This window comes from Bos grunniens, chromosome 17 (assembly GCF_055505025.1).
Source record: "Bos grunniens cultivar Pamir isolate PY7600 chromosome 17, Bosgru_T2T1.0, whole genome shotgun sequence".
NCBI classification, from domain to species: Eukaryota; Metazoa; Chordata; class Mammalia; order Artiodactyla; family Bovidae; genus Bos; species Bos grunniens.
The window spans coordinates 35,640,240-35,928,597 of NC_141181.1; the positions used below are offsets into that span (position 1 = coordinate 35,640,240).

The 288,358-nt window shown below is 36.6% G+C and overlaps 1 protein-coding gene across 15 annotated transcripts; it reads right to left on the reverse strand.

The window, feature by feature from the left end:
- Positions 1-287: 287 nt before the first annotated feature.
- Positions 288-195,477, reverse strand: BLTP1 (bridge-like lipid transfer protein family member 1). Of its 15 annotated transcripts, none has more exons than XM_086346895.1 (88): positions 195,277-195,477; positions 193,771-193,857; positions 181,859-181,989; positions 178,467-178,583; positions 177,391-177,469; positions 176,216-176,280; positions 167,939-168,125; positions 162,944-163,025; positions 161,968-162,161; positions 159,947-160,026; positions 158,011-158,161; positions 154,067-154,223; positions 152,971-153,049; positions 150,314-150,405; positions 148,807-148,924; positions 138,857-139,012; positions 138,499-138,596; positions 136,103-136,281; positions 135,833-135,939; positions 134,645-134,850; positions 132,322-132,549; positions 131,392-131,529; positions 123,871-124,047; positions 121,028-121,156; positions 118,955-119,074; positions 117,974-118,254; positions 113,397-113,647; positions 110,302-110,560; positions 108,294-109,131; positions 104,841-104,911; positions 104,151-104,324; positions 102,580-102,700; positions 101,183-101,329; positions 100,521-100,648; positions 99,997-100,196; positions 98,208-98,405; positions 93,510-93,721; positions 89,671-89,822; positions 89,056-89,206; positions 88,740-88,892; positions 86,811-87,051; positions 85,575-85,717; positions 82,647-82,866; positions 82,027-82,185; positions 79,863-80,038; positions 76,814-76,989; positions 73,709-74,415; positions 73,048-73,287; positions 72,452-72,545; positions 70,488-70,538; positions 66,202-66,408; positions 64,253-64,491; positions 60,223-60,467; positions 57,997-58,102; positions 53,658-53,755; positions 52,732-52,917; positions 50,915-51,083; positions 49,176-49,387; positions 47,879-48,077; positions 44,830-44,889; positions 42,245-42,471; positions 41,659-41,859; positions 41,339-41,469; positions 39,930-40,053; positions 37,014-37,123; positions 35,860-35,950; positions 35,287-35,349; positions 32,792-33,045; positions 31,794-32,009; positions 30,444-30,624; positions 27,862-28,063; positions 26,046-26,207; positions 24,994-25,133; positions 22,798-22,999; positions 20,874-21,074; positions 19,940-20,119; positions 17,196-17,333; positions 16,267-16,524; positions 15,652-15,802; positions 15,086-15,243; positions 14,781-14,973; positions 14,344-14,561; positions 11,180-11,431; positions 10,296-10,499; positions 8,354-8,548; positions 7,792-7,926; positions 2,735-2,900; positions 288-1,035 (listed from the first exon to the last, which is right to left on the reverse strand). In XM_086346895.1, the coding sequence occupies exons 3-88, from the start codon at positions 181,953-181,955 to the stop codon at positions 819-821; spliced, it is 15,270 nt and encodes a 5,089-aa protein (XP_086203021.1). In that variant the 5' UTR covers positions 181,956-181,989; positions 193,771-193,857; positions 195,277-195,477; the 3' UTR covers positions 288-818. The 15 variants fall into 15 exon arrangements, with proteins under 15 accessions (XP_086203021.1, XP_086203024.1, XP_086203019.1 ...); XM_086346898.1 differs by having other exon boundaries at positions 27,967-28,063; positions 123,871-124,050; XM_086346893.1 differs by having other exon boundaries at positions 123,871-124,050.
- Between the last annotated feature and the right edge of the window lie 92,881 nt (positions 195,478-288,358).

Sequence of the window (288,358 nt, forward strand, 5' to 3'; positions counted from 1 at the left end):
ACAATTTTTTATTTATTATATGTATAGTATACAAATTCATATACACAAAGAATACATATAAATGTATAAAGAACACAGTATAATAGAAGAGCTGTGTACTCACCAGTAGCTTAGCAGAACAATACCTAGTATTTCTGAAGCCTCTGCTATGCCTCTCCCAGAGCTAATTTTTATAAGTATTATTTTTCATGAAATAATTAACTGACACAGTAACTGACACAGGAGGGGCATCTATTAGTTGTAAAAATAAACCATAAAAGGAAGAAAAATCTCAAACAACTATAGACTGAAATCAATTATTGTGACTTTATTACAATAGTTACAAACAATACTTTAGTGGTATTTATTCATATCACAGTTACTCAAACTATATACAATAAGTATTTATACAAGTCTACATTTAAAATAAAAAAGAAAAAGCAATTAATGTCCAAAAAAATACCCCTCACAGTATCAACAAGATTTTTTCTAAAGTTATGGCCAATAACAAAGGAAATTCACAGTTATTCTGAAAATATTTTAAAGATGCAGGAATCATATTGCACATAATATAATTATAAACCTTACTGAACAGATTTGTATATTTTAATCTAGTTTTTCACAAAATTTATATTATCATGCAATACTTCACTGTGTACAGAATGGTGGAACTAGAACAAACAGGTTAAGTTACAAACTTAATATAATGGCCACAAAATTAAATTTTTTAAAGTTATATTTAAAATAATTTTATTATACAAACCCACCCACCCCAACACTCCAGTGTAATAAAGCTTAACGGACAGAATCAAAGTTTGTTCACAGATTAAGTTACTTTTTTAGTGTTCTTCTTTGTCTTTTCCTTTCTTTTCCTTTTCATCCTGTAGTGCAGTACCGAGTTTTTTAATAAGAACTGACAGAACCTTGTCCAGTGGATCCATGACTCCTCTTTGAAGCCATTTAGGAATAGTAGTCCTGGCATGATGAAAGCCCAATTTTTGAAGAATATAATCAACGCCTACTGGATCAATTTTTCTTCCAGTCCAAGAAATTAATCTAAAATAATTATAAATCATTATTATTAATGAAGTCCTGAAGGCAGGTTCAGGAACATCACTAAGCCTCCACGGTATGCTCAAGAAAAATATTTTCAGTAGATACAACTGATTATCTAACCTATAATTCCTAGATTCACTATAACAGCACTCAAAAAATGTGTGAGCCTACACAGCAATGGAGTTTAGTGTATTTCATTGTGATTAGTTTAGGCCTCACGTTATGTGGTCTTCTTAAAACCTTTAAAGGACACCTTTAACTCAAAGATGTTGATTAACTTTATGGGGGCGGGGGAAATCCTTTCATGATGTACATGTATATCCAATTATGACGTTATATCATTAAAATATCTATTTTCTCAATTATACTTCAATAAAGCTGGGGGGAAAAAAGACTAAAATTTACTGTTTGCTATGTGCTAAACATCTTTGAAGAAGAACCATATTTCCTTCCATATAGAAGAACAGCATTAATGGAATATTCCTGGTCTTTCTCTGCCCCCTTACTGATGGTTTATCTACTTGGCAAATTAACAGAGGAAATGAGTAGGGTAATTAAGTACCCCCCTCACCACCTACTCTTTCGGAGCCATTTGTCTTAAACTGTTCTTCCATGCCAGAGATTTTTCAAGAACAGGTCCCCAGATAGTTAGCTCAAGACTGTTTATGGCTGCCTGTAACTAGGTGAGAAAGCAGGTCTGCTGACTGCACAACTCTAGCATCCCTCTGCCCCCAACCCCCAACCCCAAGCCCCCTGAGCTCTGTATCATTGAGACCCTGTAGGTAAGTCCAAACCTGGACTTTGTAATAGAAAGACACTGTTGCCTGACACTAAACAACATTCTCTTATCAGCTTTATCAGTATTAAAGGTGTCATTTTGATTTCTAGCTGCATCTCACTATTTCAGTTGATCCTGAACTTAGGTAGGGAAAAAGAGGGTATTAATCATTAGTCTGCTAAAACTGTTAACAGTTATAAGCATTTTGCATTAGTTAACTCATGTAACCATTGTAACAACCGTATAAGGTAGGTAATACCATTTTCCAAAATCTTCACATGAGGCAGCTAAGACAGTTAGATCCTTTGGCCCAGGTCACTCAGCCACTATGCTATATAGCTGAGCTTAGAGCAGAGCTTTTTAACCACATTCTCCACTACTATATCATATAACTTAACTAGTCTCTTGATAGTTTTCTAAAGAAGAAAAGTAAATGTTTATGGCAAATTTAACTATTTTTATTCTCATTTTAAATTAAAAGATAAGTCAATTTCACTATATTTGATATTTATATATACTAGTTTTTGCACTAGGACCTTTGTAGTATCTTAATATTTCTCCTGAGTATTGACACTGTTAATATTTCTCATAGGGATATGTGTTATTAATACCAAAGTGCTTTTATTTGGTTTCCACAAATTCTATTAAATACAGATAACTAACATGAAATATGTATTATGTAATTCTGGTTATAATTGTTAATTAGCAGTGTGATAATATATTGATTGGGAATTATTCTAGGAATGAAGCTGTACTATCACACCACATCAGAAAAGCAAAAAGTCAGCAGCTGTAGAGGTTGTAAGTGATTAACATGAAAATATTTGTTCGTAAACCACATTTAACCTACTGAATTATTTATAACCTTTTTCTCATAATAATCTCATAGGAAATAGGTAAAAATATACACCCATTACTTACCTAAGAGTGGGTTCTAGATGCCATGTTTTGCACATAAAATCTCTCCAGTCCACAGTAGTGTAAGTAATGCTGTCTTCTCTGTCTTTGTCAGAGGAATTTTCATCATGAATGATAACTGGACTTTTCTGTCCTGGTCGAGTAGATAAAATCCGAGGTGGAAAAATGGCTATAATGAAAATCACATGTTAATACTGCAAATATGTATTACAAATTTATTTTAAATCACTATATGAACAAAGTAATTGGCTCTATTTTTATTTATGAACTGGCCAAAGCCTCATTTAATTACATTTCTTAAAAAGTATTATTCAGAACTATGATTAAATATCCCCTTATAAAAAAAAAAGTAGTATTTTAAAATAAGCCATAGATAAGTGCCAATTTTTGGTATTTCTTGGAGAAAGACAATATCAAAGTTATTTAAATAGCTCTACTGAGATAAAATTCACTCATTTCAAGTGTATACTTCAATGGTTTTTTAATGTTAATGGCTATATATATATTATATATATATATATTTGAACAGTGGTACTAACATAGGAGTTTTTTAGGTAAGCAGTTTTTTTTCACTCTTCATAGTTGAGTACTCAAATGCTTTATGAAAAATGAAGACAACATAAAAGATATATTTAAAATAAAATTGGAGACAAAGGTAGCTTACATATGATCTTTAATAAATACAGTATGATGTCTATAGGGCACAGATTTTAAACACACAAATTGGGCATAAAATATTATGAAATATGGTATGTATTATGTACCTCTGGTTATAACTGTTAACTAGCAGTGTGAGAGAAGGAAATGGCAACCCACTCCAGTGTTCTTGCCTGGAGAATCCCAAGGACGGGGGAGCCTGGTGGGCTTCAACCATGGGGTCGCACAGAGTCGGACACGACTGAAGTGCCTTAGCAGCAGCAGCAGCAGCAGTGTGATGGAGAAGGCAATGGCACCCTACTCCAGTACTCTTGCCTGGAAAATCCCATGGGCGGAGGAGCCTGGTGGGCTTCAACCATGGGGTTGCTAAGAGTTGGACACGACTGAGCGACTTCACTTTCACTTTTCACTTTCATGCATTGGAGGAAATGGCAACCCACTCCAGTGTTCTTGCCTGGAGAATCCCAGGGATGGGGGAGCCTGGTGGGCTGCCGTCTATGGGGCTGCACAGAGTCGGACACGACTGAAGTGACTTAGCAGCAGCAGCAGTGTGATAATATATTGATTGGGAATTAATCTAGGAATGAAGCTGTACTATTATACCACATCAGAATACAGATGTCTTCAGTTATTGCTGTTCTGTTGCTCTGCTTTTGTTTATTGTGGTGGACACAGTATAATTAATCTTGATGTTCTGGAAATATGTTGATTCTGCTCTAAACATGCTGTAAAGAATTTTCTAAGGCATGTTTATATTTATTTTGGCCAAAACAACTTGCTTTAATTTTTAAAAGCAAAACAACTTAAAGCTATTAAAATATTTTTATTTATAATTAAAATCCCCATCAGATCAGATCAGATCAGTCGCTCAGTTGTGTCCAACTCTTTGCGACCCCAAGAATCGCAGCACACCAGGCCTCCCTGTCCATCACCAACTCCCGGAGTTCACTCAGACTCACGTCCATTGAGTCAGTGATGCCATCCAGCCATCTCATCCTCTGTCATCCCCTTCTCCTCTAGCCCCCAATCCCTCCCAGCATCAGAGTCTTTTCCAATCAGTCAACTCTTTGCATGAGGTGGCCAAAGTACTGGAGTTTCAGCTTCAGCATCAGTCCTTCCAATGAACACCCAGGACTGATCTTTAGGATGGACTGGCTGGACCTCCTTGCAGTCCAAGGGACTCTCAAGAGTCTTCTCCAATGCCACAGTTCAAAAGCATCAATTCTTCAGCGCTCAGCCTTCTTCACAGTCCAACTCTCACATCCATACATGACCACAGGAAAAACCATAGCCTTGACTAGATGAACCTTTGTTGGCAAAGGAATGTCTCTGCTTTTGAATATGCTATCTAGGTTGGTCATAACTTTCCTTCCAAGGAGTAAGCGTCTTTTAATTTCATGGCTGCAGTGATTTTGGAGCCCAGAAAAATAAAGTCTGACACTGTTTCCACTGTTTCCCCATCTATTTCCCATGAAGTGATGGGACCGGATGCCATGATCTTCGTTTTCTGAATGTTGAGCTTTAAGCCAACTTTTTCACTCTCCACTTTCACTTCCATCAAGAGGCTTTTGAGTTCCTCTTCACTTTCTGCCATAAGGGTGGTGTCATCTGCATATCTGACATTATGGATATTTCTCCTGGCAATCTTGATTCCAGCTTGTGTTTCTTCCAGTCCAGCGTTTCTCATGATGTACTCTGCATATAAGTTAAATAAACAGGGTGACAATATACAGCCTTGACGTACTCCTTTTCCTATGTGGAACCAGTCTGTTGTTCCATGTTCAGTTCTAACTGTTGCTTCCTGAACTGCATACAAATTTCTCAAAAGGCAGGTGAGGTGGTCTGGTGTTTGCATGCCTTTCAGAATTTTCCACAGTTTATGTGATCCACACAGTCAAAGGCTTTGGCATAGTCAATAAAGAGGAAATAGATGCTTTTCTGGAACTCTCTTGCTTTTTCCATGATGTTGGCAATTTGATCTCTGGTTCCTCTGCCTTTTCTAAAACCAGCTTGAACATCAGGAAGTTCATAGTTCACATACTATTGAAGCCTGGCTTGGAGAATTTTGAGCATTACTTTGCTATTGCCTTTCTTTGAGATTAGAATGAAAACTGACCTCTTCCAGTCCTGTGGCCACTGCTGAGTTTTCCAAATTTGCTGGCATATTGAGTCAAGCACTTTTACAACATCATCTTCCAGGATTTGAAACAGCTCAAATGAAATTCCATCACCTCCACTAGCTTTGTTCGTAGTGATGCTTCCTAAGGCCCACTTGACTTCGCATTCCAGCATGTCTGGCTTTAGGTGAGTGATCACACTATTGTCGTTATCTGGGTCGTGAAGATCTTTTTTGTATTGTTCTTCTGTGTATTCTTGCCAACCTCTTCTTAATATCTTCTGGTTCTGTTAGATCCATACCATTTCTGTCCTTTATTGAGCCCATCTTTGCATGAAGTGTTCCCTTGGTATCTCCAATTTTCTTGAAGAGATCTCTAGTCTTTCCCATTCTGTTGTTTTACTCTATTTCTTTGCATTGATCACTGAGGAAGGCTTTCTTATCTCTCCTTGCTGTTCTTTGGAACCCTGCATTCAAATGGGTATATATTTCCTTTTTTCCTTTGCCTTCAGCTTCTCTTGACAGCTATTTGTAAGGCCTCGTCAGACAACCATTTTGCCTCTTTGCATTTCCTTTTCTTGGGGATGGTCTTGATCCCTGCCTCCTCTACAATGTCACGAACCTCTGTCCATAGTTCTCAGGCACTCTATCAGATCTAATCCTTTGACTCTATTTGTCACTTCCACTATATGATTGTAAGGGATTTGATTTAGATCATACCTGAATGGTCTAGTGGTTTTCCCTACTTTCTTCAATTTAAGTCTAATTTGGCAATGAGGAGTTTATGATCTGAGCCACAGTCAGCTCCCAGTCTTGTTTTTGCTGACTGTATAGAGCTTCTCGACCTTTGCCTGCAAAGAATATAATCAGTTTGATTTCGGTATTGACATTCTGGTGATGTCCATCTGTAGTCTTCTCTTGTGTTCTTGGAAGAGGATGTTTGCTATGACCAGTGCATTCTCTTGGCAAAACTCTATTAGCCTTTGCCCTGCTTCATTCTGTACTCCAAGGCCAAATTTGCCTGTTACTCCAGGTATTTCTCGACTTCCTACTTTTGCATTCCAGTCCCCTATAATAAAAGGACATCTTTTTTTAAGGTGTTAGTTCTAGAAGGTCTTGTAGGTCTTCATAGAACCGTTCAACTTTAGCTTCTTCAGCATTACTGGTTGGGGCACAGATTGGATTACTGTGATAGTGAATGGTTTGCCTTGGAAATGAACAGAGATCGTTCTGTCATTTTTGAGATTGCATCCAAGTACTGCATTTTGGACTCTTTTGTTGACTATGATGGATACTCCATTTCTTCTAAGGGATTCTTGCCCACAGTAGTAGATATAATGGTCATCTGTGTTAAATTCACCCATTCCAGTTAATTTTAGTTTGCTGATTCCTAAAATGTCAATGTTCACTCTTGCCGTCTCCTGTTTGACCACTTCCAATTTGCCTTGATTCATGGACCTAAATGGCAACACACTCCAGTACTCTTGCTTGGAAAAATCCCATGGACTGAGAAGCCTGGTATGCTACAGTCCATGGGGTTGCAAAGAGTCAGATACGACTAAGCAACTTCACTTTCACTTTTCTTTCATGGATCTAATATTCCAGGTTTCTATGCAATCTTGCTTTGTACAGCATTGGACTTTACTTCTATCACCAATCACATCCACAACTGGGTGGTGTTGTTGCTTTGTCTCTGTCTCTTGATTCTTTCTGGAGTTGTTTCTCCACTGATCTCCAGTAGCATATTGGGCACCTACCGACCTGGGGAGTTCATCTTTCAGTGTCATACCTTTTTGCCTTTTCATACTGTTCATGGGGTTCTCAAGGCAAGGATACTGAAGTGGTTTGCCATTCCCTTTTCCAGTGGACAACGTTTTGTCAGAACTCTCTACCATGACCCATCCATCTTGTGTGGCCCTACCTGGCATGGCTCATAGTTTCGCTGAGTTAGATAAGGCTGTGGTTCATGTAATCAGATTGGTCAGTTTTCTGTGATTGTGGCTTCATTCTGTCTGCCCTCTGATGGAGAAGGATAAGAAGCTTTTGGAAGCTTCCTGATGGTAGAGACTGACTGAGGGGTAAACTGGGTCTGGTTTTGATGGGCCAGTGAAGATAATGTTGACCTCCTTCAAAAAGTCCCATGCATGTGCTGCTATACTCAGTGCCTCCAAGCCTGCAGCAGGCCACCGCGGACCCACGCCTCTGCCAGAGACTCATGGACACTCACGGGCAAGTCTGGGTCAAATTCATATAAATGGTAGTGAAAAAAACCAACTGTGTTACCCACCTTTTTCTTTTTCTTTAAGATAAGCTGATACTAAGTCATGAAGAAACATGATGAGCTCAGCATCCATCGTCACACAGATGTGGTCAGTGAACTCTGTCACCACACTGCATTCTACCTTTGGCTTCAGGCTGGCATCTGCAATGGCAGAGTTCTTCTATATTAAAAGATTATTGAAATAAGTCCCTCTTCCCATTAACAAGGGATTTACATGGGTCCATGTAAAGCCATCCACTTAAATGCAACTATAGAGAAACCAGTAGTTTCTGTATGTGATTTGTAGGAGGATGATGATAATTTACAAGCATTATAGAAGTATATGTTATTTATTCCTCATAAAAACCTAATGGATGAAGTCCTGCTAGCTCCATCTGAAGAAGAAGAGGCACAAGTGGAGTACATTTTTTGCCAGACATCAAATAGCTGGTAAGAATATAAATCAGTTTAAACCAGAAAATCAGTTTCATTATAAAACAAAAATAATCTCTGAGGAAAAAAGGAAGCTTGAAGATCCTGTAGAATTTTCTTAGTTAACTTTAGAAACTAAAGATTGTTTTCCACATACCCTGTAATGAAGGTTCTTGTGGTTCTTGAACATGAATGGATTTAAAGTCAAGCTGCATTCTTGGTAGTGCAAAGATTGTCTCTGTTTCATGATTGTAGCTGGAACCTCCTCTAAATCCGCTGAGCAAACTAGAATTCTTCACTGTTGTGCTATTCTCAGTGTTATTAGCATCAACATTACGAAGCAGGTTTAGCTCTACAAGCATAATAATAAAGACAGTAAGAAATTAATAGGCATGGATAAGCATATAGCTGTCATGACACTGATATACAGAACTTTTATTGTTTCAAAAGATGGAAAATGAAGACATTTTTAAAAAAGAGGCATATTAAAGCTTTGGCTTTGAGACTGGTTATATACCTATACAGATACAAATATGTGTGCTGTGCTCAGTCACATGTCATGTGCTCATTCGGTCGTATGTGTCTGACTCTTTGCGACTCCATGGACTATAGCCCACCAGGCTCCTCTGTCCATGAAATTTTCCAGGCAAGAATACTGGCATGGGGTGCCATTTCCTACTCTAGGGGATCTTCCTGACCCAGGGATTGCACCTGAGTCTCTGGCATCTCCTGCACTGGCAGGCAGATTCTTTACCACTAGTGCCACCTGGGAAGCCCCCAGATATAAACATGGACACATGTATTTATACATACATCCATACACAATGGACTTCCTTAGTGGCTTAGACTGTAAAGAATGCACCTGTCAATATTCTCAATACTGAAGCTGTTATAACATGGTTTTGGATAAATCCAATACATTTTGATTTTTGTTTCTTTGAATATTATTCTCAATTGAAATCATATCTGAATTTAAGAGCTTTATTAAGCTCCAAGTTTTTCATAGGTTAAATAATTCTCTCTTATAAGGTATGATTAAATACAACCCCAATCTTGGGACTAGGTTATAAGTCCTGAGTTTCCCCAACATATGTGCTATGTTGCTATATGTTGTATATATGCTATATATGCAAACAGAGTTGTCATAAAAATTAGCATTTTCTAGTTACACAGGTAGCAGTTCAGTATGCTAACAGCCCCTCCATTGTATCCCAGTTCAAAAGAACTCCTTCTCCCAAAGTCTCTTATTGAGAAGGTAGAATAATCAATACATGCAGAATTTTCTAATTTACTTCCTTATCCTCTTTTGTTCTCAAAACATTTTTTAACAGTCTTTGATCCCTAGGTTTGCCAATGCATAGTAACTATTTTCCATGAGGCCCAAGCCATCTTCTTTTCCACTCTGAAAGGAAGTCATTTTTAAGCAAAACATTCAAGTCTTAACATGTCTCAGTTTAGTCAGCTTTTCAATACAGATGAAATGATTGATACAAAGCAGTACTCTAAACTGTAACAGAAAAACAACCACAGAATAACAATTTTCATGACTGCGTTACTGCAAGACCTGTGAATCTAATCAAATGAAAAATTCATCAAAAGCACTCTTTATTAAACTTACGACTTCACTGGAAAACTAATATTTAGTTTCACTTTATTCCAGCCATCTGAACTTTGTGTTATTCTGTTATTTAGGTTTTTTTTTCATTTTTTTTTAAATTTTATTTTATTTTTAAACTTTACAATATTGTATTGGTTTTGCCAAAACTTTCCCAAACCTCCAATTGTGAACATTAGTATAAAAATATATTTTCAAATTATAATAAACAATTTCACTTATGTAAACCAATTTTATTTTGAATGTTTTCAGTTACACTGAAAATAATTTTAGTCCATGAGATGTGGCACTGCTAGGGTGTTGACTCATGTAGTAATATTGCTACTTATGGTGCTGGAATAAAATGAAGCTTGTTGAAAGAAATGGAAATGCTCTCTCCACTTTAATTAATGCTCCCTCCACTTAATTTAAATTCTAAACACAGTCAACAGAACTAAAAATAGAGAATACAAAACAGATCTTTCCAAGGAATCAAACTTTTAACCTTCATTCCTTGTGGCCGTAACATAATTGAACCATTCTTTCACACTTGCTACTCCATGGGGTGGATTTTCATGGCGACGCCTGGTTATCTTGGTTATTGTTGCCATAGGACTTTCCAAAGCACCACACGGTTTGGTAACCATGGTATTGTGGCCCAGATGAAAATCCAGTGTTTGTACAATATATGTAGAGTGATCATTAGAGCCTAGAGGGGGGAACAAGTTTCTTAATGTAACAAACTATATTTTAGATGGAAGAAGAGTTGTGGCCCTAGAGCAATAGATTCAGCTAGTTAAGTCATACATAGAGAAGGTGTAAAAACAGGGAGTACATTAAGCGAGAAAAAAAATAAAATTCTTTTTCTTTTAGTTATAACTGTATTTATCCCCAAGAAGATGAAGAACATCAACCACTTATTTCCTTCATCATTAAGATATCAGAGAGTAGAACATTAAAGCTAAAAGAAACTGTAAACAGAGGCAGAAGTGCAGCTTTGTCCATAGAAGTCTTGTAAAGCAGCCCTGACTGGCAGTCAGTTTTCTTACTCTACCACTGTGTGTTGTCTTCTCTTCATGTTTCTCTAAGAAATACTTACAATAACTATGACTTAACTATGACCAGCCATGGCAGCAGAAATTTAACTGCCTAAGTAAAAAACAGAATAAGATGGTAAATTCAGAAATAAGCCCTTTAACATGTGCCAGTCTTTATAGATACTGACTCATTGGCAGTAAACTCCTTAACATGTCAGGTACATAATAATAGAGATGGATTTCAGAAGTATCATAAGAAAACAGACAAATGATATGGGGAAAGAAAACTACTTTGTCGTATATAATCATATAAGAAGATGGGTAAAAGTGAAAGCTGAAAATGGTAGTTTACCATCTTCCCATATTTTCTGAGCTTCAGTCCAAAAAGCAATATTTGGTTCCTCTAAATGAAAAAGGGCCCAGGATTTTGAACGGAAATTTGGGCCATGAAAACAAGCTAGTGTCATATGATTTCCATGTAAGCTCATTGATCCTCCAAACTGCATTCCATCTTCAGGTAACGGAATCTGAAATAAGGATATGTGGCATCCTGACACCACCTTCAATACTCCCGGCCAATGTCGATGATGAGCTGCATCGAGCACTGCAAGAAAACAAAGAACCATTTATCCCAAAGTATCTCATGAACATCCTGAGTGCTGGGTAGGAAGACAGCACATGGCTACTTTCTACAACTAAAGTGACTCAGATAAGGGATAAAACAGTTCAGTCCCTGGTTAATATTAAGCGGAAGCTAATAAGAATACAGTCTTGGAAAAGATGTTGTATAAAGATGGATAGAACTAAGGAAAGTAACAATCTTATAATAATAATTACAACCAATGCTTCTATAATAATGATTTATAAAGTGCCTGCATGAAATTTTATCCAATTCTCACAGTAACTTTATAAACGAGGTGTGTCATCTAGAGAAAACACCTAGTTTACAGAAGAGGGGTTAAGTAAACCAGTGATCAGAAGACCTAGATATCAAAGGCAGATGCCTGATTTTAAGTACTTAAAAAAAAAATCTTTTATAACCTTGTTACTCAAAAGTGAGGTCTGAGAACCAGCAGCATCAGCATCACTTGGGAGCTTGTTAGAAATTCACTCTTATGTCTATTCCATATTTACTGTATCAGAATCTGCATTTTAATAAGATCTCCAGGTATTTCAGATGCACATTGAAGTTCAAGGAGAGCTAATCAGATACACAGCTGAACACTGAACAACATGGGGGTTGATATACAGGGACACTGAACCTTCACAAAGTCAAAAATCCATGTATTACTTAAAGTTGGCCCTCCATATCCACACTTCCAACAGGATTCAACCAGGCATAGATCATGTAGTACCACGGTACTCACTGCTATTAAAAACCTGTGTGTGGGCCTGCAGAGTTCACACGTGTCTCACTGTACAGTCAGTATCTGTATTACCCACTTTCCCCAGTGATATCCTTCTGGCTGTTTTCTACAGTTCTCATTCTGGATCCACCCAAAGATCATGCATTGTATGTAGTTGGCATATCTCGTTTCCTTTAATCTAAGACAACTCCTTAAGCCTGTCTGTTTGTTGCCCGTGACAAAGGTTTTTGGAAAAGTCCAGGCCAGACATTTTGGGGAACATCCATCTGTTAGTTTGTGTCTGATACCAATTCCACTTTAAAGGTAATGAAGGGACTTGGAGAACAAGATAAATGAAACCATAAAAAGACAACTGAAAGACTGAGAAAGTAGGATATTCTGCAGGATAATTGGCCAAGTCTCTTAGCAAGTCAAGTCACTAAAAAAGGGACTAAATTCAGTAGAATTTAAAAAGAGTAAAGAAACATAACCGTTTTTAACCTGTGGTCTCGAATTGGATATACTGGTTTGGATAACCCAGTTGTAAAGATAATTTAAGGTCAGTTGTCAACTGCGATGAGGTGGCTAGAGGAGATAATTAATGTAATGTAAAGTTCGAGATTGTTGACTGGAAAAGGTTAAAAAACAATATGAATAATATTCTGGTAAGCAGTATATATATATATATATATATATATATGCATGTATACGTGTGTGTGTGTATGTGTGCACACGCATGCGTGCCTAGAAAAGTATCTGAGAGTATATACTCTATATAAAGTAATCGCAGTGATGATTTCTGGGCAGAATGTTGAGGTTTTTATTTTTTGCTTGGATACGTACATTCTTTCCCAATGCACACTGTTTCCCAATGCACATGTACTGCTTCTGTGATAAAAATCATTAAAAGTTATCCTACTACAGCCTACTTTTCACTTTTAACTCTATCAATCTAGTTAAAGCCACCACTGTCTTTTGCCTGGACTCTCAGAATATCCTCCTTACAATGGTATTAAAAGTATAAGTGTGTAGTAATAGCAGTTATTGTATTAATAGTGATTACTACAGTGATTTCCTTACTTGCTTTCTTAACCACCTCAGTCTGTTCCCCACACAGAAGCCAGAGTGATGCTTTAAAAAGGATTATTTTTGTAAGAAGTAAATCAAATAGTATCACATCTGTTCAGAATTCTTCAGTAGCTCCCCAACATACTAAAAATCTTATCTGCAGCTTCTCTGAATTCATGTTCAGTATTTTCCTGCTTGCTCACTCTGTTTCACCACAGTGGGCCACCTCAATGATCATCAAACAAGCAAGTTTCCTCCCAACTGTAGGGGCTTTGCACCTTCTCATAGCCCACTTTGCCTAGAACTCTTCTTCCAAGATCTTAGCCTAGCTCTTTCATTTTAGAAAAGGTTTCCTTTACCACCCTTTCTAAAATATTTATCCTCACAGACTATCATTTTCTATATTCTTCCCCTGCTTTGTTCTTTTTCTCTGCATTTCTCTCTACCTGAAATTATCTTACACAGTTAGTTAGTTATGGTCTGTCTCTCCCATTAAAATTTAATGGAGAATAGGAACTTTTTCCACTAGTAGATCCCCTATTTCTAAAACAGTGCTTAAGAACATGATTGATATTTGAATTTTGAATATTGAATTACTGACTGAAAATAATAAACTGTGTAACATGACACAGCCAGTAAATCCAAATTCAGACATTCTGATTCCACAGCCCATGCTCTGAACCAGAACATGGTATTATCATAATTAGTATTCAAGCGCATGAAGTATAATGAAATGTATTAAACAATCAAATGAATATGAGTAATGTAATAGGAATTACAAGGTAAGTTATTCAGAATCAAAATATAATCATTAGTTGTAACTTGTAATTATGTACAAAGTATTAATTTATAATATACTGATGTAGTTTGTAATAATGGTATGATTATAGATGGTTTGTGGCAGGGGAGATAATGAATGAATGTCTTTCCAAATGATGGCTTCTAATTCCATTGGTGGGTAGGACATGAGTACTTTGCTGAGTGAGTAGGATAAAGAGCATATGGACCCCTTTGTGAGTATGGTATTTAAATGTTTAAATTAAAATTGTAACACATAGTGAAAGATAAAGTATATATAAAGTCTTAGTTTTCTAACTCTTACATTGTTCTTGTGAACTTTTCTCTAGGTTATTAGTCATTGTCTTAGGTGGAAGATAAGGAACTGGTCCCCAGGTAGACAGAGCTCGTTTGCTGGTGTCAAACTGCTGAGTGAAAAATTCCTGGAGCTTCATTCCTATTTTTATCAGGTCTGGTGTAGTTGATCTTGATATCATTACTTGGAAAATATCCCACTTCAGATCTCCATGGACAAAAATTTCACTAGAGCATAAAACAGAGTCTTTATCATATATCTTATAGAAAACAGTTTAAAAGCACCCAAAAAAGTCTCTTCCCCACCAGCTTTTCATTCATATTAATTGTATAACAGAAAAATCATGTAATTGCAGGAAAAATGCTTTGAGTCTTTTCACCAAATGATAGAAAATATGTTAAAAGCAGTCATGTAAAGTACTGAAAAAGTAATATTTCACTAAATACCTTTTATCAGTCATGCTTGAATCCAGTGTGTTATACAGATTTACTTTCCATTCATCCTGAAGCTTGAGGTCAGCATTACTGAAGATACCCATGAGAATACTTGAGCCCATGTAATCCACACGAGCTTCAGTAGAACCCATAGTAATCTGAATTTTGTGACTGGGCTGCTGGTTTGGATGTTCGGAAATATGAGCTAAAATAGAAACAATAATTACTTTTCACAGAAATGCCTAATAAAAACTCATCAAAATCGGTTTTCAAATGCTTTTCTCAATATATTTTTCAGCTGTAAAATTTCAACGTACCAACCATCTCCAAAGCATTTACATCTATAGTGCCTCCAACTACTCCTCCTTTAGAATCTAACTGTGATCTTCCCAGACCAACAGACATGCTTATTTCTCGATCTCGATTACTTCCTACTGACAGGCGGCCTTGGCTCTTCAAACCACTAGTTGTCCAGCTATCAAAAAGAAAAAGCCTTGTTAAATAGACATATGGCTTCCAATGTCATGAATTAAAACAGGAGATATATGATTAAAAAAAAATTGGACAATGAAACAATACATTTCTTATAAAAACTATGGTAAACATTTGAATATTAACATTAATAATGAAGCTTTATTCTTAGCTACAAAATTATGCTATTTTCCTTATTTTCTTTTTAGAACACATATTTCATGCTGTTTCTATGTTATAGTATCTCTAGGATTAAACCATTTTCAGGGTAAAGCAATTTATAATTTATCTATTGACTGTCTTAAACATTTCAGCATTTGAAAAAGGTTTTGTATTGCTTTACAACAATTAGAAAAATTATATATGATGATTAAATATATTTTCTTTGTATCTTTGTATCTGAATAGCTTACGTTGTATTTCCCATTACATTACTCATATTCATTTGAACGTTTAATTGCTTCAAGTTGATAGCAAAAACGACAAGTGTTTCCCATGGGGTCCCTTGTTGGCTTGCTGCTTTGTTTGATTTGTTAAAAGGAGTTGATGTTTTTGAAAGTGAATCTAAAAATAGAAAATAAAATGTACATTTATTTATATAGATGTTCAGCCAATTACAAAGCAAAGACCACTCTTATCACTATAATCCAAAAAGTAAAATTATGATATTTTTGTGTTAAACCTAACATTTACTAGCTGTCACATTTTTTCAATATCAAGTACCTATTACAACACTGTAGGTGTGTTTTACTTCTAACAATAACTACCATATGGAGCACGCTAACACTATGCTCATTTCTTTCTCTCTATCCTTTTTCAAAGCAACTAGCCGTCCAGCTGTCTCATCTGCTAGCAAATACTGTCAAGTGTGTGTATGTGTATGTTGTTGCATTTGGGACTCCTACCCCCACCCCACATCTTCCATAAAAACCTGTAATCTCTTCATGCAGTTGGGGCAAAAATCTGGGAGTAACCATTAAGATTTTTATATTAGGAGCTCTAGAGGGCTAACAAAAGAACAGTGTTACCTCTTCGGGGAACTGAAGAATCAGACACACTTCTTGACCTTATGGAAGCTGGGGATTTTAGGCTCTGTGCTGCTGTCCCTGGTGACATGGTGCTGTTCGTCATATGCTCACTGAACACATTAGGTGACTGAGGCATGTGGGTGAAGGAGGCTGACTGACTAGGCTGCTCCCAGGTCCTGCAGTAAGCTTTTCTTGATGATTCGGGAGAAAGGTGTTGGCTCACACCTTCAATGGAATCAGGTGTCCCTGGGCCAGATGCTAAAAGGAAAGTAGATAACAAAAACAAAATTAACAGGAAAATATCTCCATGCTATAAAACATTCACCACTCCACCTCTTCTAATCACATTTTGTATTTCTTCAAGTTCTCTGAAAACTGTACAATGTCCAGTTTGCACAATTCCAGCATGTTATTTAATTCTCACAGAAAATATATGAGAAGGGTAGGACAGGCACTCTGTCCCATATTACAGTTGAGGGAGTAGACCTAGAATCCAAATTTCTAATATTTTCTACTGTATAATGCTAACTCTTTACTTTCACTTACACAATGTAATATACAGCAATATCTATGTTGAAGGAAAAAAAATGGTAGCATGTCCTCAATATTTTCTATTTTCCATGTTTAACCATGATTAAGTTGGTTAAATTATTTACGCATTTCCAGATTTTACAGAGATTACAGGGTAACCACAGAACAAAATAATCCCCGAGACAGCAAGCATTTTGTGACCTCCAATGCTAGTACATTCCCAGTGGTTACTAGCACATTAAAGGGGCTCCACTGACATTTGTTGAATGAGTGAAAGAACTGCAGGGTAGTTTACCAAGTAAGACAAAGTTTGTGTTATCAATCATGGATCTTATTATTATTGTAATCAAAATTAAAAGCAGCCTAAGTATAATCTATAATGACATAAATAAGCTTACTTGGCAAATTAATAGTTTGGTCTCCAAGAAATAGGCGTCTTGCAATACTCCTCCTATACCAGGCTCTTGGAAATGCCAGAATTTCACTGAGGCGGCGCATATCATATTTAAAGGAAGCAGACCCTATATCACAAACAGCTGATACATAAATGAAATTTGTTAGAACATATTTCCAAAACCTTTAATATTTTCACATGGTAGATATAATATTACACAACTGAATTATAATTCTCTTACAAGTCTTGAAATGCCAAAATGAGATATATAGTATGATCAGTTGGTGATAATGTGTTCCTTTCACAGCTGATAAAAATAGCACATTCTAGCACCATTAGTTCCATTTCCATTTTTGAAGTGAGAGCAAACTGGAATTCTATTACCACTTTATCATGAAATTCTTACACAGGATCTAAGGTCAGTCTTATAGACAGCTTCCAGCTTTAACACAGGGCCCCTCTCAGAAATGGAAAATGAATCATCAGGATTAGCTAGAATACAGACTTCTTCAAAAGCAGCTGCAAACCAAGTAACTGTATGGCAGAAGTTAGTATTTTGTGAGTGAAAGTCACTCAGTTGTGTCTGACTCTGCGACCCCATGGACTCTACATTTCATGGAATTCTCCAGGCCAGAATACTGGAGTGGGTAGCCTTTCCCTTTCCAGGGGATCTTCCTAATCCAGGGATCAAACCCAGGTCTCCTGCATTGCAGGTGAACTCTTTACCAGCTAAGCAGTGAATTGTCAGTCTCAAAGTGTTCTGATGGCTGACTCAGGGTTTTTGCTCTGCTACTTCTGCTTCAGGTGCTCCTCCAGTCCTCCATCAGAGCTTCTGTTGCATTCACATGTCAGTGTCCCTTAAACCTGAACTTTCCATTTCAGCCTGAGCCCATATCCACACAGCCCAATAGCCAATTGCCTATCAGATCCTTCCACCTCAGTGTCATATAAGTATTTCCTTCTTTATTTTCTAAAGGCAGTGACCTCAATTCCCCTTGAGCTACCTAAGCTAAAAGCCTGAGGCATTGTTGCCTCCTCTATTGCTGCTCATACAACTTGTCCTTAAGCTTATGGATTCTCATATTTATCTTGAAACCATTCTCTCTCCTCATTTTTTACTGTCACAATTCATCCCCTACTGCTTAGTCTACTTCAACAGTGTCTCCAAGCATCTTTCCACTCTACCATCTCTTACCATTCTCCTATCAGCTCTCTTCCTAAAACATCAATCTTAAGGATCATTCCTTTTTTAAAAAACATAGATTTTATAATCCATGTATAATTTTGGTTGTTCTTTTTTGTGGCAAGAATACTTAACAAGAAATCTACCCTCTTAACAGATTTTTCAGTGTACAGAACAGTATTGCTATCTTTAAGGACAGTCTTGTCATATAGTTCTTAAAAACTGCTAATAGCTTCTCCTTGCCCAAAGGATCAGAACCCCATTTTTTAGCATGGTATGAGTTTCCCCACCCCACAGTCATGTCCTGGGCTATTTTATCAGCTTTACCTCTAGTCAAGTCCTCCCTGTCTCTGAACCCATCTACTTTGTACAACTAACTCAGTGTTCAGTTACACCTATGCTTTAACTCAGTGAATCAAAGTATGATCCAAAAGCATACTTTCTGATGCTCTGACCATTAAATACCATGTTGCCATAGCCAAGAATATTCCTACATAATTTTAAAGACTGGCCCCAACATCATATCCTTTGTGAAACCTTCTCTGATCTCTTATATAAAACAGAATTTGTTTCCTCCTCTTTAAGTAAACTTCCATTATAGGATTTGTCACACTGCACTGTAATTTGTCTACTCATAAGACCTTGCCTGGACTTCCCTGGTGGCTCAGACGGTAAAGCGTCTGTCTACAATGCGGGAGACCCAGGTTCGATCCCTGGGTTGGGAAGATCCCCGGAGAAGGAAATGGTAATCCCTCCAGGACTATTGCCTGGAAAATCCCATGGACAGAGGAGCCTGGTAGGCTACAGTCCATGGGGTCGCAAGAGTCGGACACGACTGAGCGACTTCACTTCACTTCATGACCTTGCCTTATTCATGTGGGCATCTTCAAGTACCTAGCAGAGTGCCTGGCACAAGTTCTCTGTAAAATACAGGCTCAATTACATGTTTGCTGAATGACCAAACATATATTGTGTTGAGTGGATTAAGTGTACTTACCTATATTTGTTGGATTAATAATTTTTAAAGTTTTCACTCACTTAGTACTCTGAATTCTTCAAAATGTTCTACTCAATTTTAAATACTCAAATCACAGTGTACAGAAAGTGAGCAAGTGATTTGTCCATCATATATAACTAGTTAGCTTTATAATAAAGTTAGTGATACACAGGTACACAACTCAAGATCTTACGATACCAAGTAAAAATTTTTCAACACCCATTCTTCCTTAGTGTTTTAAGATTTTATAATTAAAAAATCAAAAAATAAGTCAGAATTTGTACCAACTCATGGTAGAGAAGTGAAGAAGCAGTTTTTAGCGACTTAAATAGGCATATTTTGGCCCTTGGGTGATATTTCCATGTATGTATCTAGAAATCCTATTTCTAACACTGATATCTCACTGGACTGAGATAGTACTTGGCTAGAAGTTATTCTTCTCCTTTAAATCAGCTTATCACTAAATGCTTAATGTTATTAAATTATTTAATATTTAAATACTTAAAAGGAGGCCCTTATTTAATTCTGGGAAAACAATATTTCAATTAAAAAATATAAAATTGAATACCAGATATATTTATTAGTGTAGTATCCATTTTGCTTGCAGACTTGCTTACAGACTGACTTTCAAAAAATGAGGCACCTCCAGAACGCCTTATCCGAGACAAACTCACTTTTACAAACTCGAGATTTATACTGAGTGAGTCTTTTCGACCAGTGACTGAAGTGGGTTCTTCATCTACATTCCCTTAAAAAAAAAATATATGTGAACACACACACACACCCCCACATATATACACACACACAAATCCCCAACAACTAGTTACATGAAGTTATTCAATAGGCTATAATATGCTATTAATTAAAGTCACTTAAATGAGGTTAAAATTTAAGCAGAATCACCTAATGAACATTAGACATTCCTAACAATAATAGGTTCAAGTCCATAACCATAACGATGATTTTTACATCTCAACAAAAACTAGCACTGACGTGGAGTGTGTCTATTATTTGTCTAAATAAGTTAATAACATTCACTAATACCAACATCCTATGTATTTTTAGTGGTAAATCTGTACTTTAAAATGGCAGTGGAATTTAAGTTGACTAAATAGTCATATTAAAGAGTATCACTTTAAATTAACAAATGTAATGATGTACACAATTTAAAATTTTAACTACTGACAGAATATAATTTTTTATACAAATAGCAATTTGATGAAACATTTAAACACTTAGCATAAGTAACCTCATATCTGAAGAGATTACACAGTGTATATCACTTATAAAATATTTTGAGTTTTAAAATCTTATATGATTTACCTACATTACTTATTTCATATTTCTGTTTATTTAATGTAGAGACAGGATAGATATTATCAAGAAGAAAAAGTTTCTGATCTCGTTTTATATCCATTATTAAAGATAACATCATTTTTAAAAAGATGAAAGCTTGAAAAGATGTGATAAATTTGAAAAAGATGCAAACATGCTAAGTATACCTAATCCTCCTGATCCGGGTGTAAGGCCAGAAACAGCGGTTTTTTGTTTCCCTGCTCCATATGGATGAAATACATAAAGGGAAAAGTCAGACATGCATGCAGTGAAGCTCAGCCCAGAGGAACTGCTGCTGGAACTGGTCAGATCTGACTGACTACTACTATGTCGACTTCTGCCAAGAGGGCTGCCTAATCCTGATGAACCTATAGGGAACACAAGAAACCCAAAATAGAATAAGACACAGAAAGTACTAAAAAAAACTGTCTTAATATAGTCTCAAGAACCAAACATGATTTGAAAATAAAATGGAAATAGTCAAACATTAACTGATCAGTAGATTTAAATCCTTAACATGAGGGCTTAGATGTATTTTCCAATTAATATACTGTATAAACCAGGGTTGGATATTCTGTTCATTGTTGAAATGATTATTTATACATATGACTGGCCAACTCCAAGGTTTCCTGTTTAATTTCTCCTTTGTTCTTACTAGAAGCAGGCGGTTGGAAGAGGTACAAAATAGCTGAGTCTTAAGCAGTGGAGGAGAATGAACTGTAAAAAATCCAAATCATACAACTGGAGTCCACATTTCCACAGAAACAGTGGAAACAGAGCAAAGTACACAAATGGAGAAAGTTAAAGGTCTCTCTCTTAGAAATCAAGAAGGCCTTATTGGCAACATTCAACATGAGTGGAACAGGCTAATTTCAAAGAGTTGTCAAACTCTTTCCTACTTTATAGATTTTATACTATGTACCTGGAGTGTTTTATTCCCCTACCTGTCTACGTGGCTAACTCATACTTACCACCTTCATGTTTGCACTGAAAATACACTTGTTTGCTTATTATCTATTTCTCCAAATTCAACTTAAGTTTCACATTAGCAAGGAATATGCTTGTTAGCTAAATTCACTACAGTATATCCAGCCCTTAGCACTGATCCAGAACTCAGTCAAGTTCATAAAGATCCTTTCAAAGAATGGATATTGTCATAATCTACATTTCTTATACATTTATTCTCATCATCATTCCTTCCTGCATGTTTTATTATGGTAACATAAGGGGTGCTACTTCACTTTTTCATTTTCTAAAAGAAACGTGGGCATAAAAATAGCTGCTCATTTTATATTCCTTTCATTATATATTCCTACATTATATATTCCTAGCATAGTGCATATATACTGCTATAATAATATGTTAATTTATGACATTTTGATATTAAGAAAAAAGTGTATATTCCAATATCTGCTTTAGGTGTAGAACTGTTAAACTGTCTTATTATTAGTTCTCTTATCAGTTCTTTTACATTTTCATTCATTCCGTTTTGTTTTTTTTTTTTTTTAAATATCCCCCAAAATCTTCACTACTTGCATTTGTGATCTCCAGATGATTTTTAGGGCAGAAGTGACACTGAGTGAAAAATGACTATCTCATCAGGAAATCATCAGTTCTACTTTAATACCTAAACCTTTCATGAAACAGACATTTGAGTTAAGTAACAAAATTTTACCACTAAAAATTTTTTATACATATACACACAATTTGATATACTTTTAATTCAGTGTGATAAGAAATCCTTGCAAGTTAATACTACAGCTCTTACTTACCATTTGCAACACTGATCACTCATAACGTAAAAATACAGCCTAAAATAAAACATTCAAAAGTATTTGAACACATTATCCTTCACACTTCAGAGTAGATGTAATATGCACATGAATGGACAACAAAACGCTATGCAACTGCCATTCCTTGGGTATAATGAAATACACTCAAAACTGTGATCCACTATAGATTTTTTCTATAAATACCCTAATTCTCAAATATTCTCCTTTTCCAAATGTATTTATTTGGAAATGTTTATTAATTACTATTAAAATAGTACTTGGCTTTTTATGCTAATTGAATAAAAGAACGTTTCCACACCTGGTACTCCAGTTTTGCTCGAGGAGGTTTTTGTTCCACTTGGAGGAGCACTACCTCCAGGGGATAAGGTCTCTGCAGGATACGCAGCCCCTAAAGTCTCCAGTTCTCCTCGGTTTGAAGAAAACACCAAATCCAGGGATGGCAGCTTTAGCATGCATTCTACTCTTGACACTGGTAAACAGCTAAACTTGATCTGTGAGGGCTGAAAAGTACAGAAAGACAAAGAAAGTAAAGTTTCTAGGAACTAGGTGATTAAAAATTTTTCTGTTGGACTCCAGAAATTACATTCAGTTTCCATCTCAGTCTACATATATCTAATTTATTATTTTGAATTTAATGCCCTACCTTTTCCAAACAGACACATGATACATTAACCAAAATGCATTAACAAAATTGTATCACTTTTAAAACTAAATATTTGAGGAATTCTAAACAGTAAATATGTAGACATTTAGATAATTCAGAATATTAAATATGTTCATGTCCATGTTGTTCATAATCAAGTATTTTAAAGGAAATAATTTCTTTATGCTGAAATTTTAAAAGGCTATTACTGCATTTATAACAGAAGTTTTACAAACTCTCAAGGCCTCTCTTATTATATGTTTTCATCAGATCTTCAAAAAAGCTAGTGCAAAACTCCAGAAGATCAGACTGAAATTTTTTTGGCCAAATTGCTTTTGTAGAAATTAATCTGAAGAGATGATCATTAGTGTTTCTTTTATTCTTGAGACTGATCATAAAGTTTTAATTGAAGGTAAACTAAACCTTGAAGTTTGGATACAAGTTAAATCCTCCTTAATAAACAGACTCAGTTGGGTGCTAATATACCTGATTTCACTGTGCTTTGTAGATGTTGAGTGTTTTTTTTTCTTTTTATAAAATGATAGTTTTTGGCAACCCTTCCTTGAGCAAGTCTAATGGTACAGTTTTTCTAAGCATTCTTTTTTACTTAAGGTAGGTATTGTTTTATTTTAGATATAATACTATTACATACTTAATAGAATATAGGATAGTGTAAACAATTTTATATGCACTGGGAAATTTTAAAAAAATGTAACTTGCTTCACTTTAGCATTTGCTTTATTACAGTGGTGGTCTGGAACCACAATATCAGAGGGGTAGCCTATACTCCTACAGGCCTGAAACAGGACTGAATTTTAGAATAAAATTATTAAATACATAACTATATAACCCTTCAGATCAGATCAGATCAGTTGCTCAGTCGTGTCTGACTCTTTGCGACCCCATGAATCGCAGCACGCCAGGCCTCCCTGTCCATCACCAACTCTCGGAGTTCACTCAGACTCATGTCCATCGAGTCAGTGATGCCATCCAGCCATCTCATCCTCTGTCGTCCCCTTCTCCTCTTGCCCCCAATCCCTCCCAGCATCAGAGTCTTTTCCAATCAGTCAACTCTTCGCATGAGGTGGCCAAAGTACTGGAGTTTCAGCTTTAGCATCATTCCTTCCAAAGAAATCCCAGGGCTGATCTCCTTCAGAATGGACTGGTTGGATCTCCTTGTAGTCCAAGGGACTCTCAAGAGTCTTCTCCAATGCCACAGTTCAAAAGCATCAATTCTTCAGCGCTCAGCCTTCTTCACAGTCCAACTCTCACATCCATACATGACCACAGGAAAAACCATAGCCTTGACTAGACGAACCTTTGTTGGCAAAGTAATGTCTCTGCTTTTGAATATGCTATCTAGGTTGGTCATAACTTTCCTTCCAAGGAGTAAGCGTCTTTTAATTTCATGGCTGCAGTCATCATATAACCCTTAGAAGAATCTAAAAAAGGTACTATTGTGACTTTATATCTCAATTTCACTTTATGTCTGCCCACAAATAACCATAATGACAAGAAATACAGATGCCATGATATAATTTTAAAGAGGTATAATGTGCTAAAAAAAAAAAAAAAGGGTTTTAACTTACATATTTTTACCTTTGCCACAAAAGAATAAGATCTCAATTCTGAATACTCAAAGATATGAACTTCCTCAGCAGACAAATAAATAACACATAAAATTGTACATATACTTCCCAGAGGTTCAGGCAACCTCTAGGCCATCATAAACGTACTAAGGTCCATGAACCTTAAGAAAACTTTAAAAGGAATTAATATTGTATATGTTCAAATAAACTTAAAAAAACATATTCTTCTTTAAAATAAAAAGGAATAGATGAAGTATATTACCTGAACTCGTACATAAACCACAACATCTACAGGGAAGGAAGAGTAAGCAGATGTTGAAGATGATACTAGTGATGTTGTTGATTCTTCCATAGGATCTGGTATTTCAAAATGTCCCATATCTTCATCTTGAGAGCTGACAGCTGTTAAAATATTTAAAGTTTTACTATTAGGGTAAAGGCAAACTATTTATTAAAAGATCTTTTTCTTTTTTGCTAGTACTGAGATCAGGGGTATGAATGCACAGAAACACTGGCTTCTGTAGCCCATTATTCATTACATCTTTCCCTATTCAAACCTCTTACTCATTCCTTCAAACTCTTGATTCCCGCTGCTGTACCAAACAGCATACAAAGAAAACAGTAATTTTGCCATTGTCCTCAAGGACTGTTTCCAGTCCAAGAGTCACTCTAATATAGGACCTGTTGTTGTTAGGGAGAAGGCAATGGCACCCTACTTCAGTACTGTTGCCTGGAAAATCCCATGGATGGAGGAGCCTGGGGGGCTGCAGTCCATGGGGTCGCACAGAGTCAGACATGACTGAGTGACTTCACTTTCACTTTCCACTTTCATGCATTGGAGAAGGAAATGGCAACCCACTCCAGTGTTCTTGCCTGGAGAATCCCATGGACAGAGAAGCCTGGTAGGCTGCAGTCCATGGGGTCGCACAGAGTCGGACACGACTAAAGTGACTTGGCAGCAGCAGTTGTTGTTTAGTTGCTAAGTCATGTCCAACTTTTGTGAATGTGTGGGCTGCAGCCTGCCAGGTTCCACTATCCATGGGATTTCCCAGGAAAGAATACTGTAGTGGGTTGCCATTTCCTTCTTCAAACACAGGACTAAGGATGTTAATTTTGTCATTAAGTAGCTGTAGCCATGGAGGAATCATAAACCCCACCAAGACTAGATGGTCTCTCAAGTTGTTTTTCCGTTCTATAATTCCTTTATCATTGAATGTATTATACGGTAATATATAAAAGCATTACAAAATCCTTCTAGTAATAGGACTGAAAAATACATGTGATGGGCAATTAGGTATTTAAGAGGACACTCACTTGTATAGTTCCTTTCAACTGGTGTAATTGGGATAGTTTCCAAAGCCTTTTCCAGAAAGTCTAACAGGCAGGGACTGATTACCATTTCTTCTGGCAATGACTGAAGTGCTACCCAGGCATATAACTTGGCTGTTTTTACTCCTCCACTTCCTTTTCCTTTGGCTAGAACATGTACAGATGTGAGATGAATTTAATAGTTTCCAGAAAACATAATCTTGTGAGAAATTAGAATTATATGAGTTTAATCAGGTGAAGCATCTTGTACTTAAAACCATACAAGAATGCAATAAAAATAGGTTGATAGAAATCTTATTGTTAGAATACAGAGATGATCAGTGATGCATATAAATACAACAGTTACTCCTACTTGCTCTAGGTCACAAATTTTGGTTCAGTTTTTCAAATTTATATTTCGCTAACTCTTTCATTAGTATTTTAGCATTTAGTCTCTCATTTAGTATTATTTGTCAACTTAAGAAGATATAATAGAGAACTCTGACTAATGCTAATTTGTGGCAAGTGAGGAAAAACATCAGTTTTTACACTTTCTTAGGTTCTTGCTGTTCTTACCTGGTAAATATTTACATGCCTCCTTACATGGGCATGTAAGGAGGCATGTAAATACTGCATCTCTCCTTCCTTCTACCTGACTAAATATTTCCATGTTAACAGAATGATATAACAGCTAAGATTTAGATAACTTTGGCTTAGGTTTCCAAGTCTACCATGTATTAGTTTGTAAACCTAGGAAAGAAATTCAACTTTTATGAGCTTTAACTTTCTTCATATATAAAATGGGGATAATAATACCTGCCCTGTACTTAATGGACAGTGAAAGTGATATAAAAATATTAGGCAATGTCCTGATTACTGGCTACTTTGAAAAATTTGTGTATCAAGTTCCATCTCTCAAAGCTTTTTCTTGTCCAACCCAATATTCCCATTTTGGAAATTCTATTATATATATAAGGTATTATTCATGTGGTATAGTAGCCAGATTCCAAAATAACTTCCAATGGTCCTTTCTCCTGGTACTAATGCTCTTGTGTAGTTCCCTCCCACACTGAATAAGGGTCACCTATATGATCAATAAGATATGTGGAAATGATAGTATGTGACTCCTGAGACTAAGGCATGGAAGATATTGCAGCTTCAGCCATGTATTCTTTTGTATCACTCCTTTTGAGGGAATGTCAGCTGCCATGTCATGAGAACACCCAAGCAGCCCAGTCATGTGGGGAGAAACTAAAGCACCAGCTTGTCAGCCATGTGAATGGGATAAGATGGAAGCAGATTTTCCAGACCCAGTCAAGCATTTGGATGACTGTATCCCTAGCCAACATCCTGACTGCAACTTCATAGAAAACTGTGAAGTTAGATGCACTCAGCCCCACTGCTTCTGAATTTCTGATCCATAGAAACTATGTCTAAGATTATAAGCCACTAAGTTTGGGATAATTTGTTATGCAATAATAGATAATAAATATGGTTTAAGTTCAATGTATTCTGTCTTAAATATGTAAGTCTGATGTTTCCATCTAGATCATAAGCTCCCAAATTTGAGCTATATAAGACTTTCTAAATATACAGAGATCTAAAAAATTAAGTAAAAACTGATATTCTAAGGTAATAGCAATTTGAAAACTTGGCAAAAGGAATTAGCTTACACTTCCATACATGAATTTTGTACAGTCATTATTGGCAAGTCTAAGTCCTTTTTTCTTAAACATGTGAATTTGAAAGTCTTACTAGAGCAAGTAGGTGATGACTTGAAATTAATTTATGAAAAAAATTAAAGTATATTTTCCTTAAATACCTGAGGGAATAGGTGGGGGTTGGGGAGGAAGTAAGGTGTTAGTCTTGCTCTGGACAGTGCAAGGTAAAGGAGGAGAAGGAGGAGATGTTGCACTATCTTTCATACCATACAGCTTGGACTCTTTAGAGAGTGTTCGTGGCAAGGAAGATCCTCTGGAGGCATTAGGTGATTCAGTCTTTAGAGTCTTGGAATTGTAATGCAACTGTATTGAAACAAATAAACTTCCAAAATTAAAATTATGCACATGAGGAAAACAAAAAAATGTACTAAAACATGGCAGAAAGAACACTGATCCAGGAACCAGAAGATTTTTCAAGTTAGCTTTGTGATTCTAGCAAATTCCTTATTAGCTTTTTTCATTTTTAAGGTGAAAATAGGTCATCCCAGATACTATTTTAAATTCTTTCTAGCTTAACATTCTAGGAATGTATAATTCTAGAATCTAAAAAAGTTGCACTAGGCAATGTTTCGCAAACATGAATATCAATGTTTAAGATACTAAAGACCTATAAATAGAAAACTATAAAACACTGGTGAAAGAAATCAAAGAGGACACTAATAGATGGAGAAATATACCATGTTCATGGATTGGAAGAATCAATATAGTGAAAATGAGTATACTACCCAAAGCAATCTATAGATTCAATGCAATCCTGATCAAGCTACCAACAGTATTTTTCACAGAGCTAGAACAAATAATTTCACAATTTGTATGGAAATACAAAAAAACCTCGAATAACCAAAGCAATCTTGAGAAAGAAGAATGGAACTGGAGGAATCAACCTGCCTGACTTCAGGCTCTACTACAAAGCCACAGTCATCAAGCAGTATGGTACTGGCACAAAGACAGAGATACAGATCAATGGAACAAAATAGAAAGCCCAGAGATAAACCCACGCACCTATGGACACCTTATCTTTGACAAAGGAGGCAAGAATATCCAATGGTGAAAAGACAATCTCTTTAACAAGTGGTGCTGGGAAAACTGGTCAACCACTTGTAAAAGAATGAAGATAGAACACTTTCTAACACCATACACAAAAATAAACTCAAAATGGATTAAAGATCTAAACGTAAGACCAGAAACTATAAAACTCTTAGAGAAGAACATAGGCAAAACACTCTCCGACATAAATCACAGCAGGATCCTCTATGACCCACCTCCCAGAATATTGGAAATAAAAGCAAAAATAAATAAATGAGATCTAATTAAAATTAAAAGCTTCTGCACAACAAAAGAAACTATAAGCAAGGTGAAAAGACAGCCTTCAGAATGGGAGAAAATAATAGCAAATGAACCAACTGACAAACAACTAATCTCAAAAATATACAAGCAACTCCTATAGCTCAACTCCAGAAAAATAAATGACCCAATCAAAAAATAGGCCAAAGAACTAAATAGACATTTCTCCAAAGAAGACATACAGATGGCTAACAAACACATGAAAAGATGCTCAACATCACTCATTATCAGAGAAATGCAAATCAAAACCACTATGAGGTACCATTTCATGCCAGTCAGAATGGCTGCAATCCAAAAGTCTACAAGCAATAAATGCTGGAGAGGATGTGGAAAAAAGGGAACCCTCTTATACTGTTGGTGGGAATGCAAACTAGTACAGCCACTATGAAGAACAGTGTGGAGATTCCTTAAAAAACTGGAAATAGAACTGCCATACGACCCAGCAATCCCACTGCTGGGTATACACACCGAGGAAACCAGAATGGAAAGAGACACATGTACCTCAATGTTCATTGCAGCACTGTTTATAATAGCCAGGACATGGAAGCAACCTAGATGTCCATCAGCAGATAAATGGATAAGAAAGCTGTGGTACATATACACAATGGAGTATTACTCAGCCATTAAATAGAATACATTTGAACCAGTTCTAATGAGGTGGATGAAACTGGAGCCGATTATACAGAGTGAAGTAAGCCAGAAAGAAAAACACCAATACAGTATACTAACGCATATATGTGGAATTTAGAAAGATGGTAACGATAACCCAGCAAAAGAGACACAGATGGATAGAACAGTCTTTTGGACTCTGTGGGAGAGAGAGGGGGAGGGTAATTTGGGAGAATGGCATTGAAAAATGTATAATATCATATAAGAAACGAATTGCTAGTCCAGGTTTGATGCAGGATACAGGATGCTTGAAGATGGTGCACTGGGATGACCCAGAGGGATGGTATGGGAAGGGAGGTGGGAGGGGGGTTCAGGATTGGGAACACGTGTACACCCGTGGCGGATTCATGTTGATGTATGGCAAAACCAATACAATATTGTAAAGTAATTAGCCTCTAATTAAAATAAATAAATTTAAATTAAAACAAAATAAAGTTTTTCCTGTCAAAATTTCATGCACATGGGGCAATGTGCAATTTAGAAGGTCTCATGTTCAGAATACAGCTACATTAGAGAAAACTTCGCAAAGTCTCATTTTAATGTAACTAGTGTCAGACACGACTGAAGCAACTTAGCAGCAGCAGCAGCAGTGAAGGAAGAATATATATGATAGGAAATAAACCTGGCTACTAATAATCTAATTTCTTATTCTAGATATTTAGATTTTTACCTTTACATCAACTCCAGGAATATAAAACACTGTTGTTTCTAAGTCACTGGGCTTTGTTTGTAGAGATGATGGCACTTTCTTGCCAGTCATTAAATGGGTGGTAGAAGCATAATTAGTTTGAAACTTCTTCTTTTTGGAAGGAGATTCTTGATCTAAACTTCTGGAACTTCTGTCATAACTCCTATAAAAAGAGAAAAATGGTTTTTTTTATCTTTTTGAAAGACATTTCTCTTATGTTGTTTAAAGTCAAATTTCTATTAATAAAGTTGAAAAAGTGAGGCTCGTCATTATCTCTAGCTAAACTGGCTAATCCTTGCATGGGTAAGGTTTATGTTGTATGTTCCATAACTATACAGGGCAGTTACCTTTGTCCTTTCCTGAGGTCACAACTCTTCCAAACGAAGGCTGAACCAAATGAAACTACTCTTTACGCAGGTAGGTTAATATAGCTGAATACCAGAAGTTTATTTTGGCTTATTGCAGTTCAACCAAAACTAAATTAACATTCTTTTTATCATCACTATTACACTTCTAAGACTTTAACTGGTTATACTGCCTTTTTGTCATCTCATTGTATAAAAATCTTCATTAGACAATGAGACATTTAAAAATCTTTTATTATAGAAAATTACAAACATATAAATGTAAATGGAATGGTAGAATGAACCCCCATGGGCTCATCTCCCAGCTTCAACAACTGTCAGCATTCTTCCTACATGTTTTACCTGCATTTCCACGCATTTTTTACTCATCCACTAGATTATTAATACTATTATTTTCTCTAATTTTTTTGTAGATTAGGAAGGAAAAGCAAAAACAGAAATTCAAAGAAAAACTAATCTAACTTTAGGCCTGTTTATACAACTATTTCTTCAATGATGGAAACGTGGTAAAGCTACTGTTACAGCCTGAGCAACATTCCAGTTTTCTGAGGCCTCTTTGTCCAATTGTTGCCCAATCTTTCTTATTTCTTTATGAATTCATCAAACTCTCAATAACAAGACACCTTTGAGTATTGTACCATTCTTTGAAACAGAAATGTGAATAAAAGGATAGGGACTAAGTAAGAAATTCATACTTGGAGAATTCCAAAGATAAAACTGTTTAAATTAACAAATTTCCAGAATCTAAATCAGTCATCCATTTCTAATCACCAAAAAATATTTTACATTTGCTTAAGGAAATAGAATGATATACAAATGAACACTCAAACATTCCAACTATGATTAAAAATACTCTTTAAATCTGCATTTTGGGATGTGGGGAGAAATGTTTGTTATGATTAGTGATATATAAATAGTATTCCTAACAAATGAAGTTATATGTACCCCTTTCTGACCAATATCTTACCTTCTCAAGCTTATATCATCATGTTCTTGTAGAAGTGTGGTTGGGTGGAGCACACATTTTCCACTATCAATTTCAACTCGAATATCAAGTTCAAAGTCAATATTTCTCTCTGTAGCTGTGCCACTAAGACTTCTGTTGGCTGGGGCTGTTGGCCAGCGTTCTGTAAATAGCTGATGAACAGCAGCAAAGCCTGTTGCTTTTTTACGAGATGTATGTCTAGAGAAAGAACAGCTGGTCATTATATTGTAGTAAAATGGGAAGAGTTTTCAGCAAACTATTTTCCAACATGTTATGTGAGCAATGAAAGTGTTAGTTGCTCAGTTATGTCCAACTCTTTGTGACCCCATGGACTGTAGCCTGCCAGGATCCTCTGTCCATGGGATTCTCCAGGCAAGAATACTGGAGTGGGTTGTCATGCCATCCTCCAGGGGATTTTCCTAACCCAGGGATCGAACCCAGGTTTACTGCATTGCAGGCAGATTCTTTACTGTTTGAGCCAAATAACTTTGGAAATAAAGTCTGTAAATAAATTTTAGTATTTTATAAATTCACACAAATTACCCAGATAGCTCTTACTAACTGAGGTGTTTCCTAAGTTTAATGGAGTCACACTTTATTCAACAACTATGTACTGAAGAATTATTATGTGCCAGGCAATGTGCTAAGTACTTGGGACACAGGCACAATCACTGGCTAATAAAGAGTCTGAATATCAGAATATGACCTACATTGTACATTTTGGAGGAGATTTCATTTCACAAACTGTAAAATTTAAATTCTACTTTCCAGATTTTATTAAAAAAAGGGGGGGCGGAGAAAACAATAATGCCATATGGAGCTAGATTATATTAGTAAATCATGGATATGTCTCAGTCTCACTCTGGCTAGGCACAGTAAGATTTATTTGTTTTTCTGTAAACATTAACAGTTGTAAAATGTTTTAACCTCAGTTCTAAGGTACTGCCTAAGGATTTTAAAACAAAAAGGCTACTACTCACGAGGGTTTCCTGTAAATATAAAACCTTTCCCTCTCATGGTCGTCATCCTTTTCATCTTTCTCAGAATCTTCACTGGTAGAAGACAAACTGTCATCCCGTCGACCCTCTTCAGACTGGAAAGAAATGCCTGGTGAAAAGCCTCCTGGGGTTTTGGGAGAACTGAACATGGAATATGATCCTTCACTATTTGATGAATAATGGGAAGGACCTTCAATGGTTACTGACAAGAGGTCCAACTCTGTCTCCTCTGGAAACTGAATGTAAAGAGAGAAAACATGAATCAGGTTCATATTACAAACCTCTTTTCAAGTTAAAAAAGAAAAAGAAAGAATACATGTTTAAGCATTTAAAATCTCAAAATGGGATTTCCTCACTCTGAACTGAAAAGTCAGCTCTGTGAACATATGAAATGGTATACAAAACAAGGAAGGAAGAAGTTCAAACCACAGAAAGTCATACCACTGACACACTAAAAATCAGAGTGAAATTTTACTTTATGTAAGCATGTAGCATCATGTTGATTAGTACATACTATAATTCTTTAAAGAATAGTTAATCATAGTATGGAGACAAGAGGAAACAATGTGATCAACTTTAAATAACAAGGTCAAGAGAGCAATTAATGATGGAAGAGCATGCTGGTGTTAGTACAGAATGCACTTTGTGCTTCTAGAATACTTTTTGTGGATATATCTTTTTAAAACAGGCCCTTAAAGGGATGAAGAAAGATGTGTAAATAGTTACATAATTAAGCATGTCAGCCAATCCAATGTAAGAATCCTATATTTTAAGGTGAATAGTTTGTATAAATATAATTTTGTTCCCTGAGGATGGTACCATGAGGCCATCTCATTTAAGTAGGCAAAAAAAAAAAAAAAAAAACCCCAAAATTCTGTGTCCTAATTTTGATTCCAAGTTTTGAGAGTTGCTTACATATTCTTTGAGAATGTGACAAGCCTTTGAAATGTATAATGTGCAAGGTAAATTTATTGATACTACCATTAGATGCATAGTGAAATCCTATAATCAAAATTTCAAACATTTGCAGAATCTAGATTTTCTTTATAGCTTTTCTTCAAAACATCATTTAGTAAATAAGTCAGTCATATTTTATAAGAAAATCTTTGATTCTTTAAAGCTGTGCTAAGAGTTTATGTAGATAAATATCCCTGTGTTTTATATTTATTTTCTATTTAGCCAGGCTTTCCTTGTGGCTCAGCTGGTAAAGAATCTGCCTGCAATGTGGGAGACGTGGGTTCGATCCCTGGGTGGGGAAGATCCCCTGGAGAAAGGAAAGGCTACTGACTCTAGTATTCTGACCTGGAGAATTCCATGGACTGTAAAAACTTGGTGTTGCAAAGAATCTGACACAACTGAGCTTCTTTAACTTTCACTTTCTATTTAACCATGCTTAATGATCTATTTTGTAACATTATTTTTATATACTGTTTTTTATAAATAGCATACACAATTTAGACACAGGACTTGAATCAATTCAAATATTAATGCCTTTAAGAATAAATCAGTCATTTCACAGTATATACATATATCAAATAATTATGCTGTACATTTGAAAATAATGTTACATGTCAATTTTCTTGATTTAAAAAATGGTGGACAGGTGAAATAATAAATTTGTACAATCTATTCAATTCACTATAAATGATTTATTTCCAAGTTCAGTTTTAGAAAACAGGACATGTCTGTCAAGCTTACTCTATTACAACTGAATAATTCTAAAACAATTTAACTTGACTAAATTCAGTGGAACTATGGGATATATATTGAGGCTATCTTAAAAGAGTGGGGGAAGTGAAACAAAACAAATGTGGAGTAAGTTCCAGCTTTTAAATGTAACTTGGTGGAAAATTTCTAGACAAAGATTTATACACCTACTATACAATTACAATTTTAAAATTAAATTTTACTCTTACAACTATATTTAGGGAAAACATGTGGTTAAAGGTGTTAATTTAACTTATAAATGATTGTGTAGCACATTCTATACTGTTTCGAACATAATTTTTAATACTTTTATATATGCTTTTTTATATCAGTGATTCAATAAATAATATTCAATAATTAATTTGTTATTCTAAGATAGTTTGATTCTAGTTTGAATTAGGTAACTCATTTTTTTTAAAGATTCTTTTTATAGATGAATGTAGGGAAAAAGAGATTCACTTAAAGATTAGCAAATAACTAATATATGGCAGTTTTTGGTTTATGATTTCATTAATTTGGTACACTGATTTAGTCCTTTAATTTTTGAGGTTAAATAATTACTATTAAATTATAAGTACAGAACTAAAATATATTCATGCATAAGTTTATGAAATATACATGATAAAAAAATTCAATCATTTTAAAGCTTTATGTAAAATATTTTCAAGATCTGAGTTTAGTATGAAAATGAGAGGAAGACATTTTGAAAGCAGATTTTCAGAGTGGTTAAATAATTTTAAAGGAAAACTTATGTTGTTCTTAAAAAGTACCTGAAAATACCCTTCCCCAGGACAGCTGGATTGTGGTGCACTTCCCCATACTGTTTTTTTCAACTTAATTAAAATAATAAGAAAATTTATAAAAATTTATGAAAAGTAAAAAAACCAATGTTTTAAAAGTAAACAACAAAAAAAGAACAAACATTTTAACATAAATTTTAACATGCTTTGAAACTGACTTTTTGACTACTAGTTTCTGATATTATTTCTATATATTCTGAGCTAAAGTACATAAATAATAAAATAAAAAACATTTACATTTTTTAAAATACCTAGTTTAATGTGGAACTGAACTTGAAAGAAATTATTCAGCAAAACGTTTCTACTTATGAGCAAGCAGTATGGAGACTACTCTGTACACAGAACACTAATACTTACAGTACGGCTCTCAAATGATAGCATTTGGGCAGAGCCCTATTTGGTAAAGTACAGAGACTTTAACCATCACAATCCATACTTCCACTTGTAGGAATTAGTATTTCTAAACTGAGTAACTCATATAATTTCATAATTACTAAAGATTCTTTAGCACTGTATATCACCAACGAATAGTCTCTCTCTTACTGTATCTTGGATATTGAAAGTGACTCTGGGTCCAGGAGATGCTGCATCCACACGGATTTCTGGGAGCTCCTCAGTTTCTCCTACTCGAGAACTATAAGTAAAATATAAGATTATTAAACATTAATATTCTTAAAAAAACCCTGAACTTTTATAAAAGTCTGATTAATGACATTAACACTTTATTTCTAAATATTTACTTTATCCAAGGATTGAACTTTTGGTACTCCTTAATCTTTAGAGACTTCCCTGGTGGCTCAGATGGTAAAGCATCTGCCTACAATGCGGGAGACCAGGGTTCGATCCCTGGGGCAGGAAGATCTCCTGGAGAAGGAAATGGCAACCCACTCCAGTGCTCTTGCCTGGAAAATTTCATGGACGGAGGAGCCTGGTGGGCTACAGTCCACGGTGTCGCAAAGAATCAGACATGACTGAGCGACTTCAATGTCAGTGTTAATCTTTAGCATCACATAAAACAAAATTCACTGCTTTGATTAACACAAGGTTTTCTAAAACCAAACCTTATAAAAAACAATTTATATTTATTACCTAGTGTTTTTAAGGTTTCTTTTTTTTGTTGTTGTTTGTGTGTGTGTGTATGTGATGTGGACAAATCTTTATCGAATTTGTTACAATATTGCTTCTGTTGTTTTAGGTTTTGTTTTTTTGGCTACAAGGCATGTGGGATCTTAGTTCCCTGACCAAGGATCAAACCTCCACCCCCTGCATTGGAAGGCAAAGTCTTAACCACTGGACCACCAGGGAAGTCCCTATAGTGTTTTTTTTTCACTAGTAAAACTATATTTTTCTGTATACTTTTCTATAATATATAAAATTTACATTTTTCCATATAAAAGAACTTTTCTACAGTGACAAATTTAAAGCTACAGTTACTAATATGCAAATATTCATTTCTATAAGTTTACACATAAATTTGTCTAAATGGCAATGTACTTCATACTAAAAAGTACACAATGACTTTTATAATATAAAAGTGTATTTAAATGAGACAGAATTCCTCAAACTTCTTATACTGACAGCATCCATTTGCTACCTTAATTTTGTAATTTCCCCAATTAGAACAAAATAAATAAGTAGTGAACTTTGGTAAAAGAGTTAGCAATTTTATTACTGTTTCATCGATTGAAATATATTACCTTGCCCTTTCCATTCGCTTAAGAGGTGGTCTTCCAGAAGCTGAAATGCTTTTCGATCTGCTGTAACTTGGTTTGTAACCCAAACCCCACTTATCCTTTAGAGAAGCAGCCTATTGAAAGGGGAAAGAAATAGGGTGACTTTAACTGTTACAATATCTGACTTGAGACAAAATTTTCTGCTAGTTAACAAGTTAGTCTCCTTCAGATCAATAACAAGTTATCTTAAATTGTGACTTTAAATATCACTTAACAACAGAGATGGATCAGAGTACAGCAGGAATCAGCTACTCTTCAGTCCACATGTCAGTTCCTCGTACAAGGAAAATAAGAGACGCTAGCTGACCTGAGAGGAAAGACTGGGAGCAAGGCTGAGAGGTACAGAAATCAGGAGAAAAAAAGAAAACAGTAAGAAAAGAAATGAGAATTGGAAAAAAGACTCTGGGAGAAAGGTGAGGGAGAGAGTGACACTAATCATTTCAAGTACTACCCCACCAAGAGAGCTTTTAATTACAGAAAAGGAAAGGAAGTGGTAACTGGAACACCCTCCTTGTCTCTAAATCCTTCTTCAAATTTGTAGTTTGGAGAGACTGGATATTAAAAAGTCTAATAATGGAGATAAGAAAGCAAGAGGATTAAAAGGGAACTGAGTGGAATTAAAAGAGAATTGACAAATTTGACAAATGTTAAGAACATAGATGTAATTTCAATAATTTCCCTAATCCTCTCTACCTAGTTTTATTTTTTAAAGTTAGGCCAAGTATAAACTAATTTATAAATAGTATGCAAGCAACATTAACACTATGTACTTACTTCACATGACTGTGAAGTACATAGTGTCATAAACTTTAAAGTTATATATTACTGATCATCACTGTCCATTTAGTACCATCAGAAGCCAGTGATGAATATTAAGTTGAATTTTCCCTAATTCAAATAATTTAGAACAGTATTCAAATGAGGTTGTCTGGGACTCTGGTGGTGACCAAGGAAAGACAGCTCAAGCCAATGAACTAAGGATCCCTGAAGCCTTCCCCGCTTCCTCTAACCTTAGCAGCTCTGATTTTATCAGTTCTTATCTATTGGTACTCAAAACCTTATTCTGGTTAATGGAGGGTTCTGCTGACTATATTTTAAAATATTTAGTTCTTCTACTAAGAAGACCACCTTGACCCAAAGCTATCTACCTCTACTTGAATAAGTTTTATAATTATTTTCTACTATATTTATTTCAGTTGTTCAGCAACTAGGCTAAATCCGAGAATGTGGTAGATGGTAGGGTCAAAGATAAATAACTTGTCCTTTAAGAGACTCAAACTCTAGTAAGGGCAACTAAACATGCAAATAATAAAGGTAAGAGTAAAGTGCTGAGAGTATGCAGTGGCTAAGAGTAAAGTCAGCTGTGGATAATGGGATGGGGTAGAATGGACATTTCAAGATTTCACATTTGACTTAGAGTCAAAAAAGAGAGTATGACTTTATGATCAGATCAGATCAGATTTGTCGCTCAGTCGTGTCCAATTCTTTGTGACCCCATGAATCACAGCACGCCAGGCCTCCCTGTCCATCACCAACTCCCGGAGTTCACTCAGACTCATGTCCATCGAGTCAGTGATGCCATCCAGCCATCTCATCCTCTGTCGTCCCCTTCTCCTCTTGCCCCCAATCCCTCCCAGCATCAGAGTCTTTTCCAATCAGTCAACTCTTCGAATGAGGTGGCCAAAATATTGGAGTTTCAGCTTTAGCATCATTCCTTCCAAAGAAATCCCAGGGCTGATCTCCTTCAGAATGGACTGGTTGGATCTCCTTGTAGTCCAAGGGACTCTCAAGAGTCTTCTTCAACACCACAGTTCAAAAGCATCAGTTCTTCGGCGCTCAGCCTTCTTCATAGTCCAACTCTCACATCCATACATGACCACAGGAAAAACCATAGCCTTGACTAGACGAACCTTTGTTGGCAAAGTAATGTCTCTGCTTTTGAATATGCTATCTAGGTTGGTCATAACTTTCCTTCCAAGGAGTAAGCGTCTTTTAATTTCATGGCTGCAGTCACCATCTGCAGTGATTTTGGAGCCCAGAAAAATAAAGTCTGACACTGCTTCCACTGTTTCCCCATCTATTTCCCATGAAGTGATGGGACCGGATGCCATGATCTTCGTTTTCTGAATATTGAGCTTTAAGCCAACTTTTTCACTCTCCACTTTCACTTTCATCAAGAGGCTTTTGAGTTCCTCTTCACTTTCTGCCATAAGGGTGGTGTCATCTGCATATCTGACATTATGGATATTTCTCCCGGAAATCTTGATTCCAGCTTGTGCTTCTTCCAGTCCAGCATTTCTCATGATAAGCAGGGTGACAATATACAGCCTTGACGTACTCCTTTTCCTATTTGGAACCAGTCTGTTGTTCCATGTCCAGTTCTAACTGTTGCTTCCTGACCTGCTTACAAATTTCTCAAGAGGCAGATCAGGTGGTCTGGTATTCCCATCTCTTTCAGGATTTTCCAGTTTATTGTGATCCACACAGTCAAAGGCATAGTCAAAGAAAACACAGTGGCTAAGGGCATAACCTGTAGAATCCCACTGTTTGAGTTTGAATCTTGGCTCCATTGGAATTACTGGCTGTGTAACCTTGGTGAAATTACTTGAGTTCTCTGTGCCTCAGTTTCCTCATCTTTAACATGGGGAAAATATTCAATGATACAAGCTAACACATAGGGTTGTTATAAAGATTTAATGGGTTGTTAAGTGTAAAGTGCTTTAAACAGTGCTTAGTACATAGTAAACATGAGGTATAAAAATCAAGTGTTATCACCAGCAATGGAGAAGGCAAGAGAACAACATAACTCATCATAGCTTTCATAAAATAAAAGCATTTTTTAAATAATATAGTTTAATAAAATCCTCTTTGTTTACTCACTCGCATACTGGACCTCCGTAACTTTTTACGAACATCTCTTCTAATATCATTCACGGCAACAGATTCTAACTGTTGATAACGTTGAATCTCCTGGTTTATAGTTCCTTCACTTGCACCTAATTTTCTGGATGCAAAACAAATATGGCAGTTAGTGTAAACAGTTAACAAAGAAAGAATAAGTTTTACTTGCTCCTTTTTGATTCTTTAACTTATCAGACTATCAAAGATTATGTATGGACAGGCCAAAACTCTTCATAATGTTAATACCCATACCTGGCAAACTGTTAAAAAAAAAAAAAAAAAAAGGAAAAACTGTCTTTAATGTTTTATGAAATGGTTCTTATCTGTTTCTACATCAAGAAGTCTCTTTAATAATCTTACAAAAGCTATGGAACTGCTCTGCAGAATAATATCTGTATGTAAAATTTTATGTATAATTGTAAGTTTCAGAAAAGATTTTAGAGGAAGTATACTTTGCTACAAGTCATTTTTTCCACTGATTACAAAACTCAAACTGTAACATAAGTCAACAAGAAAATATGAATCATTGTAACCGATTTTACAGAAAAGTTTTTAGAGAATAACTTTCACTACATATTGCATACATTTCTGTTAAATCCTTGAATACAAAAAACCCCCACAGATACAGGTGTACCAAAATTAGAAAAGCTGAAGTATGACTATCACCCTGGGGGGAAACAAAATTATGAAGTTTGGCAAGAAGAATATTTAGCCTTTACAGAACAAGTATGATCTAGTCAGTAGTATATAGTAAGCAACAGATAAAAAAATTAGTACCACCTACTCCCTGCTCTTGACTTGCCCTAGACTCACTTCAGTTCTAGTGACCTGCTAAAACAAGCAAACAAAAAAAAGTACGAAGTTTGAATTCAGACAAAGACAAGTTCAAATTCTGATTTTTAAATCTCCCTGAGCCAATTTTCTTATCTATAAAGTTTGGATAATGCCATCTAATCTTGCAGAAATGTTGTGAGGATTAAATTGAGATAAGATGATAGTTTCACAATAAGTACTTAATAAATTCTAAACTTGCTTCCTCTCTTCAAACATTCACATTCCAAAAATATTGTTAGCAAAACACTCACACATATATATGTATGTAAAGATACATGTAAATAGACATGTAGAGATGCATATATGCAACATAAAGTCAGTCTTAAAATGCTCAGAAATGGGGAGCTGTGATAAGCACTAGACTAAGGTTTTCAGCTTTATTACTAATGAATGTATGATCTCACACAAATTACCAAACTTCTCTGGACCTTGGTGATCTCATTTACTTAACTAAAGGGGGTTGTACTAGCTCCAATCCAGTTCCCTTCTCATTTAAAATCTCATGGTTCTATTATTAGGGAATATTATACTGAATTAAAAATCATTATACATACTTAAGATCATCTATTACTTTGGCCTGTTCATTCAATTCTCGGATATCTACTATACGCTTCATAATTTTTCTTCCTCTAAGTTCTCCTGGCTGGCTACCAGATGCTCCTTGTCTTCTATAATCAACAGCTTCCTGAAAAATCAAAAGCATGTCTGTCAAAAGTAACACCCCCAGGTCACAAAGCAAATCTTATCACAGAAATAGCACCTTAAATCAAAAGACGCATGCAGGAATCAAAGCGATCTATGTTAAGTAAGATGATTGGAATTCTCCAGTGATTCAAACCCCTTCATTTTCATAAGGAATCTAGTTGCTACCTACATTTCCCCATGAGTGAGCTCTGCATGCTTTCAAATGGGACTGGCTAGACTGAGGGGAGGCCCACATGTCTGGGTCACATAGATACTCTGCAGGAACAGAATAGCGCTGATGTGGGGGCCTGAGGCCTAGTAGGTGATTTACAAGTCGCTGCCCAAAGGTGAGCTTGTGGCCATCTCCACTTACTGCACTTCCATCTGAACTCTAAACAATAAACAGTAACGTTAACTTTTTAAATAAACTAATACAATTTGTAAAGTTTAAAAATAAAATTAAAAAATAAATAAATAAAATTTTCTTTCCAAGAACAAAACTAATTCATGATACAGTAGTTAAAAGAGGTTGCTTTTATTGTTAATGTGTTATCTGTAGGTTAAGGCACAAGCTGGCTGACAGTCATTATGAAACAAGCAATTCAAAGACAATATTATGAAATACAAAAAAATTATATAAATGTAGGTACAAAGAACCACCACAACCTTTCTTCCTTCACAATTAGCAACTATAATAAGTAACAATGATTTAATAATATCCCTTTCACAGGGTAAAAGCCAGTCTTGAAAAAGTCTAACAGTGTGAATTTACTTACAGTATGGATAGTGGGAGACATAGTGTCAACTTCATCCTCATCGGACAAGTCAGCTATATTCACTGAGTTTAGATCAGCAATGTCATCTATGTCTTCTTCTCCTGTCAGAGTTGTAAGGGTGTTACCCAGAGCATTCAGTCTTTTCCCAATGTTAGGATCCATGTGGACATCAATCCCACACATTTTCCACAATACGTTGAGTGTCCAGGTTCCAGCACTACTACTTTCTGTTTAAATAAAGAAGAGGCATTTTTGGTAAGTCTTAAGTATAGAAATTTAAATAATTCTACATTCAAGGAATAAAATGGACGATGGCCCTGTGTAATAACAAATCTCTCTCATAGTTCTGTCAGAAACGTGAGACTATGGGGCTGATTTGCTTGTGATATGGTGTGTAATTACTGCTTCCTCTGTGCAGCACTCTACTTTCCCCAAGTGACCTATTCCCCCCTCCCCAAGCCCCACGTTCATTTGCCTTCCTGTGTCTATAGCAGGATTGGCATGAGCCTCCCTCATTAGCCAGAATTAATTAGATAATCAGTCTAAGTAAGGGTCAAAGTTGGAAAGCTAAGAATCCTTTCTTAGACTTGAGAAAATATGGTCCCTTTCTAGTAACTGAGGGTGGGGAAATGAGGTTCATGAGCTGTTGGCAGCTGTGTTTCATGCCACATGTAAGGACGTCAGCAGTAAGAAAATGTGGGCAGCCAGAATGAAGAAAAGACAAGAGCTGGAAAGCGCCCCGGTGACAGCTGCAATCTTGTTTCTAGACTAACTTGAATTGACCTGGTTCCTTCTCTTCACTAAGACAGCCACTTTTAAGTTTAACTGTGATCTGCAAATAATTCTTTTGATAAGTTCCTGCTTTTGCTTAAGCTAGTTTGAGTGTGTTGTTTTCACTAAAAAGGCAGAGTCCTGACAAAGACTTACGTGCTCTTCCTCCCATTATGTATGTTTACTTCAGTTATCACATTTTTCTTGTAACATTATTGCTGGAAATTTCCTAACGTTTTCAGTTAGTGGGGACTTCAGGCCTTGCTATTTTCTGGGACAATTTACTTAGGATGGGCACTTGGACTATGTTTGGGAGGATAAGAGGGAATAATAAGGAGAAAAGGAAATCTACTAATCTTAATCAGTTTCTACTGCTCCTCAACATCTGAAGAGCTCTTAAATATCTCCTGCTTACCCTAATTTTATACCAGGCAAAATAATAAAAATTTACACTATGCTATTATCTCAGAGACAAGACAGGTTATTACTTCTATAGTATCTCCTAACCAGTTTCCTAGATTTTTCTCCTAATTAACCCATGAAAGTATCCCTTTTTGATACTGCCACCTCTGCTTTCTTGCTCAAAAATATTCAGTTCTTTTCTCATTGTCCACCAGATCAAGTCCAAACTCCTTATTTTGGGATTTAAGATTTTTCCCATCTTATTTTCACATAACTATTCCAGCCAATTTGGACAACGCTAACTAGAACCTGTGTTCTAACAAAACAGGTATTTTTCTCTCTGCCTGAATTTTCCCTATTCATATTTTCCGTTTTTGCCTAAGAAACAATTTTATCCATCTTTCAAGTCCCTGTTTAAATGCTAATTCTTCCATAAAGCTTTCTCTCAATCTCGTATCCTTTGTAATTTAGAAATTTTATCTGCCTCCTATAAATTTCAATAGCAATTGGAATTTTGTATCAATATTTTATTGAGCTTATCACTTATTACAGTTTATAGTTGTACTGCAGAGCCATAACTACCCTGTTAGAATTTAAATTTATAGAGTAGAAAGTGTATCTTATTCATCTTTGTCTTTCCCAAAACATTTTGTAGTTATGTTATACACTGGTCTTGTCTAATTAATTGTTAAATAAATAAAAATATACTAATGGTACATATACACAATGGAGTATTACTCAGCCATTAAAAAGAATACATTTGAATCAGTTCTAATGAGGTGGATGAAACTGGAGCCTATTATACAGAATGAAGTAAGCCAGAAAGAAAAACACCAATACAGTATACTAACGCATATATATGGAATTTAGAAAGATGGTAACAATATCCCTGTATACAAGACAGCAAAAGAGACACTGATGTATAGAACAGTCTTTTGGACTCTGTGGGAGAGGGAGAGGGTGGGATGATTTGGGAGAATGGCATTGAAATACGTATAATATCATATATGGAACGAGTCGCCAGTCCAGGTTCGATGCACGATACTGGATGCTTGGGGCTGGTGCACTGGGACGACCCAGAGGGATGGTATGGGGAGGGAGGAGGTAGGAAGGTTCACGATGGGGAACACCTGTATACCTGTGGCGGATTGATTTTGATATTTGGCAAAACCAATACAATATTGTAAAGTTTAAAAATAAAATAAAATAAATAAATAAATAAATAAAAACAAAATAAAATAAATTCTCAAAAAAATATACTAGTTATTGCAAAATAGTTTTTAAAAACTAGGGAATAACAGAATAAGTTTTAGTTAAAAGATCCTCTAATACAAAGGCAGGAAAAATAGATTTTAAAAAAGCAGAATTCTACCTGATACATATAGCAAAAGTAATACCAAATATAAACTTACCAGCAGCTGCCTGTCCTGTAGTCCTGGAACATACTTCATAGGTACCATCTGGAACTACACCTGCACAAAAATCACCCCCAAAATAATCTTTAACAAAATTATGCTTGTGGTTAAATACACTGTAATTTTTCTTTCAAAAATTATTATCTAAATATAAATAGGATTACTAGTCTCTCTAGATTTCAGTTTCTAATCTGGAGAAAGAAAAGGACTATCTTAGATGACTTGCAAAATCTACTTCATATCTCACAATATTTTATTCTTATTGATTTTAAGAATTAAACTCATATACCTGAAATTAACAGAATATAAATCAACTATGCCTCAATAAAGAAAAAGAATGTACCTGCACTTTTACCTTTACATTCAATGTGTGATTTCCTCATCTGTTGGCCAATATCTGGCCAACTCTGAAACTCTAGTTTCTTGATGCTGTGACAATTTGTACCATCATGAGTAAATGGCACTTTGAGAATGCAAACACTTTGAAACTGATTTTTTGATAACTAAGAACTGCCACATCAGTTCACAGACATGATTCATCAGCCTTGTCTTTTAGTTTGACAAGAACCTTTTTATGAGAAATAAAAAAAAAAAAAGACTGACTACCATGATGTCAGTCTCATAAGATCAGTCTCCTGAGCCCATTGACTTATTCTCAGAACACATCTAACTTTAATTTTGAAGCATTTTCTATTACTTAGCTTTAATCAGATAACTTTAGCTTTTTTTTAGAGGTTAATTAAATCAACAGTTTTAAAAGCAGAGACATACCATCCTTGAAACAATTTTTAAAGAAAATAAAGCCTAAATTGTTTAATAGACTCTCCCCAAATATAGTATTTCTGCAACTCACATTACCTAATTCACCTTTAATGTCATAGTTATAAAACACAGCAAAATAGAAGAAAAACCTAAACAAACCTTGCAAATCTAAACATGCTAGAATGAAAGCAAAATCCTTTGAAAATGGAGAAATATAACTAAGGCTAGTAAATTAAAAAAGGGTAGAAAACATTGAGGACTTCCAATCCAAAGAAATGGAAGAGAATTTTTAAAAGTTAAAAAAAAATTATATAAATTCATAGAATACAGAGCCATGGTGTATTAATAAGGAACATTAGAATTCTGAGGATTAGACCTGAATCCTCAAAGTGAGAAGTAGGAAACCAACTGGGCTCCTTCCCATTGTACTTGTCATCTTTGAGTTGGACCAACCAAAATCCAGGATGGCTGTTTTCTTGCTGTGACAAACAAATGCTGTTGTCCAGGTGTTAGCAGAAAGACTGGAATTTTTCAAACTTCTAATAGTTTAGCTTCTCTAAGTACATGTTAACGAAAAGAGTCTAATCTTTACTATTTATTTAAATGGTCCATGGAACACTTCCTACAGATCCTGCTTTCTAATTTTAACTGCATTTCCCCCAAATATTATTACTGAGAGAAAAAATTACAGTGGGTCACCTTTTTTCTAGGGTATGACTTTTAAATGATCTTTGAAAAAAAATCCAACTTTTTATTTCTCTGCCCTAAACTCGACTCTTTAAAAAAAAATTATCAGTTACATGCAAGTATACTTATTACTAATAAAAACTACAAAATAGTAAACTACTTGGCAAATTTGCAATTTGGAATTCTTTTTTATCAACAAAACAACTACTCTACTCACCTCCTTTGCCATCCTCCCAAGACACTCAACAATAAACATGTTACAGATACAAGTCATTTGATAACCTCCAAAACTCAAAATAAATTATGATTTTCATAATTATTATAGCATATTAGTGTTCTACTTTGTTGGTATAATGTCCACTGAAGTGCTAAGTTATTGTTTATATTCTTAATATGTTTTTGATATTGAGTCAGACGTATATTTCTTATGCATTTTCCCTTTGTTTAAACTGTTAAGGAAACAGTATTCTTCCTTTGCTTCCAAATATACTTTATCCAATATGACTACAATGATGACAAAATATCACCTTAATAAAAATCAACAGGTTTAAATTTATTTTAAGGGAAAAAAACCACACAAACAAAAGACGGTTATGGTGACTTTTTAAAATATATATAACAGCCATGTAAAATGATTATTTGTAAAGGACGCTAATAAAAGCTATTTTTGGTCTTCTGGGTATTAAGCCTGAGTACTTCGACAGCAAGTCTTCTTAGTAACCTGAAGTATTTCAAAGACATCCTAGTATTTTACCTATTAATTATCTAAATGCAAAGCATTCAAAACCAGGAATTTCACCTAAAATTTTACCAAAATTAAGTACCAAAACTTTAATTTTTTGATATGAAAACATTGGAAAGTCTTCCAAATACCTAAAGAAAACCCACAAATGGAGGGATTTTCTTCCAATGGAGAGAGGGGAAAATTGCTAAATAATAGTATATCATCTTCTGGAAAGTAAGTATTAATTTTGGTCTACAGATTAACTGAGGAATTTTAATTCACAACCTTTAATTCTCAATTTTTCATTATAAGATTAATGACACTTTATCAAATCTGCTATAATGTTTAAAATATTAAAATAAAAACAAACTCCTGTATCTTCAAAATAGCATATTAAACACAGCTTCAGTTATTCCCAACTTTGAGCATTATGGAATCAGAGGAATTCACCCAAATTATACTCTGTATACTACATATTTGGAAGTGTGGATTTACCTATGGCTCAAGTTCCTGATTATCCTGTATTACGTTATAGAATGAACTGGATCTTATACATATATCACTTTCTTTCAAGATTCCCACAGAACAAAGATACTTTACCTGGTCATTCATAAATCAATTACAGCGAAAATCAGGGGGTGAGCAAATGCTATATCATCAATAAGAATATCAAGTTGGTTTACTTACCTAAACTACTGAAAGCTGCAGTTTTTCACAAATATGTTCTGGTATCTTTAATTAGAAACAGTCTTTATTTCACAAAGTCCAATAAAATTTCTATACATGAACATCCTTTAGTTTTACTAATGACATTGGGGTTATTTTTAATTTTTAAAAATTATAAAGCTCATACAGAAAATGAGAGATACTCACAGGCATTCATCACTAGGTCCCCACGAATTTCTGGTTTCCAGTCATCCCATGACGTCTCAAAGCCATCAGCAAAACGGATACAAAAGTTTTTGAAATGTCCTTTACTGACTAGAGATTCTGAAGAACAAGCAGTGATGAGAGTACTTTCAATGGTCAGTACTAAGGCAGAACCAGTGTCAAGATCTCCAGTGTGATTAGACTGCAAAATACATTAAAAAGGTGACAACTTTTTAATACAAAATACAAATACAAAATACAAATACAAAATACAAAAAAAGGTGACAACTTTTAAAGTTTGGAAATCTCCTAGGATTTAGAAGACCCAACATATAGAAAGAGTCAACCTTAGAGAGCTTTGTTAAAAAGCAGCTTAGAAAGATGCTATTTTAAAACATTAAACTGCCCATGTGATATGCACTTGCCATTTAGTTTTTTAAAAACTAAACATGTAAAAGTCTGATTATCTATTTTTTAAAATCTCAGGTCTCTGTTTTAGTTGTGGGGAACATTCATTTTGACAACCATCCCTGCTGTATATAGCTTTCCTGAAATCTGTCCAACATGCTGTATTATCATTTTTCAACTTCTGAAGCACAAACATAACACATACTGCCAATCCTCAACCCAGAAGTTTTCTTAACACTTTCCTGTCAAACAATAACTAGAAGATACATTCGTTCAACAACTGGTTACAGGTTAAGGTAAATTGTAACAATAAAACACAGACCTCTGTATTTGTTATAATCATAACTTCATAGCATAATAGGGGTTCACAGCTTTTTCTCTTATACAAGTGAGCGTGCAAATATGCATTCCCGAGAACTGTTCTTAAACCATAAAGACTATTTCTGCTTAATCCAGTACATATACCTTGGAAGTTTGTTACCATTAAATATTACAGTTTAAAAGACTTTGGAAATTCCCTACCCTGTTTTAGATGAAGTTACTCAGTATTATATCATATTCTTAAATATGTTAGGTTTCTATTTTATCAACAAGTATATGCCAAAGATATCTTTGCTAAATACAAAGTAAAAATAAAGATTTATTAGATGGGTGTCAATCTCATTACTGTTATGAGCCACATCAAAATGATTCAGAGAAAGGTCTCATGAGATCCACATTTAATACTCCGTGGATGAATAATGTTGGAAGGAATTCAATCTTACTATTTAGTAAACTCAAGTTATAAACTGTTATCCTGAAAATATTTATTGTTATACTCTGTACACACACAAAAAATCATTAGTAGAAATGTTTAGTTCTAAATCTTGGACTGTGATTCTATTTTTTATACCTGTGCAGTATTTGTGATAGGCAGGCAAATTCCCAGATCATTCACAGTGAGCTGCAGGAAGAGAGTCCCAAATGCCTGGGCTGACGTTTGCTGGATACCAGGCAGCATATCTACCACTTCCTTCGTAGCCATATGAATATCTTTATGTAAAGCCATTCGTTGTTCATTCCAATTGTCATATGCGGCTTTATAATTCAGCCAAAACAGCACAGCTTTTGATAATTAAGACAGGGCAAAGGAAATATTAAAATCAAAGCTGTAAATCTACATGGCAAGTAAAACTGTATAACTATAAAATCTTGTTGATTAATAAAAATTAGTCCCAGAAAATTGTAAAATTAGAACTAGAAAGAATCTAAGAGGATACAGTCAACCAGACAAATGAAAAAAGCAGAAAGCAGGAAACTGCAAAATGGCAAAACACAGAAGATAATTCAGGTCTAGTCACTCATTTAATGAATTACTTGTGAAATGCCTACTTTATGGTAAGCGCTGGGACGGAATCACAAAGGAAAACAAACATGGTCCCTGACCGTACAAAGCTTTCTGTTACAACTGTTAAAAATTCTTGAAGGAGAGGTATGTAGTACTAGAAGCATACATTTTAAAAGTGTGATTTAGAGAGAGGAGTAAAAACAATTTGAGTTTGTAATAAAAATGAAATCTGAGGGTAAATAAACCATCATTTAATGCTATATACAGAGGGGGAGTCTTAAGATAAAGATGAAGAGGTCAGAGAAGTAGAAGGAAAAGCAAGAGTTATGACATGGATACAAGAGTAGAAAGTACTTTTAAGGAATCACTGGAAGCTGACCAGAGGATGGTAAGATGAGAAATGAAAAAAAAAAAAAAAAAAAAGTGTACCAGATTTAGCAAAACAAAATGTTAGAGGTAGTTTTCTAATGAACTGATCTTATCAACATTCAATGCCCATCACCAGTTTATTTTATGGCTTCATAAATAGTTCTTTATTACTTCTAAAATAACCATTACTATCTGCCCAAGAGACATTAATTAGACCCTATCATAGCTTTATTTCTCATCATTTTCCTTTATGAAAGTTGCTGCTATACTTTCTTGGGCCCCTGCTAATATATATTTATACATGTATATTCCTTTTCTTTTTCACTTGGCAAATATTTATTTAGTTCCTAACTACGGAGGTAAAATAGGACAAGCTTGCATTTCCTATCTCCTGAGTAAACTCCTAACTCCAAGTTGAACCTAAAACATTAATTTCTTCTCTGAGAAGCACAGAGAAAGTTAGAGAACTCCCTAGTATATCAGAAGAAAAATATATATATATATATATATTTCAACTCTGCAGTCAACTTTGCTCTCTTTCCACTGAACTGAGAGCTCCTTGAGGGCAGAGTTCCTGTTTTCTGTATGTATATTCCATTTCTATATAGTGAACAATAAATGTTTACAGAATAAATGAATAAAGACACTGCCAAGAAGAATGGGTGTAATAGTTACCCAAACCAAAAAACTTAGCATTAAAATTAAAATTCTGAATCAGACATTCCTATAGATTCATGTAAAAAGCAAATAACTTAAAAAGTAAAGTAACTTCAAAAACTGATGAGAATACACAAACTTTTTTTGGATGTTCACATTTCAAATTTAAGAGACATTTACTGTCAAGCATTTACACTGGTAAACTACAGATGACTTTCTCTAGTATTACTAAAACATTTCTAAATCTGACAAAGTAGTATTGATAGATTTCATCTTACCTCTATCAAAGGCCACGGGCTGTGCATACACAATTGGTCGATTCAAGGTAATAAGCACAGCTTCCCTATCTGAAGAACCACTTATTTCTTCTCGCAGGGCATTTCTTAATCCAATTCTAGTTTTAAAATAGGCAACTTGATGAAAATCAGAACCAGCTTCCTCATAAACCTAAGATAAATGAAAAGCTCAATAAAATCAAATAACGGAAATGTTTTAAATGTTCTAATTTTTAAAATTAAAAGTTTTAAACACCATTAATGGTGAAAGTGAAAGTCGCTCAGTTGTGTCCAACTCTTTGCGACCCATGGACTATACAGTCCATGGAATTCTCCAGGCCAGAATACTGGAGTGGGTAGCCTTTCCCTTCTCCAGGGGATCTTCCCAACCCAGGGATTGAACCCAGGTCTCCCACATTGCAGGTGGATTCTTGACCAGCTGAGCCACAAGGCAAGCCCAAGAATACTGGAGTGGGTACCTATCCTTTCTCCAGCGGATCTTCCTGACCCAGGAATTGAACCGGGGTCTCCTGCATTGCAGGCGGACTCTTTACCAACTGAGCTATCAGGGAAGCTGGTATTGTTCACCAAAAGAACTACAGTACACTTTTCTTCATTTCATTTGTCAATGATAAATTCCTGATACTCTATACCATAACATTTGAAATTGATATACAATATGAATGGGTATATAAGAAGTAAATAGGAAGTGATACATAAAATCCATACAACAGCTAGGATTAGGTTCATATTCTCAATGGCAAGATAATTAGATCTCTCAAACTGTGCTTCTATTAGAAAAAATTAGTTTTTCTAGAGATGACATGAAATTTTTGTTCATTTATTCCCCCACATAATCTTTAATATAGCCATTCAGTTTTAAAAGTGTGACTGGTATTCTTTTAATCAGGTCTTCAAAGTAAAGAAGGAAAATGATTAAAAATCTACCTAATTTTTAGCAAAACAGAAATTCCTTCATGAGCTATGAAAGCTAAGTTTTTATAAACAGCATCTGATTTACTACTCTATGTGTGTGTGTGTGTGTGTGTGTGTTTATATATATGTTTAACTTTACATGTTTAACATTATGGCATACAAAATTTGCCATTATTCAGACAGGAGCTTAGTCACTCATTCGTGTTTGACTCTGTGACCCCATGGACTGTAGGCTGCCAGGCTCCTTTGTCCATGGAGATTTTCCGGGCAGGAATACTGGAGTGGGTTGCCATGCCCTCCTCCAGGGGATCTTCCCAACCCCGGGATCGAACCCAGGTTTCCTGCATTGCAGGCGGGTTCTTTACCATCTGAGCCACCAGGGAAGCCCAGTAACATTTATAGGATTGACTAATGTTAATACAGGGGGCTTCCTAGATGGCACTAGTGGTAAAAAAAACCTACCTGGCAAACGCAGGTAATGCAATATTCTTGTCTGGAGAATCCCATGGACAGAGGAGCCTGGTGGGCTACACTCCATAGGGTCACACAGAGTTGGACATGATTGAAGCTACTTAGCATACGTGCAATGTTAATATAGAGTGTTAACAAAACTCTAATTTCAAGAGAAATTATAAGTATTCATGAAGATACTAGATTAAATTTCATGTGATTGTATTTGCCAGAACAATATACTGCCAAAATACTCAAATGAAATGCCAGATAAAATTATAAGGGCCTTCTTTAATGAATTTTCATTAGAATTTACAATCAAATTTTCAGAACTTAAACTAAATACTTTTTAAAGTATAATAATACTTAAAGTAGTTCAAAATGATATGCAGCGTTTAAAAGTCAGTTTTAATATCAACATATTCAGCACTCACCTGATGTTTGACAATCTGTCCTAGAGCCAGATTTAAATCCACTTGGCATTTACCAAACAGTTTCAGATAGCTGCTACTTCCTGGTGAAGCTTTGGTTTGAAGTCTGTTTGAAAGTTCCAGTTCAATCAACCCAGTTTCAAATCGTACAGCTCTCATTGAGGGAGTTGTGGCCGTTACCTGAATACCCTAGTAGTTTATATATGTTTGGAGGAAAAAAATAATCTTAAATCAACAATATACACCCATTCAAATGAAATATTTCAATACGTGATAAATAAAATACCAAGTTCTAAAATATCTTGGATGCCTATTGAACTGATAAAACTGGCAACATCCTTTAATTTCTCATGTCAGTAGGAACTTTTTTAGCTATTAAATTCATTTCAGTATTTTGTATTCAAAATACAGACTCTTCATGGGTTAAATACATTAATAACAAGTAGCTATTTGATATGAATAATTTTTATTTTTAAGAACACATATCATAAATATTAGAAGTAATAAGATTTACATTAAGGTATTATTTTAATTGGACAAGTGTACAAAACATTTCTTATAGAGTAATTTATAATAGCAATAATCAGAAAAAAATCAATGTTCATTAGAAGGAAGTACTTAAATTGTTACGACTGTATAATATAGCACAGACGTTTAAGAAGATAAAGTAGATCTAAATGTTCTGAAGTGGAGAGGTATTCAAAGTTTTTATAAAGGCAGAAATATATATATATTTAAATACAAACAGGAAAAATCCTAAAGGATATTCAATTGTTAAGGTTTCTTCTCTAAGTGAATAGGGTTATATTTAATACTTCAATTTTATTTTCTATTTGGAATATTCATGTATCATATTAGTTTTCTAAAAGCATACATTAAGTGGAAAAATACTTCTTAAGGAATCATTATTATATTATTATTTATGTTACCTTAAACTGCAAGTTCAAAGAATAGAGTAGAATTTTAGGCTTCTCTCCATCCGCTGTTCCGTCATGTTCATTCCAAAGAGGAATGGGCTGCTCCCCGCCTAAAAGAGGGTAACTAATTAGATAATTGAAGGTCTGAGGCAATTTCTTCAAAAGGAATAGAGTAATTATGTTATGTGTTTAAACACACACACATTCCTTTTTACTGATCATTAACTGAATCTTTAACAGGGAACTCTAGCCATGGCACATTTCACTGAGGCAGATGGAAGATATAAGATAGGGACAGTACTACATATATAGAAAATTAAGAACTTTTTATATGGCCTAAATTAAAACATTATACATATAACTATACCAAACATGATTATACATCTCAGAAAATATATTTGAAGGAAAAAGTACAATGAAAAAATTTCTTCAATCAAAAATACGACCTTGGTTATTTACTTCTACATGTTCTTTAAACAAAAAAGAACAAACGAAAAACTAAATGTGGAAAAATGAAAAATAAGATAACAGATTTTAATAACAAAGATTGTGATAATAAAAGTTTGTCCTATACATTTAAGAAAAAATTGGGGTAGAGGACCCTGGGGATAAAGTTCCTATTAATAAACCATTTGTTGCTCAGGCTATGTGGTATTCAGGAAATAATGTTCTAACATTTTGAAATCCAATCTCTGCTTCCACTTCTCTTTGTCTTATTTTAAAAGCTTTTCTGCATGTTTATCTTTCAAATATTCTATCTCAAAATGATTCCTCTTTTTCTATGTGTACTGAATTTAGCATCATCCAAGGGAGCAAATGTGAGATGGGAAGTTTCTTCCCAGTAGGTAATAAATTAATGTAATTCATTAATCACATCAACAGGCTAAAGGATAAAAGTCACATGATCTTATTAAGAGATGCAAAAAAAGCATTTGACAAAATTCAAAACCTGATAATAAAAACTTTCAATAAACTAAAAACAGAGTAGAACTTCCTCAATTTGACAGAGAATATCTAAAAAAAAAATCTTTAGCTAAAACCATGCTAATTGGTGAAAAGCTTTCAGTTTTTCCACTATGATAATGGAAGCAAAGCATAGCCCTCATAGTACATACCCCTCATAGTACAAAGCAAGCATAGCCCCTCTTACCAATCCTTTTCAACATCATACAAGAAGTCCTAGCTAATGCAATATGACAAGAAAAGGAAATAAAAGATATACAAATTGGGAAGGAAGAAATAAAACTGTCTTTGTTCACAAAGGACTTGATCATCTATGTAGAAGTTCCTGGAACCAATAAATGATTATAGCAAGGTTACAGGATACAAAGTTTAATAATATACAAACATCAATCACTTTCCTATACAGCAGCAATAAACAGTGGAATGTGAAATTTAAAACCCAATACCATTTACATTTCCACAAAAATTAAAATGCTTAGGTATTAATATAAATTAACAACATATGTACAAGATCTACATGAGAAAAACTACAAAACTCTGATAAAAGATAGACATCAGTTCTTCTTAACTTGATCTCTAAATTCAATGCAATCCAAATCCTACCAACTTATTTTGTGGATATCAACAAACTCATTCTAAGGTGTATGTGAAGAGACAAAATACCCAGAATAGCCAATAAAATATTGAAATAGAAGGACAAACCAGAAAGCTGAATATGTTTTATATAGTTTCAAAAAATTTTAACTTAAAAGACAAGCTCTGCCTCTTACAAAATGTATTACACAATCTTTTTAGTTTATGGAAATATCAGAGACACTACTAGGTACATTAACTCTACAGTTTTTTACCTTGTTATGAATTAAACATATACCTGATCTAATTGTAAAACTGGTAACCTTATTTCATATATATATAAATATATTACTACTACTACTACTAAGTCACTTCAGTCGAGTCCAACTCTGTGTGACCCCATAGACAGCAGCCCACCAAGCTCCCCCGTCCCTGGGATTCTCCAGGCAAGAACACTGGAGTGGGTTGCCATTTCCTTCTCCAATGCATGAAAGTGAAAAGTGAAAGGGAAGTTGCTCAGTTGTATCCGACTCTTAGCGACCCCATGGACAGCAGCCCATCAGGCTCGTCCATGGGATTTTCCAGGCAAAATTACTGGAGTGGGGTGCCATTGCCTTCTCCAAATATATTACTAATACATTACAAATAGATTACACACATCGGGCTGTACATAATAAAAGATAGATCTCCTCTCTTTACCAGGTCAGTGCTTACCTACAGCTTTCTGAAACCCAGGCAGGCTATGCACAATTAAGATTGTAAGAACTGATTCTTCAAAAAAGAATTTTCCTAACAAACTTGATGATGGTTGTGAACATGAGTATTCCTATGCAATAGAAAATATCCTAAACCTAAATGTAACATAAAGGGAAAGCATGAGGAAAAAGTTTTAAAAATAAATAAGGAAAATCATCGTGAGGATTATGGGAGAGTAGGGAAGCAATACAGACATTAGAATACTAAGCAATTGGGCTACAAGGATTCAAAGCACTCCCTCTCAATAATCTGTTACATTCTCGGGTTTTGAGAAAGATAAGGGAACATCTGTGTTCCATGAGGCCCTCGACCATCTGGATGATATGTGACTTATGTTTCAGCTATTTCCCTAGGATTCATGCTGTCTCTGCAGTTAGGAAGGAATGGTTCAGGAAGCAGATCTGGCCACTAGCCAAATTGGCATCATTGTCTGAGCTCTTTATTTTTCACAGTAATTGGCAAGTCTTCATGGGTAGAACATTAATTTCCAGTTTCCTTTTCCAGTTCATTATTCATAGACCTACTTTTCTTATAACTCCTAGTGATGTAATTCAAAGGTTAAGAAAAGCCTTTCTCTTTCATCAAAACCACTTTAAGTACGGCTTACAGTACCATACTAATACCAGGAACTCTACACTTGTACTGTAAGAGATACAAGATTAGTTACTGGAAGGGTTTGTTTTTTTAATTATACATATTTAGCAATAGCAGTTTTGAAAAGGTCTTAATTTGTATAAATAATGTTCTAATGTGACTTTAACCAGGTAAATAGGCCACATCAAAACTTCTGTATATCTCCAAGAAGAGACACCTTTAGTGGCAGAAAGGGCTTCTGCTATATATTCATCACTTCCTTAATGGTTTGTAGTCAACCATTTTCAGAAAAATTCCAAAACTCCTAATTGATTTGTTCTACTTCACTTGTAAGTGTTTATACCTCTGTTAGGCCTCATCAGTGTGACCATCAAGTAGCTTCCTAACTTCAGACACAAGCAGAATCAACCCAGGAGAACCAGGAAAATCTCTTGCACACACAGTTGCTATACATAATTCGATTTCCTTATCCATGTAATTCAATTTCCTAATCCATGTTCTGTCCTCCTTCAAAGCCTTATCAAATACTGGCCCATAAGCTCTGCCTGAATCTTCTCTCTCCTTTCTTGCCAAATGAGACTTCACTTGTGAGGTTTTGAATATGACTTCCTTTGTGTGAAGCCTTTTCTGATTCCTTAGAATATGTTAGTTTTTCCTTTGGCATAGACACAGCACCCTCTTCTTGTCATTCAGAGAACTCATCACAAATATAATTGAATAGATACTTAATAAATTTGTAAAATGAATTAATTTATTTATCAACAATGGAGGACTCACCTCTTGATGCCATTTTATTGGTGAAGCTTAACTATTATTTTAAAATGATTATTTATATTCACTTTGGAAATATTCAGCCTCAAGAACTGTTATACAGTTAACTTGTTTTCCACCCTAATTCCTCTTAATACTCTATCTTGTGAATTAAAAATCAAATAAACATTTTTAAATAAGATATATATTTCCTGTTAAAATGTAAAATAGGGATTAAGAAGGTTACTTGTAATTGACTCTTGAGAAACAGCAAAAATATAATAAGGGTTGCTACAGACAATTTACCATGTAGCCAGCATATAGTCACCATCTGATGTAGATTAAAATCAAAATCTTAAAACTGATCTAAATTCTGTCCAAAAAAATAAATAAATAAATAAATAAATTCTGTCCACAATGATTAAGATTAGTTAATTAACAGACACACTCTAAGCTGGTTTTTTTTTTTTTTGGAAGGGAAGCATAGGGAGCTTTGTATAGTTTACAGTAAATAAATTATAAATGTATATATTACACATAAAAAAAGTAATAAGCAGGAGCATCTGTAGGTGAGAAAGCCATAAAAGGAATACAGAGTTTTTAGGAAGTTAATAATTTTATCTAAATGACAGAATCAATACTTATATTACTGGTACGTGGACCATCCTATAGCCAGTGAGAATGTTCTATATTGTAAGGTAGCAGATCATCTTACCAGAAACTTTTTGTATTACTTCATTAACTTCCTTCATGAATACTTTCTGTACAAATACCAGGTGATTTAGAAGATCAGTTGTAAGATTATGTTCAAATGAACCAACCTGCCAAACAAAATCAGAATATTAGATTACATATTGACTATATTAATCTTAAAGACATTTCACATAAGTCATCCCAAACTGTGAGGAAGAACAATTACTTACATGATACTTTAAATTAATATACTGATGAAGGGTCAAAATACTCAGATTCCTTAATATTCTACTGGCCTGACATTGTTAGACACCATTTCTCCTTATTTTAAAAAAATAACAGTAGACAATAAGGTAAGAGAAATCTTTTGAAAATGAATGAAAATTATACTTTAACTATGTAACCTGCTAATTTCAATACTGATTATGCAGAGTAATATTTATTTTTAATGGCCACTGTTTTAGTGTTAGAACAATGGGCCAGTATAAGTGAAAGAAAATGTTTTTACTCATTCAAATATTTATTGACCATCTACTCTGCGTATTGCATTAGATGCTAAGGATACAACTGTGAATAAAAACAACAAAATTATGGTTCTCATGAAACTTATATTAGCTTACATGAAGCTGAATTAGCAAATCAGATATACTAAACTCAGCTTTACTATAATGCATGTCCCATGATTAGTATAGAGAATTTCTGACAACAATTAACTAATAGATTAAATAGAAATCAGGGCTTAATTGGATTTGAGCTTATTTACAATGAATCGAAGCATCTTTATGAGTAAGGGAAATGCTTCAACATTTGTCACTTTGATAGTGTTCACATGTTGATCAAAAGTTAAGTGCAAAATACATGTAAGCAGTCTTTTCTTAAATGAGAAGTCACATAAAGTCTAAGTTGCACTTTCATTGTGGACAGAGTAGTATCAGATGGGTAAAGATGATTTTCACATGTGTCTATTTCAGGCCATAGTAAAATGGGCAACTCTCAGAGAGATGCAACTTTAGACTCTTTCAAATGTTTGTAGTTAACTGCATTCTCAGTAAATTTAGGATGGTATTCTGTCCCAATTATAAACTTTATATCTTTATAATAGCTAACATTAATAAGGAATTATGCAATATACTGGATTGGATTTGCTTTACTTTCTGTCAAATGAAATATTAATAATAGTATTGCCAAACTAGAGTTTGGGACACTTATTTTTCAGAAGTAGAAAGCACAAATGAAATAGCCTTTATAATCTACTTTTTAGTAAGTAAATATTAGACTTCTAGCATGTTGTACATGAGAGGTTCTAGGACAAGCAGAGTCTAAAGAAGGCAAACCAGACTTAGCTATATCCTACAAGCTGCAATATTTCTAGAAAGAAGCCATAGAGCATTCTTATAGATGCTTCAGATTCTAGAGAATAAAATTTATAAAACAAATAGTTGTCAAATTGATTTCTGAGAAGGCTGCAGTTTTTTCTCACAAAGTAAGCTGAGGGACAAGCATGCCTTTGATTCAAGCATCTCTCAGTTGATAGCTGGGGGACTTAGGGAAAGTCATTTAATCTCTTTAAATTCAATTTTCTACTGTAACAAATTAGGACAGTAACAAATGACCTACTTACCATGAATCAAATGAAAAATATACCCAAATGCTTTTTAAACTTGTGCTAATTGTACAGATATAAAGGGAAAAAATAACAATGGACTCAGGTATGCTTGTTTTCAACTTGCCCTAGTACAGAAACTAGTCTGTGAATGTGCTTATAATTATTTTTTCTCTCTGTGTGACCTTTATATTGTTAATAAGTATGTATACCTAGATGAATCACGTAAGCACCCGAAAGGTTGAGTTTCTCTACTTATAAATGAGAATAAAATATCTATCTCAAAGAGCTGATTTAAGAACTGTACAAGTCAGTGCACATGCAGCACCTGACCAATGTTAAATACTATTAGCTTTTTTATAATCAAAAGAATAATGAAAATACTGCAGAGATGCATGTGGCAACCAATATAATAAATATGAATCCAAAGATGACTAAAACAAGAAAAAAATGTTTAAATAAAACTATAAGGAGAGAGACACCTGTACACACACACACACTTCCACCAGACATAGCAGAAAATTCTGTAGCAATAAATGATTTGATGATTTCTCTCAAAAATTTGGATCACTACATATTTTGGTAGACCTAAATCCCAAAGGCTCCTAAATTACAAAGAATAAGAAAATTTTAAAGTGAACTTACTTCTGCCACACAACGTAGATAATTTCCCTGTAAATAGTACCCTTGCTTGGAAGGCAGTTCATCTATACTCCACACTTGATCTGAGTAACTATCATGCTCTTCCATTATATATTTCCCTGACATAGTGACCGGAGGAAGGTTAAGACTGGCAGAAGGAGGAATGGTTGACATATCTGTGGCAGAAACTTTTGAAGTAAAACGCAGTCTATGATTTGGCAGCTCAAATGTAAACCTGGTCTGTGCACCTGTAAGAAAAAAAGAGAAATTATTTTTGTTGTTCAGGTGCTCATTCACTCATTTCATTACTTACTATGTCCAATAAATGGTGAGTATGAAAAAAGTATGCATTTCCCAAAACCTATGATTAAAGATATGAGAAGGATACTTTAAATATGCTTAGAAAATTTTCCTGTTTTTAAATATATGTAGCCCCAATACTTTGGCCACCTGAAAAAAGCTGACTCATTGGAAAAGACCCTAATGCTGGGAAAGATTGAAGGCAAAAGGAGAACGGGGCAGCAGAGGATGAGATGATTAGATAAGATCACCAACTCCAGTGGATATGAATCTGAGCAAACCCCGGGAAATAGTGAAGCACAGGGGAGCCTGGCGTGCTGCAGTCTATGGGGTAACAAAGAGTCAGACATGACTTAGTAACTGAATAACAACAAATGGTTACTATAAACAGTCAGCCAGTATTACTAAGCCAGCAAGTATCACTTATTAAGCCTAATAGGTGTGCAGCATTGGTGCTAGAGGAACAGTTAAAAATGTTTTTAATTTCACAGAAGGTAGAAAAGAAACTGCCCTTATTACAAGAGTTAAAACAACAGAAATTCACTAAGTGCAAAAACAAAACAAAAAAACAGAAAGCACTATTCCACACAATGTTTTCTTCACAGAGAACAGTTAGCAGTTGATAATTTGCCTCCTGATCCTGATTTGGTATGGAAGGAAACAGAGAAACTGTCAAATCAATTAACTTATACTTACTGAAAACATTAAGTATAAAATTATATAATCGCATGTTTCTTTGACTTTAACAATAATTAATAATGGGAACATATTCCAAATAAGGATATGGCATGAGTTGCAGTTTACTGCTGGTTCTAAACACTTAAATCAACAATTTGGCATGTAGTTGTTCAATTATAAATATACAACCTAAACCATTATTCAGGCCAAATTTCCCCAATTCCTTATGAGGAAATTAAAGAGTAGCAGAAACTTTATTAAAATCAAGATCTGTGGCCAGGAATAAATACATACACATACACACTATATATATACACACATATATATAAATACATACATACATTTATTCACAAATCCTTATTGCCAAATTCAGACTTAAATTGAACAAAGTAGGGGAAAACTAGTAGACCATTCAGGTATGACCTAAATCAAATCCCTTACACACAGTTGAAGTGACAAATGGATTCAAGGGATTAGATCTGATAAACAGAGTGCCTGAAGAACTATGGACCAAGGTTTGTGACACTGTACAGGAGGTAGTGATCAAGAGCATCCCCAAGAAAAAGAAATGCAAAAAGGCAAAGTGATTGTCTAAGAAGGTCTTACAAATAGCTGAGAAAAGAAAAGACACAAAAGGCAAAGGAGAAAAGGAAAGATATACCCATTTGAATGTAGGGTTCCAAAGAACAGCAAGGAGAGATAAGAAAGCCTTCCTCAGTGATCAATGCAAAGAACTAGAGGAAAACAACAGAATGGGAAAGACTAGAGATCTCTTCAAGAAAATCAGAGATACCAAGGGAACATTTCATGCAAAGATGTACACAATAAAGGACAGAAATGGTATGTAACATTTCATGCAAAGATGTACTCAATAAAGGACAGAAATGGTATGCTAACAGAAGCAGAAGATATTAAGAAGAGGTGGCAAAAATACACAAAAGAACTATACAAAAAAGATCTTCATGACCCAGATAACCACGATGGTATGATCACTCATCTAGACCCAGACATCCTGGAATGAAAAGTAAAGTGGGCCTTACGAAGCATCACTATAAGAACAAAACTAGTGGAGGTGATGGAATTCCAGTTGAGCTATTTCAAATCCTGAAAGATGATGCTGTGAAAGTGCTGCACTCAATATGCCAGCAAATTTGGAAAACTCAGCAGTGGCCACAGGACTGGAAAAGGTCAGTTTTCATTCCAATCCCAAAGAAAGGTAATGCCAAAGAATGTCCAAACTACTGCACAATTGCACTCATTTCACACATGAGCAAAATAATGCTCAAAATTCTCCAAACCAGGCTTCAAGAGTATGTGAACCATGAACTTCCAGATGTTCAAGCTGGTTTTAGAAAAGGCAGAGGAACCAGAGATCAAATTGCCAACATCTTTTGGATCATCAAAAAAGCAAGAGTTCCAGAAAAACATCTATTTCTGCTTTATTGACTACACAAAAGCCTCTGACTGTGTGGATCACAACAAACTGTGGAAAATTCTGGAAGAGATGGGAATACCAGACCACCTGACCTGCCTCCAGAGAAATCTGTATACAGGTCAAGAAGCAACAGTTAGAACCAGACATGGAACAACGGACTGGATCCAAGTAGGGAAAGAAATACATCAAAGCTGTATACTGTCACCCTGGTTATTTACCAGGTACCATATGTACCTATATGCAGAGTAAATTATGAGAAATGCTGGGCTGGATGAAGCACAAGCTGGAATCAAGATTGCCGGGAAAAGTATCAATAACCTCAGATATGCAGAAGACACCATCCTTATGGCAGAAAGTGAAGAACTAAAGAGCCTCTTGATGAAAGTGAAAGAGGAGAGTGAAAAAGTTGGCTTAAAACTCAACATTCAGAAAACTAAGTCATGGCATCCGGTCCCATCACTTTGCCATCTATGGCAAATAGATAGGGAAACAATGGAAACAGTGACAGACTTTATTTTCTTGGGCTCCAAAATCACTGCAGATGGTGATTGCAGCCATAAAATTAAAAGACGCTTGTTCCTTGGAAGAAAAGCTAAGACCAACCTAGACAGCATATTCAAAAGCAGAGACATTACTTTGCCAACAAAGGTCTGTCTAGTCAAAGCTATGGTTTTTCCAGTAGTCATGTATGGATGTGAGAGTTGGAATACAAAGAAAGCTGAGCACCAAAGAACTGATGCTTTTGAACTATGGTGTCGGAGAAGGTTCTTGAGAGTCCTTGGACTGCAAGGAGATCCAAGCAGTTCATCCTAAAGGAAATCAGTCCTGAATATTCATTGGAAGGACTGATGCTGAGGCTGAAACTCCAATACTTTGGCCACCTGATGTGAAGAAATGACTCACAGGAAAAGACCCTGATGCTGGGAAAGATTGAAGGCAGGAGGAGAAGATGTAGACAAAGGAAGAGATGGTTGGATGGCATCATCAAGTCTATGGACATGAGTCTGAGTAAGCACTGTGAGTTGGTAATGGACATGGAGGCCTGGCGTGCTGCAGTCCATGGGGTCGCAAAGAGTCAGACATGACTAAACGACTGAACTGAACTGAACTCACATATGTGTATATATGTTTTTAAACTACTAATGTAATTTATAATGTCAATAGACTAAGAGAAAAATATTTTAACAGATTGAAAAACAGGATACATTTCAGAAAAAAAATACAACAGCGAAGTGACTTTTGGAGAGGATATGTAAGGATCACAAAACACAACCTCTGATTAAAGCTAAACGTACTCAATGTGAAAATAAACCAATTCAGGCTATAGGAACCTAACAGATGTAAAAATGTATTCAACTTAAATTGGAAATGGTCTCTAAATAGCGGATAACTCTAAAGACTTCAAATGAAAACAGGGTCCATGATGTCACTCAATGAAGTGTGTTGCTATTTTCACTTGACTGAATGAAAAACACTGTTAATGAAATTTAAAAGTGTTTTGATTAAAATGATTTAAATTTTAATATAATTCTATAAAACCAAATTTGCCTTTCACCAAAATATTACTAATACTCAAAACCACTAATACATTTTAAGAATGAATTCAAACTTCAGTGTTACCTGTCATTCCGTGGCTTCTCATTCGTCCCATCTTGTATTCTGCTTTCAGAGATGGTAAAAGTGCTGCTCCAATGGCTATACCATCTAACATGGCACTGAACTTAAGGACAATAGGCTTCTTCTCTAAACCTTCTGGTAGTTGAGGAAATTCATTTGTTTCAATAGGAGTTTGATTAACACTTGTTGGGGTTTTTTCAGAAGGTAGGGGGGTTGCAATATCTTCTTTTACAGGCTGTGGGCTATAAAGCAAAAAGAAAGTTTAAAAGGTGAAAAAGGGACACAAACAGAACAGCTACTAAGATTTAAATTGTATAAAAAATAAAAATTGTATAAAATTGGAATTCTCAATGAAAAACAGAAAAAATGAACTGTGAACACATTTTCTTTCCAATACCAGATCATATTAAGTCTTCCTCAAACACCCACTGAAAAATGATCTGGAAAAGTAATCAAGTAATAACAATATAAACTGGATGTTAAGGCTGTCCGAAGATCATTCATATCATTAATGTGAAACCAGAAGTTTGTCTGATTCCAGATTCTATGACTTAACCATCATGCAATTCTGTTGATACAATACTATTACTTGCCACTATTATTACTACCACTATGAATAATAATAACTAACATCAACAAAAACAAATAATAGTTATTTGAGTGCTTCCTATGTGCCAGGTACTATTCTTAGTGCCTTGTACATTTCATATCATTTATTCATCTAACAAAAATCCTGTGAGTAGGTACTATTATCTTCATTTTACTAATGAGGAAGCATAACTATGAATTTGTAAAATCAGTTTTGAATTCAATCAGTCTGACCCTGGGCTTCCCTGGTGGCTCAGTGGTAAAGAACTCGCCTGCCAGTGCAGGAGATGTGAGTTCAATCCCTGGGTTGGGAAGATCTCCTGGAGAAGGAAATGGCAACCCACTCCAGTATTCTTGCCTGGAAAATGCCATGGACAGAAGGACCCTGGCAGGCTATAAGATTGTATCTGCAAAGAATTGGTCATGGCTTAGAGACTGAGCACACACGTAGTTTGACTCAAGTCTTTTTTTTTTTTTCTAACTACTTCACTCTGTTTGCCAATACATTCTAATAAGAAAAAATTCCTTAGAGAATTTTATAACTAAGGCTCATATATACATTCTGGATTTCATATTCCAGTGACAGGAAAAACATGTGAGTTATTACTACTTAATCAACTAGACATGAATTAATACTACATCAGAATTTAAAGATCTAGATAGAACAAACTGGAAAAAAAAATCACTGCTTTAAGCCACCATCAAAAAACACACTAATGTCTTTCTGCCTTATAGACTGGGAAAAAAGGAAATGTAACAAGGCAAACTTTTACCTTTTACTTAAATTTTTATTAGTTATTCATTAGTTACAGCTTTGGAGACCAGGAAAAGAGCTCAGCAGTACAAACCCTGGCTAAAGGTTACTCTGCAGAAGTCCCATTCACTGCCTTTTAAAATATGTAAATAGTACTATCAAATCCTTCCTTGAACCATGTACAAGAATTTTATATGAAGGACAGCACAAAACCATGCACGAGACATAAGAATGGACCTGCAACTTTATAAATCTATGTAGTCACAAATTTCTATGAAATTAAAGGAAATAAAGATTGTTATAGTCCTAGAATTTTTCAGTTTGCCTTTTAGTAGTACCCCTTTATAATGTCCACTAATCCTTAGGCTCTCCTAAGCTTTACTGATGTAATATGAAAGATTGACAATTGCATCTGTAACACACTACTTCAATAATACACACACTTCAATATGATTCTTCCACAATCATGTTTAGCTATTTTTCACTCGCCCCACTATCCATAAGTCACTACTCTAAATGTAACCTCTGTCTTCCTCCAAACTACTGTTAACACAGCAAAAAATGACATGAAATACTATACAGAATCACAAAACTTGAATAAATAACTTACGCTGTAGAAGGCTGTCTGATGAGATCTGAGATCTGCTTAGATAGTTGGTGAGAACTTCGAACCATCATGCTGTGCAAGGTGGCAGGGTGCTGGGGAATATTGATGCTGATAGCTCCTACTTTGAACACGGCGGCATTGTTAGTCTTCAATCCCCTCTGGGCACTGTAGAGGGCTTGGGACTTGGCAATACTACATTTCACTACAGTTCTATTAATAGAGAAGGAAGATCATTAAAATATGGTCAAATAAAGAGAAATTTTGAAAATGTATTTTGAGAGCAAGACAAATGCTTTTAAATCATTTATTGAAGTAAATAAGATTTTCCATGCATTTAAATCATACTGAAGAAATAATATCTTCTAAAAATACTGACATACATTTTATTGTTTGTATGGAATATTATTCTATTTCTTTAATAAAGAGTTTCCAGAAGAATACATCTTTGTGCTCATATGGAAGAGAATGAACACTGACATATTACACATATACAACACAAAATTCCATTTTTATTTTTCCCCATTCAGAACTCCATTTTTCTTCAACTTATTTCAGGCATCTCTACAACCACTAAGAAAATATAGACTGAACTTCAAAAGGAAGAAAAACACCATTATACCTCTTAAAATCTAATCAGTCAAAGAAATTAATCTTATAATCAGCTAATAAGCTAAAAGAAATTAATGAGAAAGATGAAATTCAACTTGCATTTTCCATTTTTTTTATTTTCAGTGAGTGGCAAAGAAATGATAGAAGTCCAATTCATAAAGAGTAACTACTACTTAGTTAAAAATTGGTAAGTTTTACGGGTACAAATATAAAATAGAAATACTGTCTTTCTTGGTTTCTTGTTTTTTCCTTCCAATACCTAGAACAATGCTTTGAACATGGCAGACACTCACTGAATTTTGTGAAATAAATGAGCAGAAAGAAGTACAGCAGAAGAATGACTCAACACAACTGTGAGATTCCACAGATAGCATGTTGTAAAAATCATGTATGTAAAAGTCACGATGAAGCAGTCTTGACACATACAACAGAAAGGTTCATGTCAATGAACTACACCACTAAAGGCCCTGTCATAAATTGAAAGCTTAACATAAATGTTATCTTTCAAATGGGCAAAGGATACTTGACAACAGATTAAGCAAAACACACAAAGTGCAAATTTCATATCAACTACGGATCAGTTCACATATATTTATCTCTACTTAGGCTACAAAGGATTCATTGACAATTTATTTATAGTCTCAAGGACCTAAGGAATCAATGCATTACATTTAACTTATATTAGAACAAATCTTGAGAAGCGTTAAGAGTGGTTCTATCAGAAGTTTTGATTATTTACAGATAGTGAAATCCAGGTATTATACTAACTTCAAAAATGTTTACTACAGAACTATATCTGCCTTCTTCTTCAAAGGAAACCACTTTCAAAGACTATCACTGATTAGAGAAAGGAAAAAAGTAATCTATGGAACTGTTCTAACCAGAATGATGGTAGATTTTAGAATGCTGACTAGTTACTGAATTTTGAATCTTAACTATTCTAATAATAAAATGATTCCATTTTAAAATCAATTTCAACATAAGACAAAACACTTAGATGATGCTAAAATTCAAAGGACTTTATACTTGTGAATAGCATTCACTTATTGAATAAAACTTGGAGAAGGCAATGGCACCCCACTCCAATACTCTTGCCTGGAAAATCTCATGGACGGAGGAGCCTGGTAGGCTGCAGTCCATGGAGTCGCTAAGAGTCGGACACGACTGAGCGACTTCACTTTTACTTTTCACTTTCATGCATTGGAGAAGGAAATGGCAACCCACTCCAGTGTTCTTGCCTGGAGACTCCCAGGGATGGGGGAGCCTGGTGGGCTGCTGTCTATGGGGTCACACAGAGTCGGACACAACTGAAGCGACTTAGCAGCATTGAATAAAACTAAGCATAAATTTACAAAGAAGTCTTGTCATCATGACAGTCAAGAAATTCTACACCCATCTTACTATTTTACTTTATAATCTATAGAAGTCTCCTTAAATGTTACTTTTGATTATAGTAGCCTATACACAACCCTTGATTTTCAATTATACACCAAATGTCAGAATAGAAAGTGCTGACTACTTTGCTACTGCAGATTTGTGGTATTACCAGTGGAAACTGTGATGTTAAGAACTTCAAGGACTCTGTGTTGCCCAACTCCAGAGGGCATCATTCACACTGGAGGCTACATAAATGATGCCCATGACTATAGTGTGAGTAATGTTTCTTGGAGCTAGACAATAGGATAGTTCTAAACTGATCAAACTGAACCACACACTGCAGAGAATCTGATTAACTCTTGTCATACTGTACGTGTTAAAGATGTAAGGAGACCCAGAATGTGGAATTAAACAATTTACAAGCTGCCAAATGAATTAACTATTCATAACTCTATTTTAACTCTTAAAAGAGCTGTGCCTTAATCTATATCATAAAACATGTAGTAAACTTTTACACAGGAAAGAAGTGGTCAAAGTCTTTTTAAACAGATGACTATAAAAACCTGTAGCATGCCAGGCATGCCACATTTATGCAAAAAGTTCACAGCAAGTGACCAAGAAGTTTGGTTTGAGAATTCATTGACAATGCTGGTCTATTTGACAAAGTTCTGCTAGATGCACTCTGAACCTAAGTTATAATGACCACGGTGTCTAATGAGGCAAGTTTTCCTCATCTTCTTTTTCTTCCTGTGTCCAGACAATAGGGCCTTATAGGTAGACCAGCCACGCTTATCCATGCAGGTTAAGAATTTGAGGATTTAATTTAGGTCCTCATTATCTCTATCTCCACCCTACTTCCTTGACCATTCAGGCCCAAACTTTAGGGGCAGGAAAAGGAAGGCACCCTGACCCATGCTGCCTGCCTCAACTCAGTTTTGCCTGAAAATCTCTACAGTGGGGACAGAGAGTGTTATGATCACATATTGTCTAGTTATCTATTAAAAATCACTGGAACTGTCTTTTGTATTTGGCAATTGTACTTTATATGTTAACTCTCCTAGCAGGAGGCCTGAAAAAGGAGGGAGTAGGCCTATAAAGTGATATTATGACAGGAACTACCTCTCATTTGCTTACTGTTCAATCTTTAAGACCTAACATAGTGTGCAGACAATAATTTGTAACCTAAAAACCTAGTTAGTTGAGTGGATGAAGATGTGATCTTCAGTCATTAAAAAGCATCCTTTCTAAAGCCATGCTTATTTTTTGTTATACATCCAGAGAACTCAGTGATAAAAAAAGAAACAATAAATCTCTAGCTATTACAAATACTAAAGTGGAAATCGCTATTTTTTCCTATACCTTTTAACATGATATTAATACGGAAGAGTGGTTTCCAAAAAACAATCAATTTTCTAATTTAGTATTAGTGTATTTATTCTTTATTAGTACTTTAGTTGGCTGATAAAGTGATATAGATCACAGATAATCCCAAAAAAGGGTTCTTAATTGATGATATTTTGTCTATGGCCTATTATCAATACACAGTGAAATAAATCTCACCAGTTACTGATAATCTTACTAGCCTGGAACAAAATATGCAGATTCAACTAAATTTATTCAGCATACTTGAATTTTATAGAAAATGTTCAAATAAATAATCAGTGCTAAGTAACATACTAAATTGTCATGGCGGTTAAGATTTACATCACAAATATTTATACGTAATGCTTGGTAGAGCTCACTACCACAAAATATCAGATATACATAGGTAAAATCAAGCCAATCAAAAATATTAAAGTATATACAGTATAAAAGACACATATAAAATTTGACAACAGAGCAAACTCTCTACATATTACAGACAGAATTAGAAGGATGAGCAATGTAGATATTTTCATATATTAGTGTTTTAATAATTAGTTTTGCAAACCTGTCAACTCTCTTGCAAAGTTAAAAATTTCAGCTTCTATTATCACAACCAATATTAATGAGGATTTGTGATAATATAAATTTTAATATTAACAGGTCTTAAAAGAGCTCAAAGCAACATACAACTATAATTTTGAATATTTCAACAATAAAAGAAGGTATGAATTACCAAAAAGGCAGTTCTTACCTGTGTGTTTTCCATGAATATTAGCAAACTGTATAATCTATGAAAGGATCTATATTAAAGCCACAAAATAATAACTAACTACATAATTCACAGCCATGCAGATAATCTAAATATTAATATTTTATCTCTAAAACTATCCAATACAATGTTAATCACAAAGTCCATGAAAAGAATAATAATGACATACAGAAACTCTTGTTTGGCTGTGCTTGTAGGAGATGTAGGAAAATCCTCCAGTCTACAGATGAAGATTCAAGAGAAAGCAGGAAAACAAAAAGGAAGCAAATAAACATTCATGCATAAATTAGTTACAATATGACTAATCATCTGGAAAGCTTTTATTTCCCATTTTAAAAATTTTCACTCGAAGAACTTTTTCAACTTTTTTGAAATTTCATTTTAATTGAAACTAGAAATGAAAACCCAAAGAATAAATTCAGAAAGTCTTATCAATACTATTAGAGTTTGGTAGCAAGTAATAAATACAGTTTTATTTTTTTAATGAAAAAGTTAAGGGATCTTGGCTTGACCTCTTTTTTTAGAGACAAAAAAATATCAACTAATACTTAAAAAAGTATTTTATAAATATGTTTTGCAAATTTAGAGACTATTTGAAGCCTTCTCTTAGCTAATGCAGATAAGAGTATTGAGAGGATGGAGTAAATAAAACACAGGAGACATTTAAAGAAATTTGTTGTACTTCTGAATAGGTTAAAGTAACCACGATACTTTAAATTCAGAGTCAACAAAGGAATCATGAAACCTAAGTCTGTGGTGACTTTCTTTGAAGCATCATAGTGAGGGAGAAGGTGTGGAGATTCAGGCACCTCTTCTTACTGACTGTGTGACTTTAAGCATTTTAGGAAAACACTCTGATCTTTCTGAATCTCGATTTATTTATTAACAGTGGGGATAAAACCGCCCCAGTTAATAGGATTGTAGTGAGGATTAAATAATGTATATGAGGTTCCAGGTCCACAATAGATGCTCCTTTAGACTGTAATTATTATATAATAATACCCTTCCTCCCATTCTGAATAGTCAGAAAATATCTTATCTCACAACTACTGGAATTTCTGGTCTTTAGAAAGCCAGCTTAGGAAATGTGATCGGGACCATTTAAGCAGCTATAATGAAATACACTCTTTGGTTCTAGATATACAAGTCATAACTGCCCCAGCAAGATTTACACATCCATTTCAGGAAATGTTCCCCAAGACAGTCATCATATTACCCATGTATGAAATGTCATGAATAGACCTGTAATGAGTCAATTTTTGACTAATATTTAATTTTTATAACATTGAACTAGATCCTCTATTGTGTCAGTATTTAGCATGATAGATGCTTTAAGGGACAATAGTAGGACATTAACTAGTTATTAAAAATGAGCAAATTCTCAAAATCTGACTAAATTATCAAAATACAATTTGAGTTATAGCATAAAACTGTTCCACTGAAAGGAAGTTAGGAATGAAGGTATATATTCCCAAGTGTATGAGCAAAGTGAATGGTTAAATGTATTGATAACTAATTAGTGATCTAAATATCATGTGTAAAGGTAATTATTATTAGAACAATTTTGGACAGATACACAAAAAGAACATTGAAAAGGTGAGAGCAAAGAGTCAAAAGAAAGCAATATGGAATGGTATACTCACTGTAGAAAGCTTATTTATACTATGAGGAGGGTGTCATAGGCTTTATTGTTAAATTATTTAAATGAAAAAATGGCAAGATGAAGTTTTGAAACCCAGCATGAATACTGGGCAATGATTAGTTAGTAAAATCAAGAGACTATTTTCTGATTATAATTTTGTTTTACTTATTTGAGTTATGTGAGCTCTTGCATCTTATATGTTTAACTGAAATCTACACTGTAATCATTTCTCCTGTTACACAATCTTAAAATGTACTGGCAGTCAGTTTTTTAGGGTGGCAGGACTGGCAGTAAACCAATTTTATAAAGGGAGCAAATAATTTTTCTGAAAAAACATTCATTTGGTGATATTCTTAGTGATAGAAGCACAGTATCTGTCAATATTATATAAATCTCAAGTCTTACTAGGTACAGGATTCATCCAATGAATTTTAAGTTTCCTATAATACTATAACAAACAACTTTAATAATTAAAAAGACAACACACTTACTGTATATTTGGTGTAATCCCTTCAAGCAGCACAATATTAACCCCACCAATATGAGCAGTGGCACATGTCTCAGTCATCTTTTGATGTAAAACATCTTAAAATGTGAAAAAAGAAACAAAACCAACTATGAATTCTGGAAATTTAGTTGCACTTCATACTAAAATTTCATTTCATCCATAATATATTCAGTGAGAAAAGATAATTTTAAAGGTACAATGAAATTTAAACTATTCCAGAACAAATTAAAAAAAAATTTCCTTGAAGGTTTTTCTATCCATTCACATATACATATGTGTTATGTGTCAAAACTGGAATAATGCAAAATATGTAGTTTACCATGCCATTCATGCATTAAAGAGCCTAATGCCATTAAATAGTCCAAAGACATTTTAAATCTCAGAACTAGTAGCACAAAATATTTAGAAAAATTTTAAACCATTAAGAATAGGAAAAAAAAACTATATACACTAGCACTCTTGATCCGTATAAATGGGAAGTTCCATTTTCTGAAGAAAAATCACCACGTAGGAATTTATGAGACATGGCATTGGCTTTCTTCAGAAAAGTGGCACCCCGGTATCAGGATGTCATCATACCTTTCATTTTTTCCTTAAGTGTAAAACTGCCATGAATCCTCTTCAGTTCCGATTCCATTGTTAGCCCACCAATGTCTGCCTCCAGGTGTGTGCGGTTCACCATGCCAATCCCAAACACTATCAGAGTAACATGCTGAGGTTCAGCAGTTACCAAACTACGTTTCCTCTTAGTCACACTAGTATTGTCTTGTTCATTCTCAAACACAACTTTACATGTCGGCTCTGTAGGGCTCCGAACTCCTTTAAGTAAATGGAAATATGTGGGCTTAGATACTGCAAAATGGAAGGATGCTACCTTGTTTTTCTTTCCTTTACACTCCAAACTAGCCTTCTTTGTCCTCTTCTCCACCAAAATAATTTTTGAAAATTTCCACCATTTTCCCATGGTCATATTTGAAAATAAATAGGAGACTCAGGTATTTGAAAGCAGGTCTGTCTGAATTCTTTAAGAGCTGACTGTGTAAAAGTTAGAAAGGATGGGAAAAGGGGCAGTAGAATATCTGATCACCATCACTATTCTCTCTCCTTGGGTGACTGCCAATTCTATGCATTCAATTATCCAGTTCTTACAACAACAAGAATACATGGTGAATAACCTTTTTTTTTTTTTAGCATTATTGTTGTTCTAAACAGATTTTTTAAATATAAAAATATCCATTACCTGCTGGTCCAAATGTTTCTGAAGATTTTTCCAGTATTCCTGTTGGATCAGAGATAAGTGAATAGAAGTTAAGCAATTTATACATATTCTGCCAGCACTCGGCTGAAGGCTCGCTTTGTTCTGATACTGTAATTGAATCAGAGTCATCCATGTGGATAGTCATATGATCCACCACATCTTTTGAACCTTTCCTAGACACTTTTGAAGTTCTTCTTTCAGATCTTCCTAATGAATTTTTGTTTCGAGACTCCTTTTTGTTATTCTCGTTGTTGGTCCGTTTGTTCTTTGTATTATTTACTCTATTGCCACCGTTAAGACTTCCCCTAGAACTGCGGCTGAAGTCGGATGAGCGGAAATCCCGGTGTTTTCTGGTTTTGAAAGTAGGTGTTGGGGAAGCTGATCCAGCTGTATATCTGCTAAGTTTAATGTCAGTCTGAGTTGCTTTGATGTCATCTATCATCGTACTAAATTGATGAATGAGACGAACTAAAGCCATATCTACATGCTGGCTTATTGACTGACAGGAAATAGTAAAGTTGCAGTGAAAAGTATTATAATAACGCTTATTGAGATCATGAAAAGAAAGAGCATTGGTAGAGTTCTGAGGGGTGCACACGGATTTTTCCATTACAACAGCGCTGATGCTAAAGGTTTCCAACATCAATGCCGGTTTGAACTCAAGTGGAGGAAGATTCACATGGCCTTGCCTAAAAATGTGGAAAAAAAAGAAAACGACAAGGTTGTTTTTCTTTTTCCCCAGAATAATAGTTTTTATTAACTTGTTAGCAAAATAATCTCCAAGATGAAGTATGTTCTAAGTCAACACACTTCTTATTTTTACAAGTTGGAAACTAGGCCTTAAGTCTTCTTTCTTGATCTTATTCTACGTCGAGTCAAAATCACACTTATATACAACTCAGTAATTTAAAAAACGATTAAAAATGGGTGGTATGTGTTAGTCACTCAGTCATAGATGGGTATCTTTCCAGAGAAGACATACAGATGGCCAGCAGGCACATGAGAAAAGATTTTCAACATCATTAATTATTAGAGAAATACAAAGCAAAACGATGATGAGATATCACCTTATATATGTTAGAACAGCTATCATCAAAAACGTGAAAAATAACAAGTGTGGGCAAGGATGTGGAGAAAAAGGATTCTCATACACTGTTGGTGGGAAATATAAATTGGTATACCACTATGGGATACAGTATATAGAGATTCCTTCAAAAATTAAGATTAGAACTACCTTATGATCCAGTTTTCTTACTTCTGGGTGTTTTTCCAAAAATACAAAAACACTAATTCTAAAAGATATATATGTACCTCTATATTCATCACAGCATTATTTACAATGGCCAAGATATGAAAACAACTTAAGAGCCCACCAATGGATGAATGGATGAAGAAAATATAGACACACAAGTGCACACACACATAGACTACTACTCAGCATAACAAAAGATGAAGTCCTTGTCCTCTGCAACGTGGGTGGAACCTGATGGTATTATGCTAAGTGAAATAAGTCAAAAAGAAAGACAAATACAGTATGATTTCACTTACATGCGAAATATAAAAAACAAATAATAAGATAAATAACCAAACCAAACAAAACACACGCACAGATAGAAAGAACAGAGTAGTGGTTACCAGAGAGGTACGGGCTGAGGTAAGGGAGGGGAGAACAAAACGAGTAAGGGAACTCAAATGTATGATGACAAAAGGAAACTAATCTTTTGGTAGCAAGCATGCTGTTGTGTATACAAGAATAGAAACAGAATGTTGTACACATTATTTATATATATATATATATAATGTTATAAATCAACATTAACTCAATAAAAATAAATTTTTAAAAAGTTAATGGAGTTATAAAAGAAAACAACTGAGTATGAAAATGTTGGCACTTCCATCTAGAAACTCTAGATATGCAGCTCATGGAACTCAGAGAAGGCAAACTTACTGGCACAAAGAAGATGTGGTCGTGACAAAAGGGATGAAGCTATCCCAAAGAAAGTGATGGGGGCTGAAAAGAACTAGTGAAGACATATTACAACACTGAAAGTGCAAAGGTAAAACACTGGAAACTGCTTAGAATGGAGTATGACATTTGCCAAAGCACAGAAAAGATGCTCCTTCTGTGTTGTAAGCTACTATGATGCAAGCAGACAAGGACTATACAAACTACCCTCTAGTTTTTAAAAAAGAAAACATTTTAATTCTCAAATGTTTCTAATGTTTTAAACTGTATGCACAAAATATCAGTTTTATTATATTTTTCATTTTCCTATACATGTATAATAAACAGTAAAAGACTAATATTTTGAGAAATATTTTTCCAGGTCACAAAACAAAGGTAATTTTCCCCATTAATCTTAATAATCATTAAGGTCACTTCTGCAGTGTTTCAGCTTGCCTGGTTACTGTTATGGTACCATACTACTGTCAGAAAGACAAAGCTATACTCTCAACATGACATCTACTCTGTTCTTAATGGAAAATACTACCTGCTACAAGTCAACTTAGAAAGGAGGTCAGGAATAAATTCTAAGAATAGTATATAAAATTAATCCATAAGATCATAAAATAGTACTACAACAGTAAATAAAGTATATGTATCAATATATGTGCTTTGGCTGACCCTGATACATGTAATTTTCATGGCTTCCCTGGTGGCTCACTGGTAAAGATTCCACCTGCCAATGCAGAAGTCATGAGTTCAATTCCTGGGTCGAAAAGATCCCCCAGAGAAGGAAATGGCAACTCACCCCAGTATTTGTGCCTGGGAAATGCCATGGACAAGGAGCCTGGAAGGCTATGGTTAATGGGGTTGCAAAAGAGACACGACTCAGCAATTAAACAACAAAATACATGTACTAACATCTTACAAAAATATACCTAAAAATAGGTCTCACAACCTAGTGATAAAATCAACAAATTATTAAGAAAACGTGGCTACTATTTCTGTTAAGCGGAAGTTATCTTTTCCTTAGGCTATTAAAATTACTTCCACATAAAGCACTAGAAGAAAGCAAAGTTAAAAAGCAGATATTACAACTTTTGTACAAATTTTTACATATAACCAATAATAATGCAAGACACCTTCTTGCTCTTTTGCCTTTTCTCTCTTTGGCCGTGTCTGAATCCACAATATCTGCTCTAAGGCAGTCCAAAGTCCCTGAAAATGAAAGGTGTTCTCCGAAGTACATTCGGTAGCAGAGTGGCATTGCATCCTGTGACTGGATCCCTGTATGACTCAGAAGAGGTTTGAAAACAACCTAAAAGATATAACACATTTATATTAGCTCAGTTTATAATTCAACATTTATTGTGGCTATTTTTCTTACATATTATCTCAGTACATATTATTACTATAATGTGAAGGGGAAAATAGGCCTTGTATAATAAATATGTTCTAATTTTACTTAAAACTTAGTATTTTTGAGCACCTACTATGTGCCACCCATCTTCAAATTAATCATAAACACAAAGTTCCTTGATTGTGCTTGAGTGAAAGTACAAGGAAAATAAAATTAGTTTAAAGCATTCTACTTCTTGTTTTAAAAAAGGCATGGATATCTACTGTGTTTCCATAAATATCTGCTATAAAAGGTTCAGAAAAGAGCTTATCAATCTCCTCTGTTAATATAAAAACATTTTATATGTTGTATTTTTAATAGCTGATCTACTTTTAAATGGCATCCCTTGGTTGCAAAAGTCATTTAACATTTGCTGACAAAGAACTTTTACATTTTAAGTATCATATATGCTGTGGAAATACATCATTCTGGCTAAGTCCCTAGTTAACTGAACCTCATAGTCACTGAGTGCTAACCCAAATAAAAGCAACTCTATGTATTCACAGTAGATCAGTAATAATAATCTTGACTACTCATTCTCTGCTCATGGTTCCTTTTCCTTCTTCTACATTCTAAACTGATTCATTGACTCCTTTCTAACTCTTTTTCACCACACATTCTCTTTTCCTGAAGCCTAAAAAAAATCTATCAAAATGGAGGTGTGCCATTTTTGCAGTGAGACTCCAGTCTACATTTTCACTTGTCTTTATGTCACCTCATTTGTTTGTGCTTGGGAAGATAGGCTACTACTCCTGTGAAGGCCTGAAGGTCTAGAACGACAGAATTCAGACAATTCACTCTACACTGGAAATTTAGGGAGAATTTTTCTCTCCCTTGTATATTTGCTTGGCATACGCTTTCTTGGGTTTACTCTTTCTTGAATTTGCTCTTTCATCCCAAAGGAAACATTCTTCAAGGTTCAAGCCATCCTCCATCCTTCCTAATCTTTGTTATCTGTACGCCCCTTAGTTAATCGTGCAAACCCACCAGTCATTTTAGTTCTTTCCTTTTCCCATCCCAGATTACCATCCTAAAAGGCTTCTCTGGCCACGGAAATAACCAATGCTTTAATTCCAAAGTTAGGTGACTTCCTTTTTCTCTCATAATCTTACCTTAAACTCCTTTTCAGCAACTTCCAAGACTTGTCTTGCTACATCTGCTTTGGATTAATCCTCTTCTACTCCTATAGCTAAGCTAATAAGGACAACAAGAGGTTCTAAATATCTAGACTCTCAGCAGTATTTGGTAATCCTTCTGTGGATCTGTGGTGAGCTCTCTTTCAATTTCACTCCAACCTTTACATATATTTAAATCACCTTACCTAGTTTTTTATTGTATTACTTAATATTACTGTCTCTGGTCAATTTTAGAGTCTTATATGTAAAATAGTATAGTTGTCTCTAATAATGTGTATTGGATGCTAATAAATACCATGAATGTTTATCCAGGCCGAAACAAAAAAAAATTATTTTTTTCTTAAAAAAAAAAAAAAAAAAGTGAAAGAATCCCTAAAATCAACTCCAAGGTACTGAAGAAATAAATCTCAAAAAAGTTTAAAAGTGCCTGACACATTTCTTAATGTAAGTCACCTCCTACTGTGATAGAAAACTGAGGCTGTAAACCTGCAAACTAACCAGTACAGTTATGAATTGTCCATACTGCCTTCCCAAACATTCTTAGGAGAAAAAGTACATTTTATGTCAAAAAGTTCTTTCTCTCTATAAAGGACTCTAAATTCCAACACTTCTCATCCTTCTCTGAATCTTTCTCTATCAGTTTGCCATTTTTTTTTTTTTTTTAGTAGAACTCTCTTAATTCGTCCTAAATAAAAAATACGCTCAGGCCTCCTTCATCCTGAAAAGACAACACTTTTAAATACCCATTTCCCACTCTCCCATTTGCCTTGGGGAATTTTGTTCTCCACTCCCTACATTTAGTCAATTAAATAAGACCTCCACTGTATTTCTCTTTTACCTTATCAAAGGCATGCCCACCTAAGCTAAGAGTTCCATTAGTTTCATTACCACTTTCATGAGCCATTTCATTAACTCATCTTTTCATCTCTAGTTCTCCATTTCAATCCACTTAACACATCGCTACCTATACAACACTTCCACATGTACAATTCCAGGCACTTTATTCCTCTGTTCTAAAATCTTCAATGCCTCTGCGTTGCTCACTCAAGCCTTCACAGAGCACTTAAAACTGTAGGAAATGATTAAACTTAACTTTCTACTCCTATTATTTAGCCAGTCTCTATCCCCAATAACAAGAATGTTGCTGTATGAGGCAGACTAACTATACACTATTCTTCAGTTTAATGAATATCTATATATGTTTAATTTGTATTTATAATTAACCTATGTACTTTTGCCTGGAAAATCCCATGGACGGAGGAGCCTGGTAGGTTGCAGTCCCTTGGGTCGCTAAGAGCCGGAGAGGACTGGGCGACTTCACTTTCACTTTTCACTTTCCTGCATTGGGGAAGGAAATGGCAACCCACTCCAGTGTTCTTGCCTGGAGAATCCCAGGGATGAAGGAGTCTGGTGGGCTGCTGTCTATGGGGTCGCATAGAGTCAGACATGACTGAAGCGATTTAGCAGAAGCAGCAGCAGCAGCAGCAGCAGCATGTACTTTTTAAAGGCTCCTCCTTTTTACATGAAGGCTTTAGGCAGATAGGCAAGGAAAAAGATTTTCAATGGAATTCCACGGTGCACACACTTGATGGTTCCAACTGCTAAGTACTGCCTAATACACAGTCACTATAGTTAGGGAAAAATGGAGTGGCTCACCTGAGCATCAGCAAGCTGTACAGCAGGAAAACCTTGGTTGGCTTCTTCTACACCTGCCACATCATCCTGACTAGTGCTATGCTGAGAATGTGTCCCGTCCAAAGTATTCTGGTCACTAGACAAGACAGTGTTGAAATCTGAGGCTGAGGGTATTGTAGGAAGATTGGGTGCAACACCTAAAAGAGTAAGTATTCAAAAATAAATTCTAAATTCTTGGGAAATGAAAAGAACATAAAGGGATACAGCAAAGTAAACTTATGAAACTTGTATTATAATTGTATTACCAGACCATTTAAATTGAGAAGGCAAAAAACCACATTTTCAGGTTATTTTACAGACCCTAATAAAAAGTGAAATTAAACTGTATTTTCAGAATAATATCACTCATCTTCATACATGAAGTATGTATTAGAGCCAGTCAGTCCAAAATATAAAACTATAGGGCTAGAAGAACTTTGAAAAGCATTTGATATCCCATTAGCTTTGCACAGAGGAACAAGATTATAGATAGGAGCACGGTTATATGGCAAAAACCACAAGTGTCACAGAATCCCCACATCTAATTTTCTTCCTAACTATTATTTCTCAAGGTAAAACAAAAATAAAATGGCACTACTTCTTTCTTCTGTACTCTGTTATCTGTTAACTTCTGTTAACTTCTGTTATCTGTTATCTGTCAGGCAAAGGATTTGTGATAGAGATGAAATGTTCCTTTAGGCTCTCCTGAAATTTAAACTCTGTAGTAGTGAGATTAGCTGCAGGAAAGTGCTGAGAGCTGGTGGAAGAACCAGCCTTCTATCTCCTTCAATCAAGGGCCAATACTAGAAATTAGTACATGTCTGCACGTCTAGAGTCAGAATTAGAATTGGTTGCAGATTCAAATGTGGTCCACACAATGGCCAAAAAATAAAACGTACTGAGTAGTCATTTGTCAGTCACTTTTCATAATTTCATATTTTTGTCTGAATAGAATTTAAAAGTGATCCAAATAGATGTTACACAGATTAATTTCAGCTGCCCAAAGTAACTAGGAACAAAGGCTACTTCACATATTCTTTTAAAAAATATATACACACTTTGACAATAAAATAATACATACATATAGGAAATTTGGAAAAATAAGAGAAAAATAGAAAACGATAGGAAAGGACTGACTCCATTTATGTTATTGGAAATAGCCACCAGTATTTCTTTGTGAATTCTCTGCCTGTTTTCCCGCTACTTATAAAGTGAAGTGAAGTCGCTCAGTCGTGCCTGACTCTTTGCGACCTCATGGACTGTAGCCTACCGGGCTCCTCCATCCATGGGGTTTTTTCAGGCAAGAATACTGGAGTGGGGTGCCATTTCCTTCTCCAGGGGAACTTCCCGACCCAGGGATCGAACCCGGGTCTCCTGCATTGTAGGCAGACACTTTACCATCTGAGCCACAAGGGAAGATAAAGACCCCTTTAAAATTAATAAATTTTCCTTATTTGTTTCCCTCCTTGAGGGCAAGAATCTTCCTTTATTGCTTTTAGTACTTCTTTAGATTTAATTAAATATTTAAGTAACTATAAAGAGTATGTACTGCTGTTCTTAGTTGCTCTATTATGTTCAAGTCTTTGCGACCCCATGGACTGTAGCCTATCAGGCTCCGCTCTCCTTGGGGATTCTCCAAGGCAAGAATACTGGAGTGGGTTGTCATGCCCTCCTCCAATGGATCTTCCCAACCCAGGGACTGAACACAGGTCTCCTGCATTGGAGGCGGGTTTTTTACCTTCTAAGCCACCAGAGAAAAATGTTTGTTATTACTCTGCAGAGGACTCTGGATAAGCTGAAAGTATTTTCTATATTATAGGTACATGATATTGTCATTATACTTTGCATTTTTTCATTTATCTCCTTTTGGTACTTTGAAAATTAAACCAGACACATTAAATGGAAATTTTAAACTTTTTAAATTATATATCTCACATTTGACATATTTTCCTTTCCACAAGAACACTGAGCTACTGCTTATGACTCTCTCAACTGCAATATTATCAAAGGTAAATGGGACGATTTCAACTACATGGTAAACTTAAACCTTTGAGATATTTTTAACCATCCTTTGAAAAATAGCATTTACTAAAACTTTACATGCACCCCTTAGACAGTTAAGTAAAATAACATGATAGCTCAATACCTGTTGGGAGACTATTGTGTCCTGATTTTGTGACAGGAGACTCCTGTACCACACTTCCTCGGTTACCCACAGCATTTGACATCCAGTTATAGAAACTCACAGATGATGGCTCAGATAACAAGGGGTGTTCAGATAACATATCAGAGGCCATTGTGTTTCCTGAAAATAAAGTTTTACTGAGTATAGCATTACTTATGTACTAAGGAGCAGAAAATGTGATTTATGTAATCATTTTTAAAAACTCAGGTTAAATTATCTTCCTTTTGCATATGTCTTTAAAACTCACTACATACTCTTGGCATTTGGATATTAAGGCATTAATAAATAATTTACTTAGACTATAATGAGAATATTCACTCTTGGCTGGTCTAGACAGCATTACACACCATGCCTAGGTTGAGAGTAACAGCAAATGCTACAATTTAAAAATGCAAACTAAGAGACACCAACAAATTAAACAGAAGAGCTTCCCAAAAAACATTCTCAAAGATAAGTTGTCATACAAAAGACTAGGTATGCATCCAAAATATATATCTGAATAAACATAAGTCCCATTTTTTTTTGTTTTGTTTAAATCTCCCACAGAAGTAAACTGATAATTGTCAGAACTAAGGATATACCTGTTCTCGTCAGGGAGCTACTTTTCACTGCTGCACTACTTCTCTGAGGGGTCCCTTCCAGAAGGTTGTGCAAGCTTGGAAAACTTCCAGTCAGGTAGCTGAGTAGGCTTTCCTTCCTTGGACTCTCCTTAACTGGTACTCCTGCACGTCCCACATGCACTGGAGAATCTGTGGCAGTGTCACCACTGGTATAGCTCAGAGAATGGTAAGGATGAATGCCCTACAGAGAGAACAACATGGGGCTCTTTCTTATGCACATAAAAAAGACTATGGATAACCACAATGACTCACTGTTTTTATTACTATATTATTCACATTAATACAACAGTGTCTAAACAGTATGTGTCTACTAGAATTGCAGTGAATCTCAAATGTATGTAATAATGTTTTAAAACTCTACAGTACAATGCAAAGGACAATATTTAGTATCATTCACTTAATTTTAACAATGATTAACCTCCCTTTGCAGAGAAGGCAATGGCACCCCACTCCAGTACTCTTGCCTGGAAAATCCCGGATGGAGGAGCCTGGTGGGCTGCAGTCCATGGGGTCCCTAAGAGTTGGACACGACTGAGCGACTTCACTTTCACTTTTCACTTTCCTGCATTGGAGAAGGAAATGGCAACCCACTCCAGTGTTCTTGCCTGGAGAATCCCAGGGACGGGGGAGCCTGGTGGGCTGCTGTCTATGGGGTCACACAGAGTCGAACACGACTGAAGCGACTTAGCAGCAGCAGCAACCTCCCTTTGGGGGCTTCCCTGGTGGCTCAGTGGTAAAGAATCTGCCTGCAGTGCAGGAGACACAAGAGACAGGGGCTTGATTCCTGGGTCGGCAAGATCCCCTAGAATAGGAAATGGCAACCTGCTCCAGTTTTCTTGCCTGGAAAATTCCATGGACAGAGAAGTCCATTGGGCTACAGTCCATGCGTCACAAACAGTCAGACAAAACTGAGCACACTCATAGCTACAACTCCCTTTAAAATCTGAAGTGGGAATCTAGTATCAAGACCCATAATTCTTCATACTATACCACCCTTCTTAATATTCTGATAATAAATCTCTGTGCTAAGACCTGATTCTCTGTAAAGCTCTAATATGCAAAAAGAATTTTCAGCAATTCTCTGAAGAAAATTAACAAAAATCAAAAGTTACACAATTGACCAATCTCTATCTGATCTGTCACATTTAAGACTGGAATTCCAGATCAGTTTAAAACAGTACAAAGAAAGACCATGCAGACAGAAATATCCTAATGAGTGGAGATCTGAAACAAAGTACTTTTAAATTTCAATTCTTTGGATTTTCATAATCCATAAACAAAAGAATATTCAAAAAATTTCTGAGAACAGCATTAATAGTAATATGATCAGAGCCTTTGGAAAGATCATAAACCAGGAATAATTCTAGGGCACATGTGTATACCTATGGCTGATTCAAATTATATATGGCAGAAACCAACATAACATTGTAAAGCAATGATCTTCCAATTAAAAATAAATAATTTTTTTAAAAGGAGTAATTCTAAGACAGATTAAGGGGTTGAGAATTTAAAGTGTCCCAGGCTTGTAACTATATTGCAGAAACAGAATAAGCCTTATAGCCCAAACTTTAAAAAATGTATATCAAACTGTCATTAAATGTTTTCATTATAAGAACAATGCTTACACAGAATAAAACTTTCAAAAGCACAAAGACTAGCCAATAAAAAGCATCTCCTGAACTCCAGTCTACTAGATCCCTTGCCCCAAAGTCCTCTTAACTATTTCTTATCTATCCTTCTATAAATAATTTGCCTATATAAGCACATATACATATTTATCCTTTTTAACACAGAGATATATATATATTGTCCTATACCTCATTTTTACTTGAATCAATGTGCTTTGGTGATCATTCCATGTCCATTTAGAGATCTACTCTATCTTTTTGAAGTCTTCATAATATGCATCCATATGAAGGTACATTATTTATTAGTTCTCAAGTTATTTGTTGATTCCATTATTTTCCTATTATAAACAGTGTTGTAAAGAACATTCTTGGACATATGTCTTTGAGCATTCGGGTTAAAAGGCATTATGTTTAAAATTTTACAATTAAAAATTGATAAATTGCTCTTCAAAGAGGTTATGCCAGTTTACACTCCCACCCAGTGCTAGTATGAATGAAAATGTCTCTTTTCTTACATGTTCAACAACATACACTATTTAACTTTATTAACTATTTAATTTTATTAACTATTTAAACTCTATATTGATCATGCACTACCAGTAAGACTTGTCATTAAAACTAATAATTATAAGCTGATCAACATTTAAAAAATTTTTTCCACTTTATTTTTTTAATTGAAGGATATTTATTCCCATTACAGAATTTTGTGTTTTTTTGTCATACATCAACAAAAATCAGCCATAGGTACACCCATATTCAACACTGTTTTTTATTGAATACGTGTGCATGTGTGCGTTAGCTACTCAGTCATGTCCGACTCTTTGCAATCCCATGGATTATAGCCTGCCAGGCTTCTCTGTCCATGGAATTCTCCAGGCAAGGCTACTGGAGTGGATTGCCATTCCCTTCTCCATAGGAACTTCCCAATGCAGGGATCAAACCCTGGTGTCCTGCATCGCAGATATATTCTTTACTGTTTGAGCTACAGGGAAGTCCTTTTATTGAATACAGCAGTCAATAAATTGAAAAGACAGCCCTAAGGCTTGGTAATTAAAGGAGTCCTCGTTCAATATTAATTACTGATTGTTAATATAATTTTCTTTGAAATGTGTAAACTATAAGTTACTAAGTATGTTAATCTCAACATAAAAGCACTATTTGGATATTTAGGGTGAATACCTGATATTTACATTTGAGATAACAAAAGCTTAGGTCTTCTCTGTAAATTGAAATAACTCTAACAAAGACAGCAACAATGTACCTTTATTTTTAATGCAGAGTCACTATGCGTATGCGTCTTAGAAAGCTTCCTCATTATCTCAGCTCCAGTTACAGGTCCAGAGCTACCAGGTGGAGGCCGGTTGGCTGTTCCCTCCAGTAGCATTGTGTGTTCACTGACTGTGGCTGAAACAGTACAAAAGAATAAGTGGGCTATAGATTATCATATAGTCTTGAAACATCTTGAAACACTCCAATGTTCCTGGTGGTATAGCAAAACTCAATTCTTTGTATTTCTTGAAAATTATGGATTCTGCTATAATATTCATTCTTCTTTCTTTTATTCTTTTAACCCCAATCGTTTCACTCAATCTCAAGAAAGGAACAAACAGCTTCTAATCTTTCACATATTTCTCCCAAATGGCACAGAGATTAAAAACCAATTCAACTATACTGAAGAAAGTACAAAATGTTCACAAATTAACCTAGGTATCTGCACACAATTAGAAAGAATATTTCTGCACTATTTTTTTCAATTTTTGGTTAGACTTGAAATTTTTCAAAATAACAAAAATCCAGCCTATTACTCATAACATACTTAGTCGTTAAATACGAAGTTTAAAAGAAATTTTTTTAAAGCTTGGTAAAGTAATATATATCAATGTTCAGAAAGCTCTAATTTTAAGATTACTGTCCTTTTCCATAGTACTTTTAATATTTTTTCAAAATATTGTAAGATAAATTTCCATTGAATATTATATATCATGATAATAATAAAAATTACTCTCTGAAAAAGCATTAAAGTATGCAAGTATTTCTGAAATGCATTATCTACTGCCTCTGTCCTGCAGTCATAATAATAATGACAGAATTATAGGCTGAATGCATACCTCTAAACATTACACAAATTCAGAATCAAACCACCAGGTAAAATTCAAATCTACAAAAGACTGGCATAGGGAGTTTGATAAACAGAAATATAAATTTCAAAAAATTCATGTGTTTCACTCAAAATAGTCTAGTTATACAAAGATGTCTCTTAATTGTACTAGATAGATTAGGAGAATTTCTCTGTATTTCTATTGCATTTCACAAAATTAAACTTCAAAGTGAAATGTACATAAAGTTTCCAACATCATCACCATTTATTTGGACCAATACAAATCAGACTTATATAATTAAGCCATGATATTTTCAAATTTGGGACAAAGCATATTAAAATATCAAAAGTATTAGGTTCCAAGTACATAATAGCCAACCAAAATATTTACAGAATTACCTGCATCAAATTCAAATTCTGCTCCATCAGCACTGGTATCACTTTGAAGACCACCTCCATTGTCCAGCCCAAGCCCATCTTCATGTTCATGGTCCACAGCTGACTGAGGTTTCAGGGACTGAGCAGGTCGATGTAAACTAACTCCTTTAAAGGCTGGTGTTACCACAATAAACTTCATCCACTGCCTTGCCAGTGCAACCAAACCTTTCTTTAAAGTTACCAGAGCGGGAAGGCCATCACTCTGTGACAACAACGACATGGTAAGGAGTCATCTTAGTGTAACAATAATAATTACTATTTAGTGTTCTATATGCATTTATTCATTTAAATCTCATAGCTCCCATTCAGAGATGAGGAAACGAGAATTTATATGTTTAGTCATTTGTCCAGGTTTACCCAATGGAGTCACCATTTCAAACTGATGACAGAACTCACTCTCTAAACACAAAGTTGCATCTTTCCATAATAAACAACACAGCATATGTGTATGTGTGTTAAGTCACTTCAGTTGTGTCTGACTCTGTGCAACGCTACGGACTGTACCAGGTAAGTAAGAGGCTAAACATGGGGTATAAAAGTGGGATTCCCTGTAAGAAGCATTCAATGCACTTCACCTGTTTTGATCAACTGAAGAATTAAATGTATTTTGTGCCACCTGGAATATTCATTAAGCAAAGAGGAAACAAAAATATTTCCTTCAAAAATTAGATAACTACCTCTATTTTTACAAATTATTATAGTTAAATGGTAGACAAAGGATTCGTAACTGTTTTGAAACAATATATTATCAGTAACAATTACAACATTTAGAATATATTTTATTCCACAGTGATAATTTTAAGAAAGAAAACTTGCCTGTTTTAGATTTAGCCTAAAGGAGAAAATACCCGACTCCTCTCCTTCGCCTTCCCTACAATTCTTTGTGTTAGGAGTAATGGTTCTGACTGAAGAGAGCCACTTACTAGATGGCAAGAATCACTCATTTACTTTCTGAGGAATATCAGGTTCCTTAGCCTTCCCTTTCATTCCTAGACTCAAGGAAGGAGGGTCTCTTGTATTTCTTCCTCTTACATGGAAACCATATCCTGGCAGAGCATCCATCCCTGTGAAATTCCTGCCATTCTTTCTGTTCTAATTTCTCTGCCTATGCCTAGATGGGCAAGTTAACCTTGGACAGTGACCTCCCAGTCTTCAGTTCACAGAGTGGTAGTAGAAGGCACTATACTAACCTAAGGTCTAAGTACCTTTATGAAATCCATAATTTACTCCAGATTCTTTCATTAGAGGTTATCAGGAGCATGACTGGCCATCAACAGTACTGATACATTGATTATTACTTTAGCTGAAGATTCTTATGTATTCTCTGTTGATCAGAAGCTTGGAGTGGAGAGGGAGGTCCTCAAGCTCTAAGCTCTTAACCACGATGTGTTACCTTCCATAGTGCTTTTCTAGGGCAGACATATATTGGATCTCTTCATATAGTTATATATTCCCCCCTCAATTCTTAGTTAGTCCTTATTAAACATTTATGTGAAATATGACTAATGACTACTCATTTCCTTGCAATTCTTTATACCTTGGCCTCTAAGATGGTCTTTCCTGGTTCTCCCCTTTTCCCTCCTCAGCACTTTGTGTACCTCTATGCACTCTCTCCACGCCCCTTTCATTTCAGTATTTATCGAGGATCCATCCCTGACCAGTTTCTCACTCAACATATTCTTAGAAGACTCATCCATGTTCACTGCTTCTAATACTTTCAGTCTGGCAACACCTAAACCATTAATCTGAGCCCAACCTTGTCTATAAGCCTGGATTTCTAACTAAATTTCTCTTTTGGACTTTTCATACTCATCTCAAACCTTGTGTGTCAGTGAGTAACCAACAGAATAGAGGCTTTTTTAAAACTAACGTATGATTCCAGTAACTCACCATTGTAGCTTCATCAATGATGGAGTAATTTGCCTGGTGAAGGTAGTGATGTAATATATTGCACAGCAAACATGAAGGATTTTCTTGGAGAAAACGGGCAACTTTTGTAAGTCTGTTATATTTACTTCTTAAAGGAAAATGTACACTTTTATTCTGAGAAAAGCAAAACAACAGATTTATAAGGATATAGCAAAGATACAATAAACAAAAAAAATTAAAAACTTGCAGGTCTGATATTTTCCAACAACAATAAATAATAAGGGAGTATTTCCAATAATAAACTTTGTATGACACTTTGCATTGTTGAAAGACATACCTCTAATGCTTCTGTCATTATGCATCCCATAACAGCACAAATTCTCAAGGTCCCCTCAGTTTCTAATTTGTTTAAAGATGACTTGAGTTGATCAATCGGAACAAGCCATGCACCAACAGCTGGAGTTGCAGTGCTTAAAAGGTTCAGCTGCCTTTTAAAATGAAAAAATATATATATAAACAAATGTTTTTTAAGAGTATTTCAAACACTCTCCCATACACATTGTACTCTGTGGCTATTTCATTTAGGCAACATTACTTTTCCTTCTGACCAGCAGATAGATTCTGAATATATAAGTAGGAAATGCAAAGGATGATAGAATTAGAAAGAAAAATACAAAAGTCTGTTAGAGGTGAAAAAAGTAAAAAGCTCATGACAGGGTGACATGTAAAATTAAAATAAAACTTTAGAAAAGAAAAAGGGTTAAATAAGCTGAGCATAATGTCTACAGAAAGTATGAAGTAAGAAAGATGGGAAAAAAGTAGCAACCCTAATACTAGATATATTAGAAAAACAATCCAAAAAGATACATGACACAGAATTTAAGTAATTTAAAATTAAATAAAAAAAATCAGGGGAATCAAGGGATAGTAATCTATTTTAAAAATTTCTTACCTAGAAAATGCATGTGCAGGAGATCTCACATTGGTTGGTGCTGCAAAACTAAACCAAATTTCCTTGATGGTCAACTTCATGCTACATGAATCTGGAGGTGGAGGCATTAGAGGTAGATCTTTTTTCAAATCATCAGATTCAACTCCTTCATCCTATATAAAATAGAGTACCAAAAGTTATTAATGTATAGTCCCTTAAAACCACTAGCACAGAGTGTTTTAAGCACAAAACTTTTCCATCAAAACAAGTTCTATAGATAACAGTGTGAAATAAAACAGGTTTAGCTTTGCAGCTCCCACCAATGTGAGATCTCCTGCATATGCATTTTCTAGGTAAGAACTGTAGCCTGCATTGGAGGCAGACTCTTTACCATCTGAGCTACCAGGGAAATCCATGGAATTAGGATTAACTCCCTTTAGGGGATTCACTGGTGGCTCAGTGGTTAAGAATCCACCTGCCAATGCACGATACCCGAGTTTGATCCCGGGGTTGGGAATATCCCCTGGAGAAGCAAATGGCAACATTCCAGAATTCCTGCTTGGGAAGTCCCATGGACAGAGGAGCCTGGCGGGCTACAGTCCATGGGGCTGCAAAGAGTCAGGTATGAAGGAGCGACTGAGCACACACAGCACAGAGATCATCCAACTATTATATCAGAGGACGAGTGACAGCATTAAGGTCTTCTGCTTCTTACTGCAATCTATTTTCCATTCTATTTTAAGGGGAAATTTCAAACTTCCAAATAAAGTGCCATGAGAAATACTATTACAGTCTATGTTCAAATAAGTAACACTTTCCACAATAGAAAATTCTTAGTTATATGCTAATCTGAACCTGTATTGAAAAAAATAGGCATAATATTTTTTCAACATGTAATCACCACTCTTCAGAATGCAGGGAGGGAAAAAGCATATTATTAAAGAAAAAAAGTCCACTTCTTGTTATATCTGTTTACAGGTCTCTAATTCACTTTTAGATATTATTGGTCAAAATAAAGAAAAGGTTGGCATTTGCTTGTGGGATGATTTAGGAATAAAGAGTATCCACAAAACAGCTGTGAATCCTAAATGTTATTAAAAAAAAACAAGGGTCATAGATTATAGCAATTTTAAAGTCAGCAGGCACTAAACAGAAGTCTACATTCCCTTATCTGCAATTCCAACATCCAGAACATTCTGAAAATCTAAATCTGTTTTGTAAATGTGGCATCAAAATCTGATATGAATGTGTGAGAGACTATCCTATTTGGTGTTTTTATTAATGTCATGCTGCAAAAATATTCAATATTTCAAGATGCCACGTTAATGTTATCTAAGATTTCACACACGCCATATTTTCTTCCTTTTAATTTATATATATATATTTTTTACGGAAGTATTGGACTTCCCTGGTGGCTCAGACAGTAAAGCGTCTGTCTACAATGCAGGAGACCTGGGTTCGAGCCCTGGATTGGGAAGATCCCCTGGAGAAGGAAATGGCAATACACTCCAGTACTATTGCCTGGAAAATCCCAGGGACAGAGGAGCCTGGTAGGCTACAGTCCATGGGGTCGCAAAGAGTCGGACACAACTGAGCGACTTCACTTTCTTTCTTTGTTTTCATTGATGTACAATATTATATGTTACAGGTATACAACATAGTGACACGATTTTTAAGGGTTATATCCAATTTAGGTGCTTCTCACATGGCACAGTGGTAAAGAACTCACCCACCCATGCAGGAGACCCAAGAAATGCAGGTTCAATCCCTGGGTCAGGGAAGATCTCCTGGAGAAGGAAATGGCAACCCACTCCAGTATTCTTGCCTGGGAAATCCCACAGACAGAGGAGCTAGTGGGCTACAGTCCATGTGGTCACAAGAGTCAGACATGACTGAGTGACTGAATACTATATTCTATTTACAGTCATCATAAAATATTGGTTTATTCCCTGTGCTGTGTAATATATTCTTATAGCTTATTTTATACTAATAGTCTGCACTTCTTAATTAGGTACATGTGGAATCTAAAAAAAATACAACAAACTGGTGAATATAACAAAAAAGAAGCAGGCTCATAGATATAGAGAACAAACTAGTTGTTACCAGTAGGGAGAGGGAAGAAGGGAGGGGCAATATAGGGCTATGGCATATGATCTTTCTTTTAAAGAAAAAAATCTGAATTCTCAAATACATTTGGGTTTCAGACAAGGGCTGTGAGCCAGGCAACTGAGAATATACAAATATACAGAAAACGATCTAGAGGAATCTGAACTTTAAACAAAGGGAAAGGGCCTTGTAAATAAGCAAGTAATTAAAACCACATGTGAAACAAAGTAATAATAAATTTGGATTTACACTGACTGAATTTTTGGTGCCTATGGCACATCTCAATGATGATATCTAAAAGGTTATGAATATAATTCTGAAGATCAGGTGAAAGCTTTGTTTTACGCTTTGTCGTGTGTCCGACTCTTTGCAACACCATGGACTGAAAGCCATGGCTCCTCTCTCCATGGGATTCTCTAGGCAAGAATACTAGAGTGGGTGCCCATTCCATCATCCAGGGGATCTTCCTAACCCAGGGACTGAACCTGCATCTCCTGCACTGGCAGGTGAGTTCTTTACCACTGCACCACCTGAGAAGCACCTATATAGCACTGGAATATAACTTTAAAAATTATGTCACTATTTGTATACCCAGGGATTGAACCTAGGTCTCGTGCATTGCAGACAGATTCTTTACTATCTGAGCCACCAGGGAAGCCCACACTATATTCTTCTACTTCTCTGTATATTCATTCTATTAATTTATGACAGTTTGATATTGAAACTCTAACTAAAAAAGAATTTATCAACTTAAAAAAATAATTATAATATATAGTGGAACCATATGCAACCTTGTTCTGTATTTCCCAAGTTTCCTGTAATTGTGTTATCATACTTTCATAATTGAGAAAAATTTTTTAAATTAAAATTAAAAAAACCTATTTACTATGCATCAAATCAAAATAAACATTTCAAAAATAAATTTCCAGAGACCTAGAGTTCAGAAGTGATTGTACCAAGGCATACTGGATGACTAAGACATATTTCTTAGTTAAAAGGTAGTTTCTTTCTTCTTCAATTGGTCTAATCTTCAAATGAGCAGAAGTGTATGTGTGTCTAAGAACAACATTTACCAAGTTCTTACTATGCTCTAGACACCAAGCTAAGTCTTTCTTATGACCTGCCTCCTTCAATCATCCTAACTCTAGAATGTTAATATCATTACAATACTCATTTCAGAAACACACAAGATGCTAAAAAAAAAAAAAAAAAAATGTGCCCAAGATCAGCAATCAGGTAGTAGTACAAGTATTCAGTAGTCCATAGAATTTTGAACATTTTCATTATTGCTGTTACTATATTCATCATTAAATTATACCATGACAAAAATAATTAGTTGCATTTGAACTCATTTCTATACACTTGTAAACAAAATAGGCAGATATTGACAAAAATGTTAAAATATTTAAACATGTGAAATACTACCAGTAATAAAACTGTTTATTTAAAAAATGATTTTGGCTAAAATCCTTTAAACAAGATAAAAACAAAGTTCTGCTTTTCTGAAATACCATTAATTCAACAAATAAAATTGTTTGACATAAGCAAAGTATAATGTTATTATATCTTTACAGATATAAGTGCAATTTTAGCAATTACACTTGTAGAATATAATCACCAAAATGCCTTGGCTACTATTTATGCAAAATCTACAACATGGAAAGATAAGCAAATATACTCCAGAAATTGACTGTGACTTGGGTAAACAATTTTCTATTTTCCCAAAGCATTATTATTATAAGAAATTCACCAACTTGTTCATCAGAAACAGAATTTCCATTTAAGTCTGAAGAAGGGCTTGTTCGGTCACAAGGAAGATTATCATCAGAGACATCAGTATTATAGCCACTGCCAGTTGGAGAATCAGAAGAATTATTGGATGTCAGCACTCCACCCCTTTCTGTGACATTAGCTTTACCCATAATTCCAAAAGCATTATATAAAACAGCACCAGACTGTCTTCCTCCTATACAAATGAAAGAATTTATTTATTAAAAACATTAGGTCTTATCTCAGTGCTGTACTCTACAATTTTTATAAAGAAAAAAATAAAAACCTCATAAAGATTTTTTTTCCTACCAAAATGTTATCCTTATATATAAAAGTGATATAATACTGGGTCATCAGGTAAGGAATTGTAGGCATAAACACTACTACTACATTGAGGCTTCCCTTATAGCTCAGTCAGTAAGGAATCTGACTGCAATGCAGGAGACCTGAATTCAATCCCTGGGTCAGGAAGATCCCCTAGAGAAGGAAATAGCAACCCACTCCAGTATTCCTGCCTGGAGAATCCCATGGACAGAGGAGCCTGGCAGGCTACAGTCTATGGGGTTGCAAGTGTCAGACACAATGGAGCGACTAAGCACATGCACACACAAAGGACTATTTCTGAAAGTCTTATACACAATTCAGCCTTCCTATTTTAAAGTTATATTCAATAATGTAAAAGAAAATATAAGTCAGTAGACAGCCAGTCTCTCTCATCAGGAAGCTTCCCTTAGCCTCTTATCCTAATCCATCAGAAGGCAGATAGAATGAACCACACTCATAGAAAACTAATCAAACTGATCACATGGACCACAGCCTTGCCTAACTCCATGCCATGTAGGGCCACAGAAGACGGATGGGTCATGATGGAGAGTTCTAACAAATTGTGGTCCAATGGTGAAGGAAATGGCAAACCACTTCAGTATTCTTGCCATGAGAACCCCATCAACAGTATGAAAAAACAAAAGATATGATACCAAAAGATGAATTCCGGAGGTCAGGAGGTGCCCAATATGCTAATGGAGAAGAGTGAAGAAATAACTCTAGAAAGAATGAAGAGACAGAGACAAAGCAAAAACAACGCTCGGTTGTGGATGTGACTGGTGATGGAAGTAAAGTCCGATGCTGTAAAGAACAACATTGCATAGGAACCTGGAATGTTAGGTCCATGAATCAAGGTATATTGGAGGTGGCCAACAGGATATGGCAAGAGTGAATATCAACGATTTAGGTATCCATGAACTAAAATGGACTGGAATGGGCAAATTTAATTCAGATGACCATTATATTTACTACTGTGGGCAAGAAGCCCTTAGAAAAAAATGGAGTAGCCCTCACAGTCAACAAAAGAGTCCAAAATGCAGTACTTTTGTGCAGTCTCAAAAATGAAAGAATTATCTCTGTTCATTTCCAAGGCAAACCGTTCAATATCCCAGTAATCCAAGTCTATGTCTCAACCAATGCTGAAGAAGCTGCAGCTGAATGGTTCTATGAAGACCTACAAGACCTTCTAGAATTAACACCCAAAAAAGATGTCCATTTCATCATAATGGACTAGTATGCAAAAGTAGGAAGTCAAGAAACACCTTGAGTAACAGGCAAATTTGGCCTTGGAGTACAAAATGAAGAAGGGCAAAGGCTAACAGAATTTTGCCAAGAGAATGCACTGGTCATAGCAAACACCCTCTTCCAAAAACACAAGAGAAGATTCTACACATGGACATCACCAGATGGTCAATACCAAAATCAGACTGAGTGTATTCTTGCAGCCAAAGATGGAGAAGCTGTATACAATCAGCAAAAACAAGACTGGGAGTTAACTGTGGCTCAGATCATGAACTCCTTATTGCAAAATTCAGACTTAAATTGAAGAAAGTAGGGAAAACCACTAAACCATTCAGGTATGACCTAAATAAAATCCCTTACGATTATACAGTGGAAGTCACAAATAGATTCATGGGATTAGATCTGATAGACAGAGTGCCTGAAGAACCGTGGGTGGAGGTTCATGACATTGTACAGGAAGCAATGATCAGACCATCCCCAAGAAAAGCAAATGCAAAAAGGCAAAATGGTTATCTGACAAGGCCTTACAAATAGATGAGAAAAGAAGAGAAGCTAAAGCCAAAGAAAAAAGGAAAGATATACCTTTTGAAGGCAACAGAGTTCCAAACAATATCAAGGAGAGGTAAGAAAGCCTTCCTCAGTGATCAATGCAAAGAAATAGAGGAAAACAATAGAATGGGAAAGACTAGAGATCTCTTCAAAAAAATCAGAGATACGAAGGGAATACTTCATGTAAAGATGAGCACAATAAAGGACAGAAATGGTATGGACCTAACAGAAGCAGAAGATATTAAGAAGAGGGGGCAAGAATACACAGAACTATACAAAAAAGATCTTCATGACCCAGATAACCACAATGGTGTGATTACTCACCTAGAGCCATACCTGGAATGCAAAGTCAAGTGGGCGTCTAGAAGCATCACTACAAACAAAGCTAGCGGAAGTGATGGAATTCCAGTTGAGCTATTTCAAATCCTAAACGATGATGTTGTGAAAGTGCAGTACTCAATATGACAGCAAATTTGGAAAACTTAGCAGTGGCCACAGGACTGGAAAAGGTCAGTTTTCATTCCAATGACAAAGAATGTTCAAACTACCACACAATTGCACTCTTCTCACATACTAGCAAAGTAATGCTCAAATTCTCCAAGTCAGGCTTCAACAGTACATGAATTGTGAACTTCCAGATGTCCAAGCTGGATTTTAGAAAAGGCAGAGCGAACAGAGATCAAATTGCCAACATCCATGGATAATTAAAAATCAAGAGAGTTCCAGAATAACATCTACTTCGGCTTTATTGACTATGCGAAATCCTTTGACTGTGTGGATCACAACAAATTGTGGAAAATTCGTCAAGATGGGAATACCAGACCACCTGTCCTGCCTCCTGAGAAATCTGCATGCAGGTCAAGAAGCAACAGTTAAAACTGGACATGGAACAACAGACTGGTTCCAAATCGGGAAGGTCCATCAAGGCTGTATAGTGTCACCCTGGTTAATTAATTATATGCAGAGTACATCATGAGAAATGCTGGGCTGGATGAAGCACAAACTGGAATCAAGATTGCCAGGAGAAACATGAATAACCTCAGAAACACAGATGACACCACCCTTGTGGCAGAAAGTGAGGAAAAACTAAACAGCCTCTTGATGAAAGTGAAAAAAAAGAGTGAAAAAGTTGGCTTAATATTCAGACAACTAAGATCATGGCATCCAGTCCCATCAGATCAGATCAGATCAGATCAGTCGCTCAGTCGTGTCCGACTCTTTGCGACCCCATGAATCGCAGCACGCCAGGCCTCCCTGTCCATCACCAACTCCCGGAGTTCACTGAGACTCACATCCATCGAGTCGGTGATGCCATCCAGCCATCTCATTCTCTGTCATTCCCTTCTCCTCTTGCCCCCAATCCCTCCCGGCATCAGAGTCTTTTCCAATGAGTCAACTCTTCGCATGAGGTGGCCAAAGTACTGGAGTTTCAGCTTTAGCATCAGTCCTTCCAAAGAAATCCCAGGACTGATCTCCTTCAGAATGCACTGGTTGGATCTCCTTGCAGTCCAAGGGACTCTCAAGAGTCTTCTCCAACACCACAGTTCAAAATCATCACTTCATGGTAAACAGATGAGGAAGCAATGCAAACAGTGACAGACTTTATTTTCTTGGGCTCCAAAATCACTGCAGATGGTGACTGCAGCCTTGAAATTAAAAGACACTTGTTCCTTGGAGGAAAAGCTATGACAAATTTAGGATAATATAAAGCAGAGACATTACTTTGTGGACAAAGTTCCATCTAGTCAAAGCTATGGTTTTTCCAGTAGTCATGTATGGATGGGAGAGTTGGACTATAAAGAAAGTTGAGCACTGAAGAATTGATGCTTTTGAACTGGTGTTGCAGAAGACTCTTGAGAGTCCCTTGGACCGCAAAGAGATCAAACCAGTCCATCCTAAAGGAAATCAGTCCTGAATATTCATTGGAAGGAGTGATGCTGAAGCTCCAACACTTTGGCCACTTGATATGAAGAACTGACTCAGTGGAAAAGATCCTGACACCGGGAAAGACTGAAGGCAGTAGGAGAAGGGGTTGACATAGGATAAGATGGTTGGATGGCATCACTGACTCTATGGACATGAGTTTAATAAGCAAGCTCTGTGAGTTGGTGATTGACAGGAAAGCCTGATGTGCTGCAGTCCATGGGGTCACAAAGAGTTGTACATGACTGACTGACTGAATTGACTGATCACTGAATAAAGGATTTACAGTATTTTCATCCTACATGGCAGGACTCTAATAATCAAAGATCCAGTTTCCAAAGACACAAAGTTCCTAAAGTTGTTTTATATTTTATGCAAGAATTTTTTCTGAACTATACACTGCTTTGCTCAGGCATTGATGATTTGTATGTCTAGATGCTCTGCCAGTTTTCAATCACATGATTATTCCATAAAGATCCACTTACACAATTGGGATGGGGCACCCACTTCTATTAAATAATCTCAGATGCCATACTTTCTGCTTGAATATGATGATTCAGCTTACTGAAAGTCATGACTGTTCAAAACATTTCAGCAATCTGTGTCCAATTTGTTTCCTTAAAGCAGAAATTTAAAAAGCTTACCTTTTATTGTTAAATTTTCAAGTCCACATTCAAACATTATCCAACCCCATTTTTCCTGGCTGGGACCTATTCGAGTTACATCTGGAACAGCTTGCTGATCAGTTTCATCCACAAAAGCAAACTCATCCAGCTCTTCAAGAGTAAATAAAACTTTGGACTTCTCAAAAGGAATAGCAGTGATGGCACAGGTACCGATATCTATTATCAAAAGAGAACAAAATGACCATTTTTAAAAACAGAGGTTTATTTTTAAAAAACAATAAATAATGTAAACATTTGACACAGTGGTTGTCCTAAAAGATATCTTAGCATTCTGTCAAAGAAAAAACAATGAACGAACCAGTTTCTAAAACAACACTGCCTGCTGCTGCTAAGTCGCTTCAGTCGTATCCGACTCTGTGGGACCCAAAGACGGCAGCCCACCAGGCTCCCCTGTCCCTGGGATTCTCCAGGCAAGAACACTGGAGTGGGTTGCCATTTTCTTCCCCAATGCAGGAAAGTAAAAAGTGAAAGTGAAGTCACTCAGTCATGTCCAACTCCCAGGAGCCCCATGGACTGCAGCCTACCAGGCTCCCCTGTCCATGGGATTTGCCAGGCAAGAGTACTGGAGTGGGTTGCCATTGCCTTCTCTGAACACTGCCTAATGTCATACTAATTAAAAAGTTCCAGAATCATGTTAAAGTAAGAAGGTGAAAAGAAGATTCCATAAGTAACAAATAATTATTCAGAGACAGGATAATTTCCAAAAGATTATATAGAAAAAAAAATCTAAAAGTCTAAACTTAAAAAAGTTCCTGACTGATTCAGCTTCATAGTACATTATTTTATTTTATTTTTTTTAATTTATAATTTATTTTATTTTATTTTTAAACTTTACATAATTGTATTAGTTTTGCCAAATATCAAAATGAATCCGCCATGGATATACATGTTATCTTAAATACTGACTTGAGATTTTACAAAATAAAAATTATTCAAATTAATTACCTAGAAACTTAGGAAAAACATTCTTAACAGGAAAACTATACCTTTTACTCAAAGATTGCTTTATGTTAACATTTTATATAATAATTCATCACAGACATTGATTGCCATAATTTCATCGTGTTCAATATGCCATATGGACATTATCATCCCAAGTTTTTTACTTTATCATTTTTTAAAAATTTCTTTCCCTGATTACAGCTTATGAATACTTTTAGAAAAGCAAAAAGAAGATAAAGAAATTCATGGAAATTTACCACCTAGAGGTAACATGTTTACATTTGAACTAAGTTTCCTACCAGCTCTTTAGAGATCATTTTACAAACCCAGCTTTGGTCCCCACTTTTCACGTAACAGTCAACTGGAAAATTTCTTCAGTTTATTGAAAATTCTTCAAAAATAGTATTTTAAGAAGCCCACAGCTATGCCTGTCATTCTTATTGGTACTATATTTTACAGATTTGACTATCTACTTTTGATACCACAATTATTCCTTTTTAACAAAGCTATGTCAACAGAATGGTTTTAAAAAGAAAGCAAAGACTATAAAGATCATACTCTTTCTGTTCTATAATGAGCAAACAGATGGGAGATAGAAGCAGTTCCTAATTTGGGGCCATACCACTCATCTTCCTACCAAAGTTTACCTTATCTTTTGCAGTAGTTAAACATTCTGTGTTCATATAGAAATACCCTTTTCTTATGAAATACTAAAACTGAAGCAATATTCACAGGAAAATATTTTATGTTTCCTTTTGCAAAATCCTCTTACATGTCAAAGAAAAAATATGTTGTAGACTCCTACCTGTTGTATCAAGACCCCTCAGTTGCCCATGAACTCGATGAATGTTTAACTTGGCTGCAATCTCTTTGCCTTTTTCCACTCCAGCATTTGATCTGAGAGATCCAGAAGACTGAGGCTGCATCTTAGTAGCATGAACGTACCTATCAAAATTTGATGTTCTACCAGGGTCTGCACTGTTTGAACTCTCTTCAACCACACCTCTTCATGAAAAAGAAAGAGTATGATGGCTAACATGTATATAATATAGCTCAGTAAAAATATTTAACTAGTTTAAAAAAAAATTCCACTATTTTAAATAAACCAATATTAATAAAAAAATTCTTCAGTGTTTACTGATAACATGTAAATAAAAACTGTAAACTTTTTAAAACCCACTTTGCTAATATAAAAATGAGATTTGAAATTCCAATATCAGTCTTGAGTTTTAACATCAGAATTTTCCAAAATATATTGAAAAGACAGCTAAGGTTTGCTTTTACATCCAGCAAGATAGTCACAGCTCAGGTTAATAAACTCTTTCTTACCTGTTCATACGAACTTGTGTAGCAATTCTGTCAAAACACAGTGCTACTAAGGAAACATGAGTCACACTCCTACTAGGAGCTGTATTTGGAGATTCCTCTACTGAGGCTTGCAGCAAACATAAGTTCACCTAACACACAAAATGTCACATATTTCAGAGTTGAAAAGTAAAATGTTACCACTTAAACACAAGATATACAGGATAATGAAAAACTACTGTTAGGAATGGAATATCTATGTGTACGAGAGTATAATGAAGGCAAAGCTTATAAATTTAAACTCTCATAAAATAATAATGAAATTCTTACTGGGTGGATATGAAACATTTTAGTTTTATTTAATTAACTTATTAAATAACATTAATGTTAATTAATGTTAATTAAATACTAATAATTATTTAATAATAAAATAATGATTAAATACTAATATAAATAAATGTTGGTGGTAATTAAATAACATTAAATATTTAATGTTATTTAAATATTAGTAACATATTAACCAACATCTGTTTAGGTTAAACTATATTACACTAATTCTTACATTAGATCAAGGAAATAAAACAAAAAATTTGATATTACACTTTATTCTACCACCATTTAGTTTAGAATAAAAATCACCACAATATTTTCTTTCAGAAAAATTTTTTTAAATATTAAATTTTTACCTTTGGTATGCTAACATTAGCCTGAAGACCTTTAATTGTTACATTATCTTGCTTCATTATAGGATTTGTCTGTGCTTGTCCTTGATTAGTCATTCCTATGGTAGAGTGTTCAGTTTTTGTTCCTCTAACATCTTGCTTAGAAGATAGCTAAAAAGATTAAAAGTAGTATTATTATTTCACAGACCTTTAATAATTTCCACATCATCTACACAGCAACTTATTATTCACTGTGCTCCTTTATACCTATCTATATACTAGCTGCCATCTGGGTTAGCATTCCCACTCTTAAAGTCCAAACCTTAGAAAAGCTGGGAAACAGACTGGCAGCCCCAAGACTGAGAAAAGTGATACATAATAAAGCTAAATCAGCCTACACAAAAAGGGACAGAAAAGATGGTAATAACAATAATAGGTTTTTTTAAAAGGATCACCAAATTCTATGTACTTGAAAACCTATTTGGTTTCTGATAACTAGCTCTCCTTGTTGGCTGGAATATTTTCAAATTTCTTTTGATTTGTACTACTCTATCAAGGGACAGAAAAGATGGTAATAACAATAATAGGTTTTTTTAAAAGGATCACCAAATTCTATGTACTTGAAAACCTATTTGGTTTCTGATAACTAGCTCTCCTTGTTGGCTGGAATATTTTCATATTTCTTTTGATTTGTACTACTCTATCTCAATTACCTATCACATGAAATGCCAATATATTCTGAATAACTGGATCACTAAAAATAGGTTTAATTTCACCTCCCCTGGTCCCTAGTCCAAATACAACTCAGATAAACTTGAAATTCAAGTGGACAGTCACTGATGAGCACTAAGACATGACTGCTAAGAAAGTAGCTTTGTGACTCAGACCACAATGTAAGGAAAATACCACACACCAGAAGACAGTGGCTTGATTTACAGAGGTAAACAAAAATAACTTCAAAAATACTAAGATACAAGTTATCTAATCACAGAGGAAGGTCAAAATAATAAACAGATTTGCTTTCTTAGAAAATGAATGTACCAGTGCTAAACAACACTCCTTCACTTAGGACCAAAGCTCTTCAGAAAAGGCTTGGAATTAAACTACTTCTAAAATAAAAGAAAAATTGCCACATTTTAATAAATATATTACTTTTATTTAATGCACAGTATAGTCATATACTGTTCATGGGGTTCTCATGAGGTCGCAGAGTCAGACATGACAGAGTGACTGAACTGAACTGATAGTCATATATGCTATTTCTTACAGAGACAATGACATATAAAGGTTGTTTAGAAATGTCCACCTGTATTCCAATTTAAATGATAAAGTTTTAGTATATTCAAGTTTTTTGAGTTTGGCTACTATATACATGTAAAGAATACTCAAATTGCCACACTCACTCAACAAAAAGTTCTTACATTTTCTGAGAAGGTAGTCTTGCTATTTTGGACAGCTTCCCTGAGGACTTTGACATGTAAATCATCCACAATTGCTGCTGGATGTCGAGTACTAGCACAATGAACCATGGCTTCAATATACCTGAGGGAAGAAAAACAGTAAATGAAGCATTTTAATATCACTTAATACTGTGATCTAGTTTATCTAAGCTACCCTATTATGTTCTATTCTAAATTTTATTCATCTTAGTTTTGTCTCCTTAGAAGACTATAATCTCCTTGTAGGATAGAGAATACATTATTTCCTCTTTATCCCTTCATTCAGTTCAGTTCAGTCGCTCAGTCGTGTCCGACTCTTTGTGACCCCATGAATCACAGCACGCCAGGCCTCCCTGTCCATCACAACTCCCGGAGTTCACTCAGACTCATGTCCATCGAGTCGGTGATGCCATCCAGCCATCTCATCCTCTGTCGTTCCCTTCTCCTCCTGCCCCCAATCCCTCCCAGCATCAGAGTCTTTTCCAATGAGTCAACTCTTTGCATGAGGTGGCCAAAGTACTGGAGTTTCAGCTTTAGCATCATTCCTTCCAAAGAAATCCCAGGGCTGATCTCCTTCAGAAGGCACTGGTTGGATCTCCTTGCAGTTCAAGGGATTCTCAAGAGTCTTCTCCAACACCACAGTTCAAAAGCATCAATTCTTCAGCACTCAGCTTTCTTCACAGTCCAACTCTCACATCCATACATGACTACTGGAAAAACCATAGCCTTGACTAGACGGACCTTTGTTGGCAAGGTAATGTCTCTGCTTTTCAACATGCTATCTAGGTTGGTCATAACTTTCCTTCCAAGGAGTAAGTGTCTTTTAATTTCATGGCTGCAATCACCAACGGCAGTGATATTGAAGCCCCAAAAAATAAAGTCTGACACTGTTTCCCTGTCTATTTCCCATGAAGTGATGGGACCAGATGCCATGATCTTCGTTTTCTGAATGTTGAGCTTTAAGCCAACTTTTTCACTTTCCTCTTTCACTTTCATCAAGAGGCTTTTTAGTTCCTCTTCACTTTCTGCCATAAGGGTGGTGTCATCTGCGTATCTGAGGTTATTGATATTTCTCCCGGCAATCTTGATTCCAGCTTGTGCTTCTTCCACCCCAGCATTTCTCATGATGTACTCTCCATATAAGTTAAATAAGCAGGATGACAATATACAGCCTTGATGTACTCCTTTTCCTATTTGGAACCAGTCTGTTGTTCCATGTCCAGTTCTAACTGCTGCTTCCTGACCTCCTGGGTATTTGGTCTTTTTTTTTTTTTTTAAATGCTCAACAGACCAAAAGCAAAAAGTAGAAAATGTAATATAATTATTATAATATTATAATATATAATTATTTAAGCTGAGAAAGGAACAAATAATAACTGAAACACAGTTCCCTTTAAATATATTTTCATTTTTATTCAATCAAAATAGAATCTTTCATCAATAATTATTCATCATTCTTTTTCATGAAAATATTATATCATACACACTAATCATTATCACATACATTTATTATTTTATAAAATAGTAGTTGTACTTTTACACAAAATTAATACCTGTCTAAAGCTTCAGCCACTAGGGGAGTCAGAACAATATCAACAGTTCCTTTTACTTCAACTATGGCTGTGGTCCTAGTCTGTGAGACTGGTTGATCCAAGGTCCACTCTTCTGTTAATGTCTCATCATCGGTGTTATCAACAGCTTTCTTTTCCAGTGGAGTATATGGTGTACTATACAATTTAACAAGCAAAATATATATTTAAAAGACCACACACACAAAAAAAATAGCAGTTGGAGTCTCTTTAATCTTTAAACTTGTAATTATTTCAACTACAAATTTCATGAAATTGGACTAGATATGTCCCAAATACTCTTCAAGGACAAGAAAAATGAGGCACTAAGATGCAAGCTGATCTAAGATAGTTAATACATTAAATATAAAACTTTTTTTGATATACTTATTTGATGGAACATTTCCAAAATATAAAATTTGTAATACTAAATTCTTGTTAGTTCCCAATTTAGTCAAGTTGTGGTTTGCATAGTATATCTAAAAGAAATGCTACAGAATGCTCATAAATGTAGGCAAAGCCATGAAAGACAACAGAGTTAAATTATTTGGGCCAATTATCATAAAATAAATACTATGATCAGGTAAAGAATGATTATTTCTCAGAATAAAGTCTAAGATCTAATAATCAAGAAAGACTGGCTTAAAACTTCAAAAGTACATAATTTTTACTTACTTTGAAGTCGATCCTGAAAGTTGCATTCCTCTGTCTAGTAAAGAGTTAGCTGTGAGCCCCTGTTTGATAACCTAGAATAAAAGAAAATATTACTTATAGGCTAGAATTATAATATTAGTTATTCTGTAAATTTATGTTATCAACTGATATTTCTGAATATCCAAATTACCTTGTTAATGTGATTTTGATATGTAAAATATAAATATTTAACAAATTGAGAAAATCACAGAAAATATTCAATTGTCAATTTCATCTTCTGATTATTCAGACAAATGACAGTAGGGCTGCGAGGATTCAGCAACAAGAGTAGACTACACAACTAAAGCTTAAAAACAAGCACTTCAAATGTCTTTCCTCCGTAGTTCCTCTTTAAATTGGGCTTTACTTAGAAAAAGCTAATTTGAGAGTCTGGTAGCACAATCGACTTTTATTTTCTTTTAAACTTCTCGTTTTATGAAATTTTAAACTTATGCAAAAGAAGACAAAATAGTATATAACTGGGAAAGAATCCCAGAGAAACATTAAATTATAGGAAAAACTAGATTGTATTTTATATCCATGTGTGCATGCTAAGTTGCTTCAGTTTGTCTATCTCTTTGTGACCTCATAGAGAGTAGCCCATTAGGCTCCTCTAATCATGGGATTCTCCAGGCAAGAGTATGGAGTGGACTGCCGTGCCCTCCTCCAGGGATATCCATAAAAGAATACAAAATAAATAATGTACTTAAAATAACCAAACTAAATCCTTTTAAATGCTAGCCTATTATTTAGATCTAGTAAAGAAAAAATATTTTATGTTCTATTTTTGAAGTTGTCTAAAGATATGAACTCCTTGGCTTATTTTCTCCAGACATTTGACTGCCTGAACAAAACAAGATTTATTGAAAATACTAAAATATTAATAATTCTAACTTCTCACAGTAATTCTTCAAAGCAAATGCCATTCGGTTTTATACTAAAACATTCATACACCAACATATTTTCACATGGAATAAAGAAAACATTTTAAAATTTTGGCATGGGCAATTTATCTTAGGCAAGATAAGAAATGGGTACAATCACAAAATAAAAACTTTGCTTCTATTTTCTTCTTTCTTTATGTTAGTATGTTTCTTCTTTCTTTAATACATATTACTCAAATACATACATCTGTAAGGATATTCCATTCCATTTATTGCCGGAGCCTGCGTGAGGAGCTCCGCCCGTGGCAAAGGTCATGAGGAAGGAGGCTAGGCATATGCAAAGGCGGGATCGAGCCTCAGGAGTCCCCCTGGAAATTCTCGAGTATCTACCCTCTAAACCAGAGTCTGCCTATTTTCTGCTTTGTGCTCTCACCTACACCTCTGACTTTACGGGGGGGCTGTCCCCTACTACCTCTCTCTGAAAAAATAGTTAACTTACAGCTCCAGTTAATAAAGTTCCTAGGTGTGATAGTGTTTCAACCTACAAACTCCTTTGGAAGTCCTCTAGCCTGCCTGAATAGGTTTTTCCGGCCACATGTGATTGTTCAGAGCCTCCCAACTGTGAGAGGCATGAGATGTTCTAAACTGTCTAAATACAGATTCCTTTGAGCAGTTAAAAGATTGATTAGAAACTGTATTGGTGAAGGGTTTTTCACTTGTTGGGCCAATGTTTGCTGCTAAGTTTCCATATCCCTTACCTGCTGTGTCCCTGGCAGTGTATTGATTAATATAATTAGTGTAAGTAGTAGCTTTAATGTTTGTAACCTTGGACCCTTGAGTTAATTCTTTTTCTTGTTATAGCCCACCACACCTTTGCCCTGTAGGAATGCAACTTTATCTAATGCTTTTGAAAGGTGGCGCCTGACTCATCACCTTTAGAGAAAAATAAGTTTTCTGAAGAAAGGGTCTTAAAATACTAACAGGCCTCTGGGCCAGAAGATGATGCAAATCACCTAAACTTTTGCACATGATAAGTTTGCAGGAAGAAAGTCTGGCTTACAGCATGACTCTACCCCTTCCCTCATTATCTTCTATGCATAACTTAAGGTATAAAAACTACTTTGGAAAATAAAGTGCAGGCCTTGTTCACCGAAGCTTGGTCTCCCCATGTCGTTCTTTCTCTCACCTTCTGGCTGAATTATTCAGCCTCTTTTCTCCACTGAATTTCCTCACTGAGCTATCCTTATTTAACCACTCTTTATATCTTTAATTAACATTTAAATAAGCTGTTGTTTCCTGATCGCTGAAGCCGTCTCCCCTTCGAAACCCCTGACTCCACCAGGGCTGGACCCTGGCAATTTATCACATTTCCATCATTACTTAAGTCCAAGTATATATCATGTCTTGCACAGACTACTGAGACAGTCTCCTAAGTCATCACCCCACTTCCTCCTTGCTTAATGACAATTCACTTCTATTTGGTAGCCGAAATATAAGAGATCATATCACATTTCCTTAAAACTCCCATAAAGCTTTAAGGTCCTGGTCCTATTCCCTGAGTATAGTACCCCTAAATCTTCCCATCTTCAATTTGTCCTCATCCTTTAAGTTCCAGTTTAAATATTACCTCCTGGGATAGACCTTTCATGTCAATACAATCTAGGCAACCCCACTACCTCCCATTATTCTCTATTCCAGCATCCTTTGATTATCTTTGTAAGACTTCTCAATTTGTAATCATACACTGTACTTATCTATTTAAACTTATCTATTTATCTATATTAACTGCCTAACTATAAGCCCCATGTCTGTTTCCTCACCACTGAACATCAAATGGTTAACACACAGTAGTATATAATAAATATCAGAATTAACAATGAGAATATTAACATTCAGACAGTTTAAATGAGTATATATATTACATATAAGTAAACACCACATAAAATTCTTAAATGTTAATCAGTTCCATAAGATTTTATATGCTCAATTTTGGTCTTTAAAATCATAAAGTTCTTTTAAATATTTATAAAATGTTTTAATATTGGCTTTATCACTAAATTTATTTTTACATATTTTTAGCTTTCCTATAAAAAAGCTATTTACAGAATACATTACAGAAATGGACAATAATCAATTAATACTAAATTACAAGATCTCAAATATCAAGTATGCAGAACTGGATTTGCATAGAAGCAGTTATGGATTAATAGAAAGAATACCAACTATTAAAAACAATTCCAAAATTTTACTTTTAAGACAGAAAATATGAATTCACAGAGACTTGATCCTAATCTCAGAATATAATGTAGACATGGACTATACATGATTAATATTCTGATAATCAAGTCTGAAACTTTTCCTTAATTTTATATCCTTAAATTTATAATACTCATCAATAAACCTGAGGCCTACTGTCATACATGAAGCCATGTCTTCAGGAATTTTATCTTTCAGAAAGGTAGCTAAATACCAAGAGAGCAATTTTTAAAACATCTTAAAAATAATTTTCCTAAATAAATTGATCAGTGAAAACTAATGATTTAGCTTATACCTTAAAAGTTGGAACAGAAAGCTGTTCAAATGATGATGAACTTTCTTCACTGGTTGGTGTTTCCAGATCAAGGGGGCGATGCAGTGAGGACTTAGAGGTTCTTTTGTTGGTTGGATGCTTCACTGACCAATTAATTACCTGGAACTGTGTAAGGTAAGTCTGATAGCAATTCATCACAGGCTGTTGAGAAGTAATCTGTTCGCTTTCTATTGTTTTCTCACTTTCTACAACATATAGATGCTCTATAACATCATCCTCTCCACCTAATGCAGAAACAAAGGAAGCCTGGGAAGGGTGAGTTTTGAATGGCAGAGTCCGGGGATCCTGAATGTTTTCTCCCTGGCCAGTAAGTGGTCCTTCCACACTGTGATATATGGAACCCCTACTGTAGTCAATCTGCTGGGCTTGCTTTCTCTTCTTTTTTCTACCTGGATAAGTTCCAGGGCCTTCATCACTGCTAATGGGCTCAAATTCTTCAGCTGCAGAAAAGTAGGCTTCACTATCAGCCATTGACATGCTTGAATCCATTGATCGATATTGATGAAATGAATTAGAGTCTGCTGATGGTGTGTATGGAAATGAACCGAAACTTCTCCTCTGCTTTGGTGAGTCTAGTACATTCTCATCACTTCTGGAAACATCACTGCTAAATTGGACTCCCACTGTAACAGGCTGCTTGTCCCCATAAAAAGCAGCAGTAAGGCTCTTGGTACTTCCAAGTCGGGTGGAACACACAGAGGCCTGTCGTTTCAAGGGAGATCTCAGAGGAGACTGACCTACTGACTTTTCCTGAGTGTTAGGAGATACAGGGCTGTTTCCTGAAATTTCTGTAGGAATGCTAAAACAGAAAGAAAAACTATTAACATTTATTGCACATCACATAATTTAAGTATAAACAGAAGTACTTGTAAAATCTTTCTGTATTCTTTTTACAAACAAAGAAAGATGTAAACTTTTACAATAAAATCCCATAGAAAGTAGCAAAATAGCACATTATATGTTTCTACCCCATACAGTTCCAAAAACAAAACTAATAAAAAAATGGAGTCAGCTTAAAACAGAATAAAAATTTAAAGAAATCTGGAGTATAATCTATCCATAATCCATGGACACTAATGCATTTGTAAACTTATTATTCCCATATCCATTAAAAGTTTATCCAACAAAATATACCAGGTGTCTTTGATCAGATAAGAGGAAATAAAGGGAAGCAATAAATCATAGATAACTCCAATATTTCTGACTTCAGCAACTGATATACGAGTGCCATTTCCTGAGGCATAACAAGCTGAGCACGATAGGCACAAGGTCACTTTAATATGTTGAGTCTGAGCCATCCACAAAACATCCAGAAGATGGCTAGGCTCACAGGGACACAGGTATGGGATGGAGTTTTACACTTATAAGATGTTAACTACAGATCATAATTGAAGCCAAATAGTTACTAAGACTGCAGAGGGAAATAGTAAAGTGAGTGGTGAGAAGGGTACAGAACAGAATCTTAAGGGATAACAACATTTAACAAATGGTAGGCTGTTAAGAATAAGAGAAAGAAGCATGGAAAGGAAAAAAAATGGAGGACTTGGAAATAGAGACCGAGAAAGAATAGCCAAGGACCTGGGGGGCAATCTGAAGTGTGCTATCAAGGCAAGAGGAAAGTGATTTTCAAGAAGTGAGTAATCAGCTAGGGACCAAAGGGAGGACCAAAAATTATTCACCACACTGGAAGGCTAATATCCACATGTTAACAACAGTTCACTTTCAGTGGTGGGAGGACAAGAAATATTCATTTTTGTTATACTTTTCTGTATTTTCTTAATATCTGGAATGAATAGTATTACTCTTGCAATCAGAAAAACAGCAGCAAATAGGTATTTAAAACAGGTTCAGGAGGAGAAAAAATTTTCTACAGCAAGTGAGCTGAAGAGGGAGAAAGTTTTTCTCACCACAGGTTTAAGCACTTATAATCTTATTACAATCAGGTTTCTAAATCTAACTGAACACTGACCTTGCTTGGCCATCCTCTCTTTTTGTACCATGCAAGAATTCTTTTTGAACCAAATGGTCATCAGCAACAGAAGAGGGACTTTCCTTTTCACCAGCCAATAGGGGCTGTGCAGCACTGGAACTACTGTTCTCCTCTGAGGAAGAGGATGAGCTATGAGATCGTAATGGTACTTGAAGACTAAGGTGCTGAGTTTTCCTCTCTACTTCTATTCCCACTGATTTGTTTTCCCATTCTTTCCTCTTTATGCCATTCACGTTACCTAAACAAACAAAAAGGTAGGTTACATAAACACAATAATTCCAAAAACAATTTACGAAAAATATGAGAATGTAATCGAATACCCTGTTGTTAAGTATGTAGTTGTTTTTAAAAAGCACAAGTAACTAATTTCACATAGCAATATGCTAAACACTACGGAAAGATATCAACATACATATGAAACCAGAGTTTGCAGACTGAATTTCTTCTTTTTCAAATAACTATTTATATGAAAAATTTCCAACTTAGAAAAATTTCAAGAGTGTTAACAAATCAAAGCTATTTTACTCAAAATTACTTATTTTAAACACTTTGCCCACACTTGCTCAGTGTATATAAACAGACATAATACTTTGGGAACCACCTAAGAGTAACTTGCAGTCATGGTTTTTTACCCTAAACACTCAAAAGGTTTATTTCCTAAGAATAATACAAAAACACAGTATAGTTATCAACTTGGTATATTTGGCACTGATACCATATGGTTATCTAGTCTACCATGTGCTTTCCAATTTTCTCAAAAGGCCTAATAATGTCCTTTAAAGCCTTTTGCCCTCTCCAGTACAGGATCCAATCTAGGATTGTATATTACTGCATTCAGTTGTCCTGTCTTCCTGAATCTGGAACATTCTCTCAGCCTTTTATGAGAGCCCTGGGATGTGTTATGTAAACTGGGGGCAGACCGTGATAAAAGGAGAATTCTAGAGCTGCTTAGGGAAAAAAAAAATATATTGCTGCCCTACTTCCCCTCTCCTCCAGCTATCCTTGTGCTATTCACAAGGATGGAACCTGCTAGTAGGAGAAAACATCTCACCAAGCAGAAGGCAATTCTAGATAGAACTTAAGTGGTAAGAAGACTTAAGAACTTAGAATACAAGTAGTATTCGCTTCTACTATCACGAATGTAAAAATCACAACGAAAATCAAAAGAAAAATAGGTTTGATTCACTTTTAAATGATAGGAAACTAGAATGTACTGACCTTCCAAGGAAATTCTTTATTTATACCAATATGCCCTCCTTAATTCTGTCCTGACACTGTACATCTATACGTGGCTCCCGGAAAACTCAACAATCAGAAAGTCATATACTTATGAAGGGACTATGAAGGGGCTAACTTCAAGCTTCCCTGCTCAAGAAACTTATGGCAGTTTACCAATTACAACACATTCCTGAGGGAGAGAGACACAGACACTGTCTATTACATAAGAACTAAAATGAGGTTTCTTCTGTTCGCTGTTAGAGAATTTGCTGTTTTCTCCCTTTTATACCATGTGCAAATTCCCTGTAGATTTTCTTCCTTGCATTTGTGATGGTAAAAATTTGATCTACAGGTTAGAGAATCAAGCATAGTCTTTATAAATAGTGCCAGTTGTGGTACGGTGGAAAAAACTAAAGTGGCTTTAATAATCTTGATTCTGGTTTCTGCTCAGCCACATACATGACTGAATGACTTCATGCAACTCAGTCTCAGTGATGAACCTCAGTTATTTCACCACAAACAGGGAAAATAAAGAACTCACATGGTTAGCTTGAGGATGAAACGAGAAATGCTTACGAAAATCTTTAAAAACAAATATTATTCAAAAGTAAAAAGGTAATATTATAAGAAGATAGCTAAGTAAATTTTGTTTCATATCTTTCTAGTCCTTTAAATGTCAAGAAGTTTTGGTATTTGCTGATTTTGTAAGGTAATCCGCTCTTATTCTGGTAAAACTGCTGAAGTCAAGTAACCTTAAACTAGCATGTACAATTTATTAATATTCAGTGAAAAATCATTTAAACAACAATTTGGCATACATATTTCCCACTCTTTCCTCTAAGAGCTCCATATACATGACAATCAAGCCAATAAATTGTTAAAAGTTAAAACTACTTCTTTTCTATTTTGTCTACTGACAAAAGGCAGAGCTAAGTTAATTATTTTCAATGTATCAAGGGAAAAGGACTAAGTACTAGTGCAATATTGCACTAAATACTATTGCTAAATACTAAATACTTCTTTTCTATTTTGTCTACTGACAAAAGGCAGAGCTAAGTTAATTATTTTGAATGGATCAAGGGAAAAGGGCTAAATATTAGTGCAATATTGCACTAAATACTAGTACTATTGCACTAAATACTAGTGCAATATCAAGACTTTTCCTAAATTTCACTTCTTGACAGTATGACCACTTTACCAGTATGTATTGCATTTAATTGTAGGAATACACAATTAAGAAACACAATGGAAGATGTATTTCTGAAGTCTTTGGAGAAAAGATAATAGATAGATATAAATTCAATATGCCTAAATCCACCATTCACTGTTCATACCAAACTCATGTATCTGTAAAGTTATCCTACAGGCTCTAAGGAAACACCAAATTTCTTGACATGGATGATTTAAGTCGTAAGAAGAGTATTTTGCAAAAGCAGTGGATAACACGAGAGCCAATAGTATACATATTACTATTGTTAAGTTTTTCCTATAGAAGTAAACTGGTAAAACAATTATAAACTTAAAGCACAGCTATTCCTAAGTGTATTTCTGGAATCTAGGTTCTAGGGAAATAATGACATATATGCAAATATTTAAAGCTGGGCTAGGAAAAATCACCCATGTTGACAGCAGGAGATCTGAACAATAAATCTACTTTTGCCTTGTGCAACTCTGAAAAACTCACTAGGTCTTATCTGGCTATCGTTAAATCACCTGCAAAACAAAGACAGATTATAACTAAAGCCTACATAAAAGACTGCTCAAAAAACCAATTTGAACAAAGTAACACTGAACTTCTCTCAGAATGACATAGGAATGAAGATAACAAAAGATAAATATAAGTGACAACACACTACCATCTACAATTTTGGGAACTTCTTTAGTAATAATCCATTCTCCAGGCTGAAGCAGAGACTGTCCATAATACATATCAGACTCTGCACTTGTGCTTGAAAATGCAGAGCTACTGGAAGGTGTCAACTCTTCAAGTTTGAAGAAATCTAGGCCAGTTACTGTGCCACCAAAGAATCTGCAGCCACCAAGACAACCACACTTGTTCTTACACCTCTTATTCTTCAGGGTATCATCTGGCCACAAAAACCACAACCTAAATAGAACACACAACAAAAGAAACAAAAGAACAACAACATAACAAAAACTCAGTAGGAATCAGAAACTTTTGAGCAAATAATTAAATATGTTAACTGTTAATGTTTTTAAAAGACAAGTTAAACACAAAGGTTTGTTTTTACTATGGACTATCTTTTTAATTATTTTGCCTTTCTTAAAAAAAAAAGTCTCACCATGGTGAGATGAAAATAAGTAGGAACAATAATGAGAAACAGAACATAAATTTTAAAAAAATCAAAGAGATAAAGTGTATATATATATATATTTAAATCCACTTCAAAGACAGCAGAAAACATTCTCAAAAGAACTAAAAATTTAAGCACTAATTTAAAAAACAGATAGAACTATTAGTATAGATTATGCTTAATAGATTATAATATTTAGCATTGCAAAGACTTAGTCATATGGTAAATTTAGTACACCAAAATGTTATAAATACGAGGGAAGTAAGAAATTCTCAATAAAATCAAAATAATACATCACTCTCTATTTTAGAAAAAAAATTGTGATTTTGTAATAAGGACTCTGAATGAAGAATTAAGACAGTAAGAGTAATTGTCTGTAAAATTCTTTAGGCTCTGTGAGTGACCCCCACACAAAATTATCAGCCGTTAACTACCCTCCTTCCTTAAAAATATTATATTATAGAAATCTGAGAAATATATTTTTATTCCTTTTTCAACTTTAAATAATAAAACCTCGTATTAACAGTCCATTTTTCTAAGCTTTTCCACATGCATTATCTCATTGGATCCTCAGGGCGCTCACAGGAAGACAGAATAAGTATTTCATTTCCTTTTTACAGTCATTCATTTATATTCCTTGAAAATATCTACTATGTGCCTTGAATGGTGCTAAGCAAAACTGACATAACCTTATCCATATGAAGTTTATGGTGGGCAAAGACAGGTCACACAAATAGTATCTAATCATAAGTTAGAGTAAAGTGCTCTAAGATAAAGAAGAGGCTATTGTGACAAAGAAAATAATGAAATATTATTACAAAAAAATAATATTTGAGATGTAAAAGATGAGATGGAATAAATATATCAAGTTAGTAGTGAAGAAATAAATATATCAAGTTAGAAGAGGAACATCAGTCTGGACAAGACAAAAGGAAAAATATGTATAAGGTATGTAAAACGCATTATGCAAAATCTGGAATACATTAGTTGTGCAACAAATGTATCCTACCTGTCCCTATCTTTATATAAACCAATGTACTAGTTCTCAAACTTCGGCTCACATTAGAATCACTGGGAGGTGTATATGTATGGCTGAGTCCCTTTGCCGTTCACCTCAATCACAACACTTTGTTAACTGGCTATATCCCAACACAAAATAAAAAGTTTAAATAAAAAAGAATCATTGGGAAGGCTTATTAAATTAATTTCCTGGCTGCAGTCACCATCCGCAGTGATTTGGGAGCCCAAGAAAATAAAATCTGTCACTGTTTCCACTTTCCACTTTTTCCCCATCCATTTGCCACAAAGTGATGGGACTGGATGCCATAAACTTAGTTTTTTTGAATGTTGAATTTTAAGCCAGCGTTTTCACTCTCCTCTTTCACCCTCATCAAGAGGCTCTTTAGTTCCTCTTTGCTTTCTGCCATTAGAGTGGTATCATTAGAGCTACCATGTAGGGAGAAGCAATTCACCACAGGCAGGTTACCTGTTCTTGCTTGCCGGATACGCCAAGAATGCAAGGCTCTGACCAGGCTACTTCTCAGGGTTCTGGAAAAGAGCAGGCTCACTCCACTTAATATAAAAGTGGTAAAAGTTACCTAAGCTCAGTGTTCCACTTCTGTAATGCAGAAGTAATAATGTCTACTATGTGCAGACATCCATCATGGGTCTTTTCTGACATCCCCATGGGACTCAGGGATAGCGGTGCCAGGTTTGGCAAATAAAAATAAGTTTGTGCCATGTAACAGGCAGTGTATTTTTATACTAAAGAGTTTTCTGTTGTTTATCTGCAACAATTTTAACTGCGCATTCTGTATTTTCTCTGGCAATCCTATTTGGGGGACATGGGGAACCAATGCAAACACATTTGACTCTGGCTAGTGCTTTTGCTATAATAAAGTCCTGTGTCTCTCACCAGGTTTCACACGTCTTCTGCTAGCACTCACAGTAAACTGTGGCAGGATAACTTCTTAGCTAGTAAGTAGGATAAAATCTCAAACTTCACAATTCTTAACCAATCAGAGCACTGAAACTAACCTCAGTGAGGCACCTAAGGTCACATGGAGCCACCTCCTCAGCTTCACTATCACCCTGCTCTACCATCTGATCTACAGGCACTGTCTTCATACCAACTGGCTTCCAAGGCCATAGTGAACAAAGAAACCAAAATGTGTTTTTAAACAACATTGTCCACAGATGAGTTTTCTTAATAGATTTATAAGATACCAGTATCTTAAATAAACCTAAAAGATTAATGTAATCTCAATAAAAACCTCAATAGGATTTCTTTTAACTAGAAAAACAGTTCTTTGGGAAAAATTAATAGGTGAAAATATCTAAACATTTTGTGAAATGAGTAGGTGTTAAGTATTAGTTTGTTGGTTTTCCTATATTTGAACAGATATTTGCAAAAAAACAAAACCCAAAAAAACTATTTACATCCTTGGCTGTATTAATGCACACACACCATAAAAAAAAAAAAAATCCAGATGGTTTAGAGTTTTATGTTAATAACAAAAATAGAATAGTAAAAAATAAAGTACACGGGTCATGTGATTACTAGCAAAGTGCTCTCAAATTAGTACAAAAAATTATAAAATGGAAAGGTGAACATATTTGAATACATAAAATTAAAATCTATTTAACATAAGAAAAATAAATGAAACAAACTGCAAAATATCAGTAATGGGGATCAAAAAAGGGCAATAATCTTTCTAGAGTTCTTAAAAATTGGTAAGAAATACACCAAGATCCCAATAAATAAATGTATATAGGATACTAGCAGGCAATTCACAAATGAGGGGAAATATCCAATAAGTATCTGAAAAAAGTATTAAATAATCCCCAAATAAACAAATGCAAAATAAAGAGATACCACCTTTCAGTTATTATAAAACACTGAGAGGGTGGCAAACATGCAGTAAGACAGAGACTCTATTAAACAGCCACTGGGAATATAAACTGAAATGAGAGTCCTAGGAAGTAACTTGGGAAAGCATATCAAAAGCTCAGTTTTTAACAGTCACACACCCTTCTGAGGAAACTATTTAAAGGATATACCCAGAAATTGTGGGAAAAGCTTCCATTTACAGTGAGAAATTTAGAAACAATCTATATATTTAAAATATGGGAAATGGCTAAGTACAGTTCACAGACCCCAGCCTTCTGACCCAGGAAAAACAAGCTGCCGAAGGGCTGCAGCCAATGAAGAAGCAGACAGCCTCTCCAATTTCCTTTCCTCTATAGAAGCAAGCCCCTCTCCTCTGTTCTCCAAACCTGCCTATGTTTCGCCAAAGTTTGCTTGTCTTGAATTGCAGTTCTTTACTATTCCCCCAAAATCTTACTTTGCTGTTGGTAAAATCAAACAAAAAAAATGGGTTCTTTTGCTTTTTTTTTAAAAAAGGCAACAATTACAGAAATGCAGAATTTTAAAGTGCAAATACAGGATGATTTCAAGTTTAACAGAAATACATTAAAAATACTGGGAAGAAATGTAACAGATTCAATGTGGTAGAATTATAATTATTGTCCTTTGTTTCTTAGTAGTTTTCTCTATTTTTAAAATAAGCTTTAGAAACTTTAGAAGGGAAGAGATGAGGATGGAAAAAGTCATACTATCATTTTAAACAGATGTAATTCAGTAAGAAGCTTTGGAAACTATTTAAAAATCATTTCTTAAGGTTTAGGTACTTTTTGTCTTCCCTGCAACTGTGAAGACCTACAACAGAAGTTTTGTAGAATAAATGGTGATTAGTAATGGTGTTTTCTAGGAATGACAAATTGGAAGTGGAGGGCTATGGTGAGAAAGAAGGGGTGTAAATGTATTACAAAATGTTATGGGGGGTCAGTAATTTATATTTGTTTCACTATGGACACACATAGCATGGGCTTAGAAACATATCAGAAAATATTTTTTTCCCAGCAACCACACCATCAGAGATGATAGATACTATGTGATTACTTAGATATCAGATTCTTATTTACTCATTAAAGTGTACCCAGCATGATCACATTCAGTCTTTAAGATGTTCTTATTTTATTCCTAACAGTAGGATTTCCTCTATAATTATCTAATACTTTTCATTTGAACTTGATTACCATTCCTAAATCTCACTTACCTCTTAGTTCTGGCATCATGAGTTTCTAAGAAATGTCTTTGTGCCTCATGTTTAGAATGATGATCAGCAGCTAATGCAATATCAACAGTGATAAGTCCTAAGTTGGCTGACCCAGCTTCAAGCCAATAGGCCCTCCGTAGTACTGCAGGCTGAAGTCCAACTCTGGAATTATTTAATTGTTCAATATACTGTCTCACTTGAAAATCCTGAATTGCAGCACTTATTCCTTCCCCAACCGACTGATTGTGAAGATTACAGTTTGCAACCCGAATTGCACCCATCTAAAGTTGAATGAAGAAAAAGAAACAAAACTGTAGTTTCTGTATTTTTAAGCAACTTATTACAGTAAACTATAGAATAGGTAATTACTTCAAATAGCCTGACAAATGGAAGAAAGAAAGGAAAAATGAGAAAGTGGAAACAGAAAAGATAAAGCAACAGAATAAAAATAAACATTCAAATTTAAAAAGAGGATGAAAGGAGAAGACTATAATTCCAAATGTAATGAGAGAAGGAGAAAAGAAAAATAAGAAGGGTAGCAACAAATGAATCTTAACGCCTGATTCCTTAAGTAATCTTAATGCCTGATTTTCAGCAGTAACCCTTAAAGCAGAGGTGGCAAATAAATGTTTCCAGCCAGGCAAGAAGTTAAATAAATAAAGCCTAAAGGCATTCAAAATTAAATCGTCTAAAAACATTATGAGTTTATGTTCCTGTCATAAAAGCAACCTACTAGCTTATATTCCAGCCATAAAGCAAGTTTATAAAAATTCAGTAAAATAAAAAGGTAGTAAAAGTATGCTTTGAAAGAAAATAAGACTGGAAAAGAAGACAGGTGAAAAAATAGAAAGCTCCCTCCTAGAATTTCATAGTATTCTGTGATGGCAAACTATAAATATGTGATTTACTTCAAGAAATAGAGGTTTGGTTTGGCTAAAAGGAAAAAGGATTACACTGACCAAGAAACAGACAAATGTGTACCTTTATATTTGTAGCACAGCCATGCTCCACAATATAAATATCAGCTCCATCTACTGCTAAACGAGTCATGGTATACTTCAAGTCATCTGAAGTTGGACAAGGCCCAGGAATACAACTCAACTAAAATGAAATGGATTCAACTCTTAATTCTTCACCATCAATTAATTATTTTGATATGTAAGTGTGCTTATTTAACAAAACAAAATTCTGGTTACATGTGTATTTTAAATTATCAATTAAATTTCACCTTTTAATAATGATCAATTATATAGAGATATATTTATAATGATAAATGAAATAATCAGTAATTAAATTCTTGCCAATTAAGAAAACTAACTCATAAATAACCATGCGTCACTTTCATTCAAAAGTGGCAGGCAACAACACTGACAGAATACAAATGTAATTTGTTATTAAAACTTAAAGAGAATAGCAAAGTAAACTGATAAATAATATCACAGGTTTGTATGAACTGTATAGGAATTCAAAGTTCTAAGATTTTAAGAGTATTTCCTACTCGACACACATGCACATTTTTACACATCCACAAATATATGAACTGTAACATTACGCTGATATCTTGAAAAGTCCACACACATTTATTTTTGTTATTTTATTATTTATTCCTAAAACATAGATTTAGTCATGATTAGGTTGGAAGATAACATACACATCACCAACTTCAATGAACTTCTTTGTGAAACAGCAGTTCTGAGTAAAGTATCAACCCAACAGCATGTACTCTGCTCATCAGTAGCAGAGCCAGGACTACAAGGAAGATGTCTCATATGACAGTCAGTGCTCTATACTAATGTATTTCCTCCACACAAAATAGGCCTTTTAAAGACTCTCATCTAAAATGACAGAAAGAATATCAGGGGCTGCAAGGAATAGTGACTGACTGCAAAGGGTTACTAAGGAATTTGCTAAGGTGACAGAAATGTTCTAGATCTTTATTGGCGGTAATGGTTACATCAGTACATGTAACATTTCTCAAAACTCCAACTTAAAGGGGGTGAATTTACTGTATGGAATTTATGGCTCAATGGAGTTGATTTTTTTTTTAATTACAATACAACTTAAAAAGCTTTTAGTATTAAAAAAAATAAAGGGAGGAGATGCCTACAAGCATGAACAAATTACCCATAAGAAACTAATGACTAAGGAACCAATTCCCCAGAGCCTGGCGTTGTGTTTATAACAAGAAAAAAGTAATTTTTATCACCAATTATAGCTGTTTTATTGATGATAAATAAGCACAGGTTACTGATTTTTTTGGATATAAAATTAAAAGCTGAATGAATTATTTCCAATTCACGGTAATACAATAGCAAACATATGGTTTGTATACAAAAGAAAAAAGAAAGGAAAGACATACAGAAAAGAAACTGGAAAGAAAAGCCAAACTATTAGAAATGGTTATCTCTATGATGCAGAACTAGGGTCACTCCGAAACTGCAATGTTTCAAGTTGCTAATTTCTCAAATGAACATACTTTAAAAAATGTTCCACACTCCAAATTCATAAGTAACATTCTTTACTACAAAATAACACCATGCATCTCACTGTACATGATTTCAGGAATTATTATATACTTCTTACAACCCTCTTCAAAGTAGTGTAATGACCCTTAGCCACAGTAGTGCTATGTTGTAGAAAGAGCATAAGATTTAGGGTCAGGAAACTAGGCAAATGCCCAACATTATTAATCACATTATAGGAGAACGTGTATGTTCCAGAAGGGTCTGCCAACAACGTCATGCAAGGAATTCAACCTTCTTCCTCCTCCAACTTCTAAATCTTCTACATAAATGCACAGCTATATCCCAAAGAGTTAGTGTAATAACGCAGTAAGATGTTAATGTTAACAATAAAAATTTAAGAGATACAAATTTATAATATCTCCATTTACTTGTGAATGTATGTTTTAAGAATTACCTCATTTTAGATATTTACAACTAAATAAAAATGACTATAAATTAGCAAAATAATTTTCTTAATTGAAAAAAGTGAACTTTCATTTTGAAAAAACCCATAAACATTTGTAATACTGCTAACATATTTTTAACATACCTTGGATTCACAGAAGCGTCGATCAATTCCATGCTGACATACTACTACTGATTTTGGTCTTTCCAGTTCATACTCTCGACATACCACATGAAAAATAAATGTCTGTCCCCACTCCAAGAGACAAGCCAGCTACAAATAAGCCATGACAGATTGACAACACTGTTAGCATCCTAAATAAGTGTTCACGGTTCAAAAGTTTATCAAGAATATTAATACAGCTTGAAATAATCCAAACAGTGCCTTATACCTGCTATATAATCTACTTGTTAGCCAATATCATTTTTCTACCTTGACATCATTTATAAGCTTATGTTACTGTTCATTTGTAAATGACAAAATGCATTGCCAAAATGAAAAATCATTTCAACTGAAAAATGAAACTTCAGCAACCTCTAAAGCCCGTTATTTTTCTTAAAGTTTGTATCTTTCTTCTTACATGACTAGTCAGAATTCCGTGCACAGAAAAGCACCTAGAATTCTCTATGTGACAATAAATCAAGGTTCAAAGTGAAATTTATATCTACTAAGCAAAAATTTTAGAAAATCAGGTATTCTGAAGATTAAAGAACTTTCATGAATAGAAGTTTAAGTATATATCAATTTTCATCAAATCTTGAGTTTTTTAAAAATCTTAGGGTCACAATTTATTAGTTTACAATAAACATGGAGCCAGGGGTATACACTGTATTATCCCCACCCCCACCAAAAAGTACATAATTTAAACTCTCAGAAAATATGAATTTACTTTTAAAATACACAAAGAATGGAATAAACACTAAAAGCACCAATGGATTCATGAACCTTGATAGAAACAGTGATACCAGGATTTCAGTGTAGAAGAAAGAGAAATGTTTCAACTTCTAATAAAAGCTGAGATTCTAGCAATCTTTAGGTTAAAAGAACTGTGTCCAGTCTTGAAGAGTCAGCATGGCTTCATTGCATGCTTGTTAGGGAATAAGCTGTTTTTATTATATGCTTCAGTTTTTACTTATAGATTTAGAGACAGAAAATGGCAGATAAAAATAGTTATGAGGTATGTAAGCACTAAATTTTTGTTTTCACCCATTATTATATGCTTATTTCCATCATTTTTATATAATATATCCCTTTTCAATTCTACTCATTTTCCTACTATTTCGAGAATCTTAATTTTTGCTTCCCTTCAACTATTTCCTTCAGATATAATCAATACAAGTTATCTATTCTGGTGGCTCAGTGATAAAGAGACCGCCTGCCATGGCAGAATACCTGAGCTTGATCCCTGGGTCGGGAAGATCCCCTGGAGAAGAGAATGGCAACCCACTCCAGTATTCGTGCCTGGGAAATTCTATGGACAGAGGAGCCTGGTAGACTACAGTCCATGGGGTCACAAAGAGTCAGACACTACTTAGCAATTAAACAACAACAACAAACAACAGTCTTTATTTATCTGCAGGTTGCCACTACCTACCTCTAAATTACATGTTTCACACTCATTTTGTAATTCTACCAAAACCTGAGTTATGTACATGTCCACCACATTTCAATCTTTTGAAACACTGATTATGAAATGCATGTTATAAACACAGGCATACCTCACAGATACTGTGGATTTGGTTCCAAACCACCACAGTAAATCTGCAACATTGTGAGTATCACAATAAAGTGAGTCACAAATTTTTTGGTTTCCCAGTGCATATAAGTTATGTTTACAAGTAACTAGTAGTCTATCCTGTGTACAACAGCATTATATCTTAAAAAAACAACATACATATCTTAATTAAAAGGCACTTTATTGTTAAAAAATGCTAAACTGAGCCTTCAATGAGTCACGATCCTTTTGAAATAGTAACTAACATAAAAGATCAATAATGAAAAAGTCTGAAATAGTGCAAGAATTACCAAAATGTGAGACAGATACATAAATTGAACAAATGCTATCAGAAAAATGGTGCTAACAGACTTTCTTGATGCAGCATTGCCACAAACCTTCAATTTGTTAAAAAAAAAAAACAAACCTACAACCAGAAAGCAAAATCTGTGAAACATAAGAAAATGAGGTTTAACTATATTTGTCTCAACAGGTGAAATTTTACAGTAATACAAACATTTCGCTAAATTTCAATGGCCCATTCTAGAACTAAGGGTTACAGTCAGCCTCTGTATCCATAGGCTTCACAGCTGCAGTGGGCTGAATCCATGACTGGTTGAACCTGTGGATGCAGAACCTTTGTCAGGGAGGCTGACAGTAACCTTAAGCCCTGAGACTCCTAAAGACTAAGTGGGACCTTGAGAGGGAAGGAGAACTTATCCAAAGGGATTACAACTAGTCTTCTACACGAGATTTTCTGCCAATAAATTCATTGTTATTTTTCTAAATCAGTATCTATATCACTAAGTGTAGATTCAAATAATGCTACCTTGCTTTAGGACATGACAAGTGAAGAAACATGCTACCTTAATTATAAATGCCTCTTTCAAATCCTACCTAAGAAATATACAAAAAAGTAAAGTTCTCAGAAAATTAGCCTATGTACTGGAAAAACAAGATTGTTCCAACAGTGGAGAGACAAGTAATATAATTTTAATAATATATAACTTGAATTCCAGAAACTTCTCATCCTGAGTTCTTCTCAAAGAAAGTCTTGAAAATATTATACAGGACTATAAAAAATTATACCCATCAATTTTATGTGGCCCAGAAAACTGAAACTTGTCTCTGACTCATCCATGACTAAGAAAATCCTTAATGGCAAGTGGAAGTAAAATGAACATTCAAATGGGCATACAACTTTTTCTTGGGGACGTGGGTCAGGAAAGGAAAAAGGAAGACAGGGATAGCACTCCGAGACCTGAGAACATACCTGTGGTGCTGTGACCTTCGCTGTAAGGCTTCCGGCCTGCACATCAATTAGCCATGCGTATTCTAAGGAATCACTTCCCAAAGGAAGACCTTCCGCTGAGAACATAGCGTGTGCTCTCAGCTGGAGACCTGACAAATTGATGTGACCTTCCCTCAGCACTTCATCCACAGGCGGTCGCTGCTGAAAACAATAAGCATAAGAAAAATCAGCATTTATAATTGCTACTTGCTTTTTCCCCCAGAGACAAATAAATGGTAAAACATGCTCTATGGAAAATAAGACTTTAGGATCCAAAGCTCTTAACACAACCTTGTATCCATAAAAGTAGTCTGAGTTCAGCTTCTTTAGTGACATTATCTGTAAAAGCCCAACTGCAAAGCAAGACAGCAAAGTCTTAAAAAAATGCAGACTTCTCTTTGGTAGGCGCCTCAATAAATAAAAAGAAACAAGTATTCTGACTAACAGGGAATGTGAGAGACCAATCTTTTGTGACAAGGCAGGAATCATGAGATTAAAGTATCAAAAAGAAGAAAATAACATGGAAGAAAAAAGACCCATTAAGACCATAATGAGGAACTAGCAAAGAAAACCATCTTCCAGAAAGATTTTGAGAATTATGTAAATATTAAAAGGAGAGATTCCTCTTACAGAGAATAATTATATACTCGTAACTAAAAAGCAGCAACATTTCAAAGAGAAAATTTCTAACACTTATTCAGAAAGGACATGTCCTAAAATAGGGCATTCCATGGAACACTAGGTTCACAGATTGTTATTAGGAACAAAGAATCAAGTAAGTTTGGTAATGCCCTACCCATCAGTCGCCAATTTTTATAGAATCTACCTCCCAGTCTCCCACAAATGCACTGAGTTTCTTTCAGCTTCCTGCTATCATCCTGGTTCAAATAATACACCCTCTTGCCAGGATCTCCCAGCATTTGCTTTTACACTGTTCTGCTTCATACTCTACAAGAACACCACAGAGACCTTTTAAAAAGGCAAGTTTTACCATGTTCTTACCTCAAGACCAGAGATCAAATTATCAACATTTGCTGGATCACAGAGAAAGCAAGAGAATTCCAGAAAAACAACTATGTCTGTTTCACTGACTATACTAAAACCCTTGACTGTGTAGATTACAACATATACAATGGAGTATTACTCAGCCATTAAAAAGAATTCATTTGAATCAGTTCTAATGAGGTGGATGAAACTGGAGCCTATTATACAGAGTGAAGTAAGCCAGAAGGAAAAACACCAATACAGTATACTAACGCATATATATGGAATTTAGAAAGATGATAACAATAACCCTGTGTACGAGACAGCAAAAGAGACACTGATGTATGGAACAGTCTTATGGACTCTGTGGGAGAGGGAGAGGGTGGGAAGATTTGGGAGAATGGCATTGAAACATGTAAAATATCATGTATGAAACGAGATGCCAGTCCAGGTTCAATGCACGATACTGGATGCTTGGGGCTAGTGCACTGGGACGACCCAGAGGGATGGTATGGGGAGGGAGGAGGGAGGAGGGGTCAGCATGGGGAGCACATGTATACCTGTGATGGATTCATTTTGATATTTGGCAAAACTAATACAATTATGTAAAGTTTAAAAATAAAATTTAAAAAAAATAAATAAATAAAACCCTTGACTGTGTAGATTACAACAAAGTATCAAAAACTCTTAAAAGAGATGGGAATAGCAGATCACCTTACCTGCCTCCTGAGAACCTGTATGCAAGTCAAGAAGCAACTGTTAGAACCAGACATGGAACAAATGACTGGTTCAAAATTGGAAAACGGCTATGACAAGGCTGTATACTGTCACCCTGCTTATTTAATTTATATGCAGAGTACATCATGAGAAATGCCAGCCTGGATAAATCACAAGCTGGAATGAAGACTGTTGGAAGAATTATCAAAAACTTCAGATATGCAGATGATACCACCCTAATGGGAAAAGTGATAGGGAACTAAAGAGCCTCTTGATGAGGGTGAAAGAGGAGAGTGAAAACGTTGGCTTGAAACTCAACATTCAAAAAATGAAGATCATGGCATCCAGTCCCATCACTTCATAGCAAACAGATGGGGTAAAGTAGAAATAGTGACAGATTTGATTTCCTTAAGCTCCAAAATCAAAGCAAGTGGTGACTGCAGACATAAAATTAAAAGATGCTTGCTCCCTGGAAAAAGCTATGAAAAACCTAGACAGCATATTAAAAACCAGAAATATCACTTTGCCGACAAAGGTCCATATAGTCAAAGCTATAGCTTTTCTAGTAGTTATGTACGAATGTAAGAGTTGGACCTTAAAGAAGGCTGAGCCCTGAAGAATTGATGGTTTCAAATTGTGGTGCTAGAGAAAACGCTTGAGAGTTCCTTGGACAGCAAGGAGATCAAACCAGTCAATCCTAAAGGAAATCAATCCTGAATATTCACTGATTCTGAAGCTGAAGCTCCAATACTTTGGCCAGCTGATGCAATCAGCCAACTCACTGGAAAAGACCCTGATGCTAGGAAAGACTGAAGGCAAAAGGAGAAGAGGGCAGCAGAGGATGAAATGGTTAGCTAGCATCACCAACTCAATGGACCTGAATCTGAACAAACTCCAGGAGACAGTGGAGGACAGAGGAGCTTGGCATGCTGCAATCTATGGGGTTGCAGAGTAGGACATGACTTAGTGACTGAATAACAACAGTTATCTCAAAGCCATTATATGCTACCAAAGCACTTCATTCCTTTCCATGCAGCACTTTTTACACTTGAAATTAATCATCTTAATTTTACCATGACAGTCTTTTTAGTGTGTATGTGCAGGCAATCTTACAGGGTTAATGTTCCTTGTTTCAGCACAAATTTTGGAAACTGCATTCATTAACAAGTGTTTTTAAGGATAGGGCTAAATCTAATTCATATGGTATTCTTAAAAGGTCATTTCAAATTGTGACTATAATAAAAGCTCTAGAGAGTCTTCTGATACATTTTTTGTCTAAGCTGTGTGACAGTATATAAAATCACCTATTCCCTTCTATTTTCTGTGAGGCATCAATTCCCTTCTATTTTCTGTGAGGCAGCTGGAGAGGATGGTCAATGAAGATGACTTCTGGCCTTGATACTCTATAATTCTCAATTCCCTTCTATTTTCTGTGAGGCAGCTGGAGAGGATGGTCAATGAAGATGACTTCTGGCACTGATATTCTATAATTCTCAATACAAAGTTTTTGATAGCTTTTCTTGAGTTCAAAGATACATATGGATCTTGGCTTAGATGAATCAATACTGTTCAAATGTTCACACTGCCCAAAGCAATTGATAGACTCAATGCAACCCCATCAAAATTCTAATGCCATCTTTCAAAGAAATAGCAAATACTCCTAAAATTTGTATAGAAACACAAAAATCCCAAATAGCCAAAGTAATCTTGAAGAACAAAACTGGAGGCATCATATTCTCTTACCTAAAACTCTATCACAAAGCTGTGATAATCAAAACAGTATGGTATTAGCATAAAAACAGACACATAAATCAATGGAACAAAACAGAGAGCCCAGAAATAAACACACATATATACGGTCAGTTAATTTATGACAGAGGATCCAAAAATATATAATGAGGAAATAAGAGCCTCTTCAATAGTCAGTGCTGGGAAAACTGGGTACCACATACTAAAAGAATGAAACATGATCACTATTTTATACCACACACAAAAATCAACTAAAATTGAATTACGGACTTGAATGTAAGACCTGAAACCAAAAAACCCCTGGAAGAAAATATCAGCAGTAGACTCTCTGACATAAGCTTGGTGATTATTTTTGAATCTAACACCAAAGGCAAAGCAACAATAGTAAAAATAAACAAGTGGGACTATGTCAAACTAAAATGCTTCTTCAAAGGAAAGGCAACTATCAACAAATGGAAAGGCAACCAGCAGAAGGAAAAAAATATTTGCCAGTCATAAATCTGATACAGGACTAAAATCTAAAATATATAAAAAAGGCAAACAATCCAATATAAAAAATGGTCAGAGAATATGAATATTTTCCCAAAGAAGGCATGCAGATGATCAACTGACACATCACTAAGCATCAGGGAAATGCAAATCAAAATCACAGTGACCTATCACCTCACACCTGTTAGAATGCCTGTCATCAAAAACAAATAACAAATGTTAGTGTGGATGTGAAAAAAAAAAACCCTTGTGCACTATTAAGGAGAATATAAATTGGTAAAGCTACTATGGAAGATAATGGTGGTTCCTCAAAAATTAAAACAGAACTGCCATATGATTCAGCAATTCCACTTCTGGGTAGTTATTCGAAGGAAATGAAACAACTAATTCAAAGAGATACATGCATCCCCAAGTTCACTGCAGTATTATTTACAACAGCCAAGATATGGAGATAACCTAAGTGTCTATCTGTGGATGAATGGAAAAAGAAATTATAGTGAGTATATATATACAAATATTGATCCTAAAGGAAATCAATCTTGAATATTCACTGGATGGACCGATGCTGACGTTGAAGCTCCAATACTCTGGTCACCTGATGTAAAGAACCAACTCATTGGAAAAGACCCTGATGCTGGAAAGATTGAGGGCAAGAGGAGAAGGGGATGGCAGAGGATGAGATGGTTAGATGGGACTATCTATCCAAATGTATTTATCACAGGGACCATCCAAATGTATTTTCCAAGAATGCCGGATGCCTGCATATGCATCTGTTGTTAGTGTATTAGAATACCATCAAAAAGTCAACTATTTATGACTTCTGAAAGACATTCTACCTACACAGACACTTAGGTGAGTTTATCTGAGTTACTTCACAAAGATAATGCAGCTCATTCTTTGGAAAATGCTAGAAAATAAAGGTTGATTTCCTGGTACTTCAAACCCAACATTCCCAGAAACTCATACTCTTCCCCTGTAAAGCAGTTCCTCCTCCCATATTCTTTATCATGCACTAGCTCGGTTAACTGCCCAAGCCAAAAACCAAACATCATCCAGGGTTCTATACTTTCTCTCACCATTCACTGTCAAAAAACCAAAAACATAAACAAACATGTGGATCTTGGGTTGTCCTAAAGGTAAAGACTACCTGGTATATCAGTAAAGACTACATTCTGAATAGTACTATGGCTTACATCACTCTGTGGGTTGAATTGTGTCCCCTACAAAGATATTCAATTCCTAAGCTCAGGTACCTGTGAGTGTGATCTTATTTGGATACAATGTCTTGGCAAATGTACTCAAGTCAAAATGTAGTTACACTGGATTACAATGGGCCTTATTCCAATTAACAGTGTCCCTGTAAGGGGAAAACTTAAGACACAGAGACTCATGAAGAGAATGCCAAGTGAAGATGGAGACAGAGATTTGAGTGATGCAAAACAGATTCCCTGTTTTGCAGCTACAAAACAGGAAATGCCAAGGACTATTAGCAACCACCAAAGCTAGGAAAAGACAAGGGAGCCTTGAAAGAGGGCATGGCCCTACCAAACACACTAGTTTCAGACTTGTAGGCTCCACAACTGTGGAAGAGTAATTTTCTGTTGTTTTAAGCCACCTAGTGTAGGGTACTTTGCTTTGGCAGCCCTAATATAAAACTAATAGACATAAGATGATCAAGTAAAAAGTATGTGGCTTCATACATCAGACATGGTCACTGACCCATCACATTAGAGCCTTAGCCTTGAAGCTGTGCACTAAGACAAATGCTACCAGAAATAAGGAGCTACAGATGAGTGACCCAGAATTGAGTCTTGAGGGTAGTCACAGTGTGAAGCTTCCCATCATAAAAGAGTATTAGTATAGAAACAAAAGAAAAAAGTATTTCTTAGAAATGCTAGCACTACAAAATGTAAGCAAATTAAGTAGATAAGCAAATTCCTAGAGAATATGTATAGACTATGCTTGTCTTCAGCATGAATCATGAAGTGTTTGCCATCTGGGAAACAAAATGTCACTAGTATCAATACTTCTATTACTGCCTTGATATCTCTACTCCACGAATTCCTCTTCTTATCACCATATAAATCACACTTTACACTTCTGTTTCTGTACAAGTATGCCAATAATTGTGCAATTAGGGGTAATATGGACCCTCATAATAAACTCAATAAAACATTTTTTATAACCAGCAAAGTCTCCAGGTTTTGATATTTTACCATAATTATGTATGAGGTCAACATGGAGGAAACACAGAAGCTCTCTGTACTATCTCTGTAATCTCCTGTAAATCTATAATTTCTTGAAATAAAAGTTTTTTTAAAAAGAAACATGTTCTATGGCAAAAACTAGTATACACTAAGTGTTAAGTTTTAGCTACTACATTAAAATAATATAGTTTTATCAAACCCAGGTATCCCACATTATAGGTGGCTTCTTTACCAGCTGAGCAACCAGGGAAGCCCACTATAGCAGAAGAGTGCAAAGGGGTATGCTCTTTTATATAAGATGGTCAGTTACTTCACAGAATCCATGGTGAGTTATCATTTGTTGATGATTTACTGTCAGATTCATCACCCTGTCTATAATTTTACTTTGTCCTACATTAAAATCCATCTCAGCTCTAATGCCCACCACTTGACTAAAAGTAGGAAAGAGACTTAAAGAAGGGGTAGATGCCAAAAAAAGTCATTATCATTAAAAAAAAGAATAATAAAGTGATAATGTACCCAGGAATGTAAAAATATTCCCATTTGATGAATGTCACCAGTTCTCTTCCAAAAGAGCTTTAGGGATATCTTGAAAGTATTAACAAAGAACTTTGTAAGTATGTTGCATGAAAAGAATTAATCAGTGTTCATATAGATATGCATGTTTTCAAGATTTATGGTTCAGTTCAGTCACTCAGTCGTGTGCAACTCTTTGCAACCCCATGGACTGCAGCATGCCAGGCCTCCCTGTCCATGACCAACATTTATGGTTTATGGCACTGGTTAATATTAACACTTGGACTTTCTTTGGTGACTTAGATGGTAAAGAATCCGCCTGCAGTGTAGGAGACCTGGGTTTGATCCCTGGGTTGGGAAGATCTCCTGGAAAAGTAAATGGCAACTCACTCCAGTATCCTTGCCTGGGAAATTCCATGGACAGAGGAACCTGGCAGGCTACAGTCCATGGTATTGCAAAGAGTCAGGCACGACTGAGCGATTAACAAACAATATTACAACCTAGGTTGTGATTTTCAACAGACTCTACTAACATTCTATACAATTCGTTTTACCCTTTCATAAACATATGAGAAAGTCAGAAAGTATTTCTTACAATTTCTAAAAACAATAGATAAATAATTGTTTGGGATCACATAAATAAGGAACAGCAGGGGAAAAAAAGAAAAGCTAAAATTCTTAAAACAATTCACACAATACAAAACTGCTTAGTACAGTTAAACTGAAGGTCCCTAATTTAAAAAGCTATACAGTCCATGCACAGAAGTTAACACATTGTTTTCACCCCATAAATACTAACAATAAACTTCTGAGTCTCTACCACAACTCACTTTCACATTACCTGATAGTTATCACTGACAAACACATTCAGGGGTGACAGGACAAGTTGCAGCATGGTCTCCCTAAATCCTTTTTTCATCTCAAAACATAGTCTTTCCAAAAAAGCTGTAGGGCACTCAGGACCATCAGTAGTTCCATGCTAAAGTCAAGCAAAAACCACAATTAATATATAGAAAATTAAAGACCAAGGAAGTACATAAAAATTAAAATTACACTTATACAATTAAAAAATTTTGATTTTTTTCAAAAGGAAGAATGGTGCTTACTGACAAAAATAACTATTCTGTATCCCAGAAAATGATCTTAGGTTAATTAAGCACCAGAGCTGATTTCTCTCCTGTGAGACCCTAGGAACATAATATGGAGCCAATATGCAGCACAATGCTCCAAGGGCCACTCTCTCCCCATCTGGCCTGGCTCCAACGGACACGGGTTCTTTGGGCAATATAATCTCATTTCAGGTCAGCCCCAATAGGCCAAAGGGTCATCTTTAGAGTAAACTAGGATACTATGGAGAATCCAAACCCATGACACAATTCAACCTCCAGGGTCAAGCCTAAATCATGATTTTGTATAGTTCCACCAAAAGGTCCCAAACTGATCTAGAGTCAGAGATAAAGACTAAGTGTAAAGTCCTATGTTATCCATCAGGCTAACTGTAAATCTAGCAATTCAACAACATGGCAACATATTCTAAAGTTATACAGAACAGCAAAGAAGGAGCTAAAGTGAAAGAAGAGAAATAGGAAAATTGTCAATGATCAAGTGATTATGAAGAAAATAATATACTAGCTTTATAAAGATAAAAGGATAAATATACAACAGTTTTGAATCTAAATTATTCTATGTAAGTATGTGCACAAACTACATCACTTCCTATGCTAGGTGGATTTCATAATAGACTCAACTGTTTTGATATGCAAACACTTACAACAGGAAGACGTCCATGAACTTTGTACAAATTAACAAGTACAGTAATATCCCAAGGACGCAAGGTAAGTGGATGAATTGACTTTGCTGAACTTTCATTTTCTTTTTTATCATTTTCCATCCCAACAGCAGTCCATCCAGAACTGGATGATGTTGACAGGGACAGAACGGGGCTTGAAATAACCTCTTCAAAATCCATGTACATGTCATCTTCCCCAAAGTAGTTTTCCTATAAATATTAAGAATAAACTGCTATCAAAAGAGATATGTAACAATAATGCTTCACCTTAGAGCCTGAAATTTGTAAACTAAGCATTTCTTATCCTATTTTAGAGTATTAGTCTATTTCCTAAAATGAAAACAAGATAAAACATCCAAAAAGCTTTCAAGTTCTAACACTGACACTAAATAAAACATAAGTTAAAACTAAAGAGGAAAAAAAAGTAATAGAGACGTTTAAGATAGGTAACAACTCGAAGTCAGCATGACACTAAGGCAAAAACAGAAAACAGCTATGTCTTATATATTCTTAATAAATGGAAGCAGAGAGTTCACTGGATTATAAATGATTTTATAAAATGTGTCAAAACTTAATGATTTTTAATTTGTTTCAGTAGATATTTCATACAAGTTCTGAATTAACATGATGAATGTGAGTACTAATATTTAGAGTAATAAATTTTTGACACGAATAAAAAGTTGTTATAAAATCTGTAATGCAGAGTCTGCATCAAAATATAATAAACTACTAACGTAGGTAACATAGAATTTACAAAGAAATTTAAAATAAACGCATATCTTTCTTTCTCTATGCTCTTTGTTCTTATTTTTGTTTATGTACTACTATGGAATTTTTTAGTTAAAACAACTGAGATTCAATATACATGTGGTGATGCAAAAACAGTTAAAACTGAACATGGAACAACAGACTGGTTCCAAGTAGGAAAAGAAGTACGTCAAGGCTGTATATTGCCACCCTGCTTATTTAACTTCTCTGCAGAGTACATCATGAGAAACGCTGGGCTGGAAGTAGCACAAGCTGGAATCAAGGCTGCTGGGAGAAATATCAATAACTTCAGATATGCAGATGACACCACCCTTATGGCAGAAAGTGAAGAGGAACTAAAAAGCCTCTTGATGAAAGTGAAAGAGGAGAGTGAAAAAGTTGGCTTAAAGCTCAACGTTCAGAAAACTAAGATCAGAGTACCTGGTCCCATCACTTCATGGGAAATAGATGGGGGAACAGTGGAAACAGTGTCAGACTTAATTTTTTTTCCAAAATCACTACAGATGGTGATTGCAGCCATGAAATTAAAAGATGCTTACTCCTTAGAAGGAAAGTTATAACCAACCTAGACAGCATATTAAAAAGCAGAGACATTACCTTGCCAACAAAGGTCTGTCTAGTCAAGGCTATGGTTGTTCCAGTGGTCATGTATGGATGTGAGAGTTGGACTGTGAAGAAAGCTGAGCACCGAAGAATTGATGCTTTTGAACTGTGGTGTTGGAGAAGACTCCTGCGAGTCCCTTGGACTGCAAGGAGATCCAACCAGTCCATTCTAAAGGAGATCAACCCTGGGTGTTCTTTGGAAGGACTGATGCTAAAGCTCAAACTCCAATATTTTGGCCATCTCATGAGAAGAGCTGATTCATTGGAAAAGACTCTGATGCTGGGAGGGATTGGGGGCAGGGGGAGAAGGGGACAACAGAGGATGAGATGGCTGGATGGCATCACCGACTTGATGGACATGAGTTTGGGTGAACTCCGGGAGTTGGTGATGGACAGGGAGGCCTGGCGTGCTGCGATTCATGGGTCACAAAGGGTCGGACATGACTGAGCAACTGAACTGAACTCGAGAGAGAGCTCCAAATAACTCTTTGCTTATTATTTACCATGAAGTAAAATTGTTGGTTTTTAATGAACTCACTTGAAGTAGCCTTTTCCTGGTACTTATCCTCAGATAACAAAGTTTTTTATACTTCTGCTGCCACATTAATTACAATGTGTTAAAACTGTCCAGGTACATACATATCCTGCTCTAGCTTATCTTCTTAGCAACAGATGCTATATCTTTTATCTCTAGTAACTGGCACAAAATTCCTAGAATATACTAACTTCTCAAAAAAAATGCTAAATGAAGAGTTTTTAAGACTATTTTTAACAAATAATTTTATAATTGAGCCTAACACCACAAGTTCAGTGAACATATATCCTAAATGCTTTAAATCATAAAACTGGCCATTTCAAATGGTCTCAATATCAATTAGATAGTTAACTGCTTTTCCTACATTTAAAAATATGGACATTCTTTTAAAAATCTTACCTTAATACACAGAAAGGCATTTAATAGAGGTCCATAGAGAGTTATCTGAGAATCTGGAGAAAGTTCCATTTCTACATGAAGTTTATCAGGTGGAAGTTCTGAGGGATCAATAGGAGGACGTGAAGAAGTAGAGGGAGAAGAAACAACTCTGTCTGTTTTCTGAGATGGCCTTAACACAGATAGCATTGTTTCTTCCATTTCTGACACTGGAATAAATGGAGGGAAAAAAAAAGAATAATGTTTGAGTGGAAAGGGGGAAAAGGATCTCTTAAAAGTTCTTCAAGAAACTATTCACTAAAAAATTCTATTTTGTAAATATGAAATCAACCAACACTAATAAAATGTCTCCAGTATATAATGAAAACAAAACTAAAAGACTAATAATTAAAAATGCAATAAAGAATAGACAGACTTCATTGAAATACATATAAAAATACACAAATCCAGAAAGAGCTCCAAATAAGTCTTTGCTTGTTATTATTACTACTACAAAGAATCAATAAAAAGTTTTCATTAACAAAGGCAATATTATTATCAAGTTCTGGCAATATACAGTAAAGCTGGGTCAGAACTAGGCTCTAACTATACTTGGACATTAAACTATAGTTATTTTCACATAAACAGCTATACAAACGCACTGTGGCATTATCAAGATCTATATATAAGAAAGTTATAAAAACTATTCTTTAATACTTAACTCACTGGAAAAATACAAAGAAAATATTTTCACTAGATTCTAATTCTACTTTGAACCCAAATAAAGCCGCACTTAAGCCTCTGGGAAACTATAAATGACAGCTGTCAAAATGCATTAAAGAAACTAACATTTTACAAAATCAAGCACTCTAAATCTATAGATGTACATATACCTGATATCATACTCCAGCTCTGCCCACCAGACCTTGAGAAAATTATTCCTTTCTCTGAGCATATTTCCTCAACTCAACAATGACAATAATATTATAATATCTATTTCACAGAGTTGCTTTAAGGATTAAATGAGATAAAGTAAACCAAGGAACAGCTTGGCCTAGTAATTGATAGCAAATGCCCAAAGAATGTTATACCAAAAATCTTAGAAGCATAATTATGTCAAAAGAATAGATGCATTTCCAAAAAGTTTTAATTTCTTCTCTGTATCCTTGATGTTTATCAATTTTGACATTTTAAGATACTGATTATACTTACATGACTGTTTCAGCTGTTCATCTGCTTTTTGTGGATAAATTGGATGCCATGTATAATCAATTGTAAGCATGACACTTGGGACAGTCCAGCATTCAACCCAACCAGCCCTTTGAAGAGTAAAAAATAAAGTTTCTAGTCAGGTACTTATTCCTTTAATTGTAGACACCAGTTACATATAAACAAATTTTACTATTATTCTCTGAAAGGACTGAAAGCATAATTTTTCCACATTAACACAAAATACTTAAATTGCTAATATTAAATACTTACTTTTCTTGAGTGATGTTCCGCCATTTTGGTTTAACTGTTTTCTGGCCACTTTGACATTCAGCAGGAATACCAGTATCATGAGTCATTTTATTGGGGTGGCAATTCTTTACCAGCATAAATAATGAGTATTTACTAGGGTGGCAATCTGGTAGAAACAAATGAAGGTCAACATCTTCCCCCTAAAAAACAGTTAATAATAACCCAAAGTAATAAAACAGGTACAGAAGTTTGTTAGAATACTATTTACAAGCAAGTCTATCTATAATACGCTTGAGAATAAATTCAGTAAAAAATAAATCTGAAAGTGCAAATTTACACTGAATAGTCAGGTAAGTAACTGGAATAAGATTTTACATTATCTGAAATTCTGCTTAGAAAGTCAAGAAAAAAATCAGGGAAACAAACTGCAAAATTTTTAGAGAACAGTAAGAAGGTTTCCTTGGATATTTCACATATAATTCAGTTTAAAAAAAAAAACAGAATTATCTAATATAAGCTCAGATGGAATATGCTCAATATTTTCATTAATTTTAAAAATATGATTGTCTGTATTTAGTAAGTCTTGGTTCCTCAACTGGCTTTTATACCTGTGGCGGATTCATTTTGATATTTGGCAAAACTAATACAATTATGTAAAGTTTAAAAATAAAATTAAATTAAAAAATAAATAAATAAAAGCTGAAAAAAAAATAAATAAATAAATAAGAATTATATCAAAGGATCTTCACTGAGTTTCACTTTTTTCCCTTACAGGTGCCCTAATCTTTGCTCATCTTGATGCCTGGTTTCTTAACAGGCACCACAGTCAGCTTTACTGCCTGGGTCCAAATTCCAACTTAGCCACTCACTAGCTAATGACAAGTTACATAAACTTGCCTCCTCAGTTTCCCATTCCATAAATGCACATAACAACTACTTTAAGAAGGTTGTTCTGAGAATTAAATGAATTACTACACATAAAGCAATTGGAATAGTGTCTGGCACTAAGAAGATGTTAAAAAGTGCTGGCTGCTCGTACTATTGTTTTTATTTCTTACCACCATAACCTCCACCAATACTACAACTACTGTTGACTGTATATACCTTAAAATTAGATGTACCATGAATTTTGAACTCCTCAGAGCTGGCTTTTGGATAAAAGGAAGAAGGGTCCTTGTATTTATTCCCTGAATTCAAGGGTACAATTAGAAATGAAACACTGTTGATTTTTGAATAATACAGGTGTGAATGCACAAGTCCACTTATGCGTGGGTTTTTTTTCAATGGTAAATACTACATTACTATATGCTCTGCAGTTGGTTGAATCTGCAGATCCTGAACCTTGGATACAGAGGAACCAAGGATATGGAGGATCTAAGGAGAACCAACTCTAAATTGCACATGAATCTTCTGATGGCAGGGAGAGTCAGCACCCCAATCCCCAGACTGTTCAAGGGTCAACTGTACAAAAAAATGTAAAATATAGCTCACAGACTTAGTAAAACGTTAGAGCTACAAAAATTCTTAAGAGAAAATAAAGATTAGTCATAGAGGTTAGAAATGAGCTCTAACAAAATAATTGACTCAGGGAATTATTTTTCATCAGCTAACTTCTTTTTAACTGAAGTACAATTACTTACAATATTATTCAATATACTCGTTTTAGTTGTACAACAGAGTATTTCAATGTTTTTATGGATTACACATTACACAAAGTTATGACAAGATATTGATTTTATTCCCTGTGCTCTACATTACATCTCTGTGACCTGTTTATTTTATAACTGGTAATTTATACCTTTTAATCTCCTTCACCTATTTCACCCCTCCCCTTTCTAGTAACCATTAGTTTGTTTTTTGTATCTCAGAGTCTATTTCTGCTTTATTCACTCATTTTGTTCTTTAGATTCCAAATATAAGTGAAAACATACAGTATTTGTGTTTCTCTGTCTGACTTATTTCACTATACATAATACCCATTCTAGGTCATCTATGCCACAAATGCTACGATCTCATTCTTTTTTAAGGCTAAGTAATACTCCAATGAGTATATATACCACATTTTCTTCATCCACATTCATTCATCTGTCAATGGGCACTAAGGTTGCTTCCATATCCTGGCTACTGTAAATAATGCTGCCATGAATACTGGAGTACACATATGTTTTCATATTATTGTGCAATTTCTTAGGGGAACTTAGGGAATTTACAGGAATGGCAGAATATTGCAATTAACTACCAAAAAAAAAAAAAAAACCAGAAGCAATTCTGTGACACTAAAGTTAGTGAACAGTGGAGGAAAGCCAAAATACTGCAGGCTGGCAACAGAATGGGCAGGAGAGAATAAAGATAAGCACCGGGAAATCAAACTTATTAATAGACCTTGTGGAACAAACAATGCATCCAATTATACGTACTTTTAAAGAGAACTTGGTATTACATGTAGCTGGAACAAAGTCCGTAAAAGGCAAAGAAAAATCAATGTTTAATGTTTCCCCACAGGCTGCCAGGTACACTGCAAAAAAAGAGAAAAAGAAATTTAATTTCCAAAAAAAAAAGAAATAAAAACTGCCTTAAATACATACCTAAACAAAATTAGATTTAAATGCTTAGTTCAATATGAATTCTGAAATAGTTCTCTGAGAGTCTCACAAGACAATGCAAAAAAAGGTCAATTCTAGTACCTATTAAAACTACAAAATCAACACCAATTTTCTTTGTTGATATTTGTCTTAATAAACAGAATATTTAACCTATTTTTTTTAAAGTACCTACCATTTTCTTGTTGTTTAGTGGAACAGTCAATCCAGTTGTGCTGATTAGCTGCCCAAATCATTTCAAATTGATGAAACATGATTTTAAAATTCCATGTATATGGAACAAATGAAAAAATGTCTGGTGCACTATCACTTGACCAGTCTTGAATTAAATCTAAAATAATTGAAGTAGGAGACAAAATGCACAATTAATTGAAATTGAGAAAACAAAATAAAAATATTCTAACATCAAAAATGATGTTTTCAATTGTAACTAAAAAGAATTTTTATACAAAGATATTAAAAGGTGATTAAAATGGAGCTAAATTAAGATTGCAGGAGAATTATCAACAACCTCATATATGCAGATGATACCTCTTGAATGACAGAAAATGAAGAGGAACTTAAGAGCATCTTGATGAAAGTGAGAGAGGACAGTGAAAAAGCTGGCTCAAAACTCAACATTCAAAAAACTAAGATCATGGCAAACAGATGGGGAAAATGTGGAAACATTGTCAGATTTCATTTTCTTGGGCTCCAAAATCAATGCAGATGGTGACTGCAGCCACTAAACTAAAAAACATTTGCTCCGTTGAAAAATACCTATGACAAACGTAGACAGTGTATTATAAAGCAGAGATATTACTTTGCGGACAAAGTTCAGTATAGTCAAAACTATGGTTTTTCCAGTAGTCATGTACAGATGTGAGAGTTGAACCATAAAGAAGGCTGAGTGCCTTTTAAAGAATTGACAACTTTCAAACTGTGGTGTTGGAGAAGACTCTTGAGAGTCCCCTGGACAGCAAGGAGATCAAACCAGTCAATACTAAAGGAAATTAATCCTGAATATTCACTGGAAGATCTAATGCTGAAACTGAAGCTCCAGTACTTTGACCACTTGATGTGAAGAGCTGACTCAATGGAAAAGACCCTGATGCTGGGAAAGACTGAGGGCAAGAGGAGAAGGAGGCGACAAAGGATGAGATGTTTGGATAGCATCACTGACTGAACGGACATGAGTTTAAGTAAAGTCAGGGAGATAGTGAAGGACAGAAAAGCCTGATGTGCTGCAGTTCACGGGTTCGCAAAGAGTTGGAAATGACTTAGGAACTGAAGTACAACAATAACAAACAGTTTGAGAGTAAAAATGCTTACTTACTAATCACAGTTACAGATAAGAAAAATTTTAATGTATTTCATACATGTATTATATCTTTAAAGAAACTTAAGAAGATAAAAGGGCAAGAAAATCACCTGATATTCTGTTACTCAAATATCTAATATTGTGGACATATCTCATTCTAGTTTGTTCTCTATGTAAATTTTTACAGTATCCTAAGATGCACATGTTTTATGTATTACTTTTTTCACTGAACTCAAAATTTTGCCATGTTATTTAATAGACAGTAACAAAGATTTTAATGATAGTTCATTAAAAAGATCTGTAAAGATTTATTTAACCATATACTGTACTTTGATATTTAGACTTTCTTCAAATTTTTGTTGTAGGTGATGTTATTGCATTTATTTCCATACAAGATATTTTACATATTCAGAATTATTCTGACAGGACAGATTTTAAAAGTAGATTTCCTAGATCAAAGTTTATGAATTTTTTAAAGATGAGCTCGATAAAGGACAGAAAAGGTATGGACCTAACAGAAGCAGAAGATATCAAGAAGAGGTGGCAAGAATACACAGAAGAACTGTACAAAAAAGATCTTCACGACCCAGATTATCATGATGGTGTGATCACTGACCTAGAGCCAGACATCCTGGAATGTGAAGTCAAGCAGGCCTTAAAAGCATCACTACGAACAAAGCTAGTGGAGGTGATGGAATTTCACTTGAGCTCTTTCAAATCCTGAAAGATGATGCTGTGAAAGTGCTGCACTCAATATGCCAGCAAATTTGGAAAACTCAGCAGTGGCCACAGGACTGGAAAAGGTCAGTTTTCATTCCAACCCCAAAGAAAGGCAATGCCAAAGAATGCTCAAACTACCACACAATTGCACTCATCTCACACGCTAGTAAAGTAATGCTCAAAATTCTCCAAACCAGGCTTCAGCAATATGTGAACTGTGAACTTCCTGATGTTCAAGCTGGTTTTAGAAAAGGCAGAGGAACCAGAGATCAAATTGCCAACATCCGCTGGATCATGGAAAAAGCAAGAGAGTTCCAGAAAATCATGTATTTCTGCTTTATTGACTATGCCAAAGCCTTTGACTGTGTGGATCACAATAACCTGTGGGAAATTCTGAAAGAGATGGGAATACCAGACCACCTGATCTGCCTCTTGAGAAATCTGTATGCAGGTCAGGAAGCAACAGTTAGAACTGGACATGGAATAGCAGACTGGTTCCAAATAGGAAAAGGAGTACATCAAGGCTGTATATTGTCATCCTGCTTATTTAACTTCTATGCAGAGTACATCATGAGAAATGCTGGACTGGAAGAAACACAAGCTGGAATCAAGATTGCCGGGAGAAATATCAATAACCTCAGATATGCAGATGACACCACCCTTATGGCAGAAAGTGAAGAGGAACTCAAAGCCTCTTGATGAAAGTGAAAGAGGAGAGTAAAAAAGTTGGCTTAAAGCTCAACATTCAGAAAACCAAGATCATGGCATCCGGTCCCATCACTTCATGGGAAATAGATGGGGAAACAGTGGAAACAGTGTCAGACTTTATTTTTTGGGGCTCCAAAATCACTGCAGATGGTGACTGCAGCCATGAAATTAAAAGACGCTTGCTCCTTGGAAGGAAAGTTATGACCAACCTAGATAGCATATTCAAAAGCAGAGACATTACTTTGCCAACAAAAGTCCGGCTAGTCAAGGCTATGGTTTTTCCAGTGGTCATGTACGGATGTGAGAGTTGGACTGGGAAGAAGGCTGAGCACCGAAGAATTGATGCTTCTGAACTGTGGTGTTGAAGAAGACTCTTGAGAGTCCCTTGGACTGCAAGGAGATCCAACCATCCATTCTGAAGGAGATCAGCCCTGGGATTGCTTTGGAGGGAATGATGCTAAAGCTGAAACTCCAGTACTTTGGCCACCTCATGCAAAGAATTGACTCATTGGAAAAGACTCTGATGCTGGGAGGGATTGGGGGCAGGAGGAGAAGGGGACAACAGAGGATGAGATGGCTGGATGGCATCACTGACTCGATGGACGTGAGTCTGAGTGAACTCCGGGAGTTGGTGATGGACAGGGAGGCCTGGTGTGCTGCGATTCATGGGGTCGCAAAGAGTCGGACATGACTGAGCGACTGAACTGAACTGAACTGAAGGCTATTATAAATCACAAGGACTCCCCAGCTGGCTCAGTGGTATGGAATCTACCTGCCAATGCAGGAGATGCAGGAGACGCAGGTTTGATTCCTGGGTCAGGAAGACCCCCTAGAGAGGGAAATGTCAACCCACTCCAGTATTCTTTCCTGGGAAATCCTATGGACAGAGGCACCTGGAGAGCTACAGTCCATAGGGTCGCAAAGAGTTGAACACGACTAAGTGACTAAGCAACAATAAATCACAAACTGCTTTCCAAAAGTAGTAGATCAATTCATGTTATTAAAAATGTATGGTCAACTATCTGTTTCACTGTACCTGTTCCTGCATTATATTTCTTTCTACCTCTATTTTTATTTTTTTGATGGCAGCTGGGGTGCTGCATCTTGATTTCTGATAACTGAAAAATGGTATCTCAGTTTAATTGAATATTTTTGTTACAAGGAGGGTTGAATATTTTTTCATGTCACTTTATTCACAAAACAAATATCTACAGAATGTCTACTGTGTGCACACTCTGTTCTAGACCCTGGGAATACAATGTGAGCAAAACAAAGTCTTGGCCGTAGAATTACAGTCAATCAGCTTTACTGACTGCTGATTTACTGTACTGCTGCATTAGATGCTTTAATTGTTGCTTTTCAAAATTGTGTTCATATATTTTGTCTGCATATCCTTTCATACTTAAATATTTTTTTAAACCCAACAGGCAAAAGCTCTTTATACTATATAAAGATGTCACAGTGCTTCTCCTTCTAGCATTCACATCATTTGCATGTATTATATACTCACAGGAATCACATTCTTCAATAAATCGTATCCTCCTAAAGGTGTCAAGCTCATCTTTGTACACTCAGTACATAATACAGTGCTACAAAATCAGAACTTTGTGTATTTGATGGAGAGCAGCAAGTACCATTGTTATAACACAAACTCTTGACAACCAGATAGTCCTGGGTTTATATTCTGGCTTATCATTTTACCAGTTATATAATCTTGAACAAATGACTGAAATTCTATTGGTCTTCTCTTTTACAAAATGGGGACAACTGACAGACTTATTGTGAGAATTGAGGGGATAATAAGTGAACTTTTAGCACAGAAACTGTCACAAGATAGCACATGAATGGTGGCACTTGTTAAAGATATTCTAAGAAAAATAATAGGCAAAATTAATTATATATTTAAAGTCATTTTCCTTGAATTTTAAAGGATATCTTTAAAGGAGAAATATTAGATTCAGTAAAGAACTCAGAAGTCAAATATTGTATGAACTCATTTTTAAAATAACTGCAACATACAGAAACCTGTACACATATATTAAATCCTCTCAGGAAAATGACAAAATAATATCAAGTTTCAATAAAAATTAGTATTAATAAGATGCAGAATTTTACTATATCAGCAATAAAAGGCATATGGCCAATTAACCTATTCTGAGACTAGAGAAAGGAAAATTCCACTTAATTTTACTTTATTTTAAATACATTTTTATTTCTTTTAACAAGCAATCCCAATAGTTTATCATATCTTACAGTATCTATGCTTACTTCTAAAACTTTATTTCTACATACTATCATACCTAACTATCCTGACTGCATCATCACTAGCTTTAACACAATGGTCAGCACTCAGGAGGTGCCCAAACGTCATCTCTGCCGTTAACCAACTACACAATACAAAATTTATCACTCATCAAGTTGTTTTTCATGTTTTTCCCTCATAAACATGCTTGGTTCTGCACTTTTATTCAAATTATTCATTCCTTCTAAAATAAACACACTCATTGGTAACCTCTTTGTTAAGGAAAATGCTAACCATCTTTAACAGTAGCATGACCATACAGAGAGAACAAGGGTCTATAGTCAAAAAATTGTTCTTAAATGTCTCTCCCACTTATTGGCTTCATGAGTCTGCCCAAGTTGTTGAATGTTTCTTCAATCTCCTCACCATTAACTCAGGGATAACAGTAACAGCTGTCTCTTTTCAGAGTTGTGAAGCTGATAAAAATGAATATGCTTTGGAATGTTTTATGAAAACACTATGCAAATTTTCATTAATGTTACTGAGTTCATTTACAAAGATTATTTCAGATCTTAATGCCCTTTCTTACTTTCTCTAATTGCCTTCCGATCATAGAGATTTCCTCTGTATTCACATCTTCCATGTACTTGCTAGGGTCACAATTCATGGTTGTGTAATATACTTGAGATTGATAAATAAAGATATGCACATAAGCAATGTGCTTAGTTGCTCAGTCGTGTCTGAGTCTTTGCAACCCTCTGCACTGTAGCTTGCCAGGCTCCTCTGTCCATGGGATTTTTCAGGCAAGAATACTGGAGTGGGTTACCATTTCCTTCTCTAGGGGATCTTCCCGACCCAGGGATTGAACCTGCATCTCTTGTCTCCTCTGCACTGCATATGGATTCTTTCACAGCTGAGCCATCAGGGAAATCTAGACCACCTTAGTTGGAGGTTAAATAGCAAGGGAGAGTTCTAGGGTGGACCTTGGATCACTGGAATGGTTGGATGTTACACCATAAGGGCAGTGAAGCTGCTGTGGGAGGGTAAGAGGTGAAAGTACAGGACAAGGCTGGATGTTAGACTGCAGGTCAAGGGCATGACCACAGTGGAAAGTTTAGAGGTTAGACCATAACAGAAGGGCTTGAGGTTAGACTACAGCAGAAAGCTGGAGACTGGCTAGAGGTGAGAACCCAGATAGAGTGAAGTGGGTCACCCATGTAGAAGAGAGGGTGGCTGCAGGGGGAGGGCCGTGGTCAGGGGAGCAGTGGGAGGGTGCAGATAGGTCATGGGGATAGATCCAGGCTGGGCTATAGGGAAGGGACAGAGTCAGAGTGAGGAAGGAAAGATCCAAGTGTGGGGAACTGAGGGAGGCCAGAGGGATGGGGGTGACAGATGCTGCAGCTAAGTCCCCTTTGCTTTGAGCCCCAAGCCCACCTCCTTCTTGACCAACAGGAACCACACACTGCCCTCCATGCCCAGAAGGGGGCCTGGAGCCAAGACTCCCTTGCTCGAAGGTAGGCTCAGGCTCCAGAGCTCCCTCTCCCGATACCCTCCTAATTTTCTACAGGTTGAGATCATGGTTTATATTTGTTTTGAATCATTATTCATAAGAGAATCTCAGCTTATAGTGGTTGCATTTATTTACTTGATACTACTAATTAAAAGGCTGAAATATAATTGCTAATGAAATAAACACAAATTCAAATAATCTACTAATCTAAGGAAACCAATATAGTTATTAGTCAATTTCTATTTTAATATCTTACACGTTTTTCAAGTATCTTATCTACAATTTCAATATATTCTGCAGTACAGTTTCCCCACCAGCTTACACAACATCTTTACTGATAAATATTAAAAATTATGGTAACAAAATATTTTTACTAGGAACCTCAAAAACTATTTCCAATATGTATTTCTCTTTAAACCAAAAAATGCCCTTATTACCAGCTGGTTTTACCAAATAAATTTACCAGAAAAAGGAAGGTTTTTGATGCTTGATGCTTAATTATTGATAAGTCAAGCATACTAAACATCAGTAAATATACAGAATGTTTGAAAAATTCAGCTAAACATGAACTAATAGGCAATTTATTAACTACATTCATTTCAAATATACATGGAATTTTTTTCAATGGTAATGGACCAAACTATAAAACACGTCTCAACAAATATTGGGAATGGAAAAAAAAAAAGTTGTGAAGTTGGTAATCTAAATATTAGTCTGGGAAAAAACCTCATTTACAACTTACTTTATAATTAACTAAGTTGTAATAATTACTTAAATAATTAATTACTTATAATTAAGTAATTACTATATAATTACAACTTGCTTTATAATTTGCTGGCCTATTTGTTAGGCCAGCAAAAGTCGCTCAGTCGTGTCCAACTCTTTGCAACCTCTGGCACTATATATAGTCCATGGAATTCTCCAGGCTAGAATACTGGAGTAGGTAGCCATTCTCTTCTCCGAGGATCTTCCAAACCCAGGGATTGAACCCAGGTCTCCCACATTGAAGGTGCATTTTTTACCAGATGAGTCACCAGAGAAACCCAAGAATACTGGAGTGGGTAGCCTATCCCCCCTCCAGCGAGACCGTCCCAACCCAGGAATCAAACTGGGGTCCCCTGCATTGCAGGTAGATACTTTACCAGCTGAGCTACCAGGAAAGCTACACCCTATAAAATATCCATCAAGTGGTACTGGGATTGTAATACTATTATAATGTCATGTTCTTCTCTTAGAGTAAACCTAAGTCAATTTCACTATTGCCAGTAAAGACTTCACTTCTGCCTTTGTTTTGAATCTTTCGTTCTTGAGGCAGCTCTATATTGTTTTTATCATGAAGTGATCTTTGTCTCACATTGAAATTGCTTATGAACAATTTTAGCTCACTAATAACTAATGTGAGAATGGTTCATGAGACATACAGATAGATAATTTATTTTCTGCAAAAATCTGTCAATAAAGAAATGTAAAACTGAGAAAAGAGAAAAGCAATTCAAACACTATGACCAAGTGTATTTTCTCCAAGATTAGACTAATATTATTCTATCTTTTTTAAAGAATAAAAAAGTTTTTAAAGGATTCTAGAAAGATTTCTGGGGGTTTCTTAGGTGGTGCAGTGGCAAAGAATCCTCCTGCCAATGCAGGTGATGCAGGTCCGATCCCTGGGTTGGAAAGATCCCCTGGAGAAGGAAATGGCAACTCACTCCAGTGTTCTTGCCTGGAAAATCCCATCAACAGAGTTGCCTGGTGGGTTACTAGTCCATGGGGTCGCAAAGAGTAAGACACTACTGAGCATGCCCACCGCAGCAGAAAGATTTCAGAAGTAATACATCTAAATATTACAGTTGTTAAATCTGGGAAATGAGAACTTAAGCTTTGTACCTTTCTACATTTTAAAAATTTCTCCAAATCAATTTTAGAAGAAAAGTAACTCAAAAATGAATTTCAACAGATAGAAGCATAAAGATTAGAGTTAGAGAAAGAAAAAGATTCAAGAAAAACACAATTATATTTTAAGAAATGAGTACTTGTTTAATAAAATATTCAGTCTAAATGTAAGCACTACTACAAAATTAACATTAAATCTTGAGAAATTTGTACTTCTAACTATTCTTAGCATTACTAAAGTCTGAGATTGTGAAATCTGGAGGAAACACAATGTGAAGTATAACATGCTTGAAAATGTTGGGTTTTTTAAGTTTAAATAAATTAATTTATAATCTAAAAAATCTAAAAATAAAGAAACTGGAATCTACTTTAAAAGACAAGCAAAGTTAGAAATGACAAAATATTAAGTGAGAAGGAAAAGAAGTTATTTATATAAAAACAGATTCTTGGGCCAGACTTTTAGGTTGGAATCCTAACCTGACCTAGTCAACCTAAACCTAGACAAAGTGCTTAACCACTCTGTAACTGACTACCCTCTTCTATAAAATAATGATAATAAAATTGACCTCAGAGAGTTATTATAGAAGTTTAATTATTTAATATGTGAAACTGCTTAAAACAGAGACAGACACTAATACACACTAAGTTCTAGATATATATTTTTTTTTCATAAACCTGAATTAAGTATTCATTGTCCAGCTTCACTGACAAAAGCTTAACTTTCTGGGACTCTGTCAAAGTTTCTACTACTGAGACCTTGAAACCTGAATCCTGGAGAAGAATCATGTAACTTGTCTCTATTTCATAGATAAGGTACTGAAGCTTAAACAATTAAACAATTTGGCTCACATCATATTACTAGTAAATAATGTCACGACAGGACTACCTATGCATATCTTAATCACTGCTATACCCACAAATAAACAACTGGTGGGTGGACAAACAAATGGATAAATGTAGCAATCAGTCAAACAAATAGAAACTCTGGGGTAGCCACTGATCCTGGAAAAGCAGACTGATTCTGTTTGGTTAAACTTCTTACAGAAAGGCTAAAAAGATGCTTACTTTTATGTAATAATTTAAATTACTGTAGTGATTAAACATTTATGTTATTCAGAGACTAAGACTACACATTCCCATATTCATAAAATGTAATAAGTAGCTATCATAACATGCTGCAAGAAATAAAAGAATTTTTCCAACTAATGATAGTATTAATTCAATTATATACATCAACAGAAAGGAGTTAAGTAGGGACTCTGAATATAAAAACATATTTGACTATGTGAATATATTGTCTGTGGATTACAATAATTAAAACAAAATAATAAATCCACTATGACGCCTAATTCATAAAGAGGAAAAAACCAATTCATTCTCTCCATCTAACTCCCCCATTAGAGTGACACAAAAAAGAATTCTTGCACTTCCTTCCAAGGTAAATTTTGGGTTCACAGTTTCCTTCTATGGGTTAAAAGACAGCACAGAAGTCCATTCATTTTGATATTTGGCAAAACTAATACAATTATGTAAAGTTTAAAAATAAAATAAAATTAAAAATTACAAAAAAAAAGACAGCACAGAACATATATATTTAAATTTTTCCTCTAATAATCTCAGCCCCAAAAGAAGTATAAAAGTGAAAAAGTATGAATTGTGTCATTAAGTCTCTATGTTGAATCTAAAGGCAAAACTTAATTAATATAAACAAATTCTCTCTGATAAATCTCACTGTATTTTTACTTATTAGAAAATTACCTGTAAAAAAATTCTTCTGTGCAAAGATGAAGTGGTAGGTGGCTTTATAAACCTCTAATTCACACTGCCATGTCTGTGGCATGTTCCATATTCGGGGGTAGCTGGCATTGATGTGAAACTGCAAGCCAAATGTTAAGCAAAATGTTAGACGTTAAAACATGACATTGTGTGAACAGCATTAGAAATGAACTCACACAAACAGGTAATTAAAACTTATTTTCCTACTGAGTTGAACAGAGGGTCCTATACAGATTTTCAAATTGCTGTGGCTAAAGGTCAGTACCCATGGTTACATCCAGCTCATGAAATACTAAGCCATGATGTGGCCAAAAAAGTTTAAGAACAAATCAGGCTACAGTTTTGATACTGTAGCTAAACAAAGAGAGTAACCTCATTAATTCTTCTTTAAACTTAATCTGTTAAGTGTGAGGCTCAGGGTCAAGGAAGATAGAGTGCAATGCACCCTGTCACACAGAAGTTTGGCCACCAGTGCCTCCTGGCTTCTCGTTTGACAGCACAGTAGTTATAAATCTGACATGGTGCTTTGTGATATATTTCACCTGCCAAGACTTGGCAATTCTCCAAAGGCAAGAGCTGCCTGACCAGGAATAGCATTATTGCACAGTACCATTTATCAGCAATAGCTCAGGAATTCATTAAAATGCTAAATATGTCAGTTTAACACATATTTATAGTACTCAATATATTCTTGGAAAACTGTAAAATTTTCCTCTTAATTTACGTATATCGTGTAAATGTGCTTGTTTAGATAAACAATTAAGGACCTAATGATACCATCTATTATAAAACAATCCTCTCTGAATATAAGTTATTCCACACAGTAAATTTGGTTATTATTGTTATCCCTGAGAAAAAATAACAATCAGATTGATTAATGAGTTCCTGGCCTGCAATTTTTAATCATGAGTGTTTCCACATTAATTCTGTTTCTAATGTGGTGCAATTTAGGGTATCAATAAGATTTTCTTCCTTGTACTTTATCATCAAGTAAAAAGGACAGTGAACTATTAACCTTGAGAAAGAATCTGATGGGGCCAGGAAACATACAGTAAAATTTTATCTAATTATTTACAGCATAGGAGAGTGTCTAGCCATACAGTGAAATTTAAAAAAAAATTTCTAACAACTTCTCAAATTTTTTTTTAATTTTATTTTTAAACTTTACAATATTGTATTGGTTTTGCCAAACATTAAAATGAATCCGCCACAGGTATATAACTTCTCAAATTTTTAAAGGCCAAAAACCCATGTGTTGCTGCCTTATATTCATTTCCCCTAAAAGAAGAGCAATAGGGAGAGGCCAAAAGGAATCCAAAGCATTGATAATCTACTCTTCTTCCCAAAAATATGGGCAAGAGCACCTGGTGGTTCCTGAATAAGAAGACAGATCATTTGATGACTTGACCATTAAAATTTTATATTAAAAAATAAAACCCAAATTTGTATTTTATAGGTATATGTGTATCATCATATACATTAGACTTACTGCTAACATTTCCGCTTCTAAGAGAGTCCGGTATTGCATGCTGGTAGTGGCATCAACATGTAAGAGCTGTCCTTTAATCGCAGGGGTATAACCTAAAATAGGTGAAAACATAAAAAATAAGAACCTAAAAAAATAGATAATTAAAATTTTCAGAAACTGGAAACCAATTCCCCCACCACCCAAAGAAGGAATTCCTGAAAATTGGTGATTAGTTACTATTTAAATACACTTCCAATAATGTGGACTATGCTATCTAATCCATAACCTTTCTCATTTTGGACAGCTCTGATGAGAAAAAAAAGTTCCATTTTCATATAATATCTATCCTGATCTTGCTTTTTAATGCCAAACTACAAGTCTATTTTCTAAATGATTAATAAGCAAGTTTTTAAGACTGCTCCCATGACTTTTTTTTCCCCATTAACTCAAGGGTACATATATTCATCATTTTCAACTACTCATTATATAGTGACAGTTTCTGAACAACAGCTATTCCTTACATAATGACAGTTATCAAACAACTTTTCTGAATAAAAGCAGAAAAGTTCAGAGTATTTCACTTCTTTTTTTGATGGACTGTCCTCCTATGAACACTAAAACTATGATCATTATTATATGGTTAATTCAACATGCATCCCACTCTGGGCATTTTTTCCCCCAAACATCGGAATCTTTTGGGGAAGTTTTAAATGTTTTATTCTGTTATTATCTAAGACTTCAGTCTATTTTTCTCTCTGAAGATACTCATCTTAAAAGCCATCTAACCTTTACCAGGCTTCCTGGTGACTCACTGGTAAAAAATCCTCCTGTCAATGCAGGAGATGTGGGTTCGATCCCTGGGTCAGAAAGATCCTCTGGAGAAGGAAATGGCAATTCACACCAGTATTCTTGCCTGGGGAATTCCATGGACAGAGGAGCCTGGCAGGCTATAGTCCACGGGGTTGCAAAAGAGTTGGACATGACCAAGCAACTAAACAACAACTTTACCAAGAATCTGACTGGGTTTTCCTTAGACCTTTAGCTCATGTAGTTCCACAGTCACTGTGCTGTGGCACTTCCCATGAATTCATGATAGGTCAAGATGAAGATGTCTCAGTCCTCAGATGGCCCCTTTACCCCTGTGCACCAATAACTGTACCCCTAAAAAATATGTACAAATATTATCCTATTTGCATCATCAGTTTAAAAAAGGCAAAAGCACTCCCTTAACTGAACTATTCTCAATTTTATGCAACACCCAACTGTCTTTCCCCTACAGAATTACCTATATGTCAGTAATTAAGGCTATCCTAAAAGATGCTACTTTCCAACCGACTACTCTGAATCCTAGAGAATCTCAATATCTACTTTAAGATTTAGTATGATTATTCTTTTAAAAGTAACTAAGATAAGGTTTAGTTCTTCACTATAATAGCTCTAAAGTTAAAGGGAAAAGATACGACCTCATTTTCAGTCACTTTTTCGATTAATTATCTAAGCAGGCAGACGCAACTGCTATCTTTTTAACACAAACTAATAAATCTAGTCAACCCCTTTGCCTGCTTTCTTCTTATTGTAGAAACAAAATGAGTGACAGAAATAAGGAAAGAGAGCCAATCATATAAAATTACTCTAGTCATGCTTCTGGGAAAGTGATAGAAACACTGCTAGACAGTAACTTAAAAATAAGGGTAAGCTGCTACTCTCCATACTCTCAAGAGTGAATAAAGCAGAATTTCAATTGTTATCAATTACAAATGTAATAAGAGAATAGGAAAAACAAAGAAAAATTAGGAAGACTATTTGACATTTTGATAAATTTAACAAAAAGTATTTAATGTTTAATGTTACTGGTTAATCTGTATCAGGGCCCAAATTTCAAATGCATAATGAACTTAGATTATCTTACCTCAGATGAAACTACAACTATCAGGGCATGATTTAATATGTTAAACATGAAATATTCTGCTTTCTTAAAGTTATGCTATTCAAAGAACAAGCTTACTCTCTGACAAAAGTCTACTAAAGATATAACTTAAAACAAAGCTTATTAGCTACTGAATCAATTTCTGCCCATGGACCATGTTTCATGTGCCAGATCTTGGGTTTGGTACCAGGTATACACTGGTAAAAAGAAATATACAGCACCTGCTTTTACAGAGCAATAGACTAGTAGGAAAAACATATGCTAAGCAAATTATGCACAATCTTACAAAAGAAAGGTATAAAGTACAATGACAGCACAAATAAGACCTAGCTTGAATAAAACAGTTTTTCTCTTCTCTCTAGGTGCATGAATAATTATATAGCATTTACTAAGGACACACATAGGACTTCCCTGGTGGCTCAGATGGTAAAGCGCCTGCCTACAATGCGGGAGACCTGGGTTCAATCCCTGGGTTGGGAAGATCCCCTGGAGAAGGAAATGGCAATCCACTCCAGTACTATTGCCTGGAAAATCCCATGGACAGAGGAGCCTTGTAGGCTACAGTCCATGGGGTCGCAAAGAGTCAAACACGACTGAGCGACTTCACTTTCACTTTTCAAGGGCACATTAAAATATAACAGAAAACTGAAAGAGAAAACTCAATTAATTTTAGTCTAAGTAGATTAATAATTATTTATATATTAATTATGCCTATAATCACTTAAAAAGAAAAACACTCATTGTAGCTTACCATTTTCCTCAACCGTCATTGGAATATTAATTTCTAAATATGAACCAGCTCCAACATTTACATGTACAGCATTTGTTTCCTACCAAAAGAAAAAATTCATATGAGACATTATAATTATTCTCACATCTATACTTTTCAGTTATTAACGCAGACAAAAATCAATCATCAATCCAATGGCTCAGCAGAAAAGAAATCTGCCTGCAATACAGAAGACATGGGTTCGCTTGTAGTGTCAGGAAGATCACCTGGAGGAGGAAATGGAAAGCCACTCCAGTATCTTGCCTGAAAAATTCCATGGACAGAGGAGCCTGGGAAGCTATTGTACAAAGGGCCACAAATAGTCAAACACAACTGAGCATAGCACACATACACAATATTAAATAGGGCTTCCCAGGTGGCTCAGTGGTAAAGACTCTGCCCGCCAAAGTTCAAGCCTTGGGTCGGGAAGATTCCCTGAAGAAAAAAATGGCAACCCACTCCAGTATTCTTGCCTGGAATATCCCATGGACAGAGGAGCCTAGCAGGCTACAGTCCATGGGATTGCAAAGAGTCAGGCACTGAGCCACAACAACAATATTAAATAGGTATTAAAAGTTCCTAAGAGCAAAAGTTCAAATTTATACCAAAAATACACTAAAACAATTTGGCTAGATTCAAAGGAGAAGAAGAAGGAGACTACAGTATCAAAGTCTATTTTCATTAATTCTTTCCAGTATTTGGCACTTAATGATGTAACATACATACTGGGGATAGGGGTCAGGCAAAGCTCACAGAAATGAATCCAAGCATAGCACTAGTCGGGTTTCCCATGTGGCACTAGGGTAAGGACTCACCTACCAATGCAGAAGACATAAGAAATGCGGGTTCAATCCCTGGGTAGGGAAGACACCCTGGAGGAGGGCAACCCACTCCAGTATTCTTGCCTGGAGAATTCCATGGACAGAGGAGCCTGGTAGGCTAAAGTCCACAGGGTCTCAAAGACTCAACCACAACTGGAAGCAACTTAGCACACACGCATGGGACTAATTACCAGAAAAACACTCTGGAAGATAATGGTCAAATTTTAAACATTACTTTCTACAATTTCAATAATTACCCTATTTTTGGTAAACAACAAGTCAATTGTAGCATCTGCAATAATATTCATTCGTAGTTCAAAAGCAAGGATCTGTCTTGGTCTCCCAGGCTGTGCAATTTCAGAAACTTTCAGAACTTGATAATCAGGAGGGAAGAAGAACTTCCATAGACAATCTCTAAATAAGGAGGAAGAAAGAATAATGACAAGTTATTCAAATGAAATTGCTTCTCATAAAAAAGACTAAAATCAGTATTATACTTTATACTGATATTATCATCACTATCTCATTTAACAATTGGACATAAATTTCAAAAAAATAAGTCACAAAATAACACCTACTATAGTTTCCTTTCAGTAAAATGAAAGACTATTTTCTCCATTGTTTTCTATTTTCAGAGATCAATGAGCTTTGAGCACCTAATATACTGCTATAAAATAAGACGTGGGTAAGACCAAGTTTCGGAGAAGGCAACGGCATCCCACTCCAGCACTCTTGCCTGGAAAATCCCATGGATGGAGGAGCCTGGTAGGCTGCAGCAGCCCATGGGGTCGCTAAGAGTCGGACACGACTGAGCGACTTCACTTTGACTTTTCACTTTCACGCGTTGGAGAAGGAAATGGCAATCCACTCCAGTGTTCTTGCCTGGAGAATCCCAGGGACAGCAGAGCCTGGTGGGCTGCCGTCTATGGGGTCGCACAGAGTCGGACACGACTGAAGCGACTTAGCAGCAGCAGCAGCAGCAAGACCCAGTTTACACTATTCAACCAATACTGTTGAGAAAGTAAAGACTTTCTACAAGTATATCAAATGTACAAATGGCAAATAAAGAGTTGAAGGGGAATGGTTTAATTAGAATCATTTTTGCTTTCTGGATAATTACTTAACCTTTCTGAGGATACTTGCCTGCTTCCTCACTTGTAAATGAGGTTTATCATAACCAGTCTCAGAGAATAGATCCAAGAATTAAATGACAACACACATCAAACACTTGGTAGTACATGGCACATAGAAAGAAATGTTATTCTATTATTTTTATAATCATTTTTAATCAATATTATAACAGTAAGAGTCTAAAGAGAAACAGGTTTCTAAAAAGATGCAAGTGTTTGTAAGCTAGAGCTCTAATGTATTTGCCTCCCCTTATGTGACAAAAGATGAAAGAAATCAAGAAATTTTCAATTCAGACTCTTCTATGTAATTAAAAAATTAGCATGTTACTCATACATTCAGAAAAAGTATCAATTTGTGACTTTTAAAAGGAAAAGATGAGGAAGGAGTCATGAGTAACTGGAAATGCTGCTTGGAATGAACAGAGAAAAATTAGATGAACAGAACAAAATTTGCAAACTGATTGATTTTAGACTTTAATTTGCCATCATTAACGACATGAAAATTCAATTTATAAATGTTTTGGTGAAGACACACAAATATATATAACTAAGATATTAATGACAAAGAATCCATCTGATCATTAGATGATCAGGGACTATAAAATGGGCAGCAAGATATAATGAAAAGAGCAGTAGACTTGAAGGGTTGGTTTGAATCTTGGCTCCATATGGTACAGCTTCCTTATCTTGTCCAAATCACTGAACCTCTCTGCATCTCCATTCTTTCACAGGTATAATCAGTTCACCACACTTGTCCTAGTGTCTCTCACTGAGTTGTGAAAATATAAATGAGAGCGCTTAAGTGCTAAGTTGCTTCAGTCTCTGCAACCCCATGGACTGTAATCCGTAAGGCTCTTCTTTCATGGAATTCTCCAGACAAGAATACTGGAATGGGTTGTTCTGTTCTCCTCCAGGGGATCTTCCCAACCCAGAGACCAAACCCATGTCTCTAATGTCTCCTGCATTGGCAGGCTGATTCTTTACCACTAGCACCACCTGGAAAGCTCTGAAAGCACTTAAGTGAAAGCAATAAAAGGCCAGACAATGTCAGGAATATTAGCATTATTATAGTTTATCATTAAGGAGTTAAGTACAAATTTATAAAGTTTGGATTTTAACTGTCATGAAAACACTTGAAAAGCTGAATATCTTAAAGATTGAGAAAATCATATAAAAGTGATAGACATAAAAAATCTACAAACTAAATAAGGTCATGCCTTTTTAATCAGAGATTAAAAACTTCTCTGGTGGTCCAATGGTTAAGAATCCACCTTGTAATGCAGGGGACACAGGTTTGATCCCTGGTTGGGGATCAAAGACCCCACGTGCTCCAGGGGAACTAAACCCATTACCCACAATTAAGACCTGATGCAGCCAAATAAGTAAATATTAAAAAAAACAAAAACAAAAACAAAAACAACAACTCACCATGCTGAGTAAACTATCCAATAATAAAACAGGTGAGATTTTCTCCTACATTTTTTACATGCTTAAATGTAAATGCTTAAAAAAACTGACCTAATTAACATTCTGATAACAGTTCATATTTGTTTAGAAACTCAATATGGGGAAGGAGTAAAGGAAATGGCTACAGAAAAGGAAATGCACAATTTGAGTATGTAAGGGAGGAGATAAGTACTATTGCTACTCACAAAAGGAAACTAAACTCAAGTGATAAATTTTTCTCTTTCTTTTTAATAAATCTGAATGGTTCTGTTAAGTTCAGGTTAAGAAATGTATTGCTGTTCTCTCCTAGCAGTGGCAGGACTAACTGAATGGAGTTGGTAAAGACAACTGTTTTTTTCACATCATCTTCAGTATCATTTCTCTATGACTATATACTAAAGGAATTTCAGCTTGGATTTTCATGTAAATATAGCCTAATACTTTTTCTTAATGCATTAAAATTAAATACAGCTTAAGAAGAATTGCACTTTATTCAAATGCTAAAATGCAAAAATATTTTATGTGTTTGTGTTAAAGCATTGCTTTAATTTTTTCCTTTCAAATATAACTGTTACTTAATGGAATGTAAAGCTCCTCACTTTCAACTATTCCACAGAAAAAGCATCATGGTTTAGTGTATGAAAAATTTTATCATAAAAGGAACATTTAAATCCAGTAATTTGAAAAATATTTGTTTCCTAACCTGAAATTTTAAGCTGTTTACTTTCAACTCTAAAAATCTAACCCAAAACTTAGTTAGGTATTATATTAGTATATTCCAAGTTTTCAAACATACTTACTTACACATTTAACATTCAACTGTTATTTAAATAGCTACTTAAGGCAACTGGTATTCCTATACACGAGAGATAACAAGGTTAAAAGAATGTAGTACTTGACAAAGTATATAATTCTAATAATGCTAGGCAGAAATCACTTAAGTTAAAACTTAAGTTAAAAAGCGATCAGTAGGGTGGGCCCTAGGCCAGTATGTCTGGCGTTCTTCTAAGAAGAGGAAATTTGGACACAGAGACCTATAAAACATATAAGAGGGTAGATTGTGTGAAGATACAGAATGACCATCTACAGCCCAAGGAAAGAGGCCTTGAACACATCCTTCCCTCACAGCCCTCAGAAGGAACCAATCCTGCCAACACCTTGGTCTCAGAATTCTAACCTTCAGAACTATGAGAAATTTCTGCAGTTTAAGCCACAAAGTTGGTGGTACTTTGTTATGGCAACCTTAGTAAAACTAACACAGTGCTTTTCTAAGTTCTTCATCTTAATAAAACTCTTTTGTTTCTTTTTTCCTAAACTGAACTTTTAGCTCTGAATCTCCATAATCCCAACAATCCTTGGTATATTCACTGATTAAATACAAAAGAAAAAACCAACCAACCAATAATATGCTGCTCATTCACCACTTTTCTAATGAATTAGCGCCTCCTTTAGAGCAAACTTGCTTATACCAATTGTTCTACAAATTATTTGGATTAAAATGTTTAGTGATATTTTACTCTGCCATAATAAATTAGCTTATAAAAATACTGAACTAGTTTTTTAATAAAAATTATAGTATTATCCCAATACATTTGACTTAGTAGAAATGTAATTTAATCAAGTACCTCTGCCTATCAGCCCATGGCCCATAGTTGAAATCTGTTCCTTTACCACAAACTATATCCAATCCCCAACATGGAGGCAAGTCTTGTAATTTGCAATCTTCAGTGCTCATTTCTCCTTCAACATTTTCTTCTGTTTCTTCTGGAACAAGTCCTATATTGCAGAATATACAATATTAAGATAGCTACTTAACCATTAAAAGGTTTCCCTAGACCAACAGTTCTAAAAATTTTTTGACCTAAGAAATCCTTTACACTCTAAAAAATTATTGAGAACACCAAAGTGGGAATTTTTTTTGTATTATATCTATCATATTTTACTGACTTTGAAATTTGAATTGAGCAATATTTTAAAATTTATTTTTAAATAAAACTCATTACATGTTGACAAAACAAAATGTCTAAGATTTACTGAAAATATGCAAAAAAAAAACATTTTAATGAAAATATAAAACTTTAATTTTTACTTGAAATATTAAATAATTATTACTTTCTGAAACAAATTAATAAGAAACACTGGCATTGTTTTTATCTTGGCAAATCTCTTAAATATTCAGCTTAATAGAAAACAAGTGAATTCTCATAGTTGTTTCTGCATTTAATCTGTTACTCAAGGATCTGAAGAAAATCTAGCCTCATACAAATAGAAAAGGGAGGACTATTTCAACTGCTTTTTCAGATAATTTTGGATATTCTTTGACAGTACACCAAATTTCAGCAAGTGGTAATTTCTTAGAGAATACTTGCAATGTGGAATCTGAAATTAAATCCCTGAACTTTTCACATTCTAATACATTAAAATTTATTGATTGCCTTTGCACTTTGAATAAATCTTTTACAGACATCATGAATTGATCATTTGGAAAATATTGGTTCACTGAAATATGCATACTTTTCCCAGACAAATTTCATTATTAAATATCTAAAAATTCATATTGTTAATATCACCGGTAGTCTCATCAGAAAAGTCGTCAAGCTCACAATGGCAGACTCAAATTTTCCAAAATTCAAATTTTCACATGAAAGCACAAAACTATAGTTTGTCTCTAGTTGCTCTTTGAAGCAAAACTGGTGTTCCTTGAAAACTGCAAACAATTCAGCTTGAAACTCAATCACATGGTGATTTTCCTCAAAACATCAGTGTACTCTGGTATGGGGCAGAAGTACATTATGTGTACTTATTTTAAGAAGTGAATATTTAAAAGTTTAGTCAACGGTCAAGACTTGATAAAAGAAAGACACAGTAAAGCATACTGACATTTGTTGTTATTGTGAATGTGTGGCAGTAAAAAAGAGATTACTGCTATAGTTTGGAGTCACTGCCTTTGATTCATGCTAAAGCATCAGCAGTTTTGTCCACCGTAACTTTTGCATCATCAGTACAATATGACCAAAAAAAATGGCAAATAACGTCCTAATTCTGAAATACTCTGACCTCATAAACCTCCTGAAAGGTATGAAAAAGAGCATTAGGAAAATATGACTAGAAGTCCATTATTTAGCTACTTTATAAAACTGAGACCACCTGTAAAGTACTATAAATAGCTAGACTTCAATCCTTAAACTTTAAGCCTCAAATTTAACTTAGTGTGATTTTTTTTCCCCTAAGTCAGCATGAACTACTTTAACTATCACCACATTCTCTAATGGCTTTCACTCACGGTCATTTGTATTCACAATTTCTGAAGTGTACTTGCAAAAATGGAATCTGAAGGAATGATTTCTATACTGTTCTTTTTTGATATGAAATACTGAAGTATTAATATTCAACTTTGGACAAATGACACAGATATTTTTTAGGTAGGCATTCTTACATGCACATTTACCATTACTGATGCTTATTTATATCCTAAGTAAAGATACTTAAATAATAGTACATACCAGCATTTCATAGGAGAAACAGAACTATAGCTATAAAACATATTTTAAAAAATAATACCTGGCTCATCCATGTAATAGTAGATGTCAACATCATTTGACTGCATCACCACAAAACCTTCTCCCATTAATCTTGGTGGTCTACACAAAGGAAGGAAGAAGGCAAACTAAGTACATCTCCAGAATAGAAAATGTTTGGTATTTTAATTAACGATGGTAATAGGTAAAAGCAAAAAAGAAAACTAAAAAGCAATCAAGTGTAGCATCTTGAAAAGGGAAAACATCTTTCACATTTACAATAAATTGTTCCATAACTGCTTTCTATATTAGACTATTTAAAAAGTAGGCACTGAAAAATTTTTGATCAGTAAATTGGTTTAAGAAAGAAAAAAATGTTTGGCATTTTGTTTTGAATAAGAGAAATCAATTTAAAACAAAGTCTAATTAAATACAATGAAAAACAATGTTCACTGGAATAGAATAATCATATTCTACATTTTCAATGATAAGTTTAAAATTAGACTTCGAATTCAACCAACTTATAATAATAATACTATAAAACTGAGAAATATCACCTTATATACTGTAAAACAAAGTATAACCTTTCAGAAACATTAAATAAAAAAATCTTTTGTCATTTTCACAACTTTATATTACGTATTTCCAAGAATATTTAGTTGATCAACTTGAAATAAATCGAAATAAATTTAAAGCACACATCTTGAACTCATTCTGGAATGAGTGTTTCTGTGCCATCAAACAATTTCCCACTTTACTTGCTTTAATTTAACAACTTTTATCTTGGTCATATACCACTATATCTTCCTTCCATATCAAAATTAACATCTAAATCATTAGATAATATAGCACATACAAATTCAACAGTCTTCTTCTAAATGTATACTAAATCATAAAGTTTAGCATTCGATTTCATCATACTACCTCCATACTTACTTTTGAAGAGTGAACTCTTCTTACAGAAACAGTGGGATACTTTTTCATTTTACTCTCTAGTAATTTTCACAAAACCCAGGATTTATTTTTTCAGTATTACAACTTGTACCCATAAATATAGAACAGTGTGCATAGCATACATTTCAAGATACTTAGCAAATTCAGTGATCTGAAGAGTGAAACCAGGTAGATCCACAGCCTCCCTGGTACACAAGCAGAGAAAATGACTGTGTCACTCTAGCCAAGCCCTAGAAAATCTAATCGCAAGCTATTCAAAAGCTGCAACTAAAAAGGAATAATCATGCTTCTCATAACCTCAAACTTTATATTGCCTACACACAAAGCTAAAAATTGAGACAGCAGAAACTCATCATATGAGTACTTACATTATACAAATTTAACCACAGAGATTCCTTCACAAAAAACAACAGAGATTGAGAATAATAAAAATTACAAGAGCCCTAATATAGCTCATGAGCATATGGACTGGAGTCAGATGGGATTTATGTGTCTGCTGTTAACTGAGGGTTGCAGTCCTCTAGAAAGGAAGCATCCCACCACAATGAGACGACTCTAGTGTGCATCATTACAACATGTCCCCTAAATGCAAGCAGCTACTTCACTGAAGAAAAGGAAATCTGGAAAGCTAGGTGGAAAACTGACTGGGACTTAAATGTCAAGCAAGCCCCAAAACTGTCTTAACTTCATCAGTTTTCCGAGATTAATTCTGATTTTGTTTTCAACTTTTCATTAACTCAAACGGTATCCCACTATAATGAATTTGTTAAATTTGCTATTTATCCATCCCTTCTGAAAGTAAAAACCTACCTGTAAAGTGTATTTTCTAACATACAAACATCGAGGCTTAACGGCCCAAAATAAATTTCCCAAATACTCTAAGCAGAAAAGGATAGAAAAATTATAAGTTCATAGAAAAATATTTAAAATAGGGGTAGACCAATGGATAAACTCCATTTATCTTATAAAGCAGGAATACTATCAACTGATTTAATTATTTATTTAATTATTGCCAAACTTACAGCAAAGAAATTAAAAGGATACTAAAGATTCTAAATGATAGCTACATTACATATAAAGAAGTATCTGTTATTTTTATGACTTTCTTACTCATCATTTTGAAGACCAACATATCTTGGACTAGGAACAAGCATGACTCGAACATTTTCAAGCTTTCCTTTCACAATATGCATGAACTGGTCAAGATGACTGGAAGGTGGTTTTGTAGTATAAGTTAAGAAAGCATCATCAAAGTTGATGCACAGAGTTTGAGGTTGGTAATGATTTCCAAAGGCCAAACGTCCCTAAAAAAAAAAAAAAAAAACAGATAAAGAGATATGGCATACTATCTAGGATATTTTTTTTCCCTTAGCTGACCTAATAACAAGCATTTTCAAACAACTATTAATGATTCCATTTTAGCAGTAATACTATTTAAGTTGCTCCATTTTGGCTTCCCAGATGGTCCAGTGCTAAAGAATCCACCTGCCAATGCAGGAGAAGCAGGTTCAACTCCTGGATCGGGAAAATTCCCTGAAGGAGAAAATGGCAACCCACTCCAGTATTTTGGAGAAACACTGGAAAAATCCAATGGACAGAGGAGGACTGGCAGGCTATAGTTCCATGGGGTTGCAAAGAGTCAGACATGACTGACCACACATGCACACCAATCAATTTAGACCAGTGTTTAAAGAAATTCAAGCACCTGTGAATAAATAAACAGCCTTTAAGGTGTACACATTTGTGCTAAAATGGTCTTGGTACTGAAATAGTTCTTTCACTAAACAAAAAATGTAGCCCAGAAACTAATTACTTCTTTTTCTAAGTGAAAACTGTATCCACAAAATTAAAAGGTTCTGCTGCTGCTGCTGCTAAGTCACTTCAGTCGTGTCCGACTCTGTGCGACCCCATAGACAGCAGCCCACCAGGCTCCCCCGTCCCGGGGATTCTCCAGGCAAGAACGCTGGAGTGGGTTGCCATTTCCTTCTCTGATGCATGAAAGTGAAAAGTGAAAGGGAAGTCGCTCAGTCATGCCCGACTCTTAGCTATTACCCATCAAATATTAACTATAGCAGAATTTACTTACTGTGCTAACATTGACCTTTATGACAGGAATAAGTGATCTCCATGAAGATGTGGGGTCTTGAGATTCTGTTTTTACTTTAACTCTGAAATGAAAAAACAAAAATTGACATATATGAGAAAATGAGAATAAGTACCTAAGAATACTGTTGACTTCCTCACAATACACATCATTAATATTAGCTGTACCTTTACAAATATAGCTAAAGACTATTGAGTAACAAAAGGACTATCTAATGGAAAACTAATATCCCTAAAATGTCTCATAAAATGTACTCTTACCACATATCAATTTTTACATAAGAAGTTGTAACAGAAAAGAATATTTTTAGAATGACAAACTTCAATGACAAAAGTCTAAATTTTGATTTGCTGTCATTATATCTACCATTATGTCCATGACACAAAAATGTAACATTTTACAAAAGAGCAAAAATTATAATTAAAACAAAAATGATCAAGGTACATGTCATTTAGATGTTTTAAGTGCTTCAAGTACTTCTAACAGTTCAGCTGATCCTTTTCCTTCCCTACTCCCACCACTTGGTGACAAAATAATTTTCTTTTAATAAAATGAAAAAGGATAGACCAAGAGTAAAAAAAAAAAAAAAAGGAAATTCAGTTCAGTTCAGTTCAGTCAGTCGTGTCCAACTCTTTGTGACCCCATGGACCACAGCACGCCAGGCCTCCCTGTCCATCACCAACTCCTGGTGTTTACTCAAACTCATGTCCACTGAGTCAGTGATGCCATCCAACCATCTCATCCTCTGTCATCCCCTTCTCCTCCTGCCTTCAATCTTTCCCAGAATCCAGGGTCTTTTCAAATGAGTCAGCTCTTTGCATCAGGTGACCAAAGTATTGGAGTTTCAGCTTCAACATCAGTCCCTCCAATGAACACTCAGGACTGATCTCCTTTAGGATGGACTAGTTGGATCTCCTTGCAGTCCAAGGGACTCTCAAGAGTCTTCTCCAACACCACAGTTCAAAAGCATCAATTCTTCGGTGCTCAGCTTTCTTTATAGTCCAACTCTCACGTCTATACATGACTACTGGAAAAACCATAGCCTTGACTAGACGGACCTTTGTTGGCAAAGTAATGTCTCTGCTTTTGAATATGCTGTCTAGGTTGGTCATAACTTTCCTTCCAAAGAAACTGTCCATACACAAAGTACACAAAATTCAAGAAATGAAAAATTCTCAGCAATTCACTAAAGATTTCATATGAAAACTTGAGGCATGTCTCTTCAATAATTCGGTAACTCCTAAATCACACTTCTAGAGCTGTATTTGTAAGGTGGCCCTCAGTGCTTAAAACTAAATTCAAAACTAACCTCACAACCAGCCCCTAACCTCTTTCTCCAAGGTTCCTTTCGTGCATGCCAAGTCGCTTCAGTCATGTCCAACTCTCTGCAACCCTATGGACTGTAGTCGTCCAGGCTCCTCTCCAGGCAAGAATACTGGAGTGTGTTGCCATGCCCTCTCCTCCAGGTGAACTTCCCTGACCTAGGGATCCAACCCAGGTCAATGTGCATTGCAGGCAGATTGTTTACCACTCATGCCACCTGGGAAGCCAACTAAGCATGTTGTTCTTCAGTCGCTCAGTCGTGTCCAGCTGTTTGTGAGCCCATGGATTGCAGAATGTCAGGCTTCCCTGTCCTTCACTATCTGCCAGAGTTTGCTCAAACTCATATCCATTGAGTCGGTGATGCCATCCATCTCATCCTCTGTTGTCCCTTCTTCTCCTAAACATGACCACTGTTTAAATTAGAAATTTGGATTCATTGTTGACTCACTCTTCTTATTCATTCTCCACATTTCCTCCATCACTCTCTTAAGTATCCATTTGCCTAAGTGTATCTGGAATCCATCCACTTTTCTCCCTTCCTCTTTTTGACAAGCCAGTTGATGATCATCTCTACCCTGAACTGTTACAACATCTTTTATCTTGTCTCCCTGCCTCCAGTCTTATTTCCCTCCAATCATAACACAGCACTGCTGACCTCAGGTAAGGCCAGGTCATTTTTAACATTTTGAATTGATGCTTTTGAACTGTGGTGTTGGAGAAGACTCTTGCGAGTCCCTTGGACTGCAAGGAGATCCAACCAGTCCATTCTGAAGGAGATCAGCCCTGGGATTTCTTTGGAAGGAATGATGCTAAAGCTGATCCAGTACTTTGGCCACCTTGCAAAGAGTTGACTCATTGGAAAAGACTCTGATGCCTGGAGGGATTGGGGGCAGGAGGAAAAGGGGACGACAGAGGATGAGATGGTTGGATGGCATCACTGACTGGATGGACGTGAGCCTGAGTGAACTCCGGGAGTTGGTGATGGACAGGAGGCCTGGCGTGCTGCATTTCATGGGGTCACAAAGAGTCGGACACGACTGAGCAACTGAACTGAACATCATTTCTAACAGTGAATTCTGCTAACCATTTTAGTTTAATTTATCCTCACCTCAAGTAATCCACTCCAGCCTCAGTAACAACTTGTGTATTGCATATGACGTTTCTTCTCCATGACCCTGCATCTCCTTCTCTGCTTAAGTCATTTACCCTTAAGGCTTCAAACTCCTGATCTTCCTGTATGTGCCCAGAGAATTCTGTTTTGTCCCTGTTATATTTCTTGCACTAAAATTGTCTATTAAGTGTTCGAACTCCCATAGTAGGCTGTAAATTCCCTCAAGAAGTTGTCATATTCTCACTATCTTCAGTACCTAAGCTCAATGCCTGGGACATAATATGCATTACATATTTAACTGAGAAATAAAATCCTCATCATCTAGTTTAAAAAAAAAAAAAAGGTGACTTCCCTGGTGTTCCAGTGGTTAAGGGTCTCGCCTTGCAATGTAGAGGATACTGGTTCGAGCCCTCACCCAGGATGATCTCATATGCCTCAGACCAACTAAACCTGTGCACCACAACTACTGAGCCCAAGCTCTAGAGCCCATGCACCACAAATACTGACGTCTGCATGCTGTGGAACCTATGCTCTGCAACAGGAGAAGCCACTGAAATGAGAAGACCAGGCACTGCAACTAGAAAAAGCTCGCACGCAGCAATGAAGACCCAACACAGCCATACATAAATTAATCTAAAAAAAAAAAAAACTATTTTGTGTACAAGGCTGCTTCAACATTCAAAAATCAACAGCTTAAAAGCGAAAAATCAAAGGATTATACCAAGAGACACAAAAAAATTTGACAAAATCCAATACTTACTCATGATTAAAACCTCGTGGTAAACTATGAATAGAGGGGGACTTCCTCAACTTGATAAAGAATATCTACCATAAAAACTACAGTTAACATCATACTTAATAGTGAGAAACTACAAGTTTTCCCACAAAGACTAGGTACAAAGCAAGGATGTTCCTTGTCATCACTTTTCTCCAAATTTGTACTAGAAGTGTTCTAGCTACTGCAATAAGACCAAAAAAAAAAAAAGGAAAGGAAAGAAAAGGTATAAAGACTTGGAAGGAAGAAATAAGACGAAATAAGAGTATTTCCTTGCAGCTGACATAATCATCCATGTAGAAAAATTGGAAAGAAGTGACCAAAAATACTCTTAGAACTAATAAATAACTATAGCAAGGTTGCAAGATACAAGATTAGTAATATACAAGTATCAATCACTTTCCTATATACTAGTAATGAGCAAATGGATTTTGAAATTTAAAACATATTACTATACTTAAGCACCACAGAAAATTAAATACTTAGGTGTATATTTAACAATTTTTATATAAGATCTATGTGAGGAAAACTATAAAACTCTGATGAAAGATATCAAAGAAAACTAAATAATTAGACAGACATTCCATGTTCATTGATAGGAAGACACAACACTGCCAAGATGTCAATTCTTCCCAACTTGATTTATAGATTCAATGCAATCCCTACTAAAATCTCAACAAGGTATTCTGTGAATATTGGCAAATGGATTCTAAAGTTTATTTGAAGAAGCAAAAGATCAAGAATAGCCAAGAAAATAATGAAGGAGAAAAGCAACGTTGGAGGAATGACATCAGTTGATTTCAAGACTTAACCACAAAGCTACAGAAATCAACACACTGTGGTATTGTGTGAAAGAAAATGAACAGCTCAATGAAACAGAACACAGAACCTAGAAACCAATAAAATGAAACTGTATGATTGTATATGCACCTAACTATGTATATATATTTATAGACTTGAGAGTGATAGCTGCTCAGTCATTCATGACTCTTTGCAACCCCATGGGCTGTAGCCTGCCTGGCTCCTCTGTTCATGGAATTCTCCAGGCAAGATTACTGGAGTGGGTTGCCATTTCCTTCTCCAGGGGATGTTCCTGACCCAGGGATCCTGCATTGCAGGAGAGTCTTTACCATCTGAGCCACCAGGGAAGCCTACTATTAAGAGACATTTCTAAGTATAAAGACAGGTCAACTTAAAAAGTATCAGCAGATATATGCTTGACTTTATCTTATAATCTATAGATAATACATTAGAATATGTAATGAATCCATATACCTTTTCCAAAGGAATACCCAAGACAGAAGTAGCAATAAAGTTATAAATGACAGTCATCAATCAGATGAAATAAATTAGATGAAGCTTTTCTCTCTCAAAGAGATGGGGGATGGGCAAGTGGTCAGGAAGGAAATACAATGTGCTTTTAACTTTGCATGAAAATGTTTAGACTTATATGTGTGTATTTAAAAGAATAAAAACCAAATTGATAGCAGTAGTTATCAACATGAGAGAAGCAGAACTGGTAAGCAGAGCAGACTGGACGGCTTTAAGCTGAGATCTAATCTTTTTTACATAGTTCTATATATTTTACATAATCTAGTCTATATTATTCTATATAATTTTTAAAGAATCTTATAATTATAAGAATAAAAATTTTAGTTAATCTACAAAGAAAGATTAGGCTATGTTTAGGTGAACAGTGTTAATAATACTCTAATAAAAGCAGATGTTTAAATGTTGGAGATTAATAAAATTCAAGTGTGACATCAACCTTTCAATTTTGGACTGGGTTCTTGTTCTTCCATTTTCTCGTGTTTTATCATCTTCTTTCTTGGGTGGAATTATTGTTGGCTCCAAACCAAACAATTCTTGAAGATGTCCATAAAGATCCGAACGATTATAGACATGAAATTCAAAGTCATTGACTGTGATGTATAATCTAGTTTCTGCTTTTGGATCTAAAGATATCAATTACAAAAAAAAAAAGTTTTTAGTCAACTTTTTAAGAACTTTAGTTAAAAGTTTTAAGTCAAATCCTTTTCCAAAGCTAAAGTAACTCAAATGATTTATTTTAAAATAGAATTCTATGATAAAAGGGAATTACATTTTTAAAGTAATAAAACATCGACAAAGAAAAAAAGCTGATATCACTATAATATTTCAGCTTGGCATTCCAAAACAATCTGAATTTCTACATCCCAGTTGTATAACAACAAAAAGATTTTATGCCAAGAAGAGCACAATGCCATTTACAGAGTAAAACTTTACCCCAATATAGCCATAAGTATATACTAAAATATACATAGTAAAATGTTCAAGTTATAATGCATTAAAATATCACACTAGTATTTGAACTTGTGCATATAGAAACTATGACTTTATAAATAATAGTTTGTTTTTTAAAACTACACAATGCTAAAACAAAGATTTCATGAATTGTAGGTGCAAATATTAATAATAATCTCAAACAAAAGATGTAACTGTATTAAAAGAGTCAAGCAAGACAAAATAATAATAGTTTAGCCATTACACAAAGTCAAGGACCTTTAGTTCTTCCTCAAGGGCTACAGATAATATTCTGAGCCATGTCCTCTGAACTCTTCTGCAGATACTGAAATCCCTATAAGGGGGAAGAAGTTAATTGTATGCTGTCCACTAGTACATAAACCACAGACCAGCTGGAACCAGAAGGGTGATGACGCTGACTCCCCATTACCACACCACCAACCAATGAGAAGAATGTCTGTGAGCTGATCACGCCCTGCCCTTTGAACACTATAAAACTCTCTCCAAGGTGGGACACACAGTCTTGAGGGCATTAGCCCCTCTAGCCTGGCAAAGCAATGAAATTCTCTCTCTAGACTTCATCCAAAACTCTGACTCCGAGATTTAATCCAGCACCAGTGTACAGAGGCCAAATTTCAGCAACACACATACACAGGTTCTTTGGCGGGGCAGGGGGGGAGGGAGTTGGGAAAACCAACACTTGATTCTCCAGGAACTAGAAAAAGACAGTAAATAAACAGTAAAAAGGATGTAAGACTGAATTCCTGTAACACTGTTTACAAATGTTATGATCTAAGGCAGTACATTAACCACCCTTAGCCTCATTGCCTTATCCTCTCTATAAAATGAGAATACCTCTACCTACCTGTAAGATGGTTATACTATAAATACTAGTTTCCTTGCATTAGCAGGTTAAATTCTTACTAATCATACTGATTTATAACAAATTTTATTCTTTTTAAATAGTCTTTCATTTCATAGTGTGATATAATAAAAACAGCTCATCTCTATTGAACAGTTGCTATGTTCTAGGCACTTTACTCATAGAATTTCATTTAATCCTCACAACAAACCTTAGCAGTCAGAGCCCAAGATTATATAACTCAGAGGAAGACTAAAATCCAGGTCTCCAAATACTGGTTCTTAAACACAAAATAAAATTACTTATTAATTTTATCAATAAATATAATGGCTATTTCAAAAGCAAAAATGTTATTAATCCCTGAAAACAAAAATGTGTCAAAAGGGTCCAGGTATTTCTTTGCATTTTACAAAAAACTGATCAATAGTCATACCTTAAATGCAGTATTTAATTGTTAAATTCTGGTAACACTAGATTTCTCACTGACATTTATCTCTCCTGGAAATTTTAAAAGCAGTTTTTAGGTTTCATTCATTCTGATGACACTTGGAGTCAAACAGAAAATTTTAATTAATACATAATTTAAGAAAGGTATAATCAACTGGCTCTTTTAAATCTCTCTACATTAATAATGTTCTACACTTGAAGGCAGAATCTTCTTCTCATACTTCTTGTCATCTAACATTCATACAATGAGCTTCCCAAATTCATTTGTTAACAAAGTGTTGTTATTCAGTCACTAAGTTGTGTCTGACTCCTTACGACCCCAAGGACTGTTGCACACCAGGCTCCTCTGTCCTCCACTATCTCCCAGAATTTGCTCGAACTCATGTCCATTGAGTCAGTGATGCTATCTAACCATCTCATCCTCTGTCGCCCCCTTCTCTTCCTGCCCTCAATGTTTCCCAGCATCAGGGTCTTTTCCAATGAGTGGGCTGTTCGCATCAGAGCTTCAGTTTTAGCATCAGTCTGATGAATATTCAGGGTTAATTTCCTTTAGGATTGACCAGTTTGATCCCCTTACTGTCCAAGGGACTCTCAAGAGTCTTTCCAGTACCATAGTGCGAAAGAATCAATTCTTCGGCACTGAAACGTCTCTACGGTCCAACTCTCACATCTGTATATGGTTACTGGAAAAATCATGGCTTTGACTGTATGGACCTTTCTTGGCAAAGTGATGTCTCTGCTTTTTAATACATTGTCTAGGTTTGTCATAGCTTTCCTTTCAAGGAGTAAGCATCGCCCAATAGATATAAGTATAGACGTAAAAAGCTCTTAACAAGCAGTTAATTTATGAAGGAAAAAAGTAAATAAATGTTGTAGAACAGTGTAAGTCTCCTGAACAAATAGCTAATTGAGACTTATTCTCCAAAGGGAAATCAGGAAAAAGGCACTATTTAATTATGCAATTGGGACACATGTTATTTGTAGTAAAAAATCTAAGTGCTACCAAGGCCTTGTAATATACTCAGAATCAAGTCTATCGACCTTTCAAAAATTGTTCAGGGATTTTTATTTCCTTCATGTATTTAACAAACAAGATTTAGATGCTACATATTTAACAGTACTAGATTATACTAGGCTAAAACTTCTAAGCAACAAAATAATAGGGACATACTTTACCATCACCTTTCCACTCCTTAATAATCTAAGAATTCCTCTGGATATGAAGGATGCATGTCTAGCTAGTCAGACTAGTATAAATTTAAATACTATGATATATCACTGTATATTAAGAGGTAACTGGTCCTGCTATTTGTTTCCCAAAAGAATCCCTTAAAATTAAGTATCCTCAAAATAAAGACTTTTGACTGAAATCCTCATTAAATAGTCTTTAGTCAACAACCCATCTATAACAGATCACTAGTTCATGACTTAGGAAATATTTTACAACAAATTCTATGGTAAACAAATTAGATGTATTATTTTTTTTCTCTTTTGTAAAGAGTTACACTGGACAAGTAACAACTTTAAAACTGCTCCTGGCTTAAATTATCTCAACCAAGCTCTATGGCATAGTAGTTTTGCACTGGACACTCTTTTCTCCTAATAGAGGAGTTCTAAAACTTCCTAATGAAAATCTTGACCCTACTCACAGAAGGGACCTGTCTCCTTAGATGGCTAGTGGCCATATATCTACTCAGACACATGCCCCAGTTAGGCTTTTAAATTTGCCACAAAGAAACATCAATTATCTCTATTTCCTCTTGATTAACTATCAGCGCACGTGGATCTGCCCTTAATAAGCAAGAAATAATAACCAGACTGTAAGGTCATATTATTGAATATAGCCTACTATTTTAACCCATATTCTACAATATTGTACAACACTTTCTGGCCTATTCACTCCTCTATACACTATATTCTAAATGATGCCCATTAATCATGCCAGACTAATCATGTACTTAGACCAAACTGATTATTCCTGCACTGCTGTTTGGCATTGTGTCTTTACCTTTGAAGGATGTGACTATGAGCACATTGTTAAGAATGTCATCCTTTACAACAGAGAATATATTTTAAAAGCATATGGAAGAGAAACTTCTTTGGCCATTCATCAAAGTTGTGCTCTTCATGAGCACATACATGTAAATTTTCAAATGTAGGTAAAACTATGAGCAAATAATTAGAATGATAAAAGTATAACTGGTAAAGCCTACCAACTTTTAACATCACTGTAAAATGGAGGTTTGAAATCTTTTTTCTACTGCAAACTTCTGGCATAAAAAAACAAGAAAGAACAATTTAGACTAAATGTTCTTCAGTATTAAGAATATAAAATTTCCAAAAATCATGACAATGTTTCTGCTCTACATTATGGACAATTACAGAGAGGGCAGAAACAGAAATTTATGTTAGCATTAAGAGTGACAAAAAGAATCCGAGACATAAAGAAATGACAGGGGAGAGCCAGTCATGAAAGAACCAATATTAGAGCAATTTGTATTAGACTGCATTTATGCATCTTAAATAGTGATTACATTTTGCCATATTCTTTGAAGTGAGCTAAGTTCATGTCACTCCCCTGCCCCAAAACCTTTCATGGCAGTGGCTTGCCAGTGTTCAACAACCTCCATTACATAGCTTCCATCTTATCCCCTATTATTCCTTTACCTTGTATTTACCACCATATGGCGTTGTGAATTCCTAAACACACCTGTTTTCAAACCTCAATGCCATTGGTCAAACCAGTTATTCCATCTGAGCTACCCTCCCTTCCACTCCACCTATACCTGACACAATCCTATATTCACTGTCATCACCAAGCATGCTACTTAAGAGATGGAACTTTCACAACAGCTTTTCCATTCTGTGCGTGTCTGCATGTGTGCTAAGTCACTTCAGTTGTGTCCGACTCTTTGGGACCCTGTGGACTGTAGTCTGCCAGGCTCCTCTGTCCAAGGGATTCTCCAGGCAAGAATACTGGAGTGAGTTGCTGTTTCCTCCTCCAGGGAATTTTCCCAACCCAAGATCGAACCCAGGTCTCTTAAATCTGCAGCATTGGCAAGCAGGTTCTTTACCACTAGCACCACCTGGGAAGCCCTCTACCATTCTGCCTCCTTGACAAATAGACAGAACTTTAAACACCATGAATTTGCTGGGACCACACCAAGTGGTCCATATCAAAATTGGTAATTCTGAGGATGGTTCACTGTTTTTCCTCAACACACACTCACTGTTCTCTTTTTTCTTTAATTACAATTGTTTGTATGCATTTATTCCCTCAAATAATTTTGAATAATACTCTTTATTTTTTATTCCCCCTCCAGATTAGCACAATGATCAGTAGAGTGAATGTAAAATAAGTATCTGTTAAATTAGGTAAAGATTTTCATCGAAAGTTACCTCTTTCTTAAAGAACTTGGGTCAGTTATTCTTGACCCTCATTCAAGAATTGTGGTGAACAGCAAACCACTTTAAGGAGATGTTAACATTTCATGATAAAATGAAGTAATTATTTTCTTCAAAACAAAAGACTGTAAACAATTTAAGACGGTATCCCCCATATCAATGAAAATTCTGAAGTGGGCAATCCCAGTAGGCCTAGTTTACAACCTGCAGTTACCTCTGGATACTTCAAATACCTTCATTCCTCCCATAAGCTGTGATAAGTGTTTATTTATACATAAGAATCTTCAAGAACCCTCTTGGGCCACATTTGACAAGGCTATTTAATAAATACAAGGGACACTAGACTGGAAGTTAGCAGACCTGGGTTTTTGTTCTGATTTTAACAGCTATAATCAGAGGAACTTATGATTTTTCCATCTACAAAATGAGGGGGCTTTGAGGACATTAGCTGTTTCCAAATTGATGATGGATTTCGAGAAAAATCGGTTGTTTTCTGTGTTCCTTGGAATTCTGGAGTCAAGAGCATTGGGTGGGGTGGTATTAGGTCAAATGGGCCTCCTCAAACCACCATTTCCCTACAGCTTTATCAGTTCACATTATCATTTTAAAACACCAAGGGGGGAAAAAAATCTGGAATAAAACTTCTAATGCAAATATAAAATAGGGTGGGTTTGTTTGTTTTACCACAAACAAGCTATATAAATGAAGAGAACTTTTGTTTTGGCTCCACTGTAACCTTGCTTTCAAAATTTATGTTAACTAACATGTAAAAAGAAAAAAGATTAAATCAAAACAGCGAGACCTTATCACACAGACTGCAAGATTAACAGAAGCATGACATGCTGAGGAAAAATACTCTCCTAAAGAAATCTATCTCTAAGGCACAACCTAGATGCACTTTTCAAACTAAATCAAGGGTAGAAATACTGGGCATGCCCAAAATTAAGTGAATGTGTTAGAAACTAGAACTGAACTCAAAAGAATCTGGCTCTCAGGAATGAGCTTTAACCACCTCTAAAGTGTAAGATATCTTTAAGTACCACCTTTAAGACTTACAGTCAAATTTAAAAAAGAATCAAGAATATTCTCTCCACAATACCTAAGCAATGTAGGAAAGTACTTTCATATTAATAAAAAGTCAAAACTTAAAAACAAAAGATTCCCAATGCACTAACATATTACCTAAAGGACATTTTATTCTCCTGTGAGAATGCTTACAGTAACTACTAAGAAATGAGGTAAAAAGGTTGGTTTAACAACCAAAATTCCAAAATCATAGACTGAAGACAGGTAATGACACAGAGCCATTCTCAATCACAGATGAGAGACTGCAAAAAGCCTATTTCAAAGGTCCACAGAACACTTTTATCATAAGAAGTCACTGAGCTTCTGTTCAAAACTATCTAATATACAACTCTAATTTTTAGAAAACTTTTTCCAGAAATGAAATTTGCCCATTATTCTTTCTAATAATTCAGGTTTCATTAACTCTGCAGATGTCAAATTCTAACCCATTAATGCCAACATTTTCAAGGTAGAGTACATTATGTTTTATATAGGAGGGATGAAAGATATGTGGGAGGAAGGCAATGATAGTTTAAAAAAAAAGACTAAACAACAGTGAAACAATAGGGAAATCTAAAAATAATTTAGGGTAGCTCAAACTTTTGCTAAGTTTTAAAACTTTCAGAACTTTACTCTATTTTCCCATAGAAAAAACAGTATACATCATGATGAGATTCTTAGGGGAGCTCACATACACACAACCCAACACTTAGTTGGAAAGTTCCAAAATTATACAGAACCAACCACCATTTCAGAACCTCACTGGGGAGCCTGAAACACAGGTCCTCATACCTAAGAAAAGGTGGAGGGGTTTCATTCTCTTTTGATCCTACACTCCCAGGTAGCACTTAAATTCTCCTTAAAAGTAGTTATCAAAAAGTATGGTCCAGGGACCTCTGGGGGGATCCTGAGACCCTTTCTTGGGGAACACAAAGTCAAAATTATTTTGATAATATTATTATACTAAGATATTTGACTTTTTAAGAGTCATTTTCATGAGTGGACAATGGGGTTTTTTAAAGGCTATAAGAAGTATATGAATATGAAAGCAGAGGTGAGAATTCAATTACCTTCCATTAGGAGAGACATTTAAAATATTTGCAAAATTTAAAACGATGTCAGTCTTCTCACTATATTTTTGCTTTGGAAAAATTATTCTTCATAAAGTGCTATTTAACATATGTAATGGATTTATTATAAATATTTTTAATGATTAAAATGTTTCTATTATGACCAGGCTTAATTTGAATGCAGCAAATATTAAACAGATACAACTTAATAAATAAAACCTCTTTGGAATCCTCAATTATTTATAATGTAACAAATCCTGAGATCAAACATGTTTGCGAATTACTATTCTAGAAAGTAAAGACAAGGTTTCCTCTCCTTGAGGCCACTGGTGTGGTTAATGTAGAGAAGAAAAGTTACAGGCACAGACAGGAGCACCTAGAGTTGTGAAATGAACAGGTGAGCAGAATATACTGAGATAAAATTCTGATGATAAAAAGCAGAAACAGAAGAGAGTCTAGAGTATGCATTTCCTCTTTCCTACACATCCTTACCATAGTAGATAAATGCGAATTAGTAGCAATGTTATGTAAAAGTATGAATAAAGCAAAGAAGCTAAAAAGATAAGCATCTTAGTAGAGTGATTAAAGAGTGCTAGGAAAGCCACTTTAACCACAGTATGGGATTAAGTCCACAGATGTAATAGGAGGTAAGACTAGAAATGTGGGTAAGGGTCATACTGAGAATAACCCTAAATAAACAATAGACTAAGGAAACTAAATTTAACCACGCAGAGGAAAGCTGCTGCAGGATTTTCAGCTAAGGAATGTTAAAATCAGTTCTGTAAACTCCAAAGGTTTTAAAAATATTTTTATCTATTACAAAATGTGAAACATTTCAACATCTACAAATGAAAATTCTGATTATATTACTGAAGATTTCAAATACATGAAAAAATGAAACCACGTTGCTTACCATGTTGCTTCTGCTTTGGATTATACATTTTCCACCACCGAAAAATTATAAATCCATCTTGAATTCTAAGCAAGATAAATTACAAAATTGAAAGCTTAAACAACAATTTATTTAACTCATTTCTTAGTTATCATAAAAAAGCAGGAAACTGATAATAGGGAAATACAGAAAACTGGACACTAGCACACTTAGACGTTTCATACTCTTCCAATTAAGAAAGGAAAAGATCTGTAAAAGCTCTTAGATTCTTCTGTTTAGGTAAACTGTAATACCAAATAACATTTAGTAGGAAAATAAAGTGTTAACAGAAAAAACTTTTTCTTTTTCAAGTGATATAAATGAAAATTATATAAACTAAAAGTCAAATCTTGAAAGGAAGATATTAGCACACAAAGGGAAAACTTGTAAAGATTTTCTTTCATTTCTATAATGACATATCACTGCATCTCCCCAAAGGGTAGAATTATAGCCTAACTTTTACTTTTAACTTGGAAATAGTTTTAGACTCACAAAGAAGTTACCTCTACTATTATAAGTGAGGTATGAGTGCTGCTAAACTCTAGTACTTCTCAACTAATTTAGTGTCTCCAAGTTTTATCCAAGTAACAAATTTTAAGAAAATCACATGAATAGAGTAAGCTTTTCTTTCAAGGCTTACAGAATACAGACTATATCAAATATATGAACTATCATTTTTCATTATATTCAATTTTCATCTATTTCATAAGGTAAAACTAGAAATGCTATTAAGGTTAAATTATTCTAAAATTTCACTATATATAAAAAAGGGATAATGGATAAGAGATATCAACACCCCTGATCCTTGCTTATATAACAAACGACCACAATGAATTCTACAACAAAAATGCTCAAGTAATCTAATGCTCAATTTTTAAAACTAGGGATGATATGAGATTGTCCATTTCTATAAGCTGCTATTCAAATATGATTTTTTTGGCCAGTGTAAACCTTAGCTAAATTAATCCATGGATAGAAACATTAAAAAAAAAAAATCAATTCACCAGGTATGAATCACTGAAAAAAATGATTGCTGATTTATGGTTTTATTTGAAAATCCAACATTGTTCCTATGAAAAAGCAAGCCATATTCAATTCAGTATTATAATTAAAAAAGTTTATAATATTTCAGATTTAAGATGGACATTTATTTTTACCTAATAGACATGTCTTCTGTAATATAATAGATTTCACGAACCATGACTTTTCCAGAAAGAACAGAGAAAGAAAATGAACCTGTTGTAGGAAAAAAAAAAAACCCAACAGCAATTAATGTAATTGTTTTGAAAAACAGTAGAGCCCTAAAAGCTTTAAATAATCTTCACATTCAATTTATTCAATAATTAAATGTTCTTTCCCTACTTCTTTCCTGATATCCTTACAGCCTTATTAATCTTGTCACTTTCCCCTCAAATGTAAGAAAAAGTGCCATAGATATCATTACTATGAACTGAGTTACTAAATAATTATATGAGGACGTTAGTTTAACAGCTACTTCTATGAATAATTCTCTTGATTAGGCACAGTCATTAAATGAACCCAAAGCAGTTCACCATTTTTCTCCATTAATTTCGGTGACTCCAGGAACCAGTCATTGCCTCAAATTAATGAAAGACTACTTATGTTTGAGAGAACTTTTATTTATGACCAGTAAGAGGTACTCTAAGGAAGAGCAGAAATATTCTATTAGGTGATCCCTTACCTCTTTTTCCCAGTGGTTCAGGGTTTTTCCAAAGAATATGACTTCCTAATATACCCTCCTATCTACTTGCAAACTTCCCATTTATAAGTAGGTTAAATTAATAACAAAAGCTACAAAATGAAGTACACAAGATGATTCCACTTAGTTATAGATTTTTTAGGTATCAGTTTTTTTTAAAAAAGCAGAACTTCATCAAGCATTAGAAATTTTCTTTGGATGGTAAAATGTTGAGAAATATCCAGTTCCATTTTTTATATGTGTCCAGATAATTCAAATTATTTTAATGAGGATCTCTTGTAATCCAAAAAAGTCAAAAGGCTACTACAGAAACCCTTTGGGAAATAAGAACGAGGTAAAGGACATAACCAAATGGTAGTTCAACTCTAGTCGGGGTACTATATTAGAGAAATTTCAGGTAGATTAGTTTAACTTTCATGAAACAAATGTAAATTTCTAAAGCCACTGCGTGTTTACAAAATAAACTTACAATTTCCAGATTACACAGAAGAAAAAAAAATTACTCAGACTTACCAATATGAATATAGCCATGCTTGTATAATCTGTTAAGAACCAGTGTTAAAATAAGGCCAACATTCCGAGAATTATAATACGTGAGATAAATAATCCATCCACAAGACAAAATAGTAGCTGTTGGAAGAAAAGAATGCAAAAAAAGGATCTCACTATACATTTCCTTTTGATCACCTTAACATTTTAATAAAAATTTGTTAGTAAAAGATCATTTATCATGTTCAGAAACGAGAAGATTTTCTTCCAAACGGTAACATGTCCTCTTACAATTTAATACTTGAAGTTTTAAAACCAGAGGTTGATTCTACTTTACCCACCTTTCAAATTCATTCTCTTTAGTCATTCACCAGAAAAATTGAGATTTCAATCAGATCAAGTAAAACAATGTTTCAAGTAAAACTACTTTCCTTTTTTTCTGTTTCATTTTACACTACTTTGTACAGTTTTATTTATTAAACACACACAAAGTGTTCTGGGAAAAGAAAGCCCATATTTCTGAATATTCTGGAAAAAAAAAAATCTACCTTTATTAGACTCAGAGTTCATTCTTAAGCTATTTCCTAAAGGCTACAGTCACTTACCAAGAACACTGATGATTTTTTTACGAAAACTGATGATTTTTTTACATCAGAGAAAAGTCACTTTAAAAACAAATCAACAGTCTCTGCTTTTAAAATACTGTTGGAAAGAAGTGAGAAATTTAACCTACTTAAAGGCATATTATGGCATCTGGTCCCATCACTTCATGGGAAATAGATGGGGAAACAGTGGAAACAGTGTCAGACTTTATTTTTTTGGGCCCCAAAATCACTGCAGATGGTGACTGCAGCCATGAAATTAAAAGACGCTTACTCCTTGGAAGGAAAGTTATGACCAACCTAGATAGCATACTCAAAAGCAGAGACATTACTTTGCCAACAAAGGTTCGTCTAGTCAAGGCTATGTATGTATGTGAAAGTTGGACTGTGAAAAAGGCTGAGCGCCAAAGAATTGATGCTTTTGAACTGTGGTGTTGGAGAAGACTCTTGAGAGTCCCTTGGACTGCAAGGAGATCCAACCAGTCCATTCTGAAGGAGATCAGCCCTGGGATTTCTTTGGAGGGAATGATTCTGAAGCTGAAACTCCAGTACTTTGGCTACCTCCTGCGAAGAGTCGACTCACTGGAAAAGACTCTGATGCTGGGAGGGATTGGGGGCGGGAGGAGAAGGGGACAACAGAGGATGAGATGGCTGGATGGCATCACTGACTCAATGGACGTTGAGTCTCAGTGAACTCCGGGAGTTGGTGATGGACAGGGAGGCCTGGCGTGCTGCGATTCATGGGGTCGCAAAGAGTCAGACACAACTGAGCGACTGAACTGAAAGGCATATCTATATTGAATAGGCCACAAAATATTAATATTATTATGTTGCAATTGGTAACACAGTAACTTACTTTTAAAGAACACCATTAAATACGCTTCAATACATGTTATTCTATATTTGACCATTTTTCATGAAAAGTTTATAGTCACTAATAAAATCTGTAATATTCCTCCCAAAACACCTAACTCCTTAATACATAAATGACAAAATACAAGAACGTATTTTTTGATAAATTTTCTTTTACTTATGCATTTGAAAAGTATAACTATTTTCTAGATTAAGACAAAGTAATATAAAGCAATTTAATATATGTAACCTTTTAGCAACACTGTATTAAGTTTGTACTTTTAAAAAATTATGTTAACATACCTAAAACAAAGCAGTCACTGAGAGTCAAAATACATCATTAATTACTTATGGTAGCTTAGACTGATGTTAATAGCTTTGAGATATCAAGTGCTATGATTTGTCCATAAAAATTATTTCTAGAACAATTCTTTTGAACAATTATTTTGATGATACAATATTATTTTAAACTTAAAGTCATCCTGTATTAATTTTTACCGTGAATCACTGTGTGAACAGCAAGTTGCTATGGGCTCTTCAGAAAGGCAAAGGTATTTGCTGAGAAAGCACGCTCTCATCTCAGAAAGTAGACCCCCTGGGAGCTGTGGCCCTTTCAGTGTATCATGTCCCTCCCCACTCCATGCCCTTCCATATTGTAAGACCATTAGTAAAATAGAGAGATCAAACAACCCCTCATTGTTTTCCTGGTTGTTGTTATTATTTTCACCTGAAAGAAAGGAGCTGTATACCATGCATAAAAAAAAAAACAGAAATTCTAAATGATAGGAAAGGGGGCACACAGGATATAAGAAAGATGTCTGCCTTTAATTAAACTAAAAGATAATTTTCAATGCTGTTTTTATGAAATTATATTTCATAGTATTATTTTGTACTTCATTTTACTTTTAAGTTTTCATTATGATAATTTAGAATAGTTCATGTTCATCAATTAGGGGAGAAAAAACAAAGTTTAAATGGTAAGCCAATCCTACCTACAAACCATAAATTATTATAATTCCCTTTATATACAGTTCTCCTCTACTGTAACCCTATCACACAGCATCATGAAAGAAGCACAAGCCTACACTCAAGAAAAAGAACAACTGTGTAACCTGTGCAAGTTATTTAATTTTTATGGGTCTCAATTCCCCAATAGGTTAATAGGAAAATATCAGCTACCTTCATAAGTCTGCTGTGAACATTACTGAGATAACACACGCAAAATGCTTGTGGCACATGGTACACAGATGTTTAATAAATATTTCCATCACCTCCCTTTCCTCTCTCACTCCATCTTACCCTTTCTATTTTCCTCTCTGCACTTTTCTAATTCCTATGCTAAAATTCAAATCAAATAGCGTTCTTCCATGAAACATCCTAGACAGTAACAACCTACAGTAATTGCTCCCTTTCTCAGTACTTGATGTATTTCTCCTTATCTGTTCATATTCATTCACTCACTCATACGTCTTCCCTCTCTCTGCAATTTAATTATATACTGCTTTGTATTATTTGTGTATACCTAGAAAAGTTCTGGAATATAAGACAAAAAAATCATTACTGGAAAATTCCACTGTCAGGTACATAAGGAATGAGGAAAGAGATAACATTTAATTAGGCAAAAACATTTACCATGAGGATTTATCACTTTATAATAAAACAAAAGTGTTTGCGTGTATGTTCGGATGGGAAATGGAAGAGCTGATCTGAAACAGCAAAGAAAAGCTAGGTCTCTTATCATCCCACTTCCCCTAACACAGACAAGGAAGCAGCCTAAGGAAAACAGCCCTCAAGAGCAGTTTCCAGAGCAAATATTCATAGAAACACAGATTAAAATACTTGTCTCCAAAAACACAAACAAATGGTATTGTAAGCACTCTAACCTCAGTGAACTACAGCTTAAAATCTGGCAGCTGTTAATTCATACACAAAATAAAGTACAAGAAAATATATTCTACTTACCAACAAGGAGCCAAACAACGTTGGAATTGTGTTCTGTAAGAAAATCTTCTAGTTGAGTGATACTAGGAACAATACTCTCATTCTTTCTTTGATCCATTACTAAAATTTTTCCAGAATAGCATCTAAAAGGCCTGAAAGAGTTCAAAAGTTAAATTTAGAATTTAACCTATGTAAGGGGAAGAAAGGTGAATTTAATAAATGTGAAAGTTTACTAAATCATATTCTGCTTTCTTCAAAGAGAGGAATGTAAAACTATAACAAACAGTAATAACAAAGATGTCCACATTTCTACATAAAATTTAAGACAATGTATCATATTTTTAAAGTCCTGATTCACCAATCTAAGTATGAATAGAGATCCAAGTTCAATTACTAAACTCTGGCTCAAAATAAGAGGGACATAATTAGTCTTAAATCTAACCAAAGATATTTATTCTCAACAATCAGGAAATATCAGTCATCAATATTAGACAAATTCATCTAGACTTGTACCCAAAACTACCACTTAATTATAAAGTATTTATATATTAAGCTTTAGTAATCCTTCTTAACCTCTATCAGCTGTGTATTCCCATTATTCCATGAAGAAACAATCTTCCTAGTTTAAATTCATTCTAGATAGAATCTGGACACTAAGCAGATCTCCTGCTATCAGATGATCAGGATAAAATATAATACACGTCAAATTGTGACCAGACATGCAAACATATTTATGTGTGTGTAACTGAGTATGTGTATGTATGTGTATGTGTATATGTGCGTGTATGTATGTATATATGTATATGGACTGAGAATCAGCAAAAAGGAATGCAAGTTCTTCTTTTTATGATCTAAGAAACAGAAAATTATCCCTCTGAGAGTACAGTATTAACATGACTAACCCAACCCATCTATAACAAAATTACCTTGTGATAAATCAGGAAAAGGAGAAGAAAAGTTAGACAAAGAAAGCTACACAGTTAATAATCCTTTATGACCAAAGAGCATACATGACTTTCATGGAGAGTCAGAAAAACAGATTTTAAAATAGAAAGATATGTGAGGACAACTTTCTAGTTGAAATTCCATACAGTTAGCTTATAACCTTCTCAAAATGTTTTTCTGTTTACTCATCACAATCCTATCTTCACAGGTCACAAAACAAGTTTAAAAACTGGATGAGACAACATTGCAAGATACTGTCTACAAGAGGATTACAACATTTCATATGTCTGCATTGTTGAAAACACTATAATTTAGAGGCAAATTAAAAATTTATTTTAAAAAAATGAGTTCAGTAACAAAAGGTTTATTATTAAAAGTATATGAAAACCTAGGGCAAAATTGCTAGAGCAACTTTAATGTTTTCATTTTTCAGTAAGCTTTTTTTCCTGTGGTTTAGAAAGTAAGTAAGAAATGTTAATGTATTGAAAACATTGGTGGTAGTCAAAGGCATGCCGTGCTGTGCTTAGTCACTCAGTTGTTCCAGCTCTTGCGACCCCATGGACTGCGCCCGCCAGGCTCCTCTGTCCAAGGGGATTCTCCAGGCAAGAAAACTGGAGTAGGCTGCCATACCCTCATCCAGGGAGAAGGCAAGGGCATGGGGTAGTGGAAATGACTGAAGAGGGTCAAAGGATACAGACTTTCAGTTATAAGATAAATAAGTTCTGGGAATTTAAAAACAGCATGGTGACTGTAAACAATAGTATAGTGCATATTGAAAGCTGCTAAGAAAATATGTTTTAATCGTTCATATCATGAGAACAATGTGTAATTATTCGAGATGATGGATGTTATCTAAACTTATTGTGGTAATCATTTTGATCATATATCAAATCATTATGTGGTACACCTTGAAGTAATACAGTGTTATATGTCAATTATATTTAAATAAAACTGAGGTGAAATGCTACATTTTACAATACTTTGAAAAAAATCTATGAACTAGTAGCAAAATTAGGAGGCTAATTTTTACAACATGAGCTTTCTCTTTCTTATCTTTTGAGACTAAAAAAAGTAAAAATTTTAAAAGGGAGAAAACACTTTGAGAAGGCCTACAATCTAAACCAAATATTCATATATTATATAATGGTTTACATATTATAAAATAACGTCTGAACCTATCTCAAACTTATTTTTCCATTTTACATATGTATCGCCAGCACACTACTGGGTTGATGAAAAGAGCACCTAGTGACTCCTAGCGGGTACTCCATGAGGGATATAGGCTGGCATTCAGATCTCCATATAAAACGGGAAGTGATCTCCCTGCCAAAAGGATCCACAGTCTTCATGCAAAATCACTTGGACCACCCATCACTTTAAGAATTGTCAAGACAGAAAGCTGCAGTATCACAGTTTTACCAACATTTGTCCAATTACTAGTTAATGCAAAATCATTAACAGAAATCAACAGACAAAGGCTGCTATACTGTTGTTAACAGTAGTTAAAAGAATATATTTTGAGCAAGTACAGAAGTAAAGGCTAAGCCTTAACAAAGGCCCTAAAATAAAGGAGACATCCTGGCCTAAGGGAAGTGTCTAAAAACAACACTGGACACAGAAAACCCAGTCTGAACTGGGGCTATACACTTGGCCACATTGCTTAAGTGCCACACAATCCCTCAAAAGTGTGGCAAAGTTTGAGATAGGTTCAGACGTTATCTTAAAGAAGATGAAATGGAGATTGATTTAAGAACCTACTGCATAACCTTCACTGAGTAAATGATGGAATAAAAAACAACCTGGTTGTTTCCTCTTTCCTACCTAAACAGTTTATGCTAAAAGCCACAAGGTGAAGTCAGTCTCTCCCATCAGGAAGCTTCCGTAAGCCTCTTACCCTTCCTTTTCCATCAGAGGGCAGACAGACTGAAAACCACAATCACAGGAAACTAACCAATCTGATCACATGGACCACAGCCTTGTCTAACTCAATGAAACTATGAGCCATGCAATGTAGGGTCACCCAAGACAGACGGGTCATGGTGGAAAGTTCTGACAAAACATGGTCCACTGGAGAAGGGAATGACAAACCAGTTCAGTATTCCTGCCTTGAGAACCCCATGAACAGTATGAAAAGGCAAAAAGACAGGACACTGAAAGATGAACTCCACAGGTCGGTAGGTGTCCAATATGCTACTGGAGAACAGTGGAGAAATAACTCCAGAAAGCATGGAGAGACAGAGCCAAAGCAAAAAAAAAACACCCAGTTGGGGATGTGACTAGTGATGGAAGTAAAGTCCGACGCTGTAAAGGGCAATACTGCATAGGAACCTGGAATGTTAGGTCTGTGAATCAAGGCAAATTGGAAGTGGTCAAACAGGAGATGATGAGTGAACATCGACATTTTATGTATCAGCAAACTAAAAACTAAAATTCAAATTGGTGAATTTAATTAGGATGACCATTATACCTACTACTGTTGGCAAGAATCCCTTAGAAGAAATGGAGTAGCCATCATAGTCAACAAAAGGGCCCAAAATGCAGTACCTGGATGCAATCTCAAAAATGACAAAATGATCTCTGTTCATTACCAAGGCAAACCATTCACTATCACAGTAATCCAAGTCTATGCCCAGACCAGCAATGCTGAATAAGCTGAAGCTGAACAGTTCTATGAATACCTACTAGACCATCTAGAATTAACACCGAAAAAAGATGTCCTTTTCATTATAGGGGACTGGAATGCAAAAGTAGGGAGTCAAGAAATACATGGAGTAAGAGGCAAATTTGGCCTTGGAGTACAGAATGAAGCAGGGCAAAGGCAGATAAGAGTTTTGCCAAGACGATGCACTGGTCATAGCAAACACCCTCTTCCAACAACACAAGAGAAGACTCCACACATGGAGGTCACCAGATGGTCAATACCGAAATCAGATTGATTATATTCTTTGAAACCACAGATGGATAAGCTCTATACAGTCAGCAAAAACAAGACTGGGAACTGACTGTGGCTCAGATAATGTACTTCTTATTGCCAAATTCAGACCTAAATTGAAGAAAGTAGGGAAAACTACTAGATCATTCAGGTATGACCTAAATCAAATCCCGTATGATTATACAGTGGAAGTGATAAAAAGATCAAGGAATTAGATCTGATAGAGTGCCTGAAGAACTATGGATGGAGGTTTGTGACACTGTACAAGAGGCAGGGATCAAGACAATCCCCAAAGAAAGGAAATGCAAAAAGGCAAAATAGTTGTCTGATGAGGCCTTAAAAAGCTGAGAAAAGAAAAGACACAAATGGCAAAGGAGAAAAGGAAAGATATATCTATTTGAATGCAGAGTTCCAAAGAATAGCAAGGAGAGATAAGAAAGCCTTCCTCAGTAATCAATGCAAAGAAACAGAGGAAAACAATAGAATGGGAAAGACTAGCGATCTCTTCAAGAAAATTAGAGTTACAAAGGGAACTTTTCATGCAAAGATGGGCACAATAAAGGACAGAAATGGTATGGACCTAACAGAAGCAGAAGATATTAAGAAGAGGTGGCAAGAATACACAGAAGAACTGTACAAAAAAGAGCTTCATGACCCAGATAATTACAATGGTGTGATCACTGACCTAGAGCCAGACAGCCTGGAATGAGAAGTCAAGTGGGCCTTAGGAAGCATCACTACAAAGCTAGTGGAGGTGATGGAATTCCAGTGGAGCTATTTCAAATCCTAAAAGATGATGCTGTGAAAGCACTGCACTCAATATGTCAGCAAATTTGGAAAACTCAGTCGTGGCCATAGGACTAGGAAAGGTCAGTCTTCATTCCAATCGCAAAGAAAGGCAATGCCAAAGAATGCTCAAACTACTGCACAATTGCACTCATCTCACACACTAATAAAGTAATGCTCAAAATTCTCCAAGCCAGGCTTCAACAATTTGTGAACCGTTAACTTCCATATGTTCAAGCTGGATTTAGAAAAGGAAGAGGAACCAGAGATCAAATTGCCAACATCCATTGGACCATCAAAAAAGCAAGAGTTCCAGAAAAACATCTACTTCTGCTTTATTGACTATGACTGTGACTATAAACCCTTTGACTGCGTGAACCACAACAAACTCTGGAATATTCTTAAAGAGAAGGGAATACCAGGCCACCTGACCTGCCTCTTGAGAAACCTGTATGCAGGTCAGGAAGCAACAGTTAGAACTGGACATGGAATAACAGACTGGTTCCAAATAGGAAAAGGAGTAGATCAAGACTGTATATTGTCACCCTGCTTATTTAACTTATATGCAGAGTACATCATGAGAAATGCTGGACTGGATGAAGCACAAGCTGGAATCAGGATTGCCAAGAGAAATATCAATAACCTCAGACATGCAGATGACACCACCCTTATGGCAGAAAGTGAAGAACAACTAAAGAGCTTCTTGATGAAAGTGAAAGAGGAGAGTGGAAAAGTTGGCTTAAAATTCAACATTCAGAAAACTAAGATGATGGCATCCAGTCCCATGACTTCATGGCAAATAGATGGGGAAACAATGGAAACAGTGACAGACATTTTTCTTGGGTTCCAAAATCACTGCAGGTGGTGACTGTAGCCATGAAATTAAAAGATGCTTACTCGTTGGAGGAAAAGTTATAACCAACCTAGACAACATATTAAAAAGCAGACACATCACTTTGCCAACAAAGGTCTGTCTAGTCAAAGCTATGGTTTTTCCAGTAGTCATGTATGGATATGAGAGTTGGACTATAAAGAAAGCTGAGCACTGAAGTATTGATGCTTTTGAATTGTGGTGTTGGAGAAGACTCTTGAGAGTCCCTTGGACTGCAAGGAGATCCAACCAGTCCATCCTAAAGGAAATCAGTCCTGAATATTCATTGGAAGAACTGATGTTGAAGCTGAAACTCCAATACTCTGGCCACATGATGCAAAGAACTGACTCATTTGAAAAGACCCTGATGCTGGGAAAGATGGAAGGCAGGAGGAGAAGGGGACGACAGAGGATGAGATGGTTGGTTGGCATCACTGACTCAATGGACATGAGTTTGGGTAAACTCCAGGAGCTGGCAATGGACAGGGAGGCCTGGTGTGCTGCAGGCCATGGAGTCACAAAGAGTCAGACATGACTGAGTGATTGAACTGAAGTGAACTAGAGTAAGGCAGGCATATGTACTGGGGAGGAGAGGGACAGGAGTCTCAATGGCCAAAAGAAGAATGTCAGAGCCAAATAAAACCCTAAATAGTCTAAGTATCCATTTGTGTGGTGAAAAGGGTAGAGGGAAAGCAGCAGTATTTTAGGGTATCAAAGCCATAGCAGAATGAGGAGGAGTACTTCCCAGGTGCTGCAGCCTGGGTGGAAAGACAAGGGCATCCAAGACAGGGGGAGAGGGCAGGAGCAGTCCAGCTCAGGTATCAGAGCCTGGGCAGAAAAGAAGGTCATTCAAACAGGGAGGCTTCCTAGTGCAGGGTGTCAGAACCCAAGAGGAAGGCATCAGATCCCAAAGAGATAAGCAGAGCTTCCATGCAGGAGGGTGATCTGGAATACGACAGGAGCAGGATAAGGAGGACAAACACCTGGGAAGTGGCTCATGCAGGGGATGCGGAGGGAGTTAATCTAGTAAGTATATCAAGAATAATGGAAGCCAAGTTTCTCACTGTCAGAGGATATATAAAGGAAGAAAATCAGAATTAACCCTGTGGTGTTGAATAAAAACTAGAGGTATGGCTTTCAATATAAATGGATACAGAAATAGCTATAGCTGCATATGTATATGTGTGCATAGTTCATTCACAGACCCTGCGAGCAGCACCCCAATATAAATGAACAGAAGACTTCTCTTCTGAAAATCATTTTCTCTTTAGAGGGGTCCTTGAAGAAATGGCTAATTCTACAACTAGGGCAGGGAAAGTCAGGATGAGCTTTTTTTCCATAAAGGAAAGAAGTGTTCAAAGAATGATGGAAGATGTTAAAAGGAAGTAAAAACCAGCTTTAAGAGGCTCCCATTGGCAAAATCTGGGACAATTTAAGCACTGCCATAAATAACAGTAACAAACCACAACCCATTTAATAAATACAAATCTATGAATCCATACCAATATAAATTATCAACTAAATTTTGATGAGCAACAGCATACTTATGTCTTAGAATAACTGGTCTCCAAAATAACTATTAATGAAGAAGGGGAAAAGAGGAAGTTTGAGACAGTTGACAATTAAGTGATCAAAGTTCCTGTGTGCTTAGTTGTGTATGACTCTCTGCAACCCTTTGGACTGTAGCCCACCAGGCTCCTCTGTCCATTGGGTTTTCCAGGCAAGAATACCAGAGTGGGCTGCCATTTCCTTCTCCAGGGGATCTTCCTGACCCAGGGATCAAACCTGCGTCTCCTGTGTCTTCTGCACTGCAAGCACATTCTTTATCCTCTGAGCTATCAGGGAAGCCCAAGTGATCAAAGTAAACACCATCAATATAGGTATAAATCAAAATCATTTACTTTTTAATGAAGAAAACAGCCTAGTGTTGGTGGTATAGTGGTGAGCATAGCTGCCTTCCAAAAAAACAGTCTCACTTCCTTGATATTCCTGCAAAGACACGTAACCTGAATCTAATCTATCCTGCTTCTCTCCTCTCAATCATAATGATGAATAAAGATTGTTTTATTCAACTTTGTATCCACAATACCAGTAACAATGCCTTGAACACAGCCATTAATTTCAAGTATGTCATTTTAAATGGTATTTTTATCTATTACACAAAAAGTAACATTGATCTACACGTTTTAAGACATGTTCTCTCAGTATTTTATTCACCTATATTCTGTTCATTCTTCCTGAAATCCATGGGACTCATTTCAAAACTGCTGTCCACATTAGAACAGAAATTGTGGCAATTACTATTTTAGTGATGTACAAAGAAAAGCACAAAAATGTGAAACAGTTTAATCAAACACAGCAACGGCCAGAGATTTATCAAAGTTCCTAATACCACCACCACTATCACAATTCTTAGAAACAGTTTTTCAAAAAAAAAAATTACTTTTCTAAGTGAATTATCTGTAAAACCTTTCAAATACTATATTCAACTTATTTTCTCTCCCACTCGCATGAAGGAACAAAACTAACATCTAATACTTGCATCATCAGATTTTTAGAGACAGAACTCCAAATCTTGATCTGGTCCTACAAGAATAGATAGAGGTCAGCCTACAAATCAATAAAAAAAAATACAAATAATCTGACAGAAAAATGAGAAAATTTATAAACAGGTAATTCACAGAGAAAGATAATATTACTAGCAATTGGCAACAATCACAATTTATCACTCACTAGTCATAAAAGCAAAAAATTTTAGAAAGATTACAAACAACTATATTGGCAAAAGTATGGGGAAATGGGCACTCTTATAGTTGACAGAAGTAAAGTGACTTTGAGAAGAACAATTTATCAGATACTACAAAAATGTACATGTTCTGATTTGAAAATTTCAGTTTCAGGGCTCTATTTATTTCTCAGAAATACTTAGAAACAAAGATGTTTTTTCAAGGATAATCACTGCAGCATTATATATCATACTGAGAAAGTAGAAAAATGTCAGTTAATAGGAAAATAGTTGAATTATGGGACACCCTTACCATATATAATACTCTTACTATGTGAAATAATATGTAGCCTTTTTAAAAGAATAAAACAGCTCTATAGGGAATATAGAGAAATGTTCAGGATATACGTAATGTTAGGAGGAGAAAAGCAAGTTGAGCAAAAAGATGTACAGTACTCTACTTATGTTTAAAAATAATAGACTATCCATTATATGTATTACATATCTAAACCATATATATACACCATATATGCATATATGTACATATGTGATGTGTATATGTATATACTTTTATTAATCTGCAAAAACATTAGCAAAGCCATTACTTCTGAGAGATAACTATTATTTAAATATTTTACAACTGGCTTGTAATTATTCCTTAATTAAAAAAAAAAAAAAAAAAGGAGGGTGGTGGCTGGAAGACAGGACATGACAGGCAAGAAAGGGGCTTTTCCTGCCCAAGCACACATGCCACAGCCTCTCCTTATAACTATGGCCAAGGAACAGATTTCTCCCACCTCTAGAATATCAACTTGATCATCTGTCAATTGATCATCTGTCATTCTACCACCTGTCTGTCTTTCTTCAGTTCTTAAATCCTTGTCTTTTTTAAAAAAATTAAAATGCAAATACCAAGCAATATCAAACTCAAAGGCTTCATTAAAACCTCAGAAATATCAGTTAACACCTCAGCAAGAATTATTTGATTTGATAGCTCTGAGTGTAAGAACGGAAGCTGAACAGCTGTACTGTTATCTAAAAGGGGAAAGGGCTAGGTTACAAACAAAGAAGGAAGAACACCAACAGGAAAGACAATGGAGGAAGGGAGAAAGAGGAAGCAGTTATCAAGGAATAAAAGAAGAGTCAAAAGGCCCTGCTTCAGACTGTATTGTTCCAAAAGCAGACCACAGTGTGGATTGAGAGCATCGACTGAGACCACCTGGATTCAAAAACCAGTTCGAAGATTATAGCTATGTGACCATGGGCAAGTTACCTAACCTCTCCGTGCTCTTATTCATCTGTAAAATGAGAACACTAATAGTATCTACCTCACAGAGTTTACAGTTTGGATACGTAAAGCATTTAGAACAACTCTGGCACACAGTAGGTTAATACACTGTGTAAATGCCTGATGCTGGCAATCAATGCCACTCGTGCCTTGCCCATATACTGCTGATATTCACTTCTACACCAGAAGATTACTCATTCTCAACACTTGTAACACCCTACTGTAGGCTGCTTTCTGACTGCAGAAATGTGTTCAGTCTGTACTTAGGGTAGGCCAGAAATGCTGGAATTAAAGTCAATGATGCCTAGAAAGTCGTTGGGTAAACACCTGCAGCCTCCCTGCTCTTGACTTGGGATAACTCTGACGCATATTTTATTTGGTCTGTGAGAGATCCCCAGTGGTAATGAGTTCCAGATGCCCACAGTAGTAATTGTATCTTAGCATTCATCACATTTTAACTATTAGTTTCGAAGTCTGTTCCCCACAAGACTGCTAACTGCTCTTTAAGGATGTCTTTGCTATTCTGTCTGCCCTGGTGGCTCAGATGGTAAAGCGCCTGTCTACAATGTGTTAGACCCGGGTTCGATCCCTGGGTTGGGAAGATCCCCTGGAGAAGGAAATGTCAATCCACTTAAGGACTATTGCCTGGAAAATCCCATGGACAGAGGAGCCTGGTAGGCTATAGTCCATGGGGTCGCAAAGAGTTGGACATGACTGAGCGACTTCACTTTGCCCTATTCATCTGCCTATGCAATATTCAAAAAAGTTCCCGGTATGCAGTAGTTTCTCAATAAATACTTGTTTCATAAATGAATGAAATAAGTGCATCACTGTAGAAAGTACATAATTATGAACTATTGCCAAAGGTAAGTACTTATTCAAGGCCAAGAGACTCCTAGATGATCTTTTTCACACTTAAGAAAATTTGGTTTTCATTTACTTGAGTTTAAGAAGAGGATATTCAACATCTTGATAACCCATTGCACTGCCTTGCTTCTAAGGCTTATTTGCCACCTAGATTACAATAGCCTCTAACTGACTGCCTTGCTTCCAAGCTCATCTCTCTCCAATTATCATGCAGATTGTTACCTCTCTGACCATGTCTCTTCTTTTTGTCATATATAAGTTCCCTGAAGATTTCTCAAATTAAAGAGTTAATTTTCTTAATCTCCCTTAAACTTTTGGGATTCTAACACTATAGTTTTTAATTTATTTTTGAGGTAACATCGGTTTATAATATTAAGTTTCATTATATTTTTACTTCTGCATAAACTACAATGTGTTCACCACCAAAAATTTAGTTTCTATTCATTAGTATACGGTTATCTTCTTTTCCTATTTCACCTTGTTTTTTATATTCTACATATGAGTGAAATCATGCATTATTTGCATTTCATCTTATTTCAGTTAGCATAAAATCCTCAAAAGCTATCCATGTTGTAACAAATGGCAAAGTTACATCCTTTTTTACTGCTGAGTATATATCACAGCATTATTTACAATAGCCAAGATATGGAAACAACCCAGCCCCATCAAAAGAAGAATGGATAAAGAAGATATGGTCTACAACTATCTCTATCATGGAAAACAGTACACAAAAGTGAAGTCTGTAAGAATTCTGGTTTCCCACTGCACCTTAAAGTAGCACTAATAAGAGTACCTTCCTTTAGTAACTACAATAATATGAAAGATTATAAACACTACTATATGAGTAGTGCTGTTTTCCTAGTTTTTACATAAACCAAAAACATTCCTGCATATAAAACTTTTTTAAAAAGATATGGGTTAACAAAAATATTGCCTTCTAGAAAAAAGTTCACTACTCTAGTACTCTCCAGAGCCATGATGACCACAACTCTTATCAGAAGCTTGAAAAAAATGCCTGACATACGGTACTCAAACAGTAGTTGAGTACTTATTTATGAAATTAAGATTCTCTCAATCATGTTTAACTATGTCTTCTATTATTCTCTGTAGAACTCATGGTGAAAAATATACTTAAGTTCAACTATACACAGTATTCTATGAAGAACAAACCAAAAATCAACTAATTTTCTTCCTTTCATTTTAAAATCCTTTATAACGTGGGCAGATTGATGAGGAAGCAAAAGAGAGAACAGAAAGTTGACACTTAATAGATAATCAAGCAAACACTTCCCTTGGCTTTCTCCTGCCAATACACAAGCTAAGCACATGACTCAACTGTCAGTTGTAGCAATAGTTCAAAACTCAGGTAAAATGATTGACAGGTCCTTATGCACCACTGTCACCCACCCCCATTCTTAGACCAATTTAAGCCAGTTAATTTAAGCAGGTTAAATTATGACTGAAGCAGAAAGTTAGATTTTCTCTATGTGAGCTTTAATTGACAACCCAAAATATTTACCAAGTAGTTGTTTTTTTCCAGAGTCTGTAATGTTGTTTTCCTTTTCTTGATCAGAAGGCCTATCTGAAGTGTTTCATGTTAACACATCTGAAAAGAATATCAATTTTAACCAATTATACAAGATATTCTGGCTTTATCAGAAGTTTCACCATTTCAGATTAAATGATTTTATTACACATGCCCTTGCATGTGTGCACACACAAGGAAACTAATATTAATCCAATGTTATATTTTCTTCAAAAAATATTTCTAAAACTAGAAGATCACACGTTTGCAAACTACAGTCTTCCAAAGATTTCAAACCCACTGTACGGATGGAAAGAGCATGATTTTGGTAATCAGAGGATTCTAGAGGTCAGATGTTACCTTTAAAACATACTCCTGGGTCCTTGCCAGCAAAAATGATGCCTCAATTTCCTTCCTGTTCCCAGCATTTTTTATCAAATGAAAATCACCTTGCAAGTTCTCAAGCTGCTTGGGAATGGTAAACCATACTACTTAAAGGATCTGAACCGGAGTCCAATTACCTGATTTAAATCACAGCTCTGACTTTGGACAAGTTGTTTTTAGGGCTGTGGGATTTAGTTCTCTCATCTATAAAATGAGAGTTAAAAACAGACTTTACATGACAGGGTTGTTATGATTATTAAATGAGATATGAACATAAAGCATGTACCACCAGTACTTTGATAAGATAAATACTCTGGTTAATTCATTTATTTTTATACTTCATATATCTCTCTAATTTAAAATAAACCAGCTTCACTGCTATGCACAGAGCTGAAAGCAGCAACGTGAAACCAGTTGAAACTCAGACGTTTCAACAGTCACGGAAAACAATTATTTCCTTACAGAAGAAATTTACAAGAATTCTCTCCCTTTAACAAGCGTCCCTAATTTGCTTCCGTCAAGACTAAGGCCAAGAAGCAAGAGGGGGACAATTCTGTAGAGGGAAAATCAACTTCCCTTCACCTTCCTTTGGTCAAAAGATGTTTCCGCTGAAATGTACTCTTCCATAGTGTAGACTCAGCAAGCAACAATCACAATACAAGCACACCACACCTGAGGAGTAGAGAGGGTTTCAAAGGCTCCCTTGCCCTTGGTCCACAATCTACCCTGCGTTAAGCACTCTGGGGTCTCCTGCAGCCCCATGCAGCTAACAAGGCTAAAGCCAGAGCTTACAGGTATATATATCGTCCTTCCCACATACCAGCAGGTGGGCGTCGCCCGCCTGTCTTACCACCATTCACCGGGCCAGTTCCTGCATTCGAGGCCCTAATCACCTGACTGTCATGGCCCTTTCAGGCCTTCTCACTGACCTCGGATACCCGGGTTCAAGTCTCTGTGCTGCAGGTAAAGATGGCAAACGAGTAAGAGATGAGTCGACGCTGCAGCAAGCAAGCGCGACGAAGCCACACCTCCCTGATTCCGACCAGGCTGCGGTCCAGAGATGCTGGGAAGAGTGCTGCCCACACAGACCCTGCCCAGCCCGACCCGTTCCCTCACCTGAGCGAGCGCTGGGGCTATCGGAACCGCTCGGGTCTCTCTCCGGGGACGCCGAGGGCCTTGGGCGGCGGCGGCGGCGGCGGCGGCAGCTGCTGCGCCCAGCCAAACACGGTCTGCTGAGCCCTGCCAGGGTCCACACCCTCTCGCCCCGCCACCCGGCCCGCCGCCCGACCTGCGGCCGGTGGCCCCAACCTCTGACACAGAGAGGGGTGGAGGAGGATGGGAGGGGTCCGAGATGGGGGCCGGGCGGCACTGCGGCTGCGTCAACTGGTAACGTCACGCGTCACGGCGCCGGCGCCTCGACGCACGCCACCTGAGCCCCGCCCAGGAATTGGGGCACTCCGCCCCTCTCTCGTTTCTCCGGACTTGGGGCGGAACCTGGACGTTGAGGCGGAGATAAGGGGCGAATGTGAAAAATCATTTTGTTACCCACCGTAAAGGAATGTTAATGAATTGCTCTACTTGAGGCCTTGAGAGAGATGAACACAGGTAGGGACAGATCCTAACAAAAAAGAGAATCAGACCGGTGCTCTGATTTGAAGTGAATCCGCTCAGAATAGAGAGCAGTATTCCTATGACTCTTATCAACATAGGGGAGCTTGACGGTGTGAAATGCTGCCACGGTGAATCGCTCAACTAAGTCTCGTATTGTTACACTAATGAAAAGTGGTTTGATACCAATTTTGAAGAGAAAAGCTCTTCTTAATATTCGAGGGTGAACCAAAGCAAATGACTTCCTGGAGTTACAGGCTTTCTATAGATATTTTGCACACGTCTTAGGTACCAGTTGCAATGGAAAGAGAAAGGTGAGAAACAGTCTTTAACTCTATAAAAGTTTTCTGATTGCTTGGGGCAGATGTAGAATACGTACATAAGATAACTAGAAATGCAAACGATAATATACTAATGCTGCTGCTGCTGCTGCTAAGTCGCTTCAGTCATGCCCGAATCTGTGCGACCCCATAGACGGCAGCCCACCAGGCTCCGCCGTCCCTGGGTTTCTCCAGTCAAGAACACTGGAGTGGGTTGCCGTTTCCTTCTCCAATGCGTGAAAGTGAAAGTGAAGTCGCTCAGTCGTGTCCGACTCTTCGGGACCCCATGGACTGCAGCCTACCAGGCTCCTCCGTCCATGAGATTTTCTAGGCAAGAGTACTGGAGTGGCACTAGCAATAGCTAATACAGTGTCAAGCTTGAGCGAGGCACTGTTCTAAGCACTTTATATTTACTGACATTTAATCTTCCCCAAACCCTGTGAGATAAATATTACTATTATCTCCACTTACTTCCCTTTCACAAATTAAAAACTAAGGTACAGAAAGAGGTTAAATAACTTGCCAAACTGTAGAGCTAGGGTTCCTAAGCAGTATGACTCCAAAGTGTATGGTCTTAAGCATTATTGTATTGTTGTTCAGTTGCTCAGTCGTGTCTGACTCTTTGCGACCCCATGAACTGCAGAATGCTAGGCCTCTGTGTCCTTCAGCATGTCCCAGAGCTTGCTCAAACTCATGTCCATTGAGTTTGTGATGCCATCCAACCATCTCGTCCTCTATGGTCCCCTTCTCCTCCTGCCTCAGTCTTTCCCAGCATCAGGGTCTGCCTCTTAAATTCTAAATATCTAAACCTCCCGTTGTGATTTCCTTGAGCTGAAGTGCCACTCCCCTAACATTTTTATGTGGGAGCTCCCTTTTTACCTCAGAACAGCTATGAAGCCAAATTTAAAATAAAGCCAGAAAAAGGTAATCACATGAAGTATTGTACTCACCATTATTGCCTATAAGGAAATGGAGGCCCAAGCAAGAGTGGTTTATGAAGGGACTGGATGAAAGCCAAGAAGAAAAAAGTATACATTATCTTAGTTACTTCCACCTGCCACCAAGACACACCTACCTCCCTTATTCGAATGAACTCTAGAGCTTATTTCTGCATTTCTACAAACAAATTAATTTCAATAGTCTCTTTGAAAGTCTGGAAGAATCTTCCAGTCATTCTTAATCCTTATTCCCTAGTAAGACTCCAAGGATTCAAGTTTGCTACAGTCAACTTTTCCAGAGGGAAATTGTCCCAGCACAAGTTCTCTGGACAAGGAATACTAAGATGTGGTTCATGTTCCTCAAATTAAAAACTAAACTGAAACTAAATTGCCCTGGAGCTACGCAAGGAGTTAATAGCAAAGAAGGAAGATGGAGGTGAAATTCACTATATTCATCTAATCACTGAGTGGAGAACTGGAATCTAAAAGTTTCCGACTCTACTTCCTTTCATCCGTAAGACCAAGAGCCACCTTGTAACTGCAGATATGCATTAGATAGCATCATAAAAATGAATTATTTATTTTAAAAGCCTCTCTATTAAGGTTTTTAATGTTGTGAAGATCATTAAGCTATCTGACCATTTCATTCACTAATTTTCAGGAAAAAGCTTACTTATTCCCTTCACTTATCTGCCATCTACTTTCATTTTTTCACCAGCATCCCACTAAACTAAGAATACAAAGGCAACTATCTCCATCCAGAGACAATAAGAATTGCTCTCATGATGGAAGCCCTCTCTCTAATGATTTTTGGTGTCTTTTTTTTAACTTTTTACTTTTAAATCATTATAGATACACAGAAGTTGCAAAGGTAATACACAGTGATTTTGTGTACACTTCACCCAGTTTCTCCCAATGATTATATAATTATACATAATTACAATACAACATGAAAACCAGGTATTTGACATTGGTGTAATGTGCATATATAGCTTTATATCATTTTATCACATGTAAAGTCGTGTAACCATCTCTGCAAACAAGAAAAGAGCTATTCTATCACCATAAATATATCCCCTCAGGCTATAGTCACACTTACTCTCCCTGTACTATTACTAGCCTCTGGCAATCACTAATCTGTCTTCAATCTCTATAAATGTAATTATTTCAAGAATATTATTTTAATGAAACCATATAAGTGACCTTTAGAGACTGGCTTTTTTCACCAGCACAATGCCCTTGAGATCTATCCAAGTTGTTGCATATATTGACAGTTTATTCTTTTTATTGCTGAGTGTTCCAATCTGTTTAACCATTCGCCTACTGAGGAACATTTTGGTTGTTTCCCGTGTGGGTCACTTTCACTTCACTTCACTTCATGTGGGTTTAATACAAATAAAGCTACTGTAAATAACTATTTTCTTTAGCTTCATCTCTTTTGGCCCACTGCAGAGGACTATTTTTTTTTAAGTTGAGACCAAGGTGAAATTTACCTTTTTCAACTTTGTCTCCTCCCTTTGTTACTCTCATTTGCCACTCACTGGCTCACATATAGAAGCCATTCTGATGTCTGATTAAATCAGTTCTTCTTCAAGGACTATAGATAATATTCTAAGCCATGTCCTTTGAGCTGTTTTACAGACACTGAAACCCCCATGAGGTGGAATAAGTTAATTGTATACTGCCCACAAGCACATAGACCCCAGACCAGCTGCAACCAGAAGGTTGATGATGCTGACTCACCATTACTTCACCACCAATCATGCAAAAGAATGTCCGTGAGCTGATCACACACCCTGCAACCCACTCCCTCACTCTGATTTTAAAAACCTTTCCCTGGAAGCCATCAGGGTGTTTGGGCCTTTTGAGCACTAGCTGCCAGGACTCCTTGCTTGGCACCTGCAATAAATGTTGCGCTTTCCTCCACAACCATCCAGTGTCAGGAGATGGGCATTACTGCACTGGGGCAAGCTGACTCATTTGGTTCAGCAACACAACTACTGTATAGATAATTTTAAAACAATAATGCTACAGCAGCATATTGTCTGTATTTTAATGCATAAAGGAATTTAATGGCATCAATATGTTAGTTGTTGTGAATGTTTACTTCAGATTTTTATTTCACTATCTTTTAATAATTTCTTAAAATCACAATTTCTCCATGTACAAACTTGAATGTTCCAAAGTTGTTATACACTTTTTATAACACCATACCAAGTCTGAAGTTAATTCTCATAACAAAAAGAAGAAAAAGGTAACATCAGTAAGTCTATAAAAACATACACACAAAAAAATAATAGTTTCCTATATTATTTCCCAATGTATATACCAACTTAAATTATTTCTTTCATTTCACTTACCCAAGCCAATGAAGGTCACAATTCAAGCTTCTGTGTCCTAGGAGCCACCAATGCTAACAAACTGATGACGTTTAAGTTGAAAATATGTTAGGAAAACCAGAATTACATACTTTAAAGCTGATGAAAAAGTGAAAGTAGATGAACATGTGTTTTAAAAGAGGAAGTTTGTACATCTTTTGATACGCTAAAAAAATCCAGCTTTCTGATGAGGATTTGAACTGTAATGACATATAATATCCTACAAATCAACAAGAAAACCAACAACCTAATGAGCAAAATATATGAACATATAGTTCACATAAAAAGAAATACAACTGGATGTAAAACATTAAAAAAGATGGTCATAATTCTCATAAAAGTATAAAGGCCAATTAAAGCTCAAGTTGCACCATTTCTTTTCTCTTCAACTGACAAAGCTCAAAACATTTTTGATAACTCAATATTAGAAAGAGTTTGAAGAAATAGACACTCTCTTACCTTGCTGGTGGGCATGAACTGGTTTAGCCTTAATGGAGGGCAATCTTTTTAAAACTTTAAGTGCTTGTATCTTTTGACCCAGCAATTCCATTCCTAGAAACAAATCATATGGAAATATTCACACATGACCAAAGTATACAAGCTACCACTGCTACTTTGTATAGATAAAAGACTGTTAGGTTTTACTTTTATTTTTTATTAGCATTTAGTGGCCTTTTGTTCCTCAGTGCCCAGAAGGACCTTTCCTGAGTGTCATTTCCCATGTCAGAAGGAAATTTCACAGTTCAGAAACCAATTGTGGTCACACTTGTGTAACAGAAGGGGTAGAAGGAGGATGTCTCAGGCATTTCCTACCTAAAATCTGTATCTTAGTATAGTGCATCCAGCAAGAACACACTCAAAATTGAAGGAATTAAACAAGCTCTTTGGGAAAACATAGTGCAGGAACAAACATGAAGTAATTAAACAATGCTGTTATCTCAAAAGAAACTGTTTGGAACCAAATGCTTTATCAGTAATACAGCTTGTAGGTTGCAAATTCAGACTATGAATTTAGAAAAGAATCCAGAGTCAGTTCATAGTCTAGATTTAAAAAAAAGTGTTAGTCACTCAGTCATGTCTGACTCCTTGCAACTCCATCTATTGCAGCCCACCAGGCTCTTCTGTCCATAGGATTCTCCAGGCAAGAATACCGGAGTGGGTAGCCATTCCCTTCTCCAGGGGATCTTCCAGACCCAGGAATCTGGGTCTCCTGCATTGCAGGCAGATTCTTTACCATCTGAGCCACCAGGGAAGTCCACAGATGAAAAAGAGACTTCTGTGAATTCTAAACCTTCTGACAGGCCTGATCCGGATATCTTAGAAAAGCTGGCTTACCAGTTGTGGTTTGCTTCAGTTGCAGGAAATTTTGACCTTTGAGTCCCCAGATAATGTGCAGGTCCAGTCTGGACTTAGTGCTTTCTTTCGATGAATCATTGGAATCCAGGAGTCTGTTCCCTGAGCTCATCAGCACATGGGTTTGTTAACAGTACCTGATAGGGCCCTCTCTAGTGAGACAGAAAAGGATCCTTCTGGAGGTATCTTTTCCAATAGACAAAAATCTCTAGTTGTGATGCTTAAGGTCTTCATCTTCCAAGAGCACACTGTGAAAAGGTGGCTCCATTGGAGCAAGATTATTTTTAATAGAAGAAGTTAGGCCTTTACAATGTTGAAATACATCTCCTTTTATCAGCTGTGGATGAGAGAGGCAAAGGTCAAGTGCATTGGGCGTCCAGGGACTATCTCCAAGGATTAGAGTTTACGAGTTCTGAAAGGGGTAGACCTGAGATGTAGAAAGACTAATAGCAGTGCTTTGGGCCAGGGTATTTGGAGGGTCTCTACAAATTTTGCCAATTGTGTCTTAATAATGCCATTTGTATGTTAGACTAACTCTTGGGATTGGGTATGGTAAACACAGTGAAAGTGTTATAAAACCAGCCAAACAACAAAGACTTCTCAAAAGTATCTAGAAAGTAAAACGAATTCCTCAAACACTGTGAAGTTTGGAAGGAAGGTGTTCCCCTGGTAGGAATAATCTTTTCTGACAAAATTTTAACCGTGGAAGAAGCAGTGACTTGCCTACAAGGGAAAGCTCCAGCCCAGTGTGAAAATATACAAACAACAACTAAAAAATATTTAGGTCTATGAGACTAGACAGATGTATGAAATCCATTTGCCAAACCTCAAATGGTCCATTGTGCAGTTTTAAATGTCAGGGAGTAGTATGAACATGCTTCCCTCGGTTAGTTTGGAAAGGTAGGACAAGTGAGGTAGGTACTTTTTGTGGCCCTATTAGAATCTTCTCACTGATATTGGTTCATGAATGCTAACACTCTGTCAGTGGACCAGTGGTTCAATGCATGTACAGTGGTAAAGAGTAAAAACCTTAGAATTTCTATAGGACCACTTGTTATTTGGCCTAAATCAGAGTTCTCTCTTTTTATCACACCAATAGTTACTAGATCAATACAATGTGACATTAGTGAAAGACTAGACACACAGAACTCTTTTGGTGTTGGAGAAGACTCTTGAGAGTCCCTTGGACTGCAAGGAGATCCAACCAGTCCATTCTGAAGGAGATCAGCCCTGGGATTTCTTTGGAAGGAATGATGCTAAGGCTGAAACACCAGTACTTTGGCCACCTCATGTGAAGAGTTGACTCATTGGAAAAGACTCTGATGCTGGGAGGGATTCGGGGCAAGAGGAGAAGGGGACGACAGAGGATGAGATGGCTGGATGGCATCACTGACTCAATGGACGTGAGTCTGAGTGAACTCCAGGAGTTGGTGATGGACAGGGAGGCCTGGCGTGCTGCGATTCATGGGGTTGCAAAGAGTCGGACACGACTGAGCGACTAAACTGAACTGAACTGAGACACATAGATCAATAGAACATAAAAGAGAGCCTCAAAGTAGGCCCACACAAATATAGCCAACTGATCTTTGACAAAGGAGCAAAAGCAATTAAATGGAGAATGCACATTTATATAGATATAAACCTATAAAATGTTAGAAGAAAACACAGATAAATCTTCATAACCTTGAGTTAGGCCTTGGCTTCTTAGATATGATACCAAAAGCACAAGAAACAAAAGAAAATATAAATTGGAGTGCATCAAAGTTAAAAACTTTTGTTCTACAAATGGTATTATCAATAAGTGAAAAGACAACCCACAGAATAGGATAAGAATTTTGTCATATCTGATAAGGAATTTATATCCAAAATACATAAAGAACTACTATGACTCAACAAAAAATATATAAATTACCCAGTTTTTAAATGGGCAAACTATTTGACTATCTGTTCCTCAAAAAAGATATACAAATGGCTAATAAGCACATAAGATGCTCAATGTCATTACTCATTAAGAAAATGCAAATCAAAACCACAATGAGATGCCTTTTCACACTAACTAGGATGGCCATAATCAAGACAACAGATGTGTGGAATGGGATGTGTTGAGAAATTGGAGCCCTCATATTTTGCTGATGGGAATGCAAAATGACATGTCCACAATCTTTGTAATCCCATGGACTATAACCCACCAGGTTCCTCTGTCCATGGGATTTCCAGGCAACAATACTGGAGTGGGATGCCATTTCCTCTTCCAGAGGACCTTCCCAACCCAGGAATTGAACCCAGGTCTTTTATGCCTCCTGCATTGGGAGGTGGATTCTAAAATTGAAAACATATATTCACATAAAAATGTATACATGGATGTTCATGGCAGCATCATTTATGAAACCCAAAAGGGGAAACACAAATATTATTAACTGACGGGTGGATAAACCAAATGTGCTACCTCAATAAAATGAAATATTATTCAGCAATAAAAAATGAGGTGCTGATACTTGCTCCAACATGATTAAACTTGAAAACATTATGATAAATGTCAGTCACAAAAGACCATATATTGCAAAATTCCATTTATATGAAATATCCAGATTAGGCAAATTCATAGATATACAAAGTAGATTTATGGTTGCTTAGGCTGGAGGAGGGGGGGATGGGGATTCACTGCTGATATTATAGGGTTCCTTTTGAGGGGCACAAGTGTGTTTTAAAATGAGACTGTGATGATGATTGCATAACCCTAAGATTACATGAAAAAAAAAAAGAAAACACGGAATCATATATTTTGTATGGAAAAATGGTATAGATTTTATCTTAATAAAACAGTTTAAAAATAGATTTAAAAAACTGACTGGTTTCTCCTTGTCTGAGCAGAGTTCTAGCTATAGCAGACTTGCTCCTTCACCCTCCTGTGTCTCAAGACCCAGCAAATAGCTCTCAGGATGGAAGCAGCCCCAGGTTCCTGCTCATTCAAAAGGGTTTGTCCCTCTCTGAATTTAGGTCCCTCATACTTCTTTGTGTCTTTAAGTTAAAATATGATTTTTTAGTTTATTTGATGTGCTTTCATTTTTAGGGTGACCTCCAGGGATGTACATTTGGACTGGAATCAAGATTGCCGGGAGAAATATCAATAACCTCAGATATGCAGATGACACCACCCTTATGGCAGAAAGTGAAGAGGAACTCAAAAGCCTCTTGATGAAGGTGAAAGTGGAGAGTGAAAAAGTTGGCTTAAAGCTCAACATTCAGAAAACGAAGATCATGGCATCCGGTCCCATCACTTCATGGGAAATAGATGGGGAAACAATGGAAACAGTATCAGACTTTATTTTTGGGGGCTCCAAAATCACTGCAGATGGTGACTGTAGCCATGAAATTAAAAGACGCTTGCTCCTTGGAAGGAAAGTTATGACCAACCTAGATAGCATATTCAAAAGCAGAGACATTACTTTGCCAACAAAGGTTCGTCTACTCAAGGCTATGGTTTTTCCTGTGGTCATGTATGGATGTGAGAGTTGGACTGTGAAGAAGGCTGAGTGCCGAAGAATTGATGGTTTTGAACTGTGGTGTTGGAGAAGACTCTTGAGAGTCCCTTGGACTACAAGGAGATCCAACCAGTGCCTTCTGAAGGAGATCAGCCCTGGGATTTCTTTGGAAGGAATGATGCTAAAGCTGAAACTCCAGTACCTTGGCTACCTCATGCAAAGAGTTGACTCATTGGAAAAGACTCTGATGCTGGGAGGGATTGGGGGCAGGAGGAGAAGGGGACGAAAGAGGATGAGATAGCTGGATGGCATCGCTGACTCGATGGACGTGAGTCTGAGTGAACTCCAGGAGTTGGTGATGGACAGCGAGGCCTGGCGTGCTGCATTTCATGGGGTCGCAAAGAGTCGGACACAACTGAGCAACTGAACTGAACTGAACTGAACTGAACCGAAAGTCAAGAAAATGCATTGGAACACCCAGGAAGGAAGTAATGCATGAGATTAAAGATTAGCTCCAGATTGAACTGTAACAATCTCTAGCATTGACCACGGGATACAAAAAGAAAAGCCAGACAAAATGGGACCAAGTGGCCAATAAGGTGGGAAGGAAACCACAAAAGGCAGTATGGCCAGGAAGCCAAGAGAGGTTAATATTTCACAATGGAGATATGTTCCATAGACTAAAAATGCAATTGCAACTGAAAGATGAACTTTTTCATAAGTAACAAAAGGAGGTAGGCAAAATATGACTACAATTTATGGGTGGAAATTGTTTGTAAGATAGACATTTTACAGAGAACTTAGGGGAGCTTATCTAGACAGAAAACCTATAGAGCTGATTTTATTTTTTATGAATTAATAAATATGCAAAATAAAATTCTAAATTTCCTAAATTTGACTTAAGTTTTCTAGTGTTTCTCCTTAGTAGAATTAAAGTTCTGAGTAACAGCAAAGATAAATAACCTGCCTCTTGAGAAACCTATATGCAGGTCAGGAAGCAACAGTTAGAACTGGACATGGAACAGCAGACTGGTTCCAAATAGGAAAAGGAGTATATCAAGGCTGTATATTGTCACCCTGCTTATTTAACTTATATGCAGAGTACATCATGAGAAACACTGGGCTGGAAGAAGCACAAGCTAGAATCAAGATTGCTGGGAGAAAATAACCTCAGATATGCAGATGACACCACCCTTATGGCAGAAAGTAAAGAAGTAAAGCGCCTCCTGATGAAAGTGAAAGAGGAGAGTGAAAAAGTTTGGCTTAAAGCTCAGCATTCAGAAAACAAATATCATGGCATCTGGTCCCATCACTTCATGGCAAATAGATGGGGAAACAGTAGAAACAGTGACACACTTTATTTTGGGGGCTCCAAAATCGCTGCAGGTGGTAACTTCAGCCATGAAATTAAAAGATGCTTACTCGTTGGAAGGAAAGTTATGACCAACCTAGACAGCATATTAAAAAGCAGAGACATTACTTTGTCAACAAAGGTCCGTCAAGTCAAGGCTAGGTTTTCCCAGTCATCATGTATGGATGTGAGAGTTGGACTATAAAGAAAGCTGAGTGCCGAAGAATTGATGCTTTTGAACTGTGGTGTTGGAAAAGACTCTTGAGAGTCCCTTGGACTGCAAGGAGATCCAACCAGTCCATTCTAAGGAAATCAGTCTTGAGTATTCATTGGAAGGCCTGATGTTGAAGTTGAAACTCCAATACCTTGGCCTTGTGATGCGAAGAGCTGACTCTTTTGAAAAGACCCTGATGTTGGGAAAGATTGAAGGCAGGAGAAGAAGGGGACAACAGAGGCCTAAATGGTTGGATAGCATCACTGACTCAATGAACGTGAGTTTGAGTAAACTCTAGGAGTTGGTGATAGACAGGGAGGCCTGGCGTGCTGCAGTCCATGGGGTCACAGAGTTGAACACGACTGAGTGACTGAACTGAACTGAACTGAACACTACCATTGAATTATTTTTCTAAAATTACTAAAGCTTTTCAGCAATAGCTATAATTCTCAGTGGCAATTTTTATGGGACACACTAAGTTATTCAATGTCACAAATCAGTGTCAGCATTTTCATTAGAAGAAAATATGGTAGTTTGTTTACTTGTTACTCTACATCAAAGATGTAATTCTCTAACGTACACTTTTATTGCACTCTAATCATATTTTCTCTTCTATAAACTCCCACTTCAATAACATGTAACTGAATTATTGCCCCATTCATACAGCTATCTTAAGCAATCCCTTGCTACTTTTCCCTTAAATTAATGGTAGTTGCAAAACCCAACAATTTATGACAAGATTCATCTAAGTTTACATAAACTAATCATCTCCCTAGTGGCCAATACAAATGTTGGCAGACAGTAAAATCAGGTTATGAGCTTTTTGGTCTGAAAACACTTTGAAAGTCCCTGTCTTTTGAGTTAAGAAGTGAAAGTGAGTGAGAGGAGAAGAATCTGAGTAAAACTTTAAAAAGTATATAAATATAGAGGCTATACGTCACATCATTTTAGTTTCTTTAAAGGGCATGTTTTTAATGCTGTGAGAAGGCAAGCTAGGGGATCTGAGCTGAGTAGAAATGAAGATTAGAACTGGGTGTGGGATTTACCATGGAAAGAGACAGATATACACACAGTGGTTTAAAAGTGTCTTCACTTTACAAACACGGACTTAACTACAAAATTTGTTTCCTCTCAAAAGCAGTGGTATTATTTTTTTACAGTATATAAATACTATATCTTCATTAAACAATTCCAATTAGAAATATAGAAAATGGGACACCATTAACAAAGCTATTAATAGAACTAGGCATTAATGAAAGAATGCATAAACACTTATGAACAAAATTTTAAGGGATATAAAAGATTTAAGTAAGTGAAAATATAGCTATGCTCATAATGTTTTAATTTAGAATAGTGTGAATTATATTTAATACATAAATTCAATGAAATTGAATTAGTAAATGCAGCTGAAGTATGAGGAACTCAACAAGCTCATTTTAAATTTTATATTGATGAATAGAAGCTAACAAATACCTAAATCAATTTTAATAAACGAAAGAGCAGGGGCATGTCTTATTAGGCATCGACTAAAGCAAAGCTTTATTAGTAAAAACAATATGGTACTGGAACAGGAACAAATAAATAAGCCAGTGGAACAGAACAGTGTGTGTGTGTGTGTGTGTGTGTGTGTGTAAAAGCTGTTATATGAAATTCTTACCCCAGAACAGTGGAGAAAAGGTGCCTATTTTCAGGAGCACTGCGATAACTAGTTCAGTATATAAAAATATATATGTATTCCTACCTTATTCATATAAAAAGGTAGACTAAAGGTAAACAACAGCACTAATGGAAAAAAATATGGAGGGAAAAAAAAAAAGCAGAGAACAGGCTTCCTAAACAAGATCCTGAGGGCAAACAATAAGATGAAAAAATGATGCTGACTATGTCCAAATTAAAGAAAACCATATTTGTTCAGGGTAAGATATCACAGGTATCTTTAGTACACAGGTGACTAAGAAAATATATTTGCAGTATTTAAAAAACCAACAATCATTAAGATAAAAAGAAATAAAACAAGGGAATATAAAAAGCAAGTGAAGGTATAATTTCAAGTTCGGATATAATGGGGGAAAAAATGGGCATAGGCCATGAATAAGCATTCACAGAAGAGGAAACCCAATGTCCAACAAGCATACCGACAAGTCCCAAATTCATTAGTAACCAGAGAAATGGAAATATTTAATAATATGCTATGTTAGCCTATCATGTTATTTAAATGATAAAGATGCATGTTACTAAGGTTATGGTGAATAATCATGCACTGCTAATGTGAGTCACTCTGGAAATGATCTGATCATGGACAAAGGAAGGAGATATGTGTACATCCTGTGACCCAGTGACCTATTCTGGTATATCCCAGAGAAAATCTTTCTACAAGTCCTTGAAGGGCTATTTTTGAAGATATTCATAGTAGCGTTACTAGTGATTGTAGGGAGCTGAAGCTGGAAGAATGGATATAAAGAATGAGATTTATAGTACAATGCTATACTTATCAAAATAGCACTGCATCTAGTACCATGTATTTTACAAGGATAAATATAGTTGCAAACATTATCCTTGTAATTGTCTTTAATTAGAATGGAGGCCTAAGGGAAGAGAAGAATATGAGGATATGGGTAGATATTGATAAAGTGCTTAAAACTAAGGAGTAAGATTAGCCCGCTGGTGTGCTGCAGTCCATGGGGTCACAAAGAGTTGGATATTACTGAAAGACTGAACAAGATTGGCCCAACTCTCTGCCCTATAGGCACCTGAAAATAAATACAGCAGGTGCACAAGTTGACAAAGGATATTTCATTCTTATGTATAGGACCTCATCTAATAAAAACACTTCATGGCTGTTTCATGTAGTCTAGCAAGTCTATTACACTAACCAAACAAATTGTTTTAAGAAAGGAATTTGGCTTCTTAGCCATTTTTGTTAATATTAACCCAGATGATTATTTCAGACTCAGTTTCATAGTTTTAAAAGGAGAATTGCAAAGCTTCTTGCTCAAGATCTCTGAAAAACAAGTTGCTCTGCTCTCATCTTTGTTGGATAGACTTTCAGTTCTTGACGTCTTTGAGGACAATGTGTGCAGGTTTCATGAACCGGATATGGATTGCACTGAAGGACCTCCAAGGCGCTTTGTAGCCCTAACATCCTAGGATGTCCTATTCCTCTTCTGAGCTTCAGCCTCCACAGTACTATTCTATGCTCCAGTGAGAAAAATCAATTTAAAAAGAATAACTCAGATGGATGTATTTTTCTGACTGGAATCAAATTATATTTTTTTAAAAGCCAGACATCCTCTAGATGGCAACAAAACATTTTGCTAAAACAGTAATTAGTACATGTAAATGTGATACAAAAGTTGTAAATTTTTTTCCAATCCTGAGAACAACTATTGGAAACCTTAATTACGAAATCTTTTCCTGCCTTATTATGGCTTATTCTTATTGAAGAAAAATATGAATTTTATCACTTGACTTATAGTGGAGTACATTACTGTCCCCAGAGCAGGTAAACACAGAGTTTTACATGGCTAACTTCACTTTGATTTGTTGAGAATGAAATGTTAATAATGAGGAAATGTTTATGCAACAGAAAGAAAGTTATATAGCTGTTAAATGTGTCATATCTTCCATCCGGTCTGGAGAAAGCACCACATGTTTCCAAACTTAATTCCATAATTATAACAGCCTAGAAAATGCTGGCTTTTCAATAATTTATCTCCAATATCCAATTCATGCACTGCTTATATCTCAATTTATTTTCAGGGGTCATGGAAGAAGGACCTTTCTTAAAGGAAGCTTTAAGAAAAACATGATCCTAGATCCTCTGGTGTCAATATAATTGGAACAATGAGTTATTTAGAAAAAGCCAAGAGAACTGACGTCTCAAGGTGACCTAAAGACCTGACACCTTTCTCGGGGGGGTACAAAAGCTTTGGGTGGTTGAGTGGGTCTGTGTATCATTTCCCTCAATCTCATGAACTTGTAGGAAGAGCAGAAAATGCCGGTAGCGACGGTGACATAACACTTCTATCTGCTTTTTCCTTTCACTTCCCCCCATTAGCCTCATCATCTTTCCCTAAACTTCACCCTGTGCCGGGGAGAAAGTGAAAGTGAAGTCGCTCAGTCGTGTTCAACTCTTTGTGACCCCGTGGACTGCAGCCTACCAGGCTCCTCCCTCCATAGGCTACTCCAGGGAAGAATACTGGAGTGGGTTGCCATCTCCTGCTCCAGGGATCTTCTGGACCCAGGGATCGAACCCAGGTCTCTCCCTCATTGCAGGCAGACGCTTCAACCTCTGAGCCACCAGAGAATTTTTAGGGGGAGTCCTGTTCAAATCTTTATCTTGCACCAATTTCCTTCTAGCTGCAGGAAACGCTATTGCACTACATATGCAGCCTCTCCCTGTCAATTTCCATCTTTTTCCCCGGCGTTCACTGCGACTGATGGAAGCTTTTCCTCCTCAATCATTTGTTTTTCAGCCTTGTCTCCGTCGTGCAATGCTGTTCTCGTTGTCTTTTATCTTTTCAAATTGCTTTATTGTTTATCAATAGCACAAAATCAGTTCTTCAAAGTGTTTGAATGTATCATATTTTGAAGAGCTTGCTCCCTCCCCCACTGCTTATTTTGAAGAAAGTCCAAACCAATAAAAAGAGTTGAACAAATAGTAAAAGTAAAATGATTCTTATCTTGCAACCTAATTTACCCATTGTTAATATTCTGCCACACTCTCTTTTTCTCTCAGGACACTTCATCCCTAAATACTTCACAAAGTATTTATATCTCTGATGAATAAGTACATTCTGCCATATAACTACCATACCATCATTATACCTAAGAAATTTAACACCAACACACTATTTTAACCTAATATACTGTCCAATACTTACTTTTCTCCCATTGTCCCCAAAATGTGCCTTCTAATTATCTTTCATTTTTAATTTTTGACCCAGTATTCAATCAAAGGTCATGCACTGCATTTCTTTAATATAGAAGAATTTAATCTTCTTTCATATAGAAGAGATTCCCCTATCTTTTGTTTTGCTTTTAATGATTGATATTTTAGGAAGCTTGTTTTACTGTAAACTGTCTTATAATCTGGATTTACCTGATTGTTTTTCTCATAGTTATATTCAGGTTAAACACTCTGGCAAGAGCATAGCATAGATGATGTTGTGTCTTTCTCTGTTCGTCACAACAAGAAGTTAAAAATATCCACTCCATTATTGACAAGGCAGTTTCATTACTTGGTTACACTGGTGTCCACCAGATCTATTATAAAATCACATCTTTCCCCCCCTGTTTATAATGAATAAGTAATCTGCAGCATGCTATTTGAAAACTGTGTAAATAGCCTGTTCCCCAATAACTTTTTATTCTGAGTTTTAGCATCCATTAATGATTCCCACCTACATCAATCGGTGGTTGCAAAATGGCGATTTTCTTACTTAGCATTTCCATTGCATCTTTGGCTTGTATTCCTTTATATATAAAAGCTTTCTCTTTTTCCTCTCCTCTCCCTCTCATTTTTAGAAAAGAACACTATGGACTTATGATTGCCTTTTTATTCAGTATGTTATAATTCATCAGCATCATTATTCAATTTGATGTTCAAACTGTCCCAAGTTTGGTCAGTGGGAACTCCTTCACGATGGCACCTGTGACCTTTTCAGCTTTTCACTGCTTTTATGGTATGAAAAAGCGTTTCAGGCTCACCTTGTACTTTTTCCGTCCCAGATTTGGAGTCAACCATTTCTCCAATGAGGAAATGTTGGAGGATCCCTGCTTTCTTTTAAATGGATATTGGTATTTTAAAAACCAAGATCTGAGAACTAGATGTACTCATTGCTGCTGCTGCTGCTAAGTCACTTCAGTCATGTCTAACTCTGTGCAACCCCATAGATGGCAGCCCACCAGGCTCCCCCATCCCTGGGATTTTCCAGGCAAGAACACTGGAGTGGGTTGCCATTTCCTTCTCCAATGCATGAAAGTGAAAAGCGAAAGTGAAGTCGCTCAGTTGTGTCCGACTCTTAGCGACCCCATGGACTGTGGTAGGAAATAAACATATCATACTGATACTTGTATTTAACACACTAGTACATGGGTAGGCATTGACTGGCCAAATCCTTTTGTCTACTTGGTTGTCTCTCATAATGGAAGCTCTCTGATGTGCGTTAAGATACAATGTAAAAATCTTCCTTCCACAAGTGTACACTTCCGAATGTCCACCCACATGCTTCTCTTCCAGAACTCTTTGTCACTGGTCGTCTTGGTCAAGCCACTGCTCCTGAGGCCTCTGCCCACTGAAATAATTTTCTCTCATCACTGCCAAGGCCTCCTCTGAATGAAGCTATGGTGCAGCTGTCTTCCATCTCAGCTTGCATCCACACATAGAGCTGACTCATCCATAAATTGAGATCAGATTTTTTTTTTCCCTCTTTCCTCTGAGTGACAGGCACTGGTGTAACAGTGGTGGGTGTCATAGAAATCTGGATTACCTGTACATGCAGCTTGATCTGTGCCCTCTGGCCCTGATTGAGCTCAATGGTGCTGAAAGTTCCACTTCCATCTTACGAGAGACTGTTGCTGGAACCTGCTCAATTTTATGAATTTGTAAGTTCTCATAAGAGGCAATTCCTGAGGTATGGTCACTTGATTCCCCATGATACTCCACCTCTATAGGGTCCAAGAGCATGCCAGGTACATAATTTTCTGCTACAGATGGTGTGGCCTTGCTCTGGAACTGCAGGGACCCAGCTTTGTGACTTTCATAGGTTCTAGAGTGCACCTGACCCAGGGGTCAAACTGCTTGCATAGAAACTTAGATCTATATATATATATATATATATATATATATACTTAGAGATGATTCATGTGGTCATACAGCAAAAACTACCACAACATTGTAAAGCAATTATACTCCAATTAAAAGTAAATTAAAAAAAAAAAGAAAGTAATTTGCATCTGCTGCAGATCTCTTTCTTGCTCTGGACTTTATTCAAAATTGGCAGCCATTCATCCCTCATTCTATGGCCAGAAGTGTTGTTTCTAGAATGTAAACCTACCAATACTTCTCTTTTCCTGGAAGGAGGCCCAAAGGCAAAACCTTAACTTTCCTCTTTTAGGGGATAACCTCAACACAACCCTGACCACTGAAACTTTAAACATTTTTCCAGATGTAGTATGCCCTTGAAACTCCATGGTTTATCATCCACACTCTGGAACACATGGATCTTACTAAGGCCTCCAGCACACCAACCACTTGTGTTTATGTAGTCTTATCAACATAATGCCATCTATATAATGGAATAATGTGCTTTTATGTGGAAAGTCTGGATAGTCCAGACCTCTTCAGACTATATTATGATAGAGGATAAGAGGGCTAACAGAGATCTGGAGTAGAACAGTTCCATGTGACCCTCTTTCCTGATTGGGATAGAAAAGAAAACATTCACTACATTGATGGCTGTATACTATATCTATGAGGCCATATTCATTTTTTCTAGCAAAGATATCACATCCAGCATGGTGGCTGTGACCAGGGGTATCAGTTGGTTGAACTTATGGTAGTTTATAATTATCCTCCAGCATTAATTTGGTTTCGGCAGGACCAGACTGGTGAATTAAGTGAATGGAGACCATAACTGCTGCATCATTTAGAGTCTTAAAGGCAGCACTAATTTATGCTGCCTTTGGGAAGCAATACTGTGTTTTGTATTTAATGTTTTGACAAGGGATGGTAGGGTCTTTCACCCTACCATTGAAGTAGTGGTCTTCTCTACTCTCAATCCATAAACCAAGAAGCCATGTGAGGGTTATGCCAACTGCCAAGTGTATCAGTCTCAATTCAGGGACTGGGGAAATGACCAATGGGACTCAGAGAATGCAATGTAAGCCTCATCTGGACCAGAACCCTGTTAACTGATCCTGATATTTTTCCATATTAACAGGGGACCATGACGATACTTCAGCACTCCATATTACAATGTCACCTAGACACTGGGTCCATCAATCCTAGAATGTCTGGGTATTTCCTTTTCTTTGATGCATAGTTACCTATACAAATGGCTATAAATCTCTCTAGGGAAGGACTGAAGAAATCATCACCATGTATTTGGCATGGTGTTACAGGCTCCCTCCCACTGCTAACTTTTAGTCAATGAGTTTTTCATCTGAAACCTCACTCAGGTGAAGAACTGTGCAAGAAATCGTATTTCTCACCCGTGGGTCATCTGTTCTTCATTTCTGCTGATATAAGTGAAACAGCTTCCATGATTGTTACCCATTGACTTTACCCTTGGGGATGCTGTATACTATTAATAATCTCTGTACTTTTTTCTGTATCAGACCTCTTGGCTTCCAATCTGATCTTGCTCATCATTATAATAATTGTTGTCCTTTGGCTTCTGCCTCTTCAGTGCCACCCTCTGCCTTCTGTTATTTTGGGATTCTATCATCCTCATTTCTGTCAGTGAGCCAAGTTCATTCTCATAGCCTTAGTAAATGATACATCCCCTGGGCCTTCCTGTGTAATGTAATCATCTGCCAAATTTTATCATTGTGCTGTATCCATCCACATGCTCATTCCCCCAATCTTTCAAATCCTTTCCTCTGCTATTTACCAGGGAAACTGTGGCATTTCAAGTCTGTTCAGTGTGGGCCATGATATGGGTGTCATATGGACAGGCTTTATCCATGCCTCTAGGAGGCATATCAGAAGCAAGTTCACACCATCTCCTGGGCCCTTTGCAAGACTATTACATGCTTCATCTTAGTAGAATGCTCCCTAGTCAATAAACATTTCCTTTGATCAAGACCCTCAGAATCCAATCAATACATATTATCAGATTCTACATATATGCATTAATATATAATATTCATTGTTTGATTTCTGACTTACTTCACTCTGCATGACAATCTCTAGGTCCATGCACATCTCTACATCTGAAAAAAATTGGTATAGACAATCTCATTTACAAAGCAGAAATAAAGACACATATATAGAGAACAAATATATGGATACCAAGTGGGGAAGGAGGGTATGGGATGAACTGAGAGACTGAGATTGACATATATAGACTATTGATACTATGTATAAAATAGATAACTAATAAGAACCTGTTGTATAGCACAGGGGACTCTACTCAGTGTACTATGGTGAATTAAATGGGAAGGAAATCCAAAAAGAGGAGATATGTGTATATTTATAGCTGATTCACTTTGCTGTACAGTAGAAACTAACACAACATTGAAAAGGAACTATACTACAATAAAAAAAAAATTTAGAGGGAAACATTTTACCCCAAATGTAATACCTATCTTTAAAATTATAACAAAATTTCTGAAATTCAAAAAAAATTTTTTTAATGTTAGATCTTAAAAAAATAATCTCCCAGCTCCTAATACCTGCTACCATAGTCTAGCAGCTCCTTTAAGGTATAATTTTTGTCCTCCATGATCAGGCCCAGAGCAGTCCCAGTTATTTTGTGACTTAACCCTAACTACCACACAATTGCACTCATTTCACATGCTAGCAAAGTAATGCTCAAAATTCACCAAGCCAGGCTGCAACAGTACGTGAACCAAGCACATCTAGATGTTCAAGCTGGATTTAGAAAATGCAGAGGAACCAGAGAACAAATTGCCAACATCTGTTGGATTATATAAAAAGCAAGAGAATTCCAGAAATAACATCTACTTCTGCTTTATTGACTATGCCAAAGCCTTTGACTGTGTGGATCACAATAAACTGTGGAAAATTCTGAAAGAGATGGGAATACCAGGCCACCTGACCTGCCTCCTGTGAAATCTGTATGCAGGTCAAGGAGCAACATTTAGAACCAGACATGGAGCAACAGACTGGTTCCAAATTGGGAAAGGAGTCCATCAGGGATGTATACTGTCACGCTGCTTATTTAACTTCTATGCAGAGTACATCATGAGAAACACTGGGCTGGAGGAAGCACAAGCTGGAATCAAGATTGCCGGGAGAAATATCAATAACCTCAGATATGCAGGTGACACCACCCTTATGGCAGAAAGTGAATAGGAACTAAAGAACCTCTTGATGAAAATGAAAGGAGAGAGTGAAAAAACTGGCTTACAACTCAACATTCAAAAAGCTAAGATCATGGCATCTGGTCCCATCCCTTCATGGCAAATGGATGGTGACAGACTTCATTTTGGGGCTCCAAAATCACTGCAGATGGTGACTGCAGCCATGAAATTAAAAGACACTTGCTCCTTGGAAGGAAAGCTACGACTAACCTAGACAGCATATTAAAAAGTGAAGACATTATTTTGCCAACGAATGTCAATACAGTCAAAGCTATGGTTTTTCCAGTAGTCATGTATGGATGTGAGAGTTGGACCATAAAGAAGGCTGAATGCCAAAGAATTGATGCTTTAGAACTGTGATGCTGGAGAAGACTCTGGAGAGTCCCTTGCTGCTACTGCTAAGTCACTTCAGTTATGTCCGACTCTGTGTGACCCCATAGACGGCAGCTCACCAGGCTCCCTCGTCCCTGGGATTCTCCAGGCAAGAACACTGGAGTGAGTTGCCATTTCCTTCTCCAATGCATGAAAGTGAAAAGTGAAAGTGAAGTCGCTCAGTCACATCTGATTCTTAGCGACCCCATGGACTGCAGCTTACCAGGCTTCTCCGTCCATGGGATTTTCCAGGCAAGAGTACTGGAGTGGGGTGCCATTGCCTTCTCCGGAAGAGTCCCTTGGACTGCAAGGAAATCCATCCAGTCTATCCTAAAGGAAATCAACCCTGAATATTCATTGCAAGGACTAATCCTGAAGCTGAAGCCCCAATACTTTGGCCATGTGATGCGAACAGCCGACTCATTGGAAAAGACCCTGATGCTGGGGAAGATTGAAGGACGAGGAGAAAAGGGGATGACAGAGGACAAGATGGTTGAATGGCATCACCAACTCAATGGACATGAGTTTGAGCAAGCTCTGGGAGATGGCAAAAGTCAGGGAAGTCTGGCAAGTCTGACATCCTACAAAGAGTTGGACATGACTCAATGACTGAACAACAACAGGGCAGAGGGGAGATGGGGCAGATCGTGAGAGGGGTGCTTTCTTCCTGGTGCAGAGAGGACTCCAAAACTTCTTCCAATGTGGGTGCATTGCTAGTTTTCAACAGGGAGGACCGGGACATTGCTACAGATTCAGAAGTTTCAGGGGAGTATGAGGAGTCTAACCCTTTGGAAGCACTAGCTCAGAAGCCTCCATCCAAGAGTTGCCTAAGTTTTCCCCATCAGAGGCCTTACCTTACTGCAACAGACTACTATTGTTGGACATTAAATTTCTCTGAAATTCAGCCACTTAGACCATAATGTCTGATCTTGAGCCTCAACTTTCTTGGCTCTCCTGCTATAGGAGTTGAGCTTATTTGTATGTAAACAAAGAGGCCTTTGGGCTTCCAGAGTTCTTTTTAATTGTCTGCTACCTGGCTCTCAACTTTATGTAGGGCATCAGTGGAGGTTAGCAATACCACCCAATACTGCAATCCTCACAGCTACTATTTTTTTAACTTTTTATTTTATATTAGAGTATAGCCAATTAACAATGTTGTGATAGTTCCAGGTAGACAGCAAAGGGACTCAACCATACATATACATGAATCCATTCTCCCCCAAATGGGGGCTTCCCAGGTGGTGCTAGTGGTAAAGAACCTGCCTGCCAATGCTGGAGACATAAGAGATGTGGGTTCAATCTCTGGGTCAGGAAGATCCCCTGGAGAAGGAAATGGCAACCCACTCCAGTCTTCCTGCCTGGAGAATTCCATGAACAGAGAAGCCTGGTGGGCTACAGTCAATGGGCTCACAAAGAGTCAGACATGACTGAATAACTAACACACACACACACACACACACATTCTCCCCCAAACTCCCCTTCCATCCAGGCTGTGGTATAACATTGAGCAGAGTTCCCTGTGCTATATACAATAGGACCTTGTTGGTTATCCACATTAAATATAGCAGTGCGCACATGTCAATCCCAGACTCCCTAACTATCCCTTTCCTCCACCTTTCCCTCCTGGTAACCACAAGTTCATATCAGAGCTACTACTTCCTGTATGCTTCTCAGAGAGCAGACACAGAGCGCCCACTTGTTAGTGCCTTTCCTTTTACTGGTACACCCTTTCAACTCATTACCAGTAAACAATTGGACCACTGCCTTGTGCCAGGGTCTGCTGTGCTCCACCTGCCACCAGTAAAGGGGTCTTCATGACCAGCCAGGTGGTGAATAATCCAGGTCTTGGCTGCAACTATAGCAGTCTGGATTCTTGGGAAACCTGCCTGCCAGTGCTGGAGACATAAGATGGAGATGGAGTTTGGGATGCAAGGTGTTTATTAGAGATCAATACTTGTGAAAAGAAGGGAGAGGGAACAAGATTTAGCAAAAGGGAGAAGACAAACTGTGATGCAAGCCAAACAAAGCCTCAGCCAATCTGGAGGGGAGTTCTGGGCCTTCGAGCCCTTGCCTGGCTCATGACAGGATGTGGTCACCCCAGGAAGGGTGTGACTTTGTAGGAGGCTGTTCTTCTGCAGCTGAGGCAAACTCTGAAGGAGGTGACAGCTGGAGACCTTCTACTGTCTGCATTCCCCCCAGACTGGGTAGCTTCCTTGAAAGAGGACTTGGGTGGCACATTTTAGTATTTATTCATTGTTTTAATTTTATGATTATTTAAAATATTTACATAAGGTAAAAATTAAAACCATGTAAAAATTTATACTGAGGGAAGTCTTATTCTCATTTCTGTTCATTTGACTACATAAAAAACATTTTCTTAGTTCCTGCGTTTTTTTTCATGTTTAAAGTGTTTTTATTCATAATATACATACATATAATACAATGATTAGGAAAAATAAGCAAATGGTAAATTATATTGCATTCAAATTCTTTTTTTTTTTGGTCTAAGAAGGGCTTTATCTTTTTCTTAATATATATTTTATTGAAGTATAGTTGACTTACAATGTTTCAGGTGCACAGCAAGGTGATTCAGTTATACATATGCACATACATTACTTTTCAGATTATTTTCCATTATAGGTTATTACAAGATATTGACTATAGCTCCCTGTGCTATATCCCTGTGCTATACAGTAAACCTTTGTTGCTTTTTGCACATCTAATTTTTAGTTAGAAATCTAGCATTCTCTTCATACTAAGTCAAACAAGTGGAATGAAAATGTCATAAATTTTTTAGCTAGGCAAAAATTCATAAGTTTCCTAAAATATATATTGTATTATACATACTATGTATATGTATACGAAGGCTTTTCTACTACACTTGATAAAGGCTTGAAAAAGAACATTTGGAAAAAAAAAAGAAGAGGTGGAGAAATTGGAAAACAGCTAAATGAAAGGGGGGTCACTGAATATGAAATTCAAAAAGTGAAACAAACTAGGTAAAATGAAAAGATCCTCATATAGTCCAGGTGTTTTTAAACATGGCTGCTCATCAGAAACACACCTGGAGTTAGAAGAAAAAAGCCACACCTCCGCATTTGTATTTTTCAAACAATTCCAGGATAATTCTGATATGTATCTGAGTTTCTGCATTTTTTGCCTCTTTATTTTTTTTGCAAAAATAAACACACACAGACACAGACATTTGCATGAACACATGATCTTTTACTTCCTCTTTCTTCTTAGCATTCTATTAATATTCATTTGCCCCTTGTTTTTCTTAAGAAAATTATAAATCACTCTGTATCAATATATAGAAATTATCCTTTTTAAAAACAGCTTTGAAAAAAAATTAAAAAAATAAAAAAAATAAAATAAAATAAAAACAGCTTTGTAAAACTCTACTGTGTGCAGATACTAGTTTATTAACTGATCTTCTATGGATAGACATTTAGGTTGCTTCCAACATTTTGCTATTACAGATGATGCTGCCAATAATTTATGTCTTTCATCTTTATGGAGGTGCAACTTCAGGCTAAATTCCCTCAACTGGGAGTGCTTGATGCAGTGATAAACACATATGCAGTCTTGTTAGCTATTCTCACATCCCCCCCCCCATAGGGGTTATGCCCTTTTCCCTCCCACCTGAGATATCCAAGAGGTTCCTTTTCACACAGCCTCACCAACACAGGGGGCTGCCAATCTTTGGAATATTTACCAATCTGATAAGCGAGAAACTTAATTTAGTTTTCAGAGCCATGAAAATTTGATTTCTTTTCTCACTTAACCTGTTGTTCAGCATCTGTTCTGTGGATGTCTGTTTTGGGGAACCTACAAGGCCTGAGATAACCCGGCCACGCCGCATCTCTGTCCTCTCACATGTCACTCTCCACCAAGCCACCCCACTACCACCACTTTCATTGTGCTCCAGTGACAATGGCCTTCCTTCTGTCCCTCAAACCAGAGCTCTGTATCAGTCACTTTCTCCAGAGAAACAGCATCAATAGGATATACTATATCTTGGCAGTAATTATTGCAGGCTGGGTTCCTCAGAAGCAGATACTGGGATGGAATGTGTATGCTGCTGCTGCTGCTGCTGCTAAGTCGCTTCAGTCGTGTCTGACTCTGTTCGACCCCAGAGACGGCAGCCCACCAGGCCCTGTCGTCCCTGGGATTCTCCAGGCAAGAACACTGGAGTGGGTTGCCATTTCCTCCTCCAATGCATGAAAATGAAAAGTGAAAGTGAAGTCGCTCAGTCGTGTCCGACTCTTAGCGACCCCATGGACTGCAGCCTACCAGGCTCCTCCGTCCATGGGATTTTCCAGGCAAGAGTACTGGAGTGGAGTGCCGAATGTGTATGTCCATATGGATATAGAAACATCTCTCTCTCTCTCTGAATCACTCATATATATTTTAAGGAATTGGCTCATACAATTGTGAGACTGACTGGTTTGAAATTCACAGGGCAAGCTGGACACTTAAGCAGAAGTTAATACTGTAGTCTTGAGGCAAAATTTCTCTCCTTTCCTGGGAAACCTTTTTTTTTTTTTGCTTTTAAGGCCTTAAAACTGGATGATGTGTATTCATATTTTCGGGTAATCTCCCTTACTTAAAGTTATCTGATTGTAGAAGTTAATCATGTGTACAAATACCTTCAGTGCAACCTCTAGACTACTGTCTGACCACAGCCTAAGCAAGCTGATACATAAAACAAACCATCATACACTCCAAATTTGTTTTTGCATTCGCTGTCTCCTCAGCCTAAAATCTCTGCATTCTGATCCCAGAATGAACGCCTTCTTATCATTCAGTCTGTGGTTTGTTTGTTTTTTCCCCGTAGTACTCTGTGTTTTTAAAATATTTGTTAAATGAATAAAGCAGTAAAAACCCAAACACAAGCATTTTTAATGCTCTGGAAAAATCACGAGCTAGTTCTGACCTCTGCAGAGGTCTTATGATGGCAGGTAGGAGCTAAACTGGAGAAGGCAATGGCACCCCACTCCACTATTCTTGCCTGGAAAATCCTATGGACGGAGGAGCCTCGTAGGCTGCAGTCCATGGGGTCGCTGGGAGTCAGACACGACTGAGTGACTTTACTTTCACTTTTCACTTTCATGCATTGGAGAAGGAAATGGCAACCCACTCCAGTGTTCTTGCCTGGAGAATCCCAGGGACGAGGGAGCCTGGTGGGCTGCCATCTCTGGGGTTGCACAGAGTTGGATATGACTGAAGCGACTTAGCAGTAGCAGCAACAGGAGCTAAACTCATGAGGCCTTTTCTTGACTTATTAGACCTGCCTACTAACCTTCCCATGAACAGTATGAAAAGGCAAAAAGATAGGACACTGAAAGATGAACTCCCCAGGTCGGTAGCTGCCCAACATGCTACTAGAGATCAGTGGAGAAATAACTCCAGAAAGAATGAAGGGATAGAGCCAAAGCAAAAACAACACCCAGTTGTGGATGTGACTGGTGATAGAAGCAAGGTCCGGTGCTGTGAAGAGCAACATTGCATAGGAACCTGGAATATTAGGTCCATGAATCAAGGCAAATTGGAAGTGGTCAAACAGGAGAGGGCAAGAGTGAACATCGACATTCTAGGAATCAACGAACTAAGATGGACTGGAATGGGTGAATTTAACTGAGATGACCATTATATCTACTACTGTGGGCAAGAATCCCTTAGAAGAAATGGAGTATCCATCATAGTCAACAAAAGAGTCCGAAATGCAGTGCTTGGGTGCAATCTCAAAAATGACAGAATGATCTCTGTTTGTTTCCAAGGCAAACCATTCAATATCATGGTAATCCAAATCTATGCCCTGACCAGTAACACTGAAGAAGCTGAAGTTGAACGGGTTTATGAAGACCTACAAGACCTTTTAGAACTAACACCCAAAAAAGATGTCCTTTTCATTATAGGGGACTGGAATGCAAAAGTAGGAAGTCAAGAAATACCTGGAGTAACAGGCAAATTTGGCCTTGGAGTACAGACAGCATATTAAAAAGCAGAGACATTATTTTGTCAACAAAGGTCTGTCTAGTCAAGGTTATGGTTTTTCCAGTGGTCATGTATAGATGTGAGTGTTGGACTATAAAGAGGGCTGAACGCAGAAGAATTGATGCTTTTGAACTGTGGTGTTGGAGAAGACTGTTGAGGGTCCCTTGGACAGCAAGGAGATCCAACCAGTCCATCCTAAGGGAAATCAGTCCTGGGTGTTCATTGGAAGGACTGATGTTAAAGCTGAAACTCCAGTATTTTGGCCACCTGATGCGAAGAGCTGACTCATTTGAAAAGACTCTGATGTTGGGAAAGATTGAAGGCAGGAGGAGAAGGGGACAGCAGAAGATGAGATGGTTAGATGGCATCACTGACTCAATGGATATGGGTTTGAGTAAACTCCGGGAGTTGGTGATGGACAGGGAGGCCTGGTGTGCTGCAGTTCATGGGGTTGCAAAGAATCATACACGACTGAGCGATTGAACTGAACTGAACTGAACTGAACTAACCTTCCAGTCACCTTTCAAAGATAAATCCCTTCCTCTATGCTGAGTACTACTTCTGAGAGGTGGGAACAGGGTTTCGAGTCTGACTGTGCCTTATATCAGGATCTTCTTTTCTGGATAAATAGTTTGTTCCATTAGGCTATTTCTTTTCCTGTGTTTGTTTGCTGCTGGTTGAACTGGGGGCTGGTGTGAAATAAGAGCAGGGACTTTGTTTTGTTTCAGTTCCATAGTCCCAGAACCTAGAACAGTATCTGTTGCATCATAGGAGATGAATATTTGCTGCTTGACTGTTAGACTAATTTTTATTCATTTCATTAGATGGAGATTCTGTGATCCCACTTTGTTCTACCACTTTATATTATTTCTATAATCAGAAAGTTTTTGTCTCAGTAATAATTAGAGCCATTTTATTTCAATGCTAATAATATTTTTAACTCTGATTTCACACCAGAAATCAACCCTATCTTAATGCATAAAATAATGGTTTGTACACAATTCTTACAATACCCAGATGTGCTGTAATGTGATGGCGAAGGCATGGACTTTGGAGACAGACTGACTCATCTTGATTTTGCTACCTTTTTCTGGCTGTGTGGTTTGACTTTAGGCACATTTCCTGTCCTTCTCAGGGTTGGTGTCACGATCTGTACTGTGGTGAATGATAGTAACTAATTACAGGGTTACTGTCATGATTCAATAGTTATGTAAAGTGCTTTGCATAGAGCAGGGAAGGCTTCCTTTTGATGAGTGTGTGCCATGAACCCTTTGACTGTCCAAACTTAAAAACTGCTTCTCAGATTATGTTTTGAAAAATATAAAATAGAATACCCAGAATTTCAAAGGAAATAAATGACATTAAACATAGAAACTGATAAAACATGTACTTTCCTATTAGCACCTCAAACAGCAAGATGTAGTGGCAGGTCTAATAACTACTGAAAATTTTTTATTATTGTAAAATATGTATTCTACTGAAATTTTGAGCATAAACATTATTTTGAGCCATCTACAGTAACTGTAATGTGATATGAAAGTATTTGTGATTTCTATTGGAGACAAAGTCACAGATATAGCTGGTATTTAGGTGGCTTATTGCATTAATAATTGGAGAAATTAGTAAATTTCAACTAGAGACAGAAGTAAAAAAATGTAATTTTTCCTGCCCAAGTTTATGAATCCCTGATTAAGAATCCCAGTTTGCAGAAGTGATTATTGTTGTGATCTTATGTTTCAGGTTTATGTACCTCACTTCAGTTCAGTTCGGTCTCTCAGTAGTGTCCAACTCTCTGCGACCCCATGAATCGCAGCTCACCAGACTGCCCTGTCCATCACCAACTCCCAGAGTTCACTCAAACTCACGTCCATCGAGTCGGTGATGCCATCCAGCCATCTCATCCTCTGTCGTCCCCTTCTCCTCCTGCCCCCAATCCCTCCCAGCATCAGAGTCTTTTCCAATGAGTCAACTCTTCGCATGAGGTGGCCAAAGTACTGGAGCTTCAGCTTTAGCATCATTCCTTCCAAAGAAATCCCAGGGCTGATCTCCTTCAGAATGGACTGGTTCGATCTCCTTGCAGTCCAACAGATTCTCAGGAGTCTTCTCCAACACCACAGTTCAAAGGCATCAATTCTTCGGCGCTCAGCCTTCTTCACAGTCCAACTCTCACATCCATACAAGACCACAGGAAAAACCATAGCCTTGACTAGACGAACCTTTGTTGGCAAAGTAATGTCTCTGCTTTTGAATATGCTATCTAGATTAGTCATAACTTTCATTCCAAGGAGTAAGCATCTTTTAATTTCATGGCTGCAGTCACCATCTGCAGTGATTTTGGAGCCCCCAAAAATAAAGTCTGATACTGTTTCCCCATCTATTTCCCATGAAGTGATGGGACCAGATGCCATGATCTTCATTTTCTGAATGTTGAGCTTTAAGCCAACTTTTTCACTCTCCTCTTTCACTTTCATCAAGAGGCTTTTTAGTTCCTCTATCATCATGTTTAAAAACCTCTGAAGTACATAAATATACCTGGTGTTTGTGGGACTATTTAATATTATAGTTACGTGGGCTTCCCAGGTGGCGCTAGTGGTAAAGAACTCGCCTGCCAGTGCAGGACATTTAAGAGACATGGGTTCAATCCCTGGGTCAGGAAGATCCCCTGGAAGAAGGCAAGGCAATTCACTTCGGTCTTCTTGCCTGAAGAATCCCATGGACAGAGGAGCCTGGTAGGCTATAGTCCATAGGGTTTCAAACAGACACAACTGAAGCAACTTAGCACAGGCATTAAGGAGACAGTAGAATGGAGAAAACCTGTCTAACTAGTGAAAAACAAAAAGGTATTGTACCTTTCAGGAGACTAGGGTACATCAGGGATATACCGTTAAGCCAAGAGAACTCACTGTCCCTCTCCCTCAAGGCTAAGTTGTGGTGAACGCGCTAAAATCAGTAGTGCTGGTCTCAGGAGGATACAACATGAGGCGATTCAGACCTTCACTAAATATGGCCACCCCACCTAGAGAGAGCCATACTGAATGATGTCAGACAGAGAAGGAAAAATATTGGTATGACATCCCTTATAGGTGGAATCTAAAAAGAAATGATACAAATGAACTTACTTACAAAACAGAAACAGATTCATAGGGAACAAACTACCTGTTACCAGGGGGAAAGATGGGAGTAAAGGATAGTTAGGGAGTTTGGAATCACCACGTACACACTGCTATATTTAAAATGGATAATCAACAAGAACCTACTACATAGCACAGGGAACTCTGCTTAATGTTACTTGGCGGCCTAGATGGAATGGGAGTTTGGGGGAGAATGAATATGTGTATATGTCTGGTGGAGTTCCTTTGCTGTTCACCTGAAATTATCACAACATTGTTAATTAGCAATATTCCATTAGGTGACTTCCCAGGTAGCACCAACGGTAAAGAATCTGCCTGCAAATGCAGGCGATTTAAGAAATGCAGTTTTGATCCCTGGGTGGAGAAGATCCCCAGAAGTAAGAAATGGCAACCCATTCCACTACTCCTGCCTGGAAAATTCCATGGGCAGAGGAACCTGGCGAGCTACAGTCCATGGGGTTGCAAAGAGTTGGACACAACTTGAGCATGTGTACATGTGACATAGTCCATTATAAAATAAAACGGTTAAAAATAAATAAATATGGCCATCCCACCTGGGTCAGCTGCCAAGTGCTAAGATTCTTGAAACAGGGCTGATATTTGGCTGGTTTATACGAATACAGGAAAGGTCTGTTTAAAAATGTTGAGGAATCAGTTCTAATGAGGTGGATGAAACTGGAGCCTATTATACAGAGTGAAGTAAGCCAGAAAGAAAAACACCAATACAGTATACTAATGCATATATATGGAATTTAGAAAGATGGTAACAATAACCCTGTGTATGAGACAGCAAAAGAGACACTGATGTATAGAACAGTCTTATGGACTCTGTGGGAGAGGGAGAGGGTGGGATGATTTGGGAGAATGGCATTGAAACATGTATAATATCCTATATGAAACGAGTCGCCAGTCCAGGTAGGATGCACGATACTGGATGCTTGGGGCTGGTGCACTGGGACGACCCAGAGGGATGGTATGAGGAGGGAGGAAGGAGGAGGGTTCAGGATGGGGAACACATGTATACCTGTGGCGGATTCATTTCGATATTTGGCAAAACTAATATAATATTGTAAAGTTGAAAAAAAAAATGTTGAAATATGTTGGTAAAAGTTGGTGAATGGCGAATGTCCTGAGCATCCTATATGCCCCCTACACTGGCCCTGGCCTCCCCTGGGACCTTCAGGATCTCCACACAGTCCAACAACTAAATAATTAATGCCTGGCCTGGCAGGCAGCCTGGAGGCCCCTGCTTCTGCATTATGACTCGGATCCTTTCAAACTGATCATGATGAGTCCTGCATCAATTATTGAATACATTTAATGTCACCTCAAACTAAAATTATCTGCCTGTGGAAGCCATAAGGAAAAGAGTGGGCTAAAGTCAAAAGATATGTTAAAAGAATGGCAGCTTTACTGTGAATTTTCTTCCAATCAGGAGAAGAAGCATCCAGAAGGCCCCAGGAATAGTTATCGGCTGTTGTCTTTTCAAAGCTAGATGTTTAGCTAATAAGTAGCAGACCAGTATGAGATACAAGATGTTGGCATACCAAAGGGGTATTTGTAATGACCTCATTGCATTTCTTGTTAACTTTAATGGATTTTCCTGACCCAGGGATCGAACCTGGGTCTCATGCGTTGTAGGTAGATGCTTTACTATCTGAGCCACAGGGAAGCCCCACTTTCTGGGTAGCAGTTGGGAAGTTCTCCTGTGGGCGGAGTCTAGCTCCTGGCCTGACTTCATCCTTGCCCTTGACTCCTGCCAGCAGTCCTGCTCATCCAACCCAGAGAGGATTCTCCAGTGGTGCACAGCAAAGTATAATTTTTTCAGACTAGTCTTTCTGCTTTGTTTTTCTCTCTTTTAAAAATATTTTCTGTATGAAATTTAATAGTTTAATTAATAAAGATATACAGACACATGGCTTGAAAAGTCAAGTTGTTCTACAAGGCACAAAAGGGAAAACAGCAGCTTCATCCTTGATTCCTTCTCCTCAGGGCACTTGACTTTAGAGATCAAATTGCCAATATCCGCTGGATCATGGAAAAAGCATGAGAGTTCCAGAAAAACATCTATTTCTGCTTTATTGACCATGCCAAAGCCTTTGACTGTGTGGATCACAATAAACTGTGGAAAATTCTGAAAGAGATGGGAATACCAGAACACCTGATCTGCCTCTTGAGAAATCTGTATGCAGGTCAGGAAGCAACAGTTAGAACTGAGCATGGAACAACAGACTGGTTCCAAATAGGAAAAGGAGTTCGTCAAGGCTGTATATTGTCACCCTGTTTATTTAACTTCTATGCAGAGTACATCATAAGAAACGCTGGACTGGAAGAAACACAAGCTGGAATCAAGATTGCGGGGAGAAATATCAATAACCTCAGATATGCAGATGATACCACCCTTATGGCAGAAAGTGAAGAGGAACTCAAAAGCCTCTTGATGAAAGTGAAAGTGGAGAGTGAAAAAGTTGGCTTAAAGCTCAACATTCAGAAAACGAAGATCATGGCATCTGGTCCCATCACTTCATGGGAAATAGATGGGGAAACAGTGGAAACAGTGTCAGACTTTATTTTTCTGGGCTCCACAATCACTACAGATGGTGACTGCAGCCATGAAATTAAAAGACGCTTACTCCTTGGAAGGAAAGTTATGACTAATCTAGATAGCATATTCAAAAGCAGAGACATTACTTTGCCAACAAAGGTTCGTCTAGTCAAGGCTATGGTTTTTCCTGTGGTCATGTATGGATGTGAGAGTTGGACTGTGAAGAAGGCTGAGAACCAAAGAATTGATGCTTTTGAACTGTGGTGTTGGAGAAGACTCTTGAGAGTCCCTTGGACTGCAAGGAGATCCAACCTGTCCATTCTGAAGGAGATCAGCCCTGGGATTTCTTTGGAAGGAATGATGCTAAAGCTGAAACTCCAGTACTTTGGCCACCTCATGCGAAGTGTTGACTCATTGGAAAAGACTCTGATGCTGGGAGGGATTGGGGGCAGGAGGAGAAGGGGACGACAGAGGATGAGATGGCTGGATGGCATCACTGACTCGATGGACGTGAGTCTCAGTGAACTCCGGGAGTTGGTGATGGACAGGGAGGCCTGGCATGCTGTGATTCATGGGGTCACAAAGAGTCGGACATGACTGAGTGACTGATCTGATCTGATCTGATCTATATCATCTGATGTTTATGTCCATATCTCTAAGCAACATGCATATTCAACCACTACTTGAGTTTTTAGTTTTAGACCCCATGGACAGTAGTCCACCAGGCTCCTCTGTCCATGGGGTTTTCCAGACAAGAATACCGGAGTGTGTAGTCATTCCCTTCTCTAGGGGATCTTCCTGACTCAGGGACTGAAACTGTTTGGGCTTTGATCCCTGAGGATTAACGCTTACATCCCTGCCCCAACCATTTGTTCTCCCCATATCCTATCAATATAGTTATATCATTTTCAAAGCATTTTATTACACAGAATTTTCAACTACCCACAGAAGGGATATTGTATAATGAACCCTCATATTACCTAACCTCAACACTACCTAACCTCAACAACCATTAACCTATAGCTGATCATGCCCTATCCATTCTCCACACACTCTCCCCATCATCTCACACTATTTTGAAGGAAATCCAAGAATATGATTTTGTCACAATTTCTTATTAGATCAAAATTCAGTGTTTGCATTATTATAATTGTATTATTTACAATTGAATTATAGTAGACATTATATTACATTCCTTGTAGAATTTTATATCTTATTTGGAGTTAGTAATTAACTTATTTTTCATTTACTTTGTTTTTTTATGCATCTATCACTAATGTATCCCCAAATATCTCCATGCACATGTCCACATTCATATACATGTCCCACTCCCCAGAGTCCTCTGTCCTCCTCCTCCACTAGTAGCTGGTGGTTGTCTGGGTCTGTTGCTCAGCTGTGACATGGGGGCTTCTTTCACCCTCATCCTAAGAATTCTTCCAACAGCTATTTTACCTTGGATACATTGCTTCCTGGTTCCTATTCCTTTCTCTTTCTTGGCTTATTTCCTTGTTTGGTGTAGTACATGTCCAAGAAGCTTCTTAAAAGGACATAAAACATGAGATATTTTGAGATCTTGCATGTCTGGAAATTTCCATTCTAATTTCATACTTAATTTTTTCTATTGGTGAGTGTCTCTCAGTTTAAAATTTCTCCCACCCACACTGGATCACCACTTCTTCACTCCCTCGTCCCAACATCCTGTATAATTGAGTGAAGTGACCCTGTTCCTCTGTAAGCACCCATCCACAGCCTCTGTAGTGGGTATTTGTTGTTTTGCTGACCAGCTTCCTAACATTCTTATTTGGAAGGAATCCAAAAGCAGGTGGGACACAGCCTGATTTCTTTTTCACAAAAACGGATGAAGGTGCAGATATTGCTCCAGCAGTCAGAGCACGGACATCTGACCTAAAAGTAGCCAATCTGATGCTTCTGCCTAGAACTTTGGCTCTTAGAGAACTGACTTGAAGGCACAGGGTCAGTGAGAGAGCTTCAGGTGGCTGCTGTGGAATTTAGAAGCTAGTGACATGGACAGAAAGCATCCACAGGCAAGAGTGGCAGAAGCGGAGGTCTTGAGTAGCCATAACTGGGGCTGATCCTGGCTTTGCCTCATCACCTTTGGGATGCCCAATCCTTGTTTTCCAGTTTTCTCATCATTTCTATGACTACCCCATGCCTCTTTCAATAATTCCTTTTTAATATTTAAATTAACTGAAGTTGATTTTTTTAATTGCAGTTGATTTCCCATGTAATGAAAAATCATGACAAATGCATCCTTTAATTTCAGAACTCGTCTCAAACCCTAAAAGACATATTGTGATTCAATATTCTAGAAGAATAAGTGAATACAACTAGAGATTCTGACAATATGCTTCTTGACAAGAGTATTTTCACACTGGTTCAACATAGCAAAACACATCTCCAAAGTGGGCTAAAAGCTCTGTTACTCACAACAAAACCTATTAACTGATAGAGTTGTCCATTTTTCATTTGTGAGCCTTAGAATTAAATCTTGATTAGTCTAAATTAATCATTGGCTTATACCTGCCTTGGCAGTGATTGATTTAATAGTTGTCAAGGGACCCAGTTCCTGAAGAACCAATGCAGGAGACACCTGGAAAATGTCTCCTTCTCTAAGAGATATATGGGAAGAGATGGCCACCTTATCCATCAGACTTTGACGTATCTGCACATGATGCCTGAGGCTTCATTTACAACCAAGAAGGGAGTTGGCCTCTAAGTAAAAGCTGACATTCTAGAATAGTGTAATGGAAAGAACTTGAGTTTCTGATAAGATGATTCAGCCACTGATAACTTCTCTTAACTATGGACTCCTTGTTATGTAAGATAATACATACCTTTAATGCTTGAGCAGGGTGAGATGAGCTTTCTACTAATTCTAGCTGAAAGCAACCTAAGTGAAACAGAAATTTCTTGCTTATTTAATACTGTGCCAGCTGGGGAACGGTTGTTAAATCACCAAAATGTGCAAGCATTACCCTCTAAGTCTTGAATCATCTAGAGATGATTATAATGATTATAAAATAGACTGAGTGTAATACATTTCTCACTAGTAACCCAATTAGGAAGAGTCATTCCTTCAATATCAAAAGGGAGTTTTGTGTCACTATCAGATTTGTCTGTTGGTGACTTTTTTTAAAAAAAGATTTCCCACAGAGGAATGTGACTCAATTAAAATAATTCCTTTTGGCATATATAATATTCAATAATGATTACAGGCTTGTACTTTTATGTTTATTCTTCATTCCATTCAGAGTATCTTACTTGAGATGCCAGAGTAGTAGGTTTACATTTGAAAAGTAATATGGTGACAATGTAATGTTTTATCAATCATCCATCCTAAAGGAAATCAACCCTGAATATTCATTGGAAGGACTGATGCTGAAGCTGAAGCTCCAATACTTTGGCCACCTGATGCGAAAGGTCCAATCATTGGAAAGGACCATGATGCTGAGAACCATCGAAGGCAAAAGAAGGGAGTGGCAGAGGACAAGATGGTTCGATAGGATCACTGACTCAATGGACGTGAATTTGAGCAAGCTCTGGGAGATAGTGAAGGGTGGGGAAGCCTGGTGTTCTGTAGTCTATGGGGTCGTAAAGAGTCAGGCATGACTTAACAGACTGAACAATAACAACACATGCATAGCAAGTCACAAGTTGAGCTTTCTTAAAACACTAGTCTAGAAATGCCTTATTTTAGATTAAGGACTGAATTACTCATCTTCCTCATCCAGTTTTACATAATTAAGTCATGTTGGAATGGACGTGGTAACCTTGGCCAAGTAGCTTGGGGGTTAATAGAAGCAGGAAGACTTTTAGTTTCACTGAGAGGAATTTGTGCACCAGGAGATGGGTAAGTCCTGGCAAAGCTTAGAGACTAAAACTTTAAACGTTTGCCATAGATTCTCTTGACCCCAAAGACTTTTCTGTGGTAGTTACTGCAGAAAAGTTCACGTGACTCTCTGCACGTGAAGCATTTGAGCTCTCTGTGAGTTTTTTAAAGTTGTTTTTCATAGATACACTTTTTCCTCCAGTGTTTTTTATAGCTGCTCACATGCTGTGTCCATTGTGTACATCCAAACAGGAACTGTTGCTTCAATTCCTCACAGTTTGAAGCATTTTTATGTTGTTAGTTCCCTGCAGTGATTTGTTTCTAATTCTCACGAATATCCATTTTCAGGCTCATCTTTTGAAGCACTCCTGTATTCCACAAAAGGCAGAGTGAGACATGGGGGCAACTGAGGCCCTGGACCCATACATATCACCCAGGAACAGCATTTGGGCAGCTTTCACCAAGGATGCAAATTCATAGAGTCAAGGAATTTCAGCACTAGAAGGGGACTCTCAGGCCAGGTTTGATTCTGTGCATGCCACAGACTAAGTGGAACCTAACATCCAGTGAGATCACAAAGAGATTAATAGAACATCACTATGACAACCTAAGGCAGAGCACAGGCTAAATGCTAGACTCTGATAATGTGGTGGGCCAGACTTTTCTTTTCCCTTCTCCTTTAGTCCTTATTCCCTATCACCCACTCCTATATAAGGACAGTGCTCTGGGTAAGGCAGAATAGAGAGACAAAGGCTTTACTGCAAAATAATGCATCAGTTATGTTGTGAAAGGATAGCAGTATTAAGAAAGGGAAGATTTGTTTGTCAAACAGCCTAAAGCGATAGATGATATTTACTATTGCAGTTCCCCACCTCACCTTAAATAAAAGTCCCTCAGCTGTGTCCAGCTCTTTGCAACACAGTGGACTGGAGCCTGCCAGGCTCCTCTAGCCATGGAATTCTCCAGGCCAGAATACTGGAGTGGGTAGCCATTCCCTTCTCCAGGGGATCTTCCCAACCCAGGGATCGAACTCAGGTCTCCCACATTGTTCATTTCAGTTCAGTTCAGTTGCTCAGTCCTGTCCGACTCTTTGTGACCTAATGGACTGCAGCAAGCCAGGCCTCCCTGTCCATCACCAACTCCCAGAGCTTGCTCAAACTCATATACATCACGTTGGTGATGCCATCCAATCATCTCATCCCCTGTCAACCCTTTTCTCCTGTCTTCATTCTTTTCCAGCATCAGGGTCTTTTCAAATGAGTCAGTTCTTTGCATTAGGTTGCCAAAGTATTGAAGTTTCAGCTTCAGCATCAGTCCTTCCAATGAATACTCAGGACTGATTTCCTTTAGGATGGACTGGTTGGATCTCCTTGCTGTCCAAAGGACTCTCAAGAGTCTTCTCCAACACCACAGTTCAAAAGCATCAATTCTTCAGTGCTCAGCCTCCTTCATTGTCCAACTCTCACATCCATACATGACCACTGAAAAAACCACAGCTTTGACTATATGGACCTTCGTTGGCAAAGTAATGTGTCTGCTTTTTAATATGGTCATAACTTTCCTTCCAAGGAAAATGCGTCTTTTAATTTCATGGCCGCAGTCACCATCTGCAGTGATATTGGAGCCCCCCAAAATAAAGTCTGTCACTGTTTCCACTGCTTCCTCATCTATTTGCCATGAAGTGATAGGACCAGAAGCCATGATCTTAGTGTTCTGAATGTTGAGCTTTAAGCCAACTTTTTCATTCTTCTCTTTCACTTTCATCAAGAGGCTCTTTAGTTCTTCACTTTCTGCCATAAGGGTGGTGTCATCTGCATATCTGAGGTTATTGATATTTCTCCTGGCAGTCTTGATTCCAGCTTGTGCTTCATCCAGCGCAGCATTTCTCATGATGTACTCTGCATATAAGTTAAATAAGCAGGGTGACAATATATAGCCTTGATGTACTCCTTTTCTGATTTGGATCCAGTCTGTTGTTCCATGTCCAGTTTTAACTGTTGCTTCTTGACCTGCATACAGATTTCCCAAGAGGCAGGTCAGGTGGTCTGGTATTCCCATCTCTTTCAGAATTTTCCACAGTGTATTGTGATCCACACAGTCAAAGGCTTTGGCATAGTCAATAAAGCAGATGTTTTTCTGGAACTCTCTTGCTTTTTTGATGATCCATCAGATGTTGGCAATTTGATCTCTGGTTCCTCTACCTTTTCTAAATCCAGCTTGAACATCTTGAAGTTCATGGTTCACGTATTGTTGAAGCCTGGCTTGGAGAATTTTTAGCATTACTTTCCTAGCGTGTGAAGTGAAGTGAAGTTGCTCAGTTGTGTCCGACTCTTTGTGATCCCATGGACTGTAGCCTACCAGGCTCCTCCATCCATAGAATTTTCCAGGCAAGAGTACTGGAGTGGGTTGCCATTTCCTTCTCCAGGGGATCTTCCCAACCCAGGGATCAAACCCAGATCTTCCACATTGCAGGCAGATGCTTTACTCTCTGAGCTACTGGAGAAGCCTAGCTTGTGAGATGAGTGCAATTGTGCAGTAGTTTGAGCATTTTTTTGGCATTGCCTTTCTTTGGGATTTGAATGAAAACTGACCATTTCCAGTCCTGTGACCACTGCTGAGTTTTCCAGATTTGCTGGCATATTGCATGCAACACTTTCACAGCATCATCTTCTAGGATTTGAAATAGCTCAGCTGGAATTCCATCACCTCCACTAGCTTTGTTCATCGTGATGTTTCCTAAAGCCCACTTGACTTCTCATTCCAGCATGTCTGGCTGTAGGTGAGTGATCATATCATCATGGTTATCTGGGTCGTGAAGATCTTTTTTGTATAGTTCTTGTATTCTTGCCACTTCTTAATACCTTGTGCTTCTGCTAGGTCCACACCATTTCTGTCCTTTATTGTGCTCTTCTTTATGGAGAAGGCAATGGTATCCCACTCCAGGACTCTTGCCTGGAGAATCCCATGGACAGGGGAGCCTGGTGGGCTGCAGTATGGGATCGCGAAGAGTCGGGCACGACTGAGTGACTTTACTTTACTTTCCTTTACTTTGCATGAAAAGTTCCCTTGATATCTCTAACTTTCTTGAAGAGTTCATTAGTCTTTCCCAGTCTATTGTTTTTCTTTATTTCTTTGCATTGATGGATGAGGAAGGCTTTCTTATCTCTCCTTGCTATTCTTTGGAACTCTGCATTCAAATGAGCATATCTTTCCTTTTCTCCTTTGACTTCCTGGTGGCTCAGACGGTAAAGTGTCTGCCTGCAATGAGGGAGACTAGGGTTTGATCCCAGGGTTGGGAAGATCCCTTGGAGAAGGAAATGGCAGCCTGCTCCAGTTTTCTTGGCAGGAACATCCCATGGATGGAGGAGGCCAGTAGCCTACAGTCCATGTGGTCACAAAGAGTCAGACAAGACTGAGCAACTTCACTTTCACTTCTCTTCTTTTCTCAGCTATTTGTAAGACCTCGTCAGAAAACCATTTTGTCTTTTTACATTTCTTTTTCTTGGGGATGGTGTTGATCACTGCTCCCTGTACTATGTCGTGAACCTCCGTCCATAGTTCTTCAGGTACTCTATCAGATCTAATCCCTTGAATCTACTTGTCACTTTAAGGGATTTGACTTAGGTCATACCTGAATGGTGTAGTAGTTTTCCCTCTTTTCTTTCATTTAAGTCTGTATTTGGCAATAAGGTCGGTATGCAGGTTGGTAGGTGTCCAATATGCTACTGAAGAAAAGTGGAGAAATAACTCCAGAAAGAATGTAGAGACAGAGCCAGAGCAAAAACAGCACCCAGTTGTGGATGTGATGGGTGATGGAAGTAAAGTCCAATGCTGTAAAGAGAAATATTGTATAGGAACCTGGAGTGTTAGGTCCATGAATCAAGGCAAATTGGAAGTGGTTAAACAGGAGATGACAAGAGTGAACATCGACATTTTATGTATCACTGAACTAAAATGGGCTGGAATGGGTGATTTTAACTGAGATGACCATTATATCTACTACTGTGGGTAAGAATCCCTTAGAAGAAATGGAGTATCCATCACAGTCAATGCAAGAGTCTGAAATGCAGTGCTTGGATGCAATCTCAAAAACGACAGCATGATCTCTGTTTGTTTCCAAGGCAAACCACTCACTATCACAGTAATACAAGTCTATGCTCTGACCAGTAAGGCTTAAGAAGCTGAAGTTAAACAGTTCTTTGAACACCTACCTACAAGACTTTCTAGAACTAATACCCAAGAAAGATATCCTCTTCATTATAGGGGACTGGAATGCAAAAGTAGGAAGTCAAGACATACCTGGAGTAACAAGCAAATTTGGCCTTGGAGCACAAAATGAAGCAGGTCAAAGGCTAATAGAGTTTTGCCAAGAGAATGCATTGGTCATTGCAAACACGCTCTTCCAACAACACAAGAGAAGACTCTACACATGGACATCACCAGATGGTCAACACCAAAATCAGACTGATTATATTCTTTGCAGCCAAAGGTGGAGAAGCTCTATACAGTCAGCAAAAACAAGGCCAGGAGCTGACTGTGGCTCAGATCATGATCTCCTTATTTCAAAATTCAGACTTAAATTGAAGAAAGTAGGGAAAACCACTAAATCAGTCAGGTATGACCTGAATCAAATCCCTTATGATTATACAATGGAAGTGACAAATAGATTCAAAGGATTAGATGTGATAGTACCTGAAGAACTATGGACAAAGGTTCAAGACATTGTACAGGAGACAGGGATCAAGATGATCGCCAAGAAAAAGACATGTTAAAAGGCAAAATGGTTGTCTGATAAGGCCTTACAAAGAGCTGAGAAAAGAAGAGAAGCTAAAGGCAAAGGAGAAAAGGAAAGATATACTCATTTGAATGCAGAGTTCCAAGGAATAGCAAGGAGAGATAAGAAAGCCTTCCTCAGCCATCAATGCAAAGAAATAGAGGAAAACAATAGAATGGGAAAGACTACATATTTCTTCAAGAAAATTAGAGATACCAAGGGAACTTTTCATGCAAAGGTGAGCACAATAAAGGACAGAAATGATGTGGACCTAACAGAAGCAGAAGATATTAAGAAGAGGTGGCAAGAATACACAGAAGAATTATACAAAAAAGATCTTCATGACCCAGATAACCACTATGGTGTGATCACTCACTTAGAGCCAGACATCCTGGAATGCAAAGTCAATTGGGCCTTAGGAAGCATCACGATGAACAAAGCTAATGGAGGTGATGGAATTCCAGTTGAGCTATTTCAAATCCTAAAAGATGATGCTGTGAAAGTGTTGCATGCAATATGCCAGCAAATTTGGAAAACTCAGCAGTGGCCAGAAGACTGGAAAAGTTCAGTCAGTTTTCATTTCAATCCCAAAGAAAGGCAATGCCAAAGAATTTTCAAACTACTGCATAATTGCACTCGCATGTTGTAGGTGGATTCTTTACCATCTGAGACTGCAGGGAAGCCCTTACTCACCTCACCTTACTCACCTGTAAACTGGTTTCTCTGCACACTGATCTGATTGAGAGAGTTATGTTAAAGAAGACATTGATTTCCTAGTTGTCAAGTTTAGGGCATCATCTCATCTCTCACTCTATTCAACCTCAGAAACTGGCTCCATTTACAATTCCTTCCTTTTCGAGATTGTCTTTTATCTAGATTTTGATGATATCATAAAGTTCTCTTTGATTACTTTGTGTAATGTCTTTCTTTTACTCCACCAATGACATTTTCATTACAAGGATTCTCTAAAATTGGCCCTCTTCACTTCTATTTTGTCTTCCTGCCAAATTATCTCATTTATTTCCGTAGTCTCCCAAGTCCACTCTTTTACCATTATTTTTCTTCTGAGTTCTAGGCCTCTATTTTCAAGTGCTGGGCATTTTCCCATGAATGTATCCTTGAGACTTGAGCTCCACAAGTCTAAATCTAACCTTGTCTTCATCTGTAACCCTTTTGCTTCTGTATCTTCTGCTCCTGCCTGTGGCACCAGTGCCTTCCTAGTTATCCAGATCCAGTCTTTTTCCTTTACCTCTACCCCCAGTTTCCAAATCCTATTGTTTTACCTCATCAGAGACACTAAAAATCTATTCTATCTTTTCCATATCCATGCTCTCATTGCTCATGGTTTTCTCCAACTCCCTATCTCTATTTCTGAAGCACCCTTTATAGTGCTGCCAGAATTACCACAAATACAGTTCAGATGACCTTACTCCTCAGCTCAAAAATTTGCAGTAAAGTTCCCACTAGTCAAAGCTGGAACAATGTATGCATCAAAACAAATAATGATAATAATGGTTTATAACTCATTGGTTAAAATGAGTTCATGTTTATTCTAATTGGTGTTGTTCAGTCGCTAAGTCATGTCCAACTCTTTGTGACCCCATGGACTACAGCATGCCAGGCTTCCCTGTCCTTCACTATCTCCTGGAATTTGCTCAAACTCATATCCACTGAATCAGTGATTCCACAGGCAAATAAATGTGCAAGGAGGGAAAATGTCTTCCATATAGTAATAAATGTAGAAGGAATGGTGAAATTAGAAAACTACCATTTTGCAATTTCCATAGTAATAATTGTTTCAGGCAAAAAAGTTTGATGAGAAAGAAGATATGAGAGAGTCTCACTGTAACTCCACACAAGAGAAAGAAAATGTAGAAATTTTACTGAGGCAAAACCAGTGGATACTACCTTACTAAGAGTTCAAGGTTAATACCATCTATAATTGGATAAATAGATATCACCTATCTCCTGATAGAATGCACTGAGAAAGGGCCAAATGTCACTCTGTGGTATTCCTGCTCCCCATAACCTAAACATGAGGAAATATCATAACCTACAAATGGATGTTCCTCAAAATAAATGGCCTGGACTCTCCAAAAGTGTCAAGGTCATTAGATCGGAGATTTCATATTAAAGGAGACTGAAGAGAAAAGAAAGTCAAACAGCAACTTGTGCTCCTAGGTTGAAAGTTAAACTAGATTTTCACCCTTTTCGCATAAAGGATATTTGTGAGACAACTGGTAAAATTTGAATGAGATCTATAAATCAAAGTTAATTTCCCAATTTAACTGTATCAAAGTTAATTTCCTGAATTTGATAACTGTACTGTGGTTATACAGAGAATGCCCTTGGTTTTAGGAAATACACACTGGATTATTTAGTGATAAAGGACCATGATGTCTATTACCTACTCTGAAGTGTTACAAAAAACGTAATTATACCCACCTATCTCTGTTTATATTAAGGATAATTTTTCTTCTATTCATTTTATATCAAATGTAAAATGTTAACTTCTGAGGAACATGGGTGGAGGATATATGGAAATTTTTGTCTTTGCAGTGTTTTTGCAACTTTTCTATAAATGTTAAAAATTATTTCAAAATAGAAACTTAAAACCTGCAGTGGTAGATAAGTCACAAAATGCTGTATATAAGGAAGGCTTCATGACATGCAAATTTTAACTGAGGCAGGTAAACAATTTCTGCCATACACTCTCTCTTTTATTGATTATTACAACCTTGGCAGAAGTTCCCCTAACAGCTTAGTAGAAAATCAAGCTCAGTGTATTTCCAATAATTTTTTATTAGTAAGATGATATTATGAAGATGAAGATGAAATAAACTGCCTTACAGCTATAGCTCTTAGAGATTATTATGGTAGTATATGTGTATTTTGCCTTTTTTCTTGACAAATTCATTAACATATTATACATGAGAAATTATAGCACATGAAAGCCTAATGGATAATTTGTCTTAGTAGTCCATGTAATATTTGGGAAAAAATTACGTATCACATTTTCTAACACTAAATTAGTCAGTTCTTGGCTATCAGCACTAACACAAGTAGGGTAGAATGGGACGTATTTCAAAATCTAGGATATTCCAAAAATTAACTGGGTTTTTAAATATGTTTATACATTTATACTTTGATATGGATGTCACTCTTCTGACAATTCATACAGAAAAATAATGGCTACCATGGCCTAACACAGTAATTTGGGAAACTGCCCAGATTGACCCTTTTATACTTATTTAAGGTTTCTCAGGTGGCTCAGTGGTAAAGAATCCATCTGCCAATGCAGCAAGATGCAGGAGACATGGGTTTGATCCCTGGGTTGGGAAAATCCCCTGGAGAAGGAAATGGCAACCTACTCCAGTATTCCTGCCTGGAAAATTCCATGGACGGAGAAGTCTGGCAGTCTACAGTCCATGGGGTCACAAAGAGCTGGACATGATTGAGCAACTAGGCATTCACACATGCATTCTTACTTAAATCCTCTGGACAACTTACTTCCTGTTGAGAACACCTGGCTATCTTCCAGGTTATTGTAAGCTTACCACTAAAACCTGTTTTGAAGCAGAAAAGGTAAGTAGATAGGCTTCTAAAGCATTCTTTGCATGTACAGTAAGCAGAGCAGATACTGTCGTTAAACATTAACAAAACAATTTTAAAGTAGAAGCCACTATTAAGGTATGATATGGGTGATATTTCTTTTTTCCATCTGGTAATATGTTATTTTGATATTCCTAGTCACAAGAGCACCAAGGGGTGTAATACTCAAGTATTACAGCTGGGCTTAGGCTAAGAATAAGTCTCATTACGGTGCTTTTGGAAGCGGTAAGCATCCTGCAGGTGACACACTTCAGCTCTGAGAATCGCTTAGGGCAGAGGAGTGGAGCTGTCTGATTAGAGGGGAGGAGGAGGAGCTCGTGTCAGCTGCATTGCACTCAAGAGGCTGCATCTGCAGATCATGCTTCCAGAACGGAAGCATTTTACAATCTAAAATACAGAGACATCTAGTCAGTGAGCCTGTTCTCTGAGATAGCCGAAGGATCTAGATTCAAGTTGTAACACATCACTTTACAGGCTATGTAATTTAGGCAAGTCATTTAACTGCTTAGAACAGGGATCAGCAAACTTTGCCTGTAAAGGGCCAGTTGGTAAATATTTTCATCTCTGCAGGAACGTGGAGTCTGTTGCAACTACACAACTGTGCTGCTGTGGTGTGAAAGTAACCTTGAACAATATTGAATAAAGGAGCAGAGTTTGTCTTCCAATAAAAGTTCATTAATGAACACCAAGACTTGAATTTCATTTAATTTCATATATAATTTTCACATGTCATGAGATTCAAAAACATTTTTTTCTCCAACCATTTACAAATGTCAAAACCGTTCTTAGCTCGCAGGCTGCACAAAAGCAAGAAGTGAGCTAAAGTTGCTACGACTCAATGTTGTTTTTGCCTGTAAATAAAATCTACAGGCTATTTTCCTCTTTATGTGATGATCAAATGAGGAAGTGTATGCAAGAGTCCATTGAAAACACATGAGTACTATATGTTTGCAGGATGCTGTATTTTCATCAGGAGTATTTTTCTTACCCTCAAGTCACATTTTTATTTTCGCTTATTGGATCCAGGATATCTATGGCTAGGTAATACACAAAAATATCTGTAGAACTGTGATCAAAGATTCAATAACATGGCTCTCAGAGGTTATGTCATATATAGCAGACATATGCAGGAAATATTTTTAATACATAAATGAATTAATATTTGACTAATGTTTGATGAAACAAAATTTGTTCTGTAAGAGAAAATGTCAACTCTGATGCCATTAGAGTTAATATTTCTTGGATGGAAGGCCAGATGATGATTAAAATAAATTCATTAAATAAATTAAGACTATCCCCCTGGAGGATAATACATAAAAACTTTACCCTTGAGCAAACTTTCAAATCTTAAACAGAGTCACCTATTAGATGATGATGATAATGACAATGCTGATGGTAGATAACATTAAATGCTTATCATATGCCAGATTAGGTTCTTTAAAGTGCTGGTTCATTTAACACTCACAATAACCCTATGAAGAAAGGATTGTTATTACTTCATTTTCAGATGCAAAACCCAAGTACAGATAAATTATGTAATTTTGTCAAGGTCCTAACGTGGGAAATGGGAGAACCAGGATTCAAACCAGGTTCACCCCTGCTTAAGTTTCCCAGGTTAACCTGGATGCTCTGCTCTGCCCTAGTGTCCATATTACTGAATTGAACTCAGGCCAGCAGAGGTGTGGAGCCAGCCCAGCTGTAGCCAATGAGCAGATCAATGTGGGCTTGACTGTATGTCCATATACTTGAAGCAAGTGTTTATGCCAGTATGGTATCAACTTCTAAGCCTTGATATTCAATCAACACATTATATGTATATCTTAAGGGTGTAGGTCATACATGGATACATGCTGCTGCTGCTTGCGGCTTAGTCACTTCAACTGTGTTCAACCCTATGGAATGTAGCCTGCCAGGCTCCTCTGTCCATGGAATTCTCCAGGTAAGAATACTGGAGTGGGTTGCCATGTCCTCCTTCAGGGGATCTTCCCAACCCAGGAATCGAACCTGGGTCTCCTTCGTTGCAGGCAGATTCTTTACCACTGAGCCACCAGGGAAGCCCACATGCATACATACTTACCTTCTATAGCAGCTTTACTCCAGTGAAAGAAAAGGGACCAACCTTTATCAACAGATAAGCTAGGTGCAATTCTTTCTGGGTCATAGTTCGGACATTTATTGAACAACAACAAAAAATACCTTCTATATACATATATATGTATGTATTTATGTATACACATAAAAATGCACATGTTGTACACATACAAACAGAGGTACATGTATTCATGTATGGGTATATATGTATGTTCACACATAAGTCTTGACTTAAAGAAATAAATCTAATAAATGTTGTGAGTGCATCCTAAGTCACTTCAGTCATGCTCTACTCTTTGCAATCCTAGGGATTCTCCAGGCAAGAATACTGGAGTGGTTTTCCATGCCCTCCTTCAGGGGATCTTCCTGACCCAGGGATCAAAACCACATCTCTTATGTCTCCTGAATTGGCAGGCAGGTTCTTTACCACTAGCACCACCTGGGAAGCCCCTATTAAGTGGTAAACCCATATATAAATATCTATATTATAAAGCAGCATGAATTTAGAGGAAGAAAAGGAAATTAACCTATGTTTATTTACTATATTCCAGATGTCTTTTCATAAGCAATTATCTCACTTAATCATTACAACTCTATTAGGTAGGTGTTACCCTCATTAGATATAATGGGAAACTGAGACCAGGAGAATAACAAAGCTTTTCAAGTGGACCCCATTAATAAATAATGGATTAGAAATTCAAATTCTTGTCTACTGATGTTCAAACACAATGTCATTTTTACATGAACTCTTAAAGCCTTCATGTTGAAGACAGCACTTTGGCTGAATTTGGAAAGAAGGGTTTTATAAGGAACAGAATGAAAATCAAAGAGAGAAGAGATAGCTCCAGAGTAAAATTAAAAAAAAAAAAAAAGTATGGAAGAGAAAATCAACAGTGTGATGTAACAAATAGCAGGCAGATTTCCTGCATTGCAGGCAGATTCTTTACCATCTGAGGTACCAGGGAAGCCCTAATCGGGAGACAGGAGATATTAAATATCCAGGGGAAAGGGATTTAAGCCACAGAGAGCTAACGTAGTCTCAGCCATAGCTGTAAAGTTCCTAATGAGCAAAACCAAACTCAGAAAACAGTGTGTCCTGAGAGCAGGAAAGCTTCGAGGAATGAGCTAACACAGCTTTCTGGAGAGAAAAAGAAAGATTTGATTCTGGGAGAATGGATACATATATATGTGTGGCTGAGTTGCTTTGCTGTGTACCTGAAACTATGATAACATTGTTAATTGGCTACACTCCAATATAAAATAAAAATTAAAAAAATTTTTTTAAAGATAGTAAGGGCTTGGCTTACGCAAGAGTTTTCAAGGCAAATTTTAAAATATTCTTTTTAACCCCTCTTTATTGCCACTAATTTTTGTTCAAGGCTTATAGTATCTCTGTGCATGTGTGTTCTTAGTGGTTCAGTCATGTCTGACTCTGTGACCCCACGGATGGTAGCCCGCCAGCCTCCTTTGTTTGGAGAATTCTCCAGGCAAGAATACTGGAGTGGGTAGCCGTTCCCTCCTCTAGGGAATCTTTTTGACCCAGGGATGGAACCTGGATCTCCTGCATTAAAGGAGGATTCTTTACTGTCTGAGCCATCAGGGAAGTCCTATTGCATCTTTACTGAAATATAATGCAGCATTCTCATTTCAACTGTCATTAGTCAGCTAATGTCTCACCCGATATCCTGAGATTTGGGTCATGGGAGCTACATTTGTAAAATAATTCAACTAGATAGCCTGTCTCTTCCACTGTGCCTTGAGAAAGGTCTACATACTGTTTTAGTTTTTTATTTCCCTTACCCATCTCGTGATTTCCATGGCCTGTGCTCTCCCAGGTCACTCCTCAGACACTGAGTTCTCCTATCTTCTGCCTTTTCTCCCCATTATTTTACTGTTCTACCTGCTACATAGCAAAGCTGCCAGTGCAATGCCTCATTTTCTCTTTGTCAATTCCCTGCTCTCAAGGTAGTGCTAAGCCGCTTCAGTTGTGTCCAGTTCTTCGTGATCCTATAAACCATAGCCTGCCAGGCTCCTCTGTCCATGGGATTTTCCAGGCAAGAATACTGGAGTGTGTTGCCATTTCCTTCTCCAGGGATCTGCCCGACCTAGGGATCAAAGCTGTGTCTCTTAAGTCTCCTGCACTGGCAGGTGGGTTCTTCACCACTAGAGCCATCTGGAAACTCATTACAGCCTGCCACTTAGAACTTGACTACAAGCGAGCTAAACAAAGAACTGACTCTACAAGAGCTGTGGTCACAGCTGTAAACAAAGGCAGCTTGGGGACAAGAAGAAATTTAATTCCAGTCTTTGATTAGGTTTAAGACCATCTAGTAAATGATACTTTAAATGTTCACAATTCATGCCCTGTAAAGCTGACAGAGGTGGAAGGCCGAATGCAGTATTTTTGCTACAGTCAACATCCTTGGACATTGAAGAGAACTAGGAAGCTCAGTCCTTTTCCCCAACTCTGTTGACCTTGGACAGGAGGCTGTTTCTCCATGGGCTGCCGGCTTCCTCATCCAGTGATGAGAAGTGGACTCTTGAGAAAAGGAACCAAACACAGTCACAACAGCACTGATCTCAGCATGAGCCTTTTCCCTTGGGTGTCACTTTCCAAGTGGTTCACATTTTTCTCATGGTTTTAGGAAACAAACAGATCAATTGTGTTTATTTCCTGGGTAGTATTCCAACATCATGGGAAATGGAAAGTAGGAAATGTCTGATTTCACCCAACTTGACTCTAACTATCAGAATAGGAAAAAAAGAATGAGCCCTTCCTAAGACTATATTCTACTTTGGTAAGACAGTCAAGTGATCCTAAATTGATCTAAGAGGTATTATTTTCATATTGTCAGTCATATTCTGTGGCTAATTTACATTCTATTTAAGCAATGTTTATATGAAAATTTAAAATTCCTCAGTTTGGGGGAAAAAAAGCAAATCCTCAAATAGTTGATATCTGAAAACCTGTTCCCTGTTTCCATCTCTCATTATTTCTAATTACCCATCAAGGTCAACTGCTGATATAATATTATTTTCACATGGTGGGGGGGATAAAATTAGAGAGATTAATTAACTCATGTTTTATGGTATTAATCAATGCATTTTAGACCATCAATCTCGATTCATTCAAGTAAAAGAGTGCTTTGAAAAACTCTTGACATGAGTCAATATCCAGAATGTAGATAATTGTATGAATAGAAGATTAAGTGGAAAATGAGTTAGCAGAAGAGAGAGAGAATGCAAGGGTGAGGCATACAGATCATTGAGTCAGTTTTTCATGCTGTTAAAACTTAGTCCAAAGCAGAGATTCTTTTTTTGTTTCTTTGCTTGTTTTCAATCCTTATTCCTTAGAAATATTTGTCTTTTAGATGTATTAATAAGACACAAAGAATATGTATTCTACACCATTTCATGTATATGAGAATTATATTTTTCAAAGCAATATAGAAGCTTTGTTATTTTAAAGGTCAGCTTCATCGTCACTGTGATAGGAAAAGCTTGAATAAAGAAATGCAAATCAGGTGTGTTTGGGGCCAAAGGCAGCCACTGTATTTTCCCACTTTTCAGTTGGGTTGTGTGGAGATTGGGATAAATGAAGACAAGAAGCATATGTACTTATTCAACCATCCATCCATCCATCCATCCATCCATTCTTCAATAATTACAGTGGCTCAGACTTTGGGCAATATGCAGATGCAGGATCACCTGAGGGACAGCTAGAGACCAGAACACCATCTGCGTGATGGTACCCAACCCCTGCATATGATTGCCAGTCACACAATCCCACTCTGCTAAGCTTCACTGTGATTATAGTTTAACCTCAGGTTTGAGGATTTATAAATCAAGCTTAGAAGCTATTTTCTATTGCAGAAAATATAGGCCTATCAAACATGATGGATGGAGAAGAATATTCAAAGTCCTCACTCTTTAGAACCAAGCAACACATGGATTTAAGTGTTGAGGCTTTTTAATATTTGAAGTAACAAACACAGTTACATATCCATGTCTCTATATCGATGGAATTAGTAGTCATGTATGGATGTGAGAGTTGGACATCCTCTAAGAAAGCTGAGTGCTGAAGAACTGATGTTTTTGAATTGTGGTGTTGGAGAAGACCCTTGAGAGTCCCTTGGACTGCAAGAAGATCAAACCTGTCAATCCTAAAGGAAATCAGTAGTGAATATTCATTGGAAGGACTGATGCTGAAGCTGAAACTCCAATACTTTGGCCACCTGAAGTGGACGACAGAGGATGAGATGGCTGGATGGCATCACCGACTCGATGGACATGAGTTTGAGCAAACTCTGGGAGTTGGTGATGGACAGGGAAGCCTGATGTGCTGCAGTCCATGGGGCTGCAAAGAGTCGGACATGACTGAGCGACTGAACTAAACTGAACTGAGGGCATTTCAGAGATGGACTTGGTTTTCTCTTGGGGTGATCTGATCTAATCTCATTTACAAATTAAGAAGTCAGGGTTCAGACCTCAACTCATAATCCAGCTCTACTCCTCCCCCCAGAATTCTTTCTAAAAGGAGGAGACTCATGATGAGAGAGCCAGTGACAAGAACCTGGCCAGCATAACCTCAGAAAGCCTACCACCTTAGCAATATATGTGATGGGTGAGTTTCCAGTAAGTCTTAGATAATGGGGATTCTGACTTTCCCACAATTATCTCCCAGAAACCAACTGTATTAGCTTCCTATTGTTGCTAAACTAATTACCACAGACTTACTGACTTAGAAACGACTTAGAAACAATACACATTTTATGTTATGGTTCTGGAGGTCAAAATTCTGAAATGCATCTCACTGGGCTAAAATTGATGTATTGGCAAGGCTGTGTTCCTTTTGGAGTTTCAAGAGAAGAATCCATTTGCTTGCCTTTTCTAGCATCTAGAAGCTTCCTTTTCAGGCTTATAAAAGACCCTAATCCTGGTAAAGACTGAGGGCAGGAGGAGAAGGGGACGATAGAGGACGAGATGCTTGGATGGTATCACCAACTCAATAGACATGAGTTTGAGCAAGCTCCGAGAGATGGTGAAGGACAGGGAAACCTGGTGTGCTGCAGTCCACTGGGTCACAAAGAGTCAGACCTGGCTGAGTGACTGAACAAGAAGGTTCCTGCTTTCCTTGGCTTGTGACCCTAATTTTACTGGGGCTTCCCTGATAGCTCAGTTGGTAAAGAATCTGCCTGCAACGCAGGAGACCCTGGTTCAGTTCCTGGGTTGGGAAGAGCCACTAGAGAAGGGTTAGCCTACCCACCCCAGTATTCTTGGGCTTCCCCGAGGATCAGCTGGCAAAGAATCTGCCTGCAGTGTGGGAGACCTGGGTTTGATCTCTGGGTTGGGAAGATTTCCTGAAGAAGGGAAAGGCTACCCACTTCAGTATTCTAGCCTGGAGAATTCCAAAGGGGTCACAAAGAGTCGGGCATGACTGAGCCCACCAATGAAATAATTTATAATTTCCCTATTTTAAAATCCACTTACTAGCAACCTTTGATCTCTTTTCTTTGTAACCTAACATATTCACAGATTCTGCAGATTTAGATGTGGGTATCCTTATAGGGACATTATTCTGCCTATTAAACCTACCAACAATAAGTTCATGTTCAGAATAGCCTTGTAGCTCATTTGGTAAAGAATCCACCTGCAATGCAGGAGACCTGGGTTAGGTTCCTGGGTTGGGAAGATCCCCTGGTGAAGGAAATGGTAACCCACTCCAGTATTCCTGCCTGGAGAATCCTATGGTCAGAAGAATCTGGTGGGCTACAGTCCATGGGGTCACAAGAGTCGGACACGACAGCAACTAAACCACCATCACAAAATTAGAGTTTTCATTTTGGAAAGTTTTCACTTCCTCTGGATTCTCTAACTTTATGTGACATGCTTTCTGGGAATTTTTTTACTGCTGTAAAAGGGAAGATACTGAAGTGAGGACCGATTCTTGATTGTAATTCAAATACAGTATAATGATAGTCATTTACCTTTTAGTAGATCTCAGAGATTTTAGACATTCCTGTGAGGAAATATGATGTTATTTCTACACTTTTGTAAATGACAGAATTGCAACAAAAACATTTCCAGGGTGTGCTAAATAAATCTCTGTGAGGAAAGAAAACATTTAATTCAACCAGGTTCTATAAACTTCAGCATGTGGTGTATGTATTTGATGAAATAGTGAGTTGTCTGTCATGTGCCATTTGTGATAAATTCAAAAGCAACATTAAAAAGTTAGAATCTCAAATCTAAAATTAACTAGTGAATATAACAAAAAGCCAACAGATTCACATATATAAAGAATAAACCAGTGGTTACCAGCAGGAAGAGGAAAAGGAGAAAGGGCAAGATAGCAGTAGGGGATTAAGAGGTACAAAGTACCACATATAAAATAAATAAGCTACAAGGATATATAGTACAAAACAGGAAACATAGCTGATATTTTATAATAACTATAAACGAAGCATACCTTTAAAAATTTTGAATCACTGTGTTGTACATCTGAAACTTAATATTCCACATCAGCTATACCTCAAGAAAACAATAATGAAAAGGTAAAATGACTTTCATTGTCTTGTATTATCAATAAGGGTCTGCGAATGGCTTACTTCCACTCTTCTGGAAGTGTTATACTCTAATACCTTTTATAGGAAAATTATATGCTTTGTTTTCACAATTCAAGGACTTTTAAAAATGTCATGTAAATGTTATGGATGTACTGTATGTGAACCCCGGAGGGCACATATATAATCAACTGGGCCATGAAAGAAAATAATAGAATTTATATTAATATTTATTTTTATTTTACCTAAAATAAGAAAAATGTTTTATTAATTTTATTTATATAGATTAATACTTGGTATATCAAACTGTTATGTATACTGTACATATTGGAGTAGGAAATGGCAACCTACTCCAGTATTCTTGCCTGGGAAATTCCATAGACAGAGGAGCCTTGTGGGCTTTTTGGGAGTCACAAAGAGTTGGACATGACTGAGCACCTACATATACTGTATGTGTGTGAGGTGCCTTTATATGATTGCTGTTTGGAACTGAGAAATAAAAAATATTAAAGTTTAGTAATACACCTACTGATGCATTTTCTCCACTCTGATGTACCCATTCTTATATTTTTTCCAATTATTTCCCTTAAAACAAGGTATCTAAATAAATCAAGTTTCGAGGTTGTGAAAAAAAAAAAGTAGAATTCGTGCTCTCTGCATTTTTTTTTTCCTTCTCAGCCTCTTTTTCCTTCTCAGCATCCACTGTCCGATGTAAAATAACAAGTGATTCTTCAGTAAGGTAAAAATGACTCAAGCAGCAAGCACTGATGTCTTAATACAGCAACCTCTTCAGAGCAGGCCATTAGTACTAATGTCTTGGCAGGGAGCGTTAGGTCAGCACATTTAAACTCCAGGAGCTTTCAGAACTTTTGGGGATAAAAGAGGGAGTAGGTGGGAGAAGAGCAACTGAAAAACTTAAAGGATGAGAAAAACATCTGGGTTAATTCAGGCCAAATCTGAAGGCTTGGAGGTTTTGTGAAAATTTAATTCATGATCTTTGATGGCTGGAAAACTTTGACTCTGCATTTAAAAACATGTTTTACACAGTTGAAATGCTATGAAAAATATTTTTTTAAATTAGCTTTGCTCTTTTTGCCCAAGCCTGGAACAGGGAAGGAGTAGGGAGTTTTGTCACAGCGTGAAGTTTTGTCCAGAGGCAATGATCTACCTTATTCTTCTCCCCTTGGCCTCTACTTGCAGGTTTGCCTGTGTTCTGTCCTAGATGGGAAGCAAGGCAGGAAGAAAAGGAGGGGAGAGGAGAAGTGGAGTTCAGTAGTCCAGGCATTTAAGCATACAGTCAGCTTTGCCGCAGCCAAAGCGTTCATGCGCTGAAATGGTCCTGCTTGCTAACACCAGGCCTTGCCATGTTCTTCGTCTAAGTCTCCATCCAACATCCTCCTGCAAACAAGGTCTTTGCCTTATTAGCCTGTACCTAAGAGTTTGTCTTGCTTAGCCTGCCCAGCACCATTCTTTTTTTTTTTTTTCTTTTTTAACAAACATTCCTTGTAAATGACAGTCCTGCCTTTCACTTTAGTTCTAAACCAGGCCTTGCCCACCGCATTCCCCATGCAGGGTCTCAGGGTCCTATTCCTGAAACGCTGTCCTATGACCAGACCAATCTGACCTCTCCCCATAGCTGCCCTCCACCAACACCCCTGTCAGGAACAACCTCTCTCTGCATTACTACTGTAACATTTTAAAACAACATATAGATATGTACAGAGAATACACTATCACAGTGGTTTTCAAACTTCAGTGAGCCCCAGAATTGCCTGGAAGTCTTCCCTGGTAGCTCAGCTGATCAAGAATTCACCTGCAGTGCAGGAGACCCTGATTTGATTCTTGGGTCGGGAAGATCCCCTGGACCTTTGTTAAAATATAGGTTGTTGGGTTCTATCCCCAGAGTTTCTGATTCAGTAGGTCTGAGGTGGTGGCTGAGAATTCACATTCCTAACAACTTTCCAAGTGATGTTAACAGTTGTTGGTCTGGAGACCATTATCTTTAGAACCACTGATTTATTACATACATGTGCCCCCATCACCCAGATTTAACAAATATTCATTTTGTGTACTTGCATTGTTACACTTTGTTTCCTTTATGAGAAATGAACTGTCCTAATATTAACAGATATGATGGCCTCCTTCTCCCTCCCTTCCCCCTATCTTCCTTTTCCTGATGATGAGCAGGACTGCGCTCTCTGGATACAGTGCACTGGCATGCAGGGGAGTTTCCTGTGATCTGAAGTTGACTCTGCTTCTCTACTGGCAGCTTGACTCCTTAATTTCCATCTCATTATCCCTCCTTTTATCCCATCTTGCCATTCTTAATTTTTCTGTCCCTGCTGCATCACAGGATGTAACAGAGTATACATTAAACTTTCATTAAGAGAAACTGAATTAGGTTTTCCTGTGAGGAAGACTGAATTTTCCAGGCATGTGTTCACTCTATTAAATTTTAGGTGGAGAGAACAAACATTAATAACAACTGTAGACTAAGGAGATAGAGCCTGGGTATATAGTTATTTAGGAGACTCAAACCTTAATACTTAAAGGCAGATTCACCCCCGGTTCTGGCATCCTAACTTCCCGGGGAGGATCAAGAGATAACAGTGAAACAGTGCACTGAGGAAACCAAAGATCACACTTACTAATTAAGGGCTCTCAAATGGGCTAAGCTAACACCATACATACCTGGCTTGAAACAGGTTGCACACAAGAGTTTTCTTATTTGGTTCTTCCAACACTACAAATGTTTGTCTAAACGGCAATTTTAAATCATATGTAATTATCTAAATGGTCAAAGGTGCACATAATTAATATATATATGTATATAATTAATGTATATATACTTAAACATAAATGGAAAGATACACAATGCTGCTGCTGCTGCTGCTAAGTCACTTCAGTCGTGTCCGACTCTGTGCGACCCCATGGACGGCAGCCCACCAGGCTCCCCCGTCCCTGGGATTCTCCAGGCAAGAACACTGAAGTGGGTTGCCATTTCCTTCTCCAATGCATGAAAGTGAAAAGTGAAAGGGAAGTCGCTCAGTCATGTCTGACCCTCAGCGACCCCATGGACTGCAGCCCACCAGGCTCCTCCATCCATGGGATTTTCCAGGCAAGAGTACTGGAGTGGGGTGCAATTGCCTTCTCCGAAGATACACACTACCATATATAAAAGAAATAACTAATAAAGACCTACTGTATAGAACAGGGAACTCTATTTAATACTCTGTAATAGCCTATATAGGACTTTCTGGGTGGCTCAGAGGGTAAGGATTCTGCCTGCAATGTGGGAGACCCAGGTTTGATTCCTGGGTAGGGAAGATCCCCTGGAGAAGGAAATGACCCATTCCAGTACTCTTGCAAGGGAAATCCCGAGGACAGAGGAGACTGGCAGGCTACAGTACATGGGGTTGCAAAGAGTCGGATGCAACTGAGCAACTCCACTTCACTTCAATAGCCTATATGGGAAAAAAATCTGAAAAAAGAGTGGAGATATATATATGTGATTACTGATTCACTTTGTTGTATACCTGAAACTAATACAACATTGTAAATCGACTAGTTCAGTTCAGTTCAGTTCACTCGCTCAGTCGTGTCCAACTCTTTGTGACCTCATGGACTGTGGCACGCCAGGCGTCCCTGTCCATCACCAACCTGGAGCTTACTCAAACTGATGTCCATAGAGTTGGTGATGCCATCCAACCATCTTATGTTCTGTCGTCCCCTTCTCTTCCTGGCTTCAATCTTTCCCAGCATCAGGGTTTTTTCAAATGAGTTGGTTCTAGGCATCAGGTGGCCAAAGTATTGGTTTCAGCTTCAGCATCAGTCCTTCCAATGAATATTCAGGACTGATCTCCTTTAGGATGGACTGGTTGGATCTCCTTGCAGTCCAAGGGACTCTCAAGAGTCTTCTCCAACACCACCGTTCAAAAGCATCAGTCTTCAGCGCTCAGCTTTGTTTAATAGTCCAACTCTCACATCCATACATGACTATTGGAAAAACCATAGCTTTGACTAGATGGACCTTCTTTGGCAAAGTAATGTATCTGCTTTCTAATATGCTGTCTAGGTTGGTCATAACTTTTCTTCCAAGGAACATGCGTCTTTTAATTTCATGGCTGCAGTCACCATCTGGAGTGATTTTGGAGCCCCCAAAAATAAAGTCTCTCACTGTTTCCATTGTTTCCCCATCTGTTTGCCATGAAGTGATGGGACTGGATGCTATGATCTTAGCTTCTGAATGTTGAGTTTTAAACCAACTTTTTAACTCTCCTCTTTCACTTTCATCAAGAGGTTGTTTAGTGGTTCTTCACTTTCTGCCATAAGGGTGGTGTCATCTGCATATCTGAGGTTATTGATATTTTTCCCAGCAATCTTGATTCCAGTTTGTGCTTCATTCAGCCCTGCATTTCTCATGATGTACTCTGCATATAAGTTAAATAAGCAGGGTGACAATACACAGCCTTGACGTACTCCTTTCCCGATTTGCAACCAGTCTGTTGTTCCATGTCCAGTTCTCACTGTTGCTTCCTGACCTGAATATAGGTTTCTCAAGAGGCAGGTCAGGTGGTCTGGTATTCCCATCTCTTGAAGAATTTCCCACAGTTTGTGGTGATCCACACAGTCAAAGGCTTTGGTTTAGTCAATAAAGCAGAAGTAGATGTTTTTCTGGAACTCTCTTGCTTTTTCGATGATCCAACAGTTGTTGGCAGGTTGATCTCTGGTTCCTCTTCCTTTTCTAAATCCAGCTTGAACATCTGGAAGTTCATGGTTCATGTACTGTTGAAGCCTGGCTTGGAGAATTTTGAGCATTATTTTGCTAGAGTGTAAGATGAGTGCAATTGTGCGGTAGTTTGAGTATTCTTTGGCATTGCCTTTCTTAGGGATTGGAATGAAAACTGACCTTTTCCAGTCCTGTGGTCACTGCTGAGTTTTCCAGATTTGCTGGCATATTGAGTGCAGCACTTTCACAGCACCATCTTTCAGGATTTGAAATAGCTCAACTGGAATTCCATCATCTCCATTAGCTTCGTTCATAGTGATGCTTCCTAAGGTCCAATTGACTTTGCATTCCAGCAGGTCTGGCTCTAGGTGAGTGTTCACATCATCATGGTTATCTGGGTCATGAAGATCTTTTTTGTATAGTTTTCTGTGTACTCTTGCCACCTCTTCTGAATATCTTCTGCTTCTGTTAGGTCCCTACAATTTCTGTCCTTTATTCTGCCCATCTTTGCATGAAATGTTTCCTTGGTATCTCTAATTTTCTTGAAGAGATCTCTAGTCTTTCCCATTCTATTGTTTTCCTCTACTTCTTTGTAATGATGGCTGAGGAAGGCTTTCTTATCTCTACTTGCTATTCTTTGGAACTCTGCAATCTAATGGGTATATCTTTCCTTTCCTCCTTTGCCTTTAGCTTCTCTTCTTTTCTCAGCTATTTGTAAGGTCTCGTCAGACAACCATTTTGCCTTTTTACATTTCCTTTTCTTGGGGATGGTCTTGATACCCTCCTGTACAATGTCATGAACTGCCATCCATAGTTCTTCAGGTACTCTGTCTTTCAGATCTAATCCCTTGAATCTATTTGTCACTTCCACTGTATAATCATAAGGGATTTGATTTAGGTCATATCTGAATGATCTAGTGGTTTTCTTTCCTTTCTTCAATTTAAGTTTGAGTTTGGCAATAAGGAGTTCATAATCTGAGCCACAGTCAGCTCCTAGTCTTGTTTTTGCTGACTGTAGAGAGCTTTTCCATCTTTGGCTGCAAAGAATATAATCAATCTGATTTCAGTATTGACCATCTGGAGATCACCAGATGGTCAATACTGAAATACTGGTGTAAAGTCTTCTCTTGTGTTGAAGAGGGTCTTTGCTATACCCCGTGCATTCTTTTGGCAAATCTTTGCTAGTCTTTGACGTTTGTTTTGTATTCCATGGCCAAATTTGCCTGTTACTCTAGGTATCTCTTGACTTCCTATTTTTGCTTTCCAATTGCCTATAATGAAAAGGACATCTTTTGCGGGTGTTAGTTCTAGAAAGTCTTATAGGTCTTCATAGTACCATTCAGCTTCAGCTTCTTCAGCATTACTGGCTGGGGTATAGACTTGGATTACTGTGATATTGAATGGTTTGCTCCATTAAAAAAATTTTTTTAATGCCCTTTTCTAGGTCATCTTCTCATTGTTTGTACATCTCATTCTCTCTTAACATCGTTGCTTAGCTTTTGTATAAACACTATCCTTCCTCCTGGTCTTACTCCTTTATACAGGCAATTTGGCTAGCCCCACTTCTGGCATGGTCACTACAACTGCTGTGGCTAGGTGAGAATTTCTATCCACTCTTTTTTCTTCTTGGCTTTTGTTCTGGTGGCTGGGATGGTAAAGAATCTGCCTGCAGTGCAGGAAACCCAGTTTCGACCTCTGAGTCAAGAAGATCCCCTGGAGAAGGGAATGGCAACCCACTCCAATATTTTTGCCTGGATAATCCCATCAACAGAGGAGCCTGGTGGGCTACAGTTCATGGGATCACAAAGAGTAGGACCCAACTAAGCGACTAACACTTTCTTTTCTTCTTCTTCTTTTCTTTATTAGGAAAACAATTCTTAGCTTATTTCTCATTGATCCCGCTGCTCAGCTTAGCTCCATCCAGGCTGAGTGGTTGTTCAGATGGCCCCCTCTTTCCCATGCCTTTTCAAATTCTGGGGAATTAGACAGTCAATCATATGCACTGGATGGACAACTAGGTGCCATGGGAGTTTAATTGAGGGAAGTTAATTCTAATTGGACACAATGATTTTAATTGGTGCAAAATCTAATACAAGCACTGTGTTTACTTAGCGATTCATGTTATTTACATTTAGCCACTCTTGTGAGATTAGCATAATGTTTATGGTACAGTATTTATAGTGTAGTCATCAAACACTTCTATTATTATCCCATCAAATAACAAAGATAATCATCAAGGCTGAAGATTAAACAACATCAAAAACTCAAAATTAAACACACACACACATGATCTCTCTCTTAAGGATAAAAATCCTCATAAGAATAACAATTATAGAAAAGGCAGATTGAGTATTTGAAATGAAACATTTTAGGTTATTTCCTTACTCCATTACTGATGTTACCCCTTTCCATGATAAAACATTACACATTGTCAATTAGTTAATTTAAGGGGTTGAAACTCTGGGAAAAAAAGAAGAAAATAAGAAAAAGAAAACCTTTTACCTAAGTAGGGATTTAGACTTTCTTAAAAATGATGCGAATATTGTAGACTAATTTCAAGAGAGAAAAACTGGAAATTCACAGCATTAAAAAAAAAAATCTGCCAACTCTCTTTTTTTCCCTCCATTTTAGATCTAGGTCTGAGCCATAGAGAGTTAGGAATTCAAAACTTGATGTAAAAAAGGAATATCAATATGTGTTGATGATGGCATCATTTTTTTCTATGTTGAATCCAGTTATTAATATCAGTGATTTTTCCTATGAGATGATTTTACTAACCAAGTGACCATCCATCTTGAGGGAATTATCATAAATAAGACATAAAAGTAAATGACCACAATTAACACAGACTGGATATAAAACATTCAAAGCTAAGGAAATGCAAAATGGTTACTGAAATGGTTAGACTGGAAATCTTTTGGTGTAGAGATCTCAAATCATAAGCCAATGGAATTCAATTTAATATACTTTACTGCCATGCAGAGTTAGGCATATATTGCTACAATCAATAAAGCGAATCACTTTGCCTACTGAAAAGATTTCAAATTCTGAGTCTTTGTATTTTGTTACCATTCACTAATGATATATAGCTTTGTTGCCATCACTATCAAGATCATTTCTTTTACTTCCCAGAGTGAAATAAGAGCACTTTCTCAAAATTTAATCAAACATTTCTTAAAGTTTGAGAAATATATTCACGGTTTAAATTGTGGTTTGTAAATTAGAAGATCTTCAATTCAAGTTCTCATTGGGCACTAAATCATTTATCTTCTGTATTCCAGCAAGCTCTTCTCTCCCTCTCCATCCCTTCCCTACTCTCTCCTTATTTGCTCTTCACTTCCTAATTTCAGCTAATTTATTAATATATATCCCCTTCACAGATCACAGCCTTGTCATGGGGAAGAGGCTTGTGTAACTCAATGAAGCTATGAGTCATGCTGCACAGGGCTGCCCGAGATAAATGGGTCATAATGGGGAATTCTGATAAAACATGGTCCACTGGTAGAGGGAATGGCGAACCCCTCCACTATTCTTACCGCAAGAACCCCATGAACACTACCAAAAGGGGAAAAGATATGAAACCAGAAGAAGAGTCCCTTAGGTTGGAAGGAGTCCAGTATACTTCTGGTGAAGAGTGGAGGGCAACTACTAATAGCTCCAGAAAGAATGAAGCATCTGGGCCAAAGCGGAAATGATGCTCAGTTGTGGATTTGTCTGGTGATGTAAAAGTGAACGTGAAAGTGAAGTCACTCAGTCATGTCCGACTCTGCAACCCCATGGACTGTAGCCAGCCAGGTTCCGCTGTCTATGGGGATTCTTCAGGCAAGAATACTGGAAAGGGTTGCCATGCCCTCCTCCAGGGGATCTTCCAGACCCAGGGATTGAACCCTGGTCTCCTGAATTGCAGGCAGACTCTTTACCCTCTGAGCTACTCAAGTTAGTCCAAAGTGAAAGTGAAGTCGCTCAGTCGAGTCCGACTCTTCGCGACCTGGATTTTCCAGGCAAAGTCATTTCCTTCTCCAGAAGATCTTCTGATATAGGGATCGAACCTGGGTCTCCCACATTGTGGGCAGACACTTTACCATTTGAGCCACCAGGGAAGTCCTCTGGTGATGTAAGTAAAGTCCAATGCTGTAAAGAACAATATTGCATGGGAACCTGGAATATTAGGACCATGAATCAAGGTAAATTGCAAGTGATCAAGCAGGAGATGACAAGAGTGAACATCAATATCTTAAGAATCAGTGAACTCAAATGGATGGGAATGAACAAATTTAATTCAGATTATCATTATATCTACTACTATGGGCATGAATCCCTTAGAAGAAATGGAGTAGCCCTCACAGGCAACAAAAGACTCCGAAATGCAGTACTTGGGTGCAGCCTCAAAAACAACAGAATGATCCCTGATCTTTATTTCCAAGGCAAACCATTCAACATCAGATAGTACAAGTCTATGTCCTAACAACTGATGCCAAAGAAGCTGAAGTTGAATGGTTCTATGAAGACCTCCAAGACCTTCTTGGAGAAGTAACTCTCAAAAAGGCATTCTTTTCACCATAGGACGTTGGAATGCAAAAGCAGAAAGGCAAGAGATACCTGGAATAACAGGGAAGTTTGTCCTTGGAGTACAAAATGAAGCAGAGCAAAGGCTAACAAAGTTTTATCAAGAGAACACACTGGTCATAGCAAATAGCCTTTTCCAGCAATACAAGAGGTGATTCTAAACATATACATGAGCAAAATGGTCAATACTGAAATCAGATTGATTATATTCCTTGCAGCCAAAGATGGAGAAGCTCTATACAGTCAGCAAAAACAAGACCTGGAGCTGACTGTGGCTCAGAGCATCATTTCCTTATTGCAAAATTCAAGTTCAAATTGAAGAAAGTAGGACAAACCACTAGGCTAATCAGGTATGACCTAAATCAGATCCCTATGATTATACAGTGGAGGTGATGAATAGATTCAAGGGATTAGATCTGGTAGACAGAGAGCCTGAAGAACTATGGACAGAACTTGGTAATATTGTAGAGGAGGCAGTGACCAAAAACCATCCCCAAGAAAAAGAAATGCAAGAAGGCAAAGTGGTTGTCTGAGGAGGCTTTATAAATAGCTGAGGAAAGAAAAAAACCAAAAAGCAAGGGAGAAAAGGAAAGCCAACTGAATGCAAAGTTCCAGAGACTAGCAAAGAGAGATAAGAAGTCCTTCTTTAATGAACATCTTTAAAGAAGTAGAGGAAAATAACAGAAGGGGAAAGACTAGAGATCTCTTCAAGAAAATTGGAGATATCAGGGAATATTTCATGCAAGGATGGGAACGATAAAGGACAGAAATGGTAAGGACCTTACAGAGGCAGAAGAGATTAAGAATAGGTGGCAAGAATACACAGAACTTTACAAAAAGGTCTTAATGACCAGGATAACAATGATGGTGTGTTCACTCAACTAGAGCCAGACATCCTAAAGAGTGAAGTCAAGTGGGCCTTAGAGGAGGTGATGGAATTCCAGCTAAGCTATTTAAAATCCTAAACGATGATGCTGTTAAATTGCTGCATACAATATATCAGCAAATTTAGAAAACTCAGCAATGGACACAGGATTGGAAAAGGTCAGTTTTCATCCCAACCCCAAAGAAGGGCAGTGCCAAAAATTGTTCAAACTATCATACAGTTGGGCTCATTTCACATGCTAATAAGGTTATGGTCAAAATTCAAGCTGGGGTTCAGCAGTACTTGTATCGAGAATGTGCAGATGTACAAGCTGGGTTTAGACAAGAAAGAAGAACCAGAGATTAAATTGCCAGCATTCATTGGATCATAGAGAAAGCAAGGGAATTCCAGTAAAACATCTACTTCTGCTTCAAAGTAGTGCAGATCCCAAGAAACTATGGAAGATTCTTAAAGAGATGGAAATACTAGACCACCTTACCTGTCTCCAGAGAAACCTGTATGCAGGTCAAGAAGCAACAGCTAGAACTGGACATGGAACAACTGACTGGTTAAAACTTGAGAAGGGAGTATGACAAGACTATATATTATCACCCTGCTTATTTAACTTACATACAGAGTACATCATGCTAAATGCTGTGCTGGATGAATCACAAGTTGGAATCAAGATTGCTTGGAGAAATATCAATAACATCAGATATGCAGATAATATCACTCTAATGGAAAAAGTGAAGAGGAACTAAAGAGCCTCTTGATGGGGGTGAAAGAGGAAAGTGAAAAAGCTGGCTTAAAACTCAACATTCAAAAACTAAGATAATGGTATCTGGTCCCATCACTTCATGGCAAATAGAAGGGGAAAAGTGGAAGCAGTGACAGATTTTATTTTCTTGGGTTCCAAAATCACTGCAGATAGTGAAAACAGCTGTGAAATTAAAAGATATTGGAAGGAAAGCCATGACAAACCTAGAAAGTGAATTAAAAAGCAAGGATATTGCTTTACCGACAAAGGTCCATCTAGTTAAAGCCATGGTTTTTCCAGTAGTCATGTACATACGTGAGAGTTGGACCATAAAGAAGACTTAGTGCCAAAGAAATGATGCTTTTGAATTGTGGTGCTGGAGAATACTCTTGAGAGTCCTTTAGACAGCAAGGAGATCAAACCAGTCAATCCTAAAGGAAATCAGTCCTGAATATTCATTGGAAGGACTGATGCTGAAGCTGAAGCTCCAATACTTTGGCCACCTGATGCAAACAGCCAACTCACTGGAAAAGACCCTGATGCTGGGAAAGATTGAGGGCAGAAGGAGAAGAGGGTGGCAGAGGATGAGACAGTTAGATAGCATCACCGACTCAATGGACATGAATTTGAGCAAACTCCTGGAGATAGTGAATGACAGGGAAGCCTGCCGTGCTGTAGGCCATGGAGTCTCAAAGAGTCATACATGACTTAGAGACTGACGAACAACACCAATTAATTTGTTTAGTACATTATAAATGCAGTACCTGGTGACTAGAATTCATAGACAACATGAAAGAATGCATATTTGTGCTTCTGCTATGTTTTTTCATTTTTGGTTTTCTGTGCTATAAGCAAAAGCACACTGTATCAAAGTCAGTGTCTGGATTTAACCAGCTTACATAACACCACAAAACAAGTCCTTGGATACTCAACAAGAAGAATGAACATATATATCAAACTGGAAACTGGTGAACATTGATTTGGCATAATATTTTTCATCTTTTCACTGTCTCTTCATCAGGACTTTATTCCAAGCCAATATGAAACCTTATTTTCTGAAAGTATCAAGAGGATACCCATTCATTTATTTATAGCTATTATGCTATTTTAAGATACTGTGAGGGATATATTAAGTGCACAAGAGATGATCTATGAATCAGTGAATTTGTCCAGCTAATGAAGCCTTGAGGCAGAATTAAATGCTGTTTGTAGTAAACACACACACACATACACACACAAGTTTATGCCTGGGAAGGCATTACTAGGTCTTAAAAGGAGTTGCGAGAAGCTGGGATAGGAGTCAATCCAGGAGAAGGAGGGAGTACTACTATGAGCAAAGTCTCCCCACCTGCCATATGTTGGAAGACTGATAAACAGCCAGATTGACTGGACCCTTAGGCCTGTGGACAAGAAGGGTGGACATCGAGTCTGCCAGACACTTTGGGGCCAAACCACAGAGTAGTCTTAGCAGCAAGATTCGAGTTGGTAGCAATAAGAAACCATGGGAGTTTGGCAAAGGCCAGTGACACAAAATGGTGATTAAGAAGATTAATCTGGCAGCAGATTGTTCTCAAGACCTCATTCTGAGATTTAATAACAGGCAAGAAATTCTTATCCTTCTTTTTCCTCACATCCAGTCCTTTTTGGAGGTGATGAACAGTTGGTTCATACCTTCTGTATAATAACCCCTTTCCAGGTCTGAGAAAGAAGTCTCAATTAAAATTGTAGAATTTTAATTGAGGCATAAAGGTGTCTTTGACACAATTTAGCCAACCCCTCTGGAAAGGAAGTGGGCACTTGCCCAACAAACCAGTGGTGGCCTGAGGAATTCTGATGCCTAACTACATGTATTTTTTCTTACTCTGTGACTCCTCGGTTCAACCTACCTCCTCTCAGAGCTTTTCATGGATCCATTTTCTCTCCTATCTCCCTGAATCATAGGACTTGACTTTGAGCTGGAGTTTTCTTGAATTCTCCAAACTGAAGAGTCACCACATCTCTAAGATTCCTCTGTCTTCCTTTCTTCTGGGAGACCTTTTATCTAGGTTAAACCATACCTTCTACAAAAGACTGTCTGTGAATTAGGCCAATTAAGTCCAAATATACCTTTAATTTGTGTCCTCTCAGCTCTTAGAATTAAGCCATTTTCATTTTTCTGACTTTTTGAGGGAACGATCTGTTCTACACAAGGAAAAAATTGAAGACATAAACTTATTTCCTGACTGCTGATGGTTAGTCACCTAGATTGTTTTTGTAAGGTAAATTTTTTATAATGATATATCACTTATTTATTATGCCTTTTATGACCAAGTCTATTGAATGTAAATTAACTTTTTCTTGATGCTAGGCCACCATTATTGGAAAGCATCAATCTTTCTGTCCAAACTCCTCCTCCCACAGTCTTTCCATTTTGTTTATTAGCAATACCATATTTATAGTTGCCCAGCAAAAGTATGGAGTCATCCTTCATACCTCCCTATCTTGGCCCTACTTCTAACATATATACAGATTCTAATGAGTTCTTACTGACTCTATTATTTTCATTTGGATCTAAGTCTCCCTCACGTCTTTCCTGAATAGTTGCAATAACCTCCTAACAGGTTTCCTTACTTCTTCCCCTGACCCCTTCCACCCATGGTGTGTTCTCAACATGGCAGAGTGATCCTATCAAATGGAGTCAGTTCATGTTACTCCTTTGCTCAAAATTCTGCAATGTCTTCAAGTGAGTGAAGTTGCTCAGTCGTGTCCGACTCTTTGCGACTCCATGGACTGTAGCCTACAAGGCTCCTCTGTCCATGGAATTTTCCAGGCAAAAGTACTGGAGTGGGTTGTCATTTCCTCTTTACTTCAGAATAAAAGCCAAAGGCTTACAGTATTCTGAACTGTGACTAAATAAGATAGTTGTGGAAATGTGCATATATTTTCTAATGTGTATTTTCATTTGTGCAGAAACTGTTTTGCATATTCAGAATCTAAGGCTGTGTTCCAGAATTGAGATCAGCAGATAAGTGATGGCTTGATAAGGCGTAACTGTATATTAACTTGCGCTTGATGTATTACTTTGTAGAAATGCTTGTCATTTTGTTTTTCACTTTCTACCTCTGCATTTGGGACTGTTCTTCATGTAACCCTTTGTCTTCTACTATATTGCTCTTCACACAGTGAATGTTGGCTTACTGACTGTTTACAAACAGTCCTCACACTTTGGAAAAGTAAAAATGAGCAAAGAATTAGAGATTCAGTGGCTTGTAAGGTGCCTGTTGTAATCAGTTTTATCCATTTGAAAAAGTGTTTACCCTTCAGTTTTCCACTCACTTTAAGTCACCCAAACATGAACTTGAGAGCCACTTTTTCCTTCCTTGACTCCACTGCTTATCTCCATGATTTCTAGAACAGAAATGTGATTGGTAGGAGGTCACGCTATACAAACATGAAGGATCTTCCCATGCAAACTGCTGACAATTTCCTATAATTTACATATCACAAGGCAAGCCCCAACCTATAATATGGCAGTTTTATAAATATAACACCCATACCCACTATCAGTATATATATTTTTCCTCCAGAAAAAAACAAGCTCATTCTGTAAAAAGAAAAAAAAAAGAGGATATGCCTGTATATATGCGTGTGTGTACGTGTGTGTGTGTCTGAGAGGGAGAGAGAAAGAGAGAAAAGGAGAAGTGGGGAAGTGAGGGAGACAGGGAAGAGGAAAGGAGGGTACTATGGTTCAATGGAAAAAGCATGACATTGGATGTTAAGAATTCTATTTTTTAATCTTGACTTTGATATTAACTTGCTGTATCATCTATAAAATATCTCAGTCTGCTGCCTGCTGCCTGCTAAGTCGCTTCAGTCATGTCCTACTCTTTGCAACCCCATGGACTGTAGCCCGTCAGGCTCCCCTTTCCAGACGATTCTCCAGCAAGAATACTGGAGTGGGTTGCCATTTCCTCCTCCAGGGGATCTTCCCTACCCAGGGATTGAGCCCGCATCGTTTATGTCTCCTGCTTTGCCAGGCAGGTTCTTAACCACTACTGACACCTGGGAAGCCCATATCTCAGTCTATTTGACTTCAGTTCCTCACTATAAAAATCAGTGAATTTAACCAAAGTAGTGATAGAAAATGGGTGTCCTCCTCACACTCATTCCCATAATAGGTATTACTTATCAACAAAGTGTTCTTACATGCTAAACAAAGGTTTGTTATTGTAAGCATTATTAACATAACACTTTAGAATGTACTAACAAGCAATTAAACATTGAATATGAGGTTAAAAACTATTTGCCTCTAACTATATTTAAGGCGTCTGATTCTATTTTCTCTGTTGTTATAGGAATGATAGGTTTCCATATTAATTACCAAGACTTATTCACAAAGATAAATACTTTACTTTAAAATGTATTGCCTACTAAGTACATAATAATATATAATAAATATCACTTATTGAGTGTTTATTATGTATGAAGTCATATATTTTTAATGTATCAATAAATCTAATCTATTATGCACATTTGGTCATCAGAACAGTATTTTAAGATGGGTATTTTTGTTTTAATTAGGAAACTGAAGTTCAGAGAGGCTCAGTAGCTTGCTCATGATTACACTGCTAAATTTAAAATCTATTTAAATTTATCATTTCTTACTTGTAAGCTTGGAAACTTAACAATACACTCGATTGGCCAGGCACTAGGGAAAAAGGAACTTTCATCCATTGCTGGTGGGAATGCAAAATTTTATAACCCTTATGAAGGAAAATTTGGCAACATCTAATAAAACTATTTGCTTTAACCCCAATAAATTTCACTCTTAGTAATTTACCCTCAATATACATCTCCACAAATTCAAACAGCATATGTACAAGCTTGTTCATTGTGGCATTATTTGTAATAGCAAAATACTCTAACACCCAAATGCCCATCCTTCAAAGACTGGTTAAATAAACAATGGAGTGACAGTAGCTATGAAAACATGAGAAAGATCTCTAAAAACATTGATATGGAATCATTTCTAGGATATAATATTAAGTGAAAATAAGCAAGAGAAAATTGTATATGGTATGTTACATTCTGTGCAAGAAAGAAGGTGATCTGAGGATATACACAAACATCTATCTATCTGTGGGGGGGAAAATGTAGAGGAGATTTGGAGAGAGACTTCATTGACCACAGCTTTTTATATAGATATTTACTTATCAAACATGTCAATGTTATATATTTTTAAAAATAAAACTAAATTAAAAAGTGTGAAAAATCAAGCACTAAAATGAAATACAAACAAATGGCTTTAAGCAGTATGTTCAATTAAAAACATAACCATTCATATCCATATAGATAAAAACTTCGAGTAATTTAAGCACACACTCTAGATTGTATACTTTTGTCAAGTATATAAGGACACTGCAAATTACTTTATAATTTTATTTACTAGGTTTATTATTGGTGATAGTATTGTAATTCTGAAACTGTTTTGTGTGTATGTTGGATAGGACTAATGAGTAAATATTATGATGTTTTTGGAAACCTCAGTTGATTTTTACTGAGGGATAAACAAATACAAAAAAGAGGATAAAGAAAGAGAAACGTACAGTGTTGGATTTCGATTGTACACATTAATATGAACTCATGGTTTTAAGATACACACACACATATATATATATACATATATACATGCACACATTTTTTTCAGTGAAGGGACCTTGAAGAAATAACACCCCTGTTGTAATTGTATCCAAAATCCAGATCTTGATTTCTAAAACTTAACTCCCATTAAAAAGAACCAGGTCTCCTTGGAGAAATGGAAGGTTTCAGAAATCAGGCAAGGAAAGTACAAGTATGAGGTGAGCCTGGAACATCTTGTGCCAGAAAGCAACCATGTGTTCAAAGATTAACTGGGCCATGTCAAAAGGACCCAGGAACCAGCATGAAGTGCCATCCACTGACCAAATTTGGGCACAATTTCAGCATCAAAATAATAATAATAATAATATATGGATTATAGCACACTGAATTAAAAAGGAGAGATTATAAATTTATGATCATATGAGAGAAGAGAGAGGGGCAGCAAGAAAGAGATAGTTCTTTACAGAAGAATGGCAGCTAATAAATGTAGAAAGAATGATAAGATTAAAATCACCATTACAATATCTGATTCAGACATGAATTATTAATGAACTGTTGTCATGAGGGAACAGATTTATTGAGACACAGAATGTTTACATGATCACAAATGATCACACCACAAATTACTTACTAATTACCAAAGGGAAACTGCCCTTGTAATGAAAAATGCCAGTAGCTGGGACCACCTCACATCATAGCATTCTGTATCTCCTGACACAGTGTGGCCAGAGATACAAGATTTCACCTCACTGTGTTAATGCTGGAAAATTTTCATGAAGAATCAGAAAAATCCAGAATGCGGAACAATCTTCTGGAACAGTAGGCCTGAACTCTTTGAAGAATTCAATATTGTGGGAAAAGACAGGAGAAGTGGAGAATTGCTTCTGAATTGGGGGAGCATAATGAGACAGAAAGAGCCCATTTAATTCAGGAATCTTGATTGATACTGGATGAGGGTGGCATAGAGCTATAACTGACATTTTTTGATGATTAGGGAAATCTAAGTATGGGCTATATATTGAATTAATGTTGATTTTCTTAGCTGTGATGATAGTGTTGTGGTTGGTTACAAGAATGCCTTTTTCTTGGGAGATGCATACTGATGTGTCTAGAGATGAAATAGTATGATGTCTGTAGTCTACAATGAAATGACTTGGCAAAAGGGAAGAGTGTGTATGTGTGTGTGTGCATGTAGAGGAAAGATGTTGACAGTGAATCTAGATGAGGAGTATATGATTTTTTGTTCTATTCTTTCAACTTCTTTTAGGTTTGAAAATTTTCAAAATAAAAAATATATATTAAAAAATCACACTGCTATTAAGCAGTCAAACCTCTGTTTGAATTCATGTCTCATTATAGTGAAAAGCCATGCTCTTTCTATTAAATCTCACAGAGTCTATTTGCATAGCTAGTTTGTGTACAAATGAGACACTTTTTTTTCCAAACTAGTGAGTAATGGAATTTCTAAATGTGAGCCCTGGGAAATTCAAACCTTTAAAATATGATGGTTATTAGGATATAAACACTTTGTGCCACCTGAGGACACATTTCCTAATTTTATACTTGATAGGGTTTTTAACAAGGAGTACTTACTGCTCTCTGGGGCTCTGTTATTGGTGTGCATACTGAAAATGTATCTTCTGCAATTCTTTCTCATTAATGCCTCTAGAAAAAACCCATTTATCTATTTTTTGTTCTAGCTAAACATTCATAGATTTGACTATTGGTTGATGGGCAGAAATAAAATAAAATTTAATCATATCCAAAGTTAAGAACTTAGATTCTATGCAAGAGTGCTAAAAACCAGGTATCTTAGATTCACTGCATAATTGGAATTTATAGATGAAATTTGAGTAAGATAGGAAAAACTGGCACTGAAAAGTCTTCAATCTTGTGGCTAGCCATGCCCTTAAGCAAAATTGACACATGACACAAAGCAAAATTAAAACCTGGGATCAGTCTTAGGTCTACTAGATGTAATATTAAATGGATGTTCAGTTAAGTTAGAATTTCAGATAATAAATACTTTTTTTGTATAAGTATGTCCCAAATATTTCAGGAGATATACAAAACACCCCCAACTCGTTGATTATCTAAAATACAAATCAATTGGACATCCATTCCATATTTTTATTTGTTAAATCTGGAAACCCTAATCATCTCACTTATCACTCATGTCTGAGATAGGAGTTGGGACTGAGAGAGAGGATGGGAGAGTTGGTTAGTAACAAGAATGGACCATGAAATGCTAAAAATATTACTTTAGAAGATTACCATTCTATGACTTGCTTCCTTTAAGATAAAAGGCCTAAGAAATATAAAAACCTCCGAGAAAGAAGTAATAGCTATATTGTTATCAAAACTGTAGTCCCACAAAATAAAGATATGACTGACTCAGAATTCTAATCATTCACTTTCAAAACATAGGGGGTAATGTGTGTGAATAGTTTATAAAGACAGATATTCCTTTGTATACAAACATGTAAAGTTCTTCATATCCTTCAATAAATATATAGCCTCTCATTTTATTTATTTTAAAGTGTTTATTATTAATGTTATTAATTTTAGTGGGAAGTTAGTGTTTTACTGCAACCTTTGCTATGATGTTATTCTCAAACAAGTATGAATATTTTCATTTGTTAATTAGAAACTTTTAATTTTACTAAGTATCTTTTCAGCATTTATGAATGTGATGATATAGTTTTTCTCTTTTATTCTGTTGATGTAAAGACAGAATCAGTACATTTCCTAATATTTGATCAACTTTGTTTGCCTGGCTTAATATTCCAGCTTTGTTATTAACTACCTGCCACTAATTCGCAGTGTGACTATGGATAAGTCACTTAATGTTTCTGAGATTCCTCTTTTATAAAATGACAATAATACCAGACTAATACCGGACTGTCATGAAGTTTAGATGAGTTAATGCATGTACACTGCTTAGGGTGGCCTGGCATAAAGAAAGCACTATATATGTCTTAGATATTATTTCTATTCATAGGTGAGAATGACCTATAAATATGTATAAGAGTGTGAGTATCTGCTACTTCCATCAGTTTTGGTGTCAGGGTTATGTTAGCTTCATAAAAATTAATCCAAAACTTTCTATTAAAATCCAGGCTCTGAAACATTTAAAATAACATAAGAAGTTACCTATAAAGACATCTAACCTTGGGGACTTTACAAGCATTATGTCTTTGACTAACTCTTCCATTTCTTCCATGACTACTGGTCTTTGTAGATTTCTACCTTATCTTTTTTTTTTTTTTCTGAGAAATCTACATCTTCCTATTTGTTGGCATAGGGTTCTACCTCACATATCAAAAGGCTGTACACTGTTGTGTAAAAGGCACAGACTCTGGAGTTTATGGACTGGACTCTGAGGCCGCCAGATTTGAATCCCCGTCTCTCATTTACCAGGTAGATGCTGCTACTGCTAAGTCACTTCAGATAACCCTTCAGTCGTGACCTTGGGCAAATTTCTTAACCTCTTCCCTCCTCAGTTTCTTTATCATAATTTTGGGCTAATACCGGGGTCCAGCCCCGGTTGGATCCAGGGATTCCCTCGGGAGTACGGCGTCGGCGACTGACAGAAATAGAGAAAGAGATAAGGAAAGAATTTTGCAGTTAAGAAAATAGAGGAGAGAAAAGAGGCTGATATTCCTTGGTTTACGCAGAAAGCCAATAAATCCCCAGCACAGGACTTGCTCTGTTTACGTAGGCCGCAGGCGGCCTCTCGAATAGCTGAAGGTTCCCCACCTTAGGCACCTTCTTGAGTGGCTCTTAGAAGCCCAGGCAGGAAAGTGAACGCAGAGAGCCCCTGTGCTCCAGGGAATCAGCCTGAAAGGAAAAGGAAAGAGAAAGAACGACATGGGGAGACCAAACTTGATGACCATGGCCCCCACTCTATTTTCCAAAGTAGTTTTTATACCTTAAGTTGTGCATAGAGAATAATGGGGTGGGGGTAGAGTCATGCAAGGTCAGCAGTCCTTGATCCTTATCGAAGCCAGGCTTTCTTTCTGCAAACTTATCATATGCAAAGCTTTAGGTGATTTACATCATCTTCTGGCCAGGAGGCCTGTTAACATTTTATGACCTTTTCTTCAGAAAACTTATTTTTCTCTAAAGGTGATTATTCTAAAGTCAGGCGCCAGCCTCCAAAAGCATTAAAGTTGCATTCCTATAGGGCAAAAGTGTGGTGGGCTTTAACAAGAAAATAATTAACTCAAGGGTCCAAGGTTACAAACATTAAAGCTACTACTTACATTTCTATATACCAACTATATTAATCAATACACTCTCAGGGACACATAGGTAAGGGATATGGAAACTTGGCAGCAAGCATTAGCTCAACAAAGAAATCCTCTACTAGTTCTACTCTAACAATTTTAACTCTCTGAGAAGCTCTGCATTGTTAGAATATCTTAAGCTTCCCGTGCCTCTCGTGGTTGGGAGGCTGTGAACAATCACATGCGTAGCTGCAGGAATCTGAACAAACCTGTCAGGCTAGAAAGTCATCAGAGGGGTTTGAATTGAAACACACCTATTATGCCCAGGAGACTTATTAACTAGAGTTTTAAGTTGATTTTCTTATAGAGAACGGTGGTCGGGGATAGCCCCCCGTTAATGTCAGAAGAGTTGGTGAAAGTCGTGAAATAGTAAAACAGATAGATTTTGGTTTTGGGGTAGATGCTCAGGCAGGTCCAGGGGGGCCCCTTGAGTTCTGATTCACCTTTGCATGTCAGATCCTCTCCGCATGACCTTTGTTATGGGTGGGAACTCCCGTGCTGGCTCCCGGCAGGCTAAAAATATACTTACCTCATAGGGTTGTTGTAAGAGTTAAATCAGTTAATAAATATAAAGTGCTTAGAACACTGCCTACAATATGGCAAGTGGTATGTTGTATTTATTATTATTATTTGCCTATGATTTTTGTAATTTCATTTATGTCTGTGATTATATTCCTTTTTAATTTCAGATATGGTATATTTCCTACCCTTTTATTGGACCATTTAGCAAATGCTTGTCTATTTTCTTGGTCTTTTCAAAGAACCAGATCTTGAATTTATTGATTATTTTTTAAAATTAAATTTTCAATTTATCATTAGTAATTCTTTGCTCCTTTTGTATTTTTTCTTCTTTTTTAGCTTTTTGTATTCAGTCCTTAGTTCATTTCATTATTTTTTTATGTTTAATAGTAACACTATTTAAGCACTAAAGTATTTTGTGTTGAGTTGTGCTTTATCCTAATCCTACAGAATTTGAAATATTATAGCCATTATTGCTATTTTAAAATACAATAACTTCATCCATTTCTGTCTTATCTACATTTCCATGTAGCATAACATGACAATATAAACATGTTGTAATATGTCCTATATTTTGAAAAATTCTTGGCAGTTTACCTTCAATGATGTCATCATTTTTCTGCACCCATATACAGCAATATTCCTCAAAATAGTTGTCCATATCTATTGTTTCCAATTCTTCGCCTTCTCCTTATTTCAGTCAGGCTTTTAAGTCCAGCACTATACAGCACTACCTTTATCAGAATCTGCAGTGACTCTCATTTTGCTAAAACCAGGGGTCATGTATTTTAGTCCTCACTTTACGTGATGAAGCAGAATTTGATCACTCCCATCCATCCGGCAACTTTCCTTCATTGGCTTTCAAGATATCACTTTTCCTAATTTTCCTACTCTTTGGCAACTTCTTTACTGACTCCTGTTCATCCTCCTACCCTCTAACAGTTGAAATGACCCAGGGCTTAGTTCTTGTCCTCTACGTAAATGACTTGTTTTTCTTATTTTCTTTTTTTTTTATTTTTCAAACCCACTCTATTTGCTCTTCCCTCTTGGGTCATATCTGAGGCACATCCCATGTTTTTTCATAGTCACCACTGAAGTGTTAATGAAGAGCCTCATACCAAGGTATTGAAAATCCCAAAGTGATTTAACTGAAAACATCACTCACTTTTGTTGTTTTTGTTTCATGTTAAATGTTTTTTCTTTCTTTATTTTTCTTTTTATTGAAGTATAGTTGATTTATAATGTATTATATTCTGGTGCACAGCAAAGTAATTCTGTTTTGCATATATATGCTCTTTCTCATTGTAGGTTATTACAAGATGTCCAATATAGATACTTCTCTGTGCTATACAGTAGGACCTTGTTGTTTATTTATTTTCTGTGTAGTAGTTTGTATCTGCTAATCTCAAACTCCTGATTTATCGCTCCCCCACTTTCCCCTTTGGTAACCATAAGTTTGTTTTCTAAGTCTGTGAGTCTGTTTCTGTTTTGTTACTAAGTTCATTTGTATCACATTTTACATTCCATGTACTTGGCTTTCTTGGTCTGACATTTCACTCAGTATGACAATCTCTAGGTCCATCCATGTTGCTGAAAATGACATTATTTCATTCTTTTTTATGGCTGAGGGATATTCCACTGTATATATGTGCCACATCTTCTTTATCCATTCCTCTGTTGATGGACATTTAGGTTGCTTCCATGTCCCAGCTATTGTAAATAGTGTTGCCATGAACACGGGGTGTATGTATCTTTTCAAATTAGTTTTCTCTGGATATATGGCCAGGAGTAAGATGGCTGGATCATATGGTAGCTCTATTTTTAGTTTTTTAAGGAACATCCATACTGTTTTCCATAGTGGCTGTACCAATTTATACATTACTCTTTTAATTATGTGGTTCACCACCCTCCCCACCCCCACCTGCCCTTTTAGTGAATAATACCACCATTCATCCAGTTACTTAGGCCACAAACATAGAGCTCCTCCTTAATTCTTCTCTTTCTCACCAGTTAACCCAATGCATGTCACCTCTACATTCCAAATACATCCTGAACTCAACCACTTCTCACTATATCCACTATACTCACAATTGTCCAAACCATGGTCAATTCCAGCAGAGACCACTGTCATTGCATCCTAACAGGTCCTTCTGATTCCCCAACTGCCTCAGCTTCAAGTTTGCTTCCCATATTGATGGGGCTCTTTAAAAATATGTCATCTATTTCACTCATATGTGAAATATATAAAAACAAACAAACAAACAAAAACACAAAATAAGTAAACAGACCAAACCAAAACAAACATGCAGATATAGAGAAAAAGTGGTGGTTACCAGAGGGCAAGGGGCAGTGATGGGGCGCACAATGAATAAAGGGGATCAACTGTATGGGCACAGATGGAAACTTTTGGTGGTGAGCATACTGAAGGGTATACAGAATTAGAAATATAACATAGTAAACATGAAAGTTATATAAATGTTACAAATCAATGTTACTTCAATATAAATAAAATTTTAAAATTAAAATAAATATATCACAGTCATACCAACATTCTTTCCCACACTACATTCATCAGTAGTTTCCTGTTACACTTAGAATAAAACTTGAGTTCTTCCAAGGGGCCACAAGCTGCCCTTTGTCTCCTCCCCAGCCATTCTCCCCTTGTTCACGAGCATTCACCAGGCACGTCAGCCCAGCGTGTCCCCCTCAGGATGGCCACTGGCTGCTTTCTGTTCGTGTAGTGCCCTCCTTGTATAGGTGTGTGACTTGATCTTACACACTGCTGGGTCCCTGCTAAGACAGTAAGTCCTCGCAGTGGCTTTCCCTGGCCATCATCCCTGTCTACTCCCATTGGTTTTATTTTTCTCTATCGAAAGTTTTCTTCAGTTACCTTTGCCATGCAAATATACATTGGCTTTTTTGCTATTGTCTTCCCTGTGAGACTATAAACTCCACTGCTGTAATGTTGTACTGTTGTACTATATACCCCCTGTTCACTGTTGTACTCTCAGCACCCAGGAGAGTGCTTGGCACACACCACCCAAATATGTGTGCAATAAAGTGTGGTTTTAGTTTTGACTTTTTCCTCTATTCCAAGAGTTATTTAGAAGAGCACAGTATGGCTAAATTCTGTCTTGAGTGCTTGTTAATTTTTTCAGTTTCTAGTTTTACTGTATTGTGATAAAGAATGTGGCCTGTTTTGAGAAATGTATTGAACTATTTGACTACTGTAAATGTTTCATGAACACATAAGTAGAATGTGTATCCTCTGCAGAGTTAAATATATTGGGTAAGTCAAGCTTTTTAGTGGCATTATTTAACAGTTACATGTTTTAAAGTACCTTAATTTACTTGATACATCAAAGTCTAAAAGAATTGTGTTAGTCTTCCTCTATAATTGTGACTTGTGTAAAATTTTCCTTTGGTCCTTTAAAAAAAGTTTTGGTTTTATGTATCACTTCTATGTTTGAATAAAAGCTAAATGCTGGGACTTCCTGGTGGTCCAGTGGTTAAGAATTCACCTTCCGATGCAGGGGACATGGGTTCCATCCCCCGTCAGGGAACTAAGATCCCACATGCCATGAGGCAACTAAGTCCCTGTGCCAGAACTACTGAGCCCACAGGCCACAGCTAGAGAAGCCCATGTCCACAACAAAGACCCAGCACAGCGCCCCCAAAAAAGAAGCAGCTAAATGCTATTGCAGTTCCTTTTCATATTTTATGTCTTTGTCACATTTTCCTTTGACCTCCCTTTTTGTCACTTTATTATTGCTACCCTTCTCTCTTTTTTGTTTACATTTACTGTTAAGAGAATATCTCTTGCAAACAGTATATACAGGATGCCTTTTTTTCCCCCACTCAATCTGATAATCGTTGTTAATCAAGAAATTAGCCACTTTACAATTGTTACAGAATTGATATGTGAAATCTGATTTTTCATCTTATTTGGTGCCCTCCCTTTTTTAGTATGGGCTTCCCTTGTGGCTCAGCTGGTAAAGAATCTGCCTTCAATGCAGGAGACCTGGGTTTGATCCCTGGGTTGGGAAGGTCCCCTGGAGAAGGGAAAGGGAATACCCACTCCAGTATTCTGGCCTGGAGAATTCCATGGACTGTATAGTCCATTGGGTTGCAAAAAGAAATGCAAAAGGAAATGGCAACTCACTCCAGTATTCTTGCCTGGAAAATCCCATGGACAGAGAAGCCTGGTAAGCTACAGTCCATGGAGTTGCAATGAGTTGGACATGATTGAGTGACTTCACTTTCACTTTTTTAGTATTCTCTTTTATCCTTCTGAGTTTACTGTAATGATTAAATTTTTCTTGAATATTTTCACCCTTCTTTTAATTTAGGAATTCTGCATCCTATTTATCCTAATAGTGGTTAGTTAAGATTGTCACTTGGCTAAGAAGAATTGTAAAAATGGCAGTTCTCTCAATCGAAAATGAGAGGAGTAAAGCAATAGAGTTTAAAAATATTATTAACATGTTGATTTCCTTTAAATCCAGAAAAGTAAAATTGTGTAATTCTGGTTTTTGTATAAATAAAATATATAAACAAAATAATATTGTGAGTTTTAATACATATACTTTTCAATTTTTTCAGATAGTTTAATGTTCTAGGGGAAAATCAACCATTAAAACCCTGACAACACACAAAGCGTTTACGCTGGGCCACACAGTTATTCTTTTGCTTCAGACTCCAGTAAGGCTTGGCACTGCCCTGGTCTTCATTTAAAATTTCAATATACTAAAACTATCATAGATTTTGTTTGTGTGTTAATATGGATATTTTAAGATTGCATTAAAGTATTCTTTTTCTTGATCACTGAGTTTTTTGGTTCTTCCTTAAACTCTATGCCTGTGCCTCACCCTAGCCCCAACCATTTCAGAATTAAGTCTGGTGTTTACTGTTGGGTTTTGGCAGCTAGGCTTTATCAGGTTAAGGGTGTTTCTCGGTTTTATAAGAGTTTATTTCATAAATGGATGTTGAATTTAATCAAAAGCATTTTTGGCTTCCCTTGAAAACTTTATATGAATCCCCCTTTAATCTCTTCTGAAATGAGTTACAGAAATGATTCAAACCTTGTCTAATGCTGAACCTTGTTAGTCTTCCTGGGGCAAATGCTACTTGGCCTATTTTTAAGAGACACAAATCCCATTTTTAATACTTTATATGATTTAGTTTGGGCTTCCCTGGTAACGCAGATGGTAAAGAATCTGCCAGCAATGCAGGAGATGCAGGTTCAATCCCTGGGTCGGGAGGATCCCCAGAAGAAGGGAATGGCAACCCACTCAAGATTCTTGCCTGGAGAATTCCATGGATAGAGGAGTCTGGCAGGTTACAGGGTCGCAAAGAGCTAGACACGACTGAGTGACTAACACACACATACACAGATGATTCAGCTTATTAATATTTCACATATTTGTATACTTATATCCATGAGGGATATTTGCTTATTGATTCTCTGAGAGCTGTTTTATCAGATTATACTTCATAAAGTGAATTATGTGGCTTCTCACATCCTTTCTTGCTATAAAACTGTTTGATAAGAGAAGAACTATCTGTTCCTTAGAAGCCTGGTAGAAATAACCTACAAAATTGCATGGGCCTGGTGTCACTGGTGGGACAGCAGGGGGAGAGAGACTGTTATTTCAATTTCTATTACATAGGTCTTCTTAATTCAGTTCAGTCACTCAGTCGTGTTTGACTCTTTGCGACCCCATGGACTAGGCAATGGACTACCCCATGGACTATCCCATGCAGCAGGCTTCTCTGTCCATCACTAACTCCTGGAGCCTGCTCAAACTCACGTGCATCAGTCGGTGATGCCATCCAACCATCTCATCCTCTGGTATCCCCTTTTCCTCCTGCCTTCAATCTTTCCCAGCACCAGGGTCTTTTCCATTGAGTCAGTTCTTCACATCAGGTGGCCAAAGTATTGGAGCTTCAGCTTCAGCATCAGTCTTTCCAATGAATATTCTGGACTGATTTCCTTTAGGATTGACTGGTTTGATCTCCTTGCTGTCCAAGAGACTCTCAGGAGTCTTCTAACATCACAGTTCAAAAGCATCAATTCTTTGGCGCTCAGCTTTCTTTATGGTCCAACTTTCACATCCATACCTGACTACTGGAAAGACCATAGCTTTGACTATACAGATCAGATCAGATCAGATCAGTCGCTCAGTCGTGTCCGACTCTTTGCGACCCCATGAATTGCAGCATGCCAGGCCTCCCTGTGCATCACCAACTCCCGGAGTTCATTCAGACTCATGTCCATCGAGTCAGTGATGCCATCCAGCCATCTCATCCTGTGTCGTCCCCTTCTCCTCTTGCCCCCAATCCCTCCCAGCATCAGAGTCTTTTCCAATGAGTCAACTCTTCACATGAGGTGGCCAAAGTACTGGAGTATCAGCTTTAGCAACATTCCTTCCAAAGAAATCCCAGGGCTGATCTCCTTTAAAATGGACTGGTTGGATCTCCTTGCAGTCCAAGGGACTCTCAAGAGTCTTCTTCAACACCACAGTTCAAAAGCATCAATTCTTCGGCACTCAGCCTTCTTCACAGTCCAACTCTCACATCCATATGTGACCACAGGAAAAACCATAGCCTTGGCTAAACGAACCTTTGTTGGCAAAGTAATGTCTCTGCTTTTGAATATGCTATCTAGGTTGGTCATAACTTTCCTTCCAAGGAGTAAGTGTCTTTTAATGTCATGGCTGCAGTCACCATCTGCAGTGATTTTGGAGCCCAGAAAAATGAAGTCTGACACTGTTTTCACTGTTTCCCCATCTATTTCCCATGAAGTGATGGGACCGGATGCCATGATCTTCGTTTTCTGAATGTTGAGCTTTAAGCCAACTTTTTCACTCTCCACTTTGACCTTCATCAAGAGGGTTTTTAGTTCCTCTTCACTTTCTGACTATACAGAAGGTCTTCTATATCTTATTAAACTATTTTAGAAATTTATATTTTCCTACAAAATTATAGGAACTTTCCATTTAGGTTTTTAAAATGATAAAGTATAACTATAGACATAAAAGTATAGATATTATTCTCTTTTTAAAAAAGATTTACTTTACTTCTTTATTTCTGGTTATGCTGGGTCTTCATTGCTGTGTGCAGGCTTCCTCTAGTTGTGGCGAGTAGGGGCTATTCTTTGTTACATGCACCAGCTTCTCATTGCTGTGGCTTCTCCTGTTGCAGAGCATAGGCTCTAGAGCCCTGGTTTAGTAGTTGTGGCACATAGGCTTAGTTGTTCCACAACATGTGATCAATCCCGTGTCCCCTGTATTGGTAGGTGGATTATTAACTACTAGACCCCCAAGGAAGCCCCTTTATTATTCTCATAATTAAAAATATTTCCTCATATCTGTGTCACTTCCCACTTTTGTTCTGCACATTATCTCTCTCTGTTTATTTTAATTATTATTGAAATTAAAATTTAATAATAATTAAAATAAAATTATTAATGTAAAATAAAATTATTATTGTATTTTAGTTTTATTTCATTAATTTCTGCTTATTTTGAGGCTTCTCAGGTGGTGTAGTGGTGAAGAATCCACATGCCAATGCAGGAGATGCAGGACACCAAGGTTCCATCCCTGGGTTGGGAAGGTCCCTTGGAGGAGGAAATGGCAACCCACTTCAGTATTCTTACCTGGAGAATCCCATGGACAGAGGAGCCTGGCAGGCTACAGTCCACGGGGTCACAAAGAGTTGGACATAACTGCTTATTTTGCATATATTTGCATCTTGAGTTGAAAGGTTTGTTCATTTATTTTATGTATTACTTTTAATATTAAGAGCTTTTAGTTCTTTTCTGAATTATTTGAATTTTTCATTTTGATTTCCTTTCAGCTAATACTTATTTTTAAATGTTTTTATTTTTTAATCTATAGATGTGGATTTTCTGAATATATTTTTGTTATTAATCTCTATTTTGCATTGTGGTCAATAAACATGTCCTATATAGTATAAACCTTTGGAATTTGTTGATATTTCCTTTGTTAATACTTGGGCAATTTGGAGGAATACTCCAAATGTGTTTGAAAAGAATGTGTATTCTTTCTCTGTTGGGTATAGTTTTCTCCCTATGCATCTACTAGAGCGAGTTTGGTTTCTGGGTCATCCAAATTCTCTATATTCTTGTTTACATTTTGTTAACTTCATCTGTTCTTTTCTGAGAGAGGTATGCAAGAATCTCATGGTAGGATTGTGGACATGTCTATTATTCTTTGTAGCCTTATCAACTTTTACTTAATTTTGAAGCCATGCTGTTAGAGAAGCATAAATACTCATGGCTATTATTCGTTAATTATGCTTTTTGCCTATATAAAACATCCCCCCTTTTCCTCCTTATAAAGCATTTCACATTGAATTCAACTATGTCTGATATGTGAATTCTACAACATCTTTCTTTTGGCTAGTATTTACCTTTGTCATGGAAAAGTAAGATTCTGGATTGTATTTTGAAGCTGCTGCTAAGTCACTTCAGTCGCGTCTGACTCCGTGCGACCCCGTAGATGGCAGCCCACCAGGCTCCCCCGTCCCTGGGATTCTTCAGGCAAGAACACTGGAGTGGGTTGCCATTTCCTTCTCCAATGCATGAAAGTGAAAAAATAAACTGAAGTCGCTCAGTCATGTCCGACTCCTAGCAACCCCATGGACTGCAGCCCACCAAGCCCCTCCGTCCATGGGATTTTCCAGGCAAGAGTACTGGAGTGGGGTGCCATTGCCTTCTCCAATTTTGAAGCTAGTATATTACAATGCAAAGTGGTGCATATGTTAGAAAGAAAAAAATAAGAATGATAATTTTTGCTAATATTTGCTAGCATTTGCATTTAAAATACTAGGGTTAATAAGAAAATATTAACCTGACTACACATTTTGGTCAAAGGCTGAAAGGCTGTATGTTAAAAATCAATAGGTAACTAAGCTCAAGGCTGAGGCCACATATCACCATCACAAAATGACTTCTGGAACCTAAGTATATGAAATATATTTAATTATTAAAATTTATTAGCCATCTTTTACAAGTTTGACTTTGTAATACAGAGACAATAATTCTTTTTCAGCACCACCAGCAACTATGGAAAACTACACTAGGCATTTTTAATATTCATCGTTTCATTCTTTCAACTGAAGTGAGTTTAAGTGCAAGAGACTTTCTTGGCCAGCTCTGGAGGTATAAGGTCCTGCTGATGGTGCTATTGCTACTGTACTATTAAATTTGCCTTCTTGCCTAATAGCAACTAAAATGAAGACTTAGTTTCTCTTAAACTCATGGACTTGAGATTTGATCAATGGTAATGGTGCATTCTCAATGAAGCAGCACCTTCAAGTCTATATGTAGACTTCAGATCATTACCCTTACTTAGAATTTTATTCTTAATATTTTTTTTCTCATGTGAGAAGAATTTGTCATTAAATGCTGAATCTACAAAGGTAGTATTTTAACAACAAAATTGTCTTACAAGATAATAAAAATTGCCTCTGAATTTCTATCTCATATAGTTTTCATTTTATGCATACCAATTTCAGAAATCCCCCTGGGGTAGAAAAATACATGACATTGAAATAGGTATGCGGTCACTCAGCCTCCACACTACTAAGGCCCAAATAAGAGGTGAAAAATCATATGTTGGCTAATACTGAAGCCCAAGGCAAACCTTGGTGTGTCCTCATATAAAGCTAATAAAAGTAGAACCTTGTATATGTACTATCTGTTTAAAATTTTTTAATTAATGAAATATTTTAAAAGTTTACCTGATTTACTTATTCACTCAACTTATAAAATCAACCTTTTTAAAAAAAAATATTTCTTATTTACCTGTCCAAAAAATATTGCCTTTATCTATACTTTTAATCTGGAGAATATATGTACAGTCTTTATTACAATGGTTGTTAGTCCTAACAAGAAACAATGAGACACCAGTAGTGGTATCACAAAATTATCACTTATCATGAGATTAGTGACTAAAATGTATGCCTAAAGTTCACAGTATTAGGTGAGCAAGCATGATTTTCACAACTAATATTTTAACACACCTGTCTCTATAGAAAACTTCACTAGTTTTCATGGTCTTAAGGTCATAGCTCAACCATTTTGCGGGTAATTTAAACAAATTGTTCAACATTGTTAGAAACCTCTTCACCTCTTGTAAATGAACTTAGAAACTCAATTTTATGTTGGCAAGATATACACTAAGCATAAAATTGACAAGAAAGAATGTTCACTTTAACTTGACTAATATTTATTATCTTAGGGTCTTTAAGGTAAATATGTTGAAATTATTTTCAATTTTTAAATTTATTCATATTACAGTAGGCAATGACTAGTTCAGCAATTTGCATTCATTTTCGTAGTGTCTGTTAATAGTCTTCCTTACTTTCAGGTTCTTCACTAAATTGCCATTTAATCAAGAATGAAATAAAAATAAATGGTAATTATTTTCTATTTTCACAGTATGTGATATCTATTTACATCTTTATTTTCAAACTTCCTGAATTATTTTTATAAATATTTCTCTTATAAACAGGTGGTTCAGTTCAGTTCACTTCAGGCCCTCAGTCGTGTCCGACTCTTTGCGACCCCATGGACTGCAGCAGGCCAGGCCTCCCTGTCCATCACCAACTCCTGGAGTTCACCCAAACCCATGTCCATTGAGTCAGTGATGCCATCCAGCCATCTCATCCACTGTCGTCCCCTTCTCCTCCCGCCTTCAATCTTTTCCAGCATCAGGGTCTTTTCAAATGAGTCAGCTCTTTGCATCACGTGGCCAAAGTATTGGAGTTTCAGCTTCAACATCAGTCCTTCCAATGAACACTCAGGACTGATCTCCTTCAGAATGGACTGATTGGATCTCCTTGCAGTCCAAGGGACTCTCAAGAGTCTTCTCCAACACCACAGTTCAAAAGCATCAATTCTTTGGTGCTCACCTTCCTTATAGTCCAACTCTCACATCCATACATGACCACTGGAAAAACCATAGCCTTGACTAGACAGACATTTGTTAGCAAAGTAATGTCTCTGCTTTTTAATATGCTATCTAGGTTGGTCATAACTTTCCTTCCAAGTAGAAATGTACAAAAAATATTTATGGGACCACAGTTACTAATAGGACAGAAAGAAAGAAAAAGACTTGGGGTGGGGGACACAACCCAAATGGCCAGCAATAGAAGAATGTATAAATAAAGTGAGGTATAGTCACACAACAGGATACACTGCAGAATGAAAAAATAAATTGCAACTCTTTGCAAAAACATAATGGTTTAAAAAAAAACAGTAAGTCATGTCATAGGAACTACTAATGATATAGTTCCATTCTAGTAAAGTCCAAAAACAAACAAAATTAAATAAAATGTTGTTTAGAGATGTATATAATCAGGGTGAAACTGTGCGGGAAAGACAAGGGAATGGTAAACACGATGGGAATACTGACAAGGAGAAGGAAATGATATCCAGGTACAGCTAAAGAAGTTAATGTGGTTAGGACTTACAGACTTCCAGATGCAAGATAAATGAGTCATAGGCATAAAATGTACAGTGCATGGGAATATAGTTGATAATTATGTAATCTTTGTATCATAACAGATGGTAACTGAACTTATCATGGTGATCATTTTGAAATGTATAAAAATACTGAATCACAGAATTTGCTATTTCTGAACCAGAAAGTAACACAGTATTGTGGGTCAGTTATACTTCAAAAACAAACAAGCTCATGGAAAAACAGATCAGATTTGTTGTTGCCAGGGTTAGTGGGGCAGTGGGTAATTGGATGAAAGCAGCCAAAAAGTACAGACTTCTAGCTATAAGGTAAATAAGTACCAGTGATATAATGTAGAAATAAGAAATATAATGAATAGTGCTGTACCTTATAGGCAAAAGTTGTTAAGATGGTGAAACCTAAGAGTACTCATCACAAGGAGAAAAACATTTTTTAATTTCTTTAATGCTGTAGCTATACAAGATGGTGGAAGGTCACTAAACTTACTGTAGTGATCATTTAATGAATATATGTAAATCAAATCATTTTAGTCATTCAGTCTTGTCTGACTCTCTGCGATCCCATGGACCACAGCACGCCAGGCCTCTCTGTCCATCACCAACCCCCGGAATTTACTCAAACCCATGTCCATTGAGTCAGTGATGCCATCCAACCATCTCATCCTCTGTTGTTCACTTCTCCTTCCGCCTTCAATCTTTCCCAACATCAGGGTCTTTTCAAATGAGTCAGCTCTTCACATCAGGTGGCCAAAGTATTGGAGTTTCAGCTTCAACATTAGTCCTTCCAATGAACACTCAGTCAGTCCTTTCAATGAATCTCTTCTAGGAAGGACTAGTTTGATCTCCCTGCAGTCCAAGGGACTCTCAAGAGTCTTCTTCAGCACCACAGGTCAAAAGCATCAATTCTTTGGCACTCAGCTTTCTTTATAGTCCAACTCTCACATCCATACATGACTACTGGAAAAACCATAGCCTTGATGAGATGGACCTTTGTTGACAAAATAATGTCTCTGCTTTTAAATATGCTGTCTAGGTTGGTCATAACTTGCCTTCCAAGGAGTAAGTGTCTTTTAATTTCATGGCTGCAGTCACCATCTACAGTGATTTTGGAGCCCCCCAAAATAAAGTCATTCACTGTTTCCACTGTTTCTCCATCTATTTGCCATGAAGTGATGGGACCAGATGCCGTGATCTTAATTTTCTGAATGTTGAGCTTTAAGCCAACTTTTTCAATGTCCTCTTTCCCTTTCATCAAGAGACTCTTCAGTTCTCCTTCACTTTCTGCCATCAGGGTAGTGTCATCTGCATATCTGAGGTTATTGATATTTCTCCCGGCAATCTTGATTCCAGCTTGTGCTTCATCCAGTCCAGCATTTCTCATGATGTACTCTGTATATAAGTTAAATAAACAGGGTGTCAATATACAGCCTTGACGTACTCCTTTTCCTATTTGGAACCAGTCTGTTCTTCCATGTCCAGTTCTAACTGTTGCTTCCTGACCTGCATACAGATTTCTCAAGAGGCAGATCAGGTGGTCTGGTATGCCCATCTTTTTCAGAATTTTCCACAGTTTATGGTGATCCAGTCAAAGCAGGTACTATATATATGCATATATGAAACAGCACGTAAATAAAAATATTTTTAAGTGGTCCCAAGGAAAAAGAACAATGACCACAGAATTCTACACCCAAAGCAATCCTGTAAGTAAAGGTGAAATAATGATACATTCAGACATCCAGATGCAGAAGATGTATCATTCACAACACCTCCCTGGGAAAAGTACTGGAATATGTTCTCCAGGAAGAAGTCAAGTGAAAAGATAAAGAATAACTGGAATGTGATAAGCAATGTGAGCAAAGACATTACTGTGCTGTGTTGTGGTCAGTCATTCAAGGCCAATATCAAGTATGAATAAGAGGAGATTTGGAAAATTAACTATTTGGGACAAAAATTTCAGATGTCATCCATACAACAGATGAAAGAGAAGAGAAAGGGAGCAAAGTGAAGTAATAACTTCACTTTAGAGTAGAGAAAGTGGATATAAATAGAAATTTTAATTCTATGTGTGTTGAAAATTTAAGGTTGAAAATACAATTAATCAAACAGGATGTGCAGACTTTTAAGCCACCGGAGGGAGAAAAACCATCTAAGGACACTCAGTCTACCAAAGTCTACCAAGGTGAAAAACTCACATTGGCTTACAGTGATCTTTTTCTACGAGCTCACTATCAATCTAATGATACATCCAGAATTTTGCTGCTGAATAATAATAATGATAAAACAACAACCACACTAATAATAATGTTACTGATGAAAATCATAGTTGTTTACTGAGTATATATTATTTCCCAAACATCATACTACTGCTATGGAGTCATTTTTCATTTAATCCTTCCAATAACTCCACTGACTAGATTACATTAGTATTACAGTTGTTCAAACAAGAAAACCAGAGCACAAAGTTCAAGTTATTTGCCCAAGTTCTTGCAGCAGGGGTTCTAATCTGGGTCCATTTGACTTCTGAGCTTAGGTTCTTAACCATTTACTGTATGTCATGGTACCTTTAAACTGAAAATCAAATGTTACATGTTCTAGCCTTTCCCTTCTGAAATACCATCAACTCACCATCTCATACTTGGATTATTCATCATTCTTTCTTTTTTTTTTTTTTTTCATCATTCTTTCTGTTGCTTTTCCAGTCTCTAGTTTTTTCTCCTTCATAACCCAGTTGGTCTATCTAATGCTCAATGTCAGATTAATCTTAAAAATTTTATCATGTCACTGCTCTTACAGTTTGAATGAAGTGGACTGGCTTTTCAAAAGCCTCTAAAAATGACAACCACATCCAATACTTCTTGACATCATTATCCAATACACACCCTGCTCATGAGATCAGCACCCTTGCGCTTCCCCAAGCACCTATATCTGCATTTGTTATCTCTGGCCAATTTCACCCCATTTTCCACTTCACCATACTTAACTTGTGTACTTCCCTCTATTCCCTGTAACTTTACATCCATTAGCAAATCATGTTGACTTCAGCTTTAAAAATATGCTCAGAACCCACTACCTTTCATCACTGATGCCATCCTGATCCCAGCAACCAGCAACCATCATCTCTTGCAACCTATTTCAATAGTTTCCCCCCCCTGCATCTCCCCTGCCCCACTTCAGTCACTTCACCACCATAGAATGACCCTTGTAAAACATGTCAGATCATGTTAAATTTCTCCTTAATATATTCTAGAGTCTTTCTATCCCACTTAGGATCAAATTACAAATCCTTATTATGACCTACAAGGTCAAAGCATGGACAAACCAAGTATTTAATGCACAGCCTTTGTACTGCTCTTTCCTCTGCCTGACACTGTCTTCCCTAGACAATGGCATGCCTACAGCCTTCAGGCTTAGCACAAAAATCTCCTTGTCAATGAGGCCTTTTCTGTGTACCCTACCTAAAATAGCACAACCCTCCTCCTGGCCCTATCACACTCTGTTCTCTTCATATTTTTTTGTTGTGCTTACCAGCTCTTGACAGTATTTTGAAAATTGTTTTTTTTCTTGTCTAGAATGCAATTAGAGTGTCAGAGCTGTAATGGCAGTGCCTGTCAATTTCATTCACTGCTCTATTCCCTAGAGTGCCTGGCACATAATAGGCTCTCAATAAATATTTACTGGATGAAAGAACTAATTAATAAGGGCATATATGTTTTATGCATTTTATATTTATTTTATGTTAAAAATATAATGTCAGAGGTATGCAATTGGTTAAAATACATCAAAGTTACAATTGTGTTATTCTTTGATAAGTCAAACCTTTAACAAAGTAATGATGGCCCCAAAGAACTAATTTTCATGAATATTTGTTTTTTGTACTATAATTAGGAACCTATTATTATTCTGTAACTAGGATTTTATTATTTTTAGTGGTATATTATTTTCTATTAGTTTTGCATAACCTCATTTTTATAAAATATAAAAAGGGAAGATGAAAGCATTTTATATTCAGATATAGAGAAATAAGTTACATTATCATTTCTATGCCTCCAGAGTTTAACATGGTGTCTCACACAGAGCTCAGTAATTGTGGACTTAAATCAAATGATAGAAGAAAAAATGAACAGGGTCAGCAAGTGTCCCAGTAATCACAGCTTCCAGGAGCCTCTCTCCCTCCCTCTTCATTTCCTAATGAGGAGACAGCAACAGGGCTCTGGGGTCACAGTGCCAAGTCCAAGTTATAGCCAACCACCTGTGAGCGGTGTGACCCTGAGAAGTTACTTAATCCTTTCCAGGAAACCTCAGTTTTCTTCTTTGCAAGACTGAAGTAGGATAGTCCCTATGCTATCCATTCAACATGGAGTTGTAAGGAGGAAAGGAGCCAGTGCACACGTCCTCATGCACAGTGTGAGGCACCTAGTAAGTGCTGAATGAACACAACCTCCTTTTCAATGGGGATTTCCTTTTTGTTCTCCTTCCTGTGGGTACAGGGGTGAACAGGAGTTAGAGACTTTCTAAGAGACACATAGAACTGAGACCTCATTTTCCTTGTTAGGAGGGGAACAGGGAAACACTCCTTCAGTGGAAGCAAGGAGAAATGGGGGGCAGGGAGGAGAGAGTAACCCTTTCTGGCTCCCTCGTGCCTTGTTCTCATTTTGCCCAAACAAACACCCTGAATCAGGTTAGAGCTACCAAAGTCTCCCTCAAGAACTTAACTACCAGTGAGGGTGAGGCAGATAGGACCTAGCACAGGGAGAATAACCCCAAACTTTCCTGTACACACATGCCCCAGTCTGTAGTTCTTAACCATACATGTCATGTTATTAAACTGATGATCTGAGCTTAAGAGGCTGTGTGAGATTATTTGTGCATGGATCACTCTACCAGGACCACTCCAAGGGCACCACGTAGGATCACATCCCCAAGAACTCTCTCCTAACACCAAGGAGTCTACCTCCAAGACACGTTAGACACAGGTCCTGCTTTAATCCAGGGCACCAGAGGAGGCATTTTCCAGGCATTTTAGGAAAACCATTTTGTTCCAGAATCCATTCACCATGAGGTCAGGAATTAGCAAGGAGCAGAGTCCTAAAGGGGCTTCCCTGGTGGCTCAGGTGGTAAAGAATCCGACTGCAATGTGGGAGACCTGGATTTGATCCCTGGGCTGGGAAGACTCCTGGAGAAGGGGAAGGCTACCCCATCCAATATTCTGGCCTGGAGAATTCCATGGACTGTATAGCTTGTGGGGTTGCAAAGAGTCAGACATGACTGAGAGACTTTCACTTCACAGAGTCCTGAAGGGCTTTCCTGGTGACTCAGTGGTAAAGAATCTTCCTGTAATGCAGGAGATGCAGGTTCAGTCCCTGGGTTGGGAAGATCCCCTGGAGAAGGAAATGGCAACCCACTCTAGTATTCTTGCCTGGAGAAGCCCTTGGATAGAGGAGCCTGGCAGGCTACAGTCCATAGGGTTGCAAAGAGTCAGAGATGACTTAGTAACCAAAACAACAACAAAACAAAAGACTCCTAAAATGGTTAAGAATTTCTCAATGATTACAAAAGGGATATTTATATATGCTGCTTAATTTTTCATTTCACTGGACGAAGAGCTGAAGTGTCCAGCCTGAAGCTTGGCATCCATAGTCAGGGTTTGTCTCTGTGTGTTAGTTGCTCAGTCATGTCTGACTCTTTGCGGCCCCACAGACTGTAGCCCACCAGGCCTCTCTGTCCATGGAAATCTCCAGGCAAGAATACTGCAGTGAGTTGCCATTCCCTTCTCCAGGGGATCTTCCCAGCCCAGGGATCAAATCCAGGTCTCCCGCATTGCAGGCAGATTCTGTACTGTCTGAGCCATCAGGGAAGCCCAGTCAGGGTTTACTGGGGCCCAGAAAGGCCCTGGGGCTGCCCACCACTGCACTTGTTGCTTCATGAATTCGAATCTCCCTCCTGTTAGACTATTTAATAACCTCCTCCTCAACTATAGAAATACTGTTCTGTTTATTCTTGGCTTATTGCATGTAGTCCTGTACAGAATGTGTAATTTTGCATTTTGCTGGTTTTAAGCAGATTGAACGTGACAGAGTGAGTTAAGAGGAGTATGAGTGGCAGTGACTAAAAGTTCAGAGTCTAAAGTAAAGTGGGTCAGATTCTGACTTTACACTCGAGACCACTGAGAGCAGCTCTGACCTTAGAGTCTAGTGCTCACATTTCTTAGTACAGGCATTGGCTGGGATCACAGTCTATTATTACAACAAAGCTAGAGAGTTAAAAAAAAAAAATCTACGGTACCTTTTTTTGAGAGTTGAAACCATTTTTAGAAAGATTTTGCTCCTGAGTTTTGAATATATTTAGAATCACATGAAGGCCTTTCATAGACCTTTAGGCTGTCTTTGAAAAAACAGAAATCACTGGTAGGACCCCATGGGAAGATGTGGCATTGATAATTAACACTCTCCTAGAGCAGCATTTTGAAATAGCTTTCCCTTATGTTTTCTTCTCTTTCCTTTTATTTCTAATATTTACATTTTTATACTTTGTTTTCTGCTTTCTTTAATTTGAGATTCATTTTAAGGAAGAGGAAATTTTTCACTTTGTTTTGATGTTGCACTTTTTTTGAAATGTACTTTATACTAGTTCTTTAGGAATGCTTGTAGCTCTTCATGATGAAATTTTATGAGTACTATTAATAGAGAAGCAGTGAAGAAGAGTTATAGAGGTGT

Coding starts and splice junctions, on each gene's coding strand:
- BLTP1 (XM_086346893.1), bottom strand. CDS start 181,955: ATGGATCAAAGAAAGAATGAGAGTATTGTTCCTAGTATCACTCAACTA. Junction 72,546..73,047: donor ACTTAAGGAAAAAATGAAAG/GTATGATGACAT, acceptor TCACATTTTAAG/ATGTTTTACATCAAAAGATG. Junction 44,890..47,878: donor GGACCTAGTGATGAATGCCT/GTGAGTATCTCT, acceptor ATTTTTGTGCAG/GTGTAGTTCCAGATGGTACC.